Source organism: Mastacembelus armatus, chromosome 1 (assembly GCF_900324485.2).
Source record: "Mastacembelus armatus chromosome 1, fMasArm1.2, whole genome shotgun sequence".
Lineage (NCBI taxonomy): Eukaryota > Metazoa > Chordata > Actinopteri > Synbranchiformes > Mastacembelidae > Mastacembelus > Mastacembelus armatus.
Window position 1 is genome coordinate 11,764,639 of NC_046633.1, and position 288,358 is coordinate 12,052,996.

At 39.7% G+C, this 288,358-nt stretch overlaps 17 protein-coding genes across 25 annotated transcripts in view; 9 read left to right on the plus strand and 8 right to left on the minus strand.

The window, feature by feature from the left end:
* Positions 1–4,600: 4,600 nt before the first annotated feature.
* saraf (store-operated calcium entry-associated regulatory factor) lies at positions 4,601–10,898 on the plus strand. Its single transcript, XM_026303899.1, has 7 exons — positions 4,601–4,790; positions 6,024–6,202; positions 6,814–7,012; positions 7,111–7,401; positions 7,545–7,695; positions 7,777–7,868; positions 9,440–10,898. The coding sequence occupies exons 1-7, from the start codon at positions 4,721–4,723 to the stop codon at positions 9,463–9,465; spliced, it is 1,008 nt and encodes a 335-aa protein (XP_026159684.1). The 5' UTR covers positions 4,601–4,720; the 3' UTR covers positions 9,466–10,898.
* A 1,304-nt stretch (positions 10,899–12,202) lies between these two features.
* Positions 12,203–14,714, plus strand: tmem187 (transmembrane protein 187). Its single transcript, XM_026303902.2, has one exon. It carries the CDS (start codon positions 12,271–12,273, stop codon positions 13,123–13,125), a length of 855 nt encoding a protein of 284 aa, XP_026159687.1. The 5' UTR covers positions 12,203–12,270; the 3' UTR covers positions 13,126–14,714.
* On the minus strand, positions 13,483–20,661 carry LOC113128089 (galanin receptor type 1). Its single transcript, XM_033325156.1, has 7 exons — positions 20,611–20,661; positions 20,399–20,462; positions 20,081–20,206; positions 18,508–18,646; positions 17,754–17,918; positions 14,281–14,365; positions 13,483–13,692 (listed from the first exon to the last, which is right to left on the minus strand). Exons 1-7 carry the CDS (start codon positions 20,659–20,661, stop codon positions 13,483–13,485), a joined length of 840 nt encoding a protein of 279 aa, XP_033181047.1.
* Positions 20,662–24,611: 3,950 nt separating this feature from the next.
* ndufs8a (NADH:ubiquinone oxidoreductase core subunit S8a) lies at positions 24,612–29,038 on the plus strand. Its single transcript, XM_026303909.1, has 8 exons — positions 24,612–24,710; positions 25,220–25,267; positions 25,946–26,011; positions 26,474–26,563; positions 26,899–27,007; positions 27,563–27,626; positions 27,840–27,968; positions 28,407–29,038. Exons 2-8 carry the CDS (start codon positions 25,225–25,227, stop codon positions 28,536–28,538), a joined length of 633 nt encoding a protein of 210 aa, XP_026159694.1. The 5' UTR covers positions 24,612–24,710; positions 25,220–25,224; the 3' UTR covers positions 28,539–29,038.
* Positions 29,039–30,589: 1,551 nt separating this feature from the next.
* LOC113128524 (histone H4-like) lies at positions 30,590–31,073 on the minus strand. The gene has a single exon (XM_026303911.2). The coding sequence runs from the start codon at positions 30,974–30,976 to the stop codon at positions 30,665–30,667; it is 312 nt and encodes a 103-aa protein (XP_026159696.1). The 5' UTR covers positions 30,977–31,073; the 3' UTR covers positions 30,590–30,664.
* A 1,500-nt stretch (positions 31,074–32,573) lies between these two features.
* On the plus strand, positions 32,574–74,785 carry LOC113128511 (glycine receptor subunit beta-like). Of its 2 annotated transcripts, XM_026303893.2 has the most exons (13): positions 32,574–32,631; positions 34,264–34,343; positions 46,934–47,101; positions 53,709–53,841; positions 57,113–57,219; positions 60,717–60,784; positions 61,024–61,250; positions 61,634–61,716; positions 63,469–63,606; positions 64,851–65,003; positions 66,512–66,660; positions 71,179–71,337; positions 71,739–74,785. In XM_026303893.2, the coding sequence occupies exons 4-13, from the start codon at positions 53,714–53,716 to the stop codon at positions 72,030–72,032; spliced, it is 1,506 nt and encodes a 501-aa protein (XP_026159678.1). In that variant the 5' UTR covers positions 32,574–32,631; positions 34,264–34,343; positions 46,934–47,101; positions 53,709–53,713; the 3' UTR covers positions 72,033–74,785. The 2 variants fall into 2 exon arrangements, with proteins under 2 accessions (XP_026159678.1, XP_026159679.1); XM_026303894.2 differs by lacking the exons at positions 32,574–32,631; positions 34,264–34,343 and adding an exon at positions 42,783–42,883.
* LOC113128512 (zinc finger protein 664-like) lies at positions 32,576–42,573 on the plus strand. Of its 2 annotated transcripts, XM_026303896.1 has the most exons (4): positions 32,576–32,631; positions 34,264–34,343; positions 36,715–37,839; positions 37,945–42,573. In XM_026303896.1, exons 1-3 carry the CDS (start codon positions 32,589–32,591, stop codon positions 37,831–37,833), a joined length of 1,242 nt encoding a protein of 413 aa, XP_026159681.1. In that variant the 5' UTR covers positions 32,576–32,588; the 3' UTR covers positions 37,834–37,839; positions 37,945–42,573. The 2 variants fall into 2 exon arrangements, with proteins under 2 accessions (XP_026159681.1, XP_026159680.1); XM_026303895.1 differs by having other exon boundaries at positions 36,715–42,573.
* A 5,098-nt stretch (positions 74,786–79,883) lies between the features above and the next one.
* LOC113128035 (glutamate receptor 2-like) lies at positions 79,884–127,190 on the plus strand. 3 transcript variants are annotated; one of them, XM_026303078.1, is made up of 19 exons: positions 79,884–79,983; positions 86,715–86,855; positions 91,815–92,054; positions 93,039–93,160; positions 93,772–93,846; positions 95,563–95,616; positions 95,787–95,945; positions 96,924–97,091; positions 98,412–98,516; positions 98,634–98,741; positions 98,833–98,896; positions 99,180–99,322; positions 101,078–101,293; positions 101,834–101,988; positions 105,214–105,412; positions 108,172–108,419; positions 114,254–114,368; positions 123,613–123,747; positions 127,017–127,190. In XM_026303078.1, exons 1-19 carry the CDS (start codon positions 79,914–79,916, stop codon positions 127,188–127,190), a joined length of 2,691 nt encoding a protein of 896 aa, XP_026158863.1. In that variant the 5' UTR covers positions 79,884–79,913. The 3 variants fall into 3 exon arrangements, with proteins under 3 accessions (XP_026158863.1, XP_033181104.1, XP_026158864.1); XM_033325213.1 differs by lacking the exon at positions 79,884–79,983 and having other exon boundaries at positions 86,753–86,855; positions 123,613–123,751; positions 127,084–127,190; XM_026303079.1 differs by lacking the exons at positions 79,884–79,983; positions 114,254–114,368 and adding an exon at positions 115,183–115,297 and having other exon boundaries at positions 86,753–86,855; positions 123,613–123,751; positions 127,084–127,190.
* Positions 127,191–145,676: 18,486 nt separating this feature from the next.
* Positions 145,677–157,567, minus strand: p2rx3b (purinergic receptor P2X, ligand-gated ion channel, 3b). 2 transcript variants are annotated; one of them, XM_026303749.1, is made up of 13 exons: positions 157,480–157,567; positions 157,057–157,229; positions 155,956–156,091; positions 155,800–155,871; positions 155,610–155,667; positions 155,364–155,457; positions 154,265–154,342; positions 154,026–154,167; positions 150,315–150,451; positions 148,154–148,247; positions 147,859–147,924; positions 146,569–146,646; positions 145,677–145,962 (listed from the first exon to the last, which is right to left on the minus strand). In XM_026303749.1, exons 2-13 carry the CDS (start codon positions 157,176–157,178, stop codon positions 145,837–145,839), a joined length of 1,203 nt encoding a protein of 400 aa, XP_026159534.1. In that variant the 5' UTR covers positions 157,179–157,229; positions 157,480–157,567; the 3' UTR covers positions 145,677–145,836. The 2 variants fall into 2 exon arrangements, with proteins under 2 accessions (XP_026159534.1, XP_026159533.1); XM_026303748.1 differs by lacking the exon at positions 157,480–157,567 and having other exon boundaries at positions 157,057–157,310.
* A 5,548-nt stretch (positions 157,568–163,115) lies between these two features.
* On the minus strand, positions 163,116–175,040 carry tesk1a (testis associated actin remodelling kinase 1a). Its single transcript, XM_026302336.1, has 11 exons — positions 174,914–175,040; positions 173,898–174,508; positions 170,279–170,400; positions 169,786–169,834; positions 169,180–169,326; positions 168,200–168,282; positions 167,532–167,622; positions 167,093–167,176; positions 166,492–166,578; positions 166,022–166,115; positions 163,116–165,752 (listed from the first exon to the last, which is right to left on the minus strand). Exons 2-11 carry the CDS (start codon positions 174,102–174,104, stop codon positions 164,512–164,514), a joined length of 2,205 nt encoding a protein of 734 aa, XP_026158121.1. The 5' UTR covers positions 174,105–174,508; positions 174,914–175,040; the 3' UTR covers positions 163,116–164,511.
* Positions 175,041–178,356: 3,316 nt separating this feature from the next.
* tmx2b (thioredoxin-related transmembrane protein 2b) lies at positions 178,357–185,301 on the plus strand. The gene is made up of 8 exons (XM_026304149.1): positions 178,357–178,632; positions 179,724–179,784; positions 180,047–180,160; positions 180,722–180,798; positions 180,895–181,001; positions 181,089–181,154; positions 181,285–181,414; positions 183,270–185,301. The coding sequence occupies exons 1-8, from the start codon at positions 178,444–178,446 to the stop codon at positions 183,447–183,449; spliced, it is 924 nt and encodes a 307-aa protein (XP_026159934.1). The 5' UTR covers positions 178,357–178,443; the 3' UTR covers positions 183,450–185,301.
* A 1,749-nt stretch (positions 185,302–187,050) lies between these two features.
* zdhhc5a (zDHHC palmitoyltransferase 5a) lies at positions 187,051–210,639 on the minus strand. Of its 3 annotated transcripts, none has more exons than XM_026302595.2 (13): positions 210,203–210,639; positions 202,914–204,566; positions 202,524–202,764; positions 200,122–200,243; positions 199,308–199,465; positions 196,725–196,897; positions 196,119–196,221; positions 195,841–195,932; positions 195,386–195,512; positions 193,571–193,679; positions 193,347–193,456; positions 190,528–191,645; positions 187,051–189,870 (listed from the first exon to the last, which is right to left on the minus strand). In XM_026302595.2, the coding sequence occupies exons 3-13, from the start codon at positions 202,685–202,687 to the stop codon at positions 189,633–189,635; spliced, it is 2,514 nt and encodes an 837-aa protein (XP_026158380.1). In that variant the 5' UTR covers positions 202,688–202,764; positions 202,914–204,566; positions 210,203–210,639; the 3' UTR covers positions 187,051–189,632. The 3 variants fall into 3 exon arrangements, with proteins under 3 accessions (XP_026158380.1, XP_026158382.1, XP_026158381.1); XM_026302596.2 differs by adding an exon at positions 190,374–190,380 and having other exon boundaries at positions 189,736–189,870; positions 202,524–204,566; XM_026302597.1 differs by lacking the exons at positions 202,524–202,764; positions 202,914–204,566; positions 210,203–210,639 and adding an exon at positions 201,864–201,931.
* Positions 210,640–213,444: 2,805 nt separating this feature from the next.
* slc43a1b (solute carrier family 43 member 1b) lies at positions 213,445–235,051 on the minus strand. Its single transcript, XM_026303434.1, has 16 exons — positions 234,857–235,051; positions 232,748–232,906; positions 230,739–230,922; positions 230,540–230,595; positions 230,145–230,221; positions 225,601–225,693; positions 224,990–225,123; positions 223,148–223,281; positions 222,407–222,553; positions 222,141–222,176; positions 221,838–221,970; positions 221,427–221,556; positions 221,172–221,245; positions 219,756–219,879; positions 219,439–219,638; positions 213,445–215,668 (listed from the first exon to the last, which is right to left on the minus strand). Exons 2-16 carry the CDS (start codon positions 232,899–232,901, stop codon positions 215,635–215,637), a joined length of 1,710 nt encoding a protein of 569 aa, XP_026159219.1. The 5' UTR covers positions 232,902–232,906; positions 234,857–235,051; the 3' UTR covers positions 213,445–215,634.
* A 1,365-nt stretch (positions 235,052–236,416) lies between these two features.
* LOC113128013 (sarcoplasmic/endoplasmic reticulum calcium ATPase 2) lies at positions 236,417–270,913 on the minus strand. Its single transcript, XM_026303028.2, has 24 exons — positions 270,325–270,913; positions 268,566–268,685; positions 268,335–268,352; positions 268,155–268,237; positions 267,797–267,901; positions 263,046–263,184; positions 260,757–260,923; positions 259,721–259,876; positions 259,420–259,561; positions 259,015–259,181; positions 256,632–256,720; positions 255,912–256,014; positions 255,687–255,818; positions 254,397–254,522; positions 254,091–254,312; positions 253,759–253,870; positions 250,872–251,110; positions 247,574–247,794; positions 247,169–247,371; positions 243,295–243,380; positions 239,740–239,873; positions 239,463–239,580; positions 239,114–239,248; positions 236,417–238,398 (listed from the first exon to the last, which is right to left on the minus strand). The coding sequence occupies exons 2-24, from the start codon at positions 268,681–268,683 to the stop codon at positions 238,222–238,224; spliced, it is 3,192 nt and encodes a 1,063-aa protein (XP_026158813.1). The 5' UTR covers positions 268,684–268,685; positions 270,325–270,913; the 3' UTR covers positions 236,417–238,221.
* Positions 270,914–272,160: 1,247 nt separating this feature from the next.
* On the minus strand, positions 272,161–276,034 carry pold4 (DNA polymerase delta 4, accessory subunit). The gene is made up of 5 exons (XM_026302391.1): positions 275,925–276,034; positions 274,921–275,036; positions 274,673–274,756; positions 274,258–274,369; positions 272,161–272,386 (listed from the first exon to the last, which is right to left on the minus strand). The coding sequence occupies exons 2-5, from the start codon at positions 275,024–275,026 to the stop codon at positions 272,362–272,364; spliced, it is 327 nt and encodes a 108-aa protein (XP_026158176.1). The 5' UTR covers positions 275,027–275,036; positions 275,925–276,034; the 3' UTR covers positions 272,161–272,361.
* A 4,845-nt stretch (positions 276,035–280,879) lies between these two features.
* adisspa (adipose secreted signaling protein a) lies at positions 280,880–283,952 on the plus strand. Its single transcript, XM_026304074.1, has 5 exons — positions 280,880–280,967; positions 281,348–281,484; positions 282,131–282,284; positions 283,124–283,249; positions 283,852–283,952. The coding sequence occupies exons 1-5, from the start codon at positions 280,949–280,951 to the stop codon at positions 283,950–283,952; spliced, it is 537 nt and encodes a 178-aa protein (XP_026159859.1). The 5' UTR covers positions 280,880–280,948.
* A 2,775-nt stretch (positions 283,953–286,727) lies between these two features.
* LOC113128851 (sterile alpha motif domain-containing protein 9-like) overlaps positions 286,728–288,358 on the plus strand; it is an 11,293-nt gene continuing 9,662 nt past the window's right edge. The window contains exon 1 of one of the 2 annotated variants that reach the window (XM_026304449.2): positions 286,728–286,822. The gene's annotated coding sequence lies outside the window, so the exon portion shown is untranslated. The remainder of the gene's footprint in view (positions 286,823–288,358) is intronic. The other variant, XM_026304450.2, reaches the window with a different exon arrangement.

Below are 288,358 nucleotides of genomic sequence, written 5' to 3' on the forward strand. Positions count from 1 at the left end.
GTTGTTTGGGAGCACGTCCTCGGTTTTGCCAAAAGATGGCAGCAGAGCTCTATGTACCACATCATTTCTGTGACAATGAATCAACAGACTTGACTTGAGTGTTGTTTTTGAGCACATCCTCAGTTCTGCCATCAGGTGGCCGTGGAGCTCTATTTTCCACACTTTCTGTGGCAATCAGCATTGGATGTTTTAAACTTAAAAGTGTTTTAAACTTAAGGCCTTCTACTTTTGCTCCTGCATTCATGTGTCTCTGTATGTGTGTCTGTATGTGTGCCTGTATGTGTGGTTGTATGTGTGGTTGTATGTGGTCTGAATTCTGCATCCAGTCAAATGAACTTTTACAATGATACATTTGTAGCTTTGCCACTCTGTCTGTGTCCACGGGTGTGTGTGACGTTTTGTGTGGCTGAATGTGTTTGTTGATGTGTTAATATGTGTATCTGCATGCTTTTGTGTCTCGGTACGTCTGGAAATGTGCAACTGTGCTTTCAACTGCTGCTGTTTCAGGTCGGCCGCACGGTTTGAGCTCGGCTTCGGCCGCGGGTCGCTCGCGGGGGCGGCGGGCCGGGGGGGGGCGGTCCGCTCGAGGCGAGGGCCGATCATCGCCGCTTGCGGCTATATTTTTCTTTTTATTTTTCTTATTGAGATTGTACTAGAATGGGTTGATATTTCACCCACACAAACTAACCACATGGTGGCAATACTGGTATAATTATAATGAAAAGTCATTGGCTACCTGATAAAAGCATATAGTGAAAAAATAAAACAAATGTAGTTTGAAGTAACTGTGAACAAAAAGATATAAAATTCTTAGTGTTAAAAACAGATAATTTAACCCCAGAACTCACTGAAAATTATGCATACTACTTTCAGGTCTTGTAACAGAGGAAATACCAAGCGCATTTTTAGCAACTGAAATGATCTGGGACTAGGCCTATGTTTTCTTTGGTGGGAGATAGGTACCGTTAGCTGGGGAGGTTGTACCTACATTATATCAAATAATGTAATAAAAACTATTACGTAAACACACAGTCCATTCAGTCTTCATCTGGTTGTTTCTGTAAATGTAAATATCAAGATAACATTCTGTACTTTGCCTGAGCAATGAGCTTCCCTCTTTAAAGTGCTTTGTTTTAATGTTTTTGTATAAGAAATAATTGTCCATCCTTCTGTGGCCACAACAATCTGCAAAACAAGGCAAATTGTTTCAGCGGTGAGACTTAGAACAATGTGTCTAACTCAGGGGACAACTTGCATTTGGTAGAAACTGTTTCCACTGCAAGCAGAACTTATGTCTGTGATAGTTTAAACTTTAGGCCATCAACATAATCTCCTAAACAGTTTAATGTGCTAGTTTTCTCATTTACCTTCATTTTTCTTAAAATCTCCAAAAAGCCAGACTGGATGTGCCCACCATAACATTTCATGCTTTTATGACTGTTAGTAAATCTACACCTTTCTCCTGCTTCCTCTTTATGTGCGTCGCTACATTACTGCCCCTCATAGCTAAGTTGACTAATTCTTCTTTTAAGCTAATGTATGTCAGTGTTGACACCAAGTTAAGCCAGATAGGTCATGTGAAGAAAAATGCTTGTGTTTTCTATAAAGTGTTAACACACAAAAAAAAAACACTACAGCAGATGTGTCTGTCAATGGTGTAAGTAAATTTAAGAAAATGATTCTATTATTTCCTTAAATGCCATGTGCCAACACAGTGGAGGGTAGCCATGTCGGTTTTTTCCCCTTTAACGGTAATAAGGAACGAGCTGGGTTTTACCCTACTGATAATGTGTTACTGCAATACTAATCCTGCTGAGGAAGAGAGGAACCACAGGTTCAGACATTTGGTGTATGTGCTTGGCTGAGGAGCAAAGCAAAGCTACCCTCTGTGGGATTACGACTGAAAGCCTCTAAGTCAGAATCCCACCTAAATGTAACGATAGGGCTGCAGAACTTTGTTTGGTAAAGTTTGTTTTGTGAAAAAATCTTGGAGATATTTTTGACCAAGTTATGTCCTTTAATTCAGACATAAACCAAATCTTTATCTAAATCCTTTTTTCACTTGCACATTACCAAAATTAGGAACATCCTGTCTCAAAATGATGCAGGAAAACTAGTCTATGCATTTGTTACCTCAAGGCTAGATTACTGTAATTCATTACTATCAGGATGTCGCAGTATCTCCATAAAAAGCCTCCAGTTAATCCAGAATACTGCAGCCAGAGTCCTGACAGGAACTAGTAATAGAGATCATTTTTCTCCTATATTAGATTCTCTTCATTGGCTCCCTGTAAAATCCAGAATATAATTTAAAATCCTTCTCACATACAAATCCCTTCATGATCAAGCTCCTTCATACCTTAAAGAACTCATAGTACCATATTATCCCTTCCCCACACAAGAAAAACGAAAACACCCCCGGCTCACTGTTGTGCACGTCTGTCCCCGCTAATGGCTCCCTCTGTTTTTCCCTCACAGGTCCCAGCTGCTGAGGATGTAGCTACTTGTCCTCACAGGGTTGATCAGACGCCAGGTGAACCCTGCTAATGTGCACAACACATCAGATCGCTCTATGTAAGTCAGATCTGTCTTGAGATGAACAGCTGCTGTACTAATGTTACTAGTGAAGACTGACTGGATGATGGCCGTGTAAAATGTCTTCAGTAGCAAGGAGAAGACTCTAAACTTCCTTAGCCGTATAAGATGGTATAGGAGTAGCTTCGCTTTTCTCACCATTGAGGAAATGTGCATGTTCCAGGACAAGTCCTCAGAGACGTGAACTCCTAGGTACTTGTACACACTCTCTCCATCAGTGTCCAAGGGTGGTGTGCAGATACTTCTCCTTCCCCCTCCTGAAGTCTATCACCATCTCCTTGGTTTTTGGAGACATCTAAGTTGTTGCCCTTACACCATGAAGACAATGCTGCCACTTCTTTCAAATAAGCTACCTTATTGTTCTCTAAGATGAGGCCTATCACCACTGTGTCGTCAGCAAACTTCACAATGATGTTGGAGCTGTGGTGTGCCATGCTTTCACAGGTGTAAAGGGAGTAGAGTAGGGGGCTTAGGATGCAGCCTTGGGGGGCACCGGAGTTCAGGGTCATTGTACTTGAGAGCTGTTGTCCAGTCTTCACTACTTGAAGTGTGTTTGACAGGAAGCTCATGACCCAGGAACATAAGAAGGAGTTTAGCCCCAGATCAGTGAGCTTTGTGATCAGTCTATGGGGACCTATGATGTTAAATGCTTAGCTAGATCTTTGTTAAGTTAAGATGGTGGATACAATATTGTGGAATGAATTGCCTCTCCGCATTAGACAGGCCTCCTAATTATTGACTTTTAAATTGCTTCTTGAAACTCACTTGTTTTCAATGGCATTTGAGATGTTGACATTATTGGTCATTTATTTTTCTTGTTTATTTTGATTCATTTGTTTTTGTGGTTTTGGTGTTTGCTGTTATTTTTTAATCCTCTTTTTATTTTGTGTTTTTGTCTTGTATAGCACTTTGGTCAATTTTGGTTGTTTTTAAAGTGCTAGATAAGTAACGTTACAGTTACAGTTACAAATACTGTACATCAAGGTACGACTGCTCCTGTTCCTTGTCGTTCACGGAAAAACCTGAGGACTATAAAACTACTGATGGCAGAGTTACTGTGGAGGATGAGTTGTAAGGATTAATACATTAAGCCAGGATGAGATTGTTTTGTCGGCTGTGAACTATTTTTGTTTGAACTCTGCACTACCACACAACAGTGTTTTTCACAAAGGCCAGCAGAAAGATGTCAACAATATAAAGAGCTGCAGGCAAGTAATGAATGAGTGCAGTGATAATATTGCTAGGTTTGTCTCGCATTACTTGGATGATTTGTGACCTGTGAGCATTGTTAGAATAAGGGCATTGTAAATTGCTAACTGTGTTATGAGAATTGTCATTTTGTAGACAGATTTATGTAAAGGGTGTAACCAGGCATGTCATAGTTGAGGAAACCCAGGTTTTCTGTGCAAATCACCAAGACATGTAAATGTATGGATGTGAACTCTGTATGAACTCTGAAGTTAACCTATGTTTCAACTTTCCCCTGTTGTGTAAAGTGAGACGGTGCCTGGAACCCATGTAACCACCTCCAGATATAAATTAAAGTGTTCTAAGCGGGCTCGGGGCTGCAGCCGGAGATAAGCAACAAGTTTGCATCTCCTAACAGTCACGAGCTCAACCTAGAACAAAGAAAAGAAAGTCTCTGTTTAAATGTTTGATTAGAACCAACAAGCATGTTTGCTGGCACTATGGGTGATCACTAGTCAGTTTAAATGACTATTTCTCTACAACTGTCGTAGCCCTGGGCCAGAGTGTGGGCCCCCATTTGGGATCAGCAATGGTGTTAGACAGGATGAAATCTTGTCTCCACTTCTCTTTAATCTGTATATTATATCGAAGCAGCTGAAAAAACAGTTTAAAAAGATATAATGTGCCCTTTTCAGGTCAGGATTCTTAAAGTGGTTCAGCGCTTCATAAAGCTTCGATTTCGCCATCACTAATTGGGTGAACTGCTCCTTTACGAGGCTTTCGTGCATGTTCGCCATTGGTCGGCTCAGTAACCAATGGCGAAGCAGCAGGGACCTTAGGTTTCACTTTGCCATCAGGCTTAATGTAGAAAGCTAACACACCGTGAGGATTGTTCACTGTTTATAATCCATCTTTTAGAATTTGTTGAGAAACGACAATGAGGCGTGTTCCTGCCGCCGTGCTGGGCTTGATGCTGCTGATCCTATCCGTCCACAGCTGGGATGACAGTACGTTCAGCTTCTCTTCTGGTTTTCCGCCTTGTTTGGGTGAAAGTGGCGATCGACAATAAATAACCAACATAGCACTAAATACGAGTGTAAACGGGAATGGTTAATGCCTCACGATAAGAAGCCTCCAGGACTGGTCGTGATTCTCAGACACAGCGGGCTGTGACCTGTGGGCCACAATGGCAGCGGAAAAAAAACATCTGAAGCTGTCAGTGTCAACATTAGCTCCGTGACGTTGCAGCCTTTGCTTTGTGTCAGTGGTATTTCCGCAGTGGCGTCGTTTGCCATAATAACATATTCAGTCCTGGCAAAGGTTCACACTCACAGTAAGTTAATATCAGGTAAACCCTAAGGCCACGGACTGATCTTGCAGCAAAGTGAGAGAGAGAGAGTAATGAGAGAGTAATGAGAGAGTAATGTAGCTATGCAAGTGAAAGAGGAAGCAGGAGGAAGGTGCAGATTCACTATCACAGACATGATCTCTGGTTGCAGTGGGAACATTTTAAGTTAGACACACTGCAAAAAGAGGAAATGGTTTCACCGGTGAGACTTAGAGGAGATTATTATGGCCACATGCACAGACGATTGTCTTATACAAAAACATTAAAACTTTAAGCCCCTTAACAAAGAGGGAAGCTCATAGCTCAGGCAAAGTACGGCATGTTATCTTGATATTTTTGATTTCACCTTTGAGTGTGTCAGTTTTGATGACATTATTTATTATATATGTAGATGAAACCAGCTGATGCCAAAGAAAATATAAGGACAAGGCTGAAATGCGCTCATCTGTGAATGTCCTATTGTCTCCTACCAGTGCTGCAGTCGAGGTCTAACCATATCGCTCTTTAGGGTCTTGTAGCTATTATAGCAGCGCCACCATTTTTCCAATAATTTTTCTCCTCCTGATATTTTTATGTTGTTTCGGACATCACAAATAGCTGAAACTGCCTGTTCATGTGTGTTCACCTGTGTGCTCATCTGGCATAACTGATGTCATAAATGTGTGTTTGACAGGTTGACCTTTTAGCGCACACACCAGCAACCCAAATTCAAAAGCAAATATCCAGCTGAGAAACTGGAGAGGCATTCATATTGACTGGTGTAAACACTGATGTGTTGAAAACCAAATCTAAACAGGGCCAAATAGAAATTAAGGACATCTGGACCAAAATTGAAATGACTGACCAAATGAATCATTGTGTAAGCAGTGTTTTCCTCCTCTCCTGACTGCAGGCAGTGTGCTGCTGCGAGATATCCAGGTGTTAACTCTGTACAAGGGGCACTACACCACAGCGAGGCGTTCCAGCCCCGTAGCTCAGCTGCAGTGCATTGGAGGCTCAGCAGGCTGCCAGGCCTTCATCCCAGAGGTGGTGCAGTGTCAGAACAAAGGCTGGGATGGTGTGGATGTACAGGTGAGGACAGAGTGTAAGATTTGCTCAGAGTAGGGCTGTAGCTGTCATTTCATTTGCAGATTATTTTACTGATTCTCCAATTGGTCAAAAAATGCCACAAAATGTAAAAACGTGTATATAAACATACACATACATATTGATGTCTGTGTTGGGCTCAGAATCGGCTTTGCACAACAGAAATAGCAAGTAGCTTCCTACTGTTGGTGTTCACCATGTGACTGGGAATTATAAAGTCATCAGCCGTAACGTGCACACCTGCTTGACACTCCTGGACACCCCCTGGCCCTGCAATCCCTCACCCCTGAACCAGCTCCTTATGTTTGGGTTTTAACACATTTAGTGTGATAGCCCACTTCAGCACATGAATCAAGTGAGCTTCTTGGGGCTGCTTGTTCAGACTTTTCTTGTCTGAACTGACTGACTGTAGTGAGTCAGTAGAACTCAAATCTATTAATATTAAAGTTGATGACACAAAAAGCAAGTGGTGTATAGCACTGGAAAAGGGTCCTGTATAAGCTTTTGTCTGAGGAACCCTAGATGTGTTTGAAGATCAAAAAGGGGTTTTGAATGAGGTGCTTGTTGGTTTCAGTTGTCATCCCTCCTTTTCACAGTGGGAGTGTAAGACTGATATGGACAATGCCTACCGATTTGGTAGAGTTGAGGTGAGCTGTGAGGGCTATAGCCATCCTGCTGATGCCTACATACTGAAAGGTTCCTGTGGACTGGAGTACACATTGGAACTGACTGAAGAGGGCAGGAAGCAGAGACAAGGTAGCTGGGGCTCCGACAGTGGATTCAAGGGATTTGGAGGTCAGTGGCTAGTGGTATGAGATTTATGAGGCTTCATCTACACACATGGCTGAGATATTTAGAAATGATTTTTTTTTTTGTTTGTTTGTTTGCCACAGATCTTGGGGGCTTTGCGTCTAGTTTTTTCAATGGTTTTTCTGGAAACAAGCATCAACATCAACAGCAGCAGCAGAGCCATCAGAACCCGTACCCCACAAGCAACGACCAATCAGGAGGCCTGTTGGTGGTTGGTGGGCTTCTGCTATTAGCCTATGGCATCTACAAGCTGTTCCTCAGCGGATATGGGACCCAGTGGGGGCAGGATGGGGGACAGAATGGATACCCCAGGGATAATCACCATGGCTCCACTGCAGGACCCCCACCCCCAGGATTCAAACCTGACTACACAGGTAGCTGATGCAGGTGGCCTGATTTGCACTGTAGATTATTTGTCTCTGTTTCTCCTCTTAAAGCAAACAGCTTGCAGTGCTGTAGAATGACACATCATTATAACTACATCACTGACATCTGTAATCTGTTCTTTTCCAATCAGGCCATCCTGGTGCTAACCCAGGCTATGGTTTTCATAATGACTACACTCGCGGACAACAGCATCCAGGAGGCCACGGTACTTCTGGCACAGGTGGAAACTTCTGGACTGGCATGGGGACAGGAGGGCTGCTGGGATATCTTTTTGGACAGAGGTTGGTAAAGTATATATAGAAAGTCAAAAGAACATCGTTCCTCTTCCATTTCACTCAGTCTTAATTTATTTTGTTTTGCAGAAACCGTCCCTACAGCTACCACTCCACTTCCACTAATAACAGACCTCCTCCTACTACAAACCTCTCTTCCTCTGGATCACGGACTGCTTCAGGTATATTAGCATTTTAGCTAACTGAGCCACATGCACACAATACACACACACAACACCACAACGACTCGAAGCAGGTGATTTGAAAGTGAAGTGACTTGTGGCCAAGTAGTTGTGCTCTGAATTTAACCCACCCAAAGTGCACACACACACAGCAGTGAACACCCGGGGAAGTGGGCAGCCAATGCTGCAGGGCCCGGGGAGCAGTTGGTGTCTTGCTCAAGGGTCTCACCTCAGTTGTGGTATTGAAGGTGGAGACAGCGCTGGTTATTCACTGCCCCCACCCGTCCTGAGACTCGAACCCGCAACTTTTGGGTTGCGAGTCCAACTCTATCCATTAGGCCACATGATTACATGATGTGAGACCTTAGCTATTGATCTACTGCTCTCCTTTTTATATGGGAAATGTGATATCCTCACTATTCTGCCTACAGTCAACTCAATGAAAGCCGTCTTTTCTTCATATCTGTATTTTCCCCTGTCTGTGAAGCTGACAGTGAAAACTACACACACCCTGAGATACATCCATATATAAATATAGGTCTTGGCTCGATTCAAGTGAACCAAAGCAGGAAGTCGATTACAACGCAGGGAATTGTGGATAAACAAAACGGAAGTTGCCCTGCATTGAAAAATAGATGAGCAAGGGGGAAATACGTAGATCAAATCATTTGGTAAAGTGCAGTGTGAAAACGAACACGGACTAGTTGAAAATCTAACAAATGTTGCAGCTTGGTCCCCAGTCAAACCCAGTCTACTGGACTATGAACAGGGCAGGTTGAAGAACAGGTTGAAGTTTTGGACAGCCTCAATAATAGACAGATTGATTTTCAGAGGTAGGAGTTGAACAGTCTGATGAGCACCGGCAGGAATGAATCCCTGTGGCGCTCTGTGTTGCATCGTGAGGAAATGCGTCTTGGCTGAGTCTGCTTCTGTGTCTGAGCACATCATAAAGAGGGTTTGAAGAGTTGTCCAATATCGATCTTATCTTGGACAACATTCTCCTCTCTGACACTGCTGTCAGAGAGTCCAGCTCCTCTCCTACAACATGGCTGGCCTTGTGAATTGAGTTTGAGTCTAGTGGCGTCCTTCACCCTCAGTCTGCTGCCCCAGCACACTACAACATAGAGGATGGTACTGGCTGTTACAGACACATAAAACATCCTCAGCATCGTCCGGCAGATGTTGAAAGACCTCAGCCATCTTATGTTGCTTCATTAGGGTTAATGTGCCACTCACTTTTGATTTAACTGTGAATTCTGGTAACCAAATGCTTTTTTAATAGACTAAAATTTAAGATCTGTTCAAATGTCATCATGCATAAAAAGTTTTATATTTCTTATATGTGTAGCAAACTCAGCAAAAGTTTAAGGATCATATTTTGACAATAACACATTGAAAACACACTTCTCTATATTCTTTTGTAAAAATCTAATGAATCAATTAATCGGATATTTGTGTTTTAGATTAATTGATTATTAAAATAGTTGTTACAGCCCCAAAGGAAAGTCTCATCAGTTCTTGCTGAGATGTGCTACATGTCTAGCGACCTGATTAATGTCTTTGTTTGCCAGGTTTTGGTGGAACCAAGAGAAGATAGAAACCATGGAAATTCTCAACAGTGGATGGGATTTAAAATATCAAGTGGTGAATTATGAGAGGCAAGCTCAGTGTTTGCTGCTGGCAGGTCAAACAACAAACGGACATTGACAAGCTCTTTTTGTGCAGAGATCTACTTATCAAACTGTAATAACGTTGCTACACAGTTCTGCTTTTCCCCTGCAGATGTGGTTACTCAAGGAAGCTTTTTTTTTTTTTCCTTTGATCATATGGTGTGAGCTTTAGCTTAAATAGCTTAGTGTTTGGAAGTAAGGTGGGAACATTTACAAACAAGTACTTGCAGATTTTTGAAGCTTGTACTCATGTACATATGATATAACGTTAGTCTACTACCCAGACTGTGAATTACTGTTGATAGATTGATAAAGCAGGGTGTCACATGTGGAGAGATTTTAGATTTTGATACTTTTTACTATTTTGAAAAAAATGTCTTCTAGGTAGAAATGTTTTTTAAATGGAAATTGAGGTATAGTGAAAACTGAGACATACCTTGATCTACAGAAGATAAATAGCTTCATTGGCCTTTCACACTCGAGACTGATGTTCTAGTACATTGGAGTGTTAATGGAAGGACAGTGAATAAATGAGCATGTCAATCTGATATTCTGCTTTCTTTAAAATGTGATATACGTTCATTTAATGAGATGCATTTATATTTTAACGGGATTGATTTTGAAGGTTGTATATAATTTGGTTGTAATACAATGAAATAAATGAATGCTCCTACAGATTGAAAAGGGGCTGGTTTTGTGGTAAGAATGATTTGTTAAAATTATATAGAATTGAGGTTCCAGATAACTGATGGACTGTTAGCTTATAAAACTGTGCATTAATGTAGGACAGCAATTGTAAATTGGCACATGCTCAAATGAAAAGCTTAATTTCATCCATTTAGTCATACCACGTTATAAATGTAGTCTGGCTTTTTGAAAAGTCACTTTTTTGCTACATTTAGAACAATGTTTGTGAACTTCGTCATATCTACTTCTATATTACAAATGATTAAATGTATATCCAAATGTTAACTTTAAAGGCATACATTAAATACAAGTATTAACGTTAAACCTAAATCGAAACATGAAATCTAAATCTGTCCCACTTGGCAGTAGTGAATCTATGGGGGCAAAGGGGAGGCAGCTGTAAAACATACAAAAACATAGAAACCAGTAAATCAATAGTGTTTCAGGTAATGGAAGAATAAATACATTGTAAAATATGTATTTGTGAATCGTTTCTTCCATGTACTCATAGAAGTAGATTTGTGTTTTTATTGTGTATCTGGACCCGGATATACCGCCTTTTCATGCCAACCTAACAAAACCTTTTGCCACCCCATATAGAAATTTTATAGATCCACCACAGCCACTTGGTGAAACTAAATATTTAACTAACATGCAAATTCACTCTTCAGGTCAGTGGAAGTAAAAAAAAAACTAATAATAGCCACCATCCTAAAAGAAGTTATGACAACATTCTCTAAATCTAGCAACAAAGTGACTATAATAAGTTACATTACAAAATAGTTTGACCCTAAATGTGGTGAGATTGAGCTAATCTGAGCATGGGCACCCCATACATTTAATATCAAGTTATACATTTGTTGTTTTGCTTATCTTCTGTCACCTGAAACCTCTGTCTGAGGAAAGGATGTATTGTTTAGCTTTAATCATTTCAGGACCTTAGCAATTTATGTGTGTCTGTGTAATAGAGGAGTACGCCCCTGGAACGATAACTATACAGCCACAGTGTCAAGAAAAAGTGCGTAAACCCCTTGAAATTCACTTTTTGTTCTGCATTAATTTGTTATAAAGTGTGTTACAATCTTCATCTAAGTCACGACAATAGCAAAATACAATGTGATCACACAAACAATTCTAATTTCTCGAGTCGCACCCATTAAACATTCACAATGCAGGCGAGGGTTAATTTCAAGAGGTCCACATACTTTTTCTTGCCAGTGTATATTTACAAAGGTAAAAAATTGTATTTTTGAAAAATTTTTCCCTCAATAAATGGATCGATTATTTAAAAACTGTGTTTTATCTTTGTGTTTGAATCATTAAAATGTGACAAATAATTTTGTTTAAGCCTCCTCAACAATACAAGAAGCATTGTTCTTTGACTTTTATCTTTTGGATTTTTAACGTGTTTTCTTTTTGCATGTCCTTAGGCTTTTATGTATGTGTATAACCACTCCCAGTGCTGCTGTAGGGCAAACTAGTCTTCATTTCGTTCGACGAAATATTTTCATTCAAATTTTCCTCAAGTTTTCACTGAAAGGCAGGGGTCCACCCTGGACAGGTCACCAGTCCATCACAGGGCCACATAGAGACAAACAACCTCACACACTCACACTCACTCCTATGGGCAATTTAGAGTCACCAATCAACCTGATAGATATATATCTACTTGTGCTGGTCAGGTCAATGTAAAATGTGTTTTTTAGATGCAAAAGTAAGTGTGTGTAGGCAGGGCCACTGGTGCCATAACTCTGACCCCAAAGCGCATAATCTCACTCGGAACCTTTGGTGAAAGATGGCGGGTCTGCATGGACACTCTTTACACAGTCCACACATTGATTCACACGGTATGATAATCTGTCAGTTGCGCTTTAAGAGCCAATGTCTTTAGTAATAAATTAACTAAATAAAGAGAATCAAATATTGAAGGGGTGGGGCGAGAAGCAAAGCCATCATTTCGTACCACGTGATGTTGAACCCCGGAAAAGCTGTTGTGAGGACAGTGAGAGCTTCACGGTCCACACGGTTTGACTGCAGCAGGTCCAATGAAGTCAGCTCTGCTCCACGTATCGCTGCCTTTCATCCTCTGCGTCGCCTTGGCGAACACCAGCTTGTTTCAGGACGTCGCGGTGGACTTGTCTTATGAGCACTACGCAGAGAGACGGGTCGAGTACCTGCCTGCCTTCCTGGCGATGCCCTGTAACTGTCTGGTGAACCTGGCGTACATCTACATGGGGCTGCACTGGCTGCTGTGGCACAGAGCGGACAAGGAAACGGAGCAGAGCCGCTACATGAGACAGGTGTTCGCCTTCATGGCTATCTTTTACGCGCCTGTGCAATGGACGCGCTTGGCGGTGCTCCGGCGCGCTCCAGCCGTGCTGGATCAGTGGTTCACCTTACCGATCTTCGCGTGGGTTCCGGTGTGGATCAGCTTCATAGAGCGCGGGCCGGCGAAGTCGCACCCCGCTACACTGGAACTGTTTTCTCTGCTCAGCTATGGCCTGTCGCTGGCGCACGACTGGGGCTTCGAGGTGGCCCTGGGCTGTCACATCGCTCTCGCGGTGTACCGAGGAGTGCGCGCACAGCTTTCGCACGGGGACAGACGCACGCTAGGACACCTACTTTTAGCTCTGCTTTCATGTGCGGGGTTCGTGGTGCTGAAGTTGCTGGATCACTGGCTCGCTCGCTACCGGTTGTTCCAGCGGTTCACCGGACACTTCTGGTCTAAGGTGTGCGACGTCCTGCAGTTCCACTTCACCTTCTGTTTCTTGACAGCGCTGACACAGCGGGGGACTGCGTCTGAGCAGGAACGACTGAGGAGAGGGATGGCCAGGGAAAAGGCACCATGGCGCAGCCATATAACAAGAACTATCAAGTCTTTAATTTCACTGATCATTTAGAGAACTAAAACCATTTTCTAATGGACTGTTTTCACTAGTGATCTACTGAGAAAAGATCCAGATCATCTGGGGCAAGTTTCGTCCAGAAACTGATTATTTATGATCTCTTTATAAGTGTAATGTCATTTTTTTCAGAATGTTTACTAACCAAATAGTCAGTCAATTCAGAAAACACTCAGGATGTTTCCAACATTTCATTCTAGCTGTAGGCTGCCAGTTCAGTTTTTATTAGAAGTTGAATTTAGGTGTAAAACAGTATAGCAAACACAATATTGCCTGTATGTTTTTATTAATCTGTATATTATTAACTAAAAGGCATTGTAAAGATAACTGTTGGGCTCTGACCCCTTCACATGCTTACACCTCAAGTTTAGTGACCCCAGTGAGGACAGGCTCTGACAGTGGTTTCCTATTGGACCACAACAGGGCCAGCCCTGCCATCCTGAAGTCCTGGTGGGAGCAGTAGATAAGAGGGTTCAAACAACAATCCAGGTACGCCATAACTGATGACAGTGTCCTTAACCAGTAAGGTGCTGGTAACAGGTCCAGCCTACCCAGTAGGATTAGCTGATTGGTTGAAACAAAAACAAATACAATGATTTATTGTGTGGCCTTTATATCAGGGGGTATTCCAGAAAGTGTGTTTAGTGAAAACTCTGAGCTCTTTAACCCTGAGATGAAGGGAAACTCACAGTTTTTCTTCCAGATTTAAACTCTGAGCCAGTTACTGTGGTAACTTTCCTCATTCAGATAGTTCATATTGAATTGCTGAGCAGAGTGCATTCATTGTTGGATGTCTGCGTCAGGAGAAGCAGATAAATGGTTAGGCAGGAGCCAATAATTTATCTTTATTGATGTAACTGATATCAATCAGTCAGGGTGAGACAGCAGTCTCTCCTCACATGTACAGTGTGGATTTATCCTCAGTCCTAAATATAATCTTTAGGCTGCACTGTACTTTATTACACAGGCACTCTGTGGATATACCTATTACAACATTCAACATTTTGTTGAAATCCCCTCCTGTTTGCTATCTAAGGGTAAATGAACTTAAGACTTTAGTGTTAGGTTAAACCTGCTTTCTGGAATACACCACAAATGTATGAGCAGATAAAAGAGAACACGTTGCTTCATAGTGAGTGTGTGCAGTGTCACCTCGGCAACAATAAAGGGAGTGTAGCAGAACATGTAAGAGACCACCAGAAGAGGAGTGACTGCAGACAGATCTGCTTCATCAGGACTGAAACACAGGGAACAAGATTAGTTTACATGCATAGGCAGTGTGCTTAATGTAGCAGAGCATTATAATGAAGCTGTCATGCCCGCATAAGTATTTTCTTGTAATCCAGAAGTTATGATTGCTCAGTTGAGGAAGTGGGACTTTGTTCTGTGGCTCGGTCATTGTATCGGCATGAATGGATGATTGCTGGAAGAAGCATTACCAAATATAGGAGTGGTGAGCAATTTTTCACCAGGGGCCCATTTCATAGAATAAAACATATGCAGTAAATATTTACATATGTGGTTTTACGATTTACAAATGTAAGCAAGGTTTTGTGTTGTGCAAACAAAATTTATATTTGTGGCCATTTGTGGACAAAACCTAAATTCACATTTGTAAATTTCTGTGCACAGTCACTTTCGAATACTAAACATTTCTTCATTTATGCATTTGTGGATCTGTGGTTTTGCATTGTTTTCCTGTGTATTCTAATGACAAATTATTATGTGTAAAACGTTCCCAAATGCACATTGCTTTGTCTGACAGACACACAACCTGGGCTGTGAGTTCAGATGTTGGCACACCTGTCATCTCATCCTGCAGAGACAAACCCTCTCTCACACACTTGTGAGAACCACCTACAGTGGGTACGGAAAGTATTCAGACCCCTTTAAATTTTTCACTCTTTGTGTCATTGCAGCCATTTTCCAAAATCAAAAAAGTTCATTTTATTTCTCATTAATGTACACTCAGCACCCCATCTTGACAGAAAAAAACAGAAATGTAGAAATTTTTGTAAATTTATTAAAAAAGAAAAACTGAAATATCACATGGTCATAAGTATTCAGACCCTTTGCAGTGACACTCATATTTAACTCACATGCTGTCCATTTCTTCTGATCCTCCTTGAGATGGTTCTGCTCCTTCATTGGAGTCCAGCTGTGTTTAATTAAACTGATTGGACTTGATTAGGAAAGGCACACACCTGTCTATATAAGACCTTACAGCTCACAGTGCATGTCAGAGCAAATGAGAATCATGAGGTCGAAGGAACTGCCCAAGGAGCTCAGAGACAGAATTGTGGCAAGGCACAGATCTGGCCAAGGTTACAAAAGAATTTCTGCAGCACTCAAGGTTCCTAAGAGCACAGTGGCCTCCATAATCCTCAAATGGAAAAGGTTTGGGACGACCAGAACTCTTCCTAGACCTGGCCGTCCAGCCAAACTGAGCAATCGTGGCAGAAGAGCCTTGGTGAGAGAGGTAAGGAAGAACCCAAAGATCACTGTGGCTGAGCTCCAGAGATGCAGTAGGGAGATGGGAGAAAGTTCCACAAAGTCAACTATCACTGCAGCCCTCCACCAGGCCTGACGGAAGCCTCTCCTCAGTGCAAGACACATGAAAGCCCGCATAGAGTTTGCCAAAAAACACATGAAGGACTCCCAGACTATGAGAAATAAGATTCTTTGGTCTAATGAGACCAAGATTGAACTTTTTGGCGTTAATTCTAAGCGGTATGTGTGGAGAAAACCAGGCACTGCTCATCACCTGCCCAATACAATCCCTACAGTGAAACATGGTGGTGGGAGCATCATGTTGTGGGGGTGTTTTTCAGCTGCAGGGACAGGACGACTGGTTGCAATTGAAGGAAAGATGAATGTGGCCAAGTACAGAGATATCCTGGAAGAAAACCTCTTCCAGAGTGCTCAGGACCTCAGACTGGGCCGAAGGTTCACCTTTCAACAGGACAATGACCCTAAGCACACAGCTAAAATAACAAAGGAGTGGCTTCAGAACAACTCTGTGACCGTTCTTGACTGGCCCAGCCAGAGCCCTGACCTAAACCCAATTGAGCATCTCTGGAGAGACCTGAAAATGGCTGTCCACCAGTGTTCACCATCCAACCTGACAGAACTGGAGAGGATCTGCAAGGAAGAATGGCAGAGGATCCCCAAATCCAGGTGTGAAAAACTTGTTGAATCATTCACAAGAAGACTCATGGCTGTACTAGCTCAAAAGGGTGCTTCTACTCAATACTGAGCACAGGGTCTGAATACTTATGACCATGTGATATTTCAGTTTTTCTTTTTTAATAAATTTGCAAAAATTTCTACATTTCTGTTTTTTTCTGTCAAGATGGGGTGCTGAGTGTACATTAATGAGAAATAAAATGAACTTTTTTGATTTTGGCAAATGGCTGCAATGACACAAAGAGTGAAAAATTTAAAGGGGTCTGAATACTTTCCGTACCCACTGTATGTCTATTACAATAATACCTCACCACAGTTGCCATAATGCCAGGGGCAGGTTGAGCTTCTTAATTCCTAATGTATGTGTTTGGGTACTGGAGTTCTGCCCACACAAAATCATTTACAGCTGATGTTCCAGCTGTTTGGTGGGTACCAAAGTCCAAAGATGTTTAGTTACAATAAAATTGATTTTTATTCCAAAACACATAATAGTTTGTAGATTTTAACATATTTCTAAAATATTTAAATGTAACTTGCTTTTGCTGATTATTGAAAGTGATATAATTGTTTGTTTTTATTGCAAATGGCTGCCTTAACATCATTTTGAAAATAAAGAATGAATGAATAATAATGTACAGCTAACATTCAAGTAAAAAACTTTGACAGTTTTCATGATATACATTTCTTATTTTTGTTTTTATTCACATTATTTGGGTAAATTATACACTTTTTACACTTACTGTAATTCATTTCACGCAGGTTCAACTCATAAACCTGAGTTGCCTGCTATCTTGAAAATGTGCACTAAATTATATCATGAGATTCATAGTTTAGACATTCTTGGCTTAAACAGTGTTTAAACTGTTCACAGCTTCAGCTGTTGGTACTAAAGATGCACAGCAAGTTTCAAGCTGCAAGCAATTGAGTGGTCACTGGGGAAATTCCTGTCAATTCCTGTCTTTTCCATGTTCTTTTTGGGAACCTATACGCACAGTAAGTCAGTTAGAAAAACACACAGCGCAAATACTTGCAATATTTTAAATCCTCACAATTTTCTGATAATATGCCGATGTGTATAATAAAGTAGAGGGCTTCCACCAAATCCTACTGAGTGACTGTTTTTTTTTTTAGTTTTAATAAAGATAAGCTATATCGATCTTCTTTTTTCAACCTACATAAGACCGAAATAAGACAATTTCCAAATTGTTTGGATATTCCTTTAAATTCACGAGACTTTAATTTTAAAATGTCAGTTGCATTGATGTACTCAAAATAGCTACAATTTAAGATTTTACCCTTGAATATTATTTTCTCGTATGTCACGCAGCAGTACCAAATATATAACTAAAGGATCACTAGAATAAATCTGACCTTGGTGAAAGGTTATTCTGTTTCTAAAAGACTAACATGTCTTCTGACCAGTTTCTCAGGTGGTTTACCTGTTGCTCCGTGAGCTCCAGCCAGTGGCACTGAGCAGTGAGCAAAAGATGATGAGGAGATAGGGGGGGAAGATACAGATGGAAAAAGCACAAAGAATGTAGATCAACATGTCTGAGTAGCTGCTCTCCCAGAAGACAGCACAAAGCATCTCTGCTGGGTCATACCTGGTGGGAAAACAAAGAGATTAGATTAGATCAGAGCACAAACAATATGTAATTCCAGTTGAAGAGTTTAGATGTATTATGTATATAGATAGATACATAGATAGATAGATAGATTATATTCCTTACACTACTTGTGCTTAACAACAATCTGGTGTTAAATGTAAAACGTTACAAAAGACATTGTTTTTCCAATATTCTTATTTAATAAATACAAACAATAGTGCCTTAGGGATACAGGAGAATAAGCAATTTTTAGGGGTGGTTGAAAAACATGATTCACATTAGGATCATAGTTCACATCTTCTATAATTCTGAATTGATTCACAAATAGAAAACTCAAACACAAGACAGCACCTGGACATCATTCATCGTGCACATTGTTCTACATGGATGTATTATCAGAGTTGATTATGGTGCCACCATTCTGTCATTAAGCCAATTTTGGCTTAAACATGTTCATATAAACAAAATTTGACTTGACTTTTGCTGAACTCTATTCATGGTATTGTCCACTAGTGTATGATCCACTGGTTGTCAAAAAAAAAAAAACAAAGAAACAAAAATGAGTTGAGTTGAATTTGATCTCTACCTGATCCAGTCATAGATGACCGGAACACTCCCAAACACCACACCTGTCACCCAGGAAGCCAAGCACGCTGTTATCGTGACAGCAAAGAGAACACTGCCTGTGGATGCCATGCCAATCAGCTGTTGCACACACAGGATAGCTGTAAAGGAGAAGAAACTCTGACAGAATGCAAAAATAATAATACTACTATGTTGCTAAAACTACTGTACTGCCAGTAATGTAAACTGAAGATACTGTATGTGCTCAATAATAGTATATATAAAGTTTTCTGCAGCATCGTTTATTTCTTTTTCAAATGGCCAGTATTTCTTATATTCTGGCAGGGGTATGTGAACTTATGAGCATATATATTTGAACAAACTAAAGTAAACATGGATAAGTAGCTTTCAGTTGCTGTACATCACAGAGCTGGAACACACTTCCAGCACTTCCAGACCACCTGACAATCCAGGGCCATGTCACAATTCAGGGACCACATCCTTTGAAAGGTGACTGAATCACAACAAGGTTCTATTCAAATGGAGCCAAGAGCTGTGGACTTCTTTCCCCAAGAAACAAAGGCTTAAATTATTATATCTGCTAATGCCCAGAATGTCCTTTCTGCACCTATGGCAAAAAAGTGAATATGCTGGACACACATGCTGAATCAGTGGATCTGGTCCAACTGCAGGTAGCTAAGCAACAGGAGCAGTTGGTGACGCAGATAGGAAATCCTAATGATAATCATAATATGTCCTACGCAGCCTTCAACAGATATGAAGCCTGTGCCTTTGTAGAAATTGTCTTTTAAAGGATGTGGCTCCTAAATTGGGACACAGTGCAGCTTCAAAATTTTGATATTCTTCTCTACCTTTAACTGAACCTTAGATAATCATTATAATTCATCTCACACTGATATTCTGTATTTTTTCAAAAGTTAAAGAGGAAATGATGTCTGTCACCAGCACTTCAAATTCTAGTCATCTGACATAAATCTGCCCTGTTCCATTTCCTGCCCTTCAATATTTACATATATGTAAATATTTATATTATATTTTTGTATTATTTTCTGTATTTTTAAAAATGAGTTAATTTTACTTAATTTTCTATGATTGTATGTTTATATTTCATTTTCATTTTTAACTTTACTTTTTAAACTTTTGTTCTTTGTTTTTAAACCTTACATGGTGTGGTATGGCGCATGGGAACAAAACAAGTTTCTCACAAGGGATTAATGAAATATTTCTGATTCTGAATCTGAATCTGATTCCTGCAGGCCTGGAGTTATTTAACACAATGAAATTAAAATTAAAAAACAAAAAACAAAATCAGAATTGAAAGAGAAACAAAAAAAAATTTATTAAATCAAATCGAATTAAAAGTAAAACTATTAAAATACATACTAAAAAATGAAAACTTTACATTGGCTTAAAGTAGGAGACAGCCTTTAGCTATTAAGCTCCTAAATTTCTTAAAATAACTAGGTCTTCGCTTATAGGTAAGCCTTAACCTAGCACTATCACTGTAGCTTCCATTGTATGGATAACGTCATGATATAGTCCATATGAATGTATACATAGGGGCTGTGCAATACCTATGCTCCCTATGGAGGAGGCGATAAAGGCAAATTTCAGCAGGCTGACGAGCTCACACCATGGTGACGTCTGACCTCCTGTCAGCATGGCCAGTAGGGAGCCGGAGATGATGAGGATGGAACAGCCTAATATACAGTGGTTCATTATCAGATACGATGACTTCCTGCACTTAGATGTCAAACTCTATGACAAATGTGTTACAGTAGTCGAGTCAAATTAAATCATATCATATCAATCATAATGAGGCAGAATGAGAGATCATGATACTAAGAAATACTTCCATAATACACAACTGTGGGTGCCAGTGTAAGATGTACCTAAATCTGACAAGGTGAGACTGATGAAAGGAAGCCAATAATGACAGGAGAACTGACCCTTGCACTGAAAATGAAACACAAAAGAATAAGAATAATAAGTTGAACTAACATACAAATGTGAGAAATGTTTAACCATAGTCCTTTATAGTCATCTGTACTTTCAGACAACTACCATGAAAAAACATTTCACATCTTGTCACATGCCACCTTACCATAACTTTGACCAGCAGAACAAGACAGTTCCCCACAACTCCCATTACCATTTCCAGTCCCAGCACAGCTACTAGCAGCCACTTCTCTGTCCTTGGCCACAGATAGTCCATGAATACAGTCCCATTGGACCATTCAGCCACTACAAGCAGAGAACACAGAGTACAGAAGTGCATTATAAAGGTGCCATCTACAAAGATCTAGAGACCTCATGCCCACCAGACTAGAGCTGTTAATATTGACTGAGACTTTTTACACGCCATGATTTGTGAATACCATAATAACTGATTTTGGGCTGGGCTTTGTCACAATAAAATCACAATATATTCACATATTTTTTGTATTCTGTTGTCCATGTTCACAGCTGCAGTTGTTACCTGTATGCCCTACAAGCCTGGAAACTTAGCCGTCAGAGGAACATTCCACCTATGAAGCCGTTTACATGATCTTACTGTACTTATCTGTGTTGTGGCTGTAGATGCGCTCTTGAGCCGAGCTACATACTACAGATCACAGAAGGATCGAGCCAGAATTGGGCTCATCAGACACAGTTTTTAGTTTCGGCTTTGCCCTTTTTGAAAAGAAATATTGGTTCCGGTAACAAAGTAAAGATGGACCTGTCATTCTGAGACACAGCTGCTAGAGTCAAAGGGGAGCAGATTTTCTGGATGGTGTTACTCAGATTATATGTAACTCCCAAGACCAACACAAGCCACGACCAAGCAATAGCGCCTTGCTCTTGTATTGAGCAGCTAAGCTTGAACCGGCCTTGCCTGATGCAGGTACCATGAGTAGCAAGTTTTGTCGCCATGACAGCGGAGATCCACTCCTGGCTCAAGGGGCTCTGTAGGGACCAGACACCTCTAGTTCCTCTGTGGTCCCTGATTTCCTTGGATTTCCAGGCAACCCCTGCTTCTGCAGATGTTTGCGGCCTCCCAGCAGTCCTCCACCTCAATCTCAACTCCTTCCCAGATGACTCCTCCTGAGCTTTAGCCCTGGACTTCAACAGTCCAATTATTCTGTAATTATTACAGTAATTATTCTGCCATCTGGCACATCTTGAGGGCAGTCAAGATGGACTGTTGGTGCAGGACATCGCTCTTTTTGCACTGTTGCTATGTTGTGGAGAACGACACATGCCATAATAATGTCACAGGCCCTGTCTGGTGTGGCCTGAGCCTCCGAAGGCACTGGAACTGAGCCTTGAGTATGCCTATTGTCATTTCATTTCTGGTCCGTATAGAGATACATGGATAACAGAACAGTGGCTTAGTGCGCACAAAATTTGTGAGTGGATTTTACAGCGTGTCCATGAGAAGTCATATGGGATATGTAAGGGCTGAGGATATCATGAAGATAATGAAGTGAACTGGCAGAAAAGCAGTATCGCTCATAAAGACAATCTTCAGGAAAGGAAAAGATGTCATGACTGGGTTTGATGACCCTTGACTCTAAGTCAGTTACCATAGTAACTTACTCCATGAACCAAACCTGCTCACTGGCAGGACTTATAAACCCCCGAGTTGTTTCTGAGCCAATTGGCATTCAGACTGAAGAAGAGGGTGGAGACATGGCATGCCCTTTTGATACAGAAGCACAATTGCTTTGCAGAATTCTGTACTGAGAGAGACTAAACCTGCTTTCTGAAACAGGCCCCAAGTTTGAGCCCCACTACATACTAAACATGTCATACTGCTTTGGATAAAAATGCACTCGTGGTTGCTGTTATTAAAGCATGGTTCACCCTTTATTGGCTTCTCAGGTTCTGGAACCAACATGTTCCTATGGCAATAGGGTTTAAAATATGTTTCAATAATAATTATTTAAAAAAGAAAATTAAAGAAATTTGGATTCTCTCTCATGGGAAATGTGAATGTAAAAGTTATTTTTGTACACTTGGAGTCTTTTACCCATAATCTCTTTATCAAGGGTCACAGTGAGAATCTTGAACTTTCCTGTGTCATCCTTCACATTTTGTTGCTGTGAGTGATTTATGTCTCCTCATTCTCACCATGTTGAATTATAAAAAATTTTTAAAAGCTATAATGATATCTTTATTATTATAGTTGTCTTCTAAGTTAAAACAGTTACAATATGCAACAACAGATATTGGACAAATATCTGGTATTAGATACATTACAACTAACAATTTTATATAAATGGAAAGTGTGAATAAATATCAGTCACTGGATACTGTACATACTGTATAGTGCCCGAAAATTATGAAACCTTTATCCTAATATCACAGCCCTGATGTTGTCAAACAGATAAAGGCAGTTTACTCATGTATAGCCAAATATCAACTTTAGCTGAACAATATTTAATATTTGATAGAGAAAATGCTACACTTACTTTTACGTCGAATTGTCAGCCCACAGCATTCAACAATGGTTACTAGGTGTTTGTAGTGGAGAACAGTGATAGAAGCATCATCAGAACCATTTTCAATTAAAATTCACATGCTCCATTTAACTAATAGCTCTGACACACATGTTGCTTCTACTACCAACTACTACTGCTACCATTGTGAACATATGATTAAAAACAAGGAAAATTAGATAGATAGAGATAGAGAGAGAGAATATATAACTAATTAAACAAATAACTAAACATAAAACTACAAATACTCTGGTATAATAAAAATATAGCCACAGTGAATTATATGCAAGCACATTTGTATAGTATACACAAAGAGCAAGACTACAAGTGACAAACAGAATACACAGCAGTCATTTTTATTAGTTGTTGCATTATTGGTATGAAAAGCAGATTAGACATGACTGGAAATAATAAAGTATACTGACAAATTAAACAAAGCATAATGGTTTAGACTGTGTCCGAAATCGCATACTTGCCTACTATATAGTATGCAAAAACTAGTATGCGAGGCAAGGAGTATGTTCCAGTTGGTAGTTTGCGAAAAACAGTAGGCGAGAAGTACCCGGATGACCTACTACTTCTGCCCGAATTCTGTAGTGTGCAGAATTTGGTCGGGAAGTACATACTTACTCAAATGTATTACCTACTAGATAGTATGCTATTTTGGAGCAGCCTTACTCTTTTTCAACTATGTTAGAGCCTCCAAAATGTTAATCCTGTGCAAGAGAGTGACAGCTGAACACCAAACCAGAGTAACCACAAGGAAAGTGACAGTTAGTGGCTGCATCCATGGACAGAAAGGTCCACTGAGCTGGCAAATAGTATTACACATGTGATGACACCAAGACTGTGCATTGTAGCAACATCAGTCCCCTCAGAGAGAATCTTCTCCAAACAAGGGCAGATAGAAGAAAGAAGAAAGTGGATCAGCCCCTCAAAGCTGAGGCACTTGGTTTTTCTCACTGCCAATCTTTGCTAAAGACTAGCTTAATGATGGAGCTTAGTTAGCTTAGACAGGACTGAAGTAATCACCTTTAGGCCACAGAGAGAAAGTGTCAGCAATCACCTTCAGTCTCTCCAATATCTAAAAATCTAGGGGTTAGAAATCTAGGGGTAATCATGGGCTCAGAATTGAATTTTCACAGCCACATTAAATCAATTATATCATTATCTTTTTACCACCTCAAAGGGATCATGTCTAAACCAGACTCGGAGAGACTCATCCATGCATTTATCTCCACCAGGTTAGATTACTGTAATGGCCTGTTTACAGGGCTCTCAAAACGAGCTATGTCTTTAATTGGAAAGTCCATTAAGGATATCTGTAATTCAGCTTTTGACTAGTCAAAATGTAATTATAGATACCTGGATAGTCAAAATTCAATTGTACATCTTAAAGTAGTTTCCCCATTCAAGTCAATGAGCAATTCTTACTAGTCAAAATGTCATTATATACGTCTGTAATTACAGCTGTGACCAGTCATAAATACATTGCAGAAATCCTGTCCACCTACTGAGGTCAAACAATGAAAAGCTTCACAGTGAACTTTATAACTGTAGATCACACTCCAGCACAATAGGTGGCGATAACACGCTGAGCGTTGGTGCCACTCGCCAATATAAACGAGAAGAAGAAGAAGAAGGAGACTTCCTGTACATGCTGAGTCCGTCCTGCAAAGTGTTCCCTGTGTTGAGTTTCATAAGGCCAAGTAGCCGAATACAGGTGAGTTTAAAAGTCTTTTGGTTGTAACGTTACTTCTTTCATTGCTCCAGGTCACATCGCAATAGTTACGTCGTTATAATATATATTTAATCTTAGTTTTTAATGTATCTCAAGTTACCTTTGTGCAAAAGTCCTTGACAGTAGTCATGTGATGTAACCTATCTACTGATCTGAAGTGAGTAGAAAAAAACAAAAAACACAACACCAACAAGTTTCATGGTGTGCCACTTGGATATGGTGAGGAAATATGAGTATCTTTCTCAGTGTTAATCATGTTGTTCACTCTATTTAAACCAAGATGGTGCAGGCATAATTTTATAAGGCGTAATTTTATTCCCAGTATTGTAAAGCTAGCGATCTGTGCTATTAGTATATTTAAATCTAATGTACCTATTCAAAATAATAATAATAATAATAATAACAACAACCAACATGCAATATTTCATGGAAGGAGCAATTATTTTTAAACGGTCCCTAATCTGTGTGTGTCTGTGGTTTCTTCTTCAAAGGTGTGATGGCTGCAACACGGCGACTACTTTACTCTATGTCAAAGCCAGGTAAGGTTTGTCAACATATTTGGTGGCATACGTTTGAGTACAAACATGTCAAGATTGACAATTGGGCATATATGTCTTAGTTAGCCTCGGTTGTGCAGATTATAAAGGTCAAAAAAGATACACTCAGTTTTGTTTTTGTTTAACCCTAAGAGATTGCACTAAGACCACTCTTTGACTTCATGAAGGCAAGTTAAGAGTCAATCAAGAGTCTCATGGGCAGTTTATGCTTATGGCAAAATTGACCTACCCGAGGAGTTTCAGAATAAGACGACATCAATTGGGGTTATCTCCAAAATATCATGAAACTGGCATAAAAGCATACCTTGCCTGTTTTGTTACAGATCTAAATCATTGCTCCAAATAAATTTTCATGACTCTTTGGGATATATGTCCATTGGAATCCATGCTAGGAGAAATAGACTCCATCGCTTTTTTTTTGTTTGTTTGTTTGTTTTTTGTTTTGTTTTGTTTTGTTTTGTTCTGGGAGTGAGAACAAAAGATTGTGTCAGTGGTAATAAGTTCTTAAGCACGCATCAGGTAAGCCATGTGTCTTGTTCATGCTCCAGACAAGATAATCTCCCCATGTTGACAGCCTTTGGCACTGACACTGTGACCGTGCCATAGTGATTTTAATGTTGATTATAATGATAAATCTTCATCTTCTATTTTTACCTTCAGGCATTTTTCTGGCCAGCCAGACTCTAGTGAAGTCCTTCAGTGTGTCTGTACAAAGGGATGGATTCAGTAAGTACCATTGAAACACTCAAACATCTTCCCAGTATTGCCACCAGGGGAATTTACTTAATCACAACCTGAAGCTTATTGAGTTACCCAGTTTTCTTTGGAGTTCACTCCTCTTAACTGGTGTTGCAGAGTGCTCTGTCCACCAATTTAAATTTAATGAATTTATTAATTAATTTAATTTTTATGTCACATAGAGTGCAGTCTGAATTTCTGAACTGGCATTTTGCATAGTTTTCCCATGTCTTCTGGACAAAAGACATTAATTTCTACTGTGCACTTGAGCATGAATGAGTTGTCAATAAAGTTATAGTCAGTCTTTAGTAAAAAATGAAGGAAAAACAGAAATGACAGATATGGAATCTTTTGCCATAAATGTTCACACATAAATCATATGTTTAATGTACTCACAGTATACAAACCCTATTAACACTAGTGGCCTCATCTGACTGTATTGGTGTGCAGAGTATGTGAATGCCCAGGAGATTCCTGAGGACATGAAGTCCATCACAGACCGAGCTGCTCAGACATTGCTGTGGACAGAGCTCTTCAGAGGTTAGCTGAATTTCAAATGCACTAAAGCTGGTTTGGTTACTGTTTTTTTTTTTTCTTTGTCCTTATGCCATACTGCACAAGTGCCATTACCTAGTACTTAAAAGTATGTGTGCCCAAAATCAAATTATTGATGTGATACAGAAAGGAAGTTGAGTGAAGCAATATAAATTTGACATTATGAAGTAAAATCCTGAAATTGTCATAAAATCTTCACATGAATGTATCGGTCATCTTGGGCTGCCTTGCCGAGGGCACCAAAATGAATAAAAATGGCCGCACTACTGGATATTTCAGTTTGTTTTTAATGAATGTGAATGATCGTGTTGTGATGTCAGGTCTGGCAATGACAATGAGCTACCTATTCAGAGAACCCGCCACCATCAACTACCCATTTGAGAAGGGACCGCTGTCGCCTCGTTTCAGAGGAGAGCATGCCCTGCGCAGGTGAGGATGACCACTCAATAAACACTTAGTGTACAGGCTGATGGTAGGACCAAAGTTAGATGGGAGCTGAGGTGGCTTCCCTGCTGCCACCCCATTGGGGAGAAAAAACAAAACAAAAAAAACATAAGCATAGCCAGGCTGTACCTCTAAATTCTTGCTGTGTGAAAGCACCCTTAAACTTGTAACATTGTATTGACGTGGTCGAGAAGGTCACTTAAGCTCAAAATGGCATTTTATAATAAGGGTGCAGTAGTATGGGATATGTGCCACACTCTTTGGCAGAGCAGTTTTTCTTGCAAACACACTGTATGCAGAAGAATAAGTCAAATATAAAGTAATGTTTGCAGGGATTTGACCTTTTTTTTAAGCCTATGAAAACCTTATCCAAGCTTACAAAACTAATCTTCAGTCTTGCCTTAGATTTTAAGCTTTCAGATAGTGAATTATAACCTTTTAACACTTTGTTTAGTCAGTTTCAAGATATGGTACGATATTCATCCCATACAGTACTTGCAACATAAATCAAAGCTTAAAATCTTTATGACGTTATACCAGGTATCCTTCTGGAGAGGAGCGCTGCATTGCCTGCAAGCTGTGTGAAGCTATTTGCCCTGCCCAGGTATACACACACAAACTAATTTAAAAAATGTTTACTGGTGTCATGTCTTGTATAAACAAGAGATAACTGTTACTGTGACTAACACATGAAATGTATGAGTAAATTTGATGTCATTTGAGAGTAAAGACATGTATAATCATTCAGCTAGGAGAGCAGAGATAAGCCCTGAGAAAGAGCCAGTGAGTGTCTTCATATTTAACAATGTCTGTCCAGGCTATCACCATTGAAGCAGAAACTCGTGCTGATGGCAGCAGGAGGACTACTCGCTACGACATTGACATGACCAAATGTATCTACTGTGGCTTCTGTCAGGAGGCGTGTCCTGTGGATGCCATCGTAGAGGTGTGTGTATAATCCTGTGTTACAACAACATGCACCTCAACATGATTAATTCAGTTTTTCATATTACATTTTTCCCAAATGACTTTCACATTTTCCAATACCAGTGCTTTCCCAGCCTAGGCCAATTTGACTGTCAAACACATCAGCTTGTTTAGTGCCTCATAGTCCATATTTTCCTTTTGTATTCAGCCAAGACCCCTCTGGTTGCCTTTAATAAGCAAAGCTTTCCTTTCTATATATATATATATATATATATATATATATATATATATATATATATATATATATATATATATATATATATAGATAGATACACATATGTTATCTTTACCTTTGTCTTTTTTTTTTATCCTTTTTTTCCCTTTTCTCCCTTCTTTCATCTCCCATTACTCTTTCCTCTTACATTATTCTGTCAATCCTCTGTCCTTGATTCTTTAGGGTCCTAACTTTGAGTTTTCCACTGAAACCCATGAAGAGCTGCTCTACAACAAGGAGAAGCTCCTCAACAACGGAGACAAGTGGGAAGCAGAGATAGCTGCCAACATACAAGCTGATTACCTCTACCGATAGATGTGACCCTTACACATCGTACAGTGAGCACGTCGCTGACACATGCACCTATACTGTCAGAAGACACTGACCTATGATGGATGTGCTACTTTTGTTTCAAATCAAAAACCATGGATATGATGAATATAATTAGTTATGTTTCTGATTTTTCCATGTCATTGTTTGGATTACATATATTTATTGTAGAATGATGAATGGTACACTTGCTGGACAGGAGTGTAGTTGCTACAGCATAGTCCAGTGTGTGGTGATCATCCAGTAAGGACCCAGTATTGTCTGCACAGTCAGTGGACTTAGAAGCAGGAAATGTTATGCATGGTCTTACTTTCAGTTATGCTGTAGCAGTATAGCTGCTGTACAAAGCTTACAGATAGCAAACATTTGATTTTGATGCGTTACATTTGTTTGGGATTATTGGTATTATTTTTGGTGTAGTGCAGTTTCATGGTCTTTATACCCCCCATACTGACTTTAATAAAAATTTGGAATAAACACAAAATGTGGGCATTTTATTAGTTTTGCCTGAAGACAGACTGAAGATTGAATTAAGTCTATAAGGTTAGCACAGTGGTTCCCAATCCTAGTCCTCAAGGCCCCTTGCCCTGAATGTTTTATAGGACATAGGTTTTCAATCTGGGGTCCATGGACCCCAGATTGCAAGAGGGCACAAGGGGGTCTGTGAAAAACTTGACAGAAATATAAAAAAAAAAAAATAAATAAAAATTACGGTTTACTTAAGATTTTGTTTTAAATAATGTATTATTTATCCTAAGGCTATTGATAACCAAATCCATATATAGTTTTGTGGTCTGTTCCTGTATCTACAGGAATCTCTCACAATTCAGTTGCTTTGAAAGCTAAAATGTAAGGTGCAGTACACAATGACTTATTTACATTTATCAATAGAGAGAAAATAATTAGGTTCTTTCTTAATCATTTATTAAAATTTAGAAACAGACCAGCTGAAAATGTTTCAATTATATTTCTTATAGCTTTGGAGTTATTAACTGTTAAACATAGAAATATAAAACTAGTTGAAATTCAGCAAAAATGTACTTAACTCCAGTAGGTTAATGCTGGCTTTGTTTTTTAAAACATTTAATTTATTGTATTGCTTGAGCGCTTGTTTAATGTATTTGCAGGTACTTACGCATATGTACTTTTAACATAAGAGTATCTGAACATAAAGATACATTTAACTACATATTGTGAATACTATACTTCTGTGCAGTTGTTGTATAATACAAACATGATCTTGATCTTCCTTCGTGTTAAATATTTACTGTCCAGTATTTCCGTTTTGTCTGGGAGCGTTGAAATCCCATATCACTGCTGTTGTACCTGTAAAACCACGCATGTGACAAAAGGAATCATAATTTATTTCTTCCAAAGTTTTAACAACGGACCATGTGCTCTCTAGAAAAAGTGCGTGTCTCTTAAGAGAGCCATTGGGTTTGCGTCGGAAGAGCTGCAGAGCTTAATCACGGCCTCGGTGCCGTCAGACAAGGTGTGGTTGTCTACTTCACTGGGCAGGAAGTGAGCGCTTGTTGTAATGAGCCGTACGGGACAATCCGGCTGAGATAGGCTCAAAGATGTCGTTCACAAACGAATTCATGATGCTCATGGCTTTGGAAGAAACGTCTCTACACGTAAATAGCGTAGCTCTCCTTCTTACCTCGCTTGCTGACTTATATGAGGTACATACAAAAACAGCTGTGTGCTTCCGCTTCCGTGATCGGCTGAACTGCACTACTTTTGTCAAAGCTGCCGCGCAGTCTCTCGCAGTTGGTGAGAAAGAAGAAAAGACTAAAACCATATTACTGTGTAATAATTACGTACTGACAAAGACCACACAGCAGGTGGATATTACATTTGTACCTTCACTGATTTAAAAACGTCATTAGAAATACAAACGTGCATCGTTCGGGGCTTGTTTCCATTGTCTTGATTTGAAAGGCTGCGTAAGATCTTTGTCTCTGAGGAGAGACCACATCAATCAGAGCGATGGCCTACAGTACGTTTGTGACAGGAAGTAATATAAGAATACCCTGTAACATAGAAACCCAGCTCTTTATTAAAGTATATGGCCCTTAAAAGGGCCTTTGGTTTGAGTCCTTTAACACCATTTAACTACCGAAGCCGTACAGGGTGCGGCCCTGTCTCTTCAGAGCATACACCACATCCATGGCGGTCACCGTCTTTCTCTTGGCGTGCTCGGTGTACGTAACGGCATCACGGATGACGTTCTCCAGAAAAACCTTGAGCACACCGCGAGTCTCCTCGTAGATCAGGCCAGAAATACGCTTCACACCACCGCGACGAGCCAGACGACGGATAGCGGGCTTGGTGATGCCCTGGATGTTGTCACGGAGAACTTTGCGGTGCCGTTTAGCGCCTCCTTTACCGAGTCCTTTTCCACCTTTGCCCCTTCCGCTCATCTTCACAGTCTAGTAGTTAACTCTCGACAGCTTGGTATGCTGGACTTTCAGCTATTTGAAGGGTTTCTGAGGACGTAGTAGAAGACAGGGGCGGAGGTTTTATTCTTCTTCTTTGGCTTTTTATGTCTCAATTAACTCCACATTTCAATGGCGCCACCTACTGAACAACAGCATGAGTCAGGGACACCAGGTCTCATAAAATATCATGATGTGTGATACAGATAAAATAGGCAGAGATGAATGTTGTCTATAACTGGTGCAGATTTATCTGTATCTTCTTTTATGGGTTGTTCCACAATATTTATTTATTTGTATAGTGTGTAAGTATTGTTTTTACAAATAAATGTCCTACATTGAAAATTTAAAATGTTAGAATTATATACACTAGAGCATGAAAGAGAATGTCTTTGTGGAAATTGGAAATCCCATCACAACACAAGGCGTGATGTTGATACATGCAAGATGGTGACAAAGGACATTGTTAAAGTGATTATGACAGGGAAGCAGTTAAACATCTTTATGAACTGTGGGATAGAGATTATGCCACTCCAGTAATGCTATAATATTAAGTGTTACTTGGACTTCGTTGCTTCACTGCCATAAGAGGAGGAGTACTTTAAATCAGATGTAACCAAGGAAGCAACTTTGTCAGAACTAAAAATGGACTTAGTGAAGCTTTAAAGCAAGTAGACACCAGTCTTCGGACCTTCTTCTATCAGGCAATGGCTTTAGTCAGTAGTCATCTGCTCACAGTCAGTAACTTCTGTGACCCAGACAGTCATCCAGTGTTTTCTGTAGTAGGAGTAAGTATTAAAACACACTTTATTTTTCACCATGGTGTGTTCACCAAGCTTTGCTCAGTCTGTTTGGATGCACAAAATTTTTACAAAACCAACACCTGGACCCTTATTTCGAGAGTTAGACCACCATTCAGCCGGGGATCCTCTCTACTCCCTAATGTGCGCCCTGCACAGTTCGGTCTGAGTAACAGCAGCCACACTGACTTCATCTGTTGTCAGTTGTGTCTGAAACATCATGTGTTCATTTGCAGCGTATTTGCTCATGAGTTGCATTCAAATGTTACGTTGTGTAGTAATTATTGTGCCTGGATTTAAGTTTCCTCCACCTCTTACATTATTATGAGAAAATGTTGGTATATAGAGAAAATACAGTATATTGAAATCATGAAAAAATTCATACTTTAACATGAACATATCACGAAAGGAGAAACTCCCCGAACCTATCCCAGCTATCTGCGGGCGAGAGGTAGGCATACACCCTGGACAGGTCGTGTGAAAAGGAATAAAGTAGTTAGATTTCGAGGTGTGGAGAAGGAAAATCAATGCGGCTTACTGAAACTAAACACAACGTAAACACATATTACAGAATATCCATGTTACATCTGAATAACAAATGGCACTCTCCTGCACGGACCTTACATGCATGTGAGTCATAATTTACACATGCACATTGCATTTGTTTTACACTCTTTTCCCCAATACATTTCTTTTATTATTAGTTATTGTTGTTGTTGTTATTGACTTAAATAAACCATCCCACAATGCTTTACGCAGTGACGTCATTGTGCCGTCACTTCCCAAAATGGCGTCATATGCGTGGCGTTTTTAGCAGAGTAGAGCCTGGCAGAGGAAGAGGTACGTGTGTCCGTTTGCTTTGTGGGTTTGTTCGTGTTTTCGTCAGTGTTTACCGACAGCACATAGGATTTTACAGCGGCGAGCAGTATAAGTGTGTAACTATCGCAGCCTGGTTTGTGTCAGCCTGAGCGTGTCGCTAATGCTAGGCTGCTGCTAGCCCTGTGCTAGGCTGGTTAGTGTTCAAGCTAAAATCAAACTGTGTTAAAAGTCACACTTAGCCTGTTAGCGCTGAAATATATCAAAGCCTCTTAAAGCTGAAAAATATCAAGCCCCTTAATGCTGAAATATATCAAAACCCCTTAACACTGAAATATATCAAAGCCTCTTAAAGCTGAAATATATCAAAGCCCCTTAACGCTGATATATACTCGTGGACAGAATTGGTGGTACACTTACATTAAAGAAAGAAAAACTTAGTGGTAACTTGAAACCGACCTGGACAAAAAAATGATGGTACCCTTAACTTAATGTTTTGTTGTATAACCTTTTGAAGCAATTGCTGCAATCAAGTGATTTCTGTAATGCTCAATGAGACTTCTGCACCTGTTGACAGGTATTTTGGCCCACTCCTCGTGAGCAAACTGGAGCATTTTAAAAAAAAAAAATCTTCTGTTGAACCAAAATTTAAAAGCAGTGTCTGATTTTCATTAGTTAAATAAAAATGTACTAAATAGTATTACTTTTGAGTTTCAAGTTGTTTCAAGTTATTTCAGTGACCAATGTGGGTTTTTCTTTCTTTAATGAAAGTCCCAAAGGAGACGCATTTAGCATGAGTAACTTCCTGCAGTGTTTCATAGTAGCAGGCCATCTGTCCTAAAATGCCAAGTCATTTTCAAGAGTTTTCATTCTTTTGTTTGGGAGCGGATTGTATAGAGAAATTGTTCAAATGTAAATTCCTGTATTCTCACTTTCATCTACTATATAAATGGACTTTCAGTGGAAGCAGGTACTTCTGTTTTTTTTCATACATGATATAAGGCAGATGTTTATGGTAAAAATGATCAGATCAAATCAAGCTAAATTTATATAGCAACTTTCTCAATTTAATTTATGGCCTCTGTCGTGATTTGAGCCTTATACCCTATAGCTTAAATCTCAGTTGTATCCTGGTGGAGCTGTGAAAAATGTTGTAACATCCAGGCACAGATACTTAAAATACATTGAAAAGTGTATTATGAAAAAAGACCAGTTTGTTTTTCTGCTGTTGTGTTTTTGTCAGTAGTGGCTCTATGAATCTAAAGACAGCAGTAATGGCACTATATCTTTTCACTGTACTTTTCTATTTTGGAATAAGGGAACACAACAGTTCTCACATTATAACTTAATAGCTCCTGAAATTTCAGCTTTTGAAATGATCTAAACCTCTAAAATAGCTTCAACAAATGCAACATTATAACCTTTAGCAAGGGAGGAGTGTTGTATCAAGCTGCATAAACCTTTGCTCTTTGGACCTAACAGACATCTGAATGTATTTTTAAAATTTTGGGGTCAACCTTAATGATTCATTATTGAACACTGCCAGGGTACTTATAGTCACTTGTAGCTGCAGTATTGTTGCTGGTTTAGTGGGTGTATATGAAGTGGGTGTACCTGCTCTTACCAGTATATTTGACTACATTTTTACTATTTCAGAGCCAAAACGTGCTGACAGGAGGAAAAGCATTTGGAGGATGGAGAACCAACAAGGTGGTGAAATGAGTTCTTCAGAAGAGGTGAAATTAACTTTACCCACTATGTTGCCAGGAACAGGCTTTAAGGGCTAATGCAAAAGCATACATACAAAACACGCAAAAAGTATTATTCTAGACTAAAATTTAAAATTCTAAAATTGTAGATTAAAAATAAATGGGGTGAAATGAAAATTAAGAAATGCCACACAGTCTCAAAGGATAAAGTGAGAGATTATTTTCAGATCAGTCCTGGACATTACTGGACTTACCCTTTTATGACCACAGAAAGCATTCTTAGATTAATAGAATAAAATAGATTTCAACAATGACTTAAATAAATTTTAAAAAAGTCATCAGGCTATGTTTTTTGTTGATCACTGATGCCTCTGTACAGCCCTCACTGTGCTTCTCTTGTAAGTGCTCAGTATGACCGGCACTTCATGGTTGTAAACTCACTGCACCAGCAGAGAACTTTGTTTAGATGCAACCACCCTGTTAATATAAAAACAGTCCACCACCATGATTTTTAGTATACAAGGATGATTCCCTGTTGACTCAGTGGTAAGTTGGCACACTCAGTTTAGCCATCTTTCAATGAAAACAAAGATGCCACTTTTTTTTTAAATTTCACATTGTGTATTCCTGCAATGCAACATCCCCAATCCTGGCTTGTCAGCTGCTCTTTAATAGTAAATTCAGTATAAGGTACACTTGTAACACTAATTAACTATTAAAGTACAACAACAGACAGGAATACACTCACATTATATCAAAGCACTTCTGCTTTGAGTCTTTCATTTTGTAGACTGAAAGTCAAAACATTCTCCAGTTGTTTAACATTAAAAGCCAAATCTACAATTTGTCAATCCTGAAAGTCACCTTAAGCAGACTTTTGTGGTGTTGCTAATCAAGATCTTGATATGCAAGCAAATTCTGGTGAAACCACTGAAACAATTCCAAAAGGAATTGCAGGTTGAATGAAGACACCAAAAAGCCATAGCAACATGAAATGCAACATTTAGTTTTTATTTAAAATTTTAACAAAAAAATGTAGTGAAATAAGTCATTACAGTCATTTTGTAACAGGTTTGGTTGGTGGTGTGCCTCAAGATTTATTTATTTTTTGGCCACATTAAAGTGTATTGGATTTAGATTGAAATGGTACAAACGAACAAATGCTTAGCACCACCAAGGTGTTCCTGCAGCTAGACGAGAAAGCGAACATCGGAGCGGCAGCCTATACAAACACAGATGCTGGTCGGTCAAGCCTCTTTCACTACCTGATATTGAGAGCATTGTTTCTTACTCTGTTTGTAATTAAGACATTATGTCTCTTAAAAAAACAAAACTTTGATTTCTAAGCAATAAAAATAATGTACTGCGTCTGCCAACTTTTTCAGTGAGTTGTGCTATTTTCACAACCGCTTTGTGTCTACAAAAATCACCCCGTTATAGCTGGGGATGGCATTGCATTACTTTGCTGTTTTCTAAAGACAACTAGAAGGGAAGTGACCATGACATTATGCTGTCATATGCAAATGTCAGCATGTACTGGAGCCTGTGTTGCATGTATAAAGAGAATGATAGCCATATGATTGTTTGCATTTTTCTGTTATTTCTGTCTGTGGTTGTGATTCAATATCCTAATGTTAGGAGGTTCTCTGCTTTAAACTAATGTTAGTGTTTTAATTTCTCATGTTACAATTTAATTAAAACTTACATCAGCAGCTAAGGGCTATTTTTTGTAAGCGTAATCTTTATTTAGGGTAGCGTCACTTGAGATCCCAGAAATGCCCTGAGCATACAGTTACACACATTCATACCTTAATGTGATGATTTCATACCTGGTGATGATTAGGCAGAAGGCAGGCATTTTCCCTGAGCCAGATTTCTCCTGTTGGTCTGAAGATTAAACTGACAGCCATCTGGTCATGAGTCCTCTTCATTTGCAGTAGTTGCATACTAAATTAGCTGTTTGACTAAATTTTCAAGTGAGCTCATTATCAAGGGAGCTAACTGCCAATATGCCATATGCACCACAAGGGATGTCCTACCAGTTAAAAGAAAAGTGAAATCTTTTCACTTCCTTTCCCTATCCTTTGTTGTCTTCTGTCACAATCTGTTGTCCCTCACATATGAAAAGAAATAAATGAAAAAGCCATTGCAGCTTCTTAGTAAAGGATGAAAAAAGTCTTTTTTTTTTTTTTTCTAAATTGGGCAATTGAAAAGAAATGTTGGTCTTAAATAGAAATCTTTGTTAAAAATAGGCCTTTTTTTCTGCAGGTATTGTTAAAGTAATTCTGACAATTTACCTGATTTAGGTACTAGTCTTACATAAAATGTATCATAATGGCTTGAAGAATTTCATTAAGTTCTCCAGTCTGACCTTTGTTTCTGTCTCTGCTTTTCTCAGTTGAAACAAACAGACAATGATAGAAGCAGACCTCATCAGTGTCAGAAGTGCGGGAAATCTTTCAGTCGGATTTGTAGTCTAAGAAGACATGAACTCACCCACACTGCAGATGAGCTATACCACTGTGAACAATGTGGCATCAGTTTCAGCCAACTAAATGCATACAAGCTACACCTGTATACCCACCCTGAAGAAGCACCATACTGCTGTGACCAATGTGGGATGGATTTCAATGACCAGAGTTCATACAAAAAACACATGCGTGACCACACTGGACCATATCAGTGTGATCAGTGTGAAAAGAGTTTCAGTTATTTCAGCATTTACAAGATACACATGCGTGTCCACACTAAAGAAAAGCCATACTCCTGTGACCAGTGCCCAAAGAGTTTTAGTTTTTTAAGCTCATACAAGCGACACTTGCTAAGCCATAGTGGAGAGAAGCCGTACCAGTGTGACTTTTGTGGAAAAGGTTTCACTCAGTCAGGACATTTTAGTTTGCATCTGCGTAACCACACTGGAGAGAAACCATATGAGTGTAATCAATGTGAAAAAAGTTTCAGTGACTTGAGTAGTTATAAGATACACCTGCGTGTCCACACAGGAGAAAAACCATACTGCTGTGGCCAGTGTGGAAGAAGTTTTTCTCAGTTAGGTAATTACAAATCACATTTGCGGATCCATACTGGAGAAAAACCATTCCATTGTGAACTATGTGAGAAAAGTTTCTCTATCTCGAAAACATACAAACAGCATGTACGAACCCATACTGGAGAGAAACCGCACCAGTGTAAAGAATGTGGGAAGGGTTTTGGTCGCTTGAGTAACTATATGCGCCACCTTCGAATCCACACTGGAGAACAACCATTCAGCTGTGACCAGTGTGGGAAATGTTTCAACAGTTCATATAGTTACAGTCGTCACCTGCGTGTCCACACTGGAGAGAAACCATATTGGTGTTCGCATTGTAAGAGGCTGTTTACACGTTCACAGTCCTTGAAGAAACACCGCTGTGTTGAAGTAGAAGACGATAGTTCACCTGTATGTAGCAAAGAAGAACAATTGAGCTGCTCAACAACAGAATCAACAAATGACAACCAAGAGCAAACAACTAAATAAACTATAGTGTGTGTTTATGATAATGGAGGAGCATGTCAGCTACTACAATAGGGTGTTTCCTAATTCCACTAATGGCATCCATGTTGTCACTTGCGTCCTTTTATGTCTTAGTCCTGCCCACCGATGATGCAAGGAAGAGAAAAAAGGGCAGAGGAGCTGGGGAAACATTCTTTAAGAGACATGACATGTCCTTTCCACCGATCCTTAATGTGAAGTATCTTATCACAAACTGATTTCCGATATAGAGAGGTTTCAATCTCTAACAGACTTTTGCAAAGGATGCATTCATGTGTCCTTAGTTATAGCTCCTCTAGGCAACTTTCTTGGTCCTTGTTCCTCACTGCAGAACTGAGAGCTTTGGGACGAACTTTAATATACTGGACCAAAATGACTTCTGGGTCAACTGACCACAGACGAACACTGGTAACAGAATTGGGAAACAACCATGGTGTGGTTCAGTGACACAGTTTTAGTTTTAGGACAGTGGAGTTCTGTGGCTGACTGAGTATACAATATGTAAAAGTAAGATCAAACAATTGCTTGTTTTGGTCTTTCCACAGGATTTGTAGACATTCAAGTTATATTCTGCATTTATAGTGGATTGTTTATAGTTTAAACAGTATCTATATGAATCCACAAGTTGTTTCACTGCGGGTTTTATAACTACACCCTTCTGAATTCATGAACATGTATTACCATCGCAGTGATAGTGGTAATTGTGGATAGGATAGGAGGATATGAGGCAAAATCCAGTTTGTCAGTTTATAATAGGTAAGGTAGACTCAGTAAAGTCATAACTCAAGTAGATTGTTGCAGACCATCTTTGTATCATTTAGAAACTCAGATTTGGAAATTTTAAAAGTTTAAAAACATGCTTATTCTTTTATGTCCGATAAATCTACTTATCCAGATATATAAGTCTTTGTGTACTCTGTTACTTTCTCACCACAATATATAATGTAGGTAAAGTCATTGCAAACTAGCAATTCAATATCAATGGAAAGCTGATTTAGTAAACAGGCTAATGGAACTACATCATGCAGTGCTACCAAAGTGATTAATTGCATCATATTGACCATATTGGCTTTCAGTGGAATATAGCAACAATTTACCCAACAGAAAAAGAGCAGCCTCTGCCTGTCCTCAGGCCTTTGAAATCCAGGAGCTTTCTTCATAGTGGCAGCTATGTTAACATGTTTTTTTTTTTTTTTTTTTTTACCTTGCCTAATTACAGTCCTTTTCAGTTTTTGTTCTTCTTTCTCATCTTGAGGTGTCTAGCTCTATAGGCTCTAACTGGAAGCAGCAGAATTAGCTTGACTGTGTTTTTCAAACTTTAGCTTTGCAACAGAAAGTGTACTTTTTTAACTTATTTGTCCAGGGAGTAATTCCAGAAAACAGGTTCAGTGAAACCTCAAAAGTTGTTTATTGAAGTAATTTGAAGCCAAATCTTTTGAGAGCACAAACCTAACTTTGAGAGCTACTCAGTTTGCAGGTCAGCATTTGAGAGCGAAAAGATTTGAGCGATCAGAGGCAAATGCACATTTGAGGTAGAACATAATCATGAGTGTAACATGATCTAACCGAGCAGCATGCTCGCAAAATTCAAAGCTGCTCGTGGTTACATTTGTCTGACACCTCAGACCGTGAATCAGAGTGAGAGCAGAATGTTGTGTGTTCGATTTGACCTAGAAATTAAGGGTCATCCTGTTACAACCCCTCCTTTCAAATCAAAGTCTGAGAAAGTGTTTTTTTTTTTGTTTGTTTTTTTTGTTTTTAAAAGCCAACAGATGGAGATAAGAGTACCATCATTCTTTGTATTATCCTAAAGTTAGTTAGTTTAGTTACTATACTTATTGTAATGAAAATTGTTACATTATGAGACTCATTGTCACTACTTAGTGTAATGCCACCTTCAGACTTCTAATGATGTCTGATATGGCTGGGTGGATTTACACGATATGATCTTACTCCATGTGGATACAAATAATTAAATTCATATTGATACATGACTTGTTAGAAAATGATTCATTGCCACAGATACACTATGGCATAAAATAACTTGCCTATCCATCCATTTTCTATACCCGCTTATTCCTTAACCAGGGTCACGGGGATCTGCTGGAGCCTATCCCAGCTCTCTTTCAGGTGAAAGGCAGGGGTACACCCTGGACATGTCACCAGTCCATCACAGGGCCACATAGAGACAAATGAGAGCATGCCAACAGACCCTGCTCGCTCAAATCTGTCCCTGCTCGCTCTCAAATACTGACTTGCAAACTGAGTAGCTCTTGAAATTGGGTTTGTGCTCTCTCAAAAGATTTGGCTTCATATTACTTCCACAATTGTTTTACCTTGAGTTGAAGGAAACTTTCTGTTCCAGAAACAGAGATCATTTAAACTGAGTCAGCTACTGTGGTAATTTTCTCCATGAAACTAACCTACTTGCTGGCAGGTTTTCTTTGTCTCCTCTTAAGTCTGCAGAAGCTGTCAGACATGCCGTTTCATTTCTTCATTTATACAGTTCATATCGAAGTGCTGATTGGAGTGTATTCATTTTCAGATGTTTGTGTCAGGAGAAACAGTTACAGTAATATAAAATCTATAGGCTGCACCTCTTTTTTTATTACACTGGCACTGTGTGAATAGACCTATTAGAACAACTGTAATTTTGTTATAAAATCACTCCTGTTATAAATGTCAGGATTAAATAAATATAATGTCAAGGACCATTGTAAGGATTTACTGAAAACATGTTAAAACATAGCCCACGTGTTAAAACTGCATTTCAGCGAAAGCCAGTGAATGTTGAAATAAAACCACTGAATGTTTAATTTGTCAAATGTGCTTAAAACAAATTAGGTTATAATAAGGAGCATATACAGTTTGCCCTACCTGTTTGTATGATCTTATTTCTCATTTTGGCTTTTGACCAATTGGATGGCACCTAAATTAAACAAATTTAGTCACGTTTCATCACTTTTTCATCTGTAGGCTACTAATGGAAAAGAGCTAAGTTTTGTATGTGGTAAATGAAAGGACTAATGTAACTATTTTTAAAACTTATACATTGATGCGAGCTGCAATATTTACCCAGGCCAGATCCCTCTCCTTTGTTGCTGCAGTGATGTTTTCTTTTCTTTTTTTGTTTTTTTTTCTCTCTGCCATGGTGAATCATTGTATCTGAGCTCCATTGATGATGATGGTGATCAAAATTAACTAACTCAGAGTAAGGTGAACTAACTCTGATCAGCTGTTCTGAAACTGAAAACGTTGAGTTTCCCATCTCAGAGTTCATCAACTTAAGACTTCAGGGTTCTGAGTTTTTAAAATCTGCTTTCTGTAATGCTCCACTGCTGTAAAGAAAAGCTTAATTTAGAAACATATGCTTTTGAAATTAAAGGATTAAAATATCAGCTATTAACAGTTGCCATCACAGTGTAGTTCATGAGTTGTGGATTTTCCTGAGTAGGGATGAAGGTTGATGGTATTTTATTGAGTTTAAATCCAGTACTAAATTTGCTTATCAAATTGAAGTATATTTAAATTCCTTATTGAATCTGTTTAAGTAGTCCAATGTAAAAAAAAAAAGTTTTATATCACTCAGCAATGCCTCAAAACAAATTAAAGTTAAAGAAGAAAATACATATCTTAATATTTAAGAATCCTGTCAAATTTAATAACATATTTGTTTTTATTGGCATTAAAGACCAATTACTAAGTTAGCAATATACTGACGACAGGAGACACTACTAGCTGCCAGGTGTGGAAGTGAAACCGATACATTAAAAGTAATATTTATTCTATGTTAAGAGTTCAGTGCATGTCAAAAATATACATCTTTGAGGTTTAGCATGCACAATGGACTTAATATTACCTGAAGGTGAACTGGTTGTACAGCTACAGGTCACAGAATCTGATGTAACACTAAGACCAGGGGCAGGCACCCTTATCATGTTATCCAAATTAATTGAAGTTCTTACTTTCTTATGTTGGAATATTTAAATGAAAACTATTTTCATTCAGTAGTACCTTTTCACGAGTACTGCGTTCTGCAGTTGTTTCATTGATTTATGTAAATCAGTCCATTTCTTTTCAAACTATTGGCATGTGACATTTAATATAATATTTAGAGTTTTATAATGTTTACATCAGTTTTTTTTTTCCCTTGGGAAATGTCTGACCAAAGAGTCTAAACTAAACTGAGAAAGTCAATGAACATTTTGAAAAGAAGTTCATTTGGTTGTGAAGCTTAACATATCTGGATATTTAATCAATTCAGAACTGGAACCAAAGTAGGACCAGAACCCATTCCTTATCCTGAGTTGTAAATCCTGAACATTTTCGATAGTACTCCGTATGTATTTAGTTGTTTAATGGATATTGTTAATCTGTGCAAGTTTAGCTTTCAGCAGGAAACATCTGAAAAGTGAGTGTGTTTATGATACAGCACCGGGAACATACTTTCTCCTTGCTGTTTTCAAATATGGAAATGTCAGAAGCTTTCCAGAGGCACAGCTAGGTTGATCAGAGCACCTCTTGTATCATTTCCTGTTTGTACAAAGTGGTGAATGAGATGAAGTTAGCATATACTAACAACATAATGCAATTTTGACTGTATTATATTCTGTGTATAGTGTTTGTATCTAGTAGTGAAGTGATACTATCAAAGTTCAATTACTATAACAATAATGAATATATGAGCATGCTGTAAAACAAATGCTGAAATAAATAGGTATGAAATAAAAGTTTGTATGGCTCTCTCTCTCTCTCTCTCTCTCTCTCTCTCTCTCTCTCTCTCTCTCTCTCTCTCTCTCTCTCTCTCTCTCTCTCTCTCTCTCTCTCTCTCTCTCTCTCTCTCTCTCTCTCTCTCTCTCTGTACCTTCTGTAGGTGTCCCTGGAGCTGTTTATTGCTGGTGTACAGTTACTGGCCCCATTTATCCTGCATATAGTTTGTTGTTGCTGTTCTTTTCTCTCTCCTCTGTCCACTCACCCCAACTGGTTGAGGCAGATGGCTGTCCAAACTGGGCCTGGTTCAAGTTCTGCTCTGGCAGTAAGTGTGGGGTCAATTTTTAGGTTTTATCTCTGTTAACAGTAAACTTTCATGAAAATATGGTTGTCTTCATGAAGTTAAGTGAACGTTTCCAAAATATTAAAGTAACACAAGATCCACATTCAATCATCACAGTTTACAGCAAACCCTTACCACAGGGTTTTTTCTGTACTTCAGTTTCTAAGTAGGCCTATGCCTATTTTGGTCTCTGGCAAGGATCTCCAACTTCAGGCCTTGAGGGCCACTGTCCTACTTGTTTTTCAACTATAGTTGGAATAGAATGAAGGGATAGTTGTAAAAGAAGCAGGACAGTGGTCCTCCAGGAGTGGAGTTGGAGACCCCTTGTCTATGGTCTGTGCATGTGCAGGATACTTTACATAGACCACATTTTCCTGCAGCAACTCAGGAAGTTTAACCTGCCACAGGAGCTGCTGGTCACCTTCTACACCGCCATCATACGGTCTGTCCTCTGCACTTCAATCACTGTCTAAACTAGACAGGAAGAGACTGCAGTGGACAATCCAGTCTGCAGAGGGGATCATCAATCTTCCCTCCATCCAAGATCTGTCCATAGTCAGGAAATGTGGAAGGTGTGTCTCTGCAGACCTCTTGCACCCTGACACAAACTGTTCAGACTCCTCCCTTTTGGTAGGCACTGCAGAGCACTGTACGCCAAAACCACCTGGCACAAAGACAGTTTCTTCCCCCAGGCTGTCACTCTAATGAACTCGAATGTCATAGAGTGACAGAAATAACCACTGTGCAATAACATTTCATGCATATTTGTGCATCTGTACGTACCTCATGTTTGGTGTCACACCAGTGTCAAAGCTATGCTTACAGTTACAGTTGAATCTTTTCACTCCTATTGCACTAGCCTTTTCTTAATTTAAATTTTATTTCTTCTTCTTCCTACTTTTTAACCTCCTATCTTTCTTTCTTAAAAGTTTAACTTTATTTCTTGTACATGGGTGTGACCTGGTCTCTGTGTGCAACATCTGCCATCTGCCACATGTGTTTCTCAAGCCACTAGACACTGCAGCCAATGCAGATGATCACTGTCCTGAAATAATTTATATGCAAAACAAAACACATTGCCTTTGAAAGGGGACAAAAGCAATTGGTGTCTTGGCACAGTTTCTCCTTTTGCCACTTTTAAAATACCTCTTCTGGTGTTTGTGTTGTCTTTTTCAGCCTGTGATATCTGCATCTTTGTACTGCAATTAAATTTTTTGGCCCATTTTAATCCATGCCCTCATGTTCAACAATTTCTCCCCAACATGCAGGGTCTGATCTATAGGTAGCAGGATTTGCCATTGTTCCACTGTCAGCCTCTTATGTTTTCTCTCTAACAACAGGTGAAGCTGTCATGGCAGGATCTGTACAGCTTGCCTGGTATCTTTGTGAAAGCTAGAGCTAGTTAAAGCTGAAGGTCAAGTTACAGTGCCCCTTATCTTCTGGCTAGATGAAGAGTCATAAGTTTTGAAATATCGAGTCAATTTACTTTATTAGATCTTGGTCACACTTCTGCCTTTGTGATTTTCATTTTTGGGCTCCCTTATCATATTTTCTTTATGACATTTTGCAGCTATGATGTCTAGTTACTGTCTAGCCAGAATGATACAGCAGAGACAAATCAAAACAAAACAGACCTTACAAACATGGTCACATCTACCCAGTATTTAATTTTATAAAAAGGTTTCTTATGGGCCTGTAGGGGTGAAACTGATAGTTTGAAAACAAATTCAAATTACTAAAAAAAAAAGGTCTAGGCAATCCAGGGCCCCAGACCACATGGGGCCCTTAGGATGCTGCCTAGCCCAGCCTATGCATTAATCCTCACAAGTGAGTGATGGGCATCCACAAATCAACACATTGTGCTTATTTCAGTAGTTCTATTCTTTGTGGTTACATACCTCTACAAAAAATCTTTAAATGCAAACTCCTGTTTTAGAAGAATTATGTGGACTAATGCTGCCATTTTGACAGCAAGGGGCGGAAAGGAATAAATCCATGTGTAATACCACTGTGAAACCACTAGATGGGAGCATGACCAAAGGATCAACCTACATCATTTCTTCCTTCAAAATCAACTCATTTCATTTCAAAAGTCATGATGATACTAAGATGCATGTACAATTTCAATTTTTCAATTTCTACACATGTGATATGGGAGAACATATGAAGTAACGTTAAATTATGAAATGGTAAGAGGTTAATCTGGAGTTCCAGATTCACACAAAATTATATATTGTACATTTAAAATTAGCCAGTATTTGTATGGCTCTCAATGAGAAGCTGCTCACCTTTTTTCAGTCTTTGGTGGTGATTACCTAATTAACTCTAGTCTAAGTCTCAGCTGTAACTGTCTACATGTAGTTTAGACAGGTTGATATCAGATATTCTAATCCTCAATAGCTTTTTATTACACATCAGGTGTGTTCCAGAAAGCAGGTTGAACAAACTCTAACCTAAGCCTGAGCTTTGAGTTGATTAAGTCTGACTTAACCACATGCACAAGGACTGTAAAAAGCCATGGGGCTTAATGGGGCACAGATACAACAGGCAACAGAGAATTGCAGTAGGCACCTGCAAATCATTACTGTCCTCAACACTACATTTTGTGTTTGATCTCAATATCTCAACTTTTTTTGACATTTAACTTTATTCATGATTTGCAAAATAAGAAAACTTCCCTTGTGGCTCTAATCCTCCTGACAGGAGGTGATCCAATTAACAAACTGACAGTTGTCCAAATAGGTCTATCCACACAGTGGAACCATCTCATCTCATCTCATCTCATCTCATCTGAAGATAGGGACCGTCTCAAAATTGCACACAGTCTGGGTACTCTCATACTAATTAACATACTTTTTCCCATGTAGCCTCTTTGTTTTTGCTCCAAAACACTGTGGCCATCAAGGTAGTGCTTTTTCAGACATGCATACCAAAAACGGCAGCAATGTGCCTTGATAGTTAGCACTGTTGCCTCACAGCAAGAAGGTCCATGGTTTGAAACCCAATAGGGGCCTTTCTGTGTGGAATTTGCATGTTCTCCCTGTGCTTGTGTGGGTTTTCTCTGCATAATCTGATTTCCTTCCACAGTCCAAAAACAGGCCAGGTCAGGTTGACTGGCGACTCTAAATTGCCCGTAGGAGTGAGTGTGAGTGTATGTTTTTGTTTGTCTATATGTGGCCCTGTTATGGACTGGTGACCTGGCCAGGGTTATACCTCTGCCTTTGGCCCAAAGAGAACATCCATCGAGAGAGTACTACATATTGGTTTATTTAATTTATAGCAGTCCTGGGCTGAAGCATGATAACATCTTACTGATTTTAGTAGTTTTAATGTGTGTTTATGACAAAAGTCCAACAAGCCTTCTTCTTCCCAGAAACCTAACTTTCCTATGACAGACTGTAATTGCATCAGATGCAGTTAACATGTTACAGTGTGCATGTACATGCCTGTACAAGTTGTTCTGTGGGACATTTTAAGCTCTCTTGGGGGCCTTAAGCAGAGTCCTAATTTAGTAATGAGTCAGACTTAGTACTGCAGATGGTTGTGAAGGTGGAAATAATAAACTAAGACTACTGTTGAGAGATTTCAGGGTGGCATACTGGACTGTCAAAATATTTAGACATATTCAAGGTCAAACTGGGTCAAGAAAGAGAAATTCAGCTGATCTGGGGTTATCAAGGTGGATGCTCTTTTTCAGTATTATGAATGGACAGTCATGTTCAGAGATGGAAGACAACAGTATGTCCAGCTCATTAACAAACTTTCCCAGGCTTCTTTGTGCATGAGATTTTGACTGGAAGTGTCACCATGATTGCATGGTATTTATATAAAGAAGATTCCATTTAATTCTTCTCTGTATTGTCACATCTCTGTTTTTATTATGTATATTTTTAAATTTATTGGTTGGTTTTTTATTGTCTTTTTTATGTCTTGATTTAGTCTTTCTGTTACCACCTCATGGTAAACTAATCCGTAAAAAGCAGTTAGTACCTGTGAGTTAATAACAGTACTGTGCCATTTCCCCCTTGGCAGGCACAGAGGAACTTGGAATTGAATGCAAGAGCAGTGCAGATAAAGGAACACACACAGGACAACACAGCAGAGAGAGAGAGGACATACAGTCAGGCTCCAGCCAGAATCGCAGCGTATAACTACTGAATCCCTGTAATGCAGCAGAACTGATGGTCTGACCAACCAGAGGTAAGAATCAACAGAAATATGCCATGTCTTTGTCCTCTGCAGTTGCAGTCGTGGGGCACAGTGTGTGTGTATGTGTATGCACATGTAAGAGAGAGTGAAAGCAAATCAGAGAGAATGCAATATAATGTTACCTCAGACTGGAGGACAACGTTATAAGGTTTTGGTGCTGTCCGGTCCTTGTGTGCCTCTTTTGCTCATATGTGTGACATATATTACATTAACATGAGTTATTAGAGTTGTCTTGCGGTCGGATAGAGAGCAAAGTCAGTGGGTGCACAACAGCCTCAGCGAGCTGTGTCATCGTATCTTGACAGTATAGTCTAACGCCGCAGTCCCCCCACCCCCACCCCCACTCTCTACTCCTCCACTCCTCTCTGCCACTTTCCCTCTCCCTGTCCCACTACTTTCTCTCACTGTGATTCTGCATGATTAAATTAACCTCCTCAAGGCCAGCTGTGCTAATAGCCTGTGCAACTATTATGGTGGCTGGATTGGGTGAACACTATTTTGTATTTCATAAATGTGTACGCACAATGTAATCCTATATATATATATATATATATATATATATTCTGTATATATGTGTGTGTGTGTGTATATATATAGGATTACATTGTGCGTGTGTGTGTGTGTGTATATATATATATATATATATATATATATATATATATATATATATATATATATATATATATATACACACACACACACACACACACAATATAATCCTATTTTTACATAAGTGTTCAGACATTAACAGGAAATAGATGTGAAAGGGTGTTAACGGCAAAGAAAGGAAGATCCTCTAGAAAACAGTGTATCCTCACAGTCATAGTCACAAAATCAGCGAAGTGAAACCAGAACTTGTTGTTAGACATGGTGTTATGGCTCAAGTACTATAACCAGGCCACATAATTGGCTGATTGCCACTGCTAGGCAAAGAAAGGATGCAACCTAATGCAGAGCAGGAAAGTGAATAAACGGCTCTGGATGCTGCTCTAACTATACTTCACCTATACTTCCTATACATGTACTCATTTTGAAACCTAACATTACTATGACAGACTGTATTTCATCACTGTACTTCATCTATGTTAATGACTCCATTGTCACACATTTCATTGACTGGCAGGGTTTGGCAGGTGCAGTTTTCATACAAGTGCAATTTGTACAGATCACTAGTTGCCCCCTGAATGCAACACTGACACTGACACGGGTGAAAATAATCAGGCTGATTACAAACAGAGTAAAACAGACGGACATTAGGAATAGCAAATAATTTCAAAATAAAGGATATGAGACAGGAAACAGGGACTGTGACATCTTATGACATAACTAGACAATCGCTCATACTGTACAAAAAGGTGAGTAGACGCTATGCCAAAGATCAGTCAGAACTCAGAACAGTTTCCAGGATACAAGGGATATAAGACAAGACAGACATAAGGACAGTTTTCTAGATGATTCAACCAGAGCAGGAAAACACACACCCGCCGTTTGTAGTAACAATTTTATTTTGGTGATTCCACAGACACAAGATTTCACAGAAACAAATGTGACTTTGTAATCAACGCCTTTTCCTTGCCAGTCCTATTGTGGTATGTCTTGCACAATACATTGGTGACACTTCTCAGGCTGCTCACTCTCATTGGTTAATGTAGGTATTCCATTGGAGCCTTCCTGATCAGAAAGGATCACTAAAATAATCACACTTGAGGATTATTTAGACACACACTTGAAAATTATTTTGACACAATCCACAATCACTGGAAAGAGCAAATTGGGCCCATAATCAAGCATAAAGACCAGCCTTGCAGAAACCTTGGTTAACAGCCAGTTTTTGTGGTGTAGTCCTTTCAGTTGATGGGATGTCCCTTTCACCAACAATCCTCCTCCACTCTGAAAGAGGCAGAGGAAGTTCGGCTCCAGTCACAAAGGGTAAAAGTAAAAAGGCTCTACATACAGAAAAATCTCATATATTGTAATATTAAACACACTCTCAGGGAAGGAGAGTTAAAAACAGTGGGTCCTAACACATCAAAATGTTTATTTGTGGTGTATTATTACACTGCATGGCCAAAAAAAGTTTGCATTTAAATAGGCAAAATTTAAGAGCCTTTCATCGGATAACTACTACAGTAATTAATATGTTTGAACTAACTATAATTCACTTAACCCCATCTGACAACTGATGCTGTAAGGAGCTTACCATTTCTTAACCATGTCAAAGATGTATCTGATGGAAGTGGATAAGATATTTTAGAAAGGTCAAATTATTGGCCTGCATCAGGCGAACAAGGAAGCAAAAGAGACTGAAATTGAATTAAAACCAACTACAGAGTATTAAAAGCTGAACAGATGGTGGTGAACTTTAAACATCATGGGAACAAATGTCTAGAAATCTGGTTTATCCTCTCTGTCATAAATAGAAGATTTGTCAGTTTGGATGGAAATAAATGCTTGTCACCGGTGAGAAGACAAGCCGAATGGACTCTATAGATGGTTCTTATAGGTTCAACTTGCTGAGTGTAGTTGTAGTTAATGTAGTTACATGTACATTCAATTTTCCACTGCCCAACATAACATATGTATTCTCTACTAACATTAATGCCCAGTACCAGTTCATAAATAACTTTAAGAAATGTTGCTGCAGCACAATACCTCAGCTGTCTGAATGAGACCTTGGCAGTCTGCCTGAATTTGAAAAGTGGGTAATAGCATATTAGCATGTTGTTGACAGCCATAACAATGTTGACAAGAACATTTTTAAGGCAACAGCTTGTTACACAGAACTTTATTTTTCTCTCTTTTAGTATGTCACTGCATGACTGCTGTGCCAGCAGTAATTCAATTCAATTCAATTCAATTCAGTTTTATTTGTATGGCACCAAATCACAATACAATCATCTCAAGCCACTTTACAAAAAAGAAAAAACCCAACAAATCCCTTATGACCAAGCACTTGGTGACAGTGGAGAGGAAAAACTCCCTTTAAAGGAAGAAGAAACCTCCAGCAGAACCAGGCTCAGTTTGGGCGGCCATCTGCCTCGACCAGTTGGGGTGAGTGGATAGAGCAGAGAGAAAAGAAGAGCAACAATAAACAACAAATAGACACTGCAGGTTGGTGGGACCAGTAACTGCACATCAGCAATATACAGCTGCAGGACCAGGGACACCTGCAGAAGGTACAGAGAGAGAGAGAGAGGGAGAGAGTGCTGTTTCTGTACTATGATGTGCTCTAAATCCTGATTGAAAATCTTCACATACTTCATTTCTGTGTAAGTGGTCTGTAGCTGCTTAGCAACAGCTTTGTCAAGGATTTTAGAAATAAATGGTAGGTTGGATATTGGTTTATAATTAGCCAAGACTCGTGGATCAAGACTAGGCTTTTTGAGTAAGGGTTTGATTACTGCAGTCAAAGGCTAGCCTGATACTAGAGATAAATTTACCAAGTCTAATAAAGATGAGTTAATTAATGGCAGGGTGTCTTAAGCAGTCTAGTCGGGATGGGGTCTAAGAGACACGTTGATGATTTAGGTGAAGCAGCTACTGACATGAATTCAGAGAGATCTATGGGAGAGAAGCAGTCTAAACATAACTGAGGTCTCACAGATGATTCAAGAGCTACTGTAGTAGAAGATTAATTTATGGCAGCTATAGGAAGCATCTGATGAATTTTATCTCTAAGAAATTACCACGTGTTACCAGCATGTATGATGTCATATAGACCCTCCACCAAATGCATCTTGGGTACACAGCTGCCCACAGAAATATAGAAAGAACTTGTCAAAAACAAAGTTGCATAAATAATACTGCTTGTCTGTTAGTGTTTTGCTTGTATTTGTAGTAATTTGTTTGTACACAAAAGCCAGACTTAACTCATCTTACAAAAGTTTTATTACTGTATATTTGGCTTTGGGAGTCAAGATAAGAGATGATGATAAGGTACATACATTTATCATCTTAGTACTGTTTTATTGTGGCTTTTACATTAATATCTCAGAGCTCTATTGTGTTGGAAATGTTCCAGAAATGTTACTGGGCCCAACTTAGGAAGATTATTGTGACCTTTAAATACAAGTTCCTTGAGTGTTTATGCAAGTATAAGAACATGTTCAAATACCATTTAAAGTACCACATTCATTATCATTCTTACATATACTCACTTTAGTTGTTAGGTACACCCAGCTAAAAGTAAGGTAGTCTAATCCAAAATGTCTATTGACAAATGTTGCTATTATTTGGTCCACCCCACTGATATTTTTGAAGCTAGCCTAGATAACAGTAACAATCTGTATAATGCAGCACAAAATGCATCCATGAAGTTGAATTAACACCTCTCCGAAACAATTATGCTAACATGTTCACAACCACTATGTTAGAAAAGATAAATAAATTGTGATACGCACATCCCTTATGTAGGTGCCAGGCTATCCAAATGAGTTCACTACAGAAAGACGACACCTGCACACTCACTCCAAAGCCAGAAATTTATTTAGTGACAATATTTCGATCAATTTTTGATCTTCATCAGGTGGCATTCTTACAAAATATCCTAAAATCCAATGCAAATGAGCTGTGATGTTTCAGCAGGAAAACAGGTGAAATCAGTCAGCCATTAGAGCAAAAACCCTAAATTGTATCAACCTGTTGCAGACAAAAAATCACAGTGAAAAAACTCATACACTCCATCCCACAAATGCAGATTTGTTACCCAATGTGAATGCAAGATATCATGTAAATGTATCCAAATATGGATCATTACAAACCAACTGTGCACAATGACAAACAAATTGTACAATTACAAATCCAAAAGTCAACCTATAGACATACAAATTATACATATAGATAAATGGGCATATAATACTGCATTACTGCACAATACTATATATACTATATTACACATTGTCATATTCTTGATTGAGGCTACTAGGTGTGAGGGTCTGTATCTGTGTCTCTTTTTAACAGCAGAATATTAACATTCCCCCCTTGTGGCGGTATAACATGTTGTATGCCAGTATATTCCAAGGAAGAAACAAAATGGTTTGCCTCTGCGAAATGGACACCTTCCGGATTACGTTGATCTCTGTTATGTACAGCACTTCTATGTTCTGCAATCCTAGTATTTAAAGCTCTTGATGTTTTTCCCACATATGCTAAACTGCAAGGACATGTTATATAAATTACATTAGTTGTAGAACAACTAATAAAACCTTTCATTTGCATTCAATTTTCCTGTTACTGGGCAATTGAATGTAGTACAGTTTTGAATAATGGATCTGAACACAGAATATGCCTGTTTTTTGATAATATTTTCAAAGTTTTTAGTCAATGCTGAATATTTTAAGAAACATAAAGATCTATTATTGATGGAGACACTCCTTTTTTGTTATTGTATTAAATCTGTCTCGAGTTGTTTTGATCCATTTATTGTTGTAAACCCTGTGCTCTATGTTATAGTTCATCTGCTTGTGTATTTTTTGTGCAAATTCCTCTAATGAAACTGAATTGACTAATGGCAACACTTTTTTCAAATGAATTTGATGAAAGCATGTCCATGTAAAAATGCACACTTGGTGTCATCTCATTTAATAACGTCTAAAAACGTATTCTTCCATATCATACGAGATTGTGAATTTAAGATGATCATGGCAAACATTCATATAGCCACAGAATTGGAGCAAATATTTAACAGGTCCATCCCCTGTTCACATGGAGGGATATATGGTATCAATTACATGTTAAAGAAAAAAAACACATAGATATAAAATATTTATGCATATTAATTTATTTCTAATATTTTAAAATATTAGTTACCAATTCAACCAAAGTGTTTGCATTTGCTCTCCTGTATTTTACCAGCAGGTTACAGGTCCAGACTGTCAAACAGAAAGTGGGAGATTCCAAAGCTCTTTATAGTCATGTGAATATCAGGGTTTTCAGGGAGTAGAGTATTTTTATTTTAGGACAATTAGAATAACAGATGAGATGAGATAGTTATATTGTTTTTGCGTGGACAGAGTAATGGAATATCCTAAGTGATTATTAATTGATTAATTGGTTTGCCTTTGTAAGAGGAGCATCTCATATAAAGTAGAAGTAGAAAAAGTAGACACACTGAAAGGAGTAGAAGCCTTTGACAAAATTGATACAGCATATTATCATGTAATGCAGTAGACATGCAGAAAAAACACTAGAGCTAATCACACAATTATAGAAACCAGGAATGTCAGAATGTAGATTAGAAAGTGTTTTAGAATATGCAAATAGGGAACAGGAGAGAAGGTTTCTGTTTGAGTATTTGAGGGCAACTGGACTAACTGACCTAATATAAAGTAATGGAGGTTGAAGTAGACTACAGACAGAAGATGGTGGTAATGCAACACTAGTTATGCTAATTGCCATTTAAACCCTGGAGAAGAGGAAGAAGTCCTTGAGAGAAGCTGATCGTGGCTGTTCAGAGGTAGACTAGTGCTCCTAGTTGCAATGGGCCTAGTCTAAGGTTTTTTGTGTGCTTCTGATTAGTTGCTCTTTTGAGAAAAAAGCCACTAATGGGGTAACATGCTATTTGTAACATGTATAAAGACCAACTTTTACCACTTTTCAGGGACCATGGCTGCTGGATTGAGGCTGGCAATCTTGCTGCTGGTGCTGCTGCTGTGTTGTTGGCAACTGACCTTAGCCAAGGAAGGGAAATCTACAAAAAAGGGGAAGAAAGGCAAACAAGTTGTCTGTCCATCGTAAGTAAATACTGCACTGTCCAAATACATCCTTTGTTATTATTGTGCCATTGTTTACAACCTTGCTTTTAGTTTTCATCATATCGTTCTGTTACAGCATCAATGCACATTATCAACATGTACCATGTAGACTACATATATTGTACCTTGTTCTTTACTTCCAATAAGGAGTGTTGTTGAAAATCAGGGCTGTCAACATTAATGCATTAATGCATGCGAGTAATCTAAAAATTATAACACGTTAATATTTTTTTAACACCAATTAATCGTTTGATAAGGTTTGACCCCAACTTCTTGCCGTCCTCACAGCACGAATGGATATCTATCATTGTGTGATAAGGGTAAGTTACAGTGAATACTACGCTACTTAATATGATGGCAGAAGACACGACGCCTGGTCTGCTCAACAGCAAGTTTCGTTATAAATAGTTTCTAGATGGAAGTTTGGATAAAACCAAAGTTGTGTGCACTTATTGTAGTGATGAAGTGTCCTTTCACCGAAGCATGACAAGTTTGAAGTACCATCTTCGGGCCAAACATATTTTTGCAAAGATGCCAGTGCTGAGACAGCGTCAACAAGTCTTAATTTCAACACATTTACAGGTAAATCCTAGTATTTTAAATTTGCAATTAATCATGGACTGTGATTAACGCGATAAAAATTTTTAATCAATTGTCAGCCATCCATCCATCTTCTTCCGCTTATCTGGGGCCAGGTCGCGGGGGCAGTAGCTTAAGCAGGGTTACCCAGACTTCCTTTTCCCTGGACACTTCCTCTTCTGGGGGGATATCAAGGCGTTCCCAGGCCAGCCGAGAGACATAGTCCCTCCAGCGTGTCCTGGGTCATCCCCAGAGCCTCCTCCCGGTGGGCCTGGAACACCTCTCCAGGGAGGCGCCCAGGAGACATCCGGAACAGATGCCAGAGACACCTCAGCTGGCTCCTCTCAATGTGGAGGAGCAGTGGCTCTACACTGAGCTCCTCACCCTATCTCAAAGGGAGCGCCCGGCCACCCTGCAGAGGAAGCTCATTTCAGCTGCTTGTATCCGAGACCTTGTCCTTTTGGTCATGACCCAAAGCTCATGACCATAGGATTGACAGCACTATTTAAAATTCCTTCACCTGGTTACATAGTAAACAACTGCGTGCTTTGCTGGAATCGAGATAAATCCAGATAATGATCATTTGCCCTGCAAAAAAAATGGATGCATACATTTCAATTTTGCATATGCAAGTATTTCATATGCACTTATGTGCAGAACTGCTGATTACGTCCTGCTCTAGTATTTTTAAGTTTAAGTCAATTCTGAATCCTTTTTTATACAGTACTGTCAACTGAATCATATAGACACTCTTTCAGAAATTTAACTTTGTAAAGCATTACAGAAAGGTTCCTACCTGAGCCAAGTTTAGTAAAGCTGTCATGACTGACGACAATCACAGCTGAGATACAGCAACCTAGAGTAATGACAGCACATGGCACTACCCTAACACATACTACATAACCCCGTTTAGATTGTAATATTGTAAGGTATACTTTAATATGCTTGTTTGGCCACTTCAAAATATGACTACACCAAACAAATAAATAAATACGGCACTCAAACGCACTTGTTGGGGATAATTCTGTCCTGTTCATCTGTGTTGCTTTTGCTACATTCCTTAAGGGACATCATAATGCTATACATTAGTCTACTGCCTGGACTAACAGGCCCACTGAATCTGTTCACTCTCTCTTAACAAGCTGTATTCAGTCATAACCTTTCAGGGAGAATTTGATAGATTGATCCAAATCCAATTATCCATCCAAATCCATATATAACTGTATGACAAAATGTTCCCCAAACCAAAATGTACACCAAACCAGTTGACATCATGCCCAGCGTTAATTTAATACTTCTGAACATAGTGTAAAGATTCCCTTCAACTTGGTGAAGGGAAGAGTAAGATAACCATATCTTTGTTAACCTTTCCTGCTTTAGTCTCCTGACCGTGGCCGGGGGACTTCTCCAGGACCGAAGGTGCTCCATCTTCCGGGGTTAACTCCCGTCACCTATTTGTTGGAGTAGTGAGGCCATGACTTTCACTGAAGAGTTTTTGTGGTTTTATTGCCGTACTGTACATTAGTGAGAACACTATACATTTGAGCCTGCAGCTAAACTAAAACTAGCCCCAGTCACCACCTCAGTCCACTGTGCCGTTCATCTGCTTGCTGTCTCTCACTCACTGGGAGCGCGCATCGGCCACACACACACGGATTACTACAGGTATATGAGGTGAGGTATAGTAAGAAACAATGTCTCCGAATGATACAGTAGCTCATTTAGGGTGTCAGTATCACTGACTCACCCAGAGCATCTCTGGTGATGAGGTGAGTGAGCTCCATCCGCTCACGCATCCATTGCACATACTCTGGAGGTGAAGGTTCTTTGTCAGGGTCAGGAGGCAGACCAGCAACAAGGTCCACTGGCTCGCTTACTTCACGTCCAAACATCATGAAATTCGGGGCTTCAAGCTTTCTCATCTGGGATAGGAAATGCTTCTGTCCACTTCGTGAAATAGTGCTGTACTACAAGCACATAGCGGTTTCTACGTTCTATCCCATTCAGGGGGCCCATAATGTCCAGTGCAATGCGCTCCATAGGAGCCTCCACCCAAGCAGTTCCCATTGGGGTCTGTGGTGTCTTCTGGTGTATTTTGTGATTGGAGTGTGCATGCTGCAGAATTAGAGGAGGCTGGTGTGCTATGTACAAAACTTCCCATGTGAGCAGAGGAAAAAGGGTTGGTGTACTTTTAATGGCATAGAGGTGGCTGGATAGTGGTGCATGTAGGTGCCTGTGCTCCTCTCACAGCCATAACTTTGACTTTCAGCATCAACAAAAGGAATTGTGCGGGAAGACATGAGCTGAACGGATCTGCTGGGTGGTGTGAACAGTTTCCCTCCATTAGTAAGCGTGTTAGCACAGCTATGATCACACAAAAATGGGTTATATTGCTCACATTTGCCAGTGTCCTGTTTTTGGAACCTTTCTCAGCACCTTAGCAGCATCTCAGCATCAAAACCTGACCTAAAAGAAACACATTTTCATTGCTCATAGAATCTTTGCACCTGCTGATGTAAACAAGCAGAAATGCATCCTGTCTTACTTATTCTGCTGCTCACATTTCAGGCAAAGCCTTTTATATTATATTTGCCAGCATTTTTAGAAATAGAAACTAATTGCTAATGTGCTAATTATTTGAATCCATTTCTGTTAATATCTTATTTTTCAGCCAGTTGTCTCCAGAAGATCTGGCCCAAGTTCCGGCTAACTCCACCTCCAACATCTTGAACCGTCTGATGATCAGTTATGACCCAAGAATAAGACCCAACTTTCAAGGTAATGAAAGAAACTAGACAGATAAATGATGAGTATTTTCTTTTTAGAAAGACAAAGGCCACACAAGATGCACTGATTGCAATTTTCTTGGCCAATTCTGGTTTCCGATTTTTCAGTGTGACCTGCCGATTCCGATTTTTGCCAATTCCGATTTTTTTAAAGAACTGTAATAAAAGTATATACAGAAATATTTTCTTCAATGAAATGTTTTATTTTATAATAAAAGAAATTATTAAACATTACAGGATCTTCTCACAACAAAATAGAGTGCATTGTGCCTTGAAAAAGGTATAAAATGAGTTCCTGTATACAACTAACATAGTAGATTTATACGCCGGCTCTGTATAATTTATTTTGGACTGAGGTAATTTATCAGCTCGAAATCGGTAAGATCACCGATTCTGGCTGGTTGTGTGAAAAATCGGCCAATTCTGATCACTAGCTGGTCAATCGGTGCATCTCTGCACACAAGATGAACTATAACGTTCAAGTGCTCAGAATGAATTATACATGTGCATCAGAATATATTTTCCAATGAAGACTGAGTTCACAGTTTTTCAGGTCTGAATGCTGACAGTCGTTGACCTGAGAAGCATACACAGCAGCCAAACACAGGTGTGTTGCAATTGAAGAAAGAGGGTCATTGCTGCTGATGCTATGCGAAAACACAATGAGTGATTGTAATACTACAGCTGACTTGTATACTGGAAGTATGCTGTAGAAGCATTTATAAATCATGCTGGAAAACAAAATGACATTCAGGCCAGTGTGAACGCAGAGTATTTTAGGCGCATAGGAGTCAAACCTAAACCAAAATAATTGGTGGAAGACAAGAAGGCCCATGATATTGTCTCTTTAGCTGTCTCTCCCTAGCTCTCTTCTGCTTGGTTTCAGTTACGCTGTGGGGATGGATGGACTATCCTCACTGCGATAAGATGCTAGTTCTCACTATAGAAATAATTGATTTTTAGAGTGATTGCTTGGTTTAAGGTTAGTTCAAGGTAAAAGACCAGCCTCTGGTCCCTATGAGGGGCAGTGACACATTAATGTGACCGATCCACTGCATTTGCTATTTAAAGATACACTTGGTAATATAATTTTTCAATTGATAGAGGAGTCCATCATGTCTCATGTGAATGCTCCTGTTTGTTGACATATGTCGCATATTTAAGAGTAAGCATTGTTGTTGGTAGGAAGGATAAAAATATTATGGGATGAAGGGAGAAAGATGGAGAGAAGATACAAGGAAGAAAAGAAAAGAGTGAGAACAGAAAGGACATGAGGAGAGTGTGTGGTTGATTTGATCTGTAAAGCTTCAAGCTACAACCAGATGTCTTTCACCTCTCTCTCTCTCTCTCTCTCTCTCTCTCTCTCTCTCAGTCTCACTCACTCACTCACTCACTCACTCACACTCACTCACACACACACACACACACACACGCGCACACACACACACACACACATACACTCACACTCACATACACAGAATCTCGTGAACACTCAAATGCACATATAATCAAAACCCTGGTTCTAACTATAAATGTGTATACTGGCTATATAATAAGAAAAAATTCTGAAATTACACTGCAGCGCCTCATGGCCACTGGCTATCATTCAAGGTTTCTGTGATTGTATGCGTTTGCTTTGCACTCTGAGTGCAGGAGATAACTTTAGTGACCCATAAATATTCTGACCCTGAATGAGGACACTGTAGCAATCTCTGCCCTCTATTGCTGTGTCAGTGTCATTCACTGCTTCACTTCTTGATTAGTTTTTTAGATCCAGTGCTGCTCCAAAACATAGCTGCATTTGCACAGTACATAATTCATTTGGAACCTCAGTTTTTTTTTTTTTTTACATAGTGTCACCAAAACATGTATTGACATTGATACTACACATGTATGTCACCTGTTACTGAATTAGTGCGGTATAATTCTTTGTATTTGTGTTTTCTGCTTTTACTCCAAACTTTGTTTGCCCATTTCAAAATTGATTACGTTTTTTGAAAGTTTTTAATAGTGTTAAATTAATTACATTTGGTTATTTAGTTAAAAATATTGCAGTTTAAGGGGATTGTGGGATGTGGCTTATAGTTGATAATCTTCTCGGCTGCCCTGGCTGCGCTGCACATTGCACTGCACTCTCTCATCTTCATTGGCTACTGCAGTTTAACAGTCATGGAGAATTGAGAAGATGGACTTGACGTTGGCAGTTTTAAACAAAATCAACAATGCCTCTACAGCAGGTTGAGAGTCTCCTGCTGCCTCAGGAAGGGCAGCCCAACAGAGGATCTTCCTAAGGTCCCATGTCCCAGTAAACGTTGTTGATGTGCCTGTGGTGCTGTTGATGAAGAGTTGAAGAATGGATGGTTTACTTCTACTATCTTGAGTAAATTTAGTTTCTAGATGTTCCATTCATTCATCCATCTATATCAATACCTGCTTATTCCTTAACCAGGGTAACGGGGATCTGCTGGAGCCTATCCCAGCTCCCTTTTTGGGTGAAAGGCAGGGGTACACCCTGGACAGGTCACCAGTCCATCGCAGAAAACTAGAAGTCCAATTGCCATTTCTCAACCTCTAGATAACTTCACCTGTTGTGAATGACTCCCACCTGTTCATGAGAATCAATTGGAGTCTCATGAACAGGGTGAGAGTCATTCTCCAGCACAGATGTTAACTTGGCATCCTCCTGTCAAGAAGGTCAAGGAGACCTTGGACCCAGGACAGAGGTGGCCTTCAGTTTATCCAATCTATTCCTGGCTACAGTTGAAATACATCTGCACCAAAAGACCACTACATAAAAGATGGTTGATGCCACCACTGCGTCGAAGAAGCTGTCCCCTGTCTTCCTAACAACCTAATGCCACTTTTCCATTATATAGCACTATTCGGCTCTACTCTACTCGGCTCGACTCGGTTTTGGTTATTTTCCATTACAATTGAGTACCACCTCGACGTGGGTGGGGTCATCATAGCACAGGGGTACCGAACTGAAATGTCTGCACCTCCTTATAGGATCATGGTGTTGTTTAGCAGGTAGCGTTAGCCATTTGCCTCACTAAAGTCTATAAAAATGGAAAAACAAATGGTCACTGTTGCCGATTTTTAAAAATGGCAGGTTTGATTCTCGTGTTGAGCATTGTGCTCATTACTCTTTCAGTCACTTCCTGTCCATTCAGTGGCCCACAGTCTGTTGACGTCACATTTTAGTATCAGCTCAGCTTGCCTGGAACCTTGGTTGAGGAGGTACTAAAAAGTACCTTCTACCAGGTACTATCCCCTAATGGAAAAACCCCAAAAACCCGAGTCAAGTAGAGCAAAGTAGTGCTGGTGTTAAAACCCCTTTAGTCTACTCAGCAGGGAGAGCCTGCTCTGGAAATGTAAATTATGAAATTCCCCACTGGAAATACATGTAGACTACTTACAAATATATAGTAATCTGATCAGATAATACTGATTCTCTTGTTGTGTCATATGCATGTATGTGCATTTCAGGTATTCCAGTTGAGTCCAAGGTGAACATCTTCATTAACAGCTTTGGGTCCATCCAGGAGACCACTATGGTGACACATTCACACCACAAACACACTTAATGCTTTACTTTTCTTTAGTTTCAGAATCACAGTTTCTGTTTGCATCTACTAAATACCAAGATAGTTAAAATATAATATATTGTTATAATAATATTAGTATAATATTAGCAAAGCACTAGTGCATAGAAAATTACAGACGATGTATTGGATTGTGGAAGTAGCAAGAATTATGGTGTTACGAATTGTTATGAATGCATCTCTCTCTATAGGACTACAGAGTGAATATATTTCTACGTCAGAGATGGAACGACCCTCGCCTACGACTCCCTACTGACTTTAAGAGTGAAGCACTAACTGTTGACCCCAAGATGTTCCAGTGTTTGTGGAAACCAGACCTTTTCTTTGCAAATGAGAAAAATGCAAACTTCCATGATGTGACACAGGACAACATTCTGCTCTTTATCTTTAGGAATGGAGATGTCTTGATTAGCATGAGGTAACATGGTCAATTTTTCATAATTTTTATCTGTATCCCGATCTCATGGTCTACTCCTTTCCATTTTAAATTGCAATACGTATAAATATTGGATAAATTACCATGATTGTTTTTTACTACTTTTTACATGTGCATATAAAAAATGATATATTTTCACAAATTTTGGTTTTGATTCATCTTTGCATCAGAGGACTTAAACAGCCCTGGCTGATCCCCACTGGCAGACAGTATTAAGACAGGCTATTTTCACATTAAATAAGTGATATAAGTGATATGAAGTGAAATCTATTAATTACCCTGTTATGTGTGTGTGTGTGTGTGTGTGTGTGTGTGTGTGTGTCCTCTCTCTCTCTCTCTCTCTCTCTCTGTCTCTCTGTCTTTAGGCTATCAGTGACACTGTCTTGTCCTTTGGATCTTACGCTATTCCCGATGGATACACAGCTGTGTAAGATGCAGCTGGAGAGCTGTGAGTAAACACACAAACACACACATGCTCCCATCACTTCAGGGAACATTACACTGACATTCAGCTCATGGAGACTTACTCTAAACTTAACCATATTCTACTTGCCTACCATAACCTCACGCTATCCTTAAACCAAGTATTCTTCTAACATTTAATGTTAGGGACTTGATTTTTGTCCCCTGTAACAATGCTGAGATGTTGAGCCAAAATATGACAGTTAAATTGTGTGTAAACAGATTTCTGTCCCTACAACACTATTAATCTTCACACACATACAAGCATTCACTCCAGGCTAGGTACATTTGATTATTATAGAGCGGAACAAAAACAGTACCTGCTTGATGGGAAGAGGGAAGCTAACTTTCCTGTCAGACAGAAAATGTAGTAACCTTTCTCAGTCATCTTCCAGCCTATCCACTGCTAGTCGTTTACATGGAATTTGATGACAACAAATGGAAGGAAAATTTTCGCATGTGCCGTGTGTGTAGGTATCCTGTCGCAAAATGCAGCGAAATCTCTCACAGAAAGTTCATATTGTGATTAAGGTGTTTACATGAGTTTCATAATGAGACTAAAATAGAAATATTCTTCTTTTCCTTTCAGCTGCTCCCTTCAGGGGTCGCCACAGCGAATCATCTGCCTCCATTTAACCCTATCCTCTGTATCCTCCTCACCCACACCAACTATCCTCATGTCCTCCTTCACTACATCCAAGAACCTCCTCTTTGGTCTTCCTCTAGGCCTCCTTCCTGGCAGCTTTAACCTCAGCATCCTTTTACCAATGTATTCACTGTCCCTCTGATGTCCTCATTCCTGATCCTATCCATCCTCGTCACTCCCAGAGAGAACCTCAACATCTTCAGCTCTGCTACCTCCAGCTCTGCCTCCTGTCTTTTTCTCAGTGCCACTGTCTCTAAACCAGACAACATTGCTGGTCTCACCACTGTCTTGTCCACCTTTCCTTTCAAGTTCCATGTCTTAATTCCATTATTGCTTACTTCAACTATGACCTTAACCTGATTAAGATCATAAAAAAGTCAGTGTGTCTCTGTTAATGGGACTTTATATAAGAAGGGTACACTCAGCTGAAAAACCTCATATTGTAATGACCCGGCAGTCAGCCATAGCAGCCTCGTGCATTATGGGTATTTGTTTGTTGATTTATGTGTTATTTAAGCCAGATGGTTGGTATTTGCATTAGCAATGTTATATGTGTTTATGTATAGGGGAAGGACTTGGCGACATGGCCTTGCCTGTGTAAGTTCTTATTCTGTGTTCAGAATAAATAGGAAGGAGAAGGAAGACAATGCTGCCACACCTCTAGCCGTTAGCTTAGCAACAGTTTAGTAGCCTAGATTAGTTCCTGCCCCACGCTTATAGAACAACAGCTCGTTGTTACATTATCATGTTTCCAGGAGTAATCTGTCACTTTACTGCCACAGATCACTTTATGCCTTGCATTAATGCCACTTGGCCATTATACAGTTTTAGCACTACTCGGCTCGACTCCACCCGACTCGACTTGGTTTTGGTCATTCTCCATTACAACTGAGTACCACCTCAACACCAAAATGCTGTGACATCTTTTATATGTGACACAAACACACAAATACGCACCTCCTCATGGTGTTGTTTTGTGAGTAGCTTTAGCCAGTTGATTTTGACTCCAATCAAGCTGTGTTTATTAATGAGGAGAAAAACTGAGGCTGAAAATATAGTTTTTCATTTATAATTTTCATCTTTATGTTTCAGTTGGCTATACAACCAGTGATCTCGTGTTCATGTGGCAGTCTGACCCAGTTCAGATGGACGAGATTGCTCTTCCTCAGTTTGACATCAAACAAGAGGACATAAAATATGGTAACTGCACAAAGTACTACCAAGGAACAGGTTAGTAATCATTAATTATATAACTAGAGCATTAACACTGCTACTAACTTAAATATGGATGTAGCAAATAACCCAGTACCAACTACAACTAAAGAAAAAAACACTTAGTTGTATACTTGACTTATATAACTTATAACAACTTCCCATTAACGTAAGCAACCAATATGCTATCAATAGTATTGTATTTATTGTAACATTTATTTTGTTCTGTTAGATGAACTGTATCACATTAATGGGAGGTAACATTAGATTTTTCATTCTAAGTGAACTATAAATGCATTATTAAAGTTGAATGCAAAATTGTTAAATCTTTTTATCTCTGGTTCAGTTGGTAGCAGAGACGAGATGTGAAGCTTTTTCAAGTTCCATCCTCTAATAATTTACCATTTGCCTAATCTGTGTAAGGCTATACCTCTGTGCTGTGCCTACTGCATTGTATGAATGTGGCACAGTCACAGCAGAAGTAAAACTTTCTTTGTAGATTGATGACTAAGTTGTATTGACTGCTACTGATTAGACTGAGTTTTTGTGTCTTCTAAACCTGGGTTTAAGGATAAGTTCAGTAATGTTCAATTTATTTGGTGTAGAATCATGTTTATACATAGTAGTAAATAACTAGGCATTGATGAGACGTTTATGGAGGCCGCTCTTGTACTTGAGTTTAGGGAGATTTCATGATTGTAGTGTGAATACTGTCTGTTTTTTTTTTTTCTTTAGTACATTAATTTAATTGAATTTCATTCAAAGCTATGTAAGAAACTAACATTTTTGTACCACCTACACCTATTTTTGAAATTTAATAACAAGTAAAATATAAAATTCAAACTTGAACATTCAGGATGTTAAAGAGAAGCAATAGAGCACAATGTGAAATAACACCTCTGTTTAAAGGGTCTGTGATACAGTATATGTTGACAATTCTTCACTGTGGCCACTATGTTAAATTATTAAGCACTCCTACCATTGTAGGATTCCCATTAGCCTAATACCCAGAACGAATATGCAAAACTCAGCCACAGCAAAACGGCATATTGACTCAATGTCTGTCATAAAATAACCTTTAGGAAATATCTCACATTGCATTTACAAGCTACCCATCAAAAAACTAGACACTGAATATGCTCATCTGGTGTCTGCTTATTTACTTGAAGATTTGAGATGATGTTACTTTTCAGTTACTTTATGTAAATGTTGCCACAATATTTTTCAGTAGTTATAATTATTCCTTCTCTGCCTGTTTCTAGGATACTACACCTGCGTTGAAGTGATTTTTACATTACGTCGGCAGGTTGGCTTCTATATGATGGGAGTTTATGCTCCAACTCTGTTGATTGTTGTTTTGTCCTGGTTATCATTCTGGATCAACCCTGATGCCTCTGCTGCAAGGGTGCCACTGGGTGAGATACACACTGTACATGAAGTATTTGAATCAGCTCACATTCAAGTACAAGCTATTCAGTTAGTTTTTTTGATGTGCATAGTTAAAGAAATTATGTCCATCCTTTAAAATATAGAGTACGCCACACAGAGCAGAATTGCGTGTATGTTTATTTGTTTTATCTAAGTTTACCTTATATCTGTATCATCACTGTTTATCATCGATATGTTTATCCTGAGATTGGTCACTTGATGTTTGTCATGAAACATAGCTGCTTCCTAATTCAAGAATTGAGGGATCTAGTAACTTTAGTTGTGGTAACGTTATGTCTTGCACAATATGTTAAAAGACACTTGTGTTGTTGGCATAATTTAACAAGCGTGTCTTCTTTATCAGTGCTCCTTTTGGAGATGGTTTTGTTTTGATTTGCTACCATGTTGTGAGGCATAAAAGTATGCAACATCTTGTTGGTGATGTTTCCTAGGCTGCTTGCTTTCATTTACTGTTGTGGCTATTCTGTTGGAACCTCCCCGACCAGGAATTGAGGCTCCAACCTGATTAGGAGCAGTAAAATAATCATGTTGACACTACACACTTGAGGATTGTTTAGACAAATAATCAGTTGCGACAATCCTTGATTTGACATAAATTTTGAAAAAATGATTTAGAAATTTTCCATAGGTCAATAATACACTGTGGGCAAATTCACTACCCTTTTGTTATGTTCAGGATGAAAATGTCCACTAAAATAAACTGCTGTAAAATATATCAGATTAAGATTTTTTTCAACTTTTTTTGCTTAAATCTGTTAATCAACTTCAGTCATTTTGTTTGTTTTTTCGCTCAAATCTGTGACATCACTTACAAAATTGGCATTTAAAGAGTTAAAATCATGGATCAGAACTGAAGTTGATTGAATATCAACAAGCAGGGGGGCGGGCGCTTAGTGTGTCTACTCCATGTTGCTTGTTGCCTGTTGGTGTGGGCCCACATGCAGAGATTAGGTATCATGGGAGCTCTTGTCTGGAGGACTGGCATCTCCATCCGAGTCTGGTTGCTGAGGTATGGAGAAGATTCAGTCAGGCCAATTGAGGGACAATCCCCTGCTGGGAGTGGACACATTTGTTCACCAGCCTTAACCACTATCTGATATATTTTTACAGCAGTTTATTTTAGTGGATGTTTTCATCCTGAACTAAACGAAAGGGTAGTATTTTCGAACAGTACACAAGGGTTAAGACTAAAAGATTACAGTCAAGATGTTAACACTTCTTTATTCAATTCTGCATCTGTTTTATTATGCCTTTAGGTCACTAGTACATTCATTTATCAACTATTAAATCCACCCTTCCTTTATCATGTTATTCCAAAGTCTTGTTGATGGTAAATTGCATGGTGACCTCATCACATGTAACACATCTCTGTGATTAACCAAAGACTTCTTTCACCCTTTTTATTTCTCTCTAATTCGGTTTAAACTGATTCACATCTGGTAACATTATTTTGTTAACATCTGTGTGTTTGTAGGTATTTTATCGGTGCTCTCTCTGTCCAGTGAGAGTATGTCCCTGGCTTCAGAGCTACCAAAGGTTTCCTATGTAAAGGCAATTGATATCTGGCTCATTGCCTGTCTACTTTTTGGGTTTCTATCCCTGGTGGAATATGCTGTGGTGCAGGTTAGTTCTTATACTCAAGCACACACATACGTACAACTGTACATACACAGATGTAGGTACCATACATCATACCAGGGCATCCTTACATGGCTTACTAATAAAAGGTAAGGTGCAGTATTAAGTGTCAATTAGAGCATGCAAATATTGTTCAGAACAGTCCCATTAAATCAGTCTGAAGTTCCAAGTGAGCTGAGCCCATACTAAAATGTGATGTTCACCGATCGGACATGGAATGACATCACTGGAAGAGTCATGAGCGATACATCCGACCGCATCTGTCATGAGAATCAAAAACCCAATGTTTTTTAAAAAATGGTAACACTGACTGTTTGTTTTTTCATTTTTATTGTCTTCAACAAGGGAAATGGCTAACGCTACTTGCAGAACAACACTGTGGTGCTGTGAGGAAGTGCGGATGTTTTGCCCCGGCCTGCTATAACGGCCCTGCCAACATTGAGGTGGTACTCAATTGTAATGGAAAACGACCTAAACTGAGTCGAGCCGAATAGAGTAGAGCCGAGTAGCGCTAAAACTGTGTAATGCAAAAGGGGCATATGTGTTGTGTGTTCTGAGGAATGTCTGAATATTGTTCATTCCGTTGTGTTGAATAAACATGGTTACATCCCCCTAAAGGGCAAGCATTTCTCTGCAAGTCAGTCAACTCTTGCTTCTCATAAAGCAGTTGTGGCTTTACCTACCCCACACAGTGCAGCCCTCTCACCACTGCTTCAGCTGGGCCCTCTTGCCGCCGTCCCACTCTGAATCTATTTCCACCTGGCCCTTTTGAGCAGGGCGTCCTATGGGTTGCCCAGGCTCATTTCCAGGTTTTGACAATGTCGGAAAGACCCAGACTATGGCTGTCAGCGAAGACATTAGTGGGACACACATGCACATCCAGAGTGGCGCAGGTGTTGTGAGATGGCCCACTAGATGGACAAGCTTACCTCTCTGGGGTGGTGAGGAGAGTGTGGCCACCTGGGGAGACAGTGCACATAAATGAGCTGAAGCTGCTCACAGTGTGGAAGGTTCTCCAGCACTATATCCTATTGTTGAGGCGCTGCCAAATTCTACTACAGACGGACAGCATGACAGTGGTGGCGTATTTTTGCAGCTGGATTTCTTTGCTGGTGAAGTGGATACATGGTTAACCACTATGCCTTCCCTGTGTGTACCCTCTGGTCTCCCTGGTCCCTCCCCTACCTGCCTGAGTTCAGGTGGATGCTCTGGAAATGATTCTGATAGCTTTGTTCCGGAGTATTGCGGTTTCCGCTGCTGCAGCACCTGCTGTCATCTCCCTGTGGAAACTCCCATGGACAGAGAATGTTCTCTTGTAGGTGAAGGGGGAGATCTTCAGTGCCCATGTGACAGGGCAGCTAGGAAGGAATGGTTAGAGAGCTTGGGATTTTTCCATGGTGTCAGTGCTACCATTCAGGGTGTGCATGCTCTTTCTACTATGGCATTTTATAAGTCTAAAACCTGATACATACTCCAAGAGAAGCAAGAAATTTGTTCATTTTCTCAAGGTGCCAAGAACGAACTTTGTTCTTGTTCTACAATACAGCCAGGACATTTCATACTCTAAAAGAAACTCAACTGCCGAACTCCTGGTAGGTCCCTCCCACTGCAGCTTACGTCATGCATGCTAAGCATTGTGAGAATCTGACAGAAACTACAATACAGTGGATAAGATATTGGATATCACCATGTTTTACGACAGACGTGCTCCTCTGTACACAACATATCCTCTATCCACAAATTATTTGCCATTTTTGTCTTCATATGCCTTCAAGCTGTCAAAACTATCCATTGCTATGACAACTGCTAGCTGGAAAAGCGGGAAGACAACATTTCCGCTTTCCGCATTAACCATGCCCACTTCAAATTTCTGACCAATCACACAATAGTTCCTGGACACCACCCAAGAAAAAGTTCTGCCTAGATGATGTGTTGAAAACAAGGTGCGAGGACTCTGGGAGAGAGAACAAATTTCCCGCTTCTCGCGGAGTATGTATAGGCCTTAAGCAAGCTGCATTTCAGAGTTGGTGCATGGGGAAGGGCATCTCCTCCGTTGTGCGCCTCCTCCCCATGGTTTTGTCTTTTCTTCAGCCACTCCTGGAGAGGAATTTGGTGTTTAGCTACATCAAGACCTCTACCACGGCCATTTCCTCCAGCCACAAGGGCTTTGGTGACATATTGGTGTTCAACCACCCTCTTAATAAGCAGTTTTGAGGTGAGTGCACAGGCAGCACTCAGTCGTGCTTCCCCTGTCTTTGCAATGGCACCTCGCTTTGGTTTTGTGCAAGCTCATGGCCGCCTTGTTTGAGCCCCTGCAGCAGGTCCCTCTCTGTTTTCTGTCAGAAAAAAATGCTCTGATCTACTGTCTTTGGCGTCTGCAGAGAGGGTGAGCAATCTTTCAGCTCTCTTAGTTGCCCCGGCTTGCCTTCAAATTAGGGACGATTGCACTGCAGCTACTCTACGCCCTAATACCGCGTACATGCCAAAATGATTTTTTTCCTTCTCTTCGTGCATCTGTGGAGGAGGATGCGTCTCATTTACTACACTTAGCACGCTTTGAAAAAATGAATTTTCGCTGGGTTCCTCTGTCTCCGTGGATCATCTGTCTCACTAGCTGTGTGATATTATCATGCAGGCTTACACCACATTGGGCAGGGAGCCACTGGCCGGTATACATGTGCATTAATTTCATTAAGGACTCAATTCTTGTTGTGCAGGCATGGGCGTAAATTTCATTTAACAGTAGGGGGGGGACAATAAATATAAAATTTCTCATGAGCACTTTTTGAAGGGGACACAAAAAATACAGTCAAATTGTACTTATAAAGATATGTCCCCACAGTGAAAAACTTTGCTTCTATCATTATTTTATCATGGAGACTGCGCCATTATGGTTATTTTCAAAGTTTCAAAGTCACAACAATAAAAACAAGGAATTAAAAAAGGTTTAAAATTGTATTTAAAATTAATTAAGACACTTAGAACAGAATAGATATTGATTATACAAAAAAATACAGTGGGGTCAGTTCGGACGTAGCACAGTGCTCATTTAGTAAATGCACAGCTAAACAATATGCTAATTGTGGCCGTTAATGTTAACATTATGCCAAGTCGTCACAAATAAAACAATGCATGGGAAACGGCTTTGTCGTGTTAGTTGCAGTGCACTATGCAACAAGCTATTGTAAACAAGCTAACGTTAACTAGATAATTTAATCGCTAATATAGTAGATTCATGGAAAATTACATCGGTAATCAGCATTTTTGCCGCAACTAATTTATGAATGAGTCTGCATCAACTACATTAAAGAGAATCGCTTTCTTTAAAGTGAATAAAATACCCTACTTACTGGAGTTCAACATTAATTGAGCCGCTGCCACACACCTGACTTGAACTGGGAAAGCAGGCAGTGGGCCAAATCACTGTGAGGAAGGGAGGGGGAACTCAACTGTTTCTATATGCATTTTTTGCGGGGGTTTTTTTCTACTTACACAATTATTTTAGGTATACATACATATATTTTTCACAATAGAGAGTGCGATTTTTTTTTTTAATAATTTTTTTTTGGGGGGGACAACCCTCGGATGGGGGGGGGACATGTCCCCTCCGTCCCCCCCGGGATTTACGCCCATGTGTGCAGGTGCTTATGCATCCCACCTGCAGCTTGCTTCGTTTCAGGTCAGATCGTTAAATTCAATTCTTCTTCTTCTGGGTTTCTGGGCCCAATGTGGCATGGAGCATTATCCATCTACGTGCCCCAATAAGACAATGTTGGTTACATATTGTAACCCAAGATTCTGTGAATCGGGCCACAGCCCTCTGGATAGGATCCATAGTGATACCACAGAGGGATACGCCCAATTCACAGAATCTTGGGTTAAAATATGTAACCAATGCTTCTTTGATTAGTCCAACATGTTTGAAGCAGAGGTAGGCAGAGTTTTTGTCAACATTTTGTGGGGAAAAAAGGGGAAAGCATAGAAAAAAAATGTAACCTTTCAAAACGGCTGATCACAGGTGACCATGGCTTGGTTAGCTTATGATTGGAGTCGTAAGTATGTGTAATTTACTTATTTTATTGTTCTCCATCTCTTTGTTTTGCCACAAAGGTTTGCTCACTGGACTGTTTTCTTACAGCCAAATTCACAATTTATTTGTTCTTATTTACACATTTTTTATTTCTCTTGTCAGCCGAATAAGGAATAAACAGCCTAGAGATTACATTTTTATGCAATACTGTCATTCATATATCAGTTTTGCTACAGTGTTATTTAACTTTCAATCTGCCCAATTTTGTGGTCAGCTTCAATGTGTTTTAATTCAGCGGAATTGTAGAAATCTACCCAATTTATACAATTTTCTCAGGCATGGAGTCAACAACAAACATACTTAGTCTCAGCATACTGTTGTTAACCATTATATACATGAAAACTACAAAGCCAATCCTTCCTCATCTTTGTTTCCCACATTTGGTGTTCGTTTCCATGTCTCTTTCTCTGTAGGTGATGCTTAACAGTCCCAAACTGATTGAGGAGGAGAAAGCCAAAATGGCCACTAAGGAAAAAGCTATGAAAGAGAAAGAGGGAAAGAAGCCTTCAAATAAAACTAACAACACAGTGAATGGGACTGGTGGCACACCCATACATGTCAACACTCTACAGGTAAACCCAGCCTAATTGACCAGCAGCATGCTTAACATAGTGCTGTAACTTATATTAGGCCTGTATATGTTGTATCATTAATTTAGGATCATAGTCCCCTTAGTTTTGAGATCTTAACAAAGGGAAAATTGATTAACAGAGAACTGTGCAATGCAGGGCAATTATAATAATGTTCTGCTCACTACTAAAAAAAATTGTCTATTGCTTTATCTTAGTGAATTATTAAGAATACAGCATGGTCCTCAGAATCCTTTTCAATTATTGATGTGAAATACATGAGACGATAATAATGACCCCAGCATGCTGCTCTTAGAACTAAAAAAGGAAGACAACTCTTTCTTCAGGCAGAAAAATCCCATAAGTGAGGATATCAGTTGTCAGATCTCAATCTTTCTTAACAGGTGGTTGAAACACGCTGTAAGAAAGTTTGCACCTCCAAGTCGGACCTTCGATCCAATGACTTCAGCATTGTGGGATCTTTACCTCGTGACTTTGAACTTTCTAACTTTGACTGTTATGGTAAACCAGTTGAAGTGACAGGAGCCCTCAAGTCCCAAAACAAAGCCAGCAAGAAACCCCCACCACCCAAACCGGTCATACCGGCTGCTGCCAAACGCGTTGACCTCTATGCAAGAGCCCTCTTCCCCTTCTCTTTCCTCTTCTTTAATGTTGTCTATTGGTCGGTTTACCTGTGAGACTGGAAGGACATTTAGGCACTGCATGTGTCTGTATGTCTGATACAGGACATTTGCTTTATGTAAACTAAATCTTGATGTGATTACAACTATATCCATACGCTGTGCACTAGAAATACGTAAATGCTATTTCCTAAAGGTAAAATGTCTGCTAACACTTCATAAAAGACTTAGAAATTCCCAAATGGACAATATATTGGAAAACAGTTACAATGTGAATTAGAATATACAAAAAATATACAAATGAATTAAAAATAAATAGTGACATAATTAGAAATATAATTTTATTTAAAAAAAATTAATGCCACCATGACAAAATGAAGATTTTCTCAGTTTCTATAAGATGAATGTGAATGACATAATAAAACATAACAAAACACAATAATTTCCATGTAAGAATGAGTTATTGTCATTAATGTGACTAATAATATCATGGTCATGATATAACAAGATAAAAGGAAATGTTACTACAATTTGAAAACATATGATGTATAATAAGAAATTTAGATTGTAAGCATTTACTGTGATTAAGTAAATCATGTATAAACATTTATAATAATGAGAAAAATAGCCCTGTGATAGACTGGTGACCTGTCCAGGGTGTAGCCCTGCCTTTCACCCAAAGAGAGCTGGGATAGGCTCCAGCTGATCCCCTTTATCCTGAATAGGAATAAACTGGTATACATAATTAATGAATACGAAAAATAGCAGAAAGGATCCTCTGTAAAATATAAAAGTATCAGAAAATCAGAAACTGAGCAAAGATTTTGACAATGGGGGCAGCAATATACTGCTGAAACACCACATATCAATGTTTTATTTTGTTTAATTCATAGTGACATTTTCTCAGGAATCATTTTATTTTATGACATAATGAAATTATATAATATAATATAATGAAAATGTGGTCAAAGTAGTTATTTTTTTAGCCCTTGCTCTTTAAGTAATCATGTCCCCAGAATCAAGAATTGGAACTGCTACTGAATTACGGCTTGCTAGTTAAATAACAATTCCACAACACTGACTTAGTCAAGTAGCTGATGTAAATGCTAGTTTCAGGTCCTCTCTTTGCTGCTTCAGCATGTGATCCTAATTCAATCAGCCTAGACATTTGCTCCCATTTACAAATGAGGAATCTTACTTTGTTACTGACTAAGATGTTAGGTAAACAGTGCTGGTGGATGTGTCTGCAAAAATGCTGTGTCCTAGAAGAATGGAAATCATGCTGTTGTGTGGGCTGCATTTATTTTTCCATTGCAGACAAAGTGCTCTCTATAGACTTTAGAAGAGCAGCTTGAAATTCAACATTTGAGAGATGGTCTGCACAAAGGTGGTTTCACACCTACACTATGTTTTGTACTTTTAAACTAATGTGAAAGCTGTCAGATCTGTGGTATGACAACAACCAAAAGTGGATAGAGACCTACATTAAGAAATGGTCTCAGCCCCCTTTCTAGTGAATTGTTACAAATACTATTTTTGTGATGCAAGAGGACTAGTAGAATAGACAGCCCCACTGATCATGGGAACTGTCAATTAAAACATATCCTTGATAGATTTGCAAGATAATATCCATGGTAACACAAATGTGCAGCTTTAGCTTTAGTTTCTCACTGTCATTCTTTACAGGCTAAGTGGCAGGACCCCAAAAGGATATCCAGTTCTTGTAACTGACAGCCAGTCATTCTGCACTTTACCTGATGTGTTTATTGCTCTTATTGCTCTTCACTTATCACTACAGTATATGTCAATTAACAGATGGGTTGAAACTGGATTAATGGGCATCTTGTACTGCCATACTCTCAGTGAAAGTTATTACTGTAGTGGTCACTTATTTTTACAGCTGTAATGCACAAAACAGGACACAAGCAAGAAGCAAAAACAGAAGCTCAGTGCTAACTGTTTTAACTACCCCCATACTCAGGTGCATATATATATATTTCACTTTGCTTAGGACATTGCTTTCTCAACAATTCATGCTCACCACTAGCTTTAGAGGTACTAGTGCTGGTAGCTTTTATACCATAAATGAACCACACCAGTCTCTGCTTCAAAGTGGACAAGGATTTTGTGCTTCAAGTGGTCTCTTTCCAGTTGTTTGAGCTACACAAGAGTTTCATTGGCAGCTTTTACACCAGAGTAACAAAGCAATAGGTTAGGTGTGAAAGCAACCCAGGGCTATCTATTAATAGCAATAATAATATCAACCTGTTACCTGTGAGATGGGACTGTTTTTAGCATGTTTTAGATTTTGAAGTAGTTTTTTTGTCTGTCTTTGTCTGCTTTTTCTTTACAAAAGATGAAAATATACTTACATCTTAGAAACTGATATGATGGGATTTCTCTATAATCTATGTTCTTGGATTAACACATGCATGATATGCCCTTCTATAATAATAATTCAGGTTTGACCTACATAAGTTAATATTTTTTTCTGCACAGATCTATACCAATCCATATCTCTTACCATCAAGTGTTACAGGCAATACCCACTAACTACTACGGCTTCATTAGAACATGCCAGGATATAGATCTCCATGTCGCAGTTGAAGCTAACTGCTAGAGCACTGGTCTTACATTAAAGTGTTTAAAACATCATTTAAGCTTGGCGCTTGGTGGCTGTATGCTATGCACTTTCTTGAAATAAATTGCTATGTTATAAAAAGACAGACTGAAAACTTTGTTACCCAGCACAGCTATGAACTTAAAATTTTATTTTTAGTAAAGTTCAATAAAAGTTTTTACATCTGGAACATGTGATATTTTACTTTTTGACCAAATGTTCAAACAACAAAGAGAACAACAAAAAACTGAAGAGAACTGAACCTCATCGCTTCATTTACTTTGAGTATTTCGTTATTGCTGATAAACCCAATGAATTAAAAAAAAAAGAACTATCTCTCCCAATTTGGTCCCATTATTATCTTATTAGTTCTTATATCTTTATGATTATTAAAGCTATGTGAAATCTCATTATTTGTAAATGCATTTACGTTTACACTGTCATCTCTGCACAGCTTTTGAAATGATAATAAAAAAAATAACAAGCACATTATATGTATTTTCCACAACACTGAAATGAAGATGTTTAGTGGCACCGATATATTTAGAGCCCATGCATGTCAAATTTCTATGTGATCACATTTGTCAAAAGATTTTGGATATTAATTCTGGTAGATAATGTGCACAGGTAGGGGCAAGGTTGGTCATTTCAGATCATCAATAATTAAAGATAATTATTAATAATGATATAAGAGTGCAGTTGCAATACGTTGCTCACTCAGGAGTGTTAATGTTAGTAAAACACAAACACTGGTGAACACTTGAATCTGAGCACTAACCAACAAAAGCCAGCTACTCACATCAGTATGCACAAATAATCACAGATTAATCATTAACCTAACTAGGTAAACTGCTGATTTGGACAGGCGTGGGTGTGTGTAGGGTGCTGAGATTGTTGCCAGGATACAGGATACTCAACATTCTGAGGCCTGATTATAACATCAGGAGGCTTTAACCATGTGACTCTCACCTCACACCAGACTGGATATTCCCAGTTTGTCAAATGTCCTACCAGAGAAGGTTAAAAACACCTGATCTGCTGTATGCAAATGTCAAAGAGGCCTATACATCTTCTGCCTTACCACCACTCAGCAGGTGAGATCTCAACCTGGTCTTACTGCAGTTCTGTTATAAACACTGTGTACTGAAGCAACCTGCATCCACCGTCAGTCAGGAAATGGACCCCTGAGGCTGTTGGGTCTCTAAGGGGACTGCTTTGAATGGACAGACTGGAACGCATTGCTGGGAGCAGAGGGGAACAATATGGACACTGACAGGTCGACTGTTTCAGAGATTACATTAACTTCTGTAGAGACACTGTTATACCTGCGAAGTCTGTGCGTTTCCCTAATAACAAATCCTGGATCACTAGTGACATCAAGGCAATCCTTAACCAGAAAAAGGAGGCATTTAAAGATGTAGACAAAGAAAGTCTCAAACATCTCCAACATGAGCTGAAGAGGAGATTAAAGCAAGCTAAGGAAGACTACAAAAACAAAATGGAGAAAAATCTACAACACAACATAAGGGAGGTGTGGAGGGGAATTAACAACTTCACTGGCTACAAAACAAAAAACAACCAGGCACCAATGGGTGATGTGGACAGAGCCAATGAACTCAACAATTTCTTCAACATGTTTGACACTGCTGCAAATTCCCCAGCCTGTCCATCCATACCCCCTCATTCTTCCTCAATGTCTTTTCCTTCATCTCCTCCTCCTCCTCGTCCACCACCTGTGTGAATCAGCAGAGGATGCTGCTGCTACATCCCCTTCCTCACCTGGGCATGCTCCACCGTCTGTCACAGTAACAAGGCTGAGGCTGCAACTAAAAATCTGTGCTGTGGGAAGGCAGCTGGCCCAGGTGGTGTATGTCCCAGGCTGCGAAAGGACAGTGCTGCCCAACTGTATGAGCCTCTACAGGGGATCTTCAACCTGAGTCTACAGTTGGGGAAGGTCTCAGGCAGCGTAAAGCAGAAGGATGCAAGGCGACTGGACAAACTGGTGCAAAAAGCTGATTCAGTATCACACTGGTAGAGGCCATCCTGGAATATACTGATCATCCCCTTCACTACATCCTGATGGACCAGAGAAGAAGCTGCAGTGGACGACTCACCTCACTGTGCAGCAGGACTGAATGATACAGGAGATCCTTCATCCCCACTGCCAGGAGGCTCTACAACACCTGAGCCAAGGGCAGATGACTACTGACTACTCTCACTACTGACTTACAAAATAACTACAGCACTAACTAATTTTCCCTTTGGGGATGAATAAAGTTAATCTTATCTTATTTTCCAGAATTGAAATTAATGGTGAAACTGAGCTTATACTATCATTAAATTACAAAGTCTGCAAGTGTGGGATTCTTGGTAGCTTGATTCAGCCATTGAAGAATGACATCTGCTGCCCAACTGTTGGTACTGCATTTGAATAGAAATATTAACGTGAAACCTCATGATGAAACTATGAGATACAAAATAATGAACCTATTTTCCTTCTATCTCTCTTATTTGGCTTGATAAAAGTATATTATAAAAACTAGAATGTCAAACTTTAAATGTTATGACATGGGATGAATGCAGCACAGCCCATATTACAAATATCTCAAATGTACCAGCCCTGTGTTAGACTGCTGACCTGCATAGTGTGGAACCTGCCTCTCACCCTCTCAGCTTTAGCCTTCTCACGACCCCCTATAGCAGTGGTGTCCAACTATTCCTGCCTGACTGAATACAGCTGATCCAGGTAATCAGAAGTGGGCAGGGCATGCATGATTGGAAAACAAGTAGGACAGTGGCAGTTAGGGAACATGGATTTCCAACTCCTGCATTACACAATAAGCAGAGCTAATGGGTGAATGAAAGACTGAATATGATAATGATCTGAATAATGGTTACCAAAACAAATACCATCCTGCCTCTTAAATGTTTCATCCTGGATTTACAGTGGGTACGGAAAGTATTCAGACCCCTTTAAAATTTTCACTCTTTGTGTCATTGCAGCCATTTGCCAAAATCAAAAAAGTTCATTTTATTTCTCATTAATATACACTCAGCACCCCATCTTGACAGAAAAAAACAGAAATTTAGAAATTTTTGCAAATTTATTAAAAAAGAAAAACTGAAATATCACATGGTCATAAGTATTCAGACCCTTTGCAGTGACACTCATATTTAACTCACATGCTGTCCATGTCTTCTGATCCTCCTTGAAATGGTTCTGCTCCTTCATTGGAGTCCAGCTGTGTTTAATTAAACTGATTGGACTTGATTAGGAAAGGCACACACCTGTCTATATAAGACCTTACAGCTCACAGTGCATGTCAGAGCAAATGAGAATCATGAGGTCGAAGGAACTGCCCAAGGAGCTCAGAGACAGAATTGTGGCAAGGCACAGATCAGGTCAAGGTTACAAAAGAATTTCTGCAGCACTCAAGGTTCCTAAGAGCACAGTGGCCTCCATAATCCTCAAATGGAAAACGTTTGGGATGACCAGAACTCTTCCTAGACCTGGCCGTCCAGCCAAACTGAACAATCGTGGGAGAAGAGCCTTGGTGAAAGAGGTAAAGAAGAACCCAAAGATCACTGTGGCTGAGCTCCAGAGATGCAGGAGGGAGATGGGAGAAAGTTCCACAGAGTCAACTATCACTGCAGCCCTCCACCAGTCGGGGCTTTATGGCAGAGTGGCCCGACGGAAGCCTCTCCTCAGTGCAAGACACATGAAAGCCCACATAGAGTTTGCCAAAAGACACATGAAGGACTCCCAGACTATGAGAAATAAGATTCTCTGGTCTGATGAGACCAAGATTGAACTTTTTGGTGTTAATTCTAAGCGGTATGTGTGGAGAAAACCAGGCACTGCTCATCACCTGCCCAATACAATCCCTACAGTGAAACATGGTGGTGGGAGCATCATGTTGTGGGGGTGTTTTTCAGCTGCAGGGACACGACGACTGGTTGCAACTGAAGGAAAGATGAATGCGGCCAAGTACAGAGATATCCTGGAAGAAAACCTCTTCCAGAGTGCTCAGGACCTCAGACTGAGCCGAAGGTTCACCTTTCAACAGGACAATGACCCTAAGCACACAGCTAAAATAACAAAGGAGTGGCTTCGGAACAACTCTGTGACCGTTCTTGACTGGCCCAGCCAGAGCCCTGACCTAAACCCAATTGAGCATCTCTGGAGAGACCTGAAAATGGCTGTCCACCAACGTTCACCATCCAACCTGACAGAACTGGAGAGGATCTGCAATGAAGGATGGCAGAGGATCCCCAAATCCAGGTGTGAAAAAGTTGTTGCATCATTCCCAAGAAGACTCATGGCTGTACTAGCTCAAAAGGGTGCTTCTACTCAATACTGAGCACAGGGTCTGAATACTTATGACCATGTGATATTTCAGTTTTTCTTTTTTAATAAATTTGCAAAAATTTCTACATTTGTTTTTTTCTGTCAAGATGGGGTGCTGAGTGTACATTAATGAGAAATAAAATGAACTTTTTTGATTTTGGCAAATGGCAGCAATGGCACAAAGAGTGAAAAATTTAAAGGGGTCTGAATACTTTCCGTACCCACTGTACATGAGTGTATCCAGATTCTTTAAATAGTGTGGCCCTTTTCTTGAAGGATTAATATACACTGTCGTATACATTATTCATATATTTCACTGATATTTTTCTCCCCCGGAAAAGGTAAATATTGTAAAAAGGAGCTGAAATATTTTTCTAATATTGGGCTGACTAAATAACTTTATTAGATTATATTTTCAGGCTGTATGTTAATGTTTTCTGAAGACCATATAGGCTACTGATCAACAAACGCTAGAAAAACATTTTCAGAACAAGCCGAAGGGGTGCACACGTAATGCTTATGTTATTTATTTAATATTTTAGGCCTATTTATGAAGCGTGTCACTGTGCGCACATCAGAGACCCAGCTAGATAGGCCTGTTGTATTCGTGTAAAATTATAACTGCGATTGTGTTAACGTACTGATCAGGTTCCTATAGCTAAGTGTCATCTTATCCTCATATGCTTACTGTTTAAGTGTCGGCTTGTCTCGGTTTTCTTTCGTGCTTTATCGGTTTCCTAGGCGATTCTCGGCGCGCGCCCTCAGTCCAGCAGCAGCAGCGGCGGCGGCGGCGGCGGCGGCGGCACGCGCATCTCAAGAGAGAGGTAGGACAGGGTATCCGCAGAGCTCGAGACGCGTCTGAACCTGGAATGACGCCATGAACCTGCATCGTGTGTGATGGGGGTGATGTTTTGCTAGGAACCGCAACCGCAGGCTGCTGTGGCGTCGCGCGAGGAGCCAGATCACGACCATGAAGCTGCTGTTTGTGGTGACACTCTTATGGCGCGAGGCGTTGTGTGGATCTCCGAGCGTCCAGATCGGTAGGATTTTTTTTTTCTTTTTTCTATTATCGACCCCCCTGATCTTATGTGTATATCTCTCCCATTCATCCGTGTGTCTAAAATTACTCTCAGTTCACTTTTAGCCTTCCCCAAATCATTGGTCCCCGCATCTCTCTCCCAGTAATGTGAGGCTCTCACCTCCCAGTCCGCGGTGGAGAGGCCTGCTGGCTCCTCGGCGGTTACTGCAGTGTTCTAATTATGTCAACGTTTTCATCATAATCGTGTATGTGCTTAAATGCGCGTGCGTTTTGCTGTAGTGCAGTGTGTGTGTGCGCGCGCGCGTGTGTGCGCGCGTGCGCGCGCGCGTGTGTCTTTAAGGCGTTAACCTGCGCATGGATAAAGGCAGGTAAATCATTCCACTTTCAGCACGTCAGACATTTCACTTCAGGTCATTAATTGAGCCGCATTCCTGGTTGGACCGCAAACAAGCCCTGATAGGGAATGTTGGATTTTCAACCACATACCCTTATGTCAAAGTCAAATAATTTTGCTGTTAGAAAATATTTCATGTCATATTACCTTTAAAAATATTTTACATTAGTAGAGTTAACAAATGTATCATTTCAAAGCTATTTTTCATTGTCAAGAATTTCTCATGAAATGACTTAAACCAACAATGATCTGACACCAGTATGAGATAAGTGTTACTGTTTGTCTAACTTATTCCTCTGTGCAATGGAGCTCAATTGTTGTCCAAAGACATGTGTGCAGCATGCTAACCACGTTTCTAATCCTAACATGCTGATGCTGAGCAGGTGCATTCCTTATTATGAATGTGCCAATCAAGGCTTTTTTTAAAATATTGAGTATCTGCCAATACTGAGTTCCAATCCAGTGCTTGTATTTTCCTAGATAATACATTTGCACACTGCACAGTTATTCAAGCTGTTCATTGTTTATTTATTTATTTTACTTATTAAAAAAACTAAAAATAGTTTTAGTGGATCTCATGCCAATTCCACTGAGTGCAGCATTGGATTTTGCTTGCTTTTCAACAAATTAACCAAGTGAACACACTAAAATATGCCTTAAATTGCTCACTTCCACTTAGTGCAACATTGTAATAGTAAAACTAGAAATGTTATCACAAACTTTAACATCTTCAGTAGCTACAAATACAAATCAAATCTGGGTTTTGATTCATGCACAGTAAAGCTGATAATGATCAGGTAAAAAATGGCCTCTACCGGCCCAAGTACTGATTTTTCATCAGGACATGTTAGTGTTCCTAGTTTTGATGTATATTAGCTCAGTGTCTTAGCGTGCTTACACTAAATGCAAACACTGTCACTACAAGCAGTTCATCTCCAGTGAAAATGAGCATTCTCACATAACCACAGACCTCCATGATATGCATGGATTTGTAATAAATGTGAAAGAGCAGTTGCAGAAACTAGATCTCTTCCAATAGTTAAGAGACATTTTGAAGAGCCATTGATGGTGTTGGATAATTCCCCAAGAGGGGTTTTAAAGGATGACAGTGCATCATACAGGGTCAAAGTTATCAATCTTAAACAACTGACAAAAGATCTCCATAAGAAAAAGATTAAAATGCCAAACAACATATGAAAATGCAGAAACATGAGAGACACTATTGTAATTCACAGACATTACCAAATTATAGAATGGCTAGTAAAGTCTTTCATAAAAGACAGTCTGATGATGGCAAAACAAGTTTCAAGCTACTCACTTCTAAAATCCTGGTCAAAATTCTTGCAACACGACCTGATGTAATTGTAAAACTGATATCCAATGAGTTTCATAAAAAACTAACAGTAATTTGCTAACATAAGAATCTAACATATTCTTCAGCCCTGTACATATTAAATGCTGAAAAAGCCTTTGATCGCATTGAAAGTCCCTTTACGTTTAATCCCCCTACAAAAATGTGGGTGTGGAAATAAATTTATGCAGTAAATAATGGTTGGTGGATTGCATTAAGCGCAAACAAACTTTAAACCACAGCTTTAAAAGTGAACATTTTATTATAAAAAGGTCCAAAGGAAATCTTTATTTTACATTCTGAAAACATGTACAAACATCTTATGGATAACAGCTAATTCTGCAAGTTATTATAGGAAAAAATCTTTTGGTTTTATTACCAAATTTTTGTCTATAATTGGGTCGGTGAAGCATTATTTGAGTGCACTGGATTTCTTAGATCACAATCAAAAGATAAATTGAAATAGAAAAAAGTAGGATAAAGAAATGTTGGATGGTGTTGGATGAAGAGGAAGAGCTTCCAGATTGCAAGTTTTTAACATTACACAGAGATATTTGATCTGTTGCCCAGGCAAACACAGATTAACTGTTCTACAGAGTGAGGACACGGGGAAAGAAACTGACCTTCTGTCTGGTCGTTCTGGTGTACAGTGTTCTATAGACTAGATTGACCATAGGGGAGGAGTTGAAATAGTTTGTGACCAGGATGTGAGGGCTCTACAGAAATCCTCCCTCCTCTTGACCTGTCAGATGCACAGGTCTTCAAAGGAGGACAGGTTGGCACTGGTGATTCTTTCTGCAGCCCAAACTGTCTGTTGGAGTCTGTTCCTGTCGTATTTGGTTGCTGAACCAAACCACACAGTGTTGGACGAGCAGAGAACAGACTCGATGATTCCTCTGTAAAGCTGTCCTGGGGCAGGTTGAACTGGAATATTGCTGTGCCACCAGGTTTCAGCGAAAAAAATATGTAGTAGTTCATGCTGGATAATTCAACTTATTATCCAGTTACATTTTCTAACGTAAGTGATAGGAGAATGTTGAAGGCAGATGGCCAGAGTTATGCTGTTGAACAAGGATGGATGGATGGGACATCTATAGTGATTTTGTGAATTACTGAGCTGAACTCTTTTAATGAACAAGTCAGACCTTTAGAGCATCCGTAAGTTTTTGGCACCACCTTACTTTTCTAGAGCCATTGCTACAATAGCAGAATCCAAATGTTTTCCATAATCAGATTCAGGTTTATTGTCAAGTATGTTGGCCACACAAGGAATTTGACACTGGCACAGTGGCTCTCAGTGTGCTCGTCACAGCAGTTCACACAATGTACATAGTACATAGATTAGCATACATGCAAGTACATAGATTAATTAAATACAAGTGGAAGAAATACAATGTAATACATATAGAAATAGAATTAGGAGTAGGAACAGTCCAGAGAGTAGAAAAGCTTCTGCGTGATTGTTTTATATTCACAATATTTACAGTTGTTATAGATAGTTTTTACAGTTATTGCTCTTGGACAGGTGTTGCACTCAGGGTTGTTCACAGTGTTCTGCTTTCAGACAACACATTAAGTGTTCATCAGTGAGATAGCATGTGGAAAAAAATTGTGTTTGTCTCTGGTTGTTTTGGCGTAAAGCATTGTGTAGCACCAAGAGGGGAAGTATACCAGCAGCTCCTGAGGCAGGTTGGACTTTCTGCTCATATTTTTCTGTTCTTTTTCTATTCTATTTTTATTTTTATTATTTAATAGTTTTCAAGATTGTCTGTGTGTAACTGAGCTACTGTGACCAAGGAATTTCCCTTGTGGACCAATAAAGTTTATCTAATCTAATCTAATCTAATCTAATCTAATCTTCCTGAGCTGAAGCAGGAAGAACATCCTCTGCTAGGCCTTCTTGATGGTGGAGCTGATGTTAGGTGTCCACTTCAGGCCCTGGGAGATTGTGGGTCCCAGAAACTTCAAGGTCTACCCTGCTGCTACAGTGCTGCTGATTACGGTGAGAGGAGTAGCATAGGGGAGCTCCTACTGAAGTCCACTGTCATCTCCACTGTTTTGATGGTGTTAAGATCCAGCTGTTCAACCTCCCATCTGTAAGCAGACACTTCACCATCTCAGATGAGACCGATGACCGTTGTGTTATATGCGAACATCAGGAGTTTAACAGAGGGTTCCCCTGAGGTGCAGTCGTTGGTGTTTAGAGGGAGAAGAGCAGGGGGTAAGAGCACACATCCCTGGGGGGCTCCTGGGCTGATTGACCAGGTGCTGGATGTGGTTCTTCCCAGCCTCACCTATGCCTCCAGTCTGTCAGAAAGCTTGTTATCCACTGACAGGAGAAGGCTGGCACAGTGAGCTGGGTGACTTTGGAGTGGTGGATGTCTGGGACAATGGTGGGTTGCCAGAGGTAGAGGGAAGATGAACAGCTGCTTGTGCTCTGTCTGAGGTGGGGTGGGTGAGGGGTGAGAGATGTTGCTTCTCAAATCTACAGTAAAACTCATTCAGGTTGTCTGCCATTCTTTTGTTCTCCACAGTATGTGTGTGGGGGGGTCTCCTGTAGCCAGTGATATCCTGAAGGGATCTCCACACTGATGCAGGGTCATTGGCTGAAAGCTGCATTTTCAGCTTTTCAGTGTAGCTCCTTTTAGTTAACCTGATTTCCTCGTTCAGCGTGTTCCTGGCCTGGTTGTACAGAGTCTTGTCCCCCCTCCTGTAGACCTCCTCCTTAGCACACAAAGCTGCCTGTGTTTTACTGTGAGCCAGGGTTTGTTGTTGTTTTAAGTGTAGAAAGTTTTTGTGGGCACACATGTCCTCACAGAAGCTGGTGTATGATGTCTCAGTGTCAGTTGGTTCATTCAGGTCTCTGTTTGCATCCATAAACAAATTCCAGTCTTTACAGTCAAAGCAGGCCTGCAGCTCTGACTTTGCCTCTTCAGTCTGTTTCTTCACAGTTTTAACCACAGGCTTTGCAGCTTTAAGGTTGGAATGAGGTGGATCAAACACTAGTGATAGGCATCCTTTATTATTGTGTAGCAGTGGTCCCTGGTGGGACAGGTGATGCGGTGTCTGTATTTGGGCAGTTCATGGCTGAGCTTTGCTTTGTTAAAATCCCCTGAAACAATGAGCAGAGAGTCCGCGTGTTTCTGTTCCATCCATGTGATCTAGTCGGCCACGTGCTGTAACACCACACTAACACAGGCCTGGGGCTGGATGTAAACACCGACCAGGATGAATGAAGAAAATTGAGTAAAATGGTTTGCAGTATATGGAAAGAGCTTTCAAGTCTGTGCTACAGACTTGATCCAACACTTGGACACCAACCTCTTGCTTTCCCAGTGAACTCTGTTTCACAGAGAAACTGGCTGTTGCTAAGAAGCGCAGTGAAATGCTCATTGACTGTGTATTATTCAGTGCACAATTCCTTTTAGTTTCCATTTAATATAAGGTGCTGATGAGCCACTCAACTCGATTATGCTCTCCTGACTAAATCTGTCCATTAAGAACAGGTCAGATGAGCCAAAGGGTCCTGCTGATCCTGCAGCATCCTCTGTATTCTAAATGCTTGTCTTATTATAATCACCGCAGTGTTGCTGGATTGCTTGCGTAAAAGAGGTGCATCCATCCACTATATCTCAGAGGTTATCCTGTTAAAAATGATTAAACCTGAAAATAAACTTGCTCCCCCACAAGTTTAAGACTGTAGATACATTGCCAGGACAACAATCTGAACATGACTTTGTTGAGATTGTTGTCTCCAGGATCATGTCAATTCCACATATGAAGAATGTGCCTCTGTACTCCTCAAATTTGAGCCAGGTTTCACAGAACCTTGATATATTGAACTTGTGTTCACTAATAATATTATTGATTATAAGTAATGATGGGATCTAATATTAATAAACCTAAATGCAAGATGATTAGTTGTGTTACTTTTATTATCACAACTGTAGTATCCAACAAAAGAGCACAACCGTGTGCAATATTGCTAAAATATTAAAATGTTACTACACTGGAAATGCAGGCCCAAAATACAGCATCAAAACCAACAAAAGTGGTTAACTGCATAAACGAACCAGGTAAACCACATCTTTTTTAATTTTGGCCATGGTTGGCTTTTATGATAAGCAAATTCTAACTCTTAGTGTAACACAAGTGAAAATGCCACCTGAAAGAAAGAACTATACTGCAGCCTTATAAGTGTAGGTAATAAATTATGCAGCTAAAACAAAGTTTGGAGTGAGTGTTGGCATTCAGACAACCCAAGAGAGGAGGTGGACACGCTGTTTCATCTCCCTCCTCCCTGACATTGGCGCATTTTAACATTACTTGACCCACATGAATGAATTTCATAATGCACTGCTTATAGTCTGAAAAATAAGGTATGTGTTCAGGGGGATTTTATAGTCGAAATACAAGAAGGGCAGGCAAATCCACAGTCAGATCAATATTTTGGAGGGGATATTACAGTTTAGCTCTCCATTTCCTGCCTTTCAATTGGAAGATAAAGTGTTTCTTGCCATTCACTGTTGGCTTGGTGTGTCATTGTACTTCCTCCAATAAAGTGTGTTATACTGTGGGATTACAGCTATCATTGTACGGCAAGTGTCTGTTCCAGGGCCCCACTTCACTTATAAATGCCACCTGCTTATTGTTGCTCTACACAACAGCTTCTGGCTGTTGGAAATAAAATGCAAGTAAACCTAAATGCCCCCCTGCCAATATTGCAATAAGTAATGGGTTTGAACTCTCCACTTAAACTTGATACTGCATGGGTCCGTTGCTACTTCTTGGGCAGAATGGCAAAAAAAAAAAAAAAAAAAGATTAATTATGCTGTAAATTGTGCAGTTTATCAAAAATATTTCCATTACCTACTGTGTAATATTGATTGTATAATATACAGCATTAACAAAGTTCTGCCTTTTTCTTGTTTGTCTTGTATGACTCTGGTCCTGTCTGTCTTTCTGCGTGTGTGTGCATGTGTACCAGGTGGTTTATTCCCTAGGGGTGCAGATCAGGAGTACAGTGCATTCAGAGTTGGTATGGTTCAGTTTGGAATGGCAGATTTCAGACTGACTCCACACATAGATAACCTGGAGGTGGCTAACAGCTTCGCTGTCACTAACTGCTGTAAGTACTGGCTTTCTTATCTTTTTCTGAATACCATTTGCTAAGTGATGGGTTCTTTATTAATGTATCAGATTTGATTTGCTTTTACATTTTGATATGTTACAATTGTGATTATTATAGTAAAGAACATGACTGGTTGTGGTTTGCTAGTTTTTCTAGTGCCGCTCTCTATGACAGCTACCTCATGTATTGCCGCTGAATAATCATAGTGGACTCAGCAAGGTTGTTTTAATGACACCAACAGAGTTAGGGGTCTCTAGTGAAGTGATCTAACCAGTTTTTAGGAAATCTGCTTATATTTCCATTCATGTTTAACTGATACTGACAACAGCACTCAGTGTTACTAAGACCTCCTTTCAAAAGAGATGAGTCCGATATATTTTAAACATAGACAAAACGTAGTTTACCAACTGGATTGATGATCCCAGGGGGAAAAACTTCAACAACAGCTGGTAACACCTCAGGTAGACGGTGATTCCAAAGTTGTTCAAACCTCACAGTTAGTCAGCAACAGGACTTCTGTATTCCCCAAAAGTTTAATACGGATATTATCATTATTGAACCAGTTATCATCACAAGCTGTAGGTAGCTAGCAATATAGGAAGATGACACCCCCCACCTTAAAAAGCCCTTATTGCTTGTTGGTTTCTCCCTGTGGACACCTGACCTATTTAATTCACTACACAAATTAGAGGTGTGGGCATTGACTTAGAGGTCTGGAACGGGCCTAATCTCTGAATAGATCGGACACCTGTCAGTGCTTATAAACTTTATCTAGCGTGTAAAGCTCTGTGGACTTCCTGGCAGTGCAATTGGTTCTCTCTTCACATGCACAGGAAAGTGTATATCTGGTCAAGGTTGCCTAGTCAGAGTGGCATAAGGTTTGTGAATGTGGGACATTCCTATGTTGTACTCAGAGGAAGAATATATTTCTAAAATTCATAGGAAAATTTTACACATTTGTTTTACTGTAACCAGTTACCTAGAATTACTTGCAAGTATGGTAGTCTATGTAGATACTGCTTTTTAGGAGCAGAAGCAGGAAATATTTTTGATTTGATGAGGAAAATTAATTAGGACTGGGGAAGTCTTTCCACATCCATGATATAACCTTAACTATCAGCAGGAGAATCTACTGACCTGTTTATATATACAGTAATAGCCCACTGCACACATTTGTTATGGCAGTTTTAGTGGAGTGGGTCCAAGCCATAGACCTTTGTTATAAAAGTGGTAGATTTAATTTGGTTATTTTTAACTGGGGCAGTGTAGAGTCACGTTATGCTCCAGATCCAGTAACTGTGGAGCAATGAGTAGAAATAATGGGAACTAGGGCTCTATGCATGCCTTCATCGGAGCATGACGTAATGATGGCCTGAGGATCAAAGCTCTTCTATTTAAATGCACTTTATTGTGATAGTAGTGAATGCATGGAACCCTCTTTTTCTGCTGTCTGCACTTTTTATGTGCACATGCTACAAACATATGTGTGTGCTATATCATTTACTTTACAAAGACAAATGGCCTTAAAGCTTGGATAACTAGGAATAGTTAAAATCAGATTTCTTGAATGTTACAGATTAAAATCTTTGAACTCTTTTTCATTAAAAAAAACGCATTTTGTTGAGCAGTTGCATAAAATGAGATGTTAACTATGTATTTTGTTGATCTAATTAAGCAAGTTACACAATGAGTAGCTCTAATTTGGTGTCAGTGCATGATGCATGAAAGCAGCTTTATGCCAGCAAACTGTAATTTTTCTGAGGTTATTTTGTTGATTTTCGCAGTCTTGATGACTTCCAATATGATCTGATGAGAACAGAAGTGTGGTAGAAAGTTTTGTATGCCAATCCAGTAGCATGCAGTGATCATGGTACTAAGAATGGGAGCTCTGAACTGCTCGCTGACAGCTCATTGCACTTATGTTCTGTAATTTTTTACTCACTTCACTTGACAAAGGCCAACCCACATATACCTCATTGAATTCACACAGACTTCTTTAGTTATGTTTCCTTTGTTTTTTCATGTTATCCTTATGTTTTTATTTTCATTTTATGCTTTTCAACCAGCTGATGTGATCACACAGAAGTGAATTCTTGCATGATTTTTATATATTATATATATATTTATATTTTCATGAGTGTGAATGACAAGTGCGTTTGCCTTATCTGTGGTGCCAGTGTTTCTGTCAGCAGAAGATGCAAGATTGAGCAGCACTTCGCTAAAGTCCATGGTAACTTTGGACTTTCCTGCAGGTAGCAGGCTATGAGCAGAAAAGGAATGAAAATTGAAAATTTTGTGTTTGGCTGCATATATAACAAAAGTATTGGAATTATTACAGCCATGTCACTCATTTAAAAAGCAGCTTCTAAAAATAACTTTTGTCTTTAGCCCATTTATCAACTGCTAATTCAGCTACTTTCAAATAGTTAAAACATTTCAAATCTCTGCTTTGAACTGTTTTGTAATCATTTGGATTTCAGTTGTATCTGGAATTGTCCCTTCAATGGACAGTCATACAAAAAAATTGTTTAGTTGACTTGATTTGAGATATATTTTGAATATATGAATAAATATAAAATCTGAGTAGCTCTCAGCCACATTCATTTGTAGCGCTCTGATGTAAAAAGGTTGGAGACCCCTGTGCTACATGATTGAGCCACAAAACAAAAAGACAAAAAAAAAACACTGTAAGAGAGCAGAGCACAGCAGAGCATATAAATTCAATTCAATTTTTATTTGCATAGCAGAAAATCACAATACAATCATCTCAAGGCACTTCACAAAAAAACAAAAAAACCCAACAAATCCCTTATGAGCAAGCACTTGGCAACAGTGGAGAGGAAAAACTCACTTTAATGGAAGAAAAAATCTCCAGCAGAACCAGGCTCAGCTTGGGCGGCCATCTGCCTCGACCGGTTGGGGTGAGTGGATAGAGGAGAGAGAAAAGAACAGCAACAATAAACAACAAATAGACACTGCAGGTTGGTGGGACAAGTAATATACAGCTCCAGGACCAGGGACACCTGCAGAAGTTACAGAGAGAGAGAGAGACAACAGAGGGAGAGGGAGAGAGAGAGCACAAAATTAGTGACATTCAATGGTGGAATATACATGTGAGGGGTGAGGACAGGAGGGCAGGGTTAGGGTAGGGGAGCTCAGTGCACCGATGGTCCTCGGGCAGTCTAGGCCTATAGCAGCATAACTAAGGAATGGTTCAGGGTTACCTGAAGCCAGCCCTAACTATATGCTTTGTCAAAAAAGAAGGTTTTAAGTCTAGCCTTAAAAGTATAGAGTGTCAGCCTCCTGAATGTGGGCTGGTTCCACAGGAGAGGAGCTTGATAGCTAAAGGCTCTGCCTCCCATTCTACTTTTGGAAACTCTGGGAACCACAAGTAGACCTGCACTCTGAAAGCGAAGTGCTGTATTGGGATAATATGGTACTATGAGGTCTTTAAGGTATGAAGGAGCTTGATCATGAAGAGATTTGTATGTGAGAAGAAGGATTTTAAAATCTATTCTGTATTTTACAGGGAGCCAATGAAGAGAAGCTAATATAGGAGAAATATGATCTCTTTTGCTAGTTCCTGTTAGGACTGTGCTGCAGTATTTTGGATTAACTGGAGGCTTTTTATGGAGATACTGGGACATCCAGATAGTAATGAGTTATAATAATCTAGCCTTGAGGTAACAAGTGCATGGACTAGTTTTTCTGCATCATTTTGAGACAGTATGTTTCTAATTTTGGCAATGTTGCGCAAGTGAAAGAAGGCAGTTCTAGAGATTTGTTTTATGTGTGAGTTAAATGACATGTCCTGGTCAAAAATAACTCCAAGATTTTTCACAATAGTGCTGGAGGCCAGGGCTATGTCATCTAAAGTAGCTATAATTTTAGAAAAGTTATTTCTGATGTTTTTAGGCCCAAATACAATAACTTCTTTTTTCTCTGAATTTAAAAGTAGAAGGTTACTGGTCATCCAGGCCTTTATGTCAGTTAGACACGCTTGAAGTCTGGTTAACTGGTTTTACAGCTGAGTGTCATCTGCATTGCAGTGGTAAATAATAGAGTGCTTCCTAATAACATTGCCTAAAGGAAGCATGTACAAGGTGAACAGAATCGGTCCTAGCACACAACCTTGTGGAACTCCATAGCCAACTTTTGTGCGCACGGAAGGTTCATCATGGACATGAACAAACTGGAATCTGTCCGATAAATAAGATTGGAACCATTTTAATGCTGTTCCTCTGATACCAGTCACATGCTCCAGTCACTGTAATAAGATACTGTGGTCAATAGTGTCAAATGCAGCACTAAGGTCTAGCAGGACAAGTATAGAAACAAGTCCATTATCTGAGGCTAAGAGAAGATTGTTGGTGACTTTTAACAGTGCTCTTTCTGTACTATGATGTGCTCTAAATCCTGATTGAAAATGTTCAAATAGTTCATTTCTCTGTAAGTGGTCTGATAGCTCTTGGCAACATTTATTACTAACATTTAATGAAGTTAGCGCTGGAGCTGTGGTTGTCTGACAGTCTATACTGTATTATATGTTCTTGTCCTTTGAGTTGGTTGTTTTTCTTCACTTGCATATCTTTTGATGTTTACTTTTCACTCATTCGTTTGCATAGAATCCATGTCCTACTGTAAAATTCAAGTCATGTTCTGCAGAGTGCTTCTGATAATAAGACTATCTGCATTAATTTGGAGATTTGCACTCCCTTTGCACATATTCTAAAAATATTTAAACACATAACAACATTTTTTGATCAAGGTAGTCAACCTTAATGTGAAGGTCAGCTCTCTAAAAGCCTACATGTTATAACAGAGACCTAAAGGTTTAGAAACATTATCATGTTTATCATATTTCAGTTTTATCAAACTGAATAGTGCTTGAGTTGTATTCTCTGTTTATTATTTTATTAAAGTTTTAAAGTTTCTCTCTCTTTCTTTCTCTCCTAGTTTGTTCCCAGTTTTCTCGAGGTGTCTACGCCATTTTTGGCTTCTATGACAAGAAGTCTGTAAACACCATTACATCCTTTTGTGAGACACTTCATGTCTCCTTCATCACCCCTTCTTTCCCAGCAGAAGGAATGAATCAGTTTGTTCTTCAGATGAGGCCGGACATCAAGGGACCACTAGTTTCATTAGTGGAGTACTACAAATGGGAAAAGTTCGCCTATCTATATGACAGTGATAGAGGTAATGAGTTTTCTCATTAGATGCTTTATTGAGCTTTTGTCAAGAACCAGTATACTGAGTGGAACTGAATAGTTTTACAGTTAGTCAGTCAGAGTGACAGACAAACTGTGTAATGTACTCTGTGAATTTGCCTAAATATATTCTTACAATTTCTTTTAATCTGTATGTACACTGGTACAGTATCAATATATTTGTGCTTTATCATATCTGAGCATTTTATATTAACTAAGATGGTAAATTGGCCTGGCTGAGGGCTGATTATTTGGTATCTATTCTTATCATACAATGGGACACCCCCTGCCTAACTCATTTGGAATGAGTGTGCTATAGATTCCAGTGATTCACCTTTGGATGGGAGACCAACAGTACATTAAACTGTCAGGAGACCTCGTCTAGATATCTTTTTACCTAGATGACTGAGAATCTTTACAGATTTACTAGCTCTAACCTCCAGCCCTCAATATTTAGGAACAAGTAGCTTGTGAAAAATGTGGCGTACATATACAGTTATTCCATTTGTCATATACAGCATTTAGTTTTTCATACTTGGGTTTGATGCCTCCTTAGCTAATACAAAGTGCAGATTTCAAATGTAAAATTTGAGTTTTTTTAAGAGTAACAAACAATGAAAGCTGAACCTGAAAAGGTGTGATGGGGTATTTGAATAAACTCAGACTGGATACATAGATTCAAAACTAGGTTCAGGTTTGCTGTAGATCCCCAGCCTGAGATAGTATACACTGAAAAATGGCAGTCTTGGTAAAAGGGTTGTGTTTCTGATTTACCTGAAGTGCTGTTTTTTATGACTATTGCATTTCTTTCTTTTTGCATGTAAGCTGCCTTGTGTCACAAGACACATTTCAGGCATTATCTGACCATGAAGTAGTATGATATCATATTCTTTTAACGCTCCTTAACTACTGTAAAGCAAAAAGGCAAGTATTCAAATTTAACTAACTATGCTATATGTGGGTGTGTGTGTAGGTCTTTCAACTCTTCAAGTAATACTGGATACCGCAGCAGAGAAAAAATGGGTAGTCACAGCGATAAATGTAGGAAACCTGAAAGATGAGAGGAAGGATGAAGCCTACCGCTCCTTGTTTCAGGTATTGATATTCTGTTAATACACAGCACAGCATCCTGATAGTATACACTCCAACCACTTTGTAAACACAAGGACAAACATTATGGTCAAAGGGATGGTGCATCTGTGGCTCACTAGCACAGATATAAGTTCAGTCACGACAGACTCAGTTGCGGAGACAACTCTGCTTGTTTTGCCCCCTCTGTAAAGTTCCTTGCTGACAGGTGACAGGAGATGGCTGATGCCACAGTGGGTCATGGAGAGTCCCTATACAATTCAGGATTGCAGTGTTAGGAGTGACAAGGGCAGCAGTGGAAACTGGACAATGAAAACTTAAATAATGGAAAAATGAAAAAAGTAAAGACAGTAGTAGTGTTGTGAGTCAGTTATAGAGTTCACTCATGAACTACCTACCAAATTATTTTCAAACAAAAGAACCTGCAAATGTGTATGCAACATGCTCATGCACCTGTCCTCCCACAGCCAGTCACCAAAATACAAAACAGGTGCTTGTGAGAGAACTTTGCTGCACTTTAGAAAATTGCCTATTGATGTTCGCAGAGCTAAGCTTCACGCCTACATAGCACTAAAACATTCTGGTATCCAATACTGTTAAACATTGTCTTTTTTTAGGATCTGGAGATCCGTAAGGAGCGACGCATCATCCTGGACTGTGAACAAGATAAAGTCAAAGATATCATGGAACAGGTTGATTCCACTTGTCACTAACACATCTTTTAATATAAGTAATCATATCCATCCATCACCAAGTAAGGTTCTAAAACCCCTACGCTGTAGTTTCTTAAATGTCTCGAACATCTTGCGTATTAAACGAGAGCCTATTAATCTCTCTAACAGTATGGAGAATAGATGTATTAACAATCTTCTGCATAATGTAACTTGGCTGTTGCTGACTCTATATAAAGTGGATGTATTTTTCAAGTTAATGCCTCATACAGTCAACTAATTCTATTTCAATTCAATTCAATTCAGTTTATTTGTATATAGCGCCAAATAAGAATACAATCATCTCATGGCACTTTACTAAAACCCTATAAATCCCGTATTGGAGGAGGGGAGGAGAGGAGAGGAGAGGAGAGGAGAGGAGAGGAGAGGAGGACGAGGACGAGGACGAGGACGAGGAGGGAGGAGGGAGCTACCCGTCCACCTTGGCCTGTGCTTTGAGGAATATGAACATTTTTATGACTAAGGGAGGGTGATTCATTTAGACTGACATATTCATCCTGCTGCAGCCAGGATGCAGTAAGACAGAGTGTTAGGAATCACTAATAGGTGAACCCAAATGTACAGCCTGCTCAGGCTTGGGTAAGATAAACTTTGATGTTCACACAGGCGGGAAAAGGCAGTGTCAAACCAGTGTCAAATCAGTCCATAAGTGCAAAATTCCAGGGAATTGGCAAAAGAGTAATCCTAGACGTAGCAGAGTGTGAACGTGAACATGAAGGCAGGTAAGCTGACAGAGCTCTAGGTTGCAGCGCAGACAAACTGGCAACTGGTGCAGCCTTGAACTCCTGTCTATATACTCCCCTGATTGGGACAGAGTTAATGAGCCGCACGTGGAAGATTAGTAAGCAGGAAGTAACTTGACTGAAATGACTATGGTGTGCATTTCAAAATATGATCAGAAACACATAATATGATATCAATTCATGACACAGAGTAAGTCAATTTGGTGATCAGAAATCAAATCATTTACTAACAGCAGACATGAAAGAGACCTGATGTTTAATAATAATGTTTTTTATGAATAACCCTTCTTGTGTTAACTTCTAATTTTTATGATTTATATAAATTAGATGGTTGAGGAGCAGACACAGTCTGTATGGGGTTTAGAGAGGGGGGATGTTGGTGACGGCTCTAAGGAAACTGCAGAGAGGCTGAGTCTCTGCGTTCCAGTCTTCATTCTGGGTTGTCAAACTTTGGTTGGCTCATAAACCAGATTTCTAGAGATGAGAGCCACACCCTCTAAAGTGCAATGGATGCCGTCCCTCGCTATCAGACCCGGTTTTCCCCAGAAAGCGGCCCAATTGTATATGTAACTAAGTAACCACATTTTTTTTTTATTACTGTTACTTTGAACATTGTTACTAACAAACAGAAATGTGACATTAGCATGTATTCCTTTACAGTAAACAATATGCACCTATAAAATTTGTGAATTTTGCTAATAAACTGAATAATAAAGTGCACTTTTGGGTGCAGAGAACATCATTATGCTTCCTAGATAAACTACATGCAAATTTATGTAACTGTTGTAATGACAAGGTGAAAGCTGCACTGTTTTTCACAGGACTGCTGCAAAAGAAAGGCAGACGTTAAAAAACAAATGCACTTTTGGTTTTTCCAATATTTTGTTTGTCCTTGTATGTTGTTAACACAACTTGTACAATTTTTTTCCTTCAGGTGATCACTATAGGAAGACATGTGAAGGGATACCACTATATCATCGCCAACTTGGTGAGTCACTGACTCTCTCTCTGGCCCAGCGTGACCACAGACACACACATATACACATAAATGCTTTTTATGGGCCGAGGCACCATCAAATTGTAAACATGTGCACAAAGGTTGGAAATAAATACAAAATGATCAATTGAAATTACAATTTTTTGTTTATGTTCTTACAGGGTTTTATAGATGGTGACCTCTCTAAAATCCAGTATGGAGGTGCCAATGTGTCTGGGTTTCAGATAGTAGATTTTGATGATCCTGTGGCGGCAAAGTTTGACCAGCGATGGGAGGCTCTGGAAGAGAAGGAGTATCCTGGCACTGATACACGGATCAGAGTAAGATTTTGAAATTCAGTATTGGTTTATAGTTTAAAGTAGTTTGAATTGTTCCAAGACAATTCATATTTCCTGGAGCTGGTCAAAGGAACATGGTGGAATAGTTATGAATTGACAATATTCCTCCATTCAATAATCTTGTGTTGTGAAACACCTTTGTGACATTTGCTGTAAAATTTAATATTTTACACAATATAAACTACTTTTTGAGCCCTTTTTAAAAAAAACAGTAAAAGCATCAGTATTTGCTGACCTTGAATTTCTTTTATACTGTATTTTCCAGATTATACTTGACACAGATGAATGAATTTCGTAGTACACTTCTGCTTGTTGTTATGCCTAGCCTACATTCTTCATTGACTAATTTAGACTATACTTAGTATAATTAGAAATGCGACTTATACACAGAAGCAACTTATATGTTTTTTTCTGTTCAAAAAGACTGTTTTTGCTAAAAGTGACTAATACTCTGGTGCAATTTATAGCCCGTATGTGGTATTTTGGCACCCATTGCAGAGCACATGATGCAGATGTAGGAAGAGAGGTGTAAACAGGTGGGAGGTTCATTTAAATTAAGCTGTGCGAAGGAAGATTTTGATATTTTTGTGGTGAGTCGCAGACTTCGCACTGAAAACAGATGCCTCAGAACAAGCTATTTATGATGAAGTGTCACTGTAGCCACTTTGGTCATTTTACCAACACAAATGCAAACAAAACTTTATATTTGTAAAAGCAGGATCTTGATTACAAATTTGTCTGACTGTTTGGCCATTTAGTATATTTTTGTTATAGTGAGCTGCCTGAGATGTGCAGATTAACAGTCTGCAATGCCCACAGTGTATGATGGCTTTTTAGAATTAAACCAGAGCTCCTCTTACTGCTCACAAAAACCACAGTGTGATACTCCAACATGTCAGCTCTGGCATTTGTGGTTATTAAGATCATAATGACTTCTGCCAATGCTTCTGTGTCTTTCAGTATACCTCAGCCCTCACATATGATGCTGTCCATGTGATGACAGAGGCATTCCGATTCCTTCACAAGCAGAGAATAGACATGAGTCGCCGTGGTAACAGTGGGGACTGTCTGGCCAATCCAGCAGTGCCCTGGGCACAGGGAGTGGAGATTGAACGTGCCCTCAAGCAGGTACCCAAGGACACTACTGGTTAAGAAGTGAGATAGGCTGACCCAGTTCTGTAAAAGCTGATACTAGTTAGTGTGAGAAACCCTGTGGGTAATGAAGCTGAAACCAGACTGCACTGAAAACACTTCTGTGTCTGTTTGTTGGTGGGTAAGGCCACGGTCAGACCAACTTTAGCTTAGTGTGAACACAGCCCCCTCCTTATTTGAATGCAAGGGCTATGTTGGTGGGAGTTCATTTTAACATGTTAACAGATAACAAGGTACTAATGTAGGGAAGCAATGTTACAGCAGAAATGAGCAATCCCAGAATTTGTAACAAAAACTCAGACAGGGAGCCTTGGTTTAATGAAGTAGAAGTACATAAATCATGTCAAAACTTTTCCCACCTTTAATTTGACCTAAAACATGTGCAATTCAAGATCTTTTAAAAATTACGTCCCTACACAGTAAAATCACCAGAGTTAAACTCTCAGAGTGTGAATTTGACTCTAAAAGGGTTTTTTTCACCTGTCCACATATCAACACAGTTTAGTGTTGATTTAACACTGGGGATTTTGCTGTGTAGCCTATACATGTGCCAACTGAAACTGCAATACATCAGGGGGAAAAAATATAAAAAATAAAAAACATGTAATAAGCTGGTTATGTAAGTGTGCACACCCCTTAAACTAATACTTTGCTGAAGCACCTTTTGATTTACAGACAGAATTCAGTCTTCTTGGGTAGGAGTCTATCAGCATGGCACATTTGACTTGGTAATATTTTCCCACTCTTCCTTGCAAAAGCACTCCAAATCTGTCAGAATGTGAGGGCATCAAAAAAAAAAAAAATTCATTTTAACTCTACCCACTCTCTAAAACAAAAAACAACGCCATGAATTGCTACATCCAGGCAGCCTTAGTGGCGGGACGCATTAGATAATTCTGTGTTGAGAAAAAGGATGGCAAGCTGCGTACTTGGCTCGACTCGTGAAGCCTTAATGACTTTAAGGTGAAAAATTGCTACCTTCTAGTTTTCCCATATCTGGTCGCTATCCTTATTTATTCTATAATCAATTAGACAAATGTGTTTCGTCTGCCTGTTTCTTCTGATTCTGTTCCTGAGTGAGTCCAGTGCCTTAAATAGCTTGCCTGACAGGTTTGATTACCCTCCAATGTATTTTTAAAATTTAACATATCAGATTTTGTCCTCATGTCAAAAAATTGATTTCCATCAATGTCCTAGTGATTTGCAGATTACTTCAAACCTAATACACATATTGGTAATAATACTTAAAAAAACTAATTTTAATACATTTGTGTGCTGACTTGCTAATGTGTGTAGGTCCGTGTAGATGGTTTAACGGGAAACATTCAATTTGATCAGTATGGAAAGAGAATCAACTACTCGGTAACAGTCATGGAGCTGAAGAACAATGGACCTGTTAAGGTAACTGCAAAATCTATTTGCTGTCATGAATACTGTGAATACCATGATAGCATGTAGCTACACGGAAGCTAAATAACCTATGTTTCTCCCTCTGTGTCTGTGTGTGTGTCTTCTTAGATTGGTTATTGGAATGAGGTAGATAAGATGGTTGTGACAAAGTCAGACCTTTATCCTAATGACACCATGGGAATGGAAAACAAGACTGTCATTGTTACAACTATACTGGTAATAACCAAATGGATGCAGCAATTGTCACTGACATGTGCCGACCCAAAACAATGAGGATTAATCAGTGTGTCTTCGTGTGTGTGTGTAGGAAGCCCCCTATGTAATGCTGAAGAAGAATGCGGAGCTGTTTCAAGACAATGACCGTTATGAAGGTGTGTTTATATAATATAATATACTGTATGGTTATATTTAATGCTGCTGCATATGGGCAGTTGTCAGGTATTTATTGCATTGATAGAATATGTGCTTTCCTGTTTTGTTTTTCTAGGCCTACTTTTAGAGCACATAAATAACACCATACATCTTCCTAATCCAATGTCTATTTTTGTAAAATTCTTACAATATCAATACTTCAGGTATTCTTTGGTGAGTACTTGCTAATTATTTGTCTTTGTGCATGTTTTGTTTTTTTTTTCTTGGTTGGACTGTTGCTAGGTTATTGTGTTGACCTGGCTGCGGAGATCGCAAAACACTGTGGTATACGTTACCAGCTGAAGATTGTGGGAGATGGCAAATATGGAGCCAGAGATGCAGAAACCAAGATCTGGAATGGTATGGTTGGAGAGCTGGTGTATGGGGTAAGATTTAAAACAAACACACACACACACACACACACACTCAGTCAATAAAATAATGTTCAATGTTTAATAATGGTTCATAGTGAGGGATGGTGTTCTGAGTTCCTGCACTGGCTGATTCCAGTGATTCCATTCCAACCTGACATCATTATCCAAATCTGGAATGGAGCTTCCCAAAACAAATTTAAGTTTAAATGAGTTTAAGTTTAAAAGAGTTTAAATGTGCTAAGGTTAGACTGGAGATGACGTTGTCAGAGTCTAGAGATGTAGCAGTGTGGAGCAAAGGACTAACACTCACAGCAGAGAGGAAGTGGAACCAAAAGGAGGCAGTTTTGCAGGCTCTGATAGGAAGAGGCTGGAAAGTGTGCAAAGACAGTCTGTCAGGTAATGCAGGGACAGTGGATGAACTGGGAAAGCATAGAAAGAAAGAAACTAAATTGGAGAGATGTATGGGACATGGAGGCAAGTAGGAGGAGATTTATGTTAGGCGCAACCTATGATATACTGCCGTGTCCTCAAAATCTGAATAAATGGGTAGGTGAGTGTCCTTTGTGTTCAGGGGTAGCTTCACTGCATCCACACACTACATCCTCTCAGGGTGTAAAACTAGCCTCAAGGGTGATACGCCTGAAAACATAACCAAGTGTTGAAGTGTCTAACAGCAGTACTGAAAGTAAACTCCTAGCAGTAAACTCTGTGGGTGAGAAGAACAATCAAGTAGGGACTTTGAACAGGCATATGTTAGGGCAGCTAAAGGCAGTGAGAGACTGGCAATTGAGGGTAGGTATTGGTAGTCACCTCATAGTGCCTTAGGAGACAATTAGTACCAATCTAAGACCAGATTTTGTTCTGTGGTCAGAAACATATTGGATTGTGTATTTAGTGGAACTTACATTTCCCTGGGAAGATTCTGTAGAAATGGCATTTGACAGGAAAAAGCTCAGATGTAGAGAAATCTATGGAAAGATAATCAACTACTCGGTGACAGTCATAGAGCTGAAGAACAATGGACCTGTTAAGGTAACTGCAAAAACTATTTGCTGTCATGAATACTGTGAATACCATGATAGCGTGTGGCTACATGGAAGCTAAATAACCTATGTTTCTCCCTCTGTGTGTGTGTGTGTGTGTGTGTGTGTGTCTTCTTAGATTGGCTATTGGAATGAGAAACTTACGTTTCCCTAGGAAGACGCTGTAGAAATGGCATTTAAAAGGGAAAAGCTCAGATGTAGTGAGCAGTGTGGCAGGAAAGTTAAGGTCTCCCAGGGGAGGTTGAGTGTAGATGTTTTTTGGAAAGTAAGTCTCTTCTGTCTTGAGTGAACTGGGTATAAATGGGCGGGGCCTAAAGCAGGCAGTAAGAAATATGGTCGACAATTCAGCAAGCTCTAGTGAATGGATCTGCAAGAGAAGAAAAGTGGGTCAGTGGGCCAAGGATAAGTAAGGTCTTGTTGTGTCTTGTTTCTGTCCAATCCAGCAGCAATCTCAGGTCCACCAGTGTTTGGTGTTTGGCAGCAGTCTTAGTACTGGCAGTGTTTGGTGCATTGCTAGCAGGCTTGAGGCCTAATAGGATGGTTTCTACAGACTTCGTTGTTAACTTTGTTAATTTAAAAAGTTTTGATACTTTTACTGTCTATGCATTTTACATTAATATTTTTGAGATTGCTTTTTCATGTTATTGATGTGTTTCATCCATCCCAAGTCCATGAATAGTACACATTGCCAGACACCCTCATTCTGTGTTTGTCTCTCCAACAGAAAGCAGATATAGCAGTTGCTCCCCTGACGATCACGCTTGTTCGTGAAGAGGTCATAGATTTCTCCAAACCCTTTATGTCTTTGGGAATCTCCATCATGATCAAAAAGCCACAGAAATCCAAACCAGGAGTCTTTTCCTTTCTGGACCCACTCGCCTATGAAATCTGGATGTGCATTGTCTTTGCCTATATTGGAGTTAGTGTTGTACTCTTTCTGGTAAGTGAGTCTGTTCATATGTATAGTTGTGAAATTAATGAAAATGTTGCTGAAGTTCAGCCTGTAATGGTCTGGGCCTGTATTATTTCCAGTGGAGATTTTTATGTAGGCCCTTACATAATAATCCCACACATTATTGTCTTGATCCCATAATAATGTAGATTCAAAATGTGTTTCCAAGAAAAACTTAAATGTGTTTGGAATTGGTCCATGTTTATTGGCTCACGTTGTGTGAAGTGGATTGTCTTTAAAGAGGCCTCAAACTATGGATTCCGGCTGGGTGATTTTGGTCTTGAAGGCACTTTCCATAATATACACCTACATTAATTGTGCCTTGTTACCACCTGCTGTGAGATAATGCAGATTTGTGCACCACAACCGCTTCTAAACAAAATGCACTCAAATTGCTTTTCCTTTTTTGCAGTGACAGCTCAACCTGCTATCTGTTCATTTAACTTGTAACATCATATTTCTGCCAAAGTTAGAGTGTTTTCATGAAAGCACAGTAAGGGAAAATTTTAATTAATTATTACCTTGTAGGTGTCCAGATTCAGCCCTTATGAGTGGACACTAGAGGAGCCAGAGGATGGGGCGTTGCCACTAACAACCGAATCTACCAACGAGTTTGGGATCTTTAATTCCCTTTGGTTCTCTTTGGGTGCTTTCATGCGGCAGGGCTGTGACATCTCACCAAGGTTGGTATGGCAGTTAAACATATTAAACCAGATTTCTCCAGTATGAATTATTGCATTTCTGATCATGATTTTTGCTTCAAAGTTGTTGTTGATACTGACAGAGGTTCTTGCTTCCAGCACAATTTATATACAGAGTAATTCAAAGTGCTTTATAGAAATAAAAGATACATAGGCAAGAATTAAATAAAAAACAGTAAAATCTAGATTGAAATAGAATGAAATATTAGCTTAAAGTAGAATGAGTGAAAAAAAGAAAAGTATTTGGTTTGGACTTAAACATTGTCAGAGTTGAAGCTTGTTTAACATAATCAGGAAGACTATTCCAGATTTTAGCTGCGACTGAAACGCTGCTTCTCCCTGTTTAATTGGTTCATATGGCACCAACCAGATGTACTGTGGTGCTGAGCCATGAAGAGACTTATACACAAGCAGTGCTGTTTCAAAGTCTGTTCTCAGCGTTCTGAATATACTGCAGCTTCCTTACAGCTTGTTTTGAGAGCTCTGTGAGCAGGCCATTACAGTAATCTAACCTGCTGGAGATAAATGCATGGATGAGTCTCTCCAAGTCTAGTTTAGACAATATCACTTTGATTGTGGCAATAGTTTTGAGATGGTAAAATTCTGATGATGTTATTGATTTAATGCGGCTGTTAAAATTCAAGTCTGAGTCCATGGTTGCCACTAGTTTTCTAACCTAATTTTTAGATTTTAGAGAAAGAGACTCAAGGTGACGGCTGACACTTTCTCTTTGTTTCTGTGGTCCAAAGATGATTACTTCAGCCTTGGGTCTGTTGAGTTGGAGAAAGTTTTTTTGCATCCACATGTTGATCTGTTCAATGCAGTTACACAGTGAATGGATTATTAAATGTTTTGTCACTATATTGAATCTGGGATGCATAATATTCTCTACAGTTTTAATTAGCAAATCAAAATTATGATGGAAAATTGTGAATATTTGAATTTGGTATTCCAGTCCTTCACCAGCAAAAACCTCATGTGCTTCCAGGGGTTGTGGATCACAACTACACAACATTAAGGAGGAAGTTTAGACCATTCTTTACAGAACTGCTTCATCTCATATATTCTTAGGGTGTCTGGTGTGAATGAGTCATTGAGGTCATTGTACATCTCTCTTGGGTTAAGGTTTCCTTTGATGTTTACGGTCATTGTTCTACTGTATCACTCAACTTGTAGTGAGCTTCACCTGGTGGAGGACATGTTACACTTGTTACACTTTAGTTTCATTAATCAACATCTTCTGCAGCACACCATGTGCAATGAGATGTGTTTGGTGGATTCTTGAACAGAGATTTTAACCAGCTGATTTCTTTAAACTTTTAGCTGTATGTCTGGGCTTCTTATTAACTCCATTTATTGTGCCTTTGGAGTCATATTAGCTGGGTGCCCAATTCTAGGGACAGTATCCACATAGCTGAATCATCTCTTTTTATCAAAGGTTTGTCTAAAGGTGGGCTGATGGATACCGAAAGTCTTTGAGATAACTTTCTAACCTTTTTCAGCTACATGCAACTCAACAATTCTTGATCTCTTGAATCTTTCACATCAGCAGATCCTGCCTGTAAATAGCACACTCAAAATGTTTGAATGTTTTTATAAGCCAAAGTAGTAGTAACCCACACATCCACGGTGGTTTCATTGATTGGACAGATTTGTCTTCTGACTCCAGTTTGCTTTTGTTTATGTTATTAGCTGAGGGGTTTACATTCTTTTCCAACCTACAGTATACTGTGAAAGTGTAAGTGATGTATTCAATATGGACAAGAACAATATAATGATTTTTCTGTTAGTTAAAATGTAAAATAGAAAATGGTGGCTTGCACCCTCGGAGCAATCCTCAGAGGAGAGATAGTCCTGTTACTCCAAGATGGCACATTCATTCATGCAGTTGCAAGAAGGTTTGCTGTGTCTCCCATAAAGTTCGAAAGTCTGAAGATGCCACAATGAACCAGTTTTGTGGTGGGTCAGTGATTGGTCTAGAAGGACATAACCTTGGTGTTGCACAGACCTCCATGTCATAGCCAATGGTACCATGACTACTGTGAGGTACCAGGATGAAATCCTCAGAGCAATTGTCAGACCATATGCTGGTGCAGTGGGCCCTGGGTTCCTCTTGGTAGAGGACAGTTGCTGGCCTCAGGTAGTCAGAATGTCTAGGCAGTTCATAGATGATGAATGCCACTGACTAACCCTGAGATTCCCCTGTTTCATTAGAAACAAGACAGTGGTCGTTTTGAAAGATGAGGGTTATACATTCAAAATAATTGCTAAAAAACTGAAACTATCAGTAGTTTTAGTTCAAAGGGCCCTCACAATTGTGACAGTTTGGGGGTGTTTTGTTGCAGGCCAAGTTGGAGATCTCTACAAAATCCAGGGAGTGCTCAACCAGCATAGCTATAATTCTTGCAGCATTATGATCTACCTTCAAGAAGTCAATTGGCACTAATTTTGCAGCAAGACAACAACCCTAAATACAAATCCACGTTGTGCACAAATCACTTGGACACGAAAGAGGATGGCATGCTATGAATCATGATTTGGCCTCCTGACCTCAGTGTCACAGAACTTCTTTGGGGCAAATTGTATTGTATTATATTGTATTCAGGCAACAAATCCACAACAGCTCTGGCAATGTCTGCAGTCAGCCTGAGGAGACATCCCAGCAAAATACCAGGAAATCTTCAATGAGTACGGTCCGAGTTTGCAAAGCTTTTCTTGAATCAAAGATCTAATGACATGGCTAACATTGAAAATTAATTATGTCATTTTGCTTTGTTATCATAAGAAATATAGTTGTAGCATTCCAAATGGTATTTTGAATGAAACCATAGCCACATTATATACCTTGGAAATTGCAAGACGTTTTCAAATTTTTGGAGGGGAGTGTATGCAGTATATCAAATAATAAAATGATACAGACAGAATGGCATATGTTTCCCATGAAAATGGTGGAAAATCACAACAAGATGTTTTATTTCCCTTAACAATTTATATACACAGTCAATAATAAAGAAAATTGCTGTTGTCAAAAACTGTTGAATCATAATTGGTCAAAGGCTTTTGATTTTTCTATTTTTTCAGTTTTTCTTATTCTTTAAGCTTTTTGATTCATCCTCTTATCTAGCCAATTAGGTTATCATCTGATCCCAGGTTAATAGATTGTAATGCAGTATTCCTTGCTCTGTTTGTCTGTGTTTATGTGTGCAGGTCTCTGTCAGGTCGTATAGTGGGGGGTGTGTGGTGGTTTTTCACTCTGATCATTATCTCGTCATACACTGCCAACCTGGCTGCCTTCCTAACAGTGGAGCGGATGGTTTCTCCCATTGAAAGTGCTGAAGACCTAGCTAAACAGACAGAGATAGCATATGGAACCCTGGACTCTGGGTCCACCAAGGAGTTCTTTAGGGTAAGGACTTCTTCAGGGTTAAACTAATTTGTTGCAGATTACCACTAATCCAATGTACATTTTAAAATGGCAGCAAGCAACGTACAGAAGGGAGATGAATTACAGAAACATGTTTTAGATTCTCTGAGTGAGGATGTTTACTGCAATAATTTTCTACTATACACCCCCATTTGGATGATGATGATAATGGGGAGTTCTGTCTAACATGTTGCTTCAGAGATCAATGAGCTACATTTAGTAGTGAAGCCTGAAAAGCGGAGTAAAAATATGCAAGAACTAACAAACAAATCAACTTATTTTGAAGTAGTAACTTATTTTAACTGACCTTCTGACATACAGTGCATTCAGAAAGTATTCAGACCCCTTTCACTTTTTTCAATTGTAGTATCAGGCTGCAACATAATTGCAGTATGATAATTGTAGGGCAATTGTTTAATTCAGTTTTTTTTTCTGTTTAATCTACACTCAGTACCACATAATGATAAAGTGAAAACAGAATTTTAAGAATGTCTGTAAATTTAATAAAAAGGAAAGACTGAAATACCACATTTACACAAACATTCAGACCCTTTGCAACAACGTGAAAATCAGCTCAGGTGCCCCCTATTTCTCTTGATCTTTGCTGAGATGTTTCTGCACCTTGATTGGAGTCCACCTGTGATAAATGAAATTGATTGGACATGATTTGGAAAGGCACACACCTCTCTGTAGATGGCCTCACAGCTGGCAATGCATAACAGAGCAAAAAGCCATGAGGTCAAAGGAACTGTCTGCAGAGACAGGACTGTTGATAGGCACAAAGCTAGGGAAGGCCTCAGTAAAATTTCTGCTGCACTGAAGGTTCCCAGGACAGCACAGTGGCCTCCATAATACTCAAATAGCAGAAGTATGGTACAACCAGGACTCTTCCAAGAACTAGTTGCCCAACCAAACTGATCAATCATGTGAGAAGGGCCTTAGTAAGAGAGGTGACCAAGAACCCGATGGTCACTCTGACTGAGCTCCAGAGATCCTGTTTAGAGATGGGACAAAGTGTCTGATGAAACCAAGACTGAACGGTTTGGTCTGAATTCTAAATGTTATGTCTGGAGGAAACCAGGCACGTCTCTTCAGCTGCCCAATACCATCCCAAAGGTGAAGCATGGTGGTGGCAGCATCATGCTTTGAGGGTGTTTTCAGCAGCAGGGACTGGGAGACTGGTCAGGGTTGAGGGAAAGCTAAATGGAGCAAAGTACAGAGATATCAATGAAAACCTGTTCCCCAGTGGTCAGGACCTCAGACTGGGCTGAAGGTTGACCTTCCAACAGCCAAGACAACACAAGAGTGGCTTAGGGACAACTCTGTGAATGTCCTAGAATGGCCAAGACAGAGTGGCCACTTGAACCCTATCGAACATCTCTGGAGAGACCTGGAAAATGGCTATCCACTGACAGTCCATATTTAACGTGACCAAGATTGAGAGGATTTGCAAAGAATGGCAGAAAATCCTCCAATCCAGGTGTGCAAAGATTGTTGCATCATACCCAAAAAGACTCATGGCTGCAAGTGTTGCCAAAGGTTCTTCAATTAAATACTCAGTAAAAGGTCTGAATACTCATGTAAATGTGATATTTCAGTTTTTCCTTTTTAAGAAATTTACAGACATTTCTATATATGTTTTCCCTTTGTCATTATTTGAGTCACAGAAAAGGTAGAAGTCACATATCAGACAGAAAATTGTATTTAAGCAGATACTTTAAATGTGTTTTTAAATATATCTTGTTCCACACATCTTTCTGTTCCCCACATTAAAAACAGTTGGATTCCCTATTACACACTGGAACACCAAGCTATAGCACCATTTTAAGATTTACACAAGCCAAAAAAGCTCTGAGAAAAATTCAGCTTTTTTCTGGATGCTGAGCTAAATTGGTGAGAAAAATATTTAGTGCAAAATTAACCAGCTATATGTGGACATCAACCACTTGTCTCTATTCACTGGGCACACCTATGGGGTTTATTACCATCGTTATTCTTTTTTCATGTTCAGATTTTGTAATGCTTTCCCCCACAACCCTGTCCTTGCAAATATTCCCTGCCTAGACTCAGATTTGCTTTGTTCACACTAGTCTCCTCCTAAATATAAAGCTGGTTACACAAATTTCCTGTGCTCAAGTTTAAGAGCTCTTCCTCTTCTTCCACTTTTACAGAGGCTTCATGTGGATAGGAGATAGATTTATGTTTTCACTCTGATTTTTTTCTCTGAGATTTGCAAAAGAGCTGCAGCCTCAACTAAATGTAGTCACATCAGTTTAACCTTCAGTGGGAAGGCTTTCACTCAGGCTCCAGGCAGAGTAGATGGAGGTGGCTGGTGAAGCTTTACCTAGAGACTGGCTTCTTGAGACCACGCTAGCATCACTGTCACTATCATATTGCCACATGTCCACACATGAAGTAGAAATTATAGCTGTAGGAAGGCAATGTTTTCTGCTTCACAAATTATGACGTGTTTATCATCTATTCTGTTGAAGGAATAATCTACTACTATCACTATAACTCAATATTCTTAAAGACTGTCTTTGAAAATGCCTTAGAAGGAAATGCATTCACCATGGTAATTAGATACAGTTGTTTTCCAAGAAAGCTCCACAATATATCTTGCTCCACAATATATCCTGCTCCACAATATATCCTGTGCTTAAGGATTTTAAAGTGTACATGCATGTATCTAAATTGTTCAAACTAAGTTGTAGCACCTTATTTATGTCTCTCTTTTTTAGCGTTCTAAAATTGCCTTGTTTGACAAGATGTGGCAGTACATGAAATCAGCAGAACCTTCCGTCTTTGTCAAGAAAACGTCAGAAGGCGTCCTACGTGTGAGGAAGTCCAAAGGGAAGTATGCGTACCTATTGGAGTCCACCATGAATGAGTACATTGAGCAGAGGAAACCCTGTGACACCATGAAAGTAGGAGGAAACCTGGATTCCAAAGGCTACGGCATTGCCACACCCAAAGGATCCCCATTAAGGTGGGTGGATCAGTATAACAATGCTAGCCAACCTACACTGCCATGTACCATTCACATTACTAACCTGCTGCCTAGCATACTGTCCCTCTCCCCATTCACAAAGTTCATTTCTCCAAACTGAAAAAACAATTCATGCAGTTGCTGTGTGATTTGACTTACAATGGTGAGTGGATTCAGAATTTCCCTCACTTGGTGCTCTGAAGTAATTATCAGAATACACCGACTGACCACCTGCTACAGTAGTCAGGTGGTGATTAGCCACTGCATGAGCTGTGGCTGTACTCATGTGCAGTCCTGCTCAGGATAATAACCTATCATGGGGAGTGCTGTAGTCTGGTCCCAAGCCTCAGTGCCAGTTGGGTGTTGCAGTATGCAAGTGTGATGAATGGGGCATGGCAGCTTACTCGTTGTTATAATAATCCACCTACCCTGATGATGTCATCTCAGTGGTTTGTATTTTTACCATGGTTACCACCTCTGACCAACGGCTAGTGGTGGCTGCCGTGATGACTCTGGGACAGTTTAGGGTTGACATTTCAGGTCTTAAAGACATAGTTCATCAACAAAATTGTAAGCATATCCTGAGTGTAAAGTTAGCATTACGTTGTTTCTTTTGGTATAACCTCTTTACAAGGTCTATATGGATCCTAGAACTTCCATTCTATTCTTTTTACTGAGGACAATTTGGTTCAAGGCTTTTCAACAATCAGGATGAGCTGGCTCTTTAAGACCTGGATCAAGAGGGTGTTATTTGTGAATTTATGACCTAAACATTCTCATGTGTCTGTGTGTGTGTGTGTCTGTGTTTATGTATGTGTCTATATTTGTTTTCCATTAGAGATGTACTGTCCAAAAGAAATTGTTTTAGCATTTCTTTTCTGTATTATGGGTACAAATTTTATACAAATTGAATTCATTTATTCAAAACTGATGTCCCAGGATTCAAAGTAGCCAGAGGACTCTCCATAGTCCAGCACAGACAGCCTGAATGAACACAGGAGACAGGGATGAGGAAAGAGAGAGGCACACAGTTTGGATGCTCATGTGCTTAAAAGAAGTCGAGAGTTGCTGTAAATTGATGAAACTGGTCTTTAAAAACATGCCTCCTTCATTTGTCTTAGATATTTTCCTTTTACCACTGCTCATGTCTTTAGTGGGTGGGACCACATTGTCACAGCAACAAGTAAGGCACATGATAAAAAAATACAAAGAGCAGAAAAGTTAAAAAAAGGATTCCAGTTTTGATTTTTATAGAGCAACAGAGAGACTTTGCTGTCCACACTATCAACATTTGCTGACAATAAGGAAATAGAGTATAGAATAACACCAGCTTTGAGTTTGTTTTTTTTGTTTTTTTATTAAAAAAAACTCAAATTCACTCTGAAGCATTCTTCTAAGATAGGGCAGCCAAAAGCCATGCACTGTAATCTTACACATTGTTTCAGTTTAAATTCAATATTTTGGTATACCGGGATAACCCAGTGGAAAATGTGTCACTATCCAAATATTTAGACTGCATCACATTTGATTTTTTTATGTCATAATGATATGTGTGTGTGTTGGTTCTATATGCACGTGTGATTGTGTGTTTGTTGGTTCTATATGTATGTGTGTGTGGGGGGGGGTTCAGCTGCATGCTGGTCACAGTTTGGTTCTCACTTTTCTGTCTTTTCAGCACATCACCAGTGGCTGTATGGTTCTGTCTACCCTGCCTTCTTTCTCTTCTCTGTCTCTCCGTGTTGTTACCTGTTAGACATTTCTCAAAGTTAACTTTCTTTTACAGGTTGTTTTAATGATAATGGTAGATACTTGTATTTGCCGTTTTTTGAGGTTAAAGCTGCATTAAGCGATTTTTGAAAACCAAAGGATAGTAGTTACTCATAGTAATAAGTCTAAGATACTCTGGTATGTTGGCTAATCAAGTTTAAAGCAAATTCCTTAGCATGAAGAGAGGCCTGAGCAGCTCCAATGGGTCCTCCTTTCTCAGTAAACCAGTGGGTGCTGGGACAAATATGTATCTCAGCAGACCAGCTAATTAAATGGGTGAGACAACTCCAAATGGAATGGTTTAGCAAGGGCTCATAGATTGGGGGTATACCTTACATGAGTAGGTAGAGTTTTTCCAGGATGGATCTCCAATGATTATTAAAGTGAGTGAAATGGAAGTCCTTTCATTAATGCAATATGTTTTTGAGTGCAACAGAATATATGGGGTTAGTTAGATTTAAACTCTGTACTTATGTTTCTTAAACTCCAAACTAAAAGAAAGCAGTTATTCAAGATGAACGCCATTCATCCATTATCTATACCTGCTTAGGCCTAATTAGAGTCACGGGGATCTGCTGGAGCCTATCCCAGCTCTCTTCAGGTGAAAGGCAGGGGTACACCCTGGACAGGTTACCAGCCTAAAGAGAAAATCATCCCAGATATTTGTCAAACCCTGAGGTTAGCTGAATGAGCTGGATGCAAATTTGAGACATCAGCTCGTAAGATAAAAATCCAGATGTTTACTACTTGTTCTTCAGAATAAGTGGCATCCAGTTAGCTTATTTGTCAGTAAGGTGTTGTTGGGAGGGAGAGGTTGTTGGGGAAGGGTTGAAAGGGCTGTGCTGAATGTTAACTCTCAAAAGCACTAGCAACCTTTTCACATTACTTGACAAAAATTTTCATATAAAAATATCGCTTAATGGAGCTTTAAGTCTAACTCTTTGGTAGATCTACTACATAAATTCTGTTCTTATGCTATATCATGGCAGAAACAAAGACATGTTTTTTAATTTTTACAGCTTTCATTCAAGAAAGCTTCTGATTTAGTTACTGGGTAAATTATCCACTGAATACATGTAAACATTATCTTTGTCATGTCTCTGCTCCTACCATGATCATGCTTTTTCTGATCTTATATTTAATGTACTTTTTTTCTATTGCAGTGAAGTGAATGATTGTTATGCCCCTGGTGGGTTCAGTTCAGAAAAAAACAAATATTTAAGTGCTCACAATTCTTTTGCATATGAAAATGAAGCAAAAAAAAATGATTATAATGATGAAATCTGAATCATTTGCTGATATTATAGAATTTGCAACCAATCAAATCTGAAGTGAACTGAGCCCAGACATGGTTATTACTAACACTTTTACACCACAAAACATTTATATTATTTGAGATGTCTTAAAAATATTAGTCTCTATTAATCACTTTGTAATACACAAGCTATTGACCACCTTAGATGAAATACCACACACTCATAGCAACACTTTAACTGCCTCTTGTCCTGCCATTACTATTGTGTAAAAGCTTCTTCCTGCTGGATTGAAGTTCTTTAAAAGATATAAAAGTTGCGGTGATATGAGAAAATACAGAATGTGAACAGGGTTAGTTGGATATATTAAACTTGTTTCCAGATTTAGGCCAGTGATCAATTTGCTCTAGTGAGTTATACTTTTTCACAAAAATAATAGAATAATTATTTGAAGCTTAAAATAATTGAATAACTTTTTGCTGTGTTCACATTAGTTTGGAATGATTACATTAAGTTACATGAAATTCTTTTTCTAACTTTGTTGGGTGTTTCACTATGGGACACATAGACCACTCTGGGATTGCATAAGCCCTCTCAAAGCCATACAGCATACTGACCTCATTAGGGACTGTCATGAAGACTAAGGGTGAAAGGTCTACTCTAGGCTGTTCACTTATGTTTCTTGGAAGAAAAGGAGCCTTGTGTATTAACATGAGTTTAAGCAAGAAACAATGACCTTGGACAAGTGTAGAAAATGCCTTAGTGCTAAAAAATACTGCCTCAGAACAATGCCCCTAGAGAGATTTCTGACACAAGCACTGATGGATCTCTCCACTGATGGAGATGTGCACTGCAGGTCGATATTATTTTTACCCCGTGGCCAAGGTGTTTGCAAGGGGACAGTTATAATGATGTGACCCAATAATAAAAAAGTCTGAACCATACAGCTTTCATCAACTGAAAAAGAAAGAGACCCTGTGTGTAAAAACTATCACCCTCTCTGTTCCTATGACACAATGTGAAATTGACTGTAAATAGTATGCTCAGATTGTAACTGGCTCTCTACCCAGCTGATCATGATTTTGCACCATAGCACAATGCCTGCATGGGAGCATAGAATGCTGTACTATTCTGATGCTATCATTTCTTAGTGGTGACAGGGCTGCCTCCACACACTTCCTCAGTGCACTTGTAGCTAGTAAAAGGGGTCCAAATGGGATAGTTTCATGCTAGAATGCCTCACACATAAAGATGGGATACTGTGTAGTGACTGGAAAGGAAGAAAGACCAAAATAGTATTTTGCCTCACTAGTTTATTATAAAATGTTAGCCTGTTGTTTGAAGTTGAGCATTTAAAGATGTTGCTTGAGAAAAGCAATTGTTTGTATTTGTGGTATAATGCCTCCAAATGACAGCACACTGTGTTGTCTCTTACCAGCAATAGTACTGATGAAGCATGAGATCTGTCTCTGTCATCTTTCTAGTTTTGGTACCTTCAACATTGGAAGTTGTTGCTCTTGGTATCTCAACTCGTTTACTTAGCAGACTTAGCAGTTTACAAACATCTCCCTGCTAGTAGTGTAATTCCATATATTATTTATATTTAACCATTTTCTCATGCCCCCATCAAAACTCTGGGCTCCCCCTAAGGGTTGCATCCTCCCAGTATGGGAACCACTGAGTTACACTGCTACACAAATACAAGATAGCCAGAGGAACAACCTTCCTAATTTCATTAATTATAGTTCTTGTGAATGACTTATTTACTGAACTGCATTTAGAGGCACATTTCATCTGATAAGCACATCCAACTTCACCAAGGCAAGCTAAGGGAGTTTCGTGGAGCAAAAATTACTTTGCCAGGTTGGATGATCAAGGTAATATGAAAGGCGTGGGCCACCCAGGATGTTTCAAATGGTCTGTCACCAACAAATGTGGCATCATAGGAGTTTCGAGGCATTTCCCATAGTAAAAACACAGAATGAAGTTAGAAAGAGAACACTATTTTACAGGGCTGCTATTGCAAAGTTATTTAACTTCCTAATGGTCATTTGCGTTGTACTGTTCTTAAGACTTATTTTGGAAAGAGACAGATGTGGTCAGTCTAGAGATACTAGTATGTCTAATGAAAACATACATGAAGTTTAAGAAAGAATAAAAGCCAAACAGTAATAATAAACCAAATAGTAGTTGGCAGCAGTGGGATGCCCTACCACCAACTGACAAAATACTACGACTGGATGTCCTGATTCTTACTTTTTTTCCAGTTACTACCATAACCCATGGATTTGATAGCCAGTACTACACATAAAATATATTTTGAAAGAAAACAAGCAGAAATTGTTTTATTGTTTTATTTTCACCTCTTGGCAGGTAACTTAGAATCACATCAATTTCATTGTAAGATATAACTTGTTGCTGGCAACTTCTGATTTTTCAAAGGGCAAAAAAGGTCATGGAAACAACAATGAAAAGTTCAGTGTCAGCTAATAATGACACATGAATGTTTTAATTTAGAACCCATACCCACCTCTGTGGTTCTTTAAAGACATATCAGGTATTTCTAAACTGAACATATTACTATAATTACTATTCTTATTTCCATGGTTATTCAAGAGATTGAGCACAAGTCAAGTTAAAGCTAATCCTAAATAATACTCATGAGTTTGATGCTAAGAAAAGGGAGCATTCCAGCTGTGTGTTACTGTTTATGTTAAAGTAAAAGAGTACTGTAAATGCTGCTAACATGCATACCAGCAGGAGGAGTGACACAGACAAACAACTGAACTGCTAACAGCCACTGTGTTCATGTAGAAATGCGGTGAACCTGGCGGTGTTAAAGTTGAACGAGCAGGGGCTGCTGGACAAACTGAAAAACAAGTGGTGGTATGACAAGGGAGAATGCGGCAGCGGAGGAGGGGAGAGCAAGGTTAATACACACACACACAAAAACACACTAAAATATGTGAACATGAAGGTAACACTGGCCTATCACATGATCACATGTAAGAAAATCAAAAAAAGCAGCACAGATATAACACCACATGTGACCAGAAAATCCTGTAATGTTAGCAATGTCTAGTTGCAGCCTTTCACATAAACATAAGAATTACTGATTCTCATAAACATTGGTTTAAATACTAACTTTAGCATTTGCATATAAATTCTACCAACAGGTGGTGTTGCATTCTGTGCTGCTTCTTCCACTAATGTGTTGCACCCTGTTTGGTTGAGGTCAAGGTTAGAGCAGGTTTCAGGGGCAAGGCCAGGGTCAGGTGACCTCACACCAGATGGCAGCAACAGTGCAAGCGATGGGCTGTTGATAAAGAGTTTGTGCAACCTGGGCAAACTCTATTTATCGCTGGCTCTGGTCTGGAAAAATACTGCTGCTAAAAAAGCAGAAAGGTTTTTCATTGCAGCCCCTCTCATTCTCTGCCTCAGAAGCCTAACAGAGCGGCCCTGCTAGCATTTGATAATAGATCAAGAGAAAGAGAAAGCTTAAATTTTTGATCTCAAGCACTCTGTCCTGCAAACCTAATCACACATTCTGGCAGTGTCTATAAGTTAAAAACAATGTGGCAAAAAGCCAAACTTTAATGTTGTAATAGAAGATGACATGCCTACAAATAACAGACATGAGTGGGCCCTTTCTTGGTTACTAGACCAGAGTTTGAGAACTGCTGCCCCACTAATAACATAAGATAACATTTATAATGATGTTATTTATGTTATTCCCATTGAAGAGTGCCAGTAAACCTTGCCGTATTGAAACTGAATGAGCAAGGGACCCTAGACAAGATGAAAAACAAGTGGTGGTACGATAAAGGAGAGTGTGGCTTCAAGGACTCCACCAATAAGGTTAGTTGTATATTTCTGTGAATCAATCAAATACACTGTCTGTTCACATATTTAACATGCACAGTAAGTTTGGTTTTGTATGTATTTAAAAAGGAAAGCATGACTGCACTTGAGGACTACAGTAGTCTTATATATCTGTATGTGTAAAATTTTCACAGTATGGGTAGTAAATACGTCAGTGACATCCCAGTTTAAAGCATAGCGTAGAGGTCTATCAACCTGTAAGTATAATGCTGACAAAAAAGTGGTGTCCTCAAAACACTGGAATTTTTTAAGATCAACTCAAAACATTTAATTCATGGTATTATAGCAGTTTGTCACTGTCTGTTTTAACACACACATTAAGTCTGTCCATCTGTCCGTCTGTCTGTCCATCTGTCTGAATCCTTATTTTGACAGAATGATTCTTCAAGCTAGAGTTTGTAATGTAATAGATGGAAATGTATTTACAATAGCAGGTTATTACATGGGACAATGAAAGGAGTATGAGTGGAAAAAAAAGATGGTCTTGACTCAACAAATTAACCTATGTAAAAGTAACTGGTTCATTTGTTGAGTCAAGACCATCTTTTTGTTTTCACTCATACCTTTCAGACTGAGCTGCTTTCTTTTAGGGGATGCACTACTCTCAACCTTGAACAGTCTACAGCAAGTTTATTACAGGATGAGGCACTTGTGTTAAACTATTTTTCAGTCAATTTGTTTATTAATCTCCTTGGACCCTTAGCCAGTCTACTGGTACAGCAGAGAGCTCAGGTCTATAGTACTTCATGGTAGGCTATCAGGAGGTCACCGGTTATTCATTATTTGATATTTAAGCAAGTGAGTCAGACAGAACTGAAACTTCTAAGGAACCTATTTGACAGAAATAATCTAGGCCTATAGGTCCACTTACCTTGGTAAAAGATCATAAATGTTTGAGCGTGTTAAATGTGGACAACCTATTGTCCATATTTAAATTCAAATTCAAGTTCAATTTTATTTGTATAATCACAATACAATCATCTCAAGGCTCTTTACAAAAAAACAAAAAAAACCCAACAAATCCTTTATGAACAAGTACTTGGCAACAGTGGAGAGGAAAAACTCCCATTAACGGAAAAAAAAACCTCCAGCAGAACCAGGCTCAGTTTGGGTGTCCATCAGCCACGACCAGTTGGGGTGAGTGGATAGAGGAGAGAGAAAAGAACAGCAACAATAAACAACAAATAGACACTGCAGGTTGGTGGGGCCAGTAACTGCACATCAGGAATATACAGCTCCAGGACCAGGGACACCTGCAGAAGGTACAGAGAGAGAGAGAGTACAAAGTTAGTGACATTCAATGGTGGAATATACATATGAGGAGAGGAGGAGAGGGGAAGGGAAGGAAGGGGAGGATTAGGGTAGGGGAGCTCAGTGCACTGATGGTCCTCAGGCAGTCTATGCCTATAGCAGCATAACTAAGGGATGGTTCAGGGTTACCTGAAGCCAGCTCTAATTATACGCTTTGTCAAAGAAGAAGGTTTTAAGTCTAGTCTTAAAAGTACAGAGAGTGTCTGCCTCCTGAACCCAGACTGGGAACTGGTTCCACGGGAGAGGAGCTTGATAGCTAAAGGCTCTGCCTCCCATTTTACTTTTGGAAACTCTGGGAACCACAAGTAGACCTGCACTCTGAGAGCGTAGTGCTCTATTGGGATGATATACTACTATGAGGTCTTTAAGGTATGAAAGCGCTTGATCATGAAGGGATTTGTATGTGAGAAGAAGCATTTTAAATTCTACTCTGGATTTTATGGAGAGCCAATGAAAGAGGCTAATATAGGAGAAATATGATCACTCTTGCTACTTCCTGTCAGGACTCTGTCTGCAGCATTCTGGATTAACTGGAGGCTTTTTAGATACTGGGACATCCAGATAGTATTGAGTTACAGTAATCTAGCCTTGAGGTAACAAATGCATGGAGTAGCTTTTTTGCATCATTTTGAGACAGGATGTTCCTAATTTTGACAATGTTGCGCAAGTGAAAGAAGGCAGTTCTAGAGATTTGTTTTATGTGTGAGTTAAATGACATGTCCTGGTCAAAAAATAACGTCAAGGTAGTTCACAGTAGTGCTGGAGGCCAGAGCCATGCCATCTAAAGTAGCTATAATTTTAGAAAAGCTATTTCTGATGTTTTTAGGCCCAAATACAATAACTTCTGTTTTCTCTGAATTTAATAGTAGAAAGTTACTGGTCATCCAGGCCTTTATGTCAGTTGGACACACTTGAAGTCTGGTTAACTGGTTTGTGTTAACAGGTTTCATAGATAGATACAGCTGAGTGTCATCTGCATAGCAGTGGTAATTAATGGAATGGTTCCTAATAACATTGCCTAAAGGAAGCATGTACAAGGTGAACAGAATCGGTCCTAGCACAGAACCTTGTGGAACTCCATAACTAACTTTTGTGCGGTTCATCATGGACATGAACAAACTGGAATCTGTCCGATATATAGGATTGTAATGCTGTTCCTCTGATACTGGTCACATGCTCCAGTCAATAATAATAATAAGATGCTGTGGTCAATAGTGTCAAATGCAGCACTAAGGTCTAAGAGGACAAGTATAGAAACAAGTCCATTATCTGAGGCTAAGAGAAGATTGTTGGTGACTTTTAACAGTGCTCTTTCTGTATTATGATGTGCTCTAAATCCTGATTGAAAATGTTCAAATAGTTCATTTCTCTGTAAGTGGTCTGATAGCTGCTTAGGAACAGCTTTTTCAAGGATTTTAGAAATAAATGGTAGGTTGGATATTGGTCTATAGTTAGCCAAGACTCCTGGATCAAGACTAGGCTTTTTGAGTAGGGGTTAGATTACTGCAGTCTTCAAAGCCTGTGGTACATAGCCTGACATTAGAGATAAATTTACGAAGTCTAATAAAAAATGAGTTAATTAATGGCAGGGTGTTTTTAAGCAGTCTAGTCGGGATGGGGTCTAAGAGACACGTTGATGATTTAGATGAAACAACTACTGATGTGAATTCGGAGAGATCTTACAGATGATTCAAGAGCTATTGTAGTAGAGGATTCATTTATGGCAGCTATAGCAGGCATCTGATGAATTTTATCTATAATAGTTGTGATTTTATTTGTAAAGAAACTCATAAAATCATCGAGCTAAGGGAACACTGAGCACATCAGAGCTGTGACTTTTTGTCAGCCTGGCTACAGTGCTGAAAAGAAACCTGGGATTGTTCTTATTTTCCTCTATTAGTGATGAATAGTAAGCAGTTCTGGCTTTACGGAGAGCTTTTTTATATGTTAATAGATTGTTTTTCCAGGCTAGATAGTGCTAGATAGAAGTTTGTGGAACTCCACTTCCTTTCCAGTCTTCGTGATGCCTGCTTTAAGGTACAAATATGTAAACTGTACCAAGGAGCTAATCTCCTCTGATTCATTAACTTCTTTTTTAGAGGGGCCACAGTATCAAGAGTTTCACGCAGTGAGGCTACGGCACTGTCAACAACATAATCAGTTTGGTAGGGAGTAGGATTGAGGCAGCTGCCCTCCACTGTGTTGGCACATGGCATAGATGTAAATAAAGATGGAATAATTTTCTTAAATATATTAGCAGCATTGTCAGATAAACATCTACTGTAGTGGAATTTTCTTACGAATGTTGCATGATCCATTACCTTAAATTCAAAAGTCAGAAGAATGGTCAGACAAAATAGGATTTTGGGGGAAACGTATTAAATGTTCAATTTCGATGCCATTGGTCAGAACAAGATCAAGGGTGTGATGAAACAGTGGCTGGGTTTATTAACATTTTGACTGAAACCAATTGACTCTAATATTGAATTAAATGCAGTGCTGAGACTATTATTTTCAACATCTACATGAATGTTAAAATCTCCTACTATAATTACTTTATCTGAACTAGGCACTAAATCAGACAAGAAGTCTGGAAATTCAGTTAAAAACTGAATAAGGAACGGGTGAACGGTACACGATGACAAGTAGAACTGGTTTTTGTGTTTTCCAGTTTGGATGTGAGAGGATAAGAGTGAGGCTCTCAAATGAGTTATAACTGTTCTGAGGATGAAAGTTTAATAAGAAGTTTGAGTGGAAGATTGCAGCTACTCCTCCACCTCGACCTGTGCTTTGAGGAACATGACAATTTTTATGACTGAGCGGGGTTGATTCATTCAGACTGACATAATCATCCTGCTGCATCCAGGTTTCAGTAAGGCAGAGTAAATCAATTTGGTGATCAGTTTGGTGATCAGTTATCAAATCAGTATTTAGACGAAAGCGACCTGATATTTAATAATCCACATCTGACTGTTCTGTTTTTCTGTTCAGTAAGAGGAGCGGTCTTCATTTTTATTAGGTTTTTATGAATAACTCCTCTTGTGTTAACTTCTGATTTATTTGATTTATATGTTCGAGAGGCAGACGATCTCTATGTGGTTTGAGGGGGGTGACGGCTCTAAGGAAACTGCAGAGAGAGACTTTTAGACTGAGTCTCTGCGTCCCGGTCCCCACTCTGGAATGTCAAATTTTAGGTTGGCTAATAAACTCAGCCAGATTTCTAGAAATGAGAGCCGCACCATCCATAGTGGGATGGATGCCTTCCCTCGCTGTCAGACCGGGTTTCCCGAGAAAGTGGCCCAATTGTCTATGAAGCCCACATCGTTTAGATTTAGATTGCATAATGTTGAGTTGTTAAGTAAGGACTGAAAAACAACTAAGTAATTAGTAATTTTGCCAAGTATAGGCTGTGCACTAATTCAGCATGGAAGTATGTAAGCAGCTCTGCTTGTTACTAATTTAATTACATTAATGTTGTTGAGGTTAACAGGCTACAGCCTTTGTGAAAAAGACCTGAGCATTGATGCATGATAAGCCAGCCAAATACATATTTAGCCAGTCCCCTTGGCATCTAAAGGAATGAACTACTTGCTTTAACATTATGCATGTACACAATGTCTACCTGGCTTGCCTGGGAATGCCTCAGTATTCCCCCGAAAGAGATGGAGGAAGTGTCTGCAGAGAGGGAATAACTACCAGGCATATCCTGCAGAGACTTCAAGCTACAATAGCAGACCTGGGTGTAGAAAAATGCAGGTTCTAGGAATATAAGAATCAGGTGTACTGATGCTGTAATATAACATATTGTCTGACCACTTGTAAAAGTCATAATCTTTATACCTGTTTTGATTAGCACTGGAAGGTAGTGTAAAAAACCTCACATCACATAGAGTGGAGACATGATGAATCAACCCCATGATGTCACTGCTAGATGTAATTTAAGAGTGCACATTTGTGACTACACAACCACACACACATTGGTTATGTTCGACATATCCGTTTCACCTTTTCACCTTTAACCATAAGACTTTCCAGCAGACTAGTTAACTATTTGACATTAATTTGGTTGACTCCACTTTACCCTAACCTTCAAGTAATATAATAGCCCAAGCTATACATTCTTCTCATATCTTAGCTGTTCCTAGGACTGCATTTTATTGGGCCGAGATCTCAGTTGTTTTCAACCACCTGCAGGTGCGTTTCCCATTTTGATCTTGGGTGTTGTAGGCCATACTCGGAAAAGATATTTCTGTACACTACGCTAGCTATGTGGTTGTAGTGTTCTACGTACACACTGAATGTTAGCATCTTACATCACACTTTAATGTGCTGTATTGTCTCATGGTCCTGCTTAAGTTTGCACACCCTGCATCTGGGGTCCTGCCTGGTGTGGTAGACACCAGCTGCGATTGATCTTGTACTTAGAGCTTGTTCTTGTGCTGCCATTAGTGCCTCTGTGCTTTCAGTCCAGCATTGTCCAGCCACTTGTAGGATTTTTCTATTAGCCACTTCTATCTGCTGATGGTACATACTGTACAGGGGTTTGTGCTTCCATGATGGTTCTTGCTCTTTCTTTTCATCTCCTCAGGTTACTGCTGGTTGATGTATTCACTAAGCACATATCATTTGGGGCCATCTTCCTAATGTACTCATGGATCTTTGCTGTTTCATCCTGGATAGTGGCTCTGAAGCTCACTAGTTCAGTCTCAAGATGCTGGATTTGGGGTGACTTGGCATGCATTGTCAGGAGCTTCCTTGTCTTGAAGTCAGTGGCCTCTACCTCTTCCTTTGGCCAAGTTATTATACCAGAGAGATATCTCATCACTGACAGGATAAGGTGTAGATGTTGATAGCCTGGGCCTTGCTCTTTCCATTGAGCTGACTTCTCAGAACCAGCCCTACTCTTTGGAGGTATTTTTCAGTTGCTGCTGTCCTTGCTACACCTTCATGGTTCCCATTTTCCTGTGGCATTCCAAGGTACTTGTAGCTGTCCTCAACATCTTCTGTGTTGTCTTTCTGGTAGTACAAACCTCTTAATTCTGAAGGTGACTGATCAGGTGACTGACTCAGCCAGTTGAGAATATTCCACCTTTTCAACCTGAAAAGCTCTTTGATGGCCTTGGCTGTATGCTTAGGGTCATTGTCCTGCTGAATGAGTTTTGATGTCTTCTTCTACTCACAGGATATGCAAATTATTTTCTAAAAATATGCAAGACTTGTGTCTGGTTGGTTTGGTTGCCAGTTTTAGTTTTAGTTTTGTTTTACTTTTATGAATGTGGAAACAGTTGATTTTGCAAACCTTTAGTATCTATAACCCATAGATTCATAGATACATTTTTGCTTTTTTTTAGCCTCAGCATTATATTCTTCATGTTGTATGTATTATCTAACACAATACCAGAGGAAAATTGTATAAAGAAGTTTTTAACTTTTTCCTTTTCCTTTTCTCCTTTCTTTGGAAACAATATGGAGCATCAGCTAAGAGCAAATTAAAATAAATGAAGGAGCTCTTACTTAACATGTGCAGAGCTCATAAGTTTCTCCTGAATTACCATTTCAGATGAAACAATAAAGGAAAACTATGAGAGTCAAATTGAGGTGTACTTGAGAAACATGTTTTTTTTTTTTTTACTTAGATCTCATTATTATGTCTTTTATCAAGTATAATGGTAAGGTTAGAACAACGCTGTTTTATAATTGTTGGCCTATCCACTGGGAGAAACTTAGGGTTCATTGTATTACCCAAGGGCACGTCAACACTTGATCAAAGTGAGCCCAGGATCAAACCAGCAACCCTCTAATGAGTGGATAACTCAGTCTAACATGTGAGTGTAACATGATTTGCCCCCATATGGGAGAACCACATATTGTTATCCTGCTATTTTCTTGTTGGTCCGCTCAGATGACTGACTGTCAGTCATGCAACCACCGGTGTGATAAATTTGGTTGTGGTTTGAGAATGCTGTGGGGGCAGTTTGCTGGCATGGTTTTGGTCCACTTGTCCCCTTACAGGGAAGCGTCACTGCACGTGAAGACACATTTGTTCTGAATGATCATCTTTACCCTATCATAAAACATTTATATCCTGACTGGTCACTTCCAGTATGATAGTGCCACCCAATCTGAGGGGTCACTTAACGGTTTGAATCATATACTACTGTGACCATATCCTAACCAAGAGCGCCTATAGGAGATTTTGACCCAATTTGTCAAACAGTGTTTTCCGCTACCATCATCAAAACAACAGGGAATATCTTTTGAAAGAACTTACCCGTAAAGTAAAGTTCAGAGATGTAGAATCAATGTCAAGATTCACTGAAGCTGTTCTAGTAGCATGTGGTGGCCCAGCACCTTACTAAAACACTTTTCCTGTAATTTGTCACATATGTATACACTTTATTGCCAGTTTATTGATACACCTACTTAAAACTAAGTCAGTCTAATACCACAGTCCTGCAATAAATTCTTCATGAAAGTGATGTCTGCTCATTTTGAGATTTCAGCAGTTAAAATAATATTTTCACACAACACAGAACTTATTTGCAGCCAACCTCAAAAGTCACATTAACTGATATCACTTTTGAACAATGGTACAAGCATATATTCATAGGTGCAGTGCATAGAAAGGTACATACTGGTTTAACAGTATATACCTGTGTCATCAGCTTTTAATATGGGTTCAGTATGTATGTATTTACAAAGAGTTAAGTGTGTGCAGATGACAGGTTTGTTTAGATTTGTGCTGTCAAATAAGAAGAATATTTCACTGGTTGTGTGTTAACCATTCAATTTTGTTCTTCACATTAACACACCCCACTAACCCCACTTTTCTCTGGGTTTTTGCTGTGTGTGTGTTTGTGTTTGTGTTTGTGTGTGTGTGTGTGTGTGTGTGTGTGTGTGTGTGTGTGTGTGTGTGTGTGTGTGTGTGTGTGTGTGTGTGTGTGTGTGTGTGTGTGCACATATGTACGCACATGTGCTAGGAGAAGACCAGCGCTCTCTCTCTTAGTAACGTAGCAGGAGTCTTCTACATCCTCGTTGGAGGTCTTGGTCTGGCCATGATGGTGGCGCTGGTAGAGTTCTGCTATAAGAGCCGTGCTGAAGCCAAAAAAATGAAGGTTTGTTATGTTTTAATACTAGTTTTAATATTTAGTATAATTTGTATTATAATTAATAATAATATTGCCATTGAACTGGGGGACTTCAATGCTCATGTGGGCAGTGATAATGACACCTGGAGGGGCATGATTGGGAGGAATGGCTTGCCTGATCTGAACCCCAAGCAGGTCTTGTTCATGACTGAGGGAAGAACAGAGCATGAGATTGACAGACGGATTGGTGCTTCAGCAATGTGGTCAATCTATTGGTCTGTTTTGGTGAAGAAGGAGAGTAGAAAGGCAAAGCACTCGATTTATTTTGGATACAAGAGGCCAAAATGAGTTTCCTCCGCAGGGTGGCTGGGCGCTCCCTTAGAGATAGGGTGGTCTCCTGGCAGGAGCTTGGAGTAGAGCTGCTGCTCCTCCACAATGAGAGGAACCAGTTGAGGTGCCTCGGGCATCCTTTTCAGATGCCCCCTGGATGCCTCTCTGGGGAAGTGTTCCAGGCATGTTCCACTGGGAGGAGACCCCAGGGAAGACCCAGGACAGGCTGGAGGGACTATGTCTCTTGGCTGGCCTGGGAATGCCTCAGTATTCCCCCGAAAGAGATGGAGGAGAGGGAAGTCTGGGCATCTCTGCTTGAGCTAATCACATTCAGGGTCACAAGGATCTGCTGGAGCCTATCCCAGCTCTCTTTGGGTAAAAGGCAGGGGTATACCCTGGCTAGGTCACCAGTCTATCGCAAGGCCACATATAGACAAACAACCACACATGCTCACACTCACTCCTATGGGAAATTTAGAATCAATAATCAACATGTTTTTGGACTGTGGGAGGAAACCGGAGTACCCGGTGAAAATCCACGCAAACACAAGGAGAACATGCACAGAAAGGCCCCTGCTGGGTTTCGAATTAGGAACTGTGAGGTAACAATGATAACCATCAAACAACCGAGCTGCCCAAATTGAATTCCAGATTTTCTTAAAATGTCACCAAGGAGTTTAAGTTGGACATACATTACTAACAATGTAATAAGGTGACATTCAATTGTTCATGAGATATGCTACACCTTTATAGTCATTTCAAAGGTGTGGATTGGTATGTATGTTTTAGTTATTTAATTATTAATAGGGCTTTTCCACTAGCACTACTTGAATCGACTCAGTTTTTGGGGTTTTTCATTAGGGGATAGTACCTAGTAGCAGGTACTTTTTTAGTACCTCTTCGACCGAGGTTTCAAGCAAGTCGAGCCGGTACTAAAATATGATGTCAACAGACTGTGGGCCAGTGATTGGCCAGGGAGTAATATCACTTGAGGAGTCATGAGAGCTATGTCAGGCACAAGAATCAAACCCACCATTTTTCAAAACTGGAAACAGCGCCTGTTTGATTTTATTAGCCTGGCTAAGGAAGAATGTGGGTCTGGAACCCCTGGCCTAGGGAGTTTTTTCCTCCAACTTCAAAACAGCCGGGCCAATTACAGCCGTTTATCTGCAATGAGGTGGGTTTTATCCGTGACTTGTTCGTAACATTTCTCAGTGCCAGTTCCAAGTCCGCAAATCTTTCAAAAACAGACTTTTGCTGTTTGCTCCATTCAAAAATGTGCAGAGAACTGGTGATTACACCGCATATTATCATAGAAAGTGTAATGTAATTTATTTCAATGGAAATTTAAAGTCAACATATAGTCTTCAACATGACCATAATGTTAAATCAGCACTACCCTGTTTTGGACCCCAGTGTTATAAGAAACCTAACATGCACAACTAACAGGCTTACCCTAAGCGGGTACAGATTGGGAATGGTAAGAACGGTTTCCACGGTAAGAGAAAGAGCAGCAAAATAGAGACAACAGTAAGGCAAAAAATCTGATAAACCGATAGCACAACCACCAAAATTTGCAGAAATACCACCATAACAAGAACACGATAGCGACTCAAAGCCTAGTGTGATGAACCAGCAAGTAACACTACAAAATGAGGGTCATATATACACAAATCAAAAGCCACTAACAAGACTAACATGAAAACAATCAAACACTGATCACAAAGTAACACTGACAGGAATCAGGGTCAGACCACAAACACAAAATACTCCAAAATAAAAGTTTGACACCAGGAAGACAACACGGATCATGACAGGTAATCACATCATGGGTCATACTTCACTGCTACATATGTTCCTTGTGTAAGCTAGATTTCTGATATAACCCATGATCATTTCACCTAAAAATTGTTGAAAATTTGGGAAGTATGAAAACTATGATGAACTTCGCTTACTTGTAGTATATGATTGTTGAGAGAGTAACAAGATTGGTATCAAAAGATTCTTTGATCAATAATCATCAAACACATTTTTAAGTTTTTTACTTTTACTACACACAAGATTTCATACTTTGACAGTATATATAAAATTGTATATGAAATTATATTAAAGTATTTTGTAATATAAATATTAGTATTTGGCATATATATAGACTTTTTTATCAAAAATTAAGCTTTAAGATTTAAGCCTAACTTTAAGCCTAGAATGTGATCTTGTATTATCCTGACCTGCCAGAGTGGAGATGTTACATAAACCATGACACTAAACAGTTTCTATGGCTCTTCCCTGGATCACAGCAGTGTGTGCTACTAGAGACCTCCCTAGATTTTTTTTTTTTTTTTTTTTTGTATAAAGGTGAGTTGTCTAAGTGTTCTGTGCAGATTCTCAAAGTACCCCATGAGAGACAAATAAAGTTTCTGGAATTTATTTGAATGACATGGTCAGGTCAGCTGTCCTTGTGGAGAATTTGGTGAGCCACAGTGATGCTGCTCCACACTAAAAACACATCAAACCTGTGAAGCTACAGGTGTCTTTGGAATAGAGCAACTTCACTCAGAATATATAGACTGACTTCCTGGAACCACAACTGAGAGCAGAACTAATTTGTGGGCACCTGATAACCATAGTTGTGTCCACAGTCTAGTCAGGCTCCACACAAAGTTACAGTGGTATCTTTCTTTTGTGCTGGCTACCTGCAAAGCTAAAAAAAAATGGGTCTAGTGTCATCTGTTAAGTTTTTTAAGTAACTAGTTATAATACATTCTGATGAGCAGACAGATGTTGAAAGGCCATTCTCTCTGTGCAAACACATAATCCTTTTGTAGTTTATGAATATTGCTGTTGGTTATGAAATTGTTGTTGTAACTTGAATTAATGTCAATCAGACACACAATTAAAGAGTCATCACTGTTCCATAAGCACAGTAGTAATACAGTAATAATGATTACTTTATTTTTGTTATTAAGGTGGCAGCCAACACCTTGTCGTCCCCCCAGCACACAGGGAACTACACACACACTCTGTCTTCTTCTCCTCAACATGCCCCCAACTTCAACCTGCTGTCCCCCAGCCACCAGCCAAACTACGCCACCTATAAAGAGGGCTACAACGTTTACGGCATTGAGAGCGTCAAGATCTAACACGGGTAGGAGAGTGATGATTGATGGCTAAAAGTCCCTCACCTCACAGTCATAAACAATGTTTAGGTAAAAGTAATAACTTTTAAATGGTAATAATTTATACCATTAAAACAAAAATTGAAACAACAGCTGCATTCACATTATGATACTGCCTTCAAGCTTTAGGGACAAAATGCATTTTCACTGATCAAAATATTCACCTTTTGCAACCCACTTACTTGATAGGTGTTAACCTACAATCAGTGAAACATTCTGCATTCCCTATGTCTTCTAGAGGCTTATTTTGCTTTCTTCCTGGTAGGTTGTTAATGTAAAACATCTTCAGGAAGTAAAAAAGGCAGATAAAAAAACAGACACACAAAAGTGCCCCCACGCCTGCACAAAGAAAGTGCCTCAGTGGTATAACCTGAAATGGTAGGGTTGTCAATTCATGAAATTAGTTAACTGTGATTAATCGCACAATTGTTCACATATTTTCATATTTTCACATTTTCACATATAACCTTATCCTTCACAATGTTAATTGATCTGCTACCTATTTAGCTATTGGGTCCATGGGTACCTCACATATTTTAAGTGTGGTTTCCCGCAGGCGAGGTGGTGCCAAACTAACAAGGCTGCCTTGATTACCATTAGCTGCGTGGTTGGCTAGCAGACTATACAGTATTCAAGACTACACCCCAGTGACAACTCAGTTCACAATGGCAGTAATTACAAATTACTAGTCTTGTCAATAGACCCATCTGACAGGAATTTAAAGCCGTACTTGTCATTCAAAATACAACTTTATTTGTCCCTTGTTCCTTGCTATCTGGCACCCCACTTATTTTTAGAAAATTGCTTAACAGAACCCACATTAATGATGTCAAAAAAAGTTGCATTAAATTTAACTTGCATTAATGTGCTTTTATTGTCTTAACATTTACAGCCCTAGAAAAAATACAAATGAATGGGTTACACCTTTATTTTGATAAGAATGATTTAATTTATTCATTGACATGAAAACTGTTTACTTATCACAACACTGGACAAAAGCTGCCATTTTGGTTGGCTGCTATTTACTCTATATTGAGGGCATAATGTGAATGCAGCAGTGTAGTAACAGATATTAGTCTATAATAATACTGAATACAAGATATCTGCTTAAAATGTATATGGCTGTGATGCTCCTTTTCTTGGTTCACTTATTACCCAGTGGCTTGCTCACCTCTGCCCCATTTTTCTCACCTCTCCTGACCTTTGCCGTTTACCACTCCTCCTATCCAGGCTACAGTCCTCTCTCCTTTTCTTTTCTTCATTCCTCTTTGCCCCTCACCTTCCCATCTTCTGACCTACCTTTCTTTTTTATTTTGTTCTTACCCTGAGCCTGAGTCCCAATATTTTCTCTTCCTTTTCTACTTTCTAGCCAATCATCCTCTTTAACTGACTGACTCATTGACCAGTCACTCCCATCTGTCGTAATGCCAGCTTTTTCTTAGGGAGCCCTATGATTTAATTTAAAGGATGGAATTGTTTGGACCGATAGAATCATCAAACGCTCTACACCTTGGTAGAACCAATGTAACTGTGCTACCATTGTATTTCACAGGTAAATGCCACTGTTTTCTTTTAGTTGACTTACTCACTATGACTGTGGTGATATATAAGGCCTAATCTGCATATTTACTGTATACTTAAGTCGCCACATTCATTATCCAGTTGTTATGCTCTTTTGTTTGCTAAAAGCACCTGACCCAACAGATTGAACAAGCTACAATTTGCTTTCATTAGCTAAGAAAAGGACCTGGCTCAGATTCAGCCTAAATATTCTATTTATGCCAAGCATGCAATGAAAAAGTCGAAATGTGCACTCCAACATAATTTCTCTTTGCACGTGCTGTCATCTGCTAGGAGCTGAACCTTTTCAAAGAGTAGGCTGGATGGTGCAGTCTGTGGCAGTTGCCTTCCTCTGAACCACCCAATCACACATCGACACATAGGACAAAATAGCCACATAACACTCAGGTGATCACAAAAAATGATTAAAATACTTATGTGTGTTACAGTGATTAATTAAGTTACAGTTCTTTGAGTGTTCAGATTACAGCATGTTAATAAGCAAACAAAAATTAGGTAGTTAAATGTAGTGGCATTCTCCACATGTTCACCAGAGTAGAGCACCCTGTTAGAGTAAGGTACTGGAAACAACAGGAGAATGTTACTAAAGTGTAAACACACATACAGACAGGAAAACAGACTTGTGAATCATTTGAACTGATCAGGGAATTGTAAAGAGGAGTGATGGGTGTAGGAGTCAGGACTGGGTAATTGAGGGAATAAGAGCGGGGTGGGCAGAGCAGAATCAAGAGGAACATCTGGAGACTGGATGAACAAAGGCTGTTCATGGAAAAGTCCAGAAAAATAAGTCTGAGTCTGAGGAGTTAATGTAGTGAGTGTTCACAAAATCCAGGCCAAAACATCAGGGATGTTATAGGAACTTACTGCTTCCCATTGAGTCACGATGCACTAACTGACATAACCACCTGCAGACGGCTCCGCCTCCACAATTGCTCATTGGCAGTTAGTTGATTAGAGAGAAGAGATGTGAGGGGCCTATTAGTTACAGTTTATTGTATGATAACCATGTTTGCACCAACTGTGTTAACAGCACAGTTGTTGGGGACAAGACTGAGCAAGAGAGCAATACAATTAGTTTTCCCTTAAGATGTTACAATCATAATTTTGTTGTTTTGAAGATCAGAGGGGTAGAAGTGTTTGTTGGTTGTTACTCAGGTGCATTTCTGTACTTGATATTTTACATTCAGGGAGAATTCTCACTGCTCCCTGTTGGTTTACGTAGCACATAACACTCCATCATGGGTCCCCATGATTTAAGGCCTTTACATACTAGGAATGATACGAATAAACGACATGAAAAAGTGTTAAATTCGGAGGGGAATAAAACACACCAGATATTCATATCACACATGACGCGAATATGCGATTGCTCCTCCTAAAAAGTCGCGCGGCAAAAAATGGATTCCTCATCAAGTGTCCGCCAGGTTGAATGTTTTTAAGTGACGTTCCAACAAGCTGCATTGTGATTGGTAAGAGGTGTTCCTATCGTGGGTGAAAAGTTGGTCAAATCAACCTGGGGGTGAAAAAAATGCTGCCTTTTCACTCAGCGAACTTCCACTGTTGATGATGTCAATGGCTTTGCATCAGAGGTCTAAGGGTGTTTTGGGGCCCTGGACAGGTTTTGACATGACCTGACATTTGTGCTTTTTTCAGTTGCTTTTAAACATATTAATGGCTAAAGTCTGATAACACTGTAATCAGTACAAACTGGGCTACAATAATATGTGAGCAACAAGTTTATACATGATTGTGTTTTTGAGAAAACAGCGTTTTTGCATGGTTAGTGAAAAACTACAATTTTTAAGTCACTGAAATAAGACCATAAAACACATACAGAACATTGGTTCACAAGACCTTTGAGAAATGCATCTTGTAGCCACCTCAGATTGTTTCCATATGAACAGTGTGCTCAGTGCGAGGCAGGATCACATTAGCTATAATGAAGTGAGACAGAAGACACCGTGCCGCTCCTTACTTTCATACAGATTAAATAAAAAGTGATGATTTGTTTTCGTCTTGAATTGTTTAATTTAAAAGAAGATATTTCAAACTTTCTAGCCATATATTTCTCATTTTTATGAGGCAAATATTTTCTGAGATTCAGGTTGTTTTATTTATGTGTCTGTGAAGAGAGGTGACAGGGAAGACAGAGAGCGTACCCTGTCTGCTTTCTTCATTTTACAAAAGCACAGCATTTTGTTATTATGAGTGTATACAAATAAATCTAGACCCTTTACAGATTCGAATGATATATATGGAAATAATCTGGGGTGGTAATTATGTACATGCCCCCGAGAAATGGAATAAAACATCAAGCTTCATCATAGAATTTACTCACTAGTGATTGTGTACTGTCTTTCAGTCCAGCCTTTTCCAACCACTGGTAGGACCTTTCGAAATCAGCCACTTCTTCTATCTGTCGGTGGTACGTACCGTACAGATCCCCGTGCTGTCCAGTTCTTCATGCTTGAGACCCTTTTGTGGATATCTGCTATTGTAATGGTTACTGGGACCTGTTCAGGGAGGTTGCTGTGGTTTGCTCTCAGCTCCGACAGCCACTGGGCATTGGTGTTATGTGATGCCTCCTTCTCCCCATTTTTCCAGTATTGGTCAGTCTCCAGCCTTGGTGGGTCTGCTCTCATGTTACTACCGTGCAACTGAGAGTATGCTTTGGATGGATTGGTGGAGAACGCCCTGTTTATTCTCCTTGCTTCTATTTCTCTGGTGTACCTCTTCAGGTCTTCAGGCATGTGGCTAGGGCTGTGAGTCGTTGCTTGGCAGTCTCCAAGGCCTCTGGTATGAACAGCTTGTTGTACTTCTTACCCAACTCTTTCTTCATCCCACCTCTCTGCAGTTCTGATAGTTGGCTAACTTCTCTCCATGTTGGCCTTATTTCTGTCTCCAACCTCCTTCTCCATGCAGGATACTGTTCCTTAGTGGTGATGTTTGTCTTGTGGCCTAGCATCTCAAGGATCACTGCGGCTGTGGTGTGTATCAGCTTGTTGATCTTGAGTGATGTTCACAGTAGGGATTGTTTGTAATGCTGCATTACTCATGAGCTTCAATCTCAGGTCAGCTGTTCTTGTGCTGAGCGTGTGGGAGCTTGTTATTATTGGGGCTTGGTACCCAATCTCCGGTGGGGGATGGTGTTGTTTCTCCCCGGACCTCTTGTCCTGGCTCCCTCTTGCCATAGCATTTATCTTGTATCTCTTCAATCTCTAGTTGTGATAGCAGTTGCCGTTTGCAGATATTGGAACACTGAGCTTCTAGTTGTTTCGGTGTTTCCCTGGTTACCCATGTAGTAGCATTCCAATAGTTCTGTATTCCCAGCCCTCGTCCTTGTCCAACCCAAGTGTCGTGTTCCAGCCCATTTCTCATCAGGTTGCCCTGGTTCCCCAGCACCTGACGCAGACCTCGTTGACCCGGGTGATGTCTGAGCCGATATGACTCCTGTGTATGACTCCTATCGCTCATTTGTAATGAGGCAGGCCAGTAGCATTAAGGACCTTGCCTGATGATGCCCTTTGATCTCCCACACCGAAGTCAGTGGCCTTAACCCTCAGGGGTCGACGAATGCTTCGGCGCGTTTTGCGGCGGCATCTCCTGATAACGCTGAAACAAACTTAAATTATTCCGTCAGTTTTGATCGTACAGATAAAAGCGATATATCATTCGAATCTGTAAAGGGTCTAGTTTTAGTTGTATGCACTCATAATAACAACAAAATGCTGTGCTTTTGTAAAATAAATAAAGCAGACAGGGTGCGCTCTCTGTCTTCTCTGTCTCTGTCATCCCTCTTCACAGACACGTAAATAAAACAGCCAAAATCTCAGCGAATACTTGTCTTATAAAAATAGGAAATATATGGCTAGAAAGCTTGAAATGTTTTCTTTGAAATGAAACAAATCAAGTTGAAAACAAATCATCACTTTTTATTTAATCCGTATGAACGTAAGGAGAAGTACGTTTTCTCCTGTCTCATAGTAGTGAATGTGAGCATGTGTAGTTGTTTGTCCATATGTGGCCCTGTGATAGACTGGTGACCTGTCCAGGGTGTAGCCCTAGAGATAATGAATGAATGAATAAATGACCCCCGCCTTACTGTGACAACACTTTGACAACACTGTACCAGAGATTATGACAAGGACACTTACAGAGCTAGTTGAAATGTCTGGATCAGTGTGAGTGGTTTTTATCTTATCTTTCTAATAGAAGTTTTAGTGTTTTTATGAACCATTTTATGTCTGAAACAGTGCCCCTGACTTGTGGACTACTATGAGGTCTTTATGGTATGAAGACGCTTGATCATGTATGTGAGGAGAGGGATTTTAAATTCTATTCTGGAATTTACAGGGAGGCAATGAAGAGAAGCAAGTATAGGAGAAATATGATCTCTCTTGCTAGTTCCTGTCAGGATTCTGGCTGCAGCATTCTGGATTAACTGGAGGATTTTTGTGTATGTACTGGGACATCCTGATAGTAATGAGTTACAGTAATCTATCCTTGAAGTAACAAATGCATGAACTAGTTTTTCTGCATCACTTTGAGACAGGATGTTCCTAATTTTTGCAATATTGAAAGAAGGCTTTCAATATTTGCAACACCTGTTGGCAGAAAGAGGGACTGCAAATCTTTTTAATTTGGTGCAGGATTAAATCTCTTGCATTTCTAACACAAAGCCCCTGCCAGGGCTCCGCAAACAAACCACAGTAAAAGAGTGACAGTTTAAATCACTATATCTGTATGAAAAATTTGGTTTGGAAAAAAGGAAAAAGTAGGTTTTTGATGTTTTTCATGTCACTCTCAGAAAGAAGGCAAATGAGCCCAAATTTTTGAAAAATTTATTCTAGGGCACTTTTCAGTCAGAACAGGTCTTTCAGAAACAGCTCTCTGTCTAGTTTCACTTTTGGAATGACAGATTAAGTTATCATTAACATATTTCTTTTCTTTTTTACAGATGAAATTCACAGAGGCAATGCGTTCCAAAGCCCGTCTGTCCATCACAGGATCGACCAGTGAGAATGGTCGTGTCCCAGTGGCTTACCTCCGCCCAGGACTACCCATGAGCCTCAGCATGACTGATCTCTCCTGACAAGGCCCGAGCTAGTGCCTTACAGCCAATCGACACACATCATTCCTTTCCCTCTGAAACTGAATGGGAATGCTTGTCATCTCCTTTGGTGACAAATTACCACTCACCATGGGTGATGTGCCCCGATTTTCAATCTGGAGTTTAGCCAACCATGTTCATCTATGGACTCCTGATCTCACTTGTTAAATCTAGCCTAGAAAGACTGGACAGATGTCCTCCCATCACTTGGCTGTCAGGCTTCAGCAAAGACTTGCCCACCTGTGGAGTCAGTCACTTGACTATCAGCAAGAAAAATGGCAGGTCATTTACAAATTCACAAAAAACAATCAAGCACAGTGGACAGTTTTCTAAACAAACATAGATTTTTGCCATGGAGGCACCTCTTGTATAGAAACTACGGACAACAGTGACACTGACATTAACGCAATAACATTATTCAGGGATGTGATCAGGAATTGTGGGTATAAAAGCAGAACATTGGTTTAAAATGAGTGCAAGTGCTATGAACAAATACATCCTGAAAAATCACATCCATGAAATAGTAGTAATTGTGACAGCAGATAATGATAATGATGTTATTATTACTAATTGTTTTCTTTATTTCTGCCTGAAAATCCCTATTTAGGAGAGACTTTTAACTTCTACCAGACCCAAGAGATGCATGGACTAGCACACACACACATACACACTGTGGTATAAGTACACCTGCATTAAACACAGGGATGGGCAGAGTCTGCATATGTTTTCTACTGTCAACGTGTATATTGATACAAAATAATCATAATTTATTTAGATTTTGTGTGTGTATGTGTGTGTGTGTGTGTGTGTGTGTGTGTGTGTGTGTGTGTGGTTTGAACATTTCTGTATTGTGACATCTAGTGGTTGTTCCAAAAAACACTAAGCAAATACAACCTGGTGACATTGACCCTTTGTCTACGCGGCAAGCATTTCAACCATGTTTTTGTGATGTGCATAACCAATATGCTCTTACTCATCAGTACAGCTGTCTACACTGCCTGCGTATCGCTCGTGCTTTACGCACAACCTGAAGTGTATTTTGACACTTCATATCTAATTTTTGGAGCCACATACGTAAATACTTCACAGAAATCCACCAAAACAATGACTTATGGTAATTCAAACCAGAAAACCACAGAAAAAGAAAAACATTAACTAAACCCAACTGAAATGCATGAACTGTCCTTTGTTACATCACCCTTAATGAACATACAGTTCTTTTTAAATGTTGTGTTTTGTTTGTTTGTATTTTCCTTGTGTTTTACCATGGATTTCATGATCCAATTCTGAACAAAACAAAATGTGTTACAACATTGTTTTGTCAGACTTTTGATTCTTTAGTTTTCTTTTTTCAAAGGTTTTCCTGTAGGCTCCTCTGTGTGGTCTTCATAAACAAAGTGCTTCCATGTGTGAGTGAACATGCACCTGGTAAAGACACAAGATGCTACGTGCTTACAGCAGGTCATTTTAACGCTAAATAGGTTTCACTTGAATATCCATAATTACATTTCAGACATCAAAAATGTCGTTGTTACAGTGTGACTAGTCACAATTCAAATTCAAGATATCTGCAATTACATTTTGACTAGTCACAGTTCCATTTTGGATATCTGAAATGCCATCACATTTTTTAGCATTTATTAGATTGACAGAATTATATAGGTATCTATAATGTATTGATGACTAGAACTGTTTGTTATACAAGATATCTGCAATTACAGTTTGACTAGTAAGCACAGTTCATTGACTTGAATGGGAAAACTAATTTATCTACAATTCAGTTTTGACTATACACAATGTGAATTTAAGATATCTGTTATATTTCAACTAGTCAAAAGTCAAGTAGTAAAGATATCTTTACTATAACTGTGACTAGTTATAATTCCAATTAAAGATTCTTTAATTTGGCACATTTAAAGACAGCTCAGTTATATCTTTTTGGATGTGTCAAGCTAAGATATTACTAGTTTAAATTTTATTATGAATATTTGAAAGTGGAATTATGACTAGTTAAAATGTAATTACCGAACTTCACATTTTAATTAGTCAGACACTCATTGCAGACATCTAATAAATGCTAAAACGCCATAATACCCTCTGTGATATCATTTTGGATATCCAAAAAGGAGTTCTGTGTGGCTGAGATGCTATTACAAATATCTTTAATTTGACTTTTGACTAGTCAAAATCCCTGCGATGGACTGGCAACCTGTCCATGGTCTACCCCTTGCCTTTTACCCGAAGACTAGTCAAAATGCCATTGCAGATATCTAAAATTACAAGCTGGATTAGTCATAAATACATTAAACATATCTTAAATGCAAATCCTGTCCACATATTTAACATTAAAACGGCCTGCCATAAGTGCTCCACCTGCGGAGTAGACAAGGGGTGAGGATGACTGGATTGAAAGCAATATGTAGACTCCACTAGTTTTCAATGCAAGTAACTGCATACTCTTTAATCAAAAGTCTAAGCTATTGTAGTACTTTAAAATGCACCATAGATGCATAAAAAAAACACCACCTGCAACTAGGGACTTTCATCAAATGTACCACTCATACTGCAGGTAAATTACATGAGCAGACAAATACATTAACAGGAGACATAGGTATAACCACAAAATATGTAAATATTTTTCAAATTTAGGGCCACAGAACATATTATACAATTATTTTCACAAATAGAGGAGGACTAAATTGTTGATGTGTCCTTTTAAAAATATATTCATACAAATATAGTACTTCAAACACATGAGAGAAATACTGCCCATCCCTGTTTACACACACCAGTATAGCAGCATACACACAAATACACATTACTAATCACCTATACAGTACATTAGTCCACATTACCACACATATCTCACACACTTCTTTGCCCACACACATGCACATAATCTCAAAGTCAAACGAGTTCTGAAGCCAACCAGAGGATGTGCCAAACAGACTGAGAACCAATCAGAGCTCTCTATGCTCAGCCAATGGCAGCTGCTGATACTGAAACCTGAGCCAATAAGAGCTCTCACTGCTGTGAAGTGGATTAAAAAATAACGTGAACCTTTTCTTTTAATAAATATTCTGCACTGATGATGGTAATGAACATGAGGGCTGTGAAGATGAGGGGGATGAACAGAACGGTGCATGTCACTTTGAGTTTTTTCTTTCTAATGAACTTTTCAGCCTGAAGCTTTGTGCCTGGCTGCATTTTAGTGTTTAATAATGATAGAAATAAGTATAATATTAACAATATTAATTGCAGTATCAACGTGGTTCTTGTTATATATAGTGTATGCTTTTAAGAACTCAAGTCTGCTATTTTCTTTCACCAGGAAGCTGTTATATGTGCTGCTAGTTAGAAGCTAGCTGGTTTGCTAAAAACCTACATGATATGCCCAAGATGTGAGGAATGCCAGGTAAAGCAAAGCTGAAAATGTCAACATATCTGCTTCCATTTCTTCTCATTGACTCATATCATATGTGTTACAATCCAGTGTTAATGATTTATTTGAGAATGGACTGAAAACATGTCAACCTTTGAGAGAAATGTGAAATTGATCAATCTTCTGACTTTACCTCTGGTTTAACTTAATTTTCTATTAAACTCATCAGTTTTGACCAAAACCTTGTAAGTTGCTTTTAAACAGAGGAAATTAAGTATTGAATAAATGCACACCCTAGAAATATGCCCTTAGGTCCCAAAAGCCCCATTGGGATCAGATTTATTTGGTTAAAATCAACATGCTGTAATGCAAATCATCTCACACATAATAACGTACAGGGATCTGCTGGAGCCTATCCCAGCTCTCTTTGGGTGAAAGGCAGGGGTACACCCTGGACAGGTCACCAGTCCATCACAGGGCCACATAGAGACAAACAACCTCACACACTCACACTCACTCCTATGGGCAATTTAGAGTCACCAATCAACCTGACATACATGTTTTTGGACTGTGGGAGGAAACCGGAGTACCTGGAGAAAACCCACACAAGCACGGGGAGAACATGCAAACTCCACACAGGAAAGCCCCTGCTGGGTAACAAACCTGGGAACTTATTGCTGTGAGACAACAGTACCACCGTGCTGCCCGGCATAACTATAGTTTCCGTCTAGCTGTTTGTGTCAGCCTCTGGCCAGCCTTTCACCTCAGTCTCCGGCCAGCTACTCACCCGAGTCTCTGGCCAGCCCTTCACCTGAGTTTCCAGCAGGCCTCTCACCTGAGTCTCTGGCAAGCCCCTTGCCTCTGTCTCCAACCATCCCGTCACCTGAGTCTTCGGCAAGCGCCTTGTTTCAGTCTCCGGCTAGCCTTTCAACTGAGTTTCTGGCCAGCCCCTCACCTGAGCCTCAGGCCAGCCCTCCCTCTCAGTCTCCAGCCAGCCTTTCACCTGAGTCCGCGGCAAGCCTCTCACCTCAGTCTTCGGCCAGCCATTTGCCTCAGTCACCGGCCAGCCTCTCACCTGAGTTTCCGGCCAGCCTTTCATCTGAGTCCTCGACAAGCGCCCCACCCCAGTCTCCGGCTAACCCTTCATCTCAGTTTCCGGGTAGTCCCTCACCTGAGTCCTCAGTAAGCGCCTCACCTCAGTCTCCAGCTAGCTCCTCACCCCAGTCTCCGGCTAGCCCTTCGATTGCTAGCGATTGACCTGAGGGCCTGTCTTCCTCTCAAGCAACCCCAGATTCCTGTCCACTCGAGGGTCCGTCCTCTGGAACCTCCTGATTCTGGGTAGCCTGAGGGTCCCAACTCACCTCCAAAGCAAGCCGGGGCTCACAGCGGCTGGAAGGGCCATCCACCCAGGTTACCCTACATCCTGGGGCGTTATCAAGGCAGACCCCGGACTTTGGCCTCCCTTTCCACCCACCCCTTGGGGCCCGCCTCCTGAAACCCCCTCCACCCACCCGAGGTTTGCGGTGGGTCTCATCCGGACCGCCTGGCAGCTGGTCCTTGGAGGGGGGGTGGGGGGGTACTGTCATGAGGCGGCCTCGCTCCTTTTTCCCTCGTGTGTCTCCATCCCTGTCCTTTCATGTCTGTTGTCTTGTTTGTCTGATTATTTGCAGGTGTGCGAGGTGAGGAGGCACGCAGCTCATTACGCATCTCATGCCATAAAATCCCCGGATTTTCACCAATCAAGTCGTTAGTTTGTCAGTCTGACTCACCGGCTCATCTCACACAGTTGAGCAGCACAGTCCTACTTGGACATACACCCTCTGGGCCAGCTGCCTTCCCACGACAGTCTTTGTAGCTGCAGCCTCAGCCCTGCTACTGTGACAAATGGTGGAACGTGCACAGGTGAGGAAGGAGTCGTAGCTGCAGTGGAGGAGCTGTACACAGAGGAGGAGGAGATGAAGGCGGAGATGTTGAGGAAGAATGAGGGGGTATGGCTGGACAGACTGGGGCATATGTGGCAGTGTTAAACATGTTGAAGCACTTATCAGTTCATTGGCTCTGTCCACACCACCCACTGGTGCCTAGATGTTCTTTGTTGTAGCCCGTGAAGTTGTTAATCCCCCTCCATACTTCTCTGATTTGACCTGCAGTAGAGATTTAGGCCTCCTTGACATTTGTGTACAGCACATCAAATGGTTTACCTTCTCTGGTGGGACTGTTGACAAACTAGGAAAATCCAGTCAGGTGTGAGGTGAGAGTCACATGTTAAAATCTCCTGATATTAAAATGAGGCCTCAGACTGTTCACTTACCCTACACTAACCCTAACCCTAACCCTAACCCTCTTGGTTGAATGTAAACAAGTATGATAATGATATGGCTGAACTACCTGGAAACATAGTCTGATCTGAGACTAACTACCAAAAGCTCAATGTCCTGACAACATGTCCTTTCCTTGACAGTGATATGACCAGGGTTACACCATCTCTTGTTCACAAACACAGCCAGTCCTCCACCTTTTGTCCTGCCACTTGCCTCAGCATCTCTGTCTGAACGTACCAGCGTGAAGTTAGTCACATCCACACAGGAGTCTTCAGTGTTTTGATTCAACCAGGTCTCCAACCTCGACTGCCTGTGCGCCTTGCAGGCCTGCCCTTCTAAATGGCCTCAACCTCCTGCTCACTTGAGAGGTGCCCTCCCGAATGGCCTTGGGTTCCTGTTCATCTGCGGGGTTGTCTCCAGGAACTATAAGACTTTGCTGTCGTCTGCTCAGGTGCAAATTCTAGAATTTGTATACTCCTGTATACTGGCTAATGCTAAATAGCTTTGATAGCTTTGATCATGCGGTCTAATATTGTGCTGATGGTGCTATATTACAGTATTTCAGCAGTGAGGAAGTAGAGATGATAATTAAATTTAGCGTCATAATATAATATTGCAAAAGAGATTCAATATCCCTGCCCTTGCAGCTTCTGATTGGATGAACACAACTGATCCAGGTAATCAGCAATGGGTACAGCAGGGATAGTTGGAAAACAAGCAGGATAGTGGCCCTCGAGGACTGGACTTTGAGACCCCTGTCTTAGACTGATGAAGCTACTCCGATGAGTAGTGAAATGTTTTGACCTAAAAACTAGAAGTCCAGTTGCCATGACTTAACCTCTAGATAATTATTCATCTAGGTTCAACAACCTCTATAGCAGCTGTCTGTCTCCCTCACTCTGAGAACTCACACCACGTTTTACTCATTTCACTTATTTCACAAAACCACATCTCTGCTTTGTTACAATCCATTTTTTTTTCGTTTTTTGGCTGCACGCCATCCTAACTTACCCAAACCCAAACTTATTACTGGCACAGAGGAAGGTGTTACCAGTTAGTACATAGCTAAAGGTCTGCCACACAAACATCGGTAATTATGGGTGCATACACAATGACATGAGGACACACTCAAGTTCATACTGTGGAGTATTTTTGTTGATGCTATAACTGAGAGGTGTTGATTAGTAATGTTTGAGGCTGTAGATTGAGATGTGCTATTGAAAACTTACCTTCCTACTATGTAAACACAAAATACGGGGGGGGGGATAAAATAATAGTAAAGTAATATGAGTGGAAAGTTAAGGTGGTTTAAGAAGTGTTACTTCAAGAAGGACAATAAAAATAAACATTACATTTCTGTATAAATCACAGTATATATGTGTGTGTGTGTGTGTGCATGTCTTTCTGTGGTTATGCGGTCATGTTTTGCTCTGATACCGTTCTTGCGTGGACATTTTGGCCTTGTGAGGACATTTTAGCTGGTCCTCACAACTTCAAATGGTTAGGGTTAAGGGTTTTAAGGGTTAAGACTTGATTAGAATTAGGTTTAGGGTAAGGGTTAGGGTTAGGCATTTAGTTTTGATGTTAGGGTTAGGGTTAGGGTTTAGGGAATGCATTATGTCTATGTGAGTGAGTGTCCTCACAACTATAGTGAGACATGACTGTGTGTGTGTGTGTGTGTGTGTGTGTGTGTGTGTGTGTGTGTGTGTGTGTGTGTGTGTGTGGTTTCTATGAATATTACCATCTGACAGATGAGATGCCTGCTGTTAGGAAACCACAGCATCATATCCTGTAGGCAATTGAAATTAGAAGCAAAAAAAAGAAAAACCCAGCGAGGCCATTAAAGAAATTGAAACCAAGTTAACCACTTAATGCCAATTATGTTTGTTTATGCTTGCTGGGTCTTCAGTTCGTGAGTTTAGTTCAAGCAAGTAAAAATATGAATGAGACTATGGCCCATTTGCATGGAATCATCTTTATAGGGAGTATTGGTATTTATTCCTTTCTTTAATCAAAAGCATGACCTTTCAGTTTTGAGAGGGCTTCTTGATTTTTTTGTTGACATTTTGTAATGCTTTCTCTCAAAACACCACCCTTGCACTCAAAGAATTTGTTTCTCGCATTCTGTGCTCAAAACTCTGCATCTGTTCCTAGACATGGTGCGCTAATGTCCTGAGCCATGTTAAGCTCTTCTCTTTGCAGTCGGGTTGCTACTACTCATGAAATAACTGCTAACAGATTTTTGTAAAATAACCCTGTATCTTGGAGCATCCATTACAGGCACTTATAGTTAGCCTTTGATTGGGTTCAACTTTGTATATGTGCTACTGTATATATACTTTTCTCTATGACTTTGAAAGGAAAGAACAGTTGATCTATACACCATGTTTTGTACTAATGCCTACCTATTGCACAGTGAACTCCCACTACCAAATAATTTCTAGGAATTATGAAACTGTGATATGACTCACTGTGGGTTTTCTTTGCCAACCGGGTCACACACAGACACAGTGGTAGACAGTTCAGTTGTCTTTTATTCCAATTTTTCATTCAGTTCTCAGTCTTTAGGTCTCTTCTCTGTCTTTGCCCAGTAGCTCGGGCCACCAGTAGCTCTCCAGCTGTGGCGAAAACTCCTGCTCTTCTTCTCCCTAAGCGTTATTTCTCTGGTAGCTGCGCTCTCTCTCTCCCTCTGCCAACATAATTCTCTGCAGTGTCTTCCTGGTGTCAGGAGGGAAGAAACCTGCTGGACTGCCACACCTAAGGCTAGCTGCACACTAGACAATTTTCAAATCAATTTTAAAAATGTGGGAGATCACAGACAGTGTTTCAACCAATTTTTAACATTACAGTCCTCCAAAGCACACATTAGATGGTCCGAGCAGACCAAGAGACTACACATCTGCTGTTTGTAGTAATAATTTCATGTTGATGATTCCACAGACAAAAGATATTACAAAGACTTGCGAAATCAGACCAACGCCTTTTCCTTGTCCTATTGTGGTATGTCTTGCACGATACATTATAAAGACGCCATACTTCAAACTTGTCTTCTTTTTCAATATTCCATTTGGCTGAGGTGGTGTTGTGATGTGCTGCCATGTATTTGAGTCGTAAAAGTATGCAACATCTCATTGTGATGCTTCCCAGGCTGCTCACTCTGCGCGTCCGGTGCATGTGAGATGGCGAGCAGAGGAATGGCGCAGTGGACTGAAGTGGCGAATGGGGCTAGTTTTGTTTAGTTTAGCTGTAGGCTGGAATGTATACTGTTCTCACTGATTGCAGTACGGCAATAAAGCTACAAAAACTCTTCAGTAAAGGTCGTGTTGATCTTGTGTGCCTCACTACTCCAACCAACAAGTGACGGGAGTTAACCCCAGAAGATGAGCACCTTCGGCCCTGGAGAAGTCCGCAGAAGACCTCCCCTGTGTCCCCCGACCACGGTCAGGAGACAGAAGCAGGAAAGGTTAACACCAAGAAAGAGTACCGCAGATGCAATATTTGCTTTGAGAATGCTGATTTGTGCAGAGATGTGTACAGAGAAGGCCAGAAAGAGCTGCATTGTGTCTTTGTAGATTTGGAAAAAGCGTATGACGGTACTGAGAGAGAAGCTGTGGTTTTGTATGAGGAAGTCTGGAGTGGCAGAGAAGTATGTTCGAGTGATGCAGGACTTGTATGAGAGCTGTAAGACAGTGGTGAGGTGTGCTGTAGGGGTGACAGAGGAGTTCAAGGTGGAGGTGGGACCGCACCAAGGATGGGCTTTGAGCCCCTTCTTGTTTGCTGTGGTGATGGACAGACTGAAAGATTAGGTTAGACAGGACATTGTCATCTGCAAACATCAAACATCATCATCTGCAAACATCGTCAGTACAAAGTCTGGCCACACTTATGATTTATTGGGTCCCTCAGATGTTTGTCACTGACAGGATAAATAACTTGTATCGGACTAAACCACTTTTAGGGAAGGGTAAAGAGCAGATATTTGGAAAACTTATTTCATCAAATTACAGGTTTCTGTGGTTTTCAATAAAATATCTGGCATACAATAATATAAATATTAAAATTTATTCACAGAACAGGGGGCCGATAGAGTATAACTGGCAGTTATACTCCTGGGCAGTGGGGGCCCCTATAATTGTCACCACTGTTCACCCCACTAGCAACAGCCCTGAATATTCCCATTTCAGAACATCTGAACATATTTTCCTTACACAACCAGTGCACTGTAGCTGGTCAATTCCATGTTAAATATTTAATGATTCAAACTGCATTATGTCCATCATGTCAGCGGTGGACCACAGTCCAAACCTCATTTTTGTATAGAAGGATACCATCGGTACCATGTATTGGTCTCTACATCTGAACACACACCACAAACCATATCCAGTAGATAAGATTTCACACTAATTCAGTTTTAGCTGCCTTCAGTCTAATGCCAGCTAGACTCTCTGAATGCTTCCATTTACCAGCAATCTCTTATGATAAGTCAATAATGGACTTCCCCTGGAAAAGGACCAGGAAGCAATAAACTATGTTTCTTTTTTCTGGAAGAGGATGGGGGAAGGACAAAAGGTAGAATGAAGAGAGGATGGCAAACAACGAGGAAAAAAGAGACAGTGGAGATCAACAAAGTGACAGGAATTTAATTCGTTATTAGATTCAGTTGGTTTCTTTCAAAATATAAATAAGCCTATGCACTGTTTCAATCACACCCTTGATGTTGTTCTGACATATGGCATTAAAATTAAACAGTTACTAGTATTACCCCAAATCCTCCTTTGTCTGACTATTCCTAAATAACGAAGTTAAAATAATGAATCATACAAAATGGCAGCTTGGTGGTTAGCACTGTTGTCTCACAGAAAGAAGGTTCCTGGTTTGAAACCCAGCAGGGGCCTTTCTGTGTGGAGTTTGCATGTTCTACCCGTGCGTCTGTGGGTTTACTCCGATTTCCTCCCACAGTCCTAAAACATGTATATATATAGACTGGGGCAAAAAATGGATGGATGGATGGATGAAATACCACAAAGAATAGCCAGGTAGCTTAAACATAGTGGTGAAAATAATATTTTAGTCATATTGGATGTTCTTTAGCAGCAACAATCCTGCCTGTATGTCATTTTAAGGAGAAAAACATTCTCATTTTAAAGAGGAAATTCAGTTCCTCACAGTAACTTAAAAACACAAAACCTTCTTATTTGTCTAACGACTTTAATAAAAATCTGTCCTGGATTTTATCATGCACATCATTAAATAATTATTATTGTTTAGTGGTCATGAATCGGTATTGCTATCAGTGATATTAGTTCTGTATTTATTTGGTATCAGATCAATACCAAATTTTGTAGTATTGTACAGTACTAAAAGTGCTATTTGTGTTTCTGATTATCTGGATTACAGATTAAGCCTGGGTCTGTGTTCATATTACTAGGCTCAGCGGTTGTGACAGTCTTATCAGGTGTGACTTTGGGTTGTGGAAGTTGCAAAAATCTCATATATGTTGGCAAATCCTCCTGATATGTCCCTCCTCCATCTCAACTGTAAAAGACCTTGGAGTAATAGCCTGCTGTATGACTGTTTCTTGTTTTTGTTCTCATGGACGCCACACGTTTTGGCCTACCTGTAATGGTCTCAGTGCGCGGGCTTTGTGATGCCGGTTGTTTCTCTTTTGCTTGCTTCTCTGTTTTCCTGAGTCCTCCAAAGATTCTAACTACAAAAAGGTTCCTCTGGTCCAAAAGTACTCTACTCTTGTGGCTTTTATCCGACTTATTATAAATGGGTGGCGTTATCAAACTAAATCACAATTGAATCTATCAGAATAAAAATCATTATTGAGTCATTAAAATCCAAGCTAGTGAACCAATCAAGACCAAATGTACTGTTTATTTCTGGTTTTCCATCACAAAGATTAGATTATAGCAGTTTAAATACAAAGTCCAAAAAATGCAAAGAGAGCTTTAACGTGATATATTAGAGGTCCAATTCTTTTTAAAATTTTTAGTGTTTCTTGCTGCTCAGCACCAGTGAGAAGCCAGAAGTATCATGCAAAAATACTCATGCTACTATATAAAAATGTACTGTACTCATTATTGTCACTATTGTTTTAAATATTTAAGGGCAACAAACCAAAAATCAAAGATTCTTCAGAATTTAAAATATTAACATTTTTAGAGATATCTGCCCTCAGTCCGATGCTCACTGGATGTTGCCCACATCCATTTAGCTATAATGTTCAATAGAAAATGCCCCTGAGTCGCTGGACCTCATGATGTTGTCATTATGTCTGAGTGACAGCTGGGAGAGGTATAATCCTTTGCTTTGGGATTTCACTGGGCTGTCTGAAACCTATAGCATATGAGAGAGAGATGTTTAGATCTTTAGTATAGTAACAAAAGTACAATAATGTCATATGGCCATACCTCCAAACTCCAGTTTTGTCTTAGAGGACATAAACATTAAATTTAAGTATAGATTACCACAAGTTGTGGGTGGGGATACTGGCATTTTTTTTTTTTTTTCATATGCTGCAAGGTTAAAGTTGCATTAATCAATACTTTTATAGGCACGATGATGTAAATGATTAAAAGTAATGTGTAAGGTGTCACTCGTAGTGACAAACCTGAACAAAATTATTACCTAAATCTACTACGCCCCTATCAAAAACTTTCAGTTTTATGTGGCATTGTTGTAGTTTCCTGGAATACAACTTCACATTTTTATGTTGTTCCATATGTACTTGATGTGTAGGAAACTGTTTATTATCAATTATCAAGCTGGTAGGGCTAACTTATTAGGGGTGTTCTCCTGTTGGGATGCCCCAAATTGCTAAAAAATAGGGGGGAAAAAAACAATTAATGCCGCTTTAAGTTTTGACAAACCAGTAAGTGGTGAAAATCTATACTGTCATTTAAAGAAGTACAATTTAACTATTTAAAGAATCAGGTATTTTACCTCTTCAAATTTCTTGGCCTTGTACTGCTCCGCCCCTTTTAGAAAGTTCAGCAGTATGATGTCACACAGCACAGTGCCCTACACAATAATAATAATAATAACATTATTTATACAGCACTGGCGATACGAGGAAAGCCATTTAATAAAACTGAGCACAGGCAGACAAAATGAACAGAAAGCAGACCACACTAGGATGTTTGCTGACTATGGGTGAGCACAATGCAAGCTGCCACAAAATGACAGACAGCTGGTGAACATGGTATAATGATGGCATGCAACTGATGAGTATCTGATCAACCACAATAGGCCTTTCTCAGTATTTGTTCTTGCTCATACTTGTGTTTTACACATTAATGAAATATCATCAGTCACAGCCCAAGTACTGTTCAATTGAAAGTCTACAAATAGCTGGTACAGACGCAATACGAGGAAGCATGTTTTGCCTGCACATTTTATTGAGGTTCCTTTGGGAGACGACCTGGGTGGACTTGGGTTTACCAAATATCCCAGAATGCACAGTAAGGCAATTAGCAGAGCCAGGCTGAAGGTTGTTATTTAAATTGAAGTAGGATTTTTAGTGGGCCAGTTTATGAAGTTTCGACATAAATAACCCTTTAGATTTAGAATATATGAATATATATATGCCAATTTGGAAAATTGCTGTGACATTTCCAGAGATGTGGGTACATGCTAGCAGACCAGAATAACTCCTACAATTAGAAGGCAGCTAACATGATGACCAGAATGTTTTCCTGGTAAACACCCTCTTGACTGACACCTTGCCTACACTGCCTTCATGTCAGCTCCTGTATTGGTGTCAAAACACAAGTACAGTCAGTTGAATTTATCTGTGTCGCATAAGTAACGACTAGGGAAGAGACCAAGGCAAACTCTGGGACGAAAACAGTTCAATGCCAAGAGGACGAAGGTAGCACAAACAAAGCAGGAAGCAGGAAGGCAGCAGGCTACTGACCAAGTCAAAGGATCCAGCACCACATGCACCAGCAGGGTAGTGGTAACAGAAGAGTAGTAAACAGAAGAGTTGTGGCTTTTATATTGGCTGGGAGATTGCACAGAATGAGGGGCAGGTGAGTGTGGGTGGGGCTGCTGGAGCAGGTAAAATAGGCGACAGGAAGGCAAAAGCGTATCAAAATAAGAACCAGTTTAAAAAGTGCTAAGGTATTATGACAGTATTCTGTTAACTAGTACTGAGAACACACACAAGACTATAGAAAAATTGCTGGTACATAATGAACTTTGACACTGGATTTTTATGCCAGTAGAATTTACCACTCCCACTGATGTGAAGGCTGCTACCATGTTGATGAGTGTGGGGATCATGTTGAACTTCCCTGCCTACAAAGGAAAATGCAGGGGTTTATATCAGCAGGTTTCAGTCATCTTGATATCATAAGCACTTTATAAATGCAGTTGGACAAGAAATTATTATTGTAATTCCTGCTTCTACTTTCTCCTAAGTCTCCAATGTTTACACTTAGATTTAATCCTTGTTATACTGAATTTAATTGATTGCCTGATGCATAAATTCCCCCACACACACAGCAAGATGTATTACAGTACTTACATTTCCATTGACCAGAACATCAAATCTAATAGCATAGGCTTTGACCAGAGTGCGGTAGTCTGTCCCATTCTCCATCTTATAGTATTTGGCAAACCTGTAATGACAGACAAGTCACAGTAAGACAACAATTCTAATCTTATATATTAGTAAGAGAGCATCACTGATAATTTACAATCCAGTGTCTTCATGTGCCTGTCCCAAGACCGAGTAAATGCAGCGGGTTGTGTCAGGAAGGGCATCCAACATAAAATTTAAGCCAAATCAAACATGCGAATCACAAATATGACTTCCATACCGGATCGGTCGCGGCCCGGGTTAACAACAACCACCACTGGTGCTGTTAACCTACAGGGTTCCAGTTTCCACTGGAACCCTGTAGGTCAAAGAAGGAGAGGAGGAAGGCGTGTTCATAGGCAAAGAGAGAAGAGGAAGGGCAGGAGTGTAGGACTTAGAGTAGGGACTTTGAATGTAGGGACTTTGTCAGGGAAAACTAGAGAGTTGGCTGATATGATGGAGAGAAGAAAGGTGGATATCTTGTGTGTTCAGGAGACCAGGTGGAAAGGTAGCAAGGCCTATAGATTAGGAGCAGGGTTCAAGCTGTTTTAGCATGGTGTGGATAGAAAGAGAGATAAGAACAAAGGAGACATGCAGAGTTGTGGAAACTACAGAGGAATAAAGCTGATAAGTCACATGATGAAGTTATGGGAAATGGCAGCAGCATGGTTTCATGCCAAGAAAGAGTAGCGCAGATGCAATATTTGCTTTGAGAATGCTGATGGAGAAGTACAGAGAAGGCCAGAAGGAGCTGCATTGTGTCTCTGTAGATTTAGAAAAAGTGTATGACAGGGTGCTGAGAGAGGAGCTGTGGTTTTGTATGAGGAAGTCTGGAGTGGCAGAGAAGTATGTTCGAGTGGTGCAGGACATGTATGAGAGCTGTAAGACAGTGGTGAGGTGTGCTGTAGGGGTGACAGAGGAGTTCAAGGTGGAGGTGGGACTGCACCAAGGATGGGCTTTGAGCCCCTTCTTGTTTGCTGTGGTGATGGACAGGCTGACAGATGAGGTTAGACAGGAATCTCCATGGATCATGATGTTTGCAGATGACACTGTCATCTGTAGTAAGAGCAGGGAGCAGGTGGAGGAAAATCTAGAGGTGGAGGTTTACTCTGGAAAGGAGAGGAATGAAGGTTAGCCGCAGTAAAACAGAGGACGTGTGTAAATGAGAGGGACTCAAGTAGAACGGTGAGGTTACAGGGAGTAGAGGTGAAGAAGGAGGAGGATTTTAGATACCTAGGGTCAACAGTCCAGAGCAACAGAGAGTGTGGAAAAGAAGTGAAGAGACGTGTGCAAGCAGGTTGGAACTAGTGGAGGAAAGTGTCAGGTGTGATGTGTGACAAAAGAGTGTCAGCAAGAATGAAAGGAAAGGTGGACAAGATAGTGGTGAGACCAGCAATGTTGTCTGGTTTTGAGACATTGGCACTAAGAAAAAGACAGGAGGCAGAGGTGGAGGTAGCAGAGCTGAAGATGTTCAGGTTCTCTCTGGGAGTGACGAGGATGGATAGGATCAGGAATGAGTACATCAGAGGGACAGCTCATGTTAGATGTTTTGGAGAAAAAGCCAGGGAAGCCAGATTGAGATGTTTGGACATGTTCAGAGGAGGGACAGTGAATACATTGGTAAAAGGATGCTGAGGTTAGAGCTGCCAGGAAGGAGGCCTAGAGGAAAACCAAAGAGGAGGTTTTTGGATGTAGTGAAGGACGACATGAGGATAGTTGGTGTGGGTGATGAGGATACAGAGGATAGGGTTAAATGGAGGCAGATGATTCGCTGTGGTGACCCCTGAAGGGAGCAGCCGAAAGGAAAAGAAGAAGAAGAAAAATAATTGTAACCATAAAATAATCATTTATATGTCAGACTCAGATAAAAGCACTTTTAAAAGGGTCACAACATTCAAATGTTAAACAAGCACAAAAGCAAATGAATGTAAATGAATCTTCTTAAATATAAATATTTTTATATTTCCTTTGCTAAAGTTAGAAGTCTTGATATAAAGTTAAAAAAAACATGAATCTCTACAATGAGTTTCATGGTTGATTAGTGGTTGCCAGGGTCTCCGCTTATGTCATCTGGATGAAAGATATGTCTAACTATGTAGGCAAATACCTGAAATTGTAGCCCGGTGACACACTGGTCCTCTGTGACATGGCATCCAGTCGGGTGAACGAGTATGAGGGGTTACACTGGTCGTCTGATTTGTCCAGATCACACATCCAGCCAATCTTTATTCCAATTACTCCTCCCTGAGAGAATTGTCAAAACGAGAAAAGTGAAGCAATGAGCGGATTTTTCTTAGTCATCCAATTTGCACTGGCTTAGGAAGATCTCTTTCTATGTCATGGTTTCTGCTCTTGTACTTAACTGCTTTACTGTATTAGTCCAAGAAAGTCAACCACAACCAAACTCCCCCTGCTTGAACTATGGAAAGTTGCTCTAAAGCCTGCTAAAAAAACAGAATTAGAAGGTAATTACAGTGATGCTGGCTGCTGTATTCCAAACCTTGAGCAGTGAGATGGGGAGATAGACACTGATTTACCTCAAACTTTAAAGTTACAGTTTACATAAAGGGTATTTTATGCAGACTATTAAAAACCTGTTCTGTTATGTTCTCACCTCACGACAATGGGGAGGCAATGAGTGCAATGGTCCCATGGTGTGTTATTATGGGGTGTGTGCTATATGTATGATGTACAATGTTTAATCTATTACCTCAGGATTTGTGCAGCATTTTATTTATTGTTAACTGTTGTAGTTGACAGTGCAGTGTTGTTTTAGATGTTATGTAATTGTGGTGTATCTGTGTACAGAATTAAGCTTAAGACTAATTTCCTGATGGAGACAATAAACTATATTGTTTTGTATTGTACTTTATTGTACATCTTCTTAACATGAAAAATTTAGCATCACCATTATGAACATATTATGTGCAGATGTTCATCACTTTTGTGCTCAGCCACACCCTGACAGTGCTGTAGCAGAACAGACTAGAACAGACTAGAACAACCAATGCTGAACCTTAACAAATAATTTTCAGGTCTACTTGCCTTTGACGCCCAATGATAGTCATTCTGTCCAAGTTTTATTGGACTGCCTTAATGATGTGAAAATGTGGCTGTCTCAGAACTTTGTCAGTCTGAACAAAGTCAAACACAATGCAATCTCTTTGAAAAATTAGATTCTTCTCCCCATTTGGATTTTAATTTCTGTTCAGTTGTCAAAATCTTAGGTGTAATTTTTGACTCAGACTATGATTCAGTTGTTAAGTCTTGTTTCTTTCAGGTATGTTTGCTTGCTTAAGCAAACCTGATTTTGTGAAAATTATTCATGCCTTAGTCACACCCCGTTTTGGACTACCATGCAGTGCCTGCATGGTACTACCACTGCTATGCAGATGACACTCAGCTGTATCTATCTATGAAACCTGTTAACACAGGTTCTGTACATTGTTTTCTTAGTTTTGATGTGTCTGCAAGTAGAACTTTCAAGCATTTCCTCCAGCCACGACACAATTGTATCTTTAAAGATGTCTAGCTGCTGCTTGGCATGAGTAGTTATTTGCCTCAGCATTGCAAGTTCTTCTTCATAAACAAGGGTGCAGTACTTCCAGTTCTTCCCTCTTCATGTCTTCTGCCATAAGTTTGCACCTTTGTCAGTCCTGATGGAAGGTATGCACCATACTGGCATGTAACTGTGCAGGGCAGTGATTGTCTGTTGACAGGAGAATGGTAGAATGAAACACTCCCCAGTCTGTGAGGATGTTCTCGACAACCACAGTGTTTGTTACAGGCTGTAGTTGAAGATGCACTGGCTATATTACGGAGCCAGAACAGTGACAGTGGCACTGAAAAATAACACTGAAAACAAAATCCGAACTGATAAATAAAACATTGGCATACATCAAATGTATATAGCATTTTTCAGGACACTCAAAGATGCTTAATTCAACAAAACTAAAAAGAAGAAGGAAATAAGATACTGTATGTATAAAATGACTATTAAAGGCTAAGGGAATGCCAGTTTGAACAGGTGGGTTTTAAGCAGTGAATTAAAAGTCAGTAGCGAGTTGAAGTTTCTAATGAGTTGTGGAATACAATTCCAGAGGGTTGGGGCAGCGGCGGCGAAGGCTCGGTCCTCCAAGGTTTGGTGCTTGGTTCTAGTGATGAGGCTCAGGAGGTTGGAGTCAGCAGATCTCAGTAGGGCTGTTTCAATGCTGTGGTGATAAGTCAGATTTAAATGTTATGAAGAACTGGCAGGAGTGGACATATTGCTGGGGTGTGGAGTGAAGACAGAGCATTACACTATTTTGGAGGGCAGCGGTTATCAAAGGTTCAGACCATGTTTTTTCAGGATGGGAGTGATTGTAGCAAGTTTGAGTGAGGTTGGAATAGAACCAGTGGTGTGGGTGGTGTTTATAATGTTGGTGATGAGTGGAATGAGAGAGGGGAGACAATGTTTGATGCGGGGGGATGGGATAGGGTCCAGATGACAGGTGGTGAGAATGATGAAAAACTATGAATGGATAGTGGATTGAATTTTGGTTTTGAGGTTGGGTGGACAGAGGAAGAGGAGGCAAGGTGTCTATGTATTATTTAAATTTTTGAAAAAAAAAAGGATAGGGCGATATTGCATTTGTCTCTAGTGAAGGTGACTGTGATATTAACCTTAGGTTTCGTTAGTTTATTGATATTAGAGAACAAGGTACGGGGGTTTGAGTAGATAATTTCAGAGTTAAATTTAGAACGGTCATTATTGACTGCAGATTTGTATATGGTGGCATGGTCTTTATGGGCTTGGGCTTGAACAGTGAGTCCGGTTTTCTTGTAGCGGCATTCCAGTTGTCTTCGTTTGTTCTTGAGATTGTAGTCTTGAGACTGGGATGTACCTGGAATCATTCAAGGAGAATAGATGGTGAGAAGGACAGCTGAGTGAAAAGGTCGGTGAAGTCGGAGAGGAAAGATGATTTTAGGGGGCAAGGTAGAAGATGGCAACTGTGACTGAATGTGGACCAGGGAGTCTTGCAATGAGGGCCTCTATGGCTGTAGGGGTGACATTGAAGAAGGCCAAACTGTCTTAATGTTGTAGTGATGTCTGTAGAGGCAGGTGTATGGTGGTTTAACCGGAGGAGCTGCGAGGACACGTACTGAAGAGCCATAGTTGGTTGGAACTTAGGAGCAGATGGAAGTGATCGCAGAGAGGCTAGTAAGAAAGCCACAAACGACCACCACATGCAGCTGACAAGCTGGACATGTACAGAGTGTACCCCTGCTTGTTTTTAGGCCTGAGTGAGTTATTGTCTTGGAAAACCACATTCACGTAATGCAACAGCACTTTGGTTGTACAGCCAACATCAGAACAGAAAATCTAAACCCTGAATAAATCAATGTACAAATACAGCATTCACCACTGTGATACATTACCAAAATCAGTAAAATATTCTGATGTGGTCATTACACTGTACAGTCCACAGTGTCCATGCTTTTCCATTCAGTTTTTCACCTTCTTTTTGGCCTTGTCAGAACAAATGCAAATTTCACTGCATATGAACAGTGCAAATTCCTTATTGTACTTTATGTTTGCTTTGGAGAACAATGAATCTTGACTATGAGAGTTTTGTGGGATGTGCAGGGTTGTTTACTGCCAGAATATCAGTTCCTGTTTTATGCACAGTTTGGTATTTTATAGCCAAAGATCTTGCACACAGTTTGACTAAATGACTGAGTAACGTAAATCCCTTCTATCTTTGAAGGAAAACATCTTCAAAAAGCTATGTGAAGGCACAAGACACAACTTTGACCTTGAAAACGAATTTGACTCTACCTTTCTTGCCAGTTCAGTGAAGTTCTGCTGTGCGTAGCGGACCACATCTCCCACTCTGAAGATGGGGCAATAGGTGTTGTTGATCATGTCAAAGTTACAGTTTCGAATGTAATTGTCAGTGATAGTAGGGAGGAAATTTCCTCTGCAAACATATAGCACAGACATTTCCCCATGTTATTATATCAACAGTATCATCATCATCATTATAATGATCATATATAAAGTTATTATTGCCATACTTGGTGTAATTGAAGGTTGGGAAACGGATGCTGTTCTTAATGAAAATGGTGAAATTCTCCACTTCCATCATTGGTGTACTGAGATGACAAAAAAGAAACAGGCAGTGAGAGACTTGCAAACAGGATTGTACAGTGGCCAACAAGGACAAACACGCCGCAACGGCCAAATGCTGCAAATACAGAAACGCTGCAACTTGCATGTGTTTTCGTAGTTGCAGCATTTCTCTCTTGTATGTGTTTTCGCTGTTGCTCTGCCACATTCTGAAAAGACAATCTGTCTGCACTCTCTTTATTACTCATCCAACGGGTTTTGCCACAACACAGCGTTTCTGTATTTGCAGCATTTCTCTCTTGTATCTTTTTGCTGTTGCAGCATTTCTGTATTTGCCCTTGTCAGCCACCGTAGGATTGTGTTAAAGTCAACTTCTTGTGTACTAGGATGGAAGCAGAAACCCTTGATCCTAATGGCTAAACAAATAAAATCAGAACTGTCTACATGACATGATAATTAAATTTTAAAATAATAATTAATTAATAATTAATTTTTAAAAATCATTAATTTGCACCTGACTACTGCATTGAACAAGCTAAAAATGTATTATGTGACTGTATTATTGCATTGTATTCACAGAGAAATGCCTAGAGTCATTAAATGAGTATGTATGACTCCTAGCTGTGTTTTGGCCTTGTTGTTTTATAGGAGATTTTAAGCAACCTACGACACATCACTTAAATCAATCAAATATGATATTGAAAATAGTTCAACTAATAAAAAGGAAATGTGTATTGGTAATTGGTAATTAATTGGAAATACTTCTATTTTAAATCTGATTTTATCTATTTAACTGGAGATGCTGCAATATTTATTTAACAATATTTTAGGAGAGGACAGACATTGGGACTTGAGGACTATATTGAAACATAGTTATGTACAAATAAAAACTCTTGGTTCTAGTGTTAGAGATGTGTCTAAATTGAGGTACATATCATCACCTTGCTATCAATGAGGCACAGTGTTTCAATTTAATATTCATATTAAATATGAATAAAGTGCACAACAGTCATAAAGAGCTCTGTCACATGCACAGTATGATCTTACGTTTTTATGGTGTCTACCTCAGCAGGACACCAACCCTTCATCTGACACTTGCTGACATTGGCATGAGAATGAACACATTTCCCTGTCAGGATCCCTGAACATGAACAGAAATGCTTTTTAGCCAACTTTAAAAGCAAAACTGATTGTGATAAACAACCTGTATAATTTAATACAATACATTTATATAATAAATGTGAATATTTTCATCAAATACTATGAAGCAAAGACACAGACGAAAGGTCTCACCATTACTTCCTGTCTTATCGCAGTCACCATCTTGGGTACAAATATATTTCGTGTCAGCCTAGGTAAGAGACAATGACACACACAGATAAACACTTTAAAACTGGTTATCATTATTACTAATACATTACAGTCATAATGGCGGTTAAAGCATTAATAAGGTGGTAGAAGTACTGCAGTAACAGCAACTGACCTCAGGACAGTATCCTTGAACTTGGTTCTCTGTAGTGATCAGTTTGGTGATGATACAGAAGACTGAAGCACCCTACAGACAACACATATATATAGCACATTACCATCACTGTATCCTGATGGTAGTCTGTCCATGAATCCATCTGTATGTCCATACCTGTGTAGGTGTAACATAGTCGGCAACATCCATGACCTTGTCTTTGTAGATTCCAAAACCTTTGACCTTAGTCATCACAGAGGATTCAATAGCTGTGTCTCTCACTTGGTACGCCTTCTCATAGAGAAACACCCACCTGAAGTGCACACACATACACAATGTGAGACTGAGCTAAAAGCTACATCATGGTGCAGGAACAAAATAGCCAAAACATTGAAATTATTGATTTTGTGAGTTCTTGATGTCATTGTATGGACATTTATGCCAATGTGTTGTACTGGCAATAATAAGAAACCATAAGCGTAAGCTTCCTATAATTGTTTTTTTTTTTTTGTTTGTTTATTTATTTGTGGGTTTGAAAGTGCATGTGTGTGAAATGTTGGTACTGAACTCCATCATGACCTACAGCAAAAAAGTGCTTAAAAATGAGACACAAAATTTTTTACAGCAAGTAAGTCTTGTAATTCACTAGTAACTTATAATTACTAGTGAATTACATAAAATTAAATATAATTACAAACAATATATAAGTTGAAACCAGTAATACAAAAAAAACACAAAAATAGTCAACAGTTAGTATGCAACAAACAGAATGCTTGCATAGCTTGACTGCCTGACATATTACTTCTATGACTGATACATTTTTGGGGAAAACAGATTGGAATTACCCTCCCATGTGTGTATGCTTAAAAACGTCGAAATTTTAGCTGGTAATGCTTGTATAGACATTGTCAGCGACGTACCAATTTACTTATATTGGTAGTGATATGTGTACGTTTAATTATTTAAGATGAACATTTTACATAATACAGTAATTATCAATAACACTTGTGATGTAACAGTATCAAACAACACTAAATGAAAATAGTGTATTTAGCTTGTCCTATGCTGTGACCATCACCACATTATTTGTTTTGCTGTCAATTAAAGTGTCTGCGTGCTGTAATAGTCACTGCCTATTCCATTACATCAAATACACATATAGCTTATTGAAATAGATACATAGATTTCTGGGATAGACAGTTGCTGTTATTTAATTCAAGGCCACACAAAATACTGTGTAAATCCCAAAACTACATAAGAACAAAAAGAAATACTCACCCAATGAAGTATGTTATGATGAGAAGTTGGACGACACGATTGATAATGCCAATGGTCCAGCTCTTCACTACCACTGACTTGGTAGTTTCATAGGTGAAGAAGTCTGTTATACAAGACCACATCCCAGCAGTGTGGATGTGTCACAAAATAACTGTGTTATTTCTGTATGTGACCTGAATATAAAGAAAAATTGTGTGGGTTATGGGTTTAAAAGCTGAACCTCAAGCCAAAGTACCAAGTACTTGCCCAGAGCAAGTATAGACTTTGGTCCTGAAATGCAGTTGACATGTATGTTACTAGTTTGTCTTAAAAAAAAAAAAAAAAAAAAAACAGAGAGCGGTATCCAGATATTAGTGAGCTGTATCTGTTCTTCACGGAAAAAGGGTAAACAGTCAAAAGCCCCCTTTGCTCAATGGCACCAACCTTCAGCTGATGTCGTCTTCCTGTTACTGAAAATGACTAACTAGTCAACAAATAAGCAGCTTTGTCTCTGTCTCTCTTTGCGTCTTTGCTCCGTCTCTCTCTTCATCCATTCCCCTCTCGGGTGTTTTTTATCTTTGGCTCTCTCATTTCCCCTTCTCAATGACTACTCAAAATCCCCCTCCCTTCTTCTGCTCAGTGCACCATGGACATTGATGGTCAATTGTCTATGTGCAGCATTCTCCAATTACAGTCAAGGGACAAAAACACCAGTTTTGTATTATGCTAAGAGTGGTGACTAAAGGTCTAAGAGTAGCCACACACTCCACAGAAATGATAAATTCCAGTAAAAGCTGTATGACTAATGACCAAATTAGTATCATTTATTACAATTTATTGTTGCTCTATGTAAGTATGTGTAAATACTGGGAATAAAATTAAATTAAATGGACAGTCAAACCCAAACCCAATACAAGTAATCCAATACAAGTAAAAAATAATTAATCTATCTTAAAAGACTCAAAACTGTCCAGCACATACAAAGTGAGAATTAATAAGTTTTTAGGTGGAAAACATTTCCCATAATTTACCATTTCAAACTGAAAAACAGCGCTGTTTTTTTTTTTAAGAAAATGTATTAGGAATCTTGCCTAAACCTAATCAAAATGAATGATGCTAGGCCAAGTTGCAGGATTATAGCCCACTAAGCCTGAAATGATTAAAATATTCCCATTTCAGAACATCTGAACATGTTTTCCTTACACAACCAGTGCACTGTAGCTGGTCAATTCTATGTTAAATATTTAATGATTCAAACTGCATTATGTCCATCATGTCAAAGGTGGACCACCGTCCAAACCTCATTTTTGTGTAGAAGGATACCATGTATTGGTCTCCACATTTGAACACACACCACAAACCATATCCAGTAGATAAGATTTCACACTAATTCAGTTATAGCTGCCTTCAGTCTAATGCCAGCTAGACTCTCTGAATGCTTCCATTTACCAGCAGTCTCTTATGATAAGTCAATAATGGACTGCCCCTGGAAAAGGACCAGGAAGCAGTAAACTATGTTTCTTTTTTCTGGAAGAGGATGGGGGTAGGACAAAAGGTAGAATGGAGAGAAGATGGCAAACAAGGAGGAAAAAAGAGACAGTGGAGATCAATGAAACTGACAGGATAGAATGTAAGGAAATACAAGGGAGTAGCGGTAGAGGACAAGATCCCACACACCATTGCAAACCAACTGGCTGCTGCTCTGGAGTTACATAGGCTATGATAGAGATAATGTGGGCTGGAATCCTACCCCATACAGACAGAAAGTACAGCAGCAACCACTCCCTCCTGCTGGAGCCTTAGCAAATGACCCATATTCCTGCTTTTTCCAACTATCCCCACGGTACCCACAGCGATAGTTGGAAAACAAGAAGGGCAGGGCTCCTTGAGGGCTAGGAACCACTGCTCTAGACAAAGCATCCACCACAACATTTCCTGATCCTTTAATGTGGCAAATATCTAAGCAATAGAAATAGAGCTCACCATATCAACTGACCATTACAACAATACACTGAGTGCAGAAAGGTCAGTGGATTATGATCTGTATAGTCCCCTGCAATGGAAATTTACTTTTATGAACTAACTTATTTTTATAAAATTTGTGCAGATTTTCTTCTTCCCATGAACCTATGCCATTATTACAAATTAATGTTATGGCACTTGCTTATCCTTGTTTTGCATTTTTGTCTAGAATGCCTAAACTTTGGACTCACCTCATCTGTCTGTTCCCTTTCAGGGACAAAGACTGACTCCAGCAGCTTCTGTATCCATCCTAATAATGCAATATAAAAACTCACCTCTATTCTTTTTCACTCTCCTCCAGATTGCTTAAGCACTCTGGCATGACAGTTAGCCCTCAATCCTGTTTATTTCAGATTCTCTATAGAATATTACAGATTGTTAAAAATTTCCATAACAATTCGCCTGCTCCATCAAAAACCCGAACATCACTCACCCCACTAAGATTCCCTCGTGTTATGCAGAGTTCAGTGAAGCTTTTAGTAGAATCAAGGCCACACAGTTGCCACCTCACTGACCATGGGACTGTGCTATTGATATGTTACCCAATGCCGTGCCGCCTAAAAGCAGTCTAACTGTCAAGATCCGCTACCCCCTCCCACTGCACCACCAACTACATGAGGCCAGGGACTACACAAAACTCAACCTCAGGAGTGCTTACAACTTGATCCGGATTTGTGAAGGTAATGGAAGACTGCACTTCTTACCACTATGGGCCACTATGAGTATTTGGCAATGCCCTATGGACTTGCTAAAGCCCCAGCAATCTTCCCTTTCATCAATGAAATCATCCGAGATCTTCTGAACAAGTATGTAATCGTCTACATTGATGATATCTTAATTTACCAAGTCTGAATTTGAACATAGCCAACATGTCATGACAGTGCTCTCCCATCTGCTGGATAACCAGCTATATATCAAAGAGGGAGCAGTTCATCCATTCCAGGTTATCACTGACCACCATGTCTTCAGAGTGTATGGTTTACCTGAGGATATTGTTTCTGACAGAGGAACCCAATTTACCTCAGGTTTGGAGAGCCTTCTGTAAGCAACTAGACATCACATCAGGATACCACCCACAATCAAGTGGAAAGACTGAATCAGGAGATTGGCAGATACCTCAGATCATACTGCAGTCGTGAACAGAATCGGTGGGCAAAATTCCTTCCATGGGCTGCGTATGCTCAAAACTCCTTGACTCACTTTTCCACGGGTATGACCCCTTTCCAATGCATTTTGGGCCCCTTATTCCCTTGGTCCGGGGAACCGTCATCTATACTTGCAGTCAATGATTGGATCACATGTAGTGAGAGGGTGTGGGACAGTGCCCATGTCCGTCTAAAAAGAGCTGTCAGAACTCAAGAATTTCAGGCCAACAGACTACGTTGCCCACATCCTCCGACCGGTCGAGGCAGATGGCCCCCCAAACTGAGCGGAACTAAAGGGAGTTTTTCCTCTCCACTGTCGTCAAGTGCTTGCTTATAAGGGAATTGCTGTTTTTTTTTTTTTTTGTAAAGTGCCTTGAGATGATTGTATTGTATTTGACACTATACAAATAATTGAATTGAATCCTCCCTACCAAACAGGACAAGGGGGTATGGCTTTCTACAAGAAACTTCACGCTACAACTACTGATTAGGAAGCCCAGCCCCAGGTATGTTGGCCCTTTTAAAATAATCAAACAAATAAATGAGGTCACTAAGCCAGCTTAGGCTTCCTACTAAGTACTGTATCTCCCCATCCTTCCATGTCTCACTCCTTAAACCACTCCACCCAGATGATGACCCCAATGTTGAGAATCAAGAGCCGCCACCACCGCTGGATATAGATGGGTCACCCGCATACAAGGTGAACATGTTACTGGATTCAAGGCGCCGAAGGGGTCAGCTCCAATATCTGGTGGACTGGAAAGGTTATGGACCTGAAGAGAGATCATGGGTAGCTGCACCCAACATTCTGGACCCTTCACTCATCGAAGATTTTCATCGAGCCAGACCAGATTGTCCACCATCCGGACCATGGGGCCGTCCTTGGCGAGCGCCAGGAGGCGTTCCGAAGGAGGGAGGGGATTCTGTAACACCATACCAGTAGAGGGAGCCCTCACCCAAGTGTTGACTGATTGAGCTCCCTCTGCTTCCACGATCATTTCCGGATTACCCACCATTTAAGCATGGCCATGTCAAATGTTTACTGACAAAATGAAGATCAAATGTACTTTAGACTTCACCAAATTTGTTATTAGTATCAGTAGCAAAATTTGGGCAAAACCTGCCATGTTAACCAAAAAATTCCAAAAACTACATCAGTTCTTTTTTGGTTTCTGGAACCAGGAACTGCTGGGTTCCATCCATTTACACTGTGACAAATCGGGCCATGATGAGGGAGAGCTCATGGCTTACATGGTCAGAAGTGTAATGGGAAACAAAAGAGTCTAAAGAGTGCAGTTAATGAGCATGGTAAAGATAGAACCAGATGGCAAAACAAAAGTACAATAAAAGCACACAAAGTGCACATAACAAAAATCCTAAGAATTCTTTTTCTTTTTTGTCCTTGCTCCATTTTAAGAGATAAACCGCATTATTGGATAACATTGCCAAATAAAAAAAGAGTGAAACCATAATATGAAAATATTCCAGATTTTAAGATAAATATATGTATTTCCATCCAATAATTAACACTATAGCATGTCTACACACACATTTTGCCTTTACATTCTGGCCCTCTGTTTATGCATTGTTGTTATTGTTGTTTTAATGCACTCTATGTATTTCATGCTGTATGCTTCCTTTTTCTCTCTGTAAGGTGACCTTGAGAGTTTGAAAGGCACCATGAAATAAAATGTATTATTAGTATTATTATTATTATACTCACACTTTAAATTAGATGTTATAGTAAATGGTCTCCCAGGGTGGAGGGATGAGGGAGACGCAGGAAGGAAATACCAAGAAGACTGCACAACAAGCCAAAAAAATTTGTATTGATTTTGAGGTTTGTAAGCAGAGAAGGACAAAGACAGGCACTCCTCTTGTATTCTCTCTTCCTGTCAAACATCATCATGATCATCATTAGGTTAACTTTCATCATCATCACTATCATTGTACAAAAGTCCCAGACAATTCTGATCAATCAGAGTGTTCAGTGCGGCTGTGCTGTCACCACGGGGGGTGGAGTTGAATCGCAGGGTAGACAGAAACACAGCGCACGTGAGAAGATGGAGAGTTGGCGTTAGATCTCTGTGATACAGCTGCTGATAAGGTAGTTTTTTTTTTTTTTTTTTTTTTTTTTTGGAAAGTGCCTTGAGATGACTGTATTGTGATTTGGTGCTATAGAACTGAATTGAATTCAGTTTCTGTTTCAGTTCTTGAATGTCATCGAGGTGGCATCTGTCTCCTGCTTTTATCAACGGGCTACTCTCTGGAATGACACCAGCTTCGACTTTGAGGCTGCCCTTGATAACGTCCACAGGTTCCTGTTCACATACGAGGCTGCCCTCTGGAATGGTCTAGGTTTCCCTTTCACCTTCAGGGCTGACGCCCACTCTCCGTTCACCTATAGGTCATGGGGCGGGTCTCCTGAAACTATTTGCTTTCTAGTTTACGTTGTGGTGGGCCTCTCTGTGTTTCATCTCCCTGCCTGCCTGCCCATTCTGACCCACATCCTGGACCGCCTGACTCATCAAGGACTTTTTGTTTAGGCCTGTACTGTCATGTCCTCCCTACTCTTATTTTGACATTATTTTACGTATTGGCATAGTTTGCGTTCCTCCGCTTTATGTTTTCCATTGTCCCCGATTGTTTTCACATGGGTTTAATTAGTGACCTTGTGTTTATATACCTCCCGTTAATGTTTTTTCCTTGCTAGAATCTTTGTTGTTGCTATTTTATATCTTGTTTTTAATAAAGCCATGCACTTCTTTAGCCCTGTACCTTTTGTGAAATGTGTCAACTACAACACTAGTCGCTTCAGGCCAAGTTAAAGCCATGTGATAAATGTTAAAAAAAGAACAACACGTGGTTATGCACAATCATAATTGTTTATTATCAGATCACTGCGCTCAGGTTTCTAGCTGTACAAAACTGAACATGGCATGAGTTGAGAACCATGGATCACAAATGATGGGATAAAAATTATCCTGCGCGTATCCATCTTTTTCACACATACACACGTATGTGGAGTGGTCTGTACAACAAATACTTTAAAGGTTACAGTGTAACACAATGCACAGACAACATACATGTAAGAAGGAGGCGGTGGAGTGTGGAAAAGTGTGTTTGTTGGGCCAGAAGCATGTATGTGTGCACTCACACACACAAAACCAGCAGCAGAGATGTAAATAAAGCACCATTTAGTGAAAGTCTTGTAACTTACTGCAAAGTGCCCCAAACTCAAGTGCAACATTAATAATTTACAAGTCCAAGAAGAGCAACACGTATCAGTCATTGTCTGTCTCTCAAACACACACACACTCATACAGATTAGCTGTTATAAAAATGTAAGAACTAAATGGTCTTTATTTCATAAATGCTCCCATGTAGCTACCATTATTCAGTTAAATAGAACTAAAAACAGTGTCTTCACATCTGGTTATGCACTTAGAGACACACTGCACTAGCGGAGGTAAACACCTTTCACATCTGTCACAACCAGTGTTGCAGTGTTTCCTCCTGCAGTCAGCCTGCAGAGAAGCACTGAAGTAGTGGTCAGATTAAAGGATAATCCCTGTTCATTATAACAGGTCTTATTTTTGTAGTTTGGGCCATCATTTATATCTCTAATCATAAGTAATTGCTGAGAGCCACAGTACAATAAAATTATGGCACATTGGTACAGTATTTTACTATCCACCAGATAAATTTCATTAACCTGGAGGTTTATCGCCCTTTCTGACTTCTTTTGATTCAGGTCACTGTGTTTACAACTGTCAGCAATTAACTTGGTAAGTACTGTATTCTTATTACGAACAGGATGGCCAGAACTACCAAACTAAGACTCGTGCTGTAATAAACTGGAAGTACACTTTACCTTGTTAAATCAGCCCCACAGTGTTTTACAGTGTGCAGTAATGAAGCCAACACAGTGGCGGTGCAGACAGTTTGGTGTGATTTGGTTCAGCAGAGACGGGAGTGCATTGCTGTGGGTCAGATAGCTGCTTCTGATCAGCACCTTTCCAGCAGCGGTAATGTCGCGTTGATGCTGACTGGTCACTGGTCACCTCACAGCAACGCTCAGTCCACTTTGGGCCTCGTCTGTCTCTATGTCCTCCAACTCTTTTATTTTACAGCATGTTGTGTTTAAACCTCCACCAGATGGCACTCTAGTCACCACCATCTTTCATATTTCCCTACTGTTTGCTGTGACTGCACAGAATTAACAACACACATTAGAGGCTGGTGTCAGTACCGGTTTCTCAGTATTAGTTTGTCATTTAGGGCTGCTGCATTTCACATCCCAGCAGGCTTATGTCTGGGCCTCTGGCAGAGACCGGCCAGGGTCACATGGCACTGGGGGCCCAGCCACTACTAGTCCATTAGTGCCACGACACAGGAGAACTTTGTTTGCTGTGGCAGCTGTTGATGAGGAAATGCTGCTAGTACCAGTTATGGTACTATTGAGGTTCCGGTAGGGCCGCTGCCGTGGTAATGAGGCCCTTCGGCGGGGGGCAGGCACAGCAGCTGAACCACGGAGGCACACAGAGGGTAAACTCAGTCCTACCAGACAGCATCCTGTACAGAAAATAACCTCATCCTGCTCACAAGGGACACCAGGTTCTGAGGACAGGACCTGGGCACCACTGTAACCATTAGCTCTCCCTCCTCCACCCCACTGCACCTGCTGGCCGATCACATGAGCTGAGCTGTTGTTGTTGTCCAGTCGCGGCAGAGGAGGCAAGGAGGGTGGTCCATTGGAGATAGGAAGTTGCCAGCTATTGGTCTCTAAAGTGGAACATGTGTAGGAGGTGATCAGGGGTCTCCCAGGTGTGGACTCCAAGACTCCCTGTCCTTGCTCTGGAGACTTTGTGCAGTCCATGGGTTCTGTTATACATAGACTCTCTCCTTCCTCCTCCTCTTCATCCTCCTCCTCTAACCTCTCCAGAGACACCATCTCCAACTCAACAGGGAGACCAGAATCCTCTCCCATTCCCTCCTTCTCCTTTAACATCTCTGTGTTTTCACTTATGTTCATGTGTAAACTTTCTTCCACCTGTTCTGACACCCTTGTCTTAGTCCTATTGTTGCCCTCCACTTCCTCCCCTGTTCCTTTTTCATTTACTGCCACTCGGACATCTTCATTATTTTCCTCCTCCTTTACATCTGAGTCTCTTGGTGTGGCTACAGTCCGGCTGAGCTCTGGGGTACAGGGGAGAGATTGGCACCTCCTTGGCGGTGCTCGCATCCCCAGTGTCCCTCTGAGAAGGTGGGGCGAAGTGCAAGGATTGCAAAGTGCTGGGAGAGTAAATGTCAGGGAGATCACAGACTTGCTGGGTGTATCTAAAAGTTTACACCGCCCCCCATTCAGGTCCTGTCTGAGAGAGAAAGGGTTGACCCGCACAGGGGTCCCATGGAATGGTGGAGTCAGGGTTGCAGGGGGCAACATGTCTGACTGACTCCTTGCCAAGCCTTGTCGTTGCTGTATGCAGTCTCTGAGGTGACAAGGAGAGCTGCGGCGACGGTAGGGGCTAACATCTACTGCCACTGGTTCTGGGCAAGGAAGGAAGGAGAAGAAGAAAAAAAAAAAAAAAACTGAGACAATGACTTCATTTCAGTGTGCACTTTTTACTGCTAAAAGAAAGCAGACTGTGGGAGGGTCCCTGAGGAAATACCCTAGTCAACCCTTGTGAGTCAGCTGTGAAGTCAGCGAACTCTCCAGGGGAAAAGCAGCAGAACATTTAGGAGCCAAAAGCATAGAAGAATGTCATCTACATTTTAATTGAAGTATTAAAAAAAAATCCTTAATATACTTTTATTACCAAGTGCAACAGGCTTTTCTGTCTCTTCTCCTGTCTCCATGGCCTCCAGAGAGAGGACAATATCAGAGAACGAGGGACGCCTCTCTGCACTCATCTGTAAACAACACAAGGAAAAAACTCCACATACTGCACAGACAGTAATGTTCACTGACATAAATAAAATGAATAAAAATAAGATTCATTTAGAGACTAGAGTAACAAGTTGCCCACAAAGTCCATGATAGTGCCACACACGAGTGAAAATGAAAGTGGGAACATGTATTCAGCCTGTAAGTCATGCTTTTTTTAGTACTCTACCTTGTCGTGCGATTTGTACAGGAAAAGTGCCTTATATGTGTTAATTTACTGCATTAGATGGCATTATTGACTCAACTGAAGATAATACTGTACTGCTGAACAAATAAAAACGTTTCTAAACTATAACTCCTAGTGTTACACAAGTGAAAATATGTGTGTACACGTTTACTTACATTACAGCAAGTAACAGCAAGGCTAAAGAATGTAGGTGGACAATCCCCAGCCATGTTCTCAAATGCATCCACGTCCAACCCGAAGTCCTAAACACACACATACATACACACACACACACACATATATTGTGTGCTTTAGCGAATCTGCACAATACAATGATTCCTTCTTGTCCTGTACAACAAGGTCATATTTTACAAAATGAATTCACAATCACAGCATACCAGGTATGAATGACCACAGAGGGTACAAATAAAAGTTGTACTATATAAAACATTATGATAACAATGAAGTAGATTTGCCATTTCACACAGACACACAAATTTGTTTTCATCCCTTTGGGAGACTCTACATTGGTTTACAATCATTTCCTGGAGACTTACCCTTATCTTAACCATAACCGCTACTTGCATAACCCTAACCCTCACACTAAGTTTAAACCAACCATGCAATTGAGTGATTTACATGGTGGGGACCAGTATCTGGTCCCTATGAGCAAGGTGCATCCCCACAATATGAGTGTGTAACTAGGTTTTGGTCCCCTAGGTGCACACATCAGCATACACATACACACAAAACCATTATCCTGCTGCAGACCCCTACCTCTGTCCTGGGTAAGAAGTCAGGATCAGCTTCAATCCGGGCAATGATCTCACACAGGATGATGCCGTATGCAAACACATCCACCTGAGCAGCGGAGAGGACAAGCATTTTAGTTTCTCATTTCTGCTGAACAACCTTCTGTATTTCCCAAGATTCGCTAGGCTGCCTGACGGAGAGCGAGTGAAGTTGTTCTCCCGAGGCCTCTACCATGAACCAAGATAAACTTAGTCTGGCTCTCTTGTGACTGTGTAGATTCGCTGAGCCACTGGATAAACTTGCTCAGTTAAAAATATCTATTGGCCACAGCTCATAGACACAAAGTCACATAGAATTTTTATAATTTTAATTTTTATAAAAATAAAATGGTAAACATGCTCCTTTAATACTATTCTCTACTAGGTGTTTCTGCACCTGTCATGCAAAGGTGAAGCAGCTTTACCTTCTCATTGTATAATTCTCCTCTCAGAACCTCTGGGGCCATCCAATAGGGGGAGCCCACAATGGCCAGAGGCTGCTTCTCCACACCATCACTGCAAAGATTCCAACATTCCCAAAAACGTCAAGCGCCACTGCTAAGAGCTTTTATTTATAACCTTCTGTATACAGTATTTTAGATAGATTCAGTGACAATACACTGCACCCCACTGTTCCATCTAATGCAATCCAATGTATGTGAGCGTGTAATGTTTAGCTGTAGTCAGCTTGAGAATTTAGCTGTAATGTTTAGGTTAGTGGTTGTTTACATTGCTTTGTTTTAATGAATTAAAATACATTTTATACTACTTATTTTTTCCTGTCCCTATTTCAATGCAAAGAGCACAAATCATTAGACACACCTCTGTGCCAGTAATACTTCCCAAATTAAGGACTTAAAGTTTTATAACAATTAATGAAAGGTTAATCTCTGATGTGGGATGAAAACCTGGTTCTGGTCAAAGAGAAAATTATTGCCACATAATTCACAAAACACAGAGATGGGTGGACATGGATATAAACAGGTATTAGTATTTTACATTAACATTTTCCTCTTTGTATTCACATGATCTCCTGTTGACTTCTCTCTCGCAGTCTCTGCCAACTGTGGTTACACATACTGTAAGTTCTCACCTGTAATCAGGGATTTTCTCTGCAAGGCCGAAGTCTCCCACCACAGCAGTGAACACACCATTATCACAGCGAACGAGGCAGTTCTGCACAGGGAAACAGGAAACAGGATTAAGCTCCACCAACAGTTACTGATAAAACTGTGCTAATTAAAATGTACAAACCACCTCAAAGTAGTAAATCTCTTATCTACCCATGCACTTAGATCTGGTTTTATTGGTCTTTGTAACATCAGCCCTCTCTTCTGAATTGTTGTTCAGACTTCAACTGTAATCTGTAAACCTTCTAATAAATCTTGAGAATCAGCCAAAAACTGTATTTTAATAACTTTAATCTGATTTTTATAACAAGTAATCCATCCTTTATCTATACCTGCTTATTCCTATTTAGGGTCACAGAGATCTGCTGGAGCCTATCCCAGCTCTCTTTGGGTGAAAGGCAGGGGTACACCCTGGACAGGTCACCAGTCCATCACAGGGCCACATAGAGACAAACAACCTCACACACTCACACTCACTCCTATGGGCAATTTAGAGTCACCAATCAACCTGACATACATGTTTTTGGACTGTGGGAGGAAACCAGAGTACCCGGAGTAAACCCACTAAAGCACAGGGAGAACATGCAAACTCCACACAGAAAAGCCCCTGATGGGTTACGAACCTGGGACCTTCTTGCTGTGAGGCAACAGTACTAACCACTAAGCCACTGTGCTGGAGATGACAAACTTCCAGATGGGAAACACTTTTCAGATTGTTTTCCACCGTTAATTTACTTTGAGACCTCTCTGTCCTCTCTGTCATTATTTACAAAAAGTCACTTTTTGTAAATAATGTTTGAACAGTTTTAGTTGATGTCCCTTAATTAACGTTTTATTTTAAATAAATCTGCAACAACCCTTGCATCCGTAACTCACTGGAATGATCGGCAAACATCCGCACCAGATTTCACTAATGTAGACATCTAATTCTTGTATACTGTACCTTGGATGTGAGGTCTCTGTGGAATATGCCTTTGCTGTGCAGGTACTGTAGCCCCCGTGCGATATCTTGAGAAAGACCAATCCTAACGCCCCACGACAGGTAGAGGTCACTGTCCAGCAGTTGCTCTAGGTTACCTCCATTGATATACTACGGAGAGAGATCACCAGAAGTTAATCTATGAGACAAAGACTGCTTAGACTGCAGGATTAGAAAACTGAACAATTTCTTCCTTTACAAGAGACACAGAGTTTTCCCAGTGTGGGTTTGTGTATTCTGATCCAAGATGTGTTCTGGTGCATTACTGATTTGAAAGAACTGATACAGATGTGAATGGCACTCCTGAGATCAATTTAGGCTGGGTCAGATGAAACTGTTCAGCAGAGTTTCCAGTAAACACTGTCCTCTGCTTCTGAGGACAGCTATGTCCAGCTATGCCTCTTTGTCAACTACCTGACATACTAGAATTAAAAGCAGATACTGATTAATAATCTTTAAAAAGACAGTTATGTAGCTGTATTTGGAAATGTTAACTAGAACTGGATTCAAGTTTATAAAATAGTGCCCAGGCAGTTCCTACGACAACTGAGATATAAGTGTTGGTTTTACCTCAGTCAGAGCGTGGAGTTGACCTTCATGCACACAAACCCCAAGAAACCTGAAGTAGAGGGAGAAATATGAAGGGTAGAGAAGCTGGAATATACACCAGAAGGAAGGTACTGTATGTAGCAGAGTGTCAGGGAGGTATTAGTCTAGCTCCCACTGTCACTCCACTTATTAGCCAAAGAGGAAGATCTTAGTTATTGCAGATGTAATGCATCCTTCATAATATGCCAAAGCTGTTGGTTGAATTTGCTTCCAAATAACACCCAAGCTGAGAATCTTTAAAATGTACTTTAAGACAAAAAAAAAAAAAAAAAACACTGTTTTCTGTTAGCTGGGAACATTAATACTAAAGGGATATAGTAATAACTTAAATGGATCCTGAAATTTTAATATAAAGACAATTTACACCTGTTAAAGTTATCAACACTCAAGTGGAAGGATAGAGGCTTGGTTTGCCATCAACAGTTAGTGTGTTTAGATACAGATTTTTACCTACCTGAGTATATTTGGGTGACAAAGCCTGTTCATGAGCTGAACCTCTCGTAGCATGTTAGCTTTATTGCTAGCCAGCGTGTTCATTTTCAGTGCCATGACCTGGCCTGTGATCCGATGCTGCACCTGGAAAACAGCAGGAGAACGTTGCCCAGTAATTACAAGCAGTTTACTAATGATAACAACCACAAAAATAAAAACACACCAAGAATCCTGATGTTTCAGGATTGAGGAATCTGAACACGTTTGAGGTCCTGTGGTCATTTCACATGAGATGCACACCATAAGTGTTATAGGTTATCTGAAAACAAATAAAATATATTTACAGACTTTTCTGTTTCATATAGAAGTCGTCTTGAGTTTTTAACTGCAGTCAAAGTAAACATGGAGGATTTTAAAATGTGTCTTGGGTTTAGTCCCAGGTACAAGGCAGAAGCTGACTGTGCAACAAGCTGCTGCCTAAGCAGTTACAAATTTACTGGATCTGGTACTCTATGTCCAGACTAGTGATCTGTTCAGCTGGGGTTGGCTCCGGCCCATTGTGACCCTGAACTGGACTAAGTGGTATAGGGAATGGATTGATGGAAGGATGAATGGATGGTACTCTGTGTCCACAATATTAGCAGCAAATATTTGAATTTTGAAAACACTTGACAAATACAGAAGAAGAGTTCAAAACATTGTATTGTTTTGCAGATTTGGCAAAAAGTCTGAAGAGTTAGTACTGACTCAAATTAAGCTCATGTGAAGTCGTGTAAAATGTTTAAATAATCATTAGCAGTAGTATAGTAGTAGCAGCAGCAGCAGCCATAGTAGTAGCAGTGAGTTCTCTAGTCTGTACTCGTGTGTCTATATTCAGTCTACGCTCATGAGTCTATGCTCACACTCGGTGTCTACACTCAGTCTATACACATGTGTGACCAGATTAGTCATGATAATATGTGCTTGCAAACTTTAGCCAGTGTCTGGACCTTCAAGTGCATGAACCTTTCTGTGTTTGTATGTGTGCATATGTATTAATAGCACTAATAGGATTATGGGATTTCCCATTACTCCTTCTGAGCTGCACAAATCCAGTGGGTCATCAGTGAAGCCTCACCCAGCAGCAGACAGGAAGTGCACGCACACGCGCACACACGCACACACGCGCGCACACACACACACACACACACACAATTTTGTCTTGGCCATTTTTAGTCTAATGATTTTATTTGATATAGCAGAGTTGAACAACTCTTAAAACAAAACAAAATGAATGGATTTGGTCAATTTCAAATGTAAACAAAGTCTGTATTTATTTAGCATTTCTTTTACATTTGTACTTTTTCTAGTACAGGAACACTTCTTACTTGTGTGAACTAATGAAGCTGTGTCACAGAAAAGAAGTCAGAAACGCAGGCTGATTTAGTAATGAACTGTGCACTGTCTGTGAAGATAGCATGCTTTTTTTGTATGTTTTCTAAAGATGTCTGTGCAGCCAGAGCCCCAGTGATGAGGAGATGATGGAAAATGAAGCAGGGAGACAGATAAAACTGCACATTTTTCAGGAGTGTGTGTGATTTTTTTATTTCCTCCTCACTCACTTTGTCCTGAGGCCACTCTGCATTGCTTAAATCCTCCAGTGACTACAACTGAATATTTAATGTATTCCACAACGACTACATAATTTCCAAACTACCACTACTACTTTTCCAGCCTGATTTATTAGCATTAAAATATTATCAAAGTTGACCTAAAATTGCACTGAATGACTGTTGTCATTTTTGTTGTAAAAACATGAGAATACACAGTGTTATCACCAGTTCTGTGCATATTTTTGAATGAACCTTAGGACTGGGAGCTGGCATTGAGAAACGTTAACAAGTCAGTGCGTATGTACAAGGTTTGTTTAAATCTGATTGGACAAATGGAGCGTAAAGCCTGCCCCATTGCAGTTACATGGCTGTGATAAGCCTGACTCATTTGAAGCTGGAATGATGGCTCATATACATGACCGCAATAATAACAATTTTTCTATAATAACTGTTTCCCCCTTTACATTAGTATCTTGCCTTCCTGTCTAAATACTGAAGTAAGAAGTTTCATTAGATTTGTTTGAAAATTAAAATAACAGGGAATGCTTTCTACACCAAGCACCACTCCCCTGGTTTCTGATGTCTCAATTTCTGGGTGTGAGCGTGTAAGACCCTTTGTGTAAACCCTCACCCTGAGCAAATACTCCAACAACACTGGCTCAGATACGGTAGATGCTGTTTGGAGTCGTGAGCATAGAGACAACATACATGCATATTGATCATCTAGGAGGAAAAAAGAGGGTGTCCACACACACAGGTGGTGAGTAATCTACTTAATCTGGAGAGTGGGACCTGTCATCCAATCAGTTTGCCGCTTCCCATACATAAACAACACACAGTGTGAAACATACGTAAAACAAATTTGCTAAAGAACACATGCACACATTCAGCTAAGTGTATGAAGGCCTTGGGCACAATGCACAAAGCATGTGGAGGGAAGGCACACACTGAAATGTTCAATGAAGTAAATGTTAGCAAAGCAGGACTCTGATTTTTATCTTGGGCTATAATCACTGTTATACTTGATCTGACAAATCAATTTATATATCATTTTGCATCATAACCATGGTGTCGGTGGCCTACTAAGCCCAAGACACATTTGATATGAAAGAGTCCACTACTACACTACCGGCATAGAAGTATTGTTCAGATTCGACATCATTTGGTGTCAAATTTGTCAACTAATTTGATGAGGAAAAATCTTAAATAATGTTGGAACTAAAACTAGTATTAAGTCATTAACCTTTAATGCCAAGTCTTATTCATTTATATCAATATTTTCTTGATAAATGGAACCTTCACAACCCAAAGTATTTAGGAGCTGATTTAGCTGCATCAATTAGCAGCTTCTTGGATCTACCATTTGCCAACAATGTTAACCAAGAACACCAGGGGGGATTACTTGAATAAAGTAATGATTAGATGTTGAAATACAGTCCAGGGAGATCCATGAGTCTGAAGGTTTATCAGATTTTAAAACCCTGCACATAGGCAGGATTTTAGAGTTTGGATACAGAACAGTGGGAGAAGATCTTGGATGTTAAAATACTGTCACATGAATGAAGTGCAAAGCTAGATTCATTTTACTGTGTCTCAGGGATGCACTCATTCAACCTCCCCTTACAAGTTGGATATCTCACCTGCTGATCCTGAATTCAGCTCAGATTTCAAGTTCACAAGGCAAACTGGACCCCTACCCCCCAGAGGTTTACACTGCATGTCAGCTGTCAAGACTGTCACTGATGCTTTTTCTATTTATTGTATTCCCTTGCAGATTTTGGACTCTTTTTGATTTTGCACTTTAGGTGAACCAACAGGTCCTGCATTTTGAGCAAATCTTGTGGGTCTGTCTCCTACAGGGACTATGTATTAAAATCTATTGTAATGATATTAGTTAACATTCAAATCACATGGTGCATATGCCTAATTTATGGGATGGACTGCTCTGACATTTGTCTTATGGTGCAAATCTGCATTCTGCCAACTGAACTATAAAACCTGCATCAGTTCTGGAGGACTGTAGCGTTCTGAGCAGACGAGGTCCCGTACCTTGAAGACTTCAGAGAAGAAGCCTGAACCGATCTTCTCGCAGAAGAAGTCGTCGATGCGGGCCAGGCTGGACACGGCGCTCCGCAGGGCTCGGTACGAGGACGGGCGGATTCGGTTAGGCGCGTGGATGCTATGGAGCGGCGGCTCATCCGGACCACTGTAACCCTCCTCTGGATCGCAAAAGCAGCACTCGGCGTGGTAGTCCATAACGCCACGCTTTCCCACAGGAGAACACAAAGTCTATATGATCGAGGTAGTCCTGAAGCACGAGGTGACGATGGCTCCCACCATCATGGTGTCACAACGTTCAAAACACGCTTCATACGACACTGCAGCACCGACTGCATCTCTCCATGTTTAGCAGACCTCAGGCTGATACTCCAGTGATTACAGCAAATCTGATTTAGATTTCTGATCGAGGTCGTAGCGTCAGAGTCATCTCTGCCATCTCACTCCGAGGTGAAGGTCAGGTTCAGCCAGCTCCACTCATTCACGCTGCCAACTTGCCCTTGAGCCAGGAGATCCTGACGCGCCCCCCTCTCTGTGGCTCCCTCCCGGGAGAGACGGAAAGACCTCCAAATCTTCGGGTACGGGGACCATACGCCAGATACCTGTTCAAACACGTAAAAACAACGCAGAGGGGTTATATGAAACACCACAGCACCACAGGCTTACAGCAGCTGTCCAGTATGACCAGCAGAAGAACTACTTATTATAATCGGACGCATATGCGCTGATTTTGTCGCATGTGCTTCGTCTAAGTTCATCCCGGGCCCGTCTGCTGATCTGCAGCCTGTGTGGACACAGTAGCCTTGATAAGCCACAACCTCCGCCAGATCACATCGGTTTGGGCCATTAGCCTTAGCTTCGTTCAACCACATTTCAATCTAAGCTCTACAATGGTGCATTGTGGATCCGTTTACTTTGCTGCTAAATGAGCCGGAGACTGTGGCGCTGCAAACCCCACAGTGGCTGTCCGTGCCATGCCGGATGCTGGGGTAGACTGAGCGGCTTACCTGTCTCCTCTCGTCGTCCCACACGGAGAAGGTGAACAAAGCCAGAGATATCACTGGGCAGCTCGGCCGTGTCTGCTGGTTTTAATCTCGTCTGGTCTCCTGCTTCACCGGCCCGTCGCTGATGGGGACAACCACCGTACTGAAACGGCTCGGCGTCAAGGCAGCGTCAGTGATAAAGAGCACGGACATTTCACAACAAAAGCTTTCAACAGAAGCAAGAAACCTGCAGAAAATGAACTCTGCTCTTCAATAAATATTTATCCAAATTATAAAGCTATAAAATTAAATTCACGTCTTCTGATGCTGTGCTCTTTTTAAAATACAGCCCTAAACACGCCCTTATTTTCAATAATTACCCACAAGTGATCAGTTATCCCATCTAATTTTTTGATTTATAGTTTGTTGGAAAAACTAACATTTTGCAAAGATAAGATAAAGACAATTTAGCATCTATAATGACATGTCTATTGTAGCAAATATGATTATTTGCTGGCATAAATTCTGGCACAGATAAGAGCAAAGTTTTCCCCTTGCAACATATTTTTAAATCTGAGACGAATTCCAGTACGTGTTAGTATACTGTATCTGAGAAGCATTAAATGGCATTAGTATAAAGCACTGACTAACAGAGAACAAGAAAAGGCAACACGAATGTCTGTATAAAATCATTTCATGCCCTAAAACTTTTATTTCGAAGAATTAGTTATTGAACGTCCTGTACGTCTTTCTCTAATTTTGCTGGGCTTGACACCTGGCATAGATACTCAGGACTCTGATTGGAGCAGATCAGAAGGCAGCGTCAAACCCTGACCGCTGATCTGAAATCAGTGCGCCCTGTCCAACGGCACGGCCGGAAGACCCGAGTTTTACAACCGTAAAACCGATCCCAGACCGGCCTCTGCGCCGGAAGTGATAAGCAAATAAGCCAGTTACCTATATATTAAAATAGTAAAACAGAACAGCTACACTGTTCTGGTAACAATATCAATAAAGAATGTATTTTGGAGAATATTGTCAAAATAAAAATAAAACACAGCAGACCGACCATCTTCACGTGAAGCCCCCCTCTCCCCCCGCTGTGTGCCACTGACACGATTTTCTTGTTCACGTTGGAGGAAGTGATGCAGTGCAGCACCAGAAAATCAATATGGCCTGGATGTAGTTTTCATTTAAACAAGACAATGATAACGCAGCATCATGACGTACTATGTGTAAACTATGTCTGATTTAACACTGTGATATCTGAGGGAAAAAATGCTAAAAATAGTTCAAGGTGATGTCATCGTTGTGTGGCTTAGGCTGTAAGGATGACATCATGGTTTGATTTCATCTGCTGGGGAAATAGTTTCCTATTTGTTTGACATTCTCACTTTTGACTGGCTTGGGTATGCAGGTGTCTGGGAACTTAAAACTCAGACATGACTGATGACAGAACACTTCAGGATCAGGATTGAGGCTTGCTGAATTAGACTAACTTTGTTTTGTACCTAAATTAGTGTATGCCTTATTATATTAGTCATGATGGGATTAAAATATAAAGATCTCTGGGTTAAACAATCTCATAGTTTGTACTGTACCGTATTGACCACATCCTCTTACAGTGTAATGTAATTCATGGATTTTAACCATGAATGTTTCTCATATCTTGATTACTCTAGGTCACGGTATGTTTTTAGTTATTGCATGTTTCTTATTGTATCCCTTAGATATACATACAGTACATTCAATTTTGTTATGTTGTGGCCTGATTCTTCAATTGTTTAAATTCAGTTTTTTCTCATTTATCTACACTCAGTGGTAAGAACCCAGTGGTCACTGACTGAGCTCTAGAGATCCTGTGTGGAGATGGGACAAAGTTACAGAACGACAACCATTACTGCAGCACTTAACCAATCTGGGCTTTATTTGTGACAGAAGCCTCTCAACAGCATAAAACACATGAAAGCCTGCTTGGAATTTACAAAAAAGCACCTGAAGGGCACCTGAGGAACAAGATTCTCTGGTCTGATGAAACCAAGACTGAACTGTTTGGCTTCTACCCTGGAGAGATCTGAAAATGGCTGTCCACTGACGGTCCCCATCCAACCTAGCCAAGCTTCAGAGGATTTGCAAAGCAGAATGGCAGAAAATCCTCCAATCCAGGTGTGCAAAGCTTGTTGCATCAGACCCCAAAAGGCTGTAATTGCTGCAAAAGGTGCTTCAATTAAGTACTGAGTAAAAGGTCTCAATACTCATGTAAATGTGATATTTCAGTTTTTCCTTTTTTATACAATGGCAATGATATTACTGAACTCTCTGGGAACATAATAATGTCTGAGACCAACTGCCAAAAGCTCAATGTCCTGACAACATGTCCTTTCCTTGACAGCAATATGACCAGGGTTACACTATCTCTTGTTCAGAAATAAAGCCAGTCCAACCTTTGTCACATGCCTCAGCATCTCTGCATGTACTTAGGGCAAGCTGTTTTAACATCAAATATATTTCACTTTAATATCTGAAAATACATTGTGACCAGTCCCAATTCTAATTCAAGATATCAGAATTGCTCATTTAATTGAATGGGAAAACTCCTTTCAGATATCTACAATTGAATTTTGACTATCCACAATGTGAATTCTTTATTCTATCATTATATTTTGACTAGTCAAAAGTTGAATTACAGATATTTTAATGGACTTTTGACTAGTCATAATTCCAATTAAAGTTATCTGAAATTTCACACATTTAAGAGATATCTTAAATATCTTTTTGGATATCCAAAATTAGGCCCTGCCTTGGACTGGTGACCTGTCCAGGGTGGTACAGGTGTTTCACCCAAAGAGAGCTGGGATAGGCTCCAGCAGATCCCTGTGACCCTAATAGAGAATAAGCGGGTAAAGATAATGGATGAATGGATGGATGGATGGATATCCAAAATTAATATATTCATTCATTATCTATACCCGCTTATTCCTAGGAGCCTATCCCAGCTCTCTTTTTATAAAATAGTTTAAAAATGTATATATATGTGTATATATATATATATATAAATTTACTAGAAAGTTAATATGTGACAGAGTCTGAACTGCCCAATCAATGTCGGCTAATACATTCGTCCTGGTTGACCTCTGCACCGCTCCCTTCTCCTCTTCGTTAGACCGGGCTCTCCTCACTCCAACCATTTTACCGACAGCACACTGCAAAGACACCGAGAGTTAACAAGTTCACACCGAACGTTGTGTCTGCACATTTCATATTAAAAGTACTCATTAAGGTTTGAGAAAACGGTGTAAACCAAAAGTTTATTAAGATATGCCAAATACTTATTCATTTATATAAAATATTTTCTTAAAATACTTTATGATAAAACAAATGTAGTTAAATGTAGCTAAGCTCGGCGGATGACACGTAGAGATATTTATTTTTGACAACTAAACCGGAAGGTGTATTTCCAGCTAGCTTGTAGCACTAAGCTAACGGTTTCACCTCCGGCTGGCTTGGTCTCGTCAGTTAATGCCTTTAGTGCGGTAACGTTATTTCGTTAGGAAATGGCTCTGCTGACGCCGTTATTCGCTTTCTTGTATCACTTGCCACAGGTGTACAAATGGCTGCTGAAACCCTATTATATAGCTTCGCTCTTCATGTCCATAGCCTTTCTAGCTGTTCGGAAGACCCCTGGTATCTGCGACCATCTGGCCACGCAGCGAGAGGACGGCAACTCCTGCGACTTCGACTGGGTCCGTAGCAAATGCTAGAAAGCCACAAACTGCCTTTGAACAACTGTGAATTGAGGTCCTGGTAGCGGGGTGTTCAGTGTATAGGCACAGGTCCCATCACTGGAGGATGTTAGCGAGGGCCAGGTGACATTAGCTTCTCTTAGCTGGAGGGAGAGAATGACAGGCCAAACTACGGTTAAAAAACTGGATGTTTATACTATTCTGCTTATTAGCATAGCACACAAGTAACAAAAACTTTATCTATAACTCACAACAATTAATTACAGTATTATATTTCATACGGCATATATACTGTGTAATTCGGCATTCATTACAAATACAGAAATTACCACTTTTGTTACGCCATTCAGTAACGTTAGCTACTGGTTGAGCTAACGATGGGTAGCGTCAGTTTGGTGACGTTCAATCAGTCAGTACAGGAAACATTAAATGGAGCATTTTTATAAAAACAGAAGCTAACTCGTGCATTGAATTTTAACACCGCATCCAAACTGCAGCGTCATGTGTCGCGGGAACACATGCGACTCCAGGAACACAAGACTGTCTTTAGTCCTTTAATGTTGGAAAGCTTTCGCTCATTTCGCATTGAGATATTGTCACACAAAAGAGCATAAATTTACAAGGGAACGGCGGCTTCCTTGATAGTCCAGTCGCTGCTGCAGAAGCATGGGTTTATCGTCACCGTTTTATCTCTTTGCAAAGAGACTTGCATGTTACTATTTTAAACACACCTGCTGCCAACATCCCCCATACACACACTAAAAGTGTAAATCACTGTAATTATTTATTTCCAAAGCGCATCCCACGGGTGAACTGAGGATATACAGCATAAATGCAATAATCTCATGAATAATAAATCACCTGGATTTGAAGGGTCCAGCAGATCCCTGATCCTAAATAGGAATAAGCAGGTATAGAAAAAGGATGGCTGGTATTGAGAATATAACTACAAACATACTAGCATACATCATATTAGAAATACATATTAGAAAAAAATGGTATTTTTGTCAGGGGCGAAATAAGTAACATCTTGCATCAAATCATGTTGCAGTCTTGCTGGTTAGCTGGTTATGTCATGTTCTTGTTCTTAGAGAGAGGTGGAGATCCTCATGTTCCTCAGTGCCATAGTCATGATGAAGAACAGACGAGCAAGTGAGTTAATGGGCTTTTTTTTTTTTTTTTTTTGGATAATTTTGTCCTGTGCAGCAGTACTCCATGTTGTAGTCTGATAGTGATATATATATATATATATATTTTTTTTACCATAGCCTACATAAAGTAACCTGAATTGTAATAATACAAGGATACTGAACATATTTGGTTGGAACACATAAACAACCATAGGTTTAGCAGTTTAACAACAGATAAGCATCATTACTCCTGCTAAAAATGTCTTTGTATTGGTTAACATCAGTAACGGTGGAGCAGCACGTGGGCAACATCATCCTGTTCAGCAAAGTTGCCAATGTCATCCTGTTCTTCAGACTGGACATCAGGATGGGACTGCTCTACCTGACACTTTGCATAGGTTAGTGCAACTTGCTCTTACATACTTCGACCAATTGGCACAGCTGCTTCCTCTCTTATTTATCCAAACAGCAAAAAAAATTGTGAAATCTTTTAATTATTGTCAACCAATTCAGGACCCACAATAAATACTCCCGTTAATATTGTGTATGTTAATATGTGATATGTGTGCAAGCTTAATCCTGTTGTCTAAAAGCTAAAAACTGGGGTTGCACTGGTTCACATGCTCCATCATAACAGAAATGCTCAAACTGTAGTTTCTTGACTCTGTCTCACATACTGTTCTGCTCCTACAAATACTCATCAGAGCATCACAAGTGGATTCTTCCACCACTGAAAATAGTCCCCAGTAAATCCACAGTGGTCTCATAATTGAGTAATGCTTGATTACATATGACATTTTCCAGCTGTTTTAGAAAATCACTGAGCCTCTCTTGAGTATCATTTTGTCTTATGACTTAGTAACATTTTCAGTTTGTGCCAGTTATTCTTCTGTCAGTTGACTTCGTGAAATAATTTCGACAAAGGCACAGACAGTGTTATCTTATTCTCTTTGCTTCAGTATTTTTGATGACCTGTAAGCCTCCTCTTTATATGGGACCAGAGTACATCAAATACTTCAGCGATAAAACCATTGATGTGAGTAAAACCTGAATTAGTATTAGTAGTTTGGCTACATAATGAAGAGCACAATTTCTGTTTAATCACAAATGTATATTGTGGCATACTGTGCAGGATGAGCTGGGCAGAGACAGTCGCGTGACATGGATTGTTGAATTTTTTGCCAACTGGTCTCCTGAGTGCCAGTCCTTTGCTTCTGTCTATGCTGATCTGTCTCTCAAGTAAGACTTATACATCCACTCAGTAACAGTAAACAGTGACACTATAATATTATAAAGACTTCAGTTACTTCTGTTCTCATGTTTCAGGTATAACTGTGCTGGCCTCAAGTTTGGCAAAGTGGACATTGGACGTTATGGAGAGGTTTCCAAAAAGTAAGATGTTTTATCTCTACTTAATTCTCTTTGGTTTTTAGGAAGTTTGTCTCCTCAGCTGTAAGATAGTAGTGCGCTTTTATTTTGTGAGATAGAATTGTCTAGCAATATGAACATATTGTTTTTGCAGGTACAAGGTATCTACCTCTCCACTGTCCAAGCAGCTTCCTTCCCTAGTGTTGTTCCAGGGAGGGAAGGAAGTGATGCGACGCCCCCAAGTGGACAAGAAGGGAAGAGCCGTGTCCTGGAGCTTCACTGAGGTTAGACAGGACAGGGCACTCCACATCTGTGATCTTTCTAAAAAAAAACAAAAAAAAACACTTTAGTTATGCAGTCAATAATATGTGCTGTAATTTAGTATTAAATGTTATATAGTATTTAATTTTCAGGCTCTCTGCAGCTTTCATCAAGCTCAATTTAGACCACTTTAAAAAGAATTTAAGACCTCCCACCAATACTGGCAAGAAGTATAAAGGATGTAAGTTGTCTCAATAAATTGTTATAATCCAAAATTTATTTTGAATTCTATATAGGGCTGTGCCAAATATCGAATTATATTTTGCATCACGATGATAAGAGCTGGCCATTTTTTATTTAATATGAACAAATATAAGCAATATCTAAATATAAGAAAGCATGACTGTTAGGTTGAGGCACACAGCACAGAGCAGGGAGCAGCAGCTCACATGCTAGTGTTCGGGCTGCTGTCACTGTGTAAGCCAGTACATCAGGAGTGGGGCCTGATTAAAGAAAAGATGAACAGAACAGAAAATGTTGACGACAACTCAAGTGTCTGTGTTAATGATGAAAACACCCAAACAGACACAGCTCAAAAGACGAGAGCATTCTTGAGAGCAAGCATCTGAGGACTTTACTAGTGTAGAGATATTTAAATTCCGACAAGAAGCAGAACAGCATGCACCGCAAAACCGTATATTTGACAACAGAAACATGTTCTACTTAAAACAGATAATGCCAATAGCCTTTTTACCACCTAAAGCAGTGCCATCTATTAGAGCACATTAAATGCATGACTTTACACAGACCCAGACTCAAGCAAGTGTTGGTGGTCCCTCAAAACAAGAGTGACACTTGCTGGACAACAGCAGACCTATTATTTAAATAAGTGTCTCTTCTTGTGTAAAACATGAAAGCTTTAATATTTTCATTTCATAAATTCAGGATGTAAGATTTAAGATTTTATTTATTTGGTATTGACCAAATTCAGTGTGTTCTCCTGTAACACTTAAGGCTTTTGACTGTTTAGAATACAGATTTATTTCATTTATTATAACTATTTTATTTATTTGCAGTACTGTTGTATAATGTACTATGCTTACCATGTACAATTTTTAAAAGAAAATTAATATTTAAACCAAAATGAACCTTATATCTTTACATTTAGAGTAAAAAGGAACCTTTAAGTTTGACTGAAATGGTGCTTTGGTTTATATCGTGATTATATGTCGATATCGACTGATATGAAAAAATTATCGTGATGAGATTTTTTTTTCTATATTGCCCTGCCTTAATTCTATATAAAACCCCTATTATGATGTTTACACAGCATAGGTTAGATCCCTCTCTCTGTATTCTCCAACCTTGTGAGATGTTATAGGAGGAGATTAAGTGCTGTCTTGTTGGCAAAAGGGGGTTGTACGAAGTACACGAAGTGTGCCGATAATTGTGGCACACATGATTTCATATAAAGTCAATTATTTATTAATGTTATTTTTGTTTTTTGCTGAATAATTGTACTTCAATTAAAGGCTGGATTAATTAAAGCATTTTGGTTCTATTTTTAAAAAGAAAATGAATTTATTAGAAGCTAAAATCCAATCTTAATCAGGGGTGCCAATAATTGCGGAGGGCACTGTATAACCATTGTTCAGTGTCTTCCTTGAGGGACCCAAACCTCTGCCACATGATGGTTCCAGTGCCATTTCTTTTTGGAACCACTTTGTCTGCCTCCATCTTCTATTTCCAAATTCAACACTTGGATTAGGGCTTCACTTCTAAATATATTTAAACCAGTTTTCATTAAGCATGTACCATACTAACCCAGCAGTGTTACATAAGGACCTTTGTAAAAGGCCTCTTATTTCTCTATACCAGGAGAACATCATCCGAGAATTCAACCTGAACGAGCTCTATCAGAAAGCCAAGAAACTGAGCAAGACCAAAGGAGACAAGGTCAGCCTGTCCCAGTTCCCCCCAGTTCCTGAGGAGGAAGAACCAGTGCAGCAAGGAGCTGATGCCCAAGGGGAGGAGTCTGAATCCAAGAAAGACAAATAAAATGGTTTGCATTGCTCAGCTTCAACTTCTGGATGGAACAAGTGGGTCCTGGTCAGCTCCTCCTTCATCACCTCTTCTTCACTCTAATCTTCTCCTCATGAGTCAGTAATATACTAAATGGTGTCAGCGGGAATCATTGCATCCCCACTCATCCACCCCCACCTGGAACAGAGGAAAAGATCCAACCATTAATGCTGGTTAGTCACAGGAACGGACTGCTGTGAAAATCAGAACTGTCACAGCAGCCCCGCCCCTTTTGGCCCCCATTTAACACTAAATGTACTTCAAACCCAGCAGCTCAACACCTGTGCTGCTCCAGTGGCCTCAAGTCTGTTTCCTCTTTTCAGGTTTCAGCAAAGGCTACATTCACATCACAGGCTTTAATGCTCAGTTCTGATTTTTGTGTTGATGGTTCATATTCATGACATGTATCTGGAACTGGTGTGAACGCTGAGACTGTGTTCACAGTCGCAGTTAAGAGATGATCAAAGCTGGGACCACATATGCAGGTGGACCAGATCTGATTATTAAATTTGTTCACATTTTGTTTTGGAAAAAAAACTGTTTTGGAATCAGGGCTGGATCAGCAAGTAATGTGAAAGTAGCCAAAGAGAACAAGTGTACATCACTTGACCTCCTTGAGTGGAGGAGCATACTACGATCCAATAGCCAGTTTTTGAAGGGGATGTAAAATACTATGAAAAGGTACGTATGTCAGTGTAAGGCCTGGACATGTGCTGTGGTGACCTGCTGTATTCGTTGAAGTCTACACATCACATTTCTGATGACTGAAACTGTGAAGTTCAGTGACTGCTCATTTATAGGCTGATGAGTTCTTACTAATTAACAGTGAGGAAGCAGTGAATGCTACTTTGTTTTAGATTTACATTTTTGTAGTCAACTAATTTGAGAGTTTTTTTTTTTTAATCCTATTAACTGTACATTCCTGTAAACTAAGTTATAACTGGGTAGTACACACAAAGTGTGTTTGACAGAATTTATTTGCAGTGTTACATTTTCAGGGTCCCATTGGTTTAGCTTTGAAATGACAGACACAGATATGGGAGCACGTGTCGCCACATCTGCATGACTTCTTGAAGTTTTCTGATAGTTGGATAGTATCTTTTTTCATCTCTCTGGACTTGAATTTGTAGTATTTGTACTACTGTGGACAGATCACAGTCAGGTTTTCTGTCAAAGCATTCCACCAATTTCATTTCATTTTTACAGTCTTTCTTTGCTTTGTAGTTTTTAGTTCATCATATTTGCCTCAAATTCAGATGAACAGGGTTGTCTTCAGCTACATTCTTGCCAAGCAGTTTCAAGAACATGGAAGCTGGGCAGACAGTATGTTTTATTGATCTAATGAATGGTTTTAACTCACACGACACACAATCTTGTGCAATTCTACTGTAAACAGATTGTAAGAAGTCTATACAGTCTGTTTCTTCAAACTTTCTGTTTTATCTCAGTTGCCCTTTTAGCCGCAGCATGTAAAATACACTCCAGTAATAAACCAAGCTCTTCAGTAACCAATAAGTGATAGGTTAATAGCAGTCATGTGGAAGGCTAGACCGTAAAGCTTGTCCTGCTTTTTTCTCAGCGTCTGGGCCGACCTATTCTTAAATATCCTAAATGGTTTCATGTAAGACAGAAAGCCCTTCTCATCAACATTTAATTGTGTAGAGTTAATCTGATTTTTATAACAAGTAATCCATCTGTAATCCGTTTGTTATCTATACCCGCTTATTCCTTAACCAGAGTCACAGGGATCTGCTGGAGCCTATCCCAGCTCTCTTTGGGTGAAAGGCAGGGGTACACCCTGGACAGGTCACCAGTCCATCACAGGGCCACATAGAGACAAACAACCTCACACACTCACACTCACTCCTATGGGCAATTTAGAGTGCACAGGGAGAACATGCAGACTCCACACAGAAAGGCTGGGTTGCAAACCCAGGACCTTCTCGCTCTGAGGTAACAGTGCTAACCACTCAGCCACCATGCTGCCCCTATAACAAGTAACGTTAAGCAAATACATCAGGCAGAAATCGTCCATGATCTCATCTTCATATCAGGTGGACCTACGTGTTTCCTGAGCCTGGGGTAGAGAAACTATGCACACAGCCATAGTAAATTTGTTATTTTTATTGTGATTTAAGCAGACAACAAAGCAACATACTGACAGGAAACCAGTACCACATATATATATATATATATATATATATATATATATATATATATATATAATATAGTATAAAAGATCACTATAAAAGACCACTTTAATATATAACATTATATATATATATATATATATATATATATATACATATATAATGAGGTCAAATAAGGTCAAACACCTGGATATTCATGAGGTTCGAGAATAGCTTCAAACAGAAGTTCTGTACACAGTCAGATGACATCACATTCCAGGGATGTTTTCCATCGATTTTTGTTTTTATGTATTTAAAAATTATCTTTGGAAAGGCTGTGATTCCTGGTGAACTCCTCTTTTTATTGAATTTTCCTGTATTACTTTCCATTTTGATTATGTTCCTAATCACAATTTAGATTTTTTTTTTTTGTGAGATTTTATTCCTTAAAACACTTTTGAAACTGGACCACATATGCAAGTTACACAGATATATCACAAATCATCAAATTGATTTTATCTTTTTGTCATGCTTTTTATTTGAGCTGCATTCCGAGGTTTGTATAGGACATGAATAGAGAAGTCTGCTGAAAATGCCTCCGAAATCAGCCGTTTTGTTATTCATACAATAAAACACTGTGCACATAAAGCGTTTCTGTGCAGCTTTACTGTAATTCTGAAGTTAAATGATAATTTGCTTAACATTTCAGTACTACACTGGGTGACCTGAACAGAAACCCTTGTACAGTGTGATAATGTTATGTAGAAGGATAGAATAGAAATGTACAAATACTGTATAATGTAGAAATGGCAGCAATAACTGGTCACCTCTAACAGTGTCAATAGTCTTCACAGTGGAGAGATTTAATCCAGGACTGTTTCATTGCATTATATGTCTGCACATCAAGCTACACTAATGGAATTTTAGCACATCTGTTAAATTAAAAACTGAAATCTGTCATTTATAAAAGTATTCAGACTCTTAATTCAGTACCTTGTAAGAAGCTTGGATCATTGTGGTGAAGGATGACGAGTTTCAGGTCTCTGCACTCTAGAGCAGGTTTTCCTCTGTAGCTACATTCAACCTTCCTTGAGTTCAGACCAGTCTTCCGGTCCCTCCTGCTGAGAAGCCCCTAAGTCCACATCATCATGCTGCCCATCATGCTTCACTGTGGGAATGGTGTTAGCTGATGATGAGCAGTGTCTCGTGTGTAACATACGGATTTTTTTTGTTCATCCATCCTCCTCCTCCAGCCGCTCACCACATACATACATACAGCCACACACACACACAATCTGTACAGGACACGTGTTTGGCTAAAAAAGCCTGCCAAAAGTGTTTGCTAACTTACACCCACAGCCCCATCGTCTTCTTTGACACCAGCTATTCTGCTCAAACAAGTGCCCACAAATAGAAAATGAAAAACGAAGCTGAAATGACATACACTGTTCACATCATACAGGAGTCTCTTCCTGTTTAATACCACTTCATGTGTGCTTAATTTATTTGACCAACACTGGCCATTCCGATAGCAAGTAATGTGGCACTGTGTTCTTCCTATTGTGTCCCAGACCGGACAAAGACAACTTAACCATGGATGGTAACCTAAAGGTGCCACTCCAGAAAATGCAATCAGACTTCAATCTGCCACCTGCTATATACATGCTGTACAGCAATCCTGTTGTACCAGTTCATTAGTCCAATGGTGAATCTTGTACTTTTTCACAATGGATCAGAGAGAAAAAAAAACTAAATGTAGGCAGGATGGCACCAAAACGGGCAGTGGAAAAGATTTAGTGTAAATAGTTTGAAGGTTATATTTAGTGTATGCTGTATACCTAGTGTTCAACTGAATCAGAAAGTAACTGGTGCAGCAAAGTGCCATATATATATATATATATATATAGCCACAGCTGGAGGTGGCTGACTGTTAATCTATGGATAGCTTGTTAGGCAATGAAAAGGAATTGTATTTTATGTGTACAACTTTTTTTAAAAGTCTTTAGCACATTTTCTCAGACTAGGTTCCTCACCTGTAAATCTTAACATTTCTCATCATACACTTAATCTAGATTTGATTAGAAAAATACAAAAAAACAAGTCCATGTAATCTTTTTGCAAGTGCAAGTCAAGCACCCTCATTGAGAAATGAGGTACAATTTAAAGACCAGCAGGAAATTCACACGTATAATCAATTTAAATAGCACAGCAACAGTGTGAGAGCCACTGTGATATGGAAAACTGATTTTCAGAATAAAGCTGAAACAGAAGAATAACTGTACATTATAAATGGAGTGCCAAGAAAAACAAAAATGCACATGTAACTCAATCAACTCAGTCTAAGCATAACACACATTCAGCTGTCCAGATAAGATATTTTCTTCTAATACTGTCACTTTTCATTTGCATGGCATCTTTTCTCACAAAATTCTGTATCTCAGAATGCTTTCAGTCACAACTTTATTTTCTGTATTGTACTCAGTCCTTGGAATTTCACTTTATAAGTGGCCATTTCCACTTGAAATGTTTTCATAGATAACTATTAAATGAGGACATTACTGACGATGCAAACTGAGTATAAGACTGTCTTATACTGGAAATAAGGTGTTGGCTCTGCAACTCCTGATTTTTTTTTTTCCTGCTGTCATCTTGGAGACTTCCACAGTCAACTGTAGAGCATGAAACCCAAACCATTCAGTAGGGCCACCTTTTTTTTCTTCTTTTTTTTTTTGTTTTGTCATGATTCTGAAATTGACAACAAAACCCATTCTTTGGGTCTGTATTAAAAACTCTTTGATTATCAATAACTATATTTCCATAAAAATTCCTATAAACAAGTTCAAATTAAGTGAAATTAAAAAGAAAACACAAAACTTACACTTCCAAGGCAATTGCTCAAAGAATTCATCTTTAGAAAAAAGGACCCCATTAACAACAAAAGGCCAAAATATGATTTCCTTGTTCACTTTAGTTTGTTCAAATAGATGACATGGTCCACAGCCAAACTCAGTGGCCTGTAATGGCTGGTAATAGTAGTGCATGCTGCAGTGTGGTATTAATGCCACTTTTTTTTGTTTTGTTTGTTTTTTTTTTTTTAAGAAATCCACATTTAAAATCACATCATCCTGTACAAACACAGATTCATATTCACAAGAAATCAACAAATGAATCAAAGAGGGAATCAGCAAGTGAATTCACACAGCAACCTCCATGGAAACGTTAAAGCACGGTCCTTGCAGTGCTCAACAGAGCCTGCTCAGGGCCTGCTCACTGAGCTCCTGCCGGTTTGTGGCAACGGGAAGGCTGCGAGCAAGACAGCGGCAGGTTACAGAGAATTCCTGGGCTGCACTGCTGACTCCATGCATCACACAACACCTGGGAATACAAACACCAGTCGTGTTCTTGGTCCAGACAAATCACACTACTGGGTGTATGTTGTTACAATTTAACTGTCAACTGGGGCACGGGACCTTGATTAAATACTACCCATGACTAAAGTCTGACTTGTCACACAATGCATTTACACTAAACTGGTTGTTAATGGGAAGCCCTTAACTTTTAATGGATTCTACTTTGATTTTGATCAGGATTGCAGACTGTATATGAATGTGTTCATTATAATTATCACTAACCTCGATCCAGAAATGACTGGTGGGCCCGGTGGGGATCAACCTCCTAACTCTGGCAGTATTAATGCCTAGCATAGATACCTAGAGCCACATCTGGACATGCCAGTGTCTCATACTACCTACTGAACTACAGCAGGATGAAACAATCAAGCCAATTCTGGTTTCTGTTTTAGCCAGTCTTTTATAGCCCACTGAAAAGCAAGTCCTGGCTTACGTCAATCCATGTCTTATTGTCAGTGTATCTGCAGTTATTGAAGTGGACGTCCTAAGGCAGAACCATCCAGTACAGTTCAGCCCCACAGCCAATCAGCCAGTGAGCAATGAGGCTCCGACAAAATGTGTTCACTGATCATCAGATGTGTGTCTGTGCTTTCATCATTGAGTTGGAGACTGGGTACCCCTCAGACAGAAATCTCATAGGTGGTGCCCCCCACACCCGTCACCTTCTTCACTCCACCACCCTGGGGCTTGTGGGAGGGACTCTGCATCAATGCTGAGCTGGGATAGGCCACTCTGGGCTGGGTGGACACGCTCACTGGGTGAGAGGGAGACGAAGGGGTGGAGCAGGAGGCAGAGGTGGAGTTGAGGGGCTTGCTGCTGTTAGTCTGACTCTGAGGTTTCATCTGTATTAGCTCATCCCTGGTTTTAGAAAAATGCAATAAGGGAAAAAGAGATCAGTGACAGAGAGGACAGGAAGTCCAGAATTCATTTGAAGAAAAGATGAAGATGTGACAGTTACAGTACACTATTGGTCAAACGTTTAGACAAACTTTCTTATTCAATTCAAAATACATATATTTTATGAGTTGGAAAAATGTGGATATTGTCATTATACATCTTGTTTTTGCACAACCTGAATTTATGTTTTTCAATATTTGAATTAAGAACTACTATTTACATTCTACTATTAAAATTGGCTTCCCTCCCTATTTTATTTATGTTTCCATTACAGTTACACTATGAAACAAATCAGTCCAGGAGAACTGCTACTGTGCATAGATACAGAGCTACCTGTAGATGGCTAAAGGCACTGGTTCAAAGTAATGTACTGTAATGTAAAGCAGTCAAACCACATGTTAACAGTAAAACAAAAATCACAGAAGAATGGAAGGTAAGCAAAGGGAGAAGAAGGAGGAACTCACAGGAAATCTGGCAGGAGGAGGAAGAGAGAAGGGAAGAAGAAGAGGAGCAGTCAGTCAGGTAGTCAGGTTTTCAGGTGGGCAGGTGTTTTTTTTTTTTTTTTTTAGGGTTAGCAGCAAACCAATCATCCTGACAAAAGGCAAAACTCATACTCACTTCGGTGCTTGTATTCCTCCTCCCATTCCTCCACTTCCTCCTCCTACCCCTGCTGCATTCGCCCCAGCTGATGCAGAGGCCTTTCGGACGAGCCGGTATTGCATTTCAGCTGCTGCAGCGCTCGAGTATGAGAGTGACTTGCCCAGAGGCGGGGGGTGTGGGGAGCGGGGAGGGTGGGTCGTGGAGCTAGAGGATGAGCCCAGAGGAGTGTCGGTGGAGCGGGTGCGATAAGGGTAGGCATGGTGGGGTGGTGCATGAGGGGCAGCAAAACGGGGAGGGCGGGAGGTAGAGGAAGAGGAGGAAGAGTGGTGGTGGTGATGATGGGAGTGGTGATGGTGGTGGTGATGGTGGTGATGGTGTGGAGGAGGTGGGGCTGAGGAGGAGGGCGGAGCGGAGGCCTGATTGACAGATGGCAGGTGAGTGCCAGGTTGGGGTTCGCCCAGCAGGCGCTCCCTTTCTGCAGGAGGTGGTGGGGAGGAGGATGCAGAGGAAGATGAGCGATGGAGGAAAGGGTGGTGGTGATGGTGGGAGGAGCGGTGGTGGTGATGGGGTGACTGGGAGTGCATCTCAGCCTCTCGCTGCTGTGATGACAAGAAGGGGGAGCCGTAGCCGCCTGCCGCTGGTGTGCAGGGTCTCCCAGAGGAAACCTCAGGGACAGCTGAACCTGTCACCGCCCCCTTGTCAAAATCTTCACCACCAGCCAGTAAACTATCATATGACAGGCTCCCATTGCGAGGCGTGTGGTGAGGCGGGGGTGTCTGATTAGCTAAGCTCTTGAAACTGGCTGAGGTGGTGGTTGCCTCAGAGACGTGGACTGCTCCTGTTGAGGTGTGCGTGGAGCTGGAAGACCGTGACGCCACTCCTGATAGGACAGTGGGATCTGAGAAGGAGGGGTACGAGCGTCCGCCGAGGGAGTAGCCAGGGATGCCCGCTGTTCCTGCTTCTTTTACTCCCTCCCTCCTCTCCCCACCTCCTCCCCCTCCCAGTCTGTCAGACGATGTGTCTCTTCGGTCCAGGCTGGGCTGTGATCGGAAACCAGGCTGCTGGCTGGCCTGGAGGAGGGAGGAGGTGGAGGAGGAGGAGTCCCTGGCACTGCCAATGCTCTCTCCTCGACTTAACTGAAGGAGGCAAGAGGAGGTGGAAGGGAGAGGAGCCAAGTTGAAGGAGAGAAGAGGAAGAAGAAGGGGAAAGAAAGAAGAAGCTCAGCAAATGAAAGTAAAGAGCTATGTGGAGTTTTGTGAACGTTGTGAATTTGTACTGAGCTCCCCTATTGTCGACATTCTGACATAACACCTCACCTGAGGCTGGACCAACATTTCTTTGTGAGACACTTGTGTCGTTACAGGTCATGACTTAAAGGATGGGTTTGTGATTTTGCACTATGGTCTGAAAACAATATTGGTCTGAGAGAAGGTTTAAGAAACTACAAGATGCAAAAATATTCCTGCTATCAAATCTGTACAGACTTGCATTCAATTTAACTCCAAGCACAATTTGAGAAGACCAGTTATACTTACACCCAAAGAAAGGCTTTCCTGGGAAAAACAAGAGGGTCATTTGTCATAAAGAGACTGCAAGGTTGAAAGACGGCAAATAGAACTAGCTTAGTGAGAAAGCTGAAACTTTATCTGAGCCTCAAATGAACTTTGCACAGGGTTGAAAGCTTCAGGGATGGTGTGTAGGCTAGAAAAAGTTACAATGACATATTCCTATGTACATATGGGCATGTCAACACTGTTTTAAGACCAATGTGAGACTATCCTTTCAGCTTCATATAACCAATTTTTAGATTCAATTTAGTTTATTTGAGGAATGCTAAGATGTGGCCACAGAAATTGAAACTTCAGGTCTGCACACTGCAAATATTTGATAATGAAGCCAAGCATTCGATTATAAGATGATCATCAGTAGAGAATGCTTTCTGTACTGATTTATGAGGTGGGTGTTATCCATAACCTGTCTGGTATCAGCAAATTATTTTGTTGAAAAGAAATATTTTCTCCAAATAAGACAGGATCAGCTGACAAGATCAAAAAGTACAAATTGTGGTAAATTAGTATGAATTATGACTCACGTACAGCTGAATGCTGTATGTGAGCTAAGGTGAACAATTCAATATGACAAACTTTGGGTCAACTCTATGGGATTCACTAAAACATGTCTAATAAGAGTGAAAAGGGAAACTAGGAAGGAGATAAAACGTGGGTGAACAAACTAAAGAGAAATGAAAGAATCAAATATGAGCCATAATGCTCGACTGAGCATATGAATCAGACATGGGTATAAATACTGAGTAGAACCTACTGATCTGTTACAACAGATGTATTCAGGTACAGTCCTTTCATTTAAAACAGCCCATTACTCCTGGTTTAGTCATTTTGTCCAAACAATTATGCCATGACAGATAAATCCAGTCACTAATCATTTTAAATGTATTCAAACAGTGTTCCACCCATGTCTAGAGCAAATTGGAGGCGACAGGAAAAAAAGGTTAAAGTGAAGATAAAAGGGGAATATGCTTTCAGAACAATCACTTACTGATACTGATCAACAGAAAGTCACTGAGAAACCAAACCAAGATGGCCAACAGGAAACCAAAAGGAAAAGAAAAACAAAAATGGAGATGCATTAGATTGAAATAAAGGAGACGGAAGAAACAGAGGCATGGACAAATAGGTGAAAACTTCTCAGATACATATACACACACCACATCCTTTTTATAAGACTGCATTCTGTGAAGCCACTGTACTGTGTCTGAACAACAGATTTAATGTGTGTTATTTCACCTGCTGTCTCTCTTGTGTTTGTGTGTGCATTACCTGGTTGGCATAAGCATGTGTGAGCGCGGTGTGATTTTTGCCTGGGCTGTAGGTGGGCCTGTATTTGTACATGGTGGGAGTGGGTGGGGCTTTGTTCAATAGACTGCAATCTACAAGAAGGTGGGAAAAGAAAGAATAAAAATGATCACTGTAAGTCAAATTAGAATCATATCAGCTTTAGTTTCATTTAGTTAGTTCAGATGTGCATTGCTGGAAATATTTACCTTCTGTGTTTCCTCTTGTGATTCCAGGGTAGCGGAGCTCTGGTTTTGGAGGAGGGGGAGGCTCAGCATCACATGACTGGCTCTCCATCATCTCCAGACTGGACTTGGACTGGAAAGAGGAAAAAGCAGATAAGAATCAGAGACGAGAAGACAAAGAAAATAGAGAGATGGGGAGCAATAGATGTGTTATTAGTTCTGCTACTCCACTAGGTTTAATATAATAAATAGCGTACAATAGGAAAAAGTAATGGCACTGTTTACAATTTTACTATTTTTCTGCAGGAATTAATCATGAATTGAGACCAGATTTTTTTCTACCAAAGTCATAAATACAGCTAAAGACTTGAAGGATTAATTGCAACTGGTGAACATTTCTATCCATGAGTAAACCATATGCAGAATATTAAACTTCACTTCAATTACTTTTTCCTGCAGCTGTATATCAAAGTTACCACTCTGACACAGAACAATTTTAAAGCATTCATGAATGCTGTCCTCACCCAGGTAAAAAGCAGATGTGCATTGACCCAGTACCCAACTATCAGGCAGCTTCATCTATGCCTGTTCATCCTCCATTGCTGTACAATTCCACAGTTCCATCAACCTCTCTGAATGAACTTACCTGTCTTACAAACTAAGAAACTAAATTTGTAGTGAGTATGATAGTGAAGGGGAAATCTACAGGGTCATGGCCATGGGGCATCCTCGTCTTTCACTGCATTTGGGCCCATGAAAGGAGAAGGCTCACAACTACCCCCCTTCTTACCAGCACCCACTTACTCAATACAACCATCCACTCCAGTGTAGCCAGCCACCAACTTGTCAACCAACTACCATTTGCTCACTCCATATTCACATCATGCAGCATTTACAGAAAGCATTCATCTCAACCCACTAGGCAACAGTCAAGTAGTCACCCTCAGCTACTGACAACTGACGATAAACAGAGATCTACATTCACTAGTGTATCTTGTCCTGAAAAACACCACCATGGTAAAATTACAGTTTTAATTTTTTCCCTAAGTTACTTGCTGCTCAAGTAATTGGGAAATACCTCTGTGCACTACCTTAAGTAGTTACCTTACCTATAGTTTTTGTTTTTACAGAGTAAAATCATTTTTACTTGAGTACAGTTTTTGACTTCCTTTTATTTGTAACCAATTTGCATGTATTAAGCCACACGTTTTCTTCACCTATCCACAAAAAGAAGTTCTGTATAAACTGCAATAAATTGTACAATAAACTTCTGGGGTTTTCCCTTGACTGACAATCAAAATTTTCATGCAAATGCAATTATAAATATAAATAATTTTTGCAATGAAGCCAAAGAAGGTTTGTACAAAGTTTTTCCAGTCAGTGCAATATTTCAGCAAAAAATATGTACAATTAGTATTGTAAATAAAAGACATTAGACGAATGCTTGTAATTTCTAATAATAAAGAGATCCTGTTCAAGCTGACAAATGTTGCTGAGGTCTCACATCAGGGTACAATGAATGAACAAAAGGTGTGAACTCTGCTTTGTAGTTTTGCATTCTGAGTTGAAGCATGAAAAAATGCTCATAGATGTGGTTGTGTTGTGTTTACTGATGTGACCTCACAAGATTTCTGGATACTGAATTTCAAACAGCTTTTAAACCTCCTGTTGCCATTGGGACCTGTCTATATACAAGTGCACCAAGTGCAGATTTCAATAAGTAGCACAGCATCCTTATATAACCCTTGTCTACTGGTAGGCCAAAGATTTTTTTTCTTTAACTTGTGTTTAAATCAATCAGGATGAAACCAACAAGAGCTTCCATCCTACTATTCTTACCCGGTGCAGGTCTCCCTGTATGCCATTGTCCAGGATTTTTGCAGCCAGCTGGGCCTCTGTCAGCTGGGGCCGCAGAAAAGGAGGCTGCACACACACACTCTGGACACACTTTTTCCTGCCCAGATACCTACGTAGAGCACGAACACAGTGTCCACATTGTAAGTAACACCAACAGCACAAGTACACCGGTGTTACAAGCTCTAACTGAGCAACAAAATATGCCACTTATAATCAGTGCAGCTTTCAAATATCAGATTTTAAAACCTCCTGCAGTCATGGTTTAAGAGATATAAAAACACTCTGCTTGGAATTATACCGACTGTGTCTGATGTATTGCTTCCACAAGTAGGTCCTCTATGCCTTCCCCCTTGTCATGTATATTCATCATGTATGGATATGCAACTACTGATCAAAAGTTCTAGAGTGAAGTAAAAAGGACAATTTTCAAAAATCACCTGGGTGCCTGTGAGCTGCACAGGACATGAGAGACATTCTTCCAACAGCCATTGGTGAAAGGGTTTACACCTCCTCTAAATTTTCCTGTTACCTGGAGAAGGAAAAAAAAAAAAAAGATACACAACACAGACAGAAAAAAAACAAAGAGTAACAAGCATTAAGATGTCCAAATATTTCTATCTACACATTTTCAAACTTCAAAACACCAGGATTTCCAGGACTATTCAGGATGTTTCATGTCATTGCTGCACAAATTCTGAAACACCGACTTTCCTACCTGTTCATTGGTAGTCCTGCCTCTGGCCACAAGCACTATGTGGAAACCAGTAAGGCCAGCAACAGGGATGAAGAACAGGCCAGCAACACACATTACAGCTAGCCTGAGAACACAGGGGTCAAGGAATATCTTATGATACCAAACTCAACAGATAGATGGCCTATATAAAGTAGTTCAATGTTTTAACGTACCATGGAAATGCACATTTTCATATTTCACATATATTAATTAGTTTAGCCTGGCAGTGCCAAGATACATCATCAAAATGATTGCAATTCAACCCATACCATTTACTCACAATGTTCATGTTTACTAACCAGCCATGGGAACATTACTGCATTTCCAGCCCCCCAAGATTTTACCCTTCATAGTACAGAAATGTATGTACAATCAAAATACAATAAAGTGCTCCCAATAATAAATAAGGCAGAACAGCAGTCAGGTTTTATTATTTAGCTTTGAATGTGTGAAAAAGAAACCCCCACAATACACACATAAATCCTTAGGATATTTAATTAAAACCATAACAAAAACATTTTGAATTGTTGAAGCCAAAGAGGAATCTTCAGTTACAAAAATAAATGCCAAAGATCCTTAAAAGGATACGTAACAATAGCATGCAGACGGTCAATGTTCTGCCTATGGTAGAGGATGAAGAGCAGGCCAAACCCAAACACGGCCATGATGTGAGCTGTCAGAGACAGCAGGAAGAGAAAGAAGTAGCGGTAGTTCCTCCTGCCAATGCAGTTGTTCACCCAGGGACAATGGTGGTCAAAGTCCTACATTAATGAAGGTTAGAGAAGACAGTGGTGAGAAAATCAGAACAGGGAATGGCATGTGATTTCCCTGTTAAGAATGAATACAGTTATCAGAAAATATGACACTGCTTCCTGGTATAGAAGCTGCAATTTAACACATGTGAAGTGACAGGGTAGCAGGAATAACTAATAGAGAATATGTTTTGATGTTCGTTCTGAATATTGTAATTTTTGGATCTTCTGAACGTTTCACACTTTTTAAATCTTTCTCAGCTAGTGTAGGAATCACAAGCAGCACATATGACGTAATAACATCTTCCAGCAGCTAATACTACAGTGGTTGCGGCTGAAAGTGTCACTCTCTTACATGGTAAGTTGCCGATTTCACCACGACTGTTTGTCATTTGTAATGTGTGATCTGTTATGTGTGCAGGTGACGCTCAGCTTACACTCAACAGCACGCTACGTATTGGGAGAGAGGCTGCTAAACTCAATGAGTGTACTACTCAAAATGAGGGTATGCATTACAGTCCAAATCCTCCAGGATGGCACATCAATACGTGCCATTGCCAGAAGGTTTGCTGTGTCTCCCAGCACAGTCTCAAGAGAATGGAGATACCAGGAGCACTCAAGGAGAGCTGGACAGGGCCATAGAAGGTCCCTAACCCATCAGCAGGACCGGCATCTGCTCCTTTATGCAAGGAGGAACAGGATGAGCACTGCAAAATGACCTCCAGCAGGCCACTGGTGTGAATACCTATGACCAAACAATCAGAAATAGACTTCATGAGGGTGGCCTGAGGGAGCAACATTCTCTAGTGGGCCCTGTTCTCACTGGCCGACACTGTGGAGCTCGACTGGCATTTGCCTCAGAACACCAGAACTGGCAGGTCCGCCACTGGCACCCTGTGCTTTTCACAAATGAGAGCAGGTTCACTCTGAGCACATGTGACAGATGTGAAAGGAAAAGCCATGGAGAACGTTATGGTGCTTATAACATCGCTCAGCATGACCAGGTGGTGGGTCAGCTGGGGAGGCATATCCATGGAGGGACACACAGACCTCTACAGGCTAGACAACGACACCCTGAATGTCATTAGGTATCGAGATGAAATCCTTGAACCCACTGTCAGACCTTACGCTAGTGCAATGGGTCCTGGGTTCCTCCTAGTGCACGACAATGCCTGACCTCATGTGGCGAGAGTATGCAGGCAAATACCTGCGGCACTGGAATCTAACTTCAAGTAAGGCTGGGGAGACACTAGACAATTTTAAAGTCTTCACAAATTAGGCTGAGACAGTGAACAGTTTCAACTGTTTTTTTCTATTATACTCCTCTCAATACACACAGGATTTGATGAGACTGGGAGACCACACACCTGCTGTTTGTAGTAATGATTTTTACATTGGCGATTCTACAGACTATGAGATTTCACAAAAACTTGAATGAACAAACGTGACTTTGTGATACCTTTTCATTGTCGACCATAATGTGGAAATTATATGTCTTGCATAATACAAGAAAGACGACCGCGTTGTTGGGATAATTTAACAAGCATGTCTTCTTTATCAGTGCTCCTTTTGGAAGTGGTTTCGTTTTGATTGGCTACCATATTTGTGAGGTATAAAAGTATGCAACATCTGGTTGGTGATGTTTTCCAGGCTGTTCATTCTCATTGGCTATTGGGGGAATTTTGTTGGAGCCTCCCTGATCAGTAATTGTAAATATCAAGCATGTTTAAATCACAACACACCCCGACGATCAAATAGGGCATGAAATCGTCATGCCGCACTCTAGTTTGTCCCCAGCCTAAGTTGGGAGAAGTCTCTAATAACAGAAACATTTCGTGAATGCCTAATGCATCTAAAGTGTATCACTCAGAGAATGAAAAGTGGTTGTCTTAAGCTAAATTTAGACTTCTGCATAACTGCACGGATGGGAACATATGCATCAGTAGTTCTGAGGTAGTTGCATATCTGTTATACTCTATGTTCTTTACATTACAATCCGGCTAAGGGGGCTCAAACTAAACACAAACAAGAGAAGACATTGTAGGAGGCAGGAAACAAAAAAACATTAGCGAAGAAAAAGACAAGTAGAATAATAACATTCAACTTTCTCCCACCTCACAAAAGGAAGTGGGATCAACTAATCAATATGCAGGATGTGCAGATCCACACAATGTGTAGGTGAGATTTGCCTATACGCAGTTACGGACAAGTCTAAATTTGCCTTGTGTCCAAACCATACTGCACCATCCATCATTCGTCTGTGTTTCAGGAGATATGATGTTGATGCAGTTCTGTCAAAAATGTTAATGTAGGTCTACTTTAAGCTAAGTGTTGATTGAACAGTTTTATTTGTAGACAGTATACATGGGTAAGATCCCTAAAGACTATGTAAATAGTCCATGGGTGAGTGTGACCACACCTCCACACAGTTGTCACAAACGGAGCAGTGGGAACACCGAGGCGGCCTGTAGAAGCGGCAGGTTGAACACCACTTCATCCTGACCTGGATCCCCCTGATCTCTACTGTCTTGTAGAGAGGAGCACGAAAATCATCTTCTTTGTCTTCGTCCTCCTCAGCTGCAGAGATGGGAGCAGAAGACACAAACATTTCTTAATAAATTTCACAAAGTAATTGACAAGTTCAGTATCCCTATGCGTACTATTGCATGAAATCAATCATAGGCAAGCGGTGTCTTCTCATCTTTTGGGTTGTCTGAATGCCGACACTCACTCCAAACTTTGTTTTAGTTGCATACTTTATCACCTGCAGCTTGAAATCTGCAAAATTGCTCTTACTTTTGGGTGGTGTTTTCACTTGTGTTACACTAGGAGTTATAGTTTATTGTGAACGTAAGAGTTTTTACTTTTTCTGCAGTACAATATTGTCGCCAGATGAGTCAAAAGTGCCATCTAACGCTAGTGACTACTTGACAAAATTATTGTAAATGTACACATATATGTCGCTGGGCTATATAAGTTGCAGGACAAGCCATAGGAGTAAAAAAAAAAAAAAAATCCAACTTATAGTCCAGAAAATACGGTGCCTCAACTCCTCTTCTTTTTGATCCACCAAGAAACTGTCCTTTTAACACAAAGTCAAATTGGACATTTTTTACCAATAGCAATATAAACTGACTGACATCCTGCAGTGGGAAAACATCACGAACCAGATGTTGCAGTAGACATTAAGTATAAGACACACACACATACAGTACAGTCAGCCATGCACTTACCTCTCGGGAAGATGCCGGGGTCCATGAATGTGGCCATACAGAAGTTAGCCAACACAAATAGGAAAATGACTCCATTGTAGATGGGTACAGCTACTGAGAAATGCTCTGAAAGCCACGGACACCTGGAACATCAACAGAAAAGATATCCCATGACAGATAAAAACATGGTTCAATTGGAATGAAATCGAGGTCCCGTTCCCAAGAAAAAAGATGTAGGACCACATCTTAACATTCTGGCATTTAAGGAAATTGGCTTGTTGGTTGACATGTTTAAGATTTCTCTTAATTTCACCAAGACCAAAGGGCTTAGGGCAATCCCCACATGGGAGCTGATTTGATTTGTCTGCTGATAACTGTGCAGTGCCTTAAAGCTAGTTTTAAATTTGAAGCTGTTATCACTACAACATGTCCAAAGTCTCAAATCTGCGAATGATTAAAGGTTAACTGAACTGCTGAACAAGTAACAATGTAACAGGTTTCCAACAATTTTAAAACTGTCTAATTTCCATCTTAAACTAGTACGTTAGTCACAAAAACTGCTTAGGGCTACTCGAAAATGCTCCACGACCAATGTGTTGCTTACTTCTATCTTCACAAGAAAAGTGTCCAGAGTGAGACTGAACTGTAGGAAAGCACATTTTGTCACATATAATGTTCAGTGGTGACGATGCAAGCAGTTCCTTCCTGTTTCCAATCACTAAGTTAAGCCTATCTAAGGCAGCATGAGGTGTCTTTGCTAAAATGTTTTTTTTATGATTGATGTAAAGACATGGAGATATTTGATTACTTTTATAGGCAAACTGATCTTTTTCAAAACATAATAACAGGCCAACAAATCAAAAGAGGTGTCTTAATCCTTTTTGTGCTTTTCCTGGCTGTTTTGAGTATTACTTCACTGATGAGAAAATGACAGGGAATGCAAGTGTGACTGCCAGGAAAGAAACATTAACAGACTCAGGGAGAAAGAAACAGACTGGATAAAGAGCTTTTGTCAGGGTGACAGATGTTGGCCTATTTTCTCTTCACTAATCTGAAGCGCAGGCCTGACTACCCACCGCACTGACCATACACATACACACAGACACACAGATTAGATTTGTTCACATATTTACATTCAAATACACACAAACAGGAAAATGCACGAGCACACACAATCCTGCCAGTCTGACTTTGTCACATTCAAAACACATACTGTGACATTGCTTTACACATTTCCATCCTTAACCCATTTTTTTTTCTCTTCCACACACACACGTACCCATTCCAGAGTGAGGTGTCAGCAAGATTCGTTATGACGGTCTATGCCATCACTGACTTTACATTCTGGCAGAGATAATCAAAACAAAAAAAATAAAATTAACTATTAATTATAATCTAAGTGTTAAATCTCATCCAGCTGAGCTGGTTTCTGCAACACAGCTCATAATTGATCTGTTCCTGGATAAAGTTGCATAGCACTGCGCTTATTTAGATAAAGTTGACATGAACCGTCAAAACCATGGTCAGCTCTCATTGGTTTAAGTGCTGAATAATGTCTCTTCATCTTGCTGCCTTGGCACTGTGGCTACAGACAGTGTATTGTTATTGCAGCTTCCCACTACTGAAAGCAAGTTCTGGTATTCAAGCTAATGCTCACACTAGACTCTGGAGGCAGAAACCACTGTACCCGTCCCTCTCTCCCTCCCTACCTTCCTTTCCCCAGCCTGTTACTCACCACCCAGTGCTTCATTGTACTTTCGCACCATGTTAGCTGTCTCTGGAATCAAGAATTTGCTAGCTTAGGAGTCAGTCATAGCACCTGTAATGATATTCACGTGTTGACTGACAGTTGTAAGCACACACCCTTTGGCCATCTCTGATTGGTTAGAAGGGTAAGACTCACTCAAAAACAAGTGAATATCTGTGCACTGCCCCCCTCGACTGTTCAGTGAGTCTAAGACACTCTTGACAGCACCTTTTCACATTAAGATATATTTTGGAGCATATATAAGGAAAATATTAGAACAAAGTTACACACTGTACTTTTAATTTCAAGTTAAATAACCACAAAGTCTATGAAATAGAGTGAATGAATGAAAACCTGCAGAAAAAACAAACAAAAAAAAACAAATCCAAATTATTGGACCAAAAGACTCTCAAACACCTGGAAGATCTGAGAGAACAGCTGAGTTGGTAATAAGTCTGTGGGTGCTTAATCACAAGTGACAGCTTTCACATTATATATCCTTATCAGATGCACTAATTATATGAAGATATTGTTTACTGCAGGTTTAAGGACATGTTGCTCTGAAAACAGCTCCAGAGATGAACAAAGTCCAATTAAGAACATGGCACTGCTCACAATCATTACTGTTTGTTAGATCTGCATGTAGCAATAGTTCTGATGCATTGTTGCCACTTACGTAAAGCAGAAGAACAGTGTGGTGGAGCCCACAAGGAAAAAAGTGGCTGCTGACACAGGAACATAGCGGGACGGTCGCAGGGGTCTGCTGGGTGAAACCACGGTATGTGGAAGGGGTGATGAGGACGGACCCCGCCCTCCACTCTTACTGCTGCCACCTGGCATCACTTTCTCTGTGTGGTGTGGAGTGTGTCTGCTCAGCAACTGCTATGAAAAGGAATTTTTCCCTGGAAGAAATGTTTCTTTGGGTGTGTTAAGTGGGTTTGTAGGTTGGGAGTAGAAATGATAAGATTGGCAAAAAAAAAAAAAAAAAAAAAAAAAATACAAAAGAGATAGTTTAATAGGTGAAATAGTTTAGAAAGGCTTCCTTTTTTGCTTGTAAAAAGGATACGCCTCTGTATTATCACAGTGAGATGTGAGGACTTAACGCTTGTTTTCTTAGGTTCTTAGGTCAAGCACAATCTACTGTGTGTGAGATTAAAAGAAGCTTACAAGTCTGCTCTAAAAGCCATTTCACACTCAGCCGAAAAAACGGATGGGAAGGCCAGAATAAGTGTCAAATTATGAAGCGGAAAAGGTGTCTCTTACAGAAACTCTCTCTTACAGAATTGCAGTCAAATACACAACACTAATTTAACTCTGCTCTATCCAACATGTCAAACAATTATGAATACAAGCCAGCAGACACCAATAATCCTTAGAGGTCTGCTTCTCCAAGAATAAAAGCACGAGTAAACTGCTTCTTGTATAGCAAGATGAATAAAGACTTGGTGAAAATCACGCCTATAAAAAAGATGGCTATTTACATTTTTTTAAAAGTATTTTAACCCTCCTGTTTAAACAAAATTATTTGTTGCTTTTTATAGGTCCTGTAAAAATCCAATCAAATCCTGATGGAAAGAAAACCTCAGCTAAACTGATAAACCTTACACCTTGTAGGAATTAGTCCAAACTAACTTGACTGATCTGAACATGTTTAGTGAGGTACAAAGATTGGCAGGCCTGTTTTGGTAGTTGACTTTTAAATGGGAAAAAAAGCAAAAAAATGAAATGAAGCTGAAAGAAAAAGAAAATGGAGATGAGAGCTTGAAACAAAGATTTCTGGGATGTATTCTGATTTGGCTTTCTGTTTTTCTATCTCTTTTACTTTATTGTCTGTAAACACATCTTCTTTAGCCAAAGATCCAGAAAATTCAATTCAGTGGAATTTTAAAAACTGGGATCAGCAGTCTGGGCAGCTGTGGAAGTGTGAGAAAAAAAAAAGCTCTTGAAAATAAGAAATTACAATCTCTTGCTCTCTTTTAGAGAAGGAGACAATTAGCTTTCAGTCCAAGATTCGTATTAGAAACCGCAGTCTGTAAGTGGGCCACTGGAATAGCCTGGTTTTCCTGTGACGAGGCATCACTAAACCCTACCGGTGGCTGATTCAAACCACCTCACCTGCCAGCTGCACCAGGGATGTGTTTGGAAAAAAAAAAGCCAAAAGTAATGATGTGTTTTTGCCCCAAAACATCCGGGGAAAAATCCAGTAAAACATCCATCAGTATCCATGTAAATGAAATTGTTGAGAAAGATATTTTTAATGTGTTGAGCACTGGGGAGTTGTGTGTGAACAGGTAATAGTATTAACTTATATGAGTCAGCAATGGCAACACAGAACAACTCAGTTTCCCTGCTGATGGTCTCCTTCCACTTTGTTAGGGGACAGCCATGCCTGTCAGTTATGCAATCGTCAGCCTCCCAGCTACTGGCCGTTTTCTTTTTTGCCCTCTTCGTCTCCGGGGATTTTTTGGGGCTCCCCTATGTTTTCTTCCTTAGCAGAATACACTAAGGTTTGCATAACACCCTCTTGCAACAGTGTGGAAGATAGAGACTCCTTGGGCTATTTTTGAGGTTTTTCAGGGTTGAAGAAAAAAAAAAAAGATGGAAACACTTTCCTCATCAATGAAGTTTGTGATGTGGATTGCTTTGTATATACTGATGAAACACAAAGGTGGCCGTATTGAATGTCAACATGTTGTCCTGGTTGGTCACGATGCTGCACCTACAGTAGTAATGAGAGGAAGAAATGGCCGGTTAGAAAGCAAATATTCCAGTATGCAAACATTTATAGGTGCTGTATTTTAGATACAGCACCTATACAGCACTGTTTTGATGAATTTTCAGGTTACAATTTATTGAAGAGTGTATAATTCTCGTACAGTATGAACATGAAAAACTGCATGTCAGTGTTAATGTTAACATTAATATATGCTATAAAAATCTAAAGTGCATGTAAGTGTCCTCACATTTGTATACGCTGTAATCATGAAAATAAATTGCATGTTTAGTGTTCTTACATTCAGATTCACTAACATAAAAGAGTACATTAAGCCTCAGATCATGCACAGACGATTGCAGTCATTTGTGTTCGATTTGTTTTCGATTAATCAGATTTTTACTAAAGAATATGTAGTCTCTTTTCAACATTTGTCAAAATATGAATTGTAAACGAGTTTGCCACACATGTAATAACAAGAAGAAATTAATTACTTTTATGTATGAGGACATTTAAACATATCAAATTTTATTTAATTAAAAAAGGCACTCGTTTACTACAATTTCACGTAAAGCAAACATGAGTTGTGCATTAACCCTAATGAAGTGACATGCTTGCAGACATGCACTTCAACAATGACATTTATTCTAGTAAGCTGCATGTAAAAACACAATTGTCTGAGGAACACGGACCGGACAGTAACTGGACTTTAGTCGTAAGAGCCTGGGTATTGTGGTCATGTGAGCCAGTGGCGGACAGACCATCAGGAGCCCCCAGGACATTTCTTGGTGGCCTGCGTGTGATAACATAGCAGCAATATAAGTTGACAGACTCTCAGAAAGCTTGTATCAAGTGCAACTTTCACCCTCACTGCAGTGTGTGAAAGAAGAAAAATAGCATCTCTTGGCAACAAACATAGCAAATACATAGCATAGCAACCATAGTGCATAGCAACAGGTAACGTGCTTGTCCACTTATATTGCTTGCATTTAGAGTGGCCTGGGATGGAGTCAAATTTCCGGTTTGAATGAATGTTTCAGTCTTCCCCTTGTGTGAGCTCCATTGTCTCTCACTGTGCTGTATGGGTCAAAACAACAACTCCAGACTATCTCTGTACGTGATTCTCATGACACTGTCAGGAGTTTATATGTGAAAACAATAACATTCAGCCCACACCGACACCAACCTGCATCAGTCATCAGAACAGCGGTGTGTGTGTGTATGGTTTTCCCTGTCAACTTGACAACAGCTTAAAAAAAAAAGAAAAACACCTATATGCACGGGAGGAATACAGACATGAAGCCTAAAAAAGCTGAGTTGAAGTATGACATGAGTCCCATGCCCATGTCTTAGTGAGGACCGACATCAGACAAAACAGAAATCTGTCTGCTCAGTGAGATGCACAAGTTACTGTGTTGATTGGCCTGAGAACCGTAAAAATTTTACTGGAAGACTGTCTGACCACATAACAGAAAAACTGGAACAACAATGCACCACCACTATCCACATAACTGTCTAAAAATTGTTTAATTATCATTTATTTATTATCAGATATTGTAAATCACTAGATCTAACTAACTGATAAATTAAGTTGTTGCCAAGTATTGTAATTATTAAATTTTAGCGATTTTATTGATTAGTTGTTGCGGACCTAAACAGTGTCTTTCAACTAGACTCTAAAAAGTTAAGGCATTTTCATAAACGAAGACAAGGTGTTCAAGTTAGAAGTGTACAGTATAACAGCACTACAGCCAGCCACACTCATGATGACATTTTTTTTTGCAGCTAATCAAAAATGGCAGGTGGCTTTACTACAAAAGGCTACAAAGGCTTTACTACAACTGATCATTCGCAGGAAACTATTGCATAAGGTATCATCACCAGCTAGATCACTTTTGCTTTGTAGGACCAGTCCAAGTCAAGCACAGAGTGGCCTCTACTCTCCTTCCTCTGATTCCTCACAGAGCACTAACAGTTCAGCAGCTTATGCAGAGAAAGCTGTTTGTGAGGATAAATCCAGGCACCATCTCTGCACACAGATGTTCATTTTATGGACTCAAGATGTCCTCCCTCCAATCTTTAAGAAGATAAGTGCACCTGTTTAGACAGGGAATGATTGATAGGCCTGCCTTTCTACCATTCGTCAGCATTAATTTCTCTCTTCCTCTTTCACACTCTGATTCAATTTATACTATGGTGATGTTACAGCTTTTACAAACTCTACAGTCAAGCAAGCATGTCCAATTAGCATGCCCTGTGAGCTGTGCTTAGGTACATGAGTCAAACTCTGAAAACAATTTCTCCAATAAATACACAATTAATGACTGTTTTCATCATTTATTCTTCACTGTTTTCATCATTTATTCTTCAATTCTTCAATTTATTTTATTCAGAGACACTTTTATTAAGAGACTGACCATTTACTGCAAATGGCAGACATGGGCAGAGGAAACTGAAGCTGCTGCAAAGCTCGTTTCATTCCAGTGATTTGCAATGCTTCCAAATACTGTGTCAAAGCTTTTCTCAAAAGAAGTAAACTACATGACTAATGATAGACTTTGAATGTCTGATGTCTGATGCACCATCAGGCAGCACTACACTGATTTGAAAGTTTTGCAGGTAAACTAGGGACATCAGTGGAAAAAACAGAGAGAATACTTGAGAAATACACTGGGCAATATACTAGAAAGATAAGTATGAGAACATTTCCAGGTGACACTCCATATTTAGAAATTAATTTGTATGGTTATTACTATGGCCTCATATGTATATATATATTTCTTTGCTACTGTAAGACCACAATTTCCCCTTAGGGATTAAACTATCTACTATCTATAGCTGTGCTAAATAGCATAATGTAATGATTGACGAATCCAGTTACAATATGACTATTAAGGTGCATTAGTGTTTCACAGTATGAAAGTAATTTATTTCTATGCTTTATACAGAACATATTTAATAATTATTTTACTGTCTATTACATACTAACATCTACCTTTCATGAAGCCCAGCAGAACAAATTTGTTCTAAATTTAATAACACACAGGCTTCTTGGACCTTTACTACATACAAGACTAAACCTACTAAAATCGGTAGCATGTGGTAATGTTTCATCCTCAGTCTTTAAGGGTTATTAAGGGGCCATTAGTGGTACAAGCAAACAGATGCCACTTCAGGACCAATAGGAAAAAAAAAATCCCCAAAGCACAAGGTTTCATCTGCCCATCACCAGTAAATGGGGATCTAGTCAGACTTAGTAGGAAAAAAATTCAAGGGGGGGAAGTTTCTGGAGCTTTTTTCTTTATAATTTTCCCCCCATATATTCCCAAATGAAGACATGTGATCATTCATTCATTAATAAAGCAGTTATTTTATCTAGTCTGCAGTACAAGCTGTGCATCATAATAGGCAACCCCTAGCTGTCAGCCTATACATCAGATCTATATTTGGCAAAGGTCCCAGAGTAGAAAATTACTAACAGGTCAAAACCTTATCAGAATGCTCTCCTAACCATTAAAATGTAGAAGAGTTCTAGAGCTCTTCAAACTGGTTAGGAGCTGCAAGGAGATGTTGAGATTCTACATGTGGGCAGATATTTTGCCATTATTTAAAGACACAGAGCTCATAAATAGATACTGGAGATGAAAGCAGACAAAAAGTAGTTTTGTGACAGACCTTGTGAAAGATGCAAATGCTCCATCTACAAGAAGAAGACATGGCTCTCTAAGACAGTAGGTGCTGTCATTGCAGACAAACAATGATTTGCTACCCTAACCTACCCTAACCTAGTTGCTGTTCTTTTCTCTCTCCTCTATCCACTCACCCCATCCGGTCGAGGCAGATGGCCGCCCAAACTGAGCCTGGTTCTGCTGGAGGTTTCTTCCGTTAAAGGGAGTTTTTCCTCTCCACTGTCGCCAAGTGCTTGCCCATAAGGGATTTGTTGGGTTTTTTCCTTTAGATGACTGAATTGTAATTTGGCACTATACAAAAAACTGATTTGAATTGAATTGTACACATAAAGCCTTCACTTTAGGTGATACTGACTTCAGAATTTCAATTTTCCACTGTACAAAACTATAAACCTCAAATGTCATCAAAAATAATGCCACTACAATATCTAGTAGCACAAGGTGTCTTGTCTTTATTACTACAGTTACTGATATGACCCTAAAAACATGATCACACCATCTTTCTCCATTTGTCAATATTAGAATCGAATAGAAATTATAGTCTTTGAATGGCCTTAACAAACAAGCTCTGTGTTCAAGTGTGAAGTTTGATATCACCTGTGTGCACCCTGCAATGCAAACTAGCAATAGCTTAATGTCAGGGACCACACGTTAATAATACGATGCCAAATGCCCTGTAAGGGACACATTTGCTTTAAATACTTAGGAATATGTTATGAAAGTAATCTACCCAGTGAATCACAACCTAACACGCTGAGTGAATACGCACAGACTTGTGCATCTTTTCAGGGCATGTCAATAAAGACACGACAGTTATTTTCCTCATTCAACCAAGAGTGCTCTCTATGTTGTCTGATCATTATTAAACGCTTCAGTTCAAACCATTTTCACCCTAAATGCTGTAAATCCTAGCAAATCCCTAGACAGAGTGCACTTCCTTACATCCAGAACAGCCTACAGCATCAGCAGCACATACACAGACACATACTGGGTGTGTATGGCCCGCTGCAGTCATGGCAGCAGCAACCAAAGCCTCGGCATTTGCACCAAACCGACAAAAAAAAAAAAAAAACAGTGCTATTAACCAAACATGCCAACAACCTCATTTATTGACCGCTAGTTTCCAATTTTGGATTTAGTTTGGAAACGGTTTGAACTGAATCGGTTAATAATCGCTTAGCAAATATGGGTTATACAAAGAATGCCTAGCGTTAATAGATACAGCCGGGTCAGGTGACACGGAAGCCTCGACTTATTCAGTCAGATGGGCCAGCACGGCTCGGTTTGACAGCTCGGAGGAAAAAAAAAAAATCCAGCCCGGCAAAAATATCTCTGCTCAGGAAGGGCAACACGTCATGTCAAACTGCACGGAAAACCTCAGTTTGGTGTGGCGGCTAGGACAAGCTAACAGCACACTTTGTGTTAACGTTACTACACCAGCTAAAGCCTTTTCCTGACCACTGTCAGATCCACCCTTTAAACAGACGTGTAGACATGCGGTGTCTCGGGTTTGATTACCGATAATTAAAAATCACCTGACCGCCATAGTCAGCCCACCGTGGGCAGTAGGTGACACTAGAGCCGGGGTGGGGACGCATGGCTGTGAAGAAGGTAACTAATTAGTTAACTAATAACGCTGAAGATTAGCGTTAACGTTAGGTTGTATCAGACCGTAATGGTGAAATGACAGCAGGTACATGAGGCGGAGATAAACCAACGTTAGCTAGCTCACGGCACCACGACCGCACTAACCGTGATGTTACATAAAGACAATGTAGTACACATGAGCTTTACATCGAGGCGCAAACGGCTCAGGAGATACATGGTGACTGCTAAGGCACATTATAGGGTTACTGTATCAACCTGTTTTCCATATACATTAACGCTAACTAGCCTTGGCTCGTCGGGTCTCCACTGGTTAGCCCTGGCTAGCAGCAAGCTAACAGTGCTCACCTGTAACGGGCTGTACAATGGCTCAACAAACGGCGTCTGTCAGTCTGTCGTGTTGTTTCCTCTTGAGGTTATAATCAGCAGAGACAAGTTCTTAAATCCATTTTCCTTATGAGTCACTTAACGGTGCCACCGTGCTGCACTGGCGGCTAGCTATCCCAGCACCAAGCCAATTTACAGTTAAATGCTTGGCTAGCTAACTAGCCCTCGGTCCGTCTGACGGTGCCTGACTACAGCAGCTAGCTGGTTTAGCATGGACCCTGCCTGGTCCTCTAACATCTGTCTGCAGGGCCCGTTTGGCCAAGACGGATGTTTAGAACAAGCAAACGAAATTAATATAATCCCAGATAACTATGCGCTCTTCATAGGTCCATAATACTGGTGGCCCACAGACACCTTGGCAGTACTACACAACTCTAACGCCAGGGTCCAACAACAGAATTAGCGGAATAAAGGTCGCAGTCATTGGACGACAAGGCTGCCAATTAAGGTCTAAGCGTGTCCTATTGGTTCTCCAACCATGAGATCTACCCACTTGCAAACATACACACCCCTCTTGTCATTATTGCACTAAATCGTGATTAAATGTAAACCTCAGCACAGAAAAACAGACCTTGTTGACTGAGTTGCAATAGATATAAAAGCCCCGTGATATATTTTATTGTCACTAAGCATGGATGGCACATAAGCTGTCTCTGACATGAGGGTTAATCCTTCAATGTGACACACTGACACAGTAACGTATGTTTGTGTGTGTGAATGTTGTGCATGTGTATGTTCATTCTCATTATGTGGGCTGACAAGCACTAGTATGTACACACAGGCTAAACAAAAGGGGGATTAAAATGACAGTAGGGATCGTTAGGATAACTACAATCCCTCCCCAACACACACTCAAAGAACAAATCTGAAATCCTGCTACCAGGAAATCATACATGGAATTGGACTGTGGCTCACTGTGTGTGTGTGGGCCCCATTGACAGGTGGCATATGAGTCCATAAAGCCCTGAAATTAAAGGGGCAATCATGGCATTGAGAAAACAGTAGATGATTTCATGATGACCCATTTCCCATATGAGAAATTAAATGTAAAGTATAGGTCCATATTTTGTAAACTCTTACCTTATACTTTTTTAATTTTACAACTGGTATTTTGCATTTTGGAAGGATATCACATCCAAAATACATGAATGCTAACTAAATCACTTAACCCTCTACTTCAGATATTCGTTTTGGTGTAAAAAAAAGCCTAATGTTGTTTCTGATTTTTCTTCTTCTGTTTTTTTCTCCTTATAACAGAAATGCCCCCCGCAAAAAACAAAAATTTTTTATTACATTTCTATAGACAATCAAAGATTACATCATTGTCAGGTATTGGATTTAGTGTTGAAATGTTAGGAAAGATATTTTAAAGGAACCAATTAAGTGATTATTTATGAAAACTATTTAAAATTTATGAATTAGTGTGACTATATTGACTACATTTTTTTTTTGTCAAATTGATGAGGTTGTTTTCATAATCTACTTATGTTTTGCCTACTTGCATGTATGATTGCCTATATTCTACATCCTGTCTCAAAATGACACAGAAAAACTAGTCCATGCATTTATTACATCAAGGCTAGATCACTGTAACTCATTACTATCTGGATGTCCCAGTATCTCCATAAAAAGCCTCCAGTTAATCCAGAATGCTGCAGCCAGAGTCCTGACAGGAACTAGCAAGAGAGATCATATTTCTCCTATATTAGCTTCATTGGTTCACTGTAAAATACAGAATAGAATTTAAAATCCTTATTCTCACATACAAATGCCTTCATGATCAAGCTCCTTCATACCTTAAAGACCTCATAGTACCATATTATCCCAATAGAGCACTTCACTCTCAGAGTGCAGGTCTACTTGTGGTTCCCAGAGTTTCCAAAAGTAGAATGGGAGGCAGAGCCTTTAGCTATCAAGCTCCTTTCCTGTGGAGCCAGCTCCCAGTCTGGGTTCAGGAGGCAGACACTCTCTCTAATTATAAGGTTAGACTTAAAACCTTCCTCTTTGACAAAGTTAGGGCTGGCTCAGATGACCTTAAACCATCCTTTAGTTATGCTATTATAGGCCTAGACTGCCTGAGGACTTCCCATCATGCACTGTACACCTCTCCCTTCCTCTCCTCCCTCCTCACATGTATATTCCACCACTGAATGTCACTAACTTTGTGCTCTCTCTCTCTGTCTCTCTCTCTGTACCTTCTGCAGGCGTCCCTGGTCCTGGAGCTGTATATTGCTGATGTGCAGTTACTGGCCCCATCAACCTGCAGTGTCTATTTGTTGTTTAGTGTTGCTGTTCTTTTCTCTCTCCGTTACCCACTCACCCCAACTAGTCAAGCCAAATGGCCGCCCAAACTGAGCCCAGTTATGCTGGAGTTTAAAGAAATTTTTTCCTCTCCACTGTCGCCAAATACTTTTTCATAAGAGATTTGTTGAGTTTCTATGTAATGTGCCTTGAGATGATATTTATTGTGATTTGGCGCTATACAAATAAAATAAATTGAACTGAATTGCACCTAAGTTGCAGTGCATTGAGCTGTCAGGTCCACTGTATCAAAAGCAAAAAAGCTTTAGTTCAGAACAATAGAGAACTCAGAAAGCAGAAACTAAAAGACACTAAAAAGCTGAAACCAGATATGGGTTGAAATTTGTGCTTGAAAATTATATTAAAAAAGTAAATGAAAATAGTTGCCAATTAATTTTGAATCAATTGACTACTCCATTAATCATTTGTTTCAGTTCTCATGAAGAGATTCTCTTGGGTGATTAAATTGGCTGTACCCACATATCCCTATAAGTTATTAAGACTAATTCTTCATATTACTATTACCAGTTACTTTCTTCTAGTTTCTGTCTGCCAAACCTGCGACAGGATGCCATTCTTTCTCACTCTCTGTTCCTCGGGTATATCCATAACCTCCTTAGTTTCCAACCATAGTAGGTTCTGGTATACATTGTCCATGAATTTGGGTGTAAATAGTGGGAAAAACAAGGATAAACCAAACTAAACCAAACTAAACCAAACCAAACTGACTGGACTGTTTATGTCATGATACATTTGCAAGTGTAAAAAAAGAGACAAAAAGGAAACTGGGGAAGATGGGGTCAGGAAAGTTTTCTGTTATTTTGATTTTGTGCAGTAGAGGTTTAAGTTACAACTCTTGTACTAGGATATCACCCAATAACAAAACTTTGTCACTCAGAACATACTGACCTAAAAACATTTATTGATTTATTCATTTGGCTTACCAAGATTCCCCAAAAACAACAGAAGGAATTTGTTTATTGCATGGATTGTACTACCTTAGTAAATGTCACAGAAATTAATTACAAATACAGAAATATGTAATCAAGTGCACAAAAGGGAACTAATGATCCCAGAAATGCCATGCAAAAGTATACATATTCACAATGCATAACACAGTACTGGTATCTTTCAGCTTCTGACTGATGTAACATATCTGATCCAGGTCATCAGCAGCATTTCCTTCTGTTTATACATATAATTATCTATGATCTGTTAGTTGAATTGCAAAGTAAAACATCTTTAGTATTTTGAAAAGTCTTCTCTAAATTAGATAGATTAGTATTATTAATACCATCAGGAGAGGACCACTTCATAACTAGTATATATTATCAGAACAAATATGGTGGCCAAAGACAGTTCCATATGTCAGTATTGCTTTAAGATAGACTCTAATAAAACTTTAGGGTATAACGATACCTAAAGCTAGTTTGCTGTCTGAATCACGCAATCAAAGAATTCACTAACTCAGCATTTTCAGTAATTAGTTTTGGCATCATTTGTCATAGATACCAAGAAATGACAACTGCATGTCAGGTCAGAAGGGAGTAGCACACAATCTGACATTTGGAAATATTAAATAAGCACGGCCCACCTCATTAGTTAAGATCTACCCATAAAGTCCTAACATTTAAACATTTTTATCAACATGGTCCTAGATCATTAGACCAGCTAAGGCAAAACTGCTGCAGTGTCTCTGGTTAAATCTTAGAGTTTGATCTATAAAATATTTTCCCTCAATAAATACAACTAAAATTAAAGACCATCAAAACAATTGCAGAATGTGTGTTATTTAAAGATCCTGTTATGGTGCTGCATTAGAATGAATAGCTCCCAGATACAGTACAAGGCACCTGTTTGGGCTCTCTAAACAAACGTCTAAATGGGAACAACAACAGAAACATGGTTTAATTTAACATTTGTAATAATCTTTCATTCTTTACATATCTCCATAACAAAGCAATGCAAAATTGCTAATAAAGTCAGAAACCAAATAAACACAATATACATCTTATAGAGAAAAGTTATTAACACTGAGCAGTCATCTGGTCATACAGTATTTACACATGATAAACATTTGATTTTAAACTGAAATTTTATTTGTCAATTATTCCAATCCAAATTTTAACTTTATCTTCACTATCAAAATGAGCAATGATGGCCACTGTGACAGCTGATTCTGTTGCTAATAGCATGTTTAGCTCAGAAACAATTAAATAATATGATACAGATGGTGGATACAATAAAAGCAACACCTGCACTATATGGTACAATCCATTAAAGTGGATAAATAATATCTGAAATATATAATGTTCAATTTCTTGTGGGTTTTATCACAATAATTTATGCGGCCAGAGTGTCTGTATTGTATCTTAAGGTATGCCTGCTGTATATTCTGTCTATTTTGTCTATAGGGAATCATCAGACCAGCAGATGCATGCCTTAAACTCAGGACTCTTGAATATCAGCAAACTGCATTTTACCAACAGATCTTCTTCCTAACTTTCAGATGATGCCTCACACACACATTTCAGCTATTTCGCACATAATTATATAGTCACTAGACAAATCCTATTGAATTATTGTCACGTTTCTATTAACTGTACTGGAGAAGCCATGTCTCTTTTTGTGCAGACATTAAAATCTTCATTTATCACATTTTTGGCTTTTTCAAGTGCCTATTAAGTTGCAATAAGTAAAGAAAGTATTGCAACCTCTGTATTTTAATACACTTTAATAACCCCTTCATTTTTGTATTTGTTCCAAACAAGTTTGTTCCTGAACTGACTCTCAGAAGACACGAAGCTAGCCTGGCCTCCCATTCAGGAAATTGTGCTTTGTTCATATTCTTGTTTTAAAACTATAACACACATATTTGTACAAGCACCAGAGAAGGAGGGATGTTTGGCTACAATGAGTGCGAGGACTAATTGAGTTAGTCCAACTGAAACCAGACTTTGAAAACTTTTAAACTTTTTAAAACATGCTATTGAAATTGTACTTTATTTAATTTCTCAAAGTTGGACTCACATACCCACATAATGCAGTTGGGAGTTACTACTGCTACTCCTGAATACACACACCTTAATCATTCAGTCTCTTGCACTGCAACAATGTAGACTGATGCTGAAATAAAACAAAGAAAATTAGTACAGTCAACCTAATAATAAGTCCCATTTACAGAATCTTTTTGAAATATTACATATACACAAAGAGAAGATTGGTTGCTGCAAGACTGTCAATGTAATAATAGAGGCTCTTTGCACCATACAACATCAAAAAGCAATTACATCATTCTCTGCTTTAAATGGAGATGCTGACAAAAAAGCAAATGTCAGGATTTCTGCTCTCTGATTTGTATCAGGGCCTTAGTGCTCAGCACTGTTGCCTCACAGCAAGAAGGTTCCTGGATTTGAAAGTCACAGACTTCAGCAGGGGCCTTTCTGGGTGAAGTTTGTAAAAACATTGTGGGCTGGACAGCTAAACAATGAGCTCACTCCACTAAGTAAAGATCCATAAAGCTGAAGGGAGCTACCGATTCATTGTGATAATTTACAATGACAGGCTGAAGTCTTGGTTCTTATTGACTCACAGACTTCAGCAGACCAATAGATCTGGACCCAAACTCTTGGAGAGGAGCTAGACTCCAGTTGCCATGGGCTGTCTGGGGCATCATGGACTGGCATAACAAATGTTCTTGAAACCAGAACACCATAGACCTATGACTGACAATTCACTTTGTGGACGTGCAGCAAGAGTGAGGTGGAAACATCTGGCTCATCTGTTTTGCCTTTAACTTACAGCTTCAGAAGAATAATCATGATCAATTCTGATACATCTTGTGATAAAACATAGACATGGAATCAAATTAGGCAATACTGGCTGCATGTCTCTTTAATGTCACATGTTACGTGGGAGGGTGCTGGTGGACTGGCGGACCAGGGTTGCAGTCTTCATATTTATAAAGAGGAACCAGAGGATTTGTGCAATAAATTAGGTTATCATCCTTCCCAGGAAAGCTTAGAACAAGCTACTGGAAAGAGGCTCTGAATTGTCAAACTACATTTTCCTCTTTCAAAACTACTTGAGGGGTCATTGGATTTTTTTCATTCAGCCTAGCTGTGTTTTGGGGACTTGGAAATTGTTTTTGACTGGGTTCCATGAGGGACCTTGTGTAAGGTACTGCAGGAGTATGGGGTACCAGCGCTGTTGTTATAAGCCATCTGGTACTTATACACAGTACCAATCAGCCATAGCATTATGACATCTTGCCTAATACTGTCTGCAGAGGAGTCACTCACTCTGTTTACATGCACAGATAAGTCAAGTTACTGTTATAGCTCAAATAGGCCATTTAATCTGACTACTGTCCTTGTGCCAGTATTACTAGAATATGTTAGAGGGTCTATATGTCTCATCTAGCCTGGCAATTCACTGGTGTCCTCCAGGAGAAGCTGGAAAACACTGGTGGTGTCCAGACTATCTTGCTGAACCTGCTGCCATAGGTCTAGACAAGCAAAAGAAAATTGATACAGGTACGGTAGTCTGCTCGGGTTTTCTCTTTCATCGTTTTGATAGAGGTTGATTTTTGTTTGATCTGAACACAGAACTTTATTTGAGATCTCCACTGGTTTCTTATTGTATGTTTTTGTGAACTGCAGCCGTTTTTGAGGTTTATCAATGGTTTCTATCATGAGGTGAACCTTGTTAATGGAGTCTTCTCTTGTTCACAAGGCAGTGGAGCTGTGCTTGGGACTTAATAGACACAGCTAAAGTTAATTATATATATATATTTGCATACATCCTGAACAACATCATTGACTTCTTGTGCAGTTATAAAGGGTTTGTCTTCATCATACAAATGGTTTTCCAGTCAGCTACAGAAGCTGGGCTCCTTGGTCTACCAGGTATTTTGCCATTTTCTTGTTTTTGTTTGCATCTCAGTTTTTTTAGAATGTACCACTTGTTGATTTTGACTACGTGCCTCTGATAGATTTGTTTTCTATTTTTTAGCCTAAGTGTCACTTTTATCACATTAACATGTGATCTGTTTTGTGTGTGAACTAATGTCAAAGTAATGCACTGCTGCCTCTAAAATATTTTGTAGCTACAGTGTACAGCAAGTGTCCAGTTACCTTTGGACCATTTCAATTTGGTCTCTGATAAAAAGGATATATTGCACACACAGTGCATTTGACAGTGATGTAAAACCTTAAATAAAGCTTAGACTGAGGTACGGTTGCCAGAAACGAAGGAAACGAGGATTAGGAGACATAACAACAAAAAGAAAAAGAAGTGTTCAGTCTACATTCCAGCCCTGACTAATGGTCAGAAGCTTTAGGTATTGACTATAGAATGAGACTGCAATGCAAATGGCCGAAGGGAGTTTTCTCTGTAAGGGTGCAGGTGCAAAGTTCAGACATCTAGATGGATCTCAGAGTTGCTGTTTCATCACATCAAAAGGAGCCAACTGATGTACTATAGGCATTCAATTAAGATGCCTCCTGGATACCTTCCATTTGATGTTTTCTGGGTCCAGCCAGGCGGTCGGCTCTAGTGTAGACCCAGAATATGCTGAAGAGATTATATATCTCATGTAGCCTGGGAATGCTCAGGGCCCACTTTTAGGAGCTAGAAAAACTTCCTGGCGAGGAAGATGCCAACTGTGCTGATCCTGCTGCCACCATAACTGAACCTGGCTGAAACTGGATGGCTGGATGAATGCTTGCAAAGTTAGTAAGTGACTTACAGTGTACAGTTGGTGTTTTTTGGTGTTTTTATCAAACAGGATTTGTGACCAGCAGTAGTATAAGAAGCTGCTTCTGACAGTGGTAACACAGCCCTGGCTTCTACACATATCACAAAATCCATTATTTGGATGGGAACATATTCCTCCTAACTGAAATGTACTACATTTCAATATAGATGCAGCAGTGAAGTTCTTTCTCTTCACCTGCACAAATGCTCTATTCTTCTTCCTGTTAGTGAAGCTGGAAGGAGTTTGCACAACAGACACAACTCATGACCAACTACTACTACACAGTGGGCTTAGGCAGAGACATCTCCATTTTGTGATATATTTTGATGCATTGTGAAAAGTCTGTCACCGTTTCACCCTTAATTTTTTATATTATGCCTTGTAAAACTTGCATTTACTGCATATCTTCCAGAAAACCTTACCTTCAAGTCTGACTTTTTAACAAGCGTTTTGTTGAAAGTTATCCTTGTTACAGGCTACAATTTTTGGATAATTAAGGGGAGCAGATACGTGTAAGGCCTGAAAAGTAAAACCCCTGAATGTGCTGAATTGAGCAAAAGTGTATTTTATTGTCTTTGAATTCAAGTTTTCAACAATAATTTGTACATCTTTTGAAAACCTTTTTTTTTGCCTGGCTTTAGTTGCTTTTATGTTAGATAAAACATAAAAGTGACAAAAAAAGACAAATTGTTATGATCAATTGTCTCATTTGTTGAAGATATTAAATTATGTGATTTCCAATAATCATCCTTAAATTAGACACATCTACATTTTCTTGTCATGTTAAAATAAAAAATAGTGCTCATAACAATAACATAACAGTTTCCTTTGGATTGGTTAACACAAGCAAGTTGCAGGCACATTCAGTAATCTAAAAAGTTACACTTTCTAAAAGAGTATCCTCCCCCCTGGCCGCTTAACCATTGGAAACCCTGCCAGCATATCGCAATATCACTGGTTCTAGTCTTTGTCTTTTCTTTGTTGAAAAAAATGACAAAAGAAACTGTTGTTCCATATGTTTTTGTCTTTGTTCTTGTCATTTATAAACTTGAATAAGACAGCATTTATGACCTGAGAATATTAATAAATCACTGAATGCTAACAACAATTATCCTATCAATAATTTTAAATCAAATACCCATTTGCTGTGTGCCCATTGGCTTGGCTCTTAGCAGTTCCATTAGCTGATTGGGTTAGAAGTGTCTTCTCCTTGTCTGATTGGCTGGCAGCCAGCCTATCACATGCTTCCTTTTCCCTGCTCAGGTTTCTACGGTGATAGAACAGATATCCTGGCAACAGGAAGCCAGCCAGAGAGAAGATAAGAAGGCCCAAATTGATCTGTTGTAAGGACAGACATGTCAGTGCATGTGGAAAACCTATTATAAAACCTCTTGCATATATTTGCATGTTTGTTGTCATTTCTTTGATTGTGTGTGCATGTGGTTTGCTTCCTACCCAGTAAGGATCTCCATTAAGGTGTCCCAGCATCAGTATGAACAGTGGCTGTTGGAGCAAGGCGAAAGCAGCACTAATCATTGACTGCATACCTGTAAGTGTGCCAAAGTGGTTGGCTGGATACCTATGGGTAGGACGGGAGATGGAAATGAATAACCATTAGGAGGGGAAAAAAAATAAGGGAAAGACTATCTTTCTTTCCAATCACTGCCTTAACTCAGCCAAAATATATAAAATCCAGCATCGTATGATGATCAGCTATGCTGTGGTTGACTAGCAATGTGACAATTAAAATGCATGTGTTATTTATTATTTATTTATTTATTTACATATAACAAGAGAAATTTAAAAAAAAAAATCTTATCTTAGCCCTTCCCATAAAAGCAAAAACAAGAAAAATAACACATAAAACCTATAAAACTACAACACAAACAATAAAAATCACCTAACCATTGTAAGAGCAAATTTCAAACAACATGCTGTTTCAAGCAAATATGTGTAACAACTCCATAATTTAGCCCCTCTAAATTTATTGGAGAACTGGCTTCCACTGTTCATTGACCTGGGTAACATGAGATTCGAAGAACTTCTAGTTCAATAATTATGTATTTTAGATTCACTGCAGAAAAAAAGATGTAAAATGTTTAGAAAGCTCCGCCCTGTCAACTAGAGCTTTATAGACAAAACTACATGTCTGATATATGTTGATATTAGAAATGGGAAAAATCAGCATTTTTTTAAATAAAGGAGCTGATGGAGCATATGGCTCAGGACAAGTTGCTATCCTAACAAAATTCTGTTTCTGCTGTAGGAGAAGTTGATGGAGAGAGGATGAGCATGTAATCCCCCATACTAATTTACAATAAGGCAAACAGGGATATTCAAGTACAAACATGTATGTAAACAGCCACTATGGATGAGGTGTCTCAGTTTTCTTCTAATGCCAATAGATTTAGATATTTAGATATTACTGATTAGGTCAATATGTTCTTGCCAATTTAGTTGATCATCAATGATAACTCCAAGGAATTCTTGGAATACCTGTAGTTGGTGGACCGAGCAAGATTTTTTGCCAGGCACAGTTACTTACACCTCAAACAATCAAAAGCTGACTGACAGTGGTCTTTTCAGACAACACTGTTTGTGTGGACATTTTGCCTGGTCACTTTTACTTTATACTTTTAAATTATATGCTTGTTTTAAAGAAATCTGTTTTATAAATGGGCCCTGTGATGGACGGGTGACCTGTCCAGGGGGTACCCCTGACTTTCACCCAAAAGAGAGCTGGGATAGGCTCCAGCAGATCTCCATGACCCTGGTTAAGGAATAAGCGGGTATAGATAATGGATGGATGGATGGATGTTTTATAAATGTGGGATATATTGATTAATGCAGCTTGTCAGTGGTAGTACTTACACAGCAGCATAGAGGCCTCCACAGCAGGAGTGGATAAACCCCCTCACTACAGTATGCAGAACAAATGACACCATCTAACAAAGAATGAAAGTCACAGATTTACAAATGATAATCAGATGTGTCACTGTGTGTTACTTTGTGTCACTGTGTGTTATTTTGTGTACCTATCTGTAAATTCATATGCACTGGCCCTAATAATGCATTAGCATACATGGAAATGTTGATCTTTGTATTCCTCAATAGTATTTTTCTAACCTGTAGGGGCAGGTTGTCAATCAAGGAAATTATTCCAAAGATGACCAATAGTAGATTGGTGAAGATGAAAGCTCTGATGGCATTGGTCAGTTTCTGGATCTTTCTGTCTCTCTTTGGGGGATCTGATTGGCTGAAGGGGACAAGCATATAACAGAGGCATACAACTATGGGTGATATATGGATGTTACAGAGTCCAGAAGGAAGTGATCTCTCCAGAACCAGTATGAACAGCAACCAATGGGTCTTTCATTAAAACTTTTACATCTCTTTCATTCAAGATGAACATATACACAGAAATCTGAGCTCAGCCTATACAATAGAAATTTGGCTTGCTGTGTATTGTACAGCAGTGTATAAATGCAGCCATATAAAGCCTAAACCTTAAGAGCAGCAACTAAATTATCTTCATACCTCTTTTCTGTTTGTGTGTTTGTATTTTCCTCTTCACAATCTTTCATTCTCCAGTCCATGATGTAGCCAATCAAAGGACTGGTCAGTAAGCAAAGCAGCTGCATTGTACCAAACACAGAGGAGTAGAACCCAACTGGGAAGGACATACAGAGATCGCATGATATCAATAGAACTGACCAGAGAAATGGTGGTAGAGAAAGTGGTGGCCAGTACTTGAGTTCAGCTCACAAGTCAAGCCCTAATGAATATTAGTCACATGTAAATAAGCTGTTCACCCATAATATTGTGCATTTTGACTCTTACCTTTTTCCTCCACCTCCTTCTGCAGCTCTTCTGATGCTAAAAGAAACATCATCCACAGGTCAGTGATCCCCAAAGATAGTTTAACACTAATTCTAATGCTAATGTGTGAACGTGCTACACAACACACTACATTAGTGGCTACTTCAATGCTTATCAGTACGTTTTTTGTCAATATAAAGTGATTTTAATTGCTTCACCTCCAATTTTCTTTCCTAGCAACAAAGCAAACCAGAAAATGGTGGTGTACAGTATAAGTTATTATTTACGGTTGGGATCTCCATGGGCGACCAGAAACTCCACCATCTTGTTCATGGCACCCATGAAGAAGATCAGTCTGAGCTGGGTCATTGCCATGGTGATGAGACTCCACATGAAGATCGGAGAGCACACAGAATTACAGAACGGTACTGCACCTATAGAAGTAGAGAGGGAGAATGATATATGAAAGCAGTGTTTATTTTAGGTAGCAAACTTCCATGGAAAATTATCAGATTGCACTGTAAAAAACATTTCTCTTTGTGTTTATTTTCTTTTACAGCGTGTCAAACACTGCAACATATACAGATGCTATTATGTCATTTGTGTGTAAAACTTTTATGGAGATGAGTGTTTCATCAGTAACCTATTGTTCATTGAATCAGTATCTCAGTTCGTTATAAAGTTATTCACTATCAGCAGAACTGGGAAACACTAGCAGAGACAGTGTGAGACAGATGGATAAGACAAATGAAAGCAAGAGACACAGAACAAATAATCTGGAGTACAACTCATAACTGATGATGTCATCAGATTCTAACGAAGACAATACTGAATTGCATGATGGGAAATATAGGAGCTTGACTAAAGGTAGAAACTAAATGTCTGGATAGCTTGACCTCTGCTATGTCTCTCATATAATGTCCCAGGTTCATGGAAATGTAATAGAAAAAAAAACACCTATGAAGAAAAACATCTGGTATATATTTATTGTTTCACAAAAATGTGACATTTACAATAATGATCCTCACCCTGGGCTGTGCTCTGGGAGTCTTTCGGCTCAGGTTCTACCTGCTCAGCTTCTATTTTGTCTGACATCATGGTCATGTGGCAGTCTTCGATCATTTTATCCTCTGTCACAACCCCAGTGGACTTCATTTGTTTACTGCCAAAAGAGGAGAAAGAAATATAACATACAATAAGACTGGGGCAGCATAGTGGCTTAGTGGTTAGCACTGTTGTCTCACAGCAAGAAGGTACCAGGTTCACAACCTGTCAGGGGCCTTTCTGTGTGGAGTTTGCATGTTCTCCCTGTGCTTGTGAGGATTTGCTCACAATACTCCTGTTTGCTCCCACAGTCCAAAAACATGTATGTCAGGTTGATTGGTGACTCTAAATTGCCCATAGGAGTGAGTGTGAGTGTGCGAGGTTGTTTGTCTCTATGTGGCCCTGTGATGGACTGGTGACCTGTCCAGGGTGTACCCCTGCCTTTCACTCAAAGAGAGCTGGGATAGGCTCCAGCAGATCCCTGTGACCCTGGTTAGGAATAAGCGGGTATAGAAAATGGATGGATGGATGGATGGATGGATGGATGGATGCCAACCGGTCGAGGCAGATGGCCGCCCAAACTGAGCCTGGTTCTGCTGGAGGTTTTTTCTTCCGTTAAAGGGAGTTTTTCCTCTCCACTGTTGCCAAGTGCTGCTCATAAGGGATTTGTTGGGGGGTTTTTTGTTTTTTTGTAAAAAGCCTTGAGATGATTTGCATTGTGATTTGGTGCTATACAAATAAAATTGAAATGAATTGAATAAGATATCAAAAATAACCGTGGAGTTCACTAAGTGGCATCAGAAAGGGGCCACCTCAAAAACATTGAAACCTGTGGGGAGTGTTGGAGGGGGCTGCAAAAAAGTTGCAATACGTTATATCTACTGTATCATGGCTTTAATATGCTTTTAATTTGAACAAAGGCTTGGAAAAAATGTGTTCATAAAATTTCAGAACCTTATTAAATTTGATATAAGTTGAAATTTTGAGTGGACATGGTCAGGAGGAATTTTCCTCCACTCCTGTGAATATTGATATCATCTGTCCATCCATCCATCCATCCATCCATCTTCTATACCCGCTTATTCCTATTTGGGGTCATGTAGATCTGCTGGATTCTATCCCAGCTCTCTTTGGGTGAAAGGAAGGGGTACACCCTGGACAGGTCACCAGTCCATCACAGAATATTCATACCAGTTATAATGGAAAGCTAGCAGCAGCTCCGTAGTTACTGTATCTCTGGCAGGAACTGTTTCTGTGGTCCTGACACTCTAACAGACCAGCAGATGTCCCTTGTGTATTTGCGTCTTGATCTCATTAAGCCTAATGTATCTATATACTGATACTGATTAGCTCATGTGATTCTGATTGTCTCATGTGCTACCTGACTTATTCCTTAGTGTATTAGTGATATGTCAGTAATGTTCAGCTTTCTTTCCCTGCAATCTGGTATCTGTGCACAGATACCCCCAGTGGAGCTTTTAAAATTTCAGTGCTCAGCACATTGGCTATAAAGCTGCACTAATCAATATCCTTATATAAACAGTTTGCATCTGAGTAAACCACAGTGTCTCAAGGAAGTGTTGAGTCTAGTGTTTCTCAATCTGAATTTCTAGCACTTTTTATGCACAGTATGCATGATTTAATAATATTATTTCAGGGTTTTGATTCATTTTGATCATAAATTGCTATATGTTATATTGAAATTAGAAGAGAGGAGGGGTGTTAAGGACTGGCACACTAAAATTCATGACTGAAATTTCCAGGGATCAACAATTGTGTACATTAATGTGACTAGAGGAAGTAGTAGAGTAGTAGAGTGTACTGACGTGTATCTAATGTCTTCGGGTGCAGGGAAGGATTCAGCTGGCCAGTTTAGGAAGCAGTTGACGAAGACCAAGCAGGCCATACCTGACCAAGTCCACATGATGATGCGGAATGATACACCAAGATCATATATCACCTGGAGACACGAGGTAACACAAAAAGGAAAGGGAGGGAGGTGGGTTAGCAGAGAGAGATACACAGAGATACAGATAGAACATTAATAGAACAAGGGATGAAAAGAAATCAGGGAGAAAATCAAATCATCTATATCACCATGTTGCAAAGTTGACCCTTATGCATCATCATAACATTTAATTGGTGTTTACAACTTACTACCCACTGCAACATATTTTTGCATCTCTTCTATTTCCTCTTTCCTGCCTTCTTTCTCTTTTGCATACTTTGCATACTAATTTTTTTCATCTATTTCCTACTTTTTAATCATTTTAGTTCTTTTCATCCTATCCCCTTCCCTTTTTCTTTTTAATATTGTTTTTCACATTCTTCTTACTATTCCTTTAGCTTCTTCTTCTACAGTGTACTGAGGACTACCTTTTAGCTTTAGCTTTTTTTTTTTAGCTGTGTGTGTGTGTGTGTGTGTGTGTGTGAGCACCTTGACACCAGGGAAGGTGACAGCAGAAGAAGCATAGGAGCCAATCATCAGGGCCAGGACAGTTGATCGTATATTCCCAAACATGTTTGGCAGCTAGATGAAAGAGAGAGGATTGAAGAATAAGAATAATATCAAATGCAAGAATAAACCATGCAACCATCTTTATGTGTCAACAGCAAATCTCTGTGCAAATGAGTTCCTTCACCTGGAAAACTTGTGATAACCGTACTAAACAACTAGTAGATTTTAGGTGGTCCAACTGACTCATGACATCTGGTTTTCTTCTTGTTCACGTTTCATCACGCAACCACATGGCTTTTTCAGTCTGAAGAAGCCACTAGTGGATGACTATACTTCAGCTATTCTTCGGTCCAATGACCTTTTGGGGAATTTGTGCACAATAAAATACAATATATAACTGACTAAAATAAATAGCTGTTATCAGTAAACAGCTACATACACTGACTCTCTCTCCTCTATCCACTCACCCCAACTGGTCGAGGAAGATGGCCGCCCAAACTGAGCCTGGTTCTGCTGGAGGTTTCTTCCATTAAAGAGAGTTTTTCCTCTCCACTGTCGCCAAGTGCTCATAAAGGATTTGTTGGGTTTAGTTTTTTGTAAACTGCTTTGAGATTATTGTATTGGGATTTGGCCCTATACAAAAAAAAAAAAAAAAAAAAATTGAACTAAATTGAATTGAGGGCAGCATGGTGGAGGAGTGGTTGGCACTGTTGCCTCCCAGCAAGAAGGTACCAGGTTCACAATCCTCCAGGGACCTTTCAGTGTGGAGTTTGCATGTTCTCCCTGTGCTTGTGTGGGTTTTCTCCAGGTACTCTGGTTTCCTCCCACAGTCCAAAAACATGTATGTCAGGTTGATTGGTGACTCTAAATTGCCCATAGGAGTGAGTGTGAGTGTGTGAGGTTGTTTGTCTCTATGTGGCCCTGTGATGGACTGGTGACCTGTCCAGGGTGTATCCCTGCCTTTCACCCAAAGAGAGCTGGGATAGGCTCCAGCAGATCCCTGTGACCCTGGTTAGGAATAAGCAGGTATAGATAATGGATGGATGGATGGATGAATTGAATTGAACTTAAAAACACTTTAACAATATAACCAGCAGATGGTGCTAGTGATTCAGTCATACATTTGCTTTTCAATTGAGGGGTTGTAAAGCTGATTAATATACAAACACACACGTAGACATACATTTGTTTTCATCCCTCATGCAGACTTTACACTGACTTAACATTCATTTTCTGGATACTTTCCCTAACCTTGACCATCATCCTAAATTCAGTGATGTACATGCTGGACCAGCATCTGGTCCCTTTGAGGAAGGGAGTGTGTCCCCACAACATGTGTGTGTGTACTTTTTAAGTACACACATACAAACTTCCTCTCTTTATCACAGACACACTGTGAATCTTCTTGACATGACTAGTTGTCACGTGTGTGGGTGGGGGCATGTGAACATTCTCTGGCCATACAGATGGTGGTTCTAATGTGTTTGTATGAGTACAGACTATTACATTAACTATAGATGTGTGACCCAGCCAATTGCACTGCACTTGGCTGGGTCACACCACAGACTCAGTTTCAACTTATTGCTGCTCATAGCAGATGTTTCTGGATGACTGTCTATGGCTTTTCTGTCACCAATAGTATGTACTGGGGTCAAAAACACACAATTTGGATTGTGTGTACTTTTTCCATCCATCCATTATCTATACCTGCTTATTCCTAACCAGGGTCACGGGGATCTGCTGGAGCCTATCCCAGCTCTCTGTGGGTGAAAGGCAGGGGTCCACCCTGGACAGGTCACCAGTCCAACACAGGGCCTGTGCTTTTTCCTTTTGATTTTTTCAAAGATAATCAAACAAATGTTGTAAACATGTGAGTGAAGTAGCCTGCATAAAACAGTGTTATCATGTCAAGATATAAAAAGAAACCTCTGAACCTCAAAAAAATACTGGCATTCCAATATATGTAAATCCCCTGTTGAATTATAAATAAAAAGGCCAGCTGCTGACAATTTAAGCTAAATTCATTAAAGGAAGAAAAATATAAAAATAATAAAAAAAGGAACTTTTGATTGTATAACAGGAAATGCATGAGCTTTTTGGATCTTGGAATTAAAACTACAAATGTGGCAAATGGTCTTCAAATTAAAACTGCTGCATCACATCTGCACGACTGGATGCACACTCTCATTTTTATCTGAAATCTCTGGAAACGTGGCTCTAATACGTCTATATGAAAGCTGAATACATCTGTATTTACCATGCTGATTCAAGCTTAAGGAACAATGGTTTAATATTATGCTGCTTTAACAAGACAAAGGGAGGCGTAATATTGAGCCTTGACTTGTATTTAATAAGCATTAACCTTCAGTTTAAGGTGTGGCTGTGTTCATGTGACTCATCTCTGCCAATGCGTCCATGTTCATGGTGGGATAAGTGATCAAAATTTTATTTACCCAAACTGTTCCTGTCAAACGCTGAAAACAAACAAACTCTTGCCATCTGCTTTTCTTCCTATTGGTCTGTCTGTCTTTCTGCCCACTCATCTTTATGAAACAACAAATCTGATTTGTCCTGTCAGTGGATCTAGTTTGAATAATTAGATAGTTATTAAGGTATTGGTCTACACATGACTGCCCATACACGGTGGTAGTAGAAGAAATAGCAACAGCATGATCAGTAACACATTAACCTGTTGGGTGGACCTGGGGCAAAAGTTACTGTTCTCACCTCCCACACCAGGTTCACTATGTTAGCAGTATTTGATTTAGCACATCAATATTTATTACCAAATAACATGTGGTATGTCAGGACAATATAAACTACTGTAGGACCATTCTAAGAGACACTTCTACAACAATATAGAACAATGTCGGACCCATGTTCGATGATATGATGTCTCTAATAGCTCAAAACACAGAGTTCAACTAACATCAGACCTCTCTGTTCTGACTTTCTCACTCACCTCAGTAGTGAGAACACGTTCTGTGTTGTTGTAGCCTGTTTTCCTACCCTTATCTGTCCTCCTCTCTTTTCCATGGTGGCTACCTCTATTTCCATGAGCTGTGCCATCTGTGCTTGAGTTCCTGACGCCTGCCTCTTATCAGCCTCTCTTTCTTTCTTTCTTTCTTGTGCATTGCTGCAGTGTACACATAAAATCTTGCCAATATGAAATTTTTACCTACAGGTACCAATCAGTTCCCTGTATGCATGTATTGGATCAATGCCAGAGATGAATAGCTCTTGAAAGCTGTATCAGTTTTTCCTCTACCAGTTACAAGCAGGCCCATTTTTACTCATGGATTGTATAACAGATGTCTTGGTAGAAATTTGGGTAGATGTTATTGCTCTTTGCTAGGTGAGCTGTGAAAATTCTGATCATTCCCTGACCTTTAATGCTGTACTATCATCAGATGAGCATGTTGTCAGTATAGTTTTGTAGAGCAAGGAGCCCAGGTGCAGACTCTTAGTCTTGTTGAAAATGTAATCAAGACAATATTGCCCCCTGTTTGATGCCATGCAAATAGGAGATTTCAGACTTAAAATATGTGTGTTTGTGATAATGAAAATACCACTGGTGGCTCGTGTTTGTCATTGTCTTTTATGCGTTGGGTACATCTACATCATGTAATTTTATCAGCACGATCACACACAACAAATACAAACACACACAGCCAGGAATGACAGCAGTAAGACCAAAATGACCATGTCAAGTCCAGGGCATGGTCCAGGCTGGAAAAGAAAGGGTGGCAGGGGGAGGTGGGGTTGACAAGGGCACAGGGCTGTGGGAGGATGTGTCAGCCAAACAGGTCTGGATTGGCTGAGAGGTGGCAGCAGAATTTAGAACAAGTGGAACACCATGTGCAGATTTCTAAAATACACACACATGAAGAGACATGTGCTTGTAATCAGGCACACAACTCGCCAACACATTGCAACTAGGCACACAATGTATTGGGAACACCATCATTGAACCCTATAATTGTAGATATATGTGCTCAGCATTGTAGCCAAATATTCCCAGTGACTACCTTTACCTGTTGTATCACAATGAATATTTGTTTATAGAAATATTAATGTGTATGTGTAATGGGCTGCACAATGTGGAAGCTACAAAATTTGTTTCCTCATGTTTAATCTGGGCATCATGGTGGCTGAGTGGTTAGCACTGTTTACCTCCCAGCAAGAAGGTTGTGGAGTTTCCATGTTCTCCCTGTGCTTGTGTGGGTTTTCTCCAGGTACTCTGGTTTCCCCCCACAGTCCAAAAACATGTATGTCAGGTTGATTGGTGACTCTAAATTGCCCATAGGAGTGAGTGTGTGTCTGTTGTCTATCTAACCTGTTCCTGTCATGTTTCCTGTCACTCTCTACCATTGGCTGAACTTCATTCCATCCAGACTGATCAGCTTCCACCTGCACTGATGGCACATTCCCTTTCTGCAGTGCCAGATGAGAGGGCCTACTGCCACATGCAGGAATTTTGTAACATGTTTTTTTGAATGTGAGTGTGTGAGTGTTAAACATACTGTGAGTGAAGTGAACGTCAGGCAGATTCCTCCAAAGCCGTTGAAGGATACAGCAAGGAAGATCAGGACAGACAACACTGATGAAAAAAAGAATGCCATAAGGTTTTTGAAGGTGTTGAAGGATATATATATATATATTTACAATCTAGCTCTCTACTTTTGTCCATAGCTCCCTACCAAAAGTGACTAAAATCAATGCAACTTAAAATTTCTGATTGCATATAAATTGCAGTATCCCAAGACCTGTTGTTAATGTACATGTTACTGTAACTATCAAAAACTGTGGAAAAACTAAAAAGAAAAAAACTCTAAGATCCCAAGCTGGAAAATGGTGGAATATGTCTATGTCTATATGCAGCAGCATGATTCAATGGTGTTTTGATGTGTTGCTTCACCTTCAGGATTGTATGCTGCAACAGCTATTATTGCACAGGAAGCTGCAAAACAGGAACTGAAATACATAGGCACAGGATGTCAGAACACGCGAAATGTGGTATCTGCTATTTTCATGTAGCATCTTGAAAATATTCATATTCGAATACTCATATTCACTATCATATTCAGAAGCAAATCCAATTATGAAATCACTGTCACCTGCCAATGAGCCTTAGTGGCCGTGGCCCATATCTATCCATCAGGATCCCCAGGGGTAAAGTGGCCGCACTCAAGAGGAAGGAGCCAATAGTGAAGCCAAGATTCAAAATCTCTTCCTGCTCCACACAACTCGGCCAATGACTGCTGTCCGTCAATGTCGCATTACTGTTGACAGTCTCATTCTCTGGATGGGGTCATAGAAGAACAAGTCAGAAGAATGTAGAGATTGTTTAGGCTAGCAAACCTTTGCACTGAAAAGACTAGACATCAAAATGTATGAAGAAAAAACAAACACAAAAGAAAAGCAAAAGAAATCCTTTGTAACTTGTACATGGCATAACATCAACATCAAAACTAGAGGGTGCAAAAACGATAAAAAATATGCACAGAAAGAAGATCTGCACATATGTTTATCATAATGTCACGCCCAAACTGTGTTTTTTTTCCCCTCCTTAAATGCTTTTCCCCCTCTCCATTTGATAGTTTTCCTTGTGCACCGAGTGGAAGTCCCTCAGCTGCTCTCTTTAGGGGTGAGCTCATTGGCATTTCTGTCAGTAAATGCTATTGCTTGATTTTGTGATTGACTGTACATTGAATGATTGACTGTGATTGATGAACAACTTCTCCAGAAGTCCAAGATGGCAGACAAGGAGGAATGTCAGAAAATTACGTCATTATATCGTGCAGGAAATATTCCAGGGAAAGGGTATATATGATTTCACAGCTGCAGGAATTAGGATTATCAGAGATGTGTATAAGTACAGTAGAATTCATAAAGAGTTGGAGAAAATAGAGTACACTCACCTCCAGAAGTGTTGGAACAGTGAGGCCAATTTCTTTATTTTTGCTGTAGACTGAACACATTTGAGTTTGACATCAAAAGATGAAAATGAGACAGGAGATCAGCATTTCAGCTTTTATTTCCAGGTATTTACATCTGGATCTGATACATAACATAGCAAACACAAGATATAAGTCATGGGGTAATATTACAGCTAACTGCAAAGGTGTGTCAAAGTCTGTTCCCCATCAAGACGCCTTTCTGTTTTATTAACACACCTTTTCTGATTTACTCTCATGCTCACTTGCTCAGTGTCATTAAATTAATCAGCGTGCGATTGTTATATGTTCAGCGTTATGTACATATTCTAATTTGTCTGATACAGACATGTCGACAACTGTTTAACTAATCAAATGTCACGTCATTACTAATGTCTACATCCAAGGTGGTGATAACATTATCGTTAGCTTTAAGAATCGCCATATCATACACACCTTTAGAAGAAATACTGTTGGACTGATAAATAATTAATGTCACCATAATATAGATAAAGCACAGAGCGTATTTAACCTACACTCGTTCGTCCTTGTCTGCCTTCTTGGACTTCAAGAGAAGTTGTCATTCAAACACAGTCAATCATTCAGTCAATCACAAATGCAACAAATAGCATTTACTGACAAATGTCCATGAACCCACCCTCAAACTTTCAAAACCTTATGTCATGCCCAAAATGCACAAAAGAGTAACTGAGGGAAATCCACTGGGGGAGCAAGGACAACAATCAAACGGAGAGGGACAAGACACATTTGAAAAGGAAAAAAAAACATGGTTTGAGCATGTTATTGTGATAAACATATGCATGGCTCTTCTTTCTGTGTGCGTATATTTCGCATTTGTGCTTGCAAGCTGCGTTTTTGTGCTTTAGTTTTGACATTGATGTAACGCCACACTTGTGGATGACTACAGAGCTACAGGGGATTAGATGTGTATGGCAATTTATGCAATGCAGACATGGAGTAAAAACCTTCAGCAGAAGAATCCAAACCTCGCAAATACATTTAAGCATCCTGTCTGTGGCACTAACTGTAGCACATGTACTGTATCATCAAATCGCAGTCAGAATTTAAATGCAAAAATTGTATTTTGGTAGAATTACTGCAGCGTTGAAACTGTCTGAGAGGTAACGCAATGAAAATAACTGGAAGAGCTGGATGGACATGGGGCTTACCAGTACAAATGTAGGAATAGAAGCCTTCATTTTTTAGCATGATGAGCAGGGAGCCCCAGCCCAACAGAACAGCAGAGAAGAGCAGGTTCTCTATAACAGCTGTGATGGCCATCCACCACCTCCTACTGTATGCCTGGGCCAAGCTGGGAGCCATGACAGCTGGGGACACACAGGCACAGGAAAAATAAAAGGAAAACATTAGTCCACCAAGCAGCATGGAGCCAGAAACACCAAATACTGATTTTGCACTCACCAATTTTACTGCTTTAATGAGAGATTATTTCAGATTATCAGTGTCTTTTTTAGTTCTTTTGCAGTTTGCACAGGTTGAGCCAGAACAAAATGTATGTAAGTATAGAACTGGAAATGCTTTTTGAAATACTCCCGCATTCCTACAAATCAGCATGCACACATGCAAAAGTGACAGCTATAACTCGTCATAACTGCTATGACCGTGTGTCAGTCAGCAATAAAAAACAGCAAACGTTCTGTATAACTGCAGCTCGTTCCAGGCTGCACCATCTGCAGTTGTACAAATAAATGTGTGCAGAACCCATTCTCTATCTACACTCCTGTCACTTACTATACAAATAAATGTGTAGATCTCTTTAATCACTACTGTGTGGTTGTTTTATGTCGCTTCTGTTACTCCAGTGAGTAAGAGCGTACCAGCTAATCTGTGAAAAACGTCCATGTAACTACTGTGTAGTGTAGGGGGATGATGCAATGCTTAGGCCCACAAATACACACTCCTGGTTCTGGTGAGAAGCATGGAGTGTAAATTGTGTGTGTTTATATAAAAATCCCACAGGCTAAATAAAGCCCTGTACTAAACTGGGTAGAGCTCCCCTAAACATCGAGCCCACTCGTGAGCTGTCATGAATCCTGAAATGAGGTAAAGGAAGTGAGGGGATGGGGAAGGTGATAGGGAGGTGTTTGACCCTATTTGACCTTAAACTCTAGCTGGGGCTATCAAGTCTCACACACTCAGACATGTGCAACCACTTACAAACACACACACACTCACAATCACTTTCATGTAAACACTGAAACCTCTACGATCGTTCATAGAATGTTTGAAGAAGTGAATTTAAAACTCATGTATTGTGTGTGTATAGTTCTCTGTGTGTGTATCTACTGTATTTGTGTGTGCCAGGTTTAGAAAGCAGCAACTCACATGTCTGCACACTGAGTGTCCTGCTGACCACAGAAATAGCAGTGCACTCTCTCTCTGTAATGGAATGCCTGCTGTAAAACTAGATGTAAGTCAAACCACATGTTACCGGTAGTTGGTTGATGAAAGATGAAACAACTGTATAATATACTTTGCTGAAAATGATGAAAATAAATAGCTATTACTAAATTACTATTGTATCCGTTCTAGGGTGCTTCAATCACTTTAGTAGTCAATGGTCAAACCATATGAGTGTGCGTGTGTATACACATGATACAGAACTAACCCTAACCCCTAACTATAACACTAACCTACCACTTAAACCAAGTCTTCACCCTTTGTCACCAAAATAACACTGAATGCCCACAGTATGGCAGTGAAAACATATTTATGTACAGTGTGAGCAACACCTGCTCCCACAAACACACATACCGTTTTGCAGTCTACAGTGGATTCAGCATTTAAATATATGGGACATGTGTAATGATACATACACAGTGACGTTACGTCACACTAGCAGCTGGACATAACACACAGCTCCGCAGGTTGAGTTGGAATCATGCTTTCTTTTTGGATCAGGGTGACCACCTCTACAACAGTCCATTTTGTAAGTCTTGTTGCTGGAAATTGATTTCAACAAAAACCACAGGCCACCTCCATCCACACTATTATGTGTTATTCTCATTCACACAGAGCTCCTTCTTAAATGTTGTACATGTTAGGATCTCGAGCTAGACTAGTTAAAGTGTTCATCCAGAAATAAAGGACGATAAGACTCCTGATAAGAGAGAAAGTTGAATGATCCTAATACAGCTTTCATACATGATCTGATGACGAGTACCTCCAGAATGCACTTACATACAACAACAAAACCACAGGCTTTATTAAGGGACAGCCTCACATCAAAAATGTGCACCAGGTCCGAAGTCACTTACTTTACTAGTTGATCTGCTTCACCAGAAGATCTGTACTTATATGGTGATGATTCAACACGTTCTAGTCACTGCTGCATCTGTGTCCCTGTAGAAATGTTTAAATAAATATCTTTCTTTCTTTCTTGTAGTTTGAAAGTTTAAAAGTGTGATCCCACCCTCTGTGTGGCAGCTGTATGAACCGGCACGTGTGCATTCACTCACTCCCTCTCTGTGTGTCTATAAAAGGAGCTGAATTCTCACCCTCCCACGTTACTGACCTTAAACACTCACACAGACTAAGACATTTGGACTTTAATGGACCAGTTGAATTACAACATTTTTCCACATTGTTTGATAGAAATCATTACATCTCTCTGCTTGTAATGCTGTAGTACCTGAAAAGGGTAATAAAAAAAGCAAAAAAAAAAACCAGGCCACTGTCAGTACTGGTAGCTTGCTCAATTGCTCCGTCTTGTGGTCAGTGTGTCTGTTTACTATAAATGCATCTCTTCACTCACTGTTCAATTCCACCCTATGAGAGATGGAGTTTACGGGAAGTGGCTTGTTCTAAAATACACTGACATCACCATGATTAAACAGCTGCAGTCAAGAGACTGGTGTCAGGAGCACTCAGTTCACTGACAGTAAATAGTGCTGTAAGTGGTAACTTTAGCTAACCTAGACTGTAAAAAACATAAGATATAAGCATTTCAGGAACATACTGTATCCTCTACAATGTGAATGCAAATTTAAAGAATTGCTTTAAAGAATAATTATACAATTGAACAAATTATATAATTAAATTAATTGAACACAGCATACAGCAGTGCTGTTGTGAAAACTATTGTGGAGCTTTTGCAGTGTGTCAAAAATGCACAACACATTTGATCTTTAATTTGTTTATTTAATGTTTTCATCCCGTGACATACTGTATTTCCCTCAAGACAGCAAACCCTTTACCAGCAGAACGGACAAGACACAAAAGTCCAACATCTAATTTACAAAGTTCAGCTTTAGTGTAAATATAGGTCAGCGATAGGGGGACAAAGAGGTAACAATATGGACATAGAGAAAAGAAAAAGATATTTGAAAAACAATTTTTAAATGCAACTTTCATTAAAGCTGTGTCAGTCAAGGCTTTTTTTTTTTTTTTTTTTTTTTTTTTTTTTTACAGTGACAGTCTGGAACCTTAATGTTGCTCGACAAATCCTCCCTTCAACTCATCCTACTCTGAAAACATGGGGGTCAGCTAATAATAAATAATAGTAGTAATAAAGAAGTGTTAAATATGATACAAAAGGGATTTGTCGGTTATGCTGTCAGATTACAATACAGCTATGCAGAGAAATAAAATATTAATAAATAAAAATAAAACTTAAATACTATTAAGCATATCTAAGTGTTTTTCTCCTATTTTATTGCAACAAATGTCCCTTTAGTCATTTTTTCAATTTTCATGCTACTGACAGATACAAATTAGAGCAAAAAAAGCAATCTAACAAAAAGGAGGCAGGTTATATAGCATTGATTATGGAGTAATAGATACTAAAAGTTTCAATTAAAAAAAAAAAAAAACCGCCAGCATAAAAGAGGTGTACATCACTAAGTTGAATGCCTTTAAAGCAACAGGTTCCTTGTTTTATCATAAAAAACTAACAAAAACAAAAAACTACTACCTCCTATTAGGACCGTCTTAAGAAAGGAATATATTAAGAATTTAAAAAAACAAAACAGTGTGAGATGTCAAAATGACATCAGTGGACAAAATGGTCGACGTAACAAATTTGGACAAAAACACATTTACATCAAACACTCGCTCATGGCCGGGCCTACAACCTTGGTATGAATCACAGTATTAGAGCTTGGAACGCAATGGTTGTCAAACAGAAAATTTCTGCTAACACAGAGGCAGCTGCTGTGGTGAACAGGCGTGGGCAGAAAGGAAGCAAAGCCAAGAACAAAAGCAATGAAAAACCTCCTTGTTGTAGTGGGTGGAACTTGAGTAGTGACAGTCATAAAAGTAGAGTATATTTAAAGTCCTAATAAAGAACCATATCAATTCATTTAGTTTATGTACAGTACATATAGTAGTCAATTCATGTCCTTCAGAACTTCTATTGTGTCTAACCATAAATAATCAAGAGAAAAGTCGATGAAGGCTACTGAACTGTAGATCTACCAAAATTAAGGTCTAAATTACTGGCCTTTTAAGATTTGAAATGCTGTGATGAACCGATCTCTCTCTCACTAATCCACTATTTTTTCCAACCACAAACTTTCACCCAAAAGATGCCATGTGTAGCATTTTACCATCAGTACACCGTTAGGTTAACAACTCCAGGGGAGGGGAGAGGGGAATGACTAAATAATACCCCTGAAAGTGTTTGTTAGGTTAGCTTATACATTCCCCTCTCAATATACAGATTTCTCTATATTCTTATATGAATACAGCAAAGCAAAACTTGGCAGACCTTAGACAGTGACCTGTGGTTTGACCTTAGAAAAGTATCAGTGTCGGAAGTTACGTCAAAGATAGTGATGCTACAATGGCTTCCTGTTGACTAATTTGATTGAATAACTCAATCAGTGTTTACTAATTGCTGACCTACACAAGTCTTTACTACTGCTTAACAACACAGCCTGACTTAGTGCATGTACTGGTTTTGAAGCTAGCTAGTTGCTACTAAGAATTTGAGGGCTTCACACACTAAGTACAGGATTTACAATTACCTTGAGAAACCACACCCAAGTTTCTAAAAACAAGTTAAATTAAACCATCGGTTTTAAACTGAACTCACAGCAGAAAGACAGATGTCAGTTGCTGTCTTTTCAAATAATATGCAAGTTAATGCTAATATGCTAATGTTTATCACAACTTTTAGTAGAAATGTAAAAGTTCACACATTAGCATAACATGCTAATGGAAACATAAAGCTAAGGCTGGTGGTACTATGGTTAGTTGTAGAGGTATATTGCCTCAGAGATATTTCACTCTGGACTAAAGTGTTGGACCAAACACTGACCAACATTTTATATGAATCCCAAGAAACAACAGCATGGGGAGCAGGTCTATATACATTCTAAGTAAGCTATGGGATTCATATGAAATGTGATCACTATTAGCTACACATAACACCTTTTTATTACACACTTTATCTCTTGTTTTTTTGATTGTCTGTTAGCGGAAAATGTCACACTCTTTACATTCTTGGATTTCAGCAAAATACTTACATATTGTTTCCCTTAGTATTAGTTTCCCTTACACATTCTGGTTGCTTGTCTTCTGCATTTCCCACAGTACTACTCTGTTAGCTTTTTTTGTTTTCTTTCAATCTCCTGTCTTCTAATGTTTTCCCCCCAAAAGTCCATCTGTACTTTTACCCATATCACTCCCAGAAGATGTTGGTGATGTCAGAATCCAGGCTAAAGATCCAGATCACTAGTGGTGCAGCGATAAGGACAAACGACCAGGACACGCCTTTCACTGACTGACGCAGCTTTGTCATCATGGTATCAAACAATCCTGTGCTGGCCCTTGTACTTTCCATCTCCTCTTCAAGGGTCTTTTAGAGAAATGGATTTGAACAAAGAGAAGGGTTAGGGCATTTTCAAAAAAGTGTGTTTGCACTAGTCTGACTCAATAGATCAGTTTGTAAATTCCATGCATTTTCCCTTTGGTTCAGTGTCTTTTCAGAAAGAGAAAAATCCAAGTGAAAAAAAAATGCATCACTACAGGTCATGTGAGAACATGAAATGAGTTTGGGGTGGTAACAAGAACATAAACACAGGAAAAGGGTCTGTGTTCTTTATATGAGAAACTTCCTATGGAAGAAATTTGTTCTGCAACACGGACAAATGGCACAATTGACATTTGCTGATAACTGTAATAATTATCTGAGCTATATATCAAACATTTATGCCAACAGAATGTCAAATAAGCGTAAGAAAGGAATTAAGAATGCAACACAACTTGGTTAACCTGAAGACAAACTACTCCTTCTAGTTGGTCTGGACCAAGATTGTATTGTGTTCCTAGCACAAATGTACCAAGCGCAGACACCACAGTTTGTTTGAAACCCTTTACTGGATGTGATCTTGGTTCGCTTGTTTTAGTCCACTCCTGAGTTTCACTGCCAGACCAAGGAACTGAAATGAACCATAGTGTGATTCAACTGGACTAAATGCCGGTGGGAAAACACTGTCAGACACAGATTACATTGAGATACAAACAACCTTTGTTGAATTTTAACAGAAGCATTACCAAACATGTGCTCTGACCTGGATCTGGCTTCCTGATTCAATATAGTTGCGGGCCAGGAACTTGAGGCCCTCGTCCATTAAAATGACAGGAAGTGACATCTTCAACACAACCACCCACTGAGGCCAAGACAGTGGACGAATCTGGAATATCACCTGAAGACAAGTAAAAGATGACTATTTAGGCACTGCATAGAAATAATGTTAGTAAAAAGACTTCTAATGTGTGGTCTATGTGACCACTGTATTAGTGCAGTGCTGTTTTACCCTTCAAATCCTCTGGCATGAAAATATTTAAATCTTTCACAATTAACTATCAAAACTGTGGAAACTTTCAAGGATTGTTTCAGGCAGCATTCATCATTCCTACCGGCAGTGGGTCTACATATAGAATGAGGAAGTGTAAGGCCATAGACAGACAGATGGCCCCCACCAGCCAGGGGTTTGACCAGGGAGGCATTTTCAGTAGGGACTGGTTCTCTGAAAGACTGGACAGCAAAAGAAACACAAACATTTTTATTTATGCTTATGCACTCTGTTATGGCATTTTAAACCTTTAAATAATCTCACAGTGACATGGAATTGTTTCTTATGTGTTGAATATGCAGTTTAGTGCACATGTATGCTTTATTTTTATTTGTTCTTACCTGTTCAAGGCATTGCACATCTCTATGGTAACCAGGACAGACAGAGCCATAGTCATAGGATAAGGAGACTCAAAGACCGAACACTGCACACCAGCAAACTCAATGTGGCCTTCACTGCACTGGAGGTAGTGGGACTGTGGAGGACACAAAAGTGTAAAAAACATTCCTGGCACCTTTCTACTTACCATTACCACTCACAGTAACTACTTGGTAGTATTATAAGTCTGTGGTTCTCTTGCTAGGTGTAGTTTATCCTGCAGGTGCACATATCTTAACTAGAGTCTCACCAAAGCATTGATATGGCCAAAATTATCATTCAAAAGTAGCTCATTTCATGTAATAAGAAAGAAAAACAAGGATATTTCTTAAAAGTACTATGATCCACAGAATATATACCTTGGTCACATTTTTTATATATCTTTATGATAATCAGTCAAATGCTAAGATTAATTTAAAAAAAAAAATCTATATTAAGACCTATTTTTGACACCTTGGGGAACAACAGAACAAACCATAACTACAGCATTTATTACACTCTAAAGTTTATATACACACAGCAATTCATTTGCTATCTGGCCACCTGATCAAAAGTACAATATTTTCCCTTTTTACACCTTCTGGCAAACTGCTTTGTCAATCTGTTGTTATTATTATTATTTTATTTAACTAATATTTGTCCCTGCCCTGTGATGGACTGGTGACCTGTCCAGGGTGTATCCTGCCTTTCACCCAAAGAGAGCTGGGATAGGCTACAGCAGACCCCCATGACCCTAATTAGGAATAAGCGGGTAAAGATAATGGATGGATGGATGGAAGGATATTTGTCCCTTGCGTAATATGGAGGACCAAAAGTGCCAAATGAAATAAATAAATACAGCATTAAATAATTAAATGTGTCTTCAATTAATAAAATTGACTGTAGAGTGACTGCAAACTTAGAAGTTTGAAGGGCACAACAGTGTGGAAATAACTCCAATAACTTATATAAATTCTTCCGCTTTAGATGCTATATGTTCTGGGTCAGCAAGTCCTGCTTCTACATTCTCTGCTAGGTCTAAAATATCTCTTACCAATGAAGTTCATGAGAGTCCCCCACTAACATAGTCACCATGTTTTGAAAGAATCAACTTGAGACCCATCCATCCATCCATCTTCTTCCGCTTATCCCGGGCTGGGTCGCGGGGGCAGTAGCCGAATCAGGGATACCCATACTTCCTTCTCCCTGGACACTTCCTCCAGCTCTTCCGGGGGGGGGGGGACACCGAGGCGTTCCCAGGCCAGCCGGGAGACGTAGTCCCTCCAGCGCGTCCTGGGTCTTCCCTGGGGTCTCCTTCCGGTGGGACATGCCCGGAACACCTCCCCAGGGAGGCGCCCAGGAGGCATCCGAAACAGATGCCCGAGCCACCTCAACTGACTCCTCTCGATGTGGAGGAGCAGCGGCTCTACTCTCAGCTCATCTCAGGTGACCGAGCTCCTCACCCCATCTCTAAGGGTGCGCCCGGCCACCCTGCGGAGGAAGCTCATTTCAGCCGCCTGTATCCGCGATCTTGTTCTTTCGGTCATGACCCAGAGCTCATGACCATAAGTCAGAGTAGGAACATAGATTGACCGGTAAATCGAGAGCTTCGCCTTCCGGCTCAGCTCCTTCTTCACCACAACGGACTGGTACACCAACCGCATTACTGCTGCCGATGCCCCGATCCATCTGTCAATCTCACGTTCTGTCCTTCCCTCACTTGTGAACAAGAGCCCGAGATACTTAAACTCCTCCACCTGAAGCAGGATCTCTCCCCTGGCCTGGAGATGGTAAGGCACCCTTTTCCGGTTGAGTACCATGGCCTCGGACTTGGAGGTGCTGATTCTCATCCCAGCCGCTTCACACTCGGTTGCAAACCGCCCCAGCACACGCTGGAGATCCTGGCTCGATGGAGCCAACAGGACAACATCATCTGCAAAAAGAAATCCTGTGGTCCCCGAACTGGACTCCCTCCAGCCCCTGGCTGCGCCTAGAAATTCTGTCCATAAAAGTAATGAACAGAACCGGTGACAAAGGGCAGCCCTGCCGGAGTCCAACGTGCACTGGGAACAGGTCTGATTTACTACCGGCAATGCGAACCAAGCTCCTGCTCCGTTTGTACAGAGACCGGATAGCCCTCAGCAAAGGGCCCCGGACCCCATACTCCTGGAGCACCTCCCACAGGATGTCACGAGGGACCCGGTCGAATGACTTCTCCAAGTCCACAAAACACATGTGGACTGGTTGGGCAAACTCCCATGAACCCTTGAGCACCCTCGAGCACCCTGCCCCTTCTTAAAAAGAGGAACCACCACCCTGGTCTGCCAATCCAGGGGCACTGTCCCCGAACGCCACGCAATGTTGCACAGGCGTGTCAGCCATGACAACTCAATAACATCCAGAGACTTGAGGTACTCGGGGCGGATCTCATCCAACATATGGCCGAAGGTCAGACGACACGACTACAAAGTCGATCATTGACCTTCGGCCTAGGGTGTCCTGGTGCCATGTGCACTGATGGACACCCTTATGCTTGAACATGGTGTTCGTTATGGACAAACTGTGACTAGCACAGAAGTCCAGCAACAGAACACCACTCGGGTTCGTATCGGGGAGGCCGTTCCTCCCAATCACGCCCCTCCCGGTTTCACTGTCACTGCCTACTTGAGCGTTGAAGTCCCCCAACAGAATTATGGAGTCCCTGGTAGGAGCACCCTTCAGCACCCCACCGAGAGACTCCAAAAAGGCCGGGTACTCTGCACTGTTGTTCGGCCCATAGGCCGAAACAACAGTGAGAGACCTATCCACGACCTGAAGGCGCAGGGAAACCACCCTTTCACTCTGGGGGGAAAACTCCAACACCAAACTCCCACACCAGCTCGCCGCCTCCCACCACGAGCAACTCCAGAGTAGAAGAGAGTCCAGCCCCTCTGAAGGAGCTGGGTTCCAGAGCCCAGGCTGTGCGTGGAGGTGAGCCCAACTATCTCTAGTCGGTACCGCTCGACCTCCCGCACAAGCTCAGGCTCCTTCCCCCCCAGTGAGGTGACATTCCATGTCCCTAGAGCCAGTTTCAGCATCCAGGGATTGGGTCGCAGAGGAACTTGAGACCCAAGCAATGGATTTGACTAGATCGGCAATAGCCCCGCCCACTGACTTTGATGGATAAGGCTTACAGATAAAATAAATTCATGAAGCACTGCAGCACAACACTATGAAATAGTGAAATAATTATATACATTTTTTAGATAAAATGAATCTGTATTTTAATTAATGAATGACACATTGAATACATTATCTATTAATTATGTATTTATTTCAAATTGTAATTAATGACATTTAATTAATAATTAATATATATAATTATAATTACTTATTTAATTTGGAACTTGCTAATTACATCTAATTATGCATGTATTACCATGTTTATGGTCACAAAAAGTCCACTGTGTGGTCAGTGTGTCCACTGAAGTATATGATATAATGCCACATTAGTACTATTAACATGACAGTGGTGTAGTGTTGGTAAGATGTGTGTTTACCAGTTGATAGAAGGAAAGTTTAGGTCCATCATGGGCTGCCATAAACCACCAGGCAGCAGCTCCAACAGTAGCTGCTCCCACATAACCTGCAAACAAGGACGGTAAGTAACAATTTATACATCCTGTCTAGTAAGTACCAGGGCTGCCAAGTTTGACCAAAGGTTCAGAGTGAGATTATGAGATTTGGGGTCAGAGTTATGGCACCAGTGACCCTGCCCACACAGTTATTTTTTCACCTAAAAAACACATTTTACATAGACCTGACCAGCACAAATAGATATGAAATCAATGAGCAAATCTAAAAAAAAAACAAAACAAACAAAAAAAAAACAGACAAATTCAGGCAAATATTTATTTCTATAAATGTATTTAACATCAGAACTGACACCTGCTTACACTGTCACATTGTGGGGACAGTGACTTCCGCGTGAAGTCCAGAGCCTGGTCCCCCATTGTTATGCGTTCTTGCTAATCCAACTCCTCTTCAACTAATGTTGAAGAATGGAGGAGAAGGACCTCATAAGTGACAAGTGACATCCAAGAGATGACAACAGCCAAGGAAGTAACACACAAACAAAGGTTTATCTGTAGTGGAGAGGGCGAGTAAGAAAAAGGGAGGAGGAGGCAGGACCAGTTGGCTGAGCCTCAAATCAAACAAAGAAACAAAACTAAACACCCCTCACTGCTCTTCTGTACTAAGTCACTAATGAAAATAATCTTAGAATCTAAAACAAAATCCTATGTCTTCCCTAAAAAATGACCATTCCAAAACATACATATTATAAGGCAACAGCCCACTTGCCCAACGCCTCAAAACAGCCAAAGACTTCCTAGGTGTATGCAAGTGTCCTTACCTCAGCCCAACCTTCCACATCTCCAATTCAGACAACAAGACTGTTAATCAGCATACAGACACAATAGATAGACAAAAAGGCTTTCAGCTGCATAAACTCAAAAATCCCTCTGCATCCTCGCCCCTTCCTCTGTCTTTTATACTCTCTGCCTCATGCAGGACCAGGACTTCAGGAAGCAATTAGCCAATCAGCAAGCTTGGCCTGGATGCAGACCTGATCATGTACATGATGTGTACATGTATCAGGTAGGCAAAACAGCAAGATTAGTTTTTAGATATGGTCAATAAACTTGGCAATTTAATTCACAATGTGAAACCCTAAGCTGTCCACAAAGTACAGGGAATCGTCTACACTACACTCAATCCTCTGCTGGACATCAACAAATCTGATGTGGGGCTCTATGAGGGGTAGCTTTACACAGGCATAATCAACAGCCCTGACCAAAAAAGCCAGTGAAGCTCGTTGAAAGTGTTAAACTTTCTGCTCTGTGACAGACATAATTAATGAATGAAAATGATGCATGGAATATACTTTACATCTTTAATGCCTACGATGGATTAGAGTGTCGTGAGACAGGTTAGTTTTACCCTACTGATGATGTGTTGTTGCAATAGTAATCCTTAAAAATAAATGTGAAGTGCTATTCAGCTACTACAAATTGGGCGTCTTTGGTAATATAAATAACATACTGAGTATAAATTTGGAGTTCTGATTACAAAACGAAGACATCAATATCTAGCAACGTAGCTTACATATTTAAGATTAGACTGCAATTAAGAAAAAATTCACACAATACATCATATAATATAATGTACCTTTGCTTCTTGTATTCCTGTGCCATCAACTGTGTGGCTGTGGTATAAAACTGTGCCACGCTGCTTGTTGATTGGTGTGCCTGTACTTTGGCCTGATGTCCTTTGCTATTACTGTCTGGTCACGTCAGTCACACCTTGATGGTCACACGAGCTTTCCTGCCTAGAACAGTGCACCAATAGTAGGAGCTGGTGGTGCCTACTGTAATGAAGGGCCATTTGGATGTCCATTCACTTTTAAAGTGACACCTTTAGATACCTGCTCCACCTAATGCTCCTTGCTTCTTGACAGTCATTCCACTGACTCCTCAAATGTCTCCTCCACATAGCACATAGTGCAGAGCGTTGTGAGGACAACTAGCTAGATACTACGGATAGCAAACTTTAAACTGACTACAGTTCTGTGCATGTATGGTAACCTAGCAACTATGTAAGGTTTTCGGTTATCTTTACCCAAGAGCATAAACAGTATTTGAACTCGTGCATAATTACTATGTTACCGTACATAGCAGCACTTCATTTGCTTTCTATAGCAGTAGCGTGCGCTAAGCTACGTATGAAATGCATATTCATGTTGGGATCTCAGCGTTAGAAATCTGAGGTATGACATGAGAGAGTGGGAACTGGAGAATTGCGTGACTGTCATGGCAAATGCCTGTGAGAGTACATATGTAACAATTCAAACTGTCACACTGTTTTACCACTGTTTGTTTGCGGTGCCCTGGCCATGGCTTTGTGTCAAGAATACAGTGGTTTTAGTCCTGTACCAGGCAAAAAATAAAATAAAATATAATAAGTGTAGTCCCTCTTTCTGCCACCAGGTGTCAAAAAACCTATTACCCTGTTTGTTGATGTACAAATCTACAGATTCTACTGCAGCAGATAAATAACTATAACCTGTTAGACCAGGTTTAATGTATCTGTTCAAAGATCTATTAAACATGAAGCACAACACCATACGTTACTAAAATAGTAAACACCATGTACAGTTTACTAGAATGAAAACATCTTTGTGAACATTCATTTTAAATCTCATATATCACACAGCTGCTGTCACAACCATATGTTGTCTTTCATTTTATCAGCAAAAATATTGTCAACTGGGCTTCATTAAAACACAGTAGAGCTCACCACAGAGAGCGGAGACTGGAGGATTAACTGTACTGCACTATTTTAAAACTGTCAATTTTTTAATCAACTCTCCCAAATTACTATTTTGTAGTATACATTTTCAGTCACCATGTGTCAGTCCTAAGAAACAGCAGCGTACAGCTCACTGTAGAAGAGGTTGGTGAAAGTGTAAAGCATAGCACTGTCATATCGACAACACAAGTTAGATTCCTGCTGTGGCTGTAAGGCTGGGGTTTTATTCTCTGTTATTTTCCGTAATTATTTTTACAGACCACAGAACAGAAACAATCACACACACTGGCAAATGGCGGAAGTGCACAGAGCATATAAAGTAATTCAGTTCAATTCAGTTTTATTTGTATAGTGCCAAACCACAATTCAGTCATCTCAAGGCACTTTACAAAAAACCCAACAAATCTCTTATGAGCAAGCACTTGGCAACAGTGGAGAGATAATACATGAATGCAGCTCATAAGCAAATACCTTGTATATGTCCCCATGATGTTTCAGACAATACTGACAACAGGTGCAATCAGAGGGCCTGTGTTAAACAGACCGAGCTGTGCAGGGCGCACATTAGGGAGTAGAGAGGATATGATCCACTCTGAGGGTGTGTAATTTCAGGCCCTGCGATTAACTGGTGACTTGTCCAGGGTGTACCCCTGCCTTTCACCCAAAGAGAACTGGGATAGGCTTCAGCAGATCCCCGTGATCTTGGTTAGGAATGAGCGGGTATAGAGAATGGATGGATGGATGGATATATACTACAGATTGATCATGCCATGATCACCAGAGACAGTGCACTAAAACTTGAGAAAATCATAGAAAAATGTACATAAGGTGCCTACAGTATTATTGCTGCGGGTGTCACTGCTCATAAAGCTGTATAACTTTCCACTGTTAACTATAGTTTAGCTCTGTGGATCACAGGTCAACCTGCTTTCGCCCTGTCTGTTCTGAGTTATAGATTATAATGTGTCTTAGTCTAGTCTAGTCTTTCTTACGATAAAATTCATCGTATGAACCCCCCCCCAAGAGATGGACATTAATCACTGATAACTCAGGCTCATGACTCACATCCAATGATGAGGTAGCGACAGAACAACCAGCTGGAGATCAGAGGCTCTTTGGGGGAGCGAGGAGGGCGGGACATGATGTCTAGGTCTGGAGGGTTGAAACCCAGAGCTGTTGCTGGGAACCCATCAGTGACCAGGTTGACCCAAAGAAGTTGCACTGGGATCAGTGCTTCAGGCATGCCTAGTGCAGCTGTCAGAAAAATACTGAAGAAAGCAGGGAAAAAACAGAAACAGTGAGAGGTCCAAATGATCTAAAAATAAATGCCTCTATTAATCTATTAAACAATTATGAAATAAATTATTATTAAATATTAAACAATTGTTATCTTAAGTTGCTACAAAACTTGATTATCTCCAAGCCTTCTGGATTCCCACTTGTATCAGCGCAATGGTTTTCCCTACTAACCAGACCACCTCTCCTATGTTGGATGATATCAAATATCTGATGAACTGTTTCATGTTGTTGTAAATGGCTCTCCCCTCCTCCACAGCAGCTACAATAGTGGAGAAGTTGTCATCAGCCAGGATCATCTCAGAGGCTGATTTAGCCACAGCCGTGCCACTGCCCATAGCAATGCCGATCTCTGCCTTCTTCAGCGCTGGTGCGTCATTTACCCCATCACCTGTCTGAACACATAAGAGAGAGGATGGTGTAGCGAATTTAAATATATACATGTATTGAACATGAAGGTTTATTATGTCTGGTTTGTGAATTATGAATATCATAAACCATCATAATAATTTGGGGCACCAGATCATTTATCGGTAGATCTACCAATTAATTAATGAGTAATGCAGGATATCAGTCTACAATCTGCGGGAGAGTTCTCAGGATTCAGTGACGTATTTACTGTGTGAAATAACAGTGAGTTGTCTTTTTAAGATTTATTCAGCTATTTACAATATATACTCTACATGCTATTTACATAGGGAGAAATGGAGGGAGAACTGATTTGAGGAATTAGCTGAATTAACGAATAACAGTATTAACAGTCTAACAGGTTGTCTGCAGTGGTGGAAAAGAAATCTTGAAATTAATTTATGTTCTGTGTTTGAGTCTGAGGTCTAAACAGAGTTTAGGAGGAAGCTCTAGTAATTATGGAGACCAACTGAGATTAGTGTGAGACAACCAGAACAGCCACAGGTTACTTGCTTGTCCACGGGTTTACTGAGGCTCGGTCTGTTCCAATGTGAGCAGGTCCGACTGCAGTCTACCGGTGGGTTCTGCCCTCTGCTGGGCAGTAAAAGCAGTCTCTACCTCATCTTCTCCTCAGGGAGAGAGAGTCTGGAAATCTCTTAACTTTATTTGAATCTGTCTGGAACTCTTATCTATTTCTGTTCAGAACTCTGTTCTGGAATTCTCTCCACCCATTCTGTTCTCTTCTTCTTTTCAGTTCAGTTCATTTTCTTCGGGTGTTCAGTTCCAGAGTTCCATTCTTTCAGAGTTCTCCTCAGAGAGTTCTCTTCATGGTCTGTCTGTCTATGTACTGTCTTTTTGTGCCTTGCCATGCTGAGCGGGGGAATCCATCTGGTTCGTCACATGACTGTGCTTGGCACGATGTCATTGGTCCAGGAAGTGCTGTATCCTTGCTGGTCATGTGTGAATCAAGAGAGTAACTTATTGTGTTGTAAGTTTTAAGAATGTTTTTCTAAGATGGGAACAATAATTTCTTTTTCCACCCAGCAAAGTTCAAACATATGACAAACTTACTAACTAACCAGTCAATAGTTCAACAACATAAATGAAAATCAAAACGTCATAGTTATATAGAGATTAACTACAAGCAGGAATAACAGATAAATATAGTGCCTTCTTCACAACAAGGTTGCGAAAGAACATGAGATTACAGGTGGAGACTGTTTCTGGGTAAGTGAATCCACGTCCTATTGCAAGTGTGTTGTGCTGTACAGTTCGTCTACAGATTAGCAACAGACTAGCTTTAGTGAAACACACCTACAAACTAACTAAACTCTCTAAACAATTCATTAACGCTACACATTCCAGTACTAGTCAAGTACCTTTTTATTTTGACTGGTATTTATTGCTATTTCCAGACTTAGCGCTCCTTAGCCTACCAGTTAGCTTAGCTAGCTAATAGCATGGCTAGTCCATGCATTTGTTACCTCAAGGCTAGATTACTGTAATTCGTTACTATCTGGATGTCGCAGTATCTCTGTAAAAAGCCTCCAGTTAATCCAGAATGCTGCAGCCAGCGTTCTGACAGGAACTAGCAAGAGAGATCATTTTTCTCTTATATTAGCTTCTCTTCATAGGCTCCCTGTAAAATCCAGAATAGAATTTAAAATTTTAAAATTCTTCTCACATACAAATGCCTTCATGATCAAGCTCCTTCATACCTTAAAGACCTCATAGTACCATATTATCCCAATAGAGCACTTCGCTCTCAGAGTGCAGGTCTACTTGTGGTTCCCAGAGTTTCCAAAAGTAGAGTGGGAGGCAGAACCTTTAGCTATCAAGCTCCTCTCCTGTGGAACCAGCTCCCAGTCTGGGTTCAGGAGGCAGACACTCTCTGTACTTTTAAGGCTAGACTTAAAACCTTCCTCTTTGACAAAGTGTATAGTTAGGGCTGGCTTCAGGTAACCCTGAATCATCCCTTATGCTGCTATAGGCCTAGACTGCCGGAGGACCATCCATGCACTGAGCTCCCCTACACTAATACTCCCCTCCCTTCCCTTCTCCTCCTCTCCACCTCTCCTCCTCTACTCCCTCCTCACATGTATATTCCACCATTGAATGTCACTAACTTTATGCTCTCCTTCTCCCCTAGTTTGTACTCTCTCTCTCTCTGTCCTCTCTCTCTGTATCTTCTGCAGGTGTCCCTGGTCCTGGAGCTGCATATTGCCGATGTGCAGTTACTGGCTGTTTATTGTTGCTGTTCTTCTCTCTCCTCTATCAACTCACCCCAACCGGTCGAGCCAGATGGCCACCCAAACTGAGCCCGGTTCTGCTGGAGGTTTTTTTCTTCTGTTAGTTTTTCCACTCCACTGTCACCAAGTGCTTGGTCATAAGGGATTTGTTGGGTTTTTTTGTTTTTTATAAAGTGCCTTGAGATTATTGTATTGTGATTTGGTGCTATACAAATAAAACTGAATTGAATTGAATTGAGTTTGCATAAAGGTCATTGACAGGTCGCAGCGAGGTGAAGAAGCATTGGCGCTATACAAATAAAATTGAGTTTAATTGAATTGAATAAACAATAGCATCACTTCTATATCACACCATAGTCTGACAATGATGCTCTGTAGATGTCTGGTCACATGTTAAAATATTTAGCAATCAAAGCAGGAATATAAGGAGAGGATATGGAGAAAATATATAAGGCCAGTTTATAAGTCATTGTATAGGTTTTAGGTCTTGCCTGAAAAGGGAGTAGATTCAAAGTATTTACAGCAGGATATAAATCACCAAAAAAGGGTTTTTCCTTGTGAAGAGCCAGTGATCTGCTCTTGATCAAATGACAGTGCAGTACTTGTTGGAGAGCCTGTACCATCTCCTGTTGTTTACCTTAGTGGGAGTTTCATAGTCATAAATTGTCAGAGGGATATCACTCCTGCCTCCTGCTTCAATCAGGAATGTGAACATATTCTGCTGCTTTAAGTCCACTACAATGGAGTAGGAGGATAATTTAAGCAACTGGTCATTAACACACCAAGATGCAGCTTGAAACAGGCCATGGACTCACCATGGCAGTGATGTCATTCAGGCTCTGCAGGTACTCCACTATACGACTCTTGTGTGCTGGTTCCACCCGGGCGAAACACCGTGCTGTCTGGCAGGCCTGACGCTGCAGGTGGGGGAACAATTCATCAAACTCTCGCCCTGTCAGGCTCCCAATGATCCCTGAGCCCTCCTGCTCCTCTTCCTGCTCTGTGATGATGCCCACCCTTCGACAGATAGACAAGGCTGTCCCTTTGTTGTCACCTGGGGAGAAAAATGGTGAGTGATGAGTTGTTGGATTAATGTTTGGACAGCATGTTGGTGCGGTGGTTAGCAATGTTGCCTCAGAGTAATAAGATTCTGGGTCAAAATCCCCTTTGATCCTGGAGCCTTTCTGTGTGGTATTTGCATTTTCTCCCTGGGTCTGTGTGGGTTTTCTCAGGGTACTTATGTTCCTCCCACAGTCCAAACACATGCAGGTTGGTTAGGTTAGGTTAGGTTAATTGGTGACGCTATAAATTGTCCATAGGTGTGAATCCCAACTGGGAGTGGCTCCAACCAGACATCCAACAAGATGAATAATCCATTATTGGTATCACTAGTGTAAAATGTCTTTTTAGATGCAAAACACCTACAGTGTTAATGTGATGTTAAGGTGTAAGAATTTTGCACCAATAAGTGCAACATTCCTAATGAATAGCCCATTTAAAAAAAAACATGTGGCGCATTTTGCACTGCTGATGATATAAATTGAAACTTGTCGTAGGCTTTTGTAATAGTTTACACATAATGATTGCTGCTTAATAACATTACCAGTGGTGCTGTGGGGAGTTCCCTCCTGACCAAGAGATGGACATTAAAAACTTCAGGATTTAATGATTCAATAGATCCTGGATGTTCTTCTCTTAGTGTTAGAGATTTTTAATAATAATTAATGAAGTCACAACATTACGTTGGTGTCCATTACCATGACCTTCAGGGACTTTTATTTTGAGGTGCATCCTACTTCCTGTTGTTTCTTCAGTGTTTCTAGTTTTGCTTTTGTCTCTGTATAGATAACTTTCACCTGTCTAGTTAGTCTATTTTTGTATTTATAGAGTACTTTTGCTGTCAGTGTTTTCGTTTACTGGTTTATTGTGTTCAGTATGATGTTGTACATGTTCTTTCATCTGCTTGATGTTCCGTGTTTTAGATTATTTGGATTTTGGACTGCATGTGTCGTTACTTTGTTATTTAATAAACTCACTTAACTGCCGTGCTTCATTTGTATTTGGGTGCTATGCCTTGTTATAAATGTGACACATGCACAATGTGCCCTGCAACCACATGTTAGACTACATGACTGTTTGTTCTGTTTAATAATGTACATGGTGTTTTTTAGTAACTTATGGTGTTGTACTCCATGTTTAACAGAACCTTTACTAGACACTAAATCCAGTGTAGCATATTATAATTATTTATCTGGCACAGGACCTGTATCTTTGCATGTCCACAAACAGGCTAATAGGTTTTGCGACACCTGGTGGCAGAATGAGGGACTGTATGTTGGATATTTTTTTTAGGCTAGTGAAACGTTAAAACCACTGCATTCCGCAAAGCCACCGCCAAGGCACCACAAACATACTGTGGTGAAAAAGCGTCACGAATCGCTACAACGATATGTTGTTACAGCTACATTTAAAAATATAATATATTTTAATATATAAAATAAAATCATTTAAATTCATCTATTACTAGCTAGTGCTAGCTAGAGAACTAAAGCTAGTTAAACTAATTATGACCTTACCTACAGGACAGGTCAGAGTGAAAATGTATTCATTTTTACTAGATGATATCCATCTTAATGGCTGTTGATGACTGATTTAATTGACAAAACAATAAGTCATTTTTTTGGTAATGTTTAATTTGTTTGCCTCATTACTGTCTACTACCTATCATTGGTAGGGAGGTCAAACCTTTTGCTTATTTGTACATTTAGCATATAAAAGGTACATGTCTAAAAAAACCCCCAAAAAACAGAAAAACTGGGACTTATGAAATACAGTGGTCAACCATATCAAAAACCATGCCAAGGTCTAAAAGTATTAAAATGGCACAATTATCAGAAGGAAGGAAAACAGTAGGCCATTTGAAACTGTAGGAAGAGCAAATTCGATGTCAAGGCCTGACACCAGATTGGATTTTTTAAATAATGCTGCTATTTTCTAAACAGGACAGAAGCTGTGCACTTTCTCCAAAACTTTGTAAAGTGAGCTTAAAGACAGCATGGTAATGTTTTAGGTTTGTATTGTGATGAGGTTTTTTAAGAGGAAGGCCAGTTCTGTGTTTAAAACATGAAGGGATAGTTACATTGGCAATATGGCTATTTACAATAAAATAAATTGAAGGTCCTACAGTGCCCAATAGTTCCTTTAAATTTCATGTACTGTTCGGGATGTTTTCATCCACCAAGGGTCATTTTTCACTCTTAATTTGGCCATAAGTTTCACTGTATTTCACTAAATGAAATGATTTTTGGTGACAAACCTTAATTTGACATACATTTTGGAAATATGATTTAGAAATTTTCCATAGGTCAATGATACACTGTGGGCAAATTCACTACCCTTTCGTTATGTTCGGGATAAAAACATCAACTAAAATAAACTGCTGTAAAAATATATCAGATAAATATTTTCTTCATCTGGTAGATGGGGTAGCAGTTTAAAAAACATAGATAACTGTCACTAAAAAAAAAAGAAGCCTTTATTAATTCATAGTATATTTATTTATTTGACTCCAATGGTAAAGAGGAAACAATGACCAGAGAACCCCCTCCTCCTCCCAACACACTGCCCCCATGCCAAACCTCTTGATCCATATGAAACACTATTAGATGTGCATGTTGCTGTGTGTGCATTTGTCAGCTGTACCTGTGATCATGATGACTCGTATGCCAGCCTGCCGACACATTCGAACTGCGCCAAGAACTTCTTTCCTGGGGGGGTCCAACATGCCCACACAACCAACAAAGGTAAGGTCCGACTGGGAAGAAGGTTGAGACAAAGTAGTTTAGCTTTTCTACTTCAACATGGATCATTAAAAGTGCATTCCTCTTGCCAAATCCCATTCAGCATCTGACCATCATCATTTCACACATCTAGGAAAAACTATGTGGGATAGTGTTAGTAAATACATTTATATGAGAGCTGGAACAGACTTTGAGGATAACTGAAAAACATTTCATCACCATAATCATGATCACCTCATAGTCAGCAAAGGCAGCTGAGTTCTCCAGGTTAAGGCTATGAATGTCAGGGGGTGTATCCCTTGTTGCCATGGCGAGGCAACGGAGTGTATCTCGGCCTGACCCCCACTCCCGTACAGTGGACAGGAGTTGCTCTCGAAATGCTGGGCTCAAAGGCACACAAGCTGAACCACTGACCCGGATATAACTACAGCGCTCCAGCACGCTCTCTGGAGCTCCCTAAGTAGAGATGGGGGGAAAAGATTAGTCTCTTGAAAACCACTAGAGAACCCACTGGCTTACCATGAGCACTCTTTAACTAACCTTGACAAACATCTTGGATCCAGAGGCAGACCTGGTTAGTTTGTTGGATGAACAGAAGACAGACATGGACTTTCTGTCTCTGGAGAACTCCAGCGTCAGCTCCTTTCTCATCAGCTGCTTAATTACCTATATAAGTAGCCAAAAAAAAGACAGATATGAGTGAGCACAGTTTATCTTTACTAAGTTATTGAGCTTTATTGTGAGAAAAAAAATCAGAAATAAAAATAGAGAGGACCAAACTGGGAATGTATGCAGTAGTAGGAACCAAGCAGATTGAAAAACTAGTCTTCAGATGTATTTATTCTTACTAAAATTTTATCTTAAGCTTTCTTCTAAGATCCCAAACATTGTTATTAATACAGATGTATAGATCTATAATTTATTCATATGAGATAGACGAAGGAAGAGAGGCAGAGTTCTGATCTATGTCAAAAATTGACAGAACCCAAGAAAGCTAAGTATGTTAAATGACATCTTTTCATTAACATATGGTTCTATAGAGGAAATCAATGTTCTGAAAAATATTGTGTGTGGGCTATCTGCTGATTCCAGCAGTGATCACATTCAGTCTGAGGAGGGGCTGCAGACACTATACTTACAGTGTAACTGCTTTTCTATACCACAAAGAATAGCAAGTGCAGCATGTAGCATCTAGTTGAATTTACACTTCTCCATTATTGTATGTATGTCAAATATGTGTCTGCAGAGTTGGCTGCATAGCTGCAGCTATGTTACACTTATGCAAACATTAACATTCTGGCTACGGTGCGGTTTTACAGAAAACATAGAAGAAGGCAGAAAATGGTAATTGGCAAGGAAGACAATTTCTTTGTGTAAACATGCAGCAAAACAAGTGAAGTAATGGACAAGGAATAAACGTTTATATTTCCTCACTTCCTTGGGGTTTTTTTTGTGAATGTTATGTCAATCTTGTGTTGTCTATGAATATATAATTGATTGTATATACTACTTTCATGTTATCAGCTTAATATGTTTTATGATTACTTATGTTTCTTGTTCTCAGATCTCTTAAATAAGTCAGTAGGCTTGATTAAACTTCTTTTAAGAAGTTACAGGTTTAATGTGATCACAAGTAAGTAAGATTGTAATTGCAAAAAGAAGACTAAAAAGGTTTCAACAAGTCCCTCATAATAGATGCCCATGTTTATGGGAATGATAAATGAGTCATATGCATCAGCACTTTTTAAAAATGTAGGCCTCTTTTTTTGTTCGTCATTTCTTCTCCTCTCTCCCTCTCTCTCTCTCACATGAATACACACACACACTTACAGAGCAACATGCTGTAGCTCTCTCAGCAGGGCTCAGTCCTCTCAGGTCAGTGTCAAACACATTCATTTTTTCCACCAGACAACAGAGGGCAGTCTCTGTTGCCTCCCCGACCTTCTCATACACACCCTTTGCCTGGAACACACATACACACAAGTTAGTTCGGTGTCCCAGAACCATATACAGTAATCTATGATGGTCTGAGATCTTACTGTTTGCATTTCTTACCTCATTGTAGTCCAGTGATGAGTCATTACACAGTGCACAAATGGAAGCCATCTCCACCAGGCCTTCATACCGACTGCACTTAACCACAGAGCCATCCTTGTAACTGGAGCAAGAGAAGGAAAGAATAAGGGTGAAGGATAAATCACATCACACTGGGGCTGCAACAAACAACTAATTTTATCAGACCTTTACAGAAGAATATAGTCTGTTTTCAACTTTTTACTGTCAGAATATGAACATTAAAAGTGAGTATCATGTTAACGTTAATGAAGTGACATGCTATCAGACATGCACTTGAACATTGCTAGATATTATTCTGGTGAGCTGCAAGTAAAAACGCAACTGTCCGAGGAACATGGACCAGATATTGCCTGCACACTTTTTCCTGTGAGCTTCCTTGTAAAAGGTCTGGGTAGTGTTGTGTGTTTACGTTTCACTGTGTCACTGTGTGCTGTCACAAACAGTTACATCACTAGACCTAACTAATTTACATTTGTTGCCAACTATTTTAATAATTCATTTTATCAATTAGTTGTTACAACCTTACAGCAAGAAGGAATAGACAAGGAAAAGTGGAGGAATGCATGCAGGTTGTAACAAAAATGTAGGAGGGGATGGAGGGATAAATTGGAAGGTTATAATTGCTGGTTTTCATAGTCCAGATCCATCCATATTCTATCGACTCTCATGATTTAAGGGTTAAAGGTTAAAGGCACTCACACTTCCCCTTCAGGGGCGTAAGTAGATCCAGTCACTGTGAACTCGCTCAGGTTGCAGCTCTCCTTCGACACACTGTCCACTACAAACATCTAAATACACACACATACATTGTGGTAGTTGATTAGATGAATAAGATTAGTAGATCAAAGTAAGGTTCATTTGTGGCTACTTCCTACCACCAATGTAGGACAGATACTGCAAAGGACAGAAGCATTTATGTTTCTGATGGCTGTTTTAAATCTGTTGAAATGAAAATCTTTTCAGGGGTCCTACAGAGGAGAATTTTTGGGCCATCATTTATATGATTGATGACACACAGCTACATGTCCTCTGATTATTTAATCCCTATAAGTTATTTAGAAGAACTGTAACTGTATCGATGATATCAAGAGCTGGATGTTTCAAAACTTCTTCCATCTCAGTGAAAATATAACAGATGTTGCAGGCCCTCATCTCCAGTAAACTGGATTACTCTAAAGCACTTTTTGCTGGACTAACAAAATAGTCTTAAGGTTGCAGCTCTTTCAAAATACAGGAGCCAGAGTTCTTGCCCAAAGATGCAAATATAAACATATTAGTCGAGTTCTCTTCATTGTCTCCAAGTACAACAGAGAATTAACTTTCAGATTTTACTACTGGGGCATGATCTTAGTACGTGGCTTAAAAGATCCAAGACCAAATGATTAATGCTAGATGTTTTGATCATGGATCAATGAGTCAGAGAAAAGTGTCCTGCGGGATCTCCAAGACCTGGATCAAGGCTCCTGGACAGTCTGTGGTGGTACCTGATGGGGTTGGATGCACCGAGACATGATGTCCCATATGTGGTCTTATACTTGTATAGCGCTTTTCTACACTCAAGTGAACTCAAAGCACTTTTTACACTATTTGTTCATTCACCCACTCACTCACACAATTCATACACCAGTGGAACAGCCACCTGCTCTACCTCCTGAGCCACAGTCGCCAATTGTGCTCAACTGAATTTATGTCATGAATGTGAGGACCAGTCAATGGCATCAATGCTTTCGTCATCCAGAAATGAACTACACAGTCTGGCCTCATGAGGCTGGGCATTGTTCTGCACCAAGATGAACCCAGGGCCCACTGCACCAGCGTAAGGTCTAACAGTTGCTCTGAGAATTACATCCTGTTAACTCACAGCAATCAGGGTACTGTTGGCTGCTGTAAATGTCCCAGCCATACCCTCTCATTCTTCCTCAATGTACCCTCACCTGGGCATGCTCCACCATCTGTCTTAGTAACAGGGCTGAGGCTGCAGTTAAACACTGCGCCGTGGCAAGGCAGCTGGCCCAGATGGTGTATGTCCTAGGCTGCTTAAAGACTATGCTGCCCAACTGTGTGAGCCTCCACAGAGGATCTTCTACAGCTGGGGAGGGCCCCAGATCTGTGGAAAACATCTTCTAGACCAGTGACATTGGTGTATCAGGACACAATGGTACAAGGGAATATTGGAGAAATTCGGCCATGTACTTATCTGTTTGAGCCTCATTCAGACCCAGACTCTGATGAAGAGCCTCAGTGACCTACAGACAGTCTAGTATCCATAGCATTTCACCTGGACTTGACCTTAAGTCCATTGAATTATTAAAAAGTTAATAATGTTACTGCTAACTGTTAACATAATTTTTAAGCAACATGTAAAGATGTTTTAAAGTCTGGCAAAGAGCATGATAGTTTGTTAGTATCTCTTTATTTATAATTTATAATATGTGATCTAGAAACAGAGAACAGAGAGACTGGGTTACTAGCAGTAACTGTTAGCACTCAGTTAAGATATTACCAGGGAGCTAAATAATACTCATGGTACAATGGTACATGTCTCATGTGAACTCATGTTAAAAAGTAAATAAACTGTGGAAAGATTCAGGGTATGGTTTATATCCAAAGACTGTCTACAACAGTTTGCTGTCAGCAGATAAAACATTCTTTCCTGTTTGGACTCACTAAAAAGTTGTAGCTGCTCTGAAATCCACAAGCAATGACTGTAGGAATTGTTGGCGTCAAGCACTAGTTTGTGTGAACTGGGTTGTGTGTGTTTGAATCTCACATTTTAGAGGAACAAATGGACATTCACCTCCTCAGAAAAAATAGCATGGTAGCGAAAATACAACACTCAGTATAGCGGAGGCCAGATATTTACGGAAAAACACATTTTTGAGTAAAGGGGAACTTTAAGGTTAGTATGACGAGCCATTAGTTGTTAATTTAGACTAGTGATCTATGTTCAAGCCAATGAAACTATGTTGACTGCTTTTGGATGCTTCTCCCACATGTTACTGATTTAGGTAAACAGTAAGTATGCCATACATACTCTATATACTGTTAAGTGCTAAATGAGGGTGACAAGCCATCATCTTACCCTGCAGACTGACATCTGGTTGGTGGTAAGTGTTCCTGTTTTGTCAGAGCAGATAACAGAGGTACAACCCAACGTCTCCACTGAGGGCAGACTGCGGACAATTGCATTCTTCCTGGCCATCCTCCTGGTGCCCAGTGCCAGGCAGGTGGTGATGACTGCTGGGAGCCCTGGGAGGAAACACCAGGCAGAGGATGGTGATGAAGAAGTGGAGCTTCTCCACTAGAGCAGTTGGATTTCATGTACTTTGCTCAAATATATATCTGAGGTTATGTAGAATGAGTGGACAAGGTTGGCGATTTGTTCCCTTACCCAGCTCTTTTAAATTTACATTTCTCTTTGCACAAAAAAAGAATATAACTCCAATTGTGAAAAGATAGGAAATGCGCATTAGATAAGATGCTTGACCTTCTGGTATGGCAGCTACAGCCAGTGCAACAGCAATCTTGAAATAGTAAACAGCTCCTCTCAGCCAGCTGCCTCCATGCACTGGGTCATTAAAATGTCCGACATTGATAGCCCACACTGCCACACAAATCACACTGATGACCTGCAGGGTTATAGCAAGACAAAGTAACAATCTCTGACATATACCCATTCTATACAAATATAATATTATGCATTGTCATAAACAATAACAAATCCAAAAGTTTACATTAAAGTCAAAATTTCAACACAAAAACAGACATCAAAACAAACAGGGCCTTGCCTTAGACAACTGCTCTCCAAACTGGTCTAGTTTCTGTTGTAGCGGGGTCCTTTCAGGGTCAGTGGAGGCCATCTCATCTCTGATTTTCCCAATCTCTGTTTGCACCCCTGTCGCCATAACAATCCCGATGGCTCGCCCTGCTGCAATGTTGGTACCCTGAGGGAAGGTCATAACAGGAATCACTTCATTGTTTATTATAACAAATATTTGACATGGTAATGCTGTTTCTAAACATCAACAGTGGTCTTTAACAATCATAAATATGTGTTTCCTCGACAACTGTATGTGAAGTCAAACTTGGTCCAGCAGTACTCTGCTGAGACAACACACATGCTTCATACCAGGTGTGTATAACTATAATATACATATTTGTTATTTTGTAGTGTCATATTCTTGAAATTTAGAGTACCCATCGATATTTTACAGTGTGCATTACATATTTTTAATATACTCTTTTTTACTCAGCACACAAATCTTACTGCATATGTGTAAATATACGTCATAGCACTATTCAGATGTTTTACTATATAAAAATACTGACTTTAGTGAATTATTGCTAACGTACAAAACCATTCACAGTCTCACTCCTTCATATCTGTCTAATCTTCCTTTGCCTTATTAACCCCCTTGATCTCTCTGTTCTCAGTATGATATGCTTTTGGTGGTTCCCGTAGTGGTTCCCCCAGTTAATAAACCTTAGTATGAAAGCGTGTGTTTTCATACTAAGTCCCAACACTCTGGCAGCCTCTGCCGTTAGACATTAAATCTACCCCCAGCATTTGTTTTTAAGTACAGACTTAAATCATTCTTATTTTCCTGTGCTTTTGATTAGACTACTACTTGACATTTATTATTTTAGCTTTATTATAATGTATGTATACTTTAGCTCTACTACTGTTTTTTTATTTTATTCTTTTTATCAAATTAATTTTAGTTTCTAATTATTTTAATGTTTGATGTAATTGAGTTAATTGTACAGTGTGCTGGGAAATCTTTTTGTGAAATGCACTTTAAATAAATTGAAATTGAGACTCACAGAAAAGAGCATGTTCTTCTTGTCCTGGTTGACAGCTCTGGGATCTGGCACAGGGTCTGTGTGTTTGAGCACTGACACAGATTCCCCTGTCAGAATGGACTGGTCCACCCTCAGGGTGGTGGAACGAATAGATGTGAGCCTGATGTCAGCTGGGACCTTATCACCAACTGGGAAAGTAGGGGACAAAAGGAACAAAATCTGAGTTTCATTATTTCACTCTTCATTCCTTTTCCACTGCAATCTCTCTGAACTGTGAACAGTTGATTCATCTAAACTATCAGCATGTCTTTTAGACCCCATCCTGACTAGAGTGCTCAAAATTGTCCTGCCCCTTATCGACCGTTATTAGACCTGGTCACTGGATCTCTAGTAACAGGCAAGTCACCAACAATCTTCTGTTAGCCTCAGACAATAACCTCATCTCTGTACTTGTCCCACTAGAACTTAGTGCTGCATTTGACACTATTGACCACAGACAGAAGGGTAATGGATCACTACAACAAACACACATACACACACCCCTAACCTTGATTACTTTCTCTGAGCACCCTGAAGTGGGTATCTGGAGGGTTCACCTGTTTTCTTACTGGGTCAGGCTGAAATTTTGTGTGTTCTTGACATAAACAGACTGAGCAGAATGTTTTTTCTATTTATTTTTTGCAAATTCAAGTGACCTCAAAGTGTTTATTCAAATACAAAACATTTTTCCCATGACTTATTTTAACGGTTCAAACAGCTGGGAGGCCAATAGGACGCTGACCTATCTGATCCTCTCCGAGTACCATATTTGGCAAGAGAAAACTCAGATAAAAGTTGAAACCTTCCTCTGAGGCACAGAAAATGTTAACAGCAATGTTTGTTCACCAGGTTTTGATTGTCCATCTCCTCCAATGACATTATCACATTAGGGGCCATGGCCAACAAGCTTGAGCACTCAATAAAGATGTTAGCAGTTACAAGCTCCTTAAAATCGAAGTGCATGTAAACAAAGAATTGAGAAAAACCCATGGCGGCTCTCAAAAACACTCAAAGTTGATGAAAAAAATGTATACACAAAGCCATTACCTTAAATGCCATATGTATGATTCAGACCATCTAATTCTTGTCTTCTATTTGACCTTTTATGAATCCATACTCCAAAACATTGTGAGATTATGGCTGTGACAGGCCCTCCAATCACATATTTTCCATGTAGCCCTTGTGTAACTTTCATTAAGCTTCCATGACAATAACAACCACAGGACAGGGCAGTGACGCAAGCAGCATGCAGACAGTGATCTTTACTAGGAAAGATTCAACAAAGATGCCAGTGTTATTTCAACCACACAGTGGAAATACATTCAAATACAAAATATTTCCATGTTCGTGGCAGTACTGATGATACACCATTAGACAGTATATGACTTATGGAAAAACAACACAATAAAAGACTGATAAAGGCTTCTCCTTAACACATTATCTGCGACTTGTGAGGTGTGGGGGACAGCATGATTGGAACCAGCAACATTTTTGCTGTGAGGCAACAGCACTAGCCACTGTTCCACCTAGAACAGCAATATTATATATATTATAACGCAATAAAATGTCAGGCTTGTGAGTCTGTCAGCTTGTTTTGCATTACCTCTGTCCACTAAAGGCCAAACTTCATCAATACAGCATTAAAATATACAGCTCCATCCAGCACATGTATGAAGCAAAGTGTACCCACACAGCCCTCAGCATCCCATTTGTAACAGACAAAACATCTTCAACCTTATACCAGGCTTATTTGAAGCAGGGGGAAAAGACTCCATGTGACAGGTGGTCTAGACCCACATTCTTTCACTAAGAAAGTAGTGGGTCTGGCTGTCCAGGCTACAAGCTGTGAGGATCCACAACAGGCCGACTCCCAGACCAACATTTCAAGTCCCCTAACACATTAATTATAACATCCAACAGAACTCTACGCACAATAATTTCTCATGTGTTTTCCGTGATGTTTAACAGCTTTTGCAACTTTTTTGCAAGTACATTGCAGCCAATGTAAACGTGTCCACTCTTAAAACTGTGTGGGGGTTGTATTTTTTTTTGTTCTTAAATCTTTTGTCCTTTATTGGTGGTCCATGAGGAACATTTAATTTTCTTTCGAAGGACTTTCAACAGATTTTAAGGCAAAATTGTAAAAGATGCACACTTGTCCTATGTCCCAGGTTCAGACTCACCCTCTGGTTTTTGGTTTTGTTCTTAAACATTACTTCTAAAAAATGATGAGGATGACAGAGCTTCTTGTAGTGCTATTTGTCTGCTCACCTGCGACTTCCACAATGTCTCCAGGGACAATGTCTCGGGCTCTGATTCTTTGGACGCTCTTCTTGTCCTGTCGGTACACCTTGCCCATCTCTGGCTCGTATTCCTTCAGAGCTTCAATGGCGTTTTCTGCATTACGCTCCTAGAGGAGCCAACATAAGACAGTATGTAAGACTGTGCAACAGTATTATAATATTTGCAGATTTATTCAGAATTTTCACTTGAATTCAAAGTCACAATATTAACAAAAAAAAAAAAACATTTCACTGATGGTGATTCTCCATTGATCTGAATAGTTTCAGCTTTTTTCAGCTGTAACAGCAAAACCTCAGTGGATTATACTGTATCATCAGCTCTACTAATGTGGACACTTCATTTAATTTGTGAGTGTGTGGTCCTTTGGAAAGCAGAGGAAAGTACAGACTGCTCACCCCCACCTCGCACACAGACTACATTGTTTAATTTTTAGTATCCATGTAAGTATAGTATTTAACTGTCATCATCCAACACCACTGAACAGATAGGACAAAAGACAGAGAGGCTACATACAAGAAAGAGAAACACCTCCAACAAGCTTTGAAAAACTGCAGTTACTCTGATTGGGTGTTTATTAAAACCCAAACTAGGTCAACAGGAAATAGCAGGTCAGAGAAGACACAAACACCATACTGGTGTCCCATTGTCACTGGAAAAAAATGTCAGGGTCCAAACTGCTATCCCAGTGTTTTTCAGACATGCCATAGGTATAATGAAATCTTGTGATTCTATAATAAACTGAATGTATTAATAAACAACATACTTGATTATAATGACCAAGTCCTAAATGTAGTGCTTAGACCTACAATGCCTCTGTTATGCATGTAGAATGTTTACAATATGGCAAAACAGAGCTCACGTGTGTGGCTAAGCTTTCAAAGTCAGTAACGGAATTAAACGTAAAAATATAAAACAATAAATTATTTAATGAGAAGATGTCATCTAACATGCATAAATGGTTATTGCAGCATGGTGTCACAGTCAGTTTTAATTTACTTTTGTTAAAGACCCAGGTGCAGAAATGCAGGGAAGTAATATGTGAAAACAAACAGTTTAATTTGAAATTAAGGACTGGAACATAAATACACAATTAAACCTAACTTCAGAAAATGGAGCAACAGTATATTGAAACAGGTACTTCTTCACTTAACCAGAACTATATCCACAAAAATTACAATATTAGACAGACAGATAGATAGATAGACTGATGTTGGTGGTTCTGCTGAGGTACGTTATTGCGGCGATGTCCTCGAAAGACGAAATGAGAGGTGGTCTGACAGTTCAAGGGAAGGGAGAGTTGCAGTTCGGTAAGCATGTCTGATTTTGGTATGAATATGATCAAGAGTATGTTTCAATTTTGTAAACGGCAGTGTTTATTATAATTACTACAGTTAGCTCTCAGAATAGATAGATGGGCGTCAAGATCAGGACAGCCATGTTGGCTAACAATACTGCTGTTGGCACACCAGACATTGTGGAGATAAATATACAGCCCCCCCTCTCCTTTGCTCTTACCCATGTCCCAAATATGAACATAAATTAAGCAAAACTTGGCAAATTAAACAGACAACTGTTGACATGGATAAAGTCCATTGTGGTGCCAGTTATTCTGTCCTCAGTATGCGCCTCAGTTCAGCAAACATGCTTGCATGTTGGAGTTGGAAGTAGAGTTGGAGGTGGAAGTAAAGTTAACTTGGATTTACTGTTTATCACTTTTTTCTGGTACAAAGCTTGCAAAACTGAAACAACAAATAATAAAGAATACCAACAGTGAGGACCTTAGGTTCTGCTTAACTGTGCAAAATATCCACGAACAACAATTTCTATCAAATTTTTTACTCTGTTCTTAGATTTGCAATTGGCACTTAAGCTCTTTAAAACCACCAAGCTAGACTATTAAAATATTATCTCTACCACAGTAACTTCCCTTTGATCAAGTTACCTTGTCAAATCCATCCATCGATCCATTTTCTATACCCGCTTATTCCTTAACCAGGATCATGGGGATCTGCTGGAGCCTATCCCAGCTCTCTTTCGGGTGGAAGGCAGGGGTAAACCCTGGACAGGTCACCAGTCCTGGTCAAATCTCTTATTGTAAACATTACCATATAACAATTAACACTTAAGTACTTAAAAAGCAATGCTTTCCAAGGCACACAATGGCCAGGAAACATAAAAGAATTAGCCGTCCACATTGCTATGTGTTTTACCACAAGTGTCTAACTCTTCACTGGTGACCTGTCTGGGGTGTACCCCTGCCTTTCACCCAAAGAGACCTTGGATATGCTCCAGAAGATCCTTGTGACGCTAAATAGCAATAAGCGGGTATAGATAATGGAAAGATGGATGGATAGATGGAAGGAAAGATGGATGGGTATTGATAAAGGATGGATGGTAGGACTAACTCTTCCTTATCATGTGACTAAACAGACCAATAGAATTAACAGAGTTCTTTAGTATGTAACACCAAAAAATAGCCAGCAGATGGAAGCAGTAACACAATCCCAGGACAGCTTAACGCACATGACACCAGTTCTGGGGAGTACACATAAGTCAAATGTTGGCTATAAACAAAGGAAGGACTGAGAAAAGACTAATGAGGGGACCTCTGGGGAAATTGGAGATGACTGAAGCTAGGCTAATAGATCACGGAGTGTGATTTTGCGTAGAGTAAGCTTGGCAAAGAGCAGTGCAAGGCTAAAGCAGAGTTAACATGAAACAGAACATAAAGAAGACAGCAGCTTTAAAACTTAGCCAGTTTGGTGTACAGCATGTCAGAAGTTGGAAAACTTTGAGTTAGAAGTGGCTTGAAGATGTGGCATGAAATGTTGCGGTAAGATCACAAACTTGAAATGTAACAAGGCTTGCAGGTCCTGGCTCTGCAAGTTCTTATGTATGGGTCAAAGACAATGAAACGCAGTATGAAACATAGCTAGATAGTTGGAGAGTTAACAGTGAAGACAACCTGTTAACTGGTGAGGGAGAACTACTGGGTTAAATACAAATTTACAGAAAAGACTGCAGAGGATAGGTAAAACTAATCAGGGCAGAGAACAAGCATGATGAGGCTGGAAAAAGTGGACAAATATTTGAAGTGTAACAAAATAAAAACCTAAAATGGGAAGTTATTGTGGAATCATGATAGCATTCTACAATAAAGTCATGCATTTGACATCCCCAGTCAGTAACATTGTCCCAGAATCAGCTAATAGTAGCAGATCCAACTGAAGTAAAATGACATATATATTAGTGCTGTCAATCAATTAATCGCAGTCATAGGCTTTGTGTAAAAAAAAGTATATTATGCAGTGGTATCAGAAGTACTGAGATCAGTTAATTAAGTGTGCTAAAACATAAATCATTGGACTACATCACTGGACTTCTAATATGACATTCCTGTCAATTTGGCACCGGTATAATTAATACCGATAAATTCACTTTTAGTATACTACTCAGCATACTAAAATGACCAGCATGTCCCAAGGATAGAAACCGTGTTTGACCACAATTGTCTTTTGTGTTAACATTGTTTGGTTATGTTCCTTTTGTTGTGTGTGTAAGTGAGGATGGTTCTTATTTCATCCTGTGTTGTAGTTAGGGTGTGGGTAAATATAACTGGACAAGACTAAGTGAAACTCCTGATTCATGTCCTGCCTTCCTGTTGTATAGTCAGGTCTTTCTGATTGTACTGAGCTTTCTATGGGTTTGTCACATTAAAAGGAAGCAGTTAAAAGTGCAAAGCTGCCACAGTTTCCTGTCAAAGCTAATACTTGCTACAGTATACAGTGCTGTGAAAAAGTATTTACCCCCTTCCTGCTTTTTTTTTTTTTTGCATATTTGTCACACTTAAATGATTCAGATAATCAAACAATATTTAATATGACACAAAGAAAACCTGAGTAAATACCAAATGCAGTTTTTAAATGATAATTCTCAAAGCCATAGTGCCATTTAATAACCGAGCTGGGAAAGAAGGCTTTTAAATATGCTGCTCCCTCTACCTGGAATAGCTTGCAAATCAATCTGAAATTAAAGGAGCTGGTCTCATTAAATATATTCAAAGAAAGATTGCATAACTTGTTAAGTGGAAATTCTGGCTGTAGATGTTTTAACTAATGGATGCATTAGAAAAACTGCAAAGTACACTTGTTGGTACCTTGTATTGCATGTCTGTTTTATTGTGATGTTTTAGTCACATGTTTTGCACTGTGTTTTATTGCATTGATGAATGGTTAAAATGTCTAATTGTAACTGATCTATGTAATGCTGCTGTCTTGGCCAGGACACTAGCAAAAGACATTTTTAATCTCAATTAGTTATTTTCTGGTTAAATAAAGGTTAAATTAAAAAAAACATATCTGAAGGCAAAAATGTTTATAGCTGATCAAAATGGCCTCTTTTGAAGGGTTGGCTAAAAGCCTGTTATAGCGAGGGGCAAAAAGCAATGTGTCATACAAACTGAGATAACAGCACGCACTTAAACAGTCTCTCCTTGGACGGATCTGTGGTGGTGTTGCACTTGGTTCTACACATTAACAGTGATGGAATGAATCAGAGCAGTTGGGTTAAGTGGTTGGGAATGAAAAAAGATGAGAAGTTCAGCTTGCTTGCTTAACTTAAATGTAGAAGAAATTTGAGTTCTCAGTCAAAATTCTGAGAACCACTTTACATATGAATACACACATACACACACACACACACACGTACACAGAGTTTACCTGCCATACTCCTACAATAGCATTGGCAATGAGAATGAGGAGGATGACGAAGGGTTCAACAAAGGCTGTGATCGTTCCCTCCCCTTCTTCAAACCAAGCCAGAGTCTATGAAAGACAAATGACCAGACAAAGATTTGTGCACAGTAAAGGTCTGTGTTATTTGAACTCACTTAATTTGTACTGTGTGTTTATACAGCAAGACTAAACAAATCTGTCAGTTTTTCTAATACACAAACCCTTTGAGACAAATTCTATATAATAATAGCCCAAACAATATCTAATATAGAAATTATTGTGGTTACATTTCTAAGCATTTTGTATATTAGTTCATTGTTCTACAAACAGTGTGTTTCCTTACAAAGGAGATGCACGCAGCTAGCAGCAAGATTCGGACCAACAAATCCTCAAACTGTTCCAAGACCAGTTCCCAAAGGGACTTCCCTATATTCCCACAACAAGAAATAAGATGAGCAGTAGTAGAAATACAGAAAGAGAATAAGAGCTGTGATATAGATAAACAGACATAGAGATAGCTCACCTTCTTCAGCTGGTAATTCTGTGCATAAAGAGGATTAAATGTACATAAAAAGAAGAAAGGATAAAGAAAAAAAACAATTATCATCACCAATGATACTTTGTGTTATACATAACAGCAGTGATCAATTATTCTTCATTCCCCAAGCACTGTGTATTTATTAGTCATTTGTTTTGAAACAGCAGCAACACAGACTGATATTGCACTATAGGAAATGAAATAAATAAAACCTACCATTGGGTCCCCATCTCTCCCTGTTCTTCTTCACCTGCTCACAGCTCAAGCCTGTAGACTCATTTACACAGAAGAAGCCCAAAACTTCCTCCACCGTCTTAGTATGAGCATTCTCCATCACTTTGGAAAAAGGGGGGGAATACAATGTAATACCAAGTCAACCTTAAGCTTGTTCAGTACCAAAACACCAGTTTTCAAACCACTATTTCACTAACTTATGGAGGCAATTATGAAATTGAAAGAAAACCAGTTCATCAAAATGTTAGCAGTGTATATGATCACACAGTAATCATATTTTTACAACTACCTCTATAGTAAAAGAATATGGCTTTAATAATAATATTTTATACTTAAGATGTACACAAAATCCTTAACTGTACACTTTTTCAGCATTTAAAAGTTAACCAAATTCTTGAACGTGCTTTTTGGCACAAGCAATTAAAATTAGAGATTGTAGCCAAGCAATGACACAAGGGGAACCCGCAGAGGCAACAAGGCCCAAGAGGCATGCATTAAATCCATAGGGTGTGAGCTGGGCCCTGAAAAAATATTTCCCTGTGTTGCATCACCCCAACCGGTGGAGGCAGATGGCTGCCCAAACTCAGCCCAGTTCTGCTGGAGGTTTTTTCTTCCATTAAAGGGACTTTTTCGTCTTCACTGTCGCCAAGTGCTGCTCCTAAGGGATTTGTTGGGTTTTTGTAAAGTGCCTTGAGATGATTGTATTATGGTTTAAACTGAACTGAAATGCATCACAATGGACAGTATTTATTTTTGTCTTGTCATAGGCTGTGCCTCTCTATAAAGCGATGCCTCTCTATAAGGCAATGGCTTGGTAAACTCCATTAAAAAATTTAACGCATTTTTGCCACTGCCTATTAAGAAGTACTTGGTTGAACAAGGCAATTCATTTTACAAAATTAATCTTTTAACAAAAGTGGCTAGCTTTCAGCTATGCAAATAACAATAATTTGCCTGCTGTTCCCCTTCTGTGGCTGTGTGTAAATGAGCAGCCCAAAAAAGGATGTTAACAACAACAACAACAACAACCTCAAGGCTGATCATCTATGCCGAATTGATTAAAAGACTATATTCGCAAGACTTGGCAAATTCGCCTCGAGTCCTCTTGCATGAAGATGAGATTACATCTAGAGGATGACCTTAAAGTACTGATTCCAATGTCTGTATTTGCCAAACATTTGCTAATTCATTCTTTGCCTGTGAAACAATAATAAAGATGACACCAGTCATTTCACATTGCACATAAAATATGTAGCTGGCATTAAATATTTTATATCCTCGCCTAAATCTGTGATTAGATTGATTATATACTGCTAACACAAACACTCAGATGCGTCCCTCATGACTAAAGATGTTTGATAGGGCTGCATGTTTAACTGCTTATTAACTAATATACCATGAGCAATAGGACTGCATGTTTAAATGCTCATAAGCTAATAACGTTATACCATGGCCAATAGGGCTCATGTTTAACTGCTTATTACTTAGTATACCATGAGCAATGGGGCTGCATGTTTAATTGCTTCTAAGCTAATATACTATGAGCAATAGAGCTGCATGTTTAAATACTTGTTATCTAATATACCATGAACAATGTGGCAGGTGAAAATACCTAGCAAGCACAAGCTAGCAGTTAGCTAGCGAGCGCCATGGACGCCAGTATAAGAGGCTAGCTAGGATGCTACCGTTAACGTTATGTTACAGCTAATGTTAATCCAACGGAGGTGTACATGCTGCTTACCAGTCTGCCGTGTGTCCAATAGTCACGGCTTCAATAAAACAGGGTAGGTATATCACGAATCCGCGAATTTTAGGTAGAATTGCGCTAGTTACCCGACGCAACAAGAAGAAAGCAAATATATTCTGAGAAATACTTTTACAACGGGCTCATCTAGTTAAACGTTACTATGACAGCCGCTGGTGAGTGACAAATAATCACAATTATATTTCCCTTGAAATTGTATCTTCTTCAATACAAATGTTTCACTAAATATGGTTCAGGAATAGAATGTCCAGACAACATATTCATTTTTAGGCTGGCTTTTGGTGCGTCTGTAGGTCAGTGTTAGTCAGGCTACAACGTCAAGCTACCCAATCACCATGCACGACTTCCGGACATATCTTTCAAAATAAAGATATCTCACGATAAAATCCAGATTTCGTCCTAATCATACTTATCTAACGGGCAGCTGCATTTCTTCAATGCCAAAAAATGTATTCCTTAAAATAAAACCTGTCTCACTTTTTTTTTAAATCTCAGATATATCTGAACCCTAACCTTATTGCTACTGCACCGTGATAAATGTGACTGACGGGATTCACTAAAGCAGAAACACAACGGAGCTAAAAATGAACTAATAAGACTGACGCGGTCCATGACCGAATCGGACTACAAAAGTGCCCTGCCCCTTGTGTCAGTTTTTGCTCAATCAGACGGCGATGCGTCTGCTGTTGCTCATCTGATAGACATGCAATCCAATCATCGTTGAGTCTGACTGTATTACGAAACTGCGAATCAACCAAACGGTGCTGGAGGCGGGATAACACGTTTCGTGTTTTGTTCCATCCATCCATCATCTATACCTGCTTATTCCTTAACCAGGGTCACAGGGATCTGCTGGAGCCTATCCCAGCTCTCTTTGGGTGAAAGGCAGGGGTACACCCTGGACACACAAGTCCATCACAGGGCCATGTTTTTAGTTCCCTTTTGTCAAAAACAAACAAGCTACCTAAGTAAAGCAGCGCTTTCCAGTAAATTATTGTTATTCATAAAGACATTTAAATTTGTTGTTCATTCATACAGGCCATCACTATCTGACACTAACATCTGACTGCCTTTCTATTTTCATTTACATATTTTTAAAATTATTTTTATTATTAAAGCGTTAACTGCTAAATTTCCCTGCCAGGGGATCAATAAAGTCATATGCAATCTAACGCAAGATAATGTTGTGTAATCTAACGTAGTCTTTTTTTACTCAAGTGAATAATAACATCAACTGCATTATCACTGAATCATCAAAAGCAGCTCATATTTATGAGATGAGATAAACTTTATTAACAGTCCGGTTAATTATTAGTCACCTGCCATTGGCTACGATGTAGTAGAGCCAGTGGCAGTGGAGATCATTCAGTCCTGTAGCAGTGAGGTGAGTCGTCCACTGCAGCTGCTTCTCTGCTCCATCAGGATGTTGTGAAGAGGATGATCAGTGAAGGATGGCCTCTACCTTTTTCTGTCTGCATTTGTCCTTTTTTGTTTGTTTTTTGCATTCATGTCTTCATTTTCATAACTTTTACTACTAACAGAGGATAACTTAGACCTTTCCAGGGATGGTATGAATGCTGAACTTCAATATCCCAATATTGCCATTCTTTTGTAGTATTGCATAACACTCCCATTCACCCAACTTCTCCCTCATGCACAGTATCTTGTGGAGCTGAGTGCAAAAATGTAGACAGTGTGCAATTAAGGTCAGTTATAAAAAGACTTGGCAAATGTATGTCAGTGTGCAGACCCATGCTTGATACCAGTTGTTTCCCTAACCCACCATTAAACATCAGAAGACAAAATAGGGCCGTGATTTGGTAGATTTTTTTTTTTTATTCCAAATGCTAATAAAGAGGAGACATTGTACAACTGCAATTAAAAAACACACATCTGGAAAATGTGTTATTCTTGTCTCCAAGCTGAAAGAGGCTCAAAATGTTGATATACTGATAAATGTGATTAGATTTCTGTTGGCATCTGTATGCTTTTCTCTTTCCTATGAGGACTCCTTCACAAAGGATATTCGCTCCATAGGCTGAAAGACAAAGAACAAAGTTATTAAAGAAAAGCTGATGAACTGGAATAATCTTACTCTGTTTCAAAGAGTTATATCAAGAATAGCATTTTAAAATGTTCACCAAATGCAGATTAAAATTATTTGTAGTTAAGATTAGCTTTTATTTATAAGAGCTGGATCTATCTTTTCCATATATTTTCTATTTCATAATGATATTACAAACAGTAAGATACAGTATGTGTGGGAGTCTGATTAGATATTGTCTGCCATACATCTTGAATTATAGTGACATAATTTATTAGTGGCTTATTATTAAAGGTTTGCTGAAATATTAAAGCATGTATATTGTTGAAAAGGTTGTCAGCTCATCTGTTGCAAGATGTGCAGATAGCAACAAACCAAAATCACCCATGTGTTCAAGCTGACTGATAGCACATTAGCATATGTGAGTGCTGATAATAAGCCACTAAAGGGAAACCCTACCATGCTATGCTACTATGCTTTATTTAACAGAAGTTTAAACTAACATGCTTTAATCAGGAGGTGGTGCCCTAAGTTTTTCCACTTTATTTATATATAGTCCATTGATCAGTCATGCTAAATAACCTCTGACAAAATATCATATATATATATATCTGCTTTTAGTATTACAATCACATTTCAAAATACTAAGCTACTGCAGGTCCTTCCTTTATGCTGCTATCAGACTGTACAACCAGCACTGCTCCTAGTAGACCCCCAGCTGGCCTCATGTATATATGTTTTTCATTTTTAATATATTCTGTATTGTAAATACCTTGTTTTTACATTTTTTTCTATTATGCTCTTATTGTACTTTTTATCTTGTGCCTTAGTTGCTGCTGTGATGATGTGAATTTTCCTGCTATGGGACAAATAAAGGTTCTTTTGTCTTATCTTACTCCTTTCATCAAATACTGTAAATCTTTCATTTTTACCAACCAGTGGGGAAGATTATTGCATCTCTCCAATTCTTTACTTTTCAATTTTTTCAAAATATCATACACTCAAATCTCTTAACAGTTATGGTTATCCTAACTAAAGTCAGTCAACAAGAAACCTTAATATAGCAGTTAGTTGTGTCATCTCACGGCAAGAGGGTTCTCGCATTGCTGGAAACATCTAACGAAACTGCACAGCTAGAGCAGAGTATGTAAATTACATGCTCAACACAACACACACCAGAACCACAGATAGTTAAGAGGCCAGATCTTATCCAACTATTCTGTATCTATATGTGTGAATGCGCAGACCTCATAGACAGCTGAATTGATTAAAATAGAGGTATATCCATTCTGTTTGACAGTGGGACAGCTGGCCTTAAAATGAGCTATTTTACAAGTTTTAGTTTTTCAGTAATATTATCTCTAAAGAACACAAACAACTGTAGTTACATTAGTTCTCTTGTTGTACGCCACTCATTCTAATACTGTAACAGATGTCAGTTTCGTTTTAGTTAACATAATGTGTTTATGAGGAAGTTGTTGCTATGCTGGGTTAATAACACTTATGAGTATATTCAAGAAGGTCTGTTTTATATTATAAGGTTTGAAAGGGTTCTGATTTTGCAAAGTGGGAGCATGAACCTATAATGTGCTTTAACTTCTTTTTAGAATGTCAGAAAATATTAGGTTAATGTCAGTAGTAAACTTTTTTTAAATGGTGGGCAGATACGAAATCTGGTTACTGTAAGTACAAAAAAATTAGATTTCATTTTATGAAATTATATTTTCTGCCTAAACAGAATTACTTCTAGTAACATTTGTGATTGTATGCATGTTAATGATATGAGTATCAAATCTAAGACAAAATAAACAATATGGTATTCTCAGGGACTGTTGGGATAACACCAAACCCCTTGTGTGTGCTACCTCAGCTTGTAGTTGGGGTCATTGTGTGTTTCCAGCAACAGGTCTCTGATTTCTTCAGGTGGGTTCAGACCATGAAGATTTGCCCTCTCCCATCTCTGCAGCCTGCTGATACCTGGAAGAGAGAGACGACCAGATAAATTATTTAGTGTTTTGTAAGATTAAAATCATATTTTGTACTAACTACACCTTCCCAAAAAGAGTGGCTCTGTAAACACAATATCTGGCATATTATTATGAATTTAAGTTGACATGGGCATATAGGAGAGAGTCACCAGTTTACACATCCAACAAACAATGCACAACATTAGCATTTATTTGGGGTTGTTTTTCTGTCCAACCTATGAATGTAATTGTAAGTCCACTAATTCACTAATATGACGGCAGGTCACTATAAATGTATCTGTGTGTGTGTTACCTGTGCAAGGCCCAAATCTCCAGTCAAGATCAAACTGTCTGAGCTTCTGCAGCTGTTCCTCACTGACTGTTCCAATTTCAGCCTCTAATCCGTCAACAAAATTCAAAGAGAACTCAAGTCACTACTAGCAAAACAAAGTAGAAGAGAAATCCAACACTGAAATAAACAGGAAATGTATAGTAGTTTTCACAATGATGTGTTTAAAGTGACAAGAGTTTCAATACAGAGCACAACCAAAATACAAATACCTTTCTGTGGTGGAGGAGGGGTGGGTGTCTTTTCTCGTTTCCCTGTCCTCTTTGCTCGCTTCACCACCTTGAATGAATCCGTTATCAGTCTGTGCTTCGTTGTCATGGTGAATAATCTGGAATATATAAAACACACGCATACACTTTGGACAGTACAACACAATTAACCACCAACTCACCTACAGAACACTAAAATCATCCACTGAAACCAATAATGTATGTAAGCTCAACATCAACTCCTCAATAATCCCTTTTTTTTGTGCTCAATAATAATATTTTTTTTATTACACAATTATTGCATGAGAAAAAGCACACCCAAGACACAACATGAGATTACTGTCAGCTTTTTGTTGATTTTTTAATAGTTATCAACATTTACATATGTTTGATATACAAAATGAGGAAGTTGTAGACATGACAATGTAATTACTTATATTATTATTTATATTTATATGATATATTATTATATGACTTTTTTTTTTACAAGTTGGAGCCATTTGCAGTCCCACTGAATCTTTGCCAAACCACGTTTACACTGCAGGTTAAACCATCCTGCAAATTAGTTATATCTCATGTCTCAGTATGTGGAGATGCCTGCTGATTATTATTACTCTAACCAAATCAGTCATATGCATTGAAATAAAGCTACTTCAATTTCACACTAAGAGGCAGGGCTGCCTTCCTGCTTGTACTGGTCACACATGTAAAACGTTGTTGTTTAGTTTGCAACATGTATCTAAAATTTCCACTTTTAAATTTAAACCAAAACAATAAAACAACTGCGAGCACACCTACAGTCAGCTGACTGAAAGCACTAGCCCTTAATTACAGCTTTATAATGTAACGCTGCTGGATTCAATCCCAAACGACTTTACCAATTCAAAACAGAAGAGCTACTGTAGGTGTGTCTTATTTATCGATCATATATAGACGCTCAGCACGCGCAGTTTAACATTCATTAAAGTTTGTTTCCACAACTTGCATTCTTGGTCTGTTGAACTTACCTAATTACAGAAAGACCCCCTCCAAATGTTTTCTCTTCGTTCAGTGACAGATGTGATCTGAAGAAAAACCAGTCGACCACAACAGTGTCGACACCGTACTCTTCTTCGGTCTTTACGGTAGTCTACACACTCTTCTGCCCCCTGTCGTTTGTTTTGTGTAATACCCGTCAGCGGCATGATACTAAAATACAGTATAAGGTATTTTGATTGCATGTTCTCCCTGTGCTTGCGTGGGTTTTCTCCAGGTACTCTGGCTTCCTCCCACAGTCCAAGAACATGCATGTCAGGTTGATTGGTGACTCTAAATTGCCCATAGGAGTGAGTGTGAGTGTGTGAGGTTGTGTGTCTCTATGTGGCCCTGTGATGGACTGGTGACCTGTCCAGGGGAAACCCCTGCCTTCCACCCAAAGAGAGCTGGGATAGGCTCCAGCAGATCCCTGTGACCCTGGTTAGGAATAAGTGGTAATAGAAAATGGATGGATGGTATTTTGAGTTGTATTTATCGTATGATACGTTGGACTATCCACTATTATATCCACAAATCAGCCAAAGACAACGCCCTCCTCTTAAAATGCTACTTAGAATGTTCCCACTTTCATTTTCACTTATGTAACACCATCATGGACAGCGTGTCTTTGTGGGCACTATGCTGGTCTCTAAACGAATCTTGCTTTTATTCATCTTATTTATGTCAGTGAACATTACTGTCTGTGCAGTATGTGGAGTTTTTTCCTTGTGTTGTTTACAGATGAGTGCAGAGAGGTTTCCATGCTTCGGATACGAATATTCTGATCTACAGTATCACACATTTTATTTAGAGTCTTAGTTGCAGCCTCTTAGTCAGTTGTCCGTTTTTCCCTCACAGGTTTTCCCTGGAGATTTAGATGACTTTTCCTAATATAAACCACATATAGTCAATAAAGGAGACAAAGCAGGCCCTGTCCTCTGACCCTGGTGGCCCCTATCAGCAGGATGAGGTTTTCTGTATGGGCTGTGTGACAGCAATTTTCATATATATAAGAAGCCAACTTTTGTCCCAGCACAAACAGCCGCTCTATGTGAACTCAACAAAGACCAATGATGTGTATTTGGCAGGGGGTTACAGGAAGCAGAAAGACAAAGCTAGTAACACCGACCTGCTAATTACATTGCTGACCATTTGCCTATATACATGTGTAAGCATGATTTACATGTCGTGTAACTCAGTTGCTCAGTGATTATAAAGCTCTCGTGCAGCATGTAGACCTGGATGTTCTGCTCATGTTTCTGGCACTTACCTATCAAACTTGCCATTCTATAAATTGAATTCTGTCTGTTTTTATATTTTTGCCACAACAGATTTGGTGTCAGAGGTGAGATGGATGCACGGTGTGGGCTCTGAAGGGTGGAGAGTAGCACTACAAACAGTAAATGGGTGGAGAAACTTTCATCCTAAGGAGTCCAGCCACTGATCCAAATCGGGTAGCAGAAGAACGGACCGACAGTAAGATGGCAGAAACGCGGGCAGACCTGTAGTGTTACGGTGATAAAGAGCTCTATAAAACTCACTACTTGGTTGAGTAGTTGATGAGATGTCATCATACTAAAGACCATTCTGTTGATTAATGATGGATGGATGGATGCAGCACAGTGAAATAATCTGGGTCGCACGAGAACCAACAGCACTAGAAAAATGGCTTCTAGAGTATGGGTTAGTACTTAAAATAAGAGAGGAATAAATGCCTGCCAACATCAACTGAACTGTCACCATTAGTGAAGAAATGGCAAAAAAGTATAAAGGTAGCTTGTAATAGAATAGAGGAAACTGGGATAAACTTGAAAAGAGGAAGAACAAGAGTAACACAGGTCTTTGTTCAAAACAGATAAAAAGAAACACAAAGTGATCTAAGCTGACTGGAAGGTATATAGCAAGTGGAAGGATGTTATGTGCAAGAAGGCATGATGATTGCAAGGCAGTGTAGAGATGAAGACAGAAAGCCTAAACTAACAGAACTAGAACACATAGTACATGGGCCAAAAGATTGGACATTTGTACATTAATAAACATTTCTGTAAATGCACTAGAATTAGCCAAAAGGCTATTTTTCATCTGCAGTCTCTGGGCAGATCTAAAAATTGTCTCCATAAAAGCACAAAAAAACAGCAAGATACAATTACAGTTATATACAACAACAGTGAGATATAAGCAGACACAAAAGACTGGTGACAAACACAGTGAGCAGACAGAACAGAACAAGATAAACAGCAATGCTTAAAAACACTCAAACATCCAAACACACAGTGGGATAACAAGGTCAGGACAGGGCACACATACCAATAATATTAATGGTAATGATGGCATGTCTGACTATCAATGAGCCAGGTTTTCAGATGTTTTTTGTACAGATTGAATGAGGCCAGTTCTGAACTCGTAATCTTTCTCCTGACACAAACATCAGGCTCTACACTGAGACTGTTTGATCTGAAGAAAAATATACCCACTGCTTTGGTCACATTAAGTTTTAAGGAGCATTGATTTGGCCATGCTGTGACATGGACTTTGTGATTTTTTTTGCGACTTGTGTCATGTTCTTACCATGTGTGTATTCCTGTATCATCTGCATACATTTGAATGTTGTTATTAGGACAGGTCCCAGGATGGATCCTTGAGGGACACCTGTGGACAGATGGAGGGAGTGTGAGTGGTAATTATTGATTCTGACTGACTGTGATCAATTTGATAGATAAGATGGTGTCAAAAGCCTGGTTTACACTGTCAAAGGCCTTCTTAAGGTCAAGAAAAACAGGACCAACCACACCGCCTTTATCCAGTCATATTTTACATTTTCTATGAAGAAGCAGTTGGCTGTATCAAACAAAAGCTGTCTGTTAAATGGGAGTCTGTTGTCTAGTGGTCTCATAATCAGACAAGAAAATGAGCAGGTGGTGGACAGCAACCTGCTTTTTAAAATCCACTTGTTGTCTTTAGATATGGATTAGGAGGATTACTTTACTCGTCCTGCTGCCAGATTATGGTCAGTGGTCTTTACATATATATAAAAAGTGCCTTATGATTTTTTTATTGTGATTTGGCACTATACAAAACGGGTCCACTTCTTCACCAAGCAATGGGCTCAACACTGCCCCCTGGCACCGTAGGCCCGCCATTACTTCACAGTTTTATGGTGCGTCTTTTTTCATCCCAAACGACCACGAGAGGAAGTAATGAGTCCATTACACGCTGGACAGCAAACGTTGACAAGCGCTACAAAGGTGAGATTTCTCTTTTCTCAAAACCTGTTTTCAACCAAAATATTTGGTCTTGCGAGAGAGGAGGCTGTAAAGATAAAGTCTGAGCAGCACCTCCGGTAGATATCCTTTAAAAAGCACCTCCCGCTCCTGGGCACTTTTCCCTGGGTGGTTTCGTTGCTGTCTCCCACTGAAGAGGATGAGACAGTCCTGACCGGGGTTAAAGCCAAGGACAGATACAAGTAGTCCTGCACAGGGGGAACAACAGCATGTCGCCGCTGAAAACGCCCAGTACATCGACACAATGCGGTTTGTGTCTCATTTTCTCACTTTTAATGTCAGGAGGGAAGCTGCAGGGGGCTCAGCATGACGGGCGTGGATAGAGACAGGTGAAATTTTCTGTACCTCATGCTGTATTTGATCGCACCTTAAATGCAGTGAAGTCAGTCTGTTCTGCTCTACCAGACACCTACATGTCCGCCCGTTCCTGAAGGAGCGGTACAGGGGTGTTGGCTTTCTATCGCAGCTCACTCCAAAAAAATGAGACATCATCCTCAGCAATCTAATAATGACTCCAATTACTTTAACCCAAAACGCGAGGGTACTTTTTTACTTTGCACTTGTCTTCAAAATACGGATTTTTGGAAGAGCATTTGTTTTTCTCTCAGAATAGCAACTGGAGTCTATTAGATTCAGCCTGTTAATTTCAGGAACCCTGTATGCCTACACTATGTCCAAAACCCCCCATTTTGATAAAGAATGTAAAAAAAAATCTCAAAAATAGTCCTATCTGTTGGTGTGAGAAGCAGCATTATTTTTTAAAAAGAGTTAACCAAATAATGAAAATGAGAGGCATGCCTTTTTTATATACATAAAGCCCTTAGACAGGTGACAAATGAAGCGTATTGGCCCATTCCCTATACACCCTATGGATATTTATTTTTTGTTTTTTATAAACATCCATTTTCTATACCTGCTTATTCCTAACCAGGGTCACAGGGATCTGCTGGAGCCTATCCCAGCTCTCTTTGGGTGGAAGGCAGGGGTACACCCTGGACAGGTCACCAGTCCATCACAGGGCCACATAGAGACAAACAACCTCACACACTCACACTCACTCCTATGGGCAATTTAGAGTCACCAATCAACCTGACATACATGTTTTTGGACTCAGCAACAGTGCTGTGGGAGGAAACTGGAGTACCTTGAGTAAACCCACGCAAGCACCAGGAGAATATGCAAACTCCACACAGAAAGGCCCCTGATGGCTTGCAAACCCGGGCCCTTCTTGCTGTGAGGCAACAGTGTTAACCACTAAGCCACTGTGCTGCCCAAGTTTTTTTTGTTACACCATTTTATTTTGTTTTGATCAGTGCTCTCTTCTTCAGAGACACACACACAAGCTGCCTAGTACAACCACTGTCTGATATCTTGCCCATTGAGCATCGCCCCCCATGGCAACGAGGGAAGGGCCAGTGCTGCTCTTCACTGTCCTTTCACTTCAAGCCCACTTCTCTCACAGCGGAACAGCTGAGGCTGCACATTCTGTGCTGTTGTTCACACATCACCATCTCTTGTTATGTGCATATAATAGATTTGACAGTGCTTAGAAGAGAGACAGATATGAAGAGAGTGACATCCCAGATCAATACAATTATTGTAACAAGCTCAAAAAAAATAGTTGGTGCTGTCTCTCTGTTTCCATCTCTGTCATTGTCTGTCTCTTTTACTCAGGAGTTCACTGATGAAATCACTTTGGTACTGTCTGACACTTCCCACTTCCTAACAAGATTACCATGGCAACGGGAAGAAAAGGTAAGTTTGATGTGTTCATGTTGCCCTGAGTAATTGCTACTGTTGGCTGGCAATAGTTTGGCCTTAATACAGTTATGTCTGGCTGTAATTGCCTTTTGTTAGTTGGGGTATTTCTGACTGACTGGTTAGTAGGTAGCTGTAGTAGACTAGTTACAGTGGTGCTGTTGAGAAATAGGCATAGTGTTGATTTATCCAGATTGCTTTTGATTTCTTCACATTTTCAGTTTTCTGCTTTACAGAGATTTATTAAACACCTATTGAAATATACATAGCTGCTTTTGTTTATTTTAATGTTGGGCATCTAGACATGTTGGATTTAGTCATTAGATTTCATTACATCTTCATGATTGTGCCCGTCAGTATTTCCTCTCTGTCACCAGGCTCCACCTCCAAAGCAGGTGGCGTGCGTTTCCCTGACAACGATGAGCCCCCTGGCTCTCCAACACGGAGAGATGACCAGTCCAATCTGTCTACTCTTATTGCTATCCCAGAGAAGGATGGCAGCTACCTGGTGAAGGTGTGCCCATGTGTGTGTGACACACACATTTCAATATGATGCATTTTTACAAACCATTAACCTGACAGAAAATTAAAGATATCTATAATAGAATAACATATAGTGGTCCAGACATATAGTATTAAGTTATTTCAAAAAAGCTAATATTATTTCTACTCCTATTGTTAGTCCTAGTTCTACTTCTATTTAGGGAAGAATGGTCCTCTAAATTTTGAAAATATACATCCCATAGTGCTTTGGGAGATGTCATGGGAAATATAAGCCCACTATAATGAAGGATGTCCTAAAACTCTTATTTCTGCTGTGAGGATTGAGGAAGCTGCTTGGAGGTCTGTATTCACAATCACACTGAAAATCAAAGTGAAAAAATGTCACAGGCTCATCCAAGTTACATCAATTTCATCACAGCAACTCAAAATGTGAAGAAATGTGCCTTTAAGTACTCCCAACAACATCTGGGATGGTGTCCTGGGGGATCTCCTACCAGACCTGGATCAAGGTATCAGTGGCATCAATGCCTTTGTCATCCAGGAACTTCCTACACCCTCTGGCCACCCTCTGTTTGTCTCTTTTGCTAACTCCATTTATTTTCTCTCCCCCCCCACCAATCTACTCTGTGAATCTGTTGTGGTGATCCTCTCTCCAGGCTGGTTTCCTGAAAAGCCACCACTCTTATGAGATTGTCTTTACCATCCCAGATGTGCCCACACTGGGCAAAGAGCTCTCCTTTCACCCTTCCTCCTCCCCAACTCGCAGGTCCCCCAGCCTCCGGGTACATCGTATTAACTTCACATTGGAGGGTATGTCCCAGCATCAGTACAGGACAGTTTACCACTTACTCACAATCAGTTTGCACCAATTAGGAAAAAATCAAAATGCAAAAGGTGTTGGTTTTCTAAGGCCCTGTTATGGAAGCTTTAGAGTTACTACTGAGAACTGGATCCAGGTCTCCCTCCTAGCTGTCCACTGCTCTACTAGTAGCTGTATCTTGATGGGCTTTCCTACAGAGGTTTTCTTTGATCATTGCTTCATCAGCAGCATGTCTCCCTGGTACACTTTCAACACACCAAACGAGCTGCAGTACAGTGTATGTTGAATGTTTTTTTTTTCTAGCACAGTGAGTTACTCACTGCAGCTTTTCAGGAACATGAAAGAACTTGTACATGAGGAAATTTACTGAATGACAGAACAGTAGTGGAACAGCAGCTTATACAAAGGTGAGGTGAGGTGAGGTGAGAATTTGGCCCTGTCTCAGATGCCACAATCCATAACTGGGACACACAGGAGGACAGGCAAAAGACTTAGGTAAAAGTACTGATGGTAAATAAAAGATTAGAAAACTACACTAGACATAAGAAACACAAGAACTAGACTGACAGCTGAAGAAAAATTAAAACACGAAAATTAAAAAATGACTAGATACAGTAGGAAACCAGTATGGTGATACTAACATGCAACAATAAATACACCCTTGACCAGATAATGAGGAAACAATTGTCTAAAAGAGTCTATAAACAACAAAGCAGGCAGAACAGAGTGCAATTTGGAATGGCACTGGATAGTCTTTAGAGAAATTTCTCATACAACAATATAATGTAACGGGTATAAATGCTCATATTCTCTCCCTCCCTTTTTTCAGGAGGAGTAAAGGTAACGTGTGAGTACAGAACGCATCAGGAGGGGGTGCTGCAGGAGGAGATCACTCTGGTAACCAGAGGGAGAAAGGAGAGCAGTCTGAAGGTCAGACTCCAGGCCCGGATCATTGGTATGTGCTAGCACGTTCACTCAAAGGTCAATTATATGTAATGAGCATGCAGTGTGTTCCCTACACACTGCAACTTTAGAATGACACTGGCAATGTGACTTTAAAAACAGACAACAAAATGTTTTTCCAAAGATATAGTACAGATATATAGACAGGAGTATTGAATTTTGTCAATTGAATTTTGACACCAAAAGTTCGTGGTGACAATGTAAGGAAAATGCAGCCCCCTGGGGGCTCTGTTTTACTGGCACATTTGAATAAAGAGACCAAAAACCCATGGCAATATGATCTGCAGTTGATTTAGTTTTCATTTAAAATTTTAACCAAAAATATTAAAAGTGAATTGACACTTTACAAATTGCCAATTGCAAAATCTATTTTCAAATTGCTTGCTCAAATTGCATATTGAATTCCCAATTGTAAAATGAATTGCAATTTAATTAAGAGGGCAAAACTCTTCGATTTCAAACAGCGTCTGACTGGTATTTTCCAGGTTATTTAGGTAATAATAGGAATAAATAGTGAATGAACTGATTAAGACAGTGTTTTTCCTCTCTTCATCTGCCTGCATCCCTTTATGCTCTTTGCCTTCTTCCACCCAGACCCACATCACGGGACTCCCATGCTGCTGGAAGGGGTGAGATGTCTGGACGTTCAGAGAGACTCACACACAAAGAACAGCAGTGAACAGAAGAGGATATAATTTAAAAGATACACATGCACAGGATATATTTAGGTTTATATCCACAAGAATATTATGCAGTGGCCGAGACAGGGCACAGCATGGTAGTGTTAGAAGCAACTTAATTTGAACAGGAAATAATGTTTATGTGATGCTATGTTTTGCTTTTGTGGTATACCAAAATATTTTTGGAAAGAAACAGATCAAAGAAAAATATACAGACAGCCATGATCCTCTGCTGTTGGAGAGGTACAGTAAACCAGCACTGAACACTAGCCAGCTTACACATTACACTTGTAAACAAACATTCAACTTAAATGAACTGCAAATTAATATGTTATTTTACAGCAGGCCAACCAAGGAAAAGTCAGATTTCTCATAGTGTCCCCTGTCCGTTAATTTCTATGGTGGTGATGGTAATAATTTATGTTTTTTCATCTTTGCAGAAATTTTCAGTAGTGTTTTTGAGCGTTGCTGATTAAAGCCAGGGTAACTGAAGAACAGAGTCAGCTGGCCTGGTGTCACCCATATTTCTTAGGCCTTTTCATGTTGACTATCTGCATAGTATAGAATTAGTTAAAATCTGCTCAGTGTAGTTAGCAGGGTTTGTGCAGGATGACACATGCTTGCTGTTGAAGTTTCTCATAGCTGCCACCAAATGTTTGACTGATTACACCTTACTATTTTAATCAGTACACTTACTATTGTTCTATTCATATATAAGACAACAGTTTTGCTGAAGCCACATGCTGAAGTGCACCTTGGCAGCAATGGCGCTGTTTAGAATAAGTCGCTTGCTTTTTTATCCACGTCATCTCCCTGCCAACACACTTTACGATCAGGGCGCAGGTTATCTTAGTCCTGTATTTCTCAGTAGCCATGAATGAAAACAAAGGAGATTATACAGATTTTCTATATAACCACAGTCTGATGTATGTTTTTTTTTTTTTTTTTTTTTTACTCTGACCGGCAGTTAAAATGGGATAATGGCAGCAGATGCCATTATAATAACTATCCTATTAAAATGTGCCATTTTGTTATGGAGAAAAATATTTTTCTTAAGTACATGTTCTGTTGACATCACTATGGGTTTTTTTCATATGTATTATGAAACAGCATGACACAATATGTGAAATATAAGTGGTATTAGATATGCTAATGCTGTAACAGAAGGAGATGAAGAACTTTCTGCCAATTTGCATGATTTATGTCATGAGGGTCAAGCAAATCAACTCTTCTGCTCATATGATTAAGAAAGGTTGGGTGAATGATACATGTTGGTGGTAACAAATCAAATGTTTTAAACTATACTTTATTTATTAAAATAACTCTGCAAACTGCAGCCAAAAGTATTTGATGATATACCCTTTAATATCCTCTAATTTCAGGGGATATAAAATATCAAATTATAATGTTGGATAATTGTCCAAAGGTGAGTGGATGGATGGATTAATGCCCAACATGATTTGAAAAAAATGAAGAAGAAAGAATCATTATTAATGTGCTGCATGTAATGTGTGTATGTATTGTTCAACTGTGACCTGTCACTCTATTCCTATGTGTCCCTTTGCACTTATGTCCACAGGACGTCTCCATGAGTTTATTTACCAGAATGTAAATAAAATTTCCTTTCATATGCACTGAATTCAATTCATTTCCACTCAATTTATTTGTATAGTGCCAAATCACAATAAAATCAACCCAAGGCACTTTACATAGAAACCCAACAAGTCCCTCATGAGCAGCACTTGGCAACAGTGAAAAGGAAAGGAGGGGGGAGGAGAGGAGAGAGGAGTCCTCAGGCAGTCTAGGCCTATAGAAGCATAACTAAAGGGTGGTTCAGGGTCATCTGAGCCAGCAATAACTATAAGCTTTGTCAAAAATGAAAGTTTTATGTCTAACATTAAAGTAAAGACGCTGTCTGCCTCCTGAAGGCAGACTGGGAGGTGGTTCCACAGAAGAACTTGATAGCTAAAGGCTCTGTCTCCTGTTCTACTTCTGGAATCTCTACAAATGTTGGTTACGTTTTGAAACCCAAAATTCTGTGAATTGGGTGCAGCCCTCTAGACTATTGCTATGGGTGCTATCCTGTTCCTCAGACTACCATACCCTCATCTCTTCCAACCAAGTGACCCCATCACGTCTATATTACCCACATATAAGCGATGGTTTGGACGGGATCGTCCCAAAAACCAGAACCAGCCTTTTCTTCAGCAAGTTTGAGGGATCAGTGGGGTCCAAAATCACAGAAACCTGGGTTACAATGGACCACCGATGTCTGTCTTATTGGGAAACAGTCACCTGGGCTAACAGTAGCCTATGGCAATAGCCAGGATGCCCCACACCCCACAACTCCACGCTCACTGGTGTTTCGGCCTATTGCTGAAAAGCCAGTGTGTATATGCAAATATTTACATGTTTACAGGTGAAAATGAGCCGACCAACACATTGATTCGTATCTCGACACGTCAACTTCTTCTCATTCCCCTCTTCCTGGAGTGTGTGACCAACTCAGAAGAGTGTGGTCACACACTCACAGGGAAACTAAAATCAAGGGACACAGAGCAAGGAAACACCAAGAAGATTCAGGAAGAGTGTGGCCACTCAGGGAAACAGCAATCCTGAGACAGGGAACACAGGAACCAGGAGCAGTAACTCAAATAAACACTGAGATCAGGAAGCATGCGTGCAATACTTTCTGTTCACTGGTGTTTTATGCCAGAGGTTGCTCTCTCTGCCTCTGTTCCTTGTGACTAATGTTGACACACCCCCAGAGATACACAATTTGAATCTGTGAATCAGTGTCATTTTAGGAAACAGCACAAGAGGATTTACAGCATGATTGGGGAAGTATTAATATTATACAAATAAAATCCATGGGACGCAAACAGGTAAGAGGCCTAGGACAATCCACAACTTTTTTTAACATAAAAAAAATATCAGCTCTGTTAATCATTTGGGCTTTGACTGCATTTACCCTGTTATGAATTTTGTTTGTTAGGGGTTACTGTATCTGTAGGAAAATGCATGTGGTCTGCTTTGCTTTTATGAAATATAAATGAAGGAGAATGAGGACTTTTCTCTGCATTAAAGTACAGTATAAGAAATTATTTTTACCAGCTAACCATCATAAGCAACTTCATTACTCCAGTGGTCAAGCTAATAATGTGTACTTACAGCTATTTGATAGGCCAATTGATAGTTGATAGGCCTATTTGATAGTTGGTGAAACAATGGCTTCAGAATGTCAAACCCCATTACAAATTACAATTTCATTGCAACTGTTTTATAATATCTAAGGGCACCCTCGTAAGTCCTGTCATTTTAGGGCTTAGTCACAGATGCACCCTAGCCTGTAGGTAAATTTGTGCACTCCATTGTACAATGTGGAATCTGGAAAGACTGGTTAAAGTGTGTGTACTGGATGACTAAACACCTAGTGAATCTAGAACATTTTGATCTCCTTGATCACAGAGCTCTGGCAGAAACGCTTCTACAATTAAAATCTACATCATGCTGCCTTGATATTTTACCAACAAATTTTTTAAAAAATGTTTTTAACAGCTTAGCTCCAGATGTATTGCAAATTGTCAATAGTTCTCTTCAGTCAGGGCAGTTTCCCCAGGCCTTAAAAACTGCTGTTATAAAACCTCTTCTTAAAAAGCCTAATCTAGATGCTTCAGCAGTAAGTAACTACAGGCCAATATCAAATCTTCCATTTCTGGGAAAAATAATTGAAAAAGTAGTTTCTCAACAAATTCACAGATTTATGGTGCAAAACAATCTTTTTAATGCACTTCAGTCTGGATTTCGCGCACACCACAGCACCGAGACTGCACTTATTAAAATTTTAAATAATTTACATTTGAATAATGATGAATCCAAAACCTCTGTTTTAGTACTACTGGATCTCAGTGCTGCATTTGACACAGTTGATCATGATGTGCTGCTTGATAGACTAGAAGCGTGGGTGGGAGTTACTGGCTCAGTGTTAAATTGGCTAAAATCTTACTTACAAGATAGAGACTATTTTGTCTCACTTGGTAACTATGAGTCTGAGCGAACAAAAATGAAATGTGGGGTTCCTCAGGGGTCTATTCTTGGTCCTCTCTTATTCAATATCTACATGCTGCCCCTTGCTCAGATTATGGAATACTACAACATTGACTACCATACCTATGCAGATGACACCCAACTTTATATATCAGTATCATCTCATGATTATAGTCCTCTAATTTCATTATGTGAGTGTATTAATCAAGTCAAAGAATGGATGCGCCAGAATTTTCTCCAGCTCAATACAGACAAGACAGAAGTGATTGTTTTTGGCCCCAAAAATGAAAGGTCAAAGGTCATTGCTCACCTTGACTCCATGTCATTGAAAGCTACAAACAAGCCAGAAACCTTGGTGTAATCATTGACTCAGA

Coding starts and splice junctions, on each gene's coding strand:
- saraf (XM_026303899.1), top strand. CDS start 4,721: ATGAGGCGTGTTCCTGCCGCCGTGCTGGGCTTGATGCTGCTGATCCTA. Junction 6,203..6,813: donor GGGATGGTGTGGATGTACAG/GTGAGGACAGAG, acceptor TCCTTTTCACAG/TGGGAGTGTAAGACTGATAT. Junction 7,696..7,776: donor GGATATCTTTTTGGACAGAG/GTTGGTAAAGTA, acceptor TTTGTTTTGCAG/AAACCGTCCCTACAGCTACC.
- tmem187 (XM_026303902.2), top strand. CDS start 12,271: ATGAAGTCAGCTCTGCTCCACGTATCGCTGCCTTTCATCCTCTGCGTC.
- LOC113128089 (XM_033325156.1), bottom strand. CDS start 20,661: ATGGTAATGGGAGTTGTGGGGAACTGTCTTGTTCTGCTGGTCAAAGTT. Junction 20,207..20,398: donor TCTCACCTTGTCAGATTTAG/GTACATCTTACA, acceptor ACTGTATATTAG/GCTGTTCCATCCTCATCATC. Junction 17,919..18,507: donor GTCATCTATGACTGGATCAG/GTAGAGATCAAA, acceptor TTTTCCCACCAG/GTATGACCCAGCAGAGATGC.
- ndufs8a (XM_026303909.1), top strand. CDS start 25,225: ATGGCTGCAACACGGCGACTACTTTACTCTATGTCAAAGCCAG. Junction 25,268..25,945: donor TTACTCTATGTCAAAGCCAG/GTAAGGTTTGTC, acceptor TTTTACCTTCAG/GCATTTTTCTGGCCAGCCAG. Junction 27,969..28,406: donor CTGTGGATGCCATCGTAGAG/GTGTGTGTATAA, acceptor TTGATTCTTTAG/GGTCCTAACTTTGAGTTTTC.
- LOC113128524 (XM_026303911.2), bottom strand. CDS start 30,976: ATGAGCGGAAGGGGCAAAGGTGGAAAAGGACTCGGTAAAGGAGGCGCT.
- LOC113128512 (XM_026303895.1), top strand. CDS start 32,589: ATGCGTGGCGTTTTTAGCAGAGTAGAGCCTGGCAGAGGAAGAG. Junction 32,632..34,263: donor AGAGCCTGGCAGAGGAAGAG/GTACGTGTGTCC, acceptor TTACTATTTCAG/AGCCAAAACGTGCTGACAGG. Junction 34,344..36,714: donor AAATGAGTTCTTCAGAAGAG/GTGAAATTAACT, acceptor TGCTTTTCTCAG/TTGAAACAAACAGACAATGA.
- LOC113128511 (XM_026303893.2), top strand. CDS start 53,714: ATGGCTGCTGGATTGAGGCTGGCAATCTTGCTGCTGGTGCTGCTGCTG. Junction 61,251..61,633: donor GATGTCTTGATTAGCATGAG/GTAACATGGTCA, acceptor CTCTGTCTTTAG/GCTATCAGTGACACTGTCTT. Junction 61,717..63,468: donor TAAGATGCAGCTGGAGAGCT/GTGAGTAAACAC, acceptor TTTATGTTTCAG/TTGGCTATACAACCAGTGAT.
- LOC113128035 (XM_026303078.1), top strand. CDS start 79,914: ATGAAGCTGCTGTTTGTGGTGACACTCTTATGGCGCGAGGCGTTGTGT. Junction 98,517..98,633: donor AGAACAATGGACCTGTTAAG/GTAACTGCAAAA, acceptor GTGTCTTCTTAG/ATTGGTTATTGGAATGAGGT. Junction 98,742..98,832: donor TCATTGTTACAACTATACTG/GTAATAACCAAA, acceptor GTGTGTGTGTAG/GAAGCCCCCTATGTAATGCT.
- p2rx3b (XM_026303749.1), bottom strand. CDS start 157,178: ATGTGGTCTTGTATAACAGACTTCTTCACCTATGAAACTACCAAGTCA. Junction 156,092..157,056: donor ATCATAACATACTTCATTGG/GTGAGTATTTCT, acceptor TGTGCACTTCAG/GTGGGTGTTTCTCTATGAGA. Junction 155,872..155,955: donor ACTATGTTACACCTACACAG/GTATGGACATAC, acceptor TGTTGTCTGTAG/GGTGCTTCAGTCTTCTGTAT.
- tesk1a (XM_026302336.1), bottom strand. CDS start 174,104: ATGGACTACCACGCCGAGTGCTGCTTTTGCGATCCAGAGGAGGGTTAC. Junction 169,835..170,278: donor TGTCACCCAAATATACTCAG/GTAGGTAAAAAT, acceptor CCTCTACTTCAG/GTTTCTTGGGGTTTGTGTGC. Junction 165,753..166,021: donor AGAAAAGCCTGTTGCACTTG/GTAATAAAAGTA, acceptor TTCCTTGCCCAG/AACCAGTGGCAGTAGATGTT.
- tmx2b (XM_026304149.1), top strand. CDS start 178,444: ATGGCTCTGCTGACGCCGTTATTCGCTTTCTTGTATCACTTGCCACAG. Junction 181,155..181,284: donor TATGGAGAGGTTTCCAAAAA/GTAAGATGTTTT, acceptor TTGTTTTTGCAG/GTACAAGGTATCTACCTCTC. Junction 181,415..183,269: donor TGTCCTGGAGCTTCACTGAG/GTTAGACAGGAC, acceptor TCTCTATACCAG/GAGAACATCATCCGAGAATT.
- zdhhc5a (XM_026302595.2), bottom strand. CDS start 202,687: ATGCCAGGTGGCAGCAGTAAGAGTGGAGGGCGGGGTCCGTCCTCATCA. Junction 200,244..202,523: donor ACACTGTTCTTCTGCTTTAC/GTAAGTGGCAAC, acceptor TTGATGTTCCAG/GTGTCCGTGGCTTTCAGAGC. Junction 199,466..200,121: donor CCCCGGCATCTTCCCGAGAG/GTAAGTGCATGG, acceptor CCATCTCTGCAG/CTGAGGAGGACGAAGACAAA.
- slc43a1b (XM_026303434.1), bottom strand. CDS start 232,901: ATGGCTCCCAGCTTGGCCCAGGCATACAGTAGGAGGTGGTGGATGGCC. Junction 225,124..225,600: donor TCACCTTCCCTGGTGTCAAG/GTGCTCACACAC, acceptor TCGTGTCTCCAG/GTGATATATGATCTTGGTGT. Junction 219,639..219,755: donor TTAATGGAGATCCTTACTGG/GTAGGAAGCAAA, acceptor TCCTTACAACAG/ATCAATTTGGGCCTTCTTAT.
- LOC113128013 (XM_026303028.2), bottom strand. CDS start 268,683: ATGGAGAATGCTCATACTAAGACGGTGGAGGAAGTTTTGGGCTTCTTC. Junction 254,523..255,686: donor GAGCTACAGCATGTTGCTCT/GTAAGTGTGTGT, acceptor CTACTTATATAG/GTAATTAAGCAGCTGATGAG. Junction 238,399..239,113: donor AATCAGGAAGCCAGATCCAG/GTCAGAGCACAT, acceptor TTTCTCTAAAAG/ACCCTTGAAGAGGAGATGGA.
- pold4 (XM_026302391.1), bottom strand. CDS start 275,026: ATGACAACGAAGCACAGACTGATAACGGATTCATTCAAGGTGGTGAAG. Junction 274,757..274,920: donor CCCTCCTCCACCACAGAAAG/GTATTTGTATTT, acceptor TTGACGGATTAG/AGGCTGAAATTGGAACAGTC. Junction 274,370..274,672: donor GAGATTTGGGCCTTGCACAG/GTAACACACACA, acceptor TCTCTCTTCCAG/GTATCAGCAGGCTGCAGAGA.
- adisspa (XM_026304074.1), top strand. Junction 282,285..283,123: donor TATTAACTTCACATTGGAGG/GTATGTCCCAGC, acceptor CCCTTTTTTCAG/GAGGAGTAAAGGTAACGTGT. Junction 283,250..283,851: donor ACTCCAGGCCCGGATCATTG/GTATGTGCTAGC, acceptor TCTTCCACCCAG/ACCCACATCACGGGACTCCC.